The sequence below is a fragment of the Bos grunniens genome, chromosome 11 (assembly GCF_055505025.1).
Source record: "Bos grunniens cultivar Pamir isolate PY7600 chromosome 11, Bosgru_T2T1.0, whole genome shotgun sequence".
Taxonomy (NCBI): Eukaryota; Metazoa; Chordata; class Mammalia; order Artiodactyla; family Bovidae; genus Bos; species Bos grunniens.
In genome coordinates, this window is record NC_141175.1 from 323,577 (window position 1) to 598,288 (window position 274,712).

At 60.4% G+C, this 274,712-nt stretch overlaps 20 protein-coding genes across 20 annotated transcripts; all 20 read right to left on the reverse strand.

Moving 5' to 3' along the window:
• Positions 1-12,307: 12,307 nt before the first annotated feature.
• Positions 12,308-16,449, reverse strand: LOC147362159 (ubiquitin carboxyl-terminal hydrolase 17-like protein 6). The gene has a single exon (XM_086323917.1). The coding sequence runs from the start codon at positions 15,993-15,995 to the stop codon at positions 14,394-14,396; it is 1,602 nt and encodes a 533-aa protein (XP_086180043.1). The 5' UTR covers positions 15,996-16,449; the 3' UTR covers positions 12,308-14,393.
• Positions 16,450-19,465: 3,016 nt separating this feature from the next.
• LOC147362160 (ubiquitin carboxyl-terminal hydrolase 17-like protein 6) lies at positions 19,466-20,802 on the reverse strand (the record flags this gene model as incomplete). Its single annotated transcript, XM_086323895.1, has 2 exons — positions 20,788-20,802; positions 19,466-20,392 (listed from the first exon to the last, which is right to left on the reverse strand). Coding segments are annotated over exons 1-2 (942 nt in total), but the record flags the coding sequence as incomplete, so codon positions are not given.
• Positions 20,803-22,804: 2,002 nt separating this feature from the next.
• On the reverse strand, positions 22,805-25,426 carry LOC147362161 (ubiquitin carboxyl-terminal hydrolase 17-like protein 6). The gene has a single exon (XM_086323350.1). It carries the CDS (start codon positions 25,256-25,258, stop codon positions 23,657-23,659), a length of 1,602 nt encoding a protein of 533 aa, XP_086179476.1. The 5' UTR covers positions 25,259-25,426; the 3' UTR covers positions 22,805-23,656.
• A 728-nt stretch (positions 25,427-26,154) lies between these two features.
• On the reverse strand, positions 26,155-30,340 carry LOC147362162 (ubiquitin carboxyl-terminal hydrolase 17-like protein 6). The gene has a single exon (XM_086323351.1). The coding sequence runs from the start codon at positions 29,884-29,886 to the stop codon at positions 28,285-28,287; it is 1,602 nt and encodes a 533-aa protein (XP_086179477.1). The 5' UTR covers positions 29,887-30,340; the 3' UTR covers positions 26,155-28,284.
• A 3,013-nt stretch (positions 30,341-33,353) lies between these two features.
• Positions 33,354-34,514, reverse strand: LOC147362163 (ubiquitin carboxyl-terminal hydrolase 17-like protein 6; the record flags this gene model as incomplete). The annotated part of the gene is made up of 1 exon (XM_086323896.1): positions 33,354-34,514. A coding segment is annotated over exon 1 (1,161 nt), but the record flags the coding sequence as incomplete, so codon positions are not given.
• Positions 34,515-34,517: 3 nt separating this feature from the next.
• Positions 34,518-55,811, reverse strand: LOC147362164 (uncharacterized). Its single transcript, XM_086323897.1, has 4 exons — positions 51,866-55,811; positions 47,241-48,185; positions 37,977-38,925; positions 34,518-34,521 (listed from the first exon to the last, which is right to left on the reverse strand). The coding sequence occupies exons 1-4, from the start codon at positions 53,025-53,027 to the stop codon at positions 34,518-34,520; spliced, it is 3,060 nt and encodes a 1,019-aa protein (XP_086180023.1). The 5' UTR covers positions 53,028-55,811.
• A 5,276-nt stretch (positions 55,812-61,087) lies between these two features.
• LOC147362165 (ubiquitin carboxyl-terminal hydrolase 17-like protein 6) lies at positions 61,088-61,978 on the reverse strand (the record flags this gene model as incomplete). The annotated part of the gene is made up of 1 exon (XM_086323898.1): positions 61,088-61,978. A coding segment is annotated over one exon (891 nt), but the record flags the coding sequence as incomplete, so codon positions are not given.
• A 1,076-nt stretch (positions 61,979-63,054) lies between these two features.
• On the reverse strand, positions 63,055-69,635 carry LOC147362166 (ubiquitin carboxyl-terminal hydrolase 17-like protein 6). Its single transcript, XM_086323383.1, has one exon. The coding sequence runs from the start codon at positions 66,849-66,851 to the stop codon at positions 65,250-65,252; it is 1,602 nt and encodes a 533-aa protein (XP_086179509.1). The 5' UTR covers positions 66,852-69,635; the 3' UTR covers positions 63,055-65,249.
• Positions 69,636-70,299: 664 nt separating this feature from the next.
• LOC147362167 (ubiquitin carboxyl-terminal hydrolase 17-like protein 6) lies at positions 70,300-71,190 on the reverse strand (the record flags this gene model as incomplete). The annotated part of the gene is made up of 1 exon (XM_086323899.1): positions 70,300-71,190. A coding segment is annotated over one exon (891 nt), but the record flags the coding sequence as incomplete, so codon positions are not given.
• Positions 71,191-72,365: 1,175 nt separating this feature from the next.
• On the reverse strand, positions 72,366-77,419 carry LOC147362168 (ubiquitin carboxyl-terminal hydrolase 17-like protein 6). The gene has a single exon (XM_086323352.1). The coding sequence runs from the start codon at positions 76,069-76,071 to the stop codon at positions 74,470-74,472; it is 1,602 nt and encodes a 533-aa protein (XP_086179478.1). The 5' UTR covers positions 76,072-77,419; the 3' UTR covers positions 72,366-74,469.
• A 2,094-nt stretch (positions 77,420-79,513) lies between these two features.
• LOC147362169 (ubiquitin carboxyl-terminal hydrolase 17-like protein 6) lies at positions 79,514-81,187 on the reverse strand (the record flags this gene model as incomplete). The annotated part of the gene is made up of 1 exon (XM_086323900.1): positions 79,514-81,187. A coding segment is annotated over exon 1 (1,161 nt), but the record flags the coding sequence as incomplete, so codon positions are not given.
• On the reverse strand, positions 80,678-95,016 carry LOC147362170 (uncharacterized). Its single transcript, XM_086323901.1, has 4 exons — positions 93,372-95,016; positions 88,730-89,674; positions 84,112-85,060; positions 80,678-80,687 (listed from the first exon to the last, which is right to left on the reverse strand). The coding sequence occupies exons 1-4, from the start codon at positions 94,501-94,503 to the stop codon at positions 80,678-80,680; spliced, it is 3,036 nt and encodes a 1,011-aa protein (XP_086180027.1). The 5' UTR covers positions 94,504-95,016.
• A 2,939-nt stretch (positions 95,017-97,955) lies between these two features.
• Positions 97,956-98,846, reverse strand: LOC147362171 (ubiquitin carboxyl-terminal hydrolase 17-like protein 6; the record flags this gene model as incomplete). Its single annotated transcript, XM_086323902.1, has 1 exon — positions 97,956-98,846. A coding segment is annotated over one exon (891 nt), but the record flags the coding sequence as incomplete, so codon positions are not given.
• A 2,721-nt stretch (positions 98,847-101,567) lies between these two features.
• LOC147362172 (ubiquitin carboxyl-terminal hydrolase 17-like protein 6) lies at positions 101,568-104,203 on the reverse strand. Its single transcript, XM_086323353.1, has one exon. The coding sequence runs from the start codon at positions 103,719-103,721 to the stop codon at positions 102,120-102,122; it is 1,602 nt and encodes a 533-aa protein (XP_086179479.1). The 5' UTR covers positions 103,722-104,203; the 3' UTR covers positions 101,568-102,119.
• Positions 104,204-107,166: 2,963 nt separating this feature from the next.
• LOC147362173 (ubiquitin carboxyl-terminal hydrolase 17-like protein 6) lies at positions 107,167-108,840 on the reverse strand (the record flags this gene model as incomplete). Its single annotated transcript, XM_086323903.1, has 1 exon — positions 107,167-108,840. A coding segment is annotated over exon 1 (1,161 nt), but the record flags the coding sequence as incomplete, so codon positions are not given.
• A 2,927-nt stretch (positions 108,841-111,767) lies between these two features.
• LOC147362174 (uncharacterized) lies at positions 111,768-126,887 on the reverse strand (the record flags this gene model as incomplete). Its single annotated transcript, XM_086323904.1, has 4 exons — positions 126,839-126,887; positions 120,986-121,930; positions 116,379-117,323; positions 111,768-112,711 (listed from the first exon to the last, which is right to left on the reverse strand). Coding segments are annotated over exons 1-4 (2,883 nt in total), but the record flags the coding sequence as incomplete, so codon positions are not given.
• Positions 126,888-127,555: 668 nt separating this feature from the next.
• LOC147362175 (ubiquitin carboxyl-terminal hydrolase 17-like protein 6) lies at positions 127,556-131,448 on the reverse strand. The gene has a single exon (XM_086323384.1). It carries the CDS (start codon positions 131,367-131,369, stop codon positions 129,768-129,770), a length of 1,602 nt encoding a protein of 533 aa, XP_086179510.1. The 5' UTR covers positions 131,370-131,448; the 3' UTR covers positions 127,556-129,767.
• Positions 131,449-132,305: 857 nt separating this feature from the next.
• Positions 132,306-223,488, reverse strand: LOC147362176 (uncharacterized). The gene is made up of 5 exons (XM_086323905.1): positions 222,291-223,488; positions 167,037-167,981; positions 148,624-149,568; positions 144,017-144,961; positions 132,306-135,758 (listed from the first exon to the last, which is right to left on the reverse strand). The coding sequence occupies exons 1-5, from the start codon at positions 223,450-223,452 to the stop codon at positions 134,374-134,376; spliced, it is 5,382 nt and encodes a 1,793-aa protein (XP_086180031.1). The 5' UTR covers positions 223,453-223,488; the 3' UTR covers positions 132,306-134,373.
• Positions 223,489-256,502: 33,014 nt separating this feature from the next.
• Positions 256,503-261,072, reverse strand: LOC147362177 (ubiquitin carboxyl-terminal hydrolase 17-like protein 6). The gene has a single exon (XM_086323919.1). It carries the CDS (start codon positions 260,311-260,313, stop codon positions 258,712-258,714), a length of 1,602 nt encoding a protein of 533 aa, XP_086180045.1. The 5' UTR covers positions 260,314-261,072; the 3' UTR covers positions 256,503-258,711.
• Positions 261,066-265,084, reverse strand: LOC147362178 (ubiquitin carboxyl-terminal hydrolase 17-like protein 6). Its single transcript, XM_086323918.1, has one exon. It carries the CDS (start codon positions 264,920-264,922, stop codon positions 263,321-263,323), a length of 1,602 nt encoding a protein of 533 aa, XP_086180044.1. The 5' UTR covers positions 264,923-265,084; the 3' UTR covers positions 261,066-263,320.
• Between the last annotated feature and the right edge of the window lie 9,628 nt (positions 265,085-274,712).

The following is a 274,712-nucleotide window of genomic DNA, read 5'->3' on the forward strand; positions in this document are numbered from 1 at the left end:
ACTTTTTCACTCTCCTCTTTCACTTACATCAAGAGGCTTTTTAGTTCTTCTTCACTTTCTGCCATAAGGGTGGTGTCATCTGCATATCTGAGGTTATTGATATTTCTCCCAGCAATCTTGATTCCAGCTTGTGCTTCCTCCATCTCAGGGTTTCTCATGATATACTCTGCATATAAGTTAAATAAGCAGGGTGACAATATACAGCCTTGACATACTTCTTTTCCTATTTGGAACCAGTCTGTTGTTCCATGTCCAGTTCTAACTGTTGATTCCTGACCTGCATACAGGTTTCTCAAGGGCAGGTCAAGTGGTCTGGCATTCCCATCTGCTTCAGAATTTTCCACAGTTTATTGTGATCCACACAGTCAAAGTCTTCAGCATGCAGATAGTGGAGTGCAGTTTATTACACTGGCAGGCCCAAGGCACAGTCTCCTCTTAGCCAAGGACCCCGACCGACTTTTTTGAAAACCTTATATACCTTAAGTGTGAGTGAATGAAGTCGCTCAGTCGTGTCCGACTCTTTGCGACCACGTGGACTGTAGCCCCCCAGGCTCCTCCGTCCATGGAATTTTCCAGGCAAGAATACTGGAGTGGGTTGCAAGTGTACTCATCCCCGAATTCCTTAAACCTAGCCTGGAAAGTGTTAAAGGGAGATACAGTCAGGTTACAGCCATGATTCAAAATCAGAAGAGTCAGCTGGTTAGACATTGTAGCCTACACCAATGGGTGCCATAAAGCTTACAAAGGTGACCGACTATATAGGGGATTATTACAAGCCTTTTGGCAATGGGAAATCTTGGTATGGAATCTCATGTTTGTCAGTCTGGGAGGCCAGTTCAGCCAAAGGCATCTTATCCCCATGGCTACCAGGCACATAGTCCTGAGAGAGAAGACTCTTGACAGTCCCTTGGACTGCAAGGAGATCCAACCAGTCCATCCTAAAGGAAATCATTCCTGAATATCCATTGGAAGGACTGATGCTGAAGCTGAAACTCCAATACTTTGGCCACCTGATGAGAAGAGCTGAATCATTTGCAAAGACCCTGATGCTGGGAAAGATTGAAGGCAGGAGAGGATGACAGGATGAGATGGTTGGATGGCATCACCAACTCAATGGACATGGGTTTGGGCAGACTTCGTCTTGGGTCAGGAGATGCCTCAAGGCTGAGGGCGTGTCACCAGGCCCCCCTCCCACAATGAGTGTCTTCGAGATAGAATGGCACAAGGTGTGTCGTCCCCAGCCAGGAAACAATTGACATGAATACTGATCTGTTGAGCCATTAACAGCCCAAGGTTTGAGACAAAAGTTAGTCTCAAGCAGAACCGATTTGAAGAAAGTGAGATCCCAAAGCAAGTACATAGTTTCATTAGCATAGCTTAAGAAAAACGTTTCCATAAGAAAACCGCATTGGTTAGCTCAAGGTTTGAGAAAAGTCAAGTTCAGAGGGAACCAGGTGTCCTCAACAGAGAAGGGAAAGGAGTCTGCCACTTGCAGTTCGTTTCTTCCTGCTGCTTTGGGACCTCTGGCCTCCCTACCCAGGCTGCTAACACTCTCAGTTGTTACCATTAGCGCCACCTGGCAAGCTCTCTTCATTAACAGCCCAATACAAATAAAATAAAATGAGTTTCCAATAGCAAGAGATTCTTCTTGTTGATTTTCCTCCAGTCAGAGATTCTGGGACTCAGCAACCTTTAATTTATGGATTTTCCATCCTCAACATGTGCTTTCAAATGCAGGCATGTTCCTTGGGCTTATTTCACTTCGTTGTAAAGGGGAAATGTATGGCACATCACTGGGCATGTTTTCATAGCCTGAGTGTACACACGGCAAATATCCCTTCCACATTCCATTTACTTGCTGGGAACCACTTCCATGTGAACCATCTGTCCTTAGGGCTCCAGAAAATGCGGGCCTTTCAGAGGCTGCAGGTGGGGCACCAGAAACAACTCCCCTTCGGAGCGGAGCCCTTGGTCCAGTGTCGGTGACTGTGCAGGGAGGCGGGCACGGGTGCGCTCACTGTCCCTGGGCCTGCACATGCCCTCTGGCTGGTGCTGGGACAGGACAGGTGTCCTGGCCACTCCCGCTACAAGCTCGCCTGCCTCTGCCCACATCAGGAGCACAGGCCTCCTGAGACCACCCATGCCAACAACCCATCTATTGTCGCTGGAGTCAGAGAACACGTTTGCCTGTGCATGCGCTTATGCAGCTTTTTATCCAAGCCCTCTTGGTACAATTTGAAAACTAAAGCCTAGAAAGAGGCAGACTTGTCTGGAACACAGTATGTGAGCAGAAGCCAGTAGGAAAGTGAGGACCCCAGCTCCCTAAGCCAGTTCGCAGTCCTATCCATCATGCTTGGTTTGGAAGTGAGACCCTAAGTTCCTGGTGAACTCTACCAACCTGGCCCCACTTGGGCCATTATTCTCTCTGCATTTTCATGCTCACACAAACAGGCACAAACAGAAATAGGGTCCACAGTGGGGACGATGTGAGATGGTAAAGGGAGAGAACACACCGTGTCAGGGCTGGGAGAGCAGGAAGGGCTGGAGGCAGCTCCGCCATGGAGCAGGGGCCTCCACACCCCGCTCCTGGCAACGGGCACTGCGTTCAGAAGTCCAAAGCGTGAGGGGAATTCTCCACGTTCCCTGAGTCCTGCCTGGGTGTGGGCCCTCTCCTCAGTGTTCTCCAGTGAACGCGGTCTCAGTCTCACAGTCCACTTTTCTGGGCGTTAAAACCAGGCTGAGCCCACACCCCATTCCCCAGTATAGACGGTGCTACAGGGCAGAAGGACTTGCTTTCCTTTCCTAGACATTGTGTGCTTGCTGTTGGGCCCCCCAAGCGTTCACTCAGTATGCTTGGGAAATCTGTCGACCTTGGTTCTCCACCATTGACCCCTGTGTCTGAGAGCTTGGAAAAATGCTTTCCACTCACAGAGGTCCCTCAGAGGAGAGAGGAGCTGAAGGAACAAGGGCTTGTGGTGAGCAGGAGAGGGCTCAGTTGTGGACCCAGAGTCAGGGTTCCAGAAAGAAGACCAGCCCTAACCGGATTCCAGAGGTTCTAATTTGAAAGTAGGGGGAAATTATTGCCCTGTCTGAGCCGAGGATGCAACATGAACGAACTAAACCCCAAAGAGAGGAGAGGAAATGAAAAATGAGGAGATTCCTGGGTCTTTCCACAGCCTGCCTGAAGTACACTTTCACCTCGGGAACTCTGGAGAGCCTCCGCCTTTAAGACCTGAATGAAGGTTCGAGTTAGTCCTGCAATGCTAGCGCGGGCCACCAGGAGGCACCCAGTCGGGGTTGCTGGCTGAGCTTTGCAGGAGCAACTGGAGAGAGAAAAAGGATGGTGGAGGTCATTCTGGCCATGCTCCCGCCTCAGAAACAGCACGCGCTTCCTAGTAAGAGTGATCATCTCAAGAGACCGACCTGGACAGAAGAGGAAGGGGAGCCCCAGGATCTTCACGTTTATTTACTCTGCCCCCAGGCTGTGAGTACTCACTCTATGCCAGGTGAGTCAGCGGTACAGAGAACAGTGCTGAAAATGACCAGCGGCCCGTCCTTTCAAGGAGCTCTCGGTTTGGAGTGAAGAAAGAGAAAAGTATGGAAGCCAGACAAGGGAAGGAAAAGAACAAGTGCTCTACTGAAAATAAAAAAGGGCGTTGTGAGGGAGGGCTTGGAGTCACTGGTCAAGAGGGTCTAAAAGGCCTTGCTGCGGTGACCAGGATGAAGGAAGGAGCTGAGCCTGCACAATTCTAGGAGAAGCACGTCTGAGAGCAGGCAGCCCTTACACAGAAACATGAAGGCAGAAGTGAGATGCCCAGGTGAGGCAGGAATGTGAGCGTTGCCTCTGGAGGGAGGCTGGTAGGAGATGGTGGTGAGTGGTGAAGTCAGTTCCTGGTTCCTGGTAGACGGTGCTTTCTGTTCCTCTCTGGCAGCATTACTCCAAGACTGCACTAATAAACTTTGCCTATTAAACTCTTCACAGTCTGTGAGCTAGAAATGGCTTATGTGGGCGTTTCTGCCTCAAAGTCTCTTTGCTGCTGTGGTGGAGAACTCAGCTTATATTATTTTGGGGCTTCAAAATCATTGCAGATGGTGACTGTAGCCATGAAATTACAAGATGCTTGCTCCTTGGAAAAAGAGGTATGACTAATCAACTCAGCATATGAAAAAGCAAAGACAATACTTTGCCAACAAAGGTACTTTTAGTTAAGGCTATGGTTTCCCAATAGGCATGTATGAAAGAGAGAAATGGACTATAAAGAAAGCTGAGCGCAGAAGATCTGATGCTTGTGAACTGTGGTGTTGGAGAAGACTATTGAGAGCACCTTGGCTGCAAAGAGATCAAGTCAGTCCTTCAGAAAGCAGATGAGTCCTGGATGTTCACTGGAAGCACTGATACTGAAGGTAAAACTCCAATAAGTTGGACATCTGATGAATAGAACTGACTCATTTTAAAAGACCCTGATGTTGAGAAAAATTGAAGACAGGAAAAGAAGGAGACAACACAGGATGAGATGGCAGGATGGTACCAACAACACAAAGGATATTAGACACACTAAATTCTGAGACTACCTATTGGATATGGAAGCCTGGCAAGTTCAGTACATGGGGTTGCAAAGACAGCAATACGAGTTACCTACTGAACTGAAATGAACGAATTTCCCTCCTGGAGGAGGGTGACTGTTGCTTTGCTTCTCGGTGTGTAACATGTGTGTTTGTTTGCTCTCCTGTCCTGGACATTATGCTTCCCTTCCAGGACTATGGGGCTTTGACCGTCCACGGGTTTATCATAGTTGATGGGTTGATTCCGTTGATCTTTACTAGGAAAAAACGGCCCTGACGCCGCTCTCTTCCTTAGGCTATTTCACCCCTCAAATCTCCGAGACAACCACCCCATTACAGAACCCTACCGCTTTGTGCTTTATGATTCAAGTTCCCACAAACTTGCTGTCCACTTGCCTCCTTCCCATGGTACGGAGAAGCGAGATCAGCCAGGATTTTTCTCTCTTTTGCACGGACATCCTACAGCATAAGCCGAAATTTCCATTTCCTGTGTCACGCCGCCCCAGTCGACATTCTTCTCCTTTTTCTCCTCCTCCTCCTCCTCGTCATCCCCCTCCTCCTCCTCCTCCTCCTCCTCCTTCTTCAGAGGGTGTGGATGGGGCAAGCAGTAAGTCCATTTGAGACGATGGAGGCTCTGGCCCTCCCGCTGGCACAAGGGCCGTTGCCGACGTTCTTCGGCCCCGGAGGCGGGGTGTCCGTGCTGGGACGGTCGAGCCGCTCGTGCTCCTGTTGGGGCGGCGTGCGGTTTCTCCCTCCTCCGTGTTTGGACTGGTGAATCACGACTGCGCCGGCAGGCAGGGCAGACTGGACCTTCCGCAGCTCCAAGGCCGGCTTCGGTCGGCTGTGTTCTTGCAGGCGTCTCCACTGCTCGAAGCTCATCCCTTCGACCGCTGTGTCCCCCGGGGACTCCTCCGACCCAGGAGCTCTGCCGCTGGCGTCTCCTGCAGGCTGCCCGGGGTCTGTGGGGTCAGCCCCGACGGGGGCCGCTGCCCCTCCCCCAGCGCCCCCTTCCCACGCACCCTCCCGGGCGTAGAACAGGACGTAGGCGCTCTGGCTCAGGGCAGCGGTCTCGTCACAGGCGGTCACCTTGGCATCGTCCATCTTATACCATTGGCCGTTGCCCGCTCGGACGTAACAGAAGTAGTGTCCTCGCTCACAGCTCCACCCGGAGTGCACCAGCACGGCATAGAGCACGTAGCCCAGTGGCCCTGCCTTCCGCTCGGACGTGTAGGGCTGCAGGTCCAAGCACTGGGGATAGCGCACCTCCTGAGCCCTTTTGGCCCCGCTCACCGGTGTGAACCGCTTCAGCACCAGCACCAGGACCTGGGAGGTGCTGTGCAAAGCCAACCTCTTGGTGGCAGGCACCTTCCGGAGACAGACGCCACAGTCATAGGCATTGTCCGCGTCCAGCTTCTCGGGCTTCACCAGCTCTCTCAGAGCTTGCTCCACACTCTGAGCCGCCGTGATATCCAGGCTGATGTCCAGATAAGGGTCGAACGTGTCCGAGACACCGAGGCAGCGGAGACACTGGATCTGAGACCTCCAGGTCCCGCCGAAGATCTGACGGATGACGGTGGTGTCCTCGGAGGCGTGGCCCGACGGCTGGGATGCACTCAAGCACCCTTGCTGCATGGCATTCAGAGTGAACATCAGAAACTCGTGGGCATCTTCCTGCTGGTGTCTGTGGAAGCCCGCCAGCAGGTCCTTGCGGGGCCGGATCACCTCTCCCGCGTGAAGGAGGGCTCGGGTCACGTGAGCTCGCATGGCACAGAGCGTGCAGGCGCTGCGGGCCGGACAGAGGGTGGCGTGCTGCTGGGACACCATCCAGCTGGCCAGGGGCGGCGTGTGGCTCAGACACTGCAGCGCCGCATTCACGTAGCAGGTGTTCCCCAGGTTCTGAAGCCCAGCCCCCACCCCCCACGGCCCCTTCCAACTCAGGGCGCCTTTCTGGCCAGGCGTCAGCCCTGCTGACCCAGGAGCCAAGTCACCCCGCTGGGGACGCCCAAGCGCCGGCGACGGCCCCTCAGGGACAGAGGGTCCCCGAAGGGCATCCGCACCAGCGGCGCTGGGCCCACAACCTTGCCCTCCGGGGAAGACGTCGAAGGGAGACGGACACACACCTCCCCCGTGCTCAGAAGCAGCCCCCGGGGCTCTGCACACAAGGCCCACGAGGGTTTCCATCTCCTACCTGCAGCTGCACGCCGACGCCTCCTTCCCTCAGACGGTCCGGCTCCAGAAAAGGGCCTGGGCCCCGCCCCCTCGGGCCTTTGGGGGCTTCCCCACAGCCCCACCCCCGCACGTGCAGGCTCCTCATTGGCTGAGGCGGCCGAGGGCGTGCCCACTCCCACTCCCGCCATCCAACCACCCACACTTTCCTCGGGGAATTCCCCTTGACGAGGCCCCACACGCACTTCCGACCTGACCCCCTGGACCAAAGGGCTCAGGATGCAAATGATTCGGGGGCATTGGGCCTTCCAGCCTTGCCCGCTAGAGATTCACTGCGGGGCTTCCGAGTTCAGCACACAAATGCCGGCTGCACAGGACTTCCGTGGGCTCACCATTCACATCCTAACACACGTGTGGAAACATATGTCTGCCCACCGAACCTCTCCCCTTTAGGGGTCTCCCGACCCCAGACCCCTGCCTGAGGACAACCCCTCCCCGGACAACAATAAACCCTTGCCTCATCTTTGCGCTCCAGCGAGGTCCTCCCCAATTTCTATGCGTTCTCACTGGACACTCTTCTAGCGTTCAGGGTCCTAGCACCAAAAGATGCCAGCAGAGTGCCACATATGCTTTTCTCCCTTCAGGGCCGTTGCTCAAGACCCAAAGCGAGCTCATTTAGAAAGGCATAGGCTTCCTGCAACTTTGGATTCATTTCTGCAGCTCCTTTTCTCTCTCCGCTGCCCTTTGTTCTTCCTTTTCCTTCTTCCTTTATCATTTACTTTTTTTTTTTTTTTTTTTTTCCTGCTTGGTGTTTTAGGGTTTTTTGAGGTTTTTTTTTTTTTTTCCATTTATTTTTAAACTTTTTTTTTTAAATTTTGTGTTCATTTTGTTATTTTTTTGTTGCTTTTATTCTCTTTCTCTCTTTTATATACACTAGTTGACTCATACAGTCGTCTTTCGAATTCCGGGGCTCAAAATGCGGTATAACTCAAGGTATAAAAAAGGTTTCCCTCCTGGAGGAGGATGACTGTTGCTTTCCTTCTCGGTGTGTGACATGTGTTTGTTTGCTCTCCCGTCCTGGACATTATGCTTGCCTTCCAGGACTATGGGGGTTTGACCGTCCACAGGTTTACCATAGCTGGAGTGTTGATTCCGTTGGTCCTTACTAGGAAAGAAGGGCCCTGACCCCGTTTACTTCCTTAGCCTATTGCACCCCTCCCACCTCCCGCTCCCCCCATCCCATCCTAGGAGCCTACCGCTTTGTGCTTTATGATCCAAGTGCTCACACCCTTGCTGTCCTCTTACCTCCTTCCCATGGCACAGAGAAACGAGATCAGCCAGGATTTTTCTCTCTTTTGCACGGATTTCGCCCAGCATAAGGCCACCTTCCCATTCCCTGTGTCACGCCACCCCCATCGACATTCTCCTCCTCCTCCTCCTCCTCCTCCTCCTCCTCCTCCTCCTCCTTCTTCAGAGGGTGTGGATGGGGCAAGCAGTAAGTCCATTTGAGACGATGGGGCGGAGGAAGATGCGTGCTGATGATGAGGGCGGACTGTGGGTGGCTCCGCTTCCTCGTGCAGGGCACGCTTGCTCGTGTTCTCGGGGGAAGATACTGCTCATCATTCTTTGTCCTCTCTACGTGCGGAGGGCATGGTGCGGCGTAGGTAGCCATGCGGGGGAAACAAGCCATCGGAACGTTCTCTGTTCCTTGCCACGCCGACTAGCGCAGTCAGGAGCCAGAGTTGGCCCTCGAGGTCGGAGATGTTCCATCGCAAATTCCCGGTCTGCCGTTTGATGGAGGGTTTGGGGTTTGAAGCCATCAGCCAAGCCAAAGAAAGAAAAACGCGAGAGGTGGTCGCTAAGGGGCCTCAGGTGCCCCTCCAGCGGGTCACGGGCCCATGAGGCAGTCGAGAAAGCAGCTAGGGGAGGACAGCTTCCCCACCGCCCCAGGCACTTTGGAGGCCGGCCGCATCTCCTCGCGTCCAGAGGCGTTTGCCCGGGGCCCAGCTGGATGAGACTGCCAGACAGGACGGGCAGAGTCGGAAGTCCAGTTGTCTTGCTATCACAATCTAGGGTAGGCTCGGGTCTTTCCTCAGTGCGGGGAGGACCTTTGCTTTCAGAAATGAACGTGGCGCGACATATCTCCACTCAGGCACCGGTGCGATGCTGGTGGAGAAGTTTCTTTGGGACTGGTTGGGTTGCCTTTCTCCCCTTGGCCTTCGTGTTGGTGCTGGTGGTGCTGGTGGTGCTGGTGGTGCTGGTGGCGGTGCTCATGGCCTTGTGGATCGCTTCTCCTGTTTGGCACTTGGAGCTTCTCCAGCGTACTCCTTGCACCGGACATGGAGCCCCAGGGATCTTTTCGGACGAGCGTCGTGCCGGGGACGCGCGCATCCCCGCCTCATTCCTGCCGGACCCTCCGCCAAGTAGCACGAGGCCTCCCAAGGACAGACACCCATAAAGGCTGCTTGCCCGTCTTCTCCCCGGACGCCTCTCGACGTCTGGGGCATTTTCGAGAGCCTGACCGGCCGGAAGGAGACGGTTCATGGACCTGCACCCGCTCTTCCCTGCCCCCCGAAGGGCTCCCGAGATCTTCTCCTTGCTCGGCTGGCTGTGAGCGCTCTGTGAGGCGTCTCCAGGCCGCGTCACTCACCCGAGGCCAGCGGTGCGGCCAGGGAACAGAGACGGGGAACGAAAGGCAAACCCACACCCAAAGTCCCATCCCGAGAGGACTCTCCCACCCTCGCAGAAGTGGGAGGCCCTCGGACCGTGCCCAGGCCCGCTCATGCACCCCATCACCCCATCCTCTCCAGCGACTTCCCAGCAGAGCCAGCCCTCGAGAGCTCAGCCGCTCAGGCACGAGCCCGTCCCAAGTGAACACCGAGACCCCGGGCACACTCCAGGCCCCGCTTTTCCCCAGGAGGCTGCATCACGCACACGGCCGAGAGGAACCCGCTCCTCGTCGGAACTCTTGGTGCGTCACACAGGGCGTGCCGCACACAGCGTGTGCCTGGGCGTCTGCACGCATGTGCGTCAGAGCCGACCTACCGCCACAGCCCCAGAGACGGCCGCGGCTTCTTGTTCTTCCCCTTGGTGGCTCTGGCCCTCCCGCTGGCACAAGGGCCGTTGCCGACGTTCTTCGGCCCCGGAGGCGGGGCGTCCGTGCTGGGACGGTCGAGCCGCTCGTGCTCCTGTTGGGGCGGCGTGCGGTTTCTCCCTCCTCCGTGTTTGGACTGGTGAATCGTTGCCTGCGCAGGCAGGGCAGACTGGACCTTCCGCAGCTCCAAGGCCGGCTTCGGTCGGCTGTGTTCTTGCAGGCGTCTCCACTGCTCGAAGCTCATCCCTTCGACCGCTGTGTCCCCCGGGGACTCCTCCGACCCAGGAGCTCTGCCGCTGGCGTCTCCTGCAGGCTGCCCGGGGTCTGTGGGGTCAGCCCCGACGGGGGCCGCTGCCCCTCCCCCAGCGCCCCCTTCCCACGCACCCTCCCGGGCGTAGAACAGGACGTAGGCGCTCTGGCTCAGGGCAGCGGTCTCGTCACAGGCGGTCACCTTGGCATCGTCCATCTTATACCATTGGCCGTTGCCCGCTCGGACGTAACAGAAGTAGTGTCCTCGCTCACAGCTCCACCCGGAGTGCACCAGCACGGCATAGAGCACGTAGCCCAGTGGCCCTGCCTTCCGCTCGGACGTGTAGGGCTGCAGGTCCAAGCACTGGGGATAGCGCACCTCCTGAGCCCTTTTGGCCCCGCTCACCGGTGTGAACCGCTTCAGCACCAGCACCAGGACCTGGGAGGTGCTGTGCAAAGCCAACCTCTTGGTGGCAGGCACCTTCCGGAGACAGACGCCACAGTCATAGGCATTGTCCGCGTCCAGCTTCTCGGGCTTCACCAGCTCTCTCAGAGCTTGCTCCACACTCTGAGCCGCCGTGATATCCAGGCTGATGTCCAGATAAGGGTCGAACGTGTCCGAGACACCGAGGCAGCGGAGACACTGGATCTGAGACCTCCAGGTCCCGCCGAAGATCTGACGGATGACGGTGGTGTCCTCGGAGGCGTGGCCCGACGGCTGGGATGCACTCAAGCACCCTTGCTGCATGGCATTCAGAGTGAACATCAGAAACTCGTGGGCATCTTCCTGCTGGTGTCTGTGGAAGCCCGCCAGCAGGTCCTTGCGGGGCCGGATCACCTCTCCCGCGTGAAGGAGGGCTCGGGTCACGTGAGCTCGCATGGCACAGAGCGTGCAGGCGCTGCGGGCCGGACAGAGGGTGGCGTGCTGCTGGGACACCATCCAGCTGGCCAGGGGCGGCGTGTGGCTCAGACACTGCAGCGCCGCATTCACGTAGCAGGTGTTCCCCAGGTTCTGAAGCCCAGCCCCCACCCCCCACGGCCCCTTCCAACTCAGGGCGCCTTTCTGGCCAGGCGTCAGCCCTGCTGACCCAGGAGCCAAGTCACCCCGCTGGGGACGCCCAAGCGCCGGCGACGGCCCCTCAGGGACAGAGGGTCCCCGAAGGGCATCCGCACCAGCGGCGCTGGGCCCACAACCTTGCCCTCCGGGGAAGACGTCGAAGGGAGACGGACACACACCTCCCCCGTGCTCAGAAGCAGCCCCCGGGGCTCTGCACACAAGGCCCACGAGGGTTTCCATCTCCTACCTGCAGCTGCACGCCGACGCCTCCTTCCCTCAGACGGTCCGGCTCCAGAAAAGGGCCTGGGCCCCGCCCCCTCGGGCCTTTGGGGGCTTCCCCACAGCCCCACCCCCGCACGTGCAGGCTCCTCATTGGCTGAGGCGGCCGAGGGCGTGCCCACTCCCACTCCCGCCATCCAACCACCCACACTTTCCTCGGGGAATTCCCCTTGACGAGGCCCCACACGCACTTCCGACCTGACCCCCTGGACCAAAGGGCTCAGGATGCAAATGATTCGGGGGCATTGGGCCTTCCAGCCTTGCCCGCTAGAGATTCACTGCGGGGCTTCCGAGTTCAGCACACAAATGCCGGCTGCACAGGACTTCCGTGGGCTCACCATTCACATCCTAACACACGTGTGGAAACATATGTCTGCCCACCGAACCTCTCCCCTTTAGGGGTCTCCCGACCCCAGACCCCTGCCTGAGGACAACCCCTCCCCGGACAACAATAAACCCTTGCCTCATCTTTGCGCTCCAGCGAGGTCCTCCCCAATTTCTATGCGTTCTCACTGGACACTCTTCTAGCGTTCAGGGTCCTAGCACCAAAAGATGCCAGCAGAGTGCCACATATGCTTTTCTCCCTTCAGGGCCGTTGCTCAAGACCCAAAGCGAGCTCATTTAGAAAGGCATAGGCTTCCTGCAACTTTGGATTCATTTCTGCAGCTCCTTTTCTCTCTCCGCTGCCCTTTGTTCTTCCTTTTCCTTCTTCCTTTATCATTTACTTTTTTTTTTTTTTTTTTTCCTGCTTGGTGTTTTAGGGTTTTTTGAGGTTTTTTTTTTTTTTTCCATTTATTTTTAAACTTTTTTTTTTAAATTTTGTGTTCATTTTGTTATTTTTTTGTTGCTTTTATTCTCTTTCTCTCTTTTATATACACTAGTTGACTCATACAGTCGTCTTTCGAATTCCGGGGCTCAAAATGCGGTATAACTCAAGGTATAAAAAAGGTTTCCCTCCTGGAGGAGGATGACTGTTGCTTTCCTTCTCGGTGTGTGACATGTGTTTGTTTGCTCTCCCGTCCTGGACATTATGCTTGCCTTCCAGGACTATGGGGGTTTGACCGTCCACAGGTTTACCATAGCTGGAGTGTTGATTCCGTTGGTCCTTACTAGGAAAGAAGGGCCCTGACCCCGTTTACTTCCTTAGCCTATTGCACCCCTCCCACCTCCCGCTCCCCCCATCCCATCCTAGGAGCCTACCGCTTTGTGCTTTATGATCCAAGTGCTCACACCCTTGCTGTCCTCTTACCTCCTTCCCATGGCACAGAGAAACGAGATCAGCCAGGATTTTTCTCTCTTTTGCACGGATTTCGCCCAGCATAAGGCCACCTTCCCATTCCCTGTGTCACGCCACCCCCATCGACATTCTCCTCCTCCTCCTCCTCCTCCTCCTCCTCCTCCTCCTCCTCCTTCTTCAGAGGGTGTGGATGGGGCAAGCAGTAAGTCCATTTGAGACGATGGGGCGGAGGAAGATGCGTGCTGATGATGAGGGCGGACTGTGGGTGGCTCCGCTTCCTCGTGCAGGGCACGCTTGCTCGTGTTCTCGGGGGAAGATACTGCTCATCATTCTTTGTCCTCTCTACGTGCGGAGGGCATGGTGCGGCGTAGGTAGCCATGCGGGGGAAACAAGCCATCGGAACGTTCTCTGTTCCTTGCCACGCCGACTAGCGCAGTCAGGAGCCAGAGTTGGCCCTCGAGGTCGGAGATGTTCCATCGCAAATTCCCGGTCTGCCGTTTGATGGAGGGTTTGGGGTTTGAAGCCATCAGCCAAGCCAAAGAAAGAAAAACGCGAGAGGTGGTCGCTAAGGGGCCTCAGGTGCCCCTCCAGCGGGTCACGGGCCCATGAGGCAGTCGAGAAAGCAGCTAGGGGAGGACAGCTTCCCCACCGCCCCAGGCACTTTGGAGGCCGGCCGCATCTCCTCGCGTCCAGAGGCGTTTGCCCGGGGCCCAGCTGGATGAGACTGCCAGACAGGACGGGCAGAGTCGGAAGTCCAGTTGTCTTGCTATCACAATCTAGGGTAGGCTCGGGTCTTTCCTCAGTGCGGGGAGGACCTTTGCTTTCAGAAATGAACGTGGCGCGACATATCTCCACTCAGGCACCGGTGCGATGCTGGTGGAGAAGTTTCTTTGGGACTGGTTGGGTTGCCTTTCTCCCCTTGGCCTTCGTGTTGGTGCTGGTGGTGCTGGTGGTGCTGGTGGTGCTGGTGGCGGTGCTCATGGCCTTGTGGATCGCTTCTCCTGTTTGGCACTTGGAGCTTCTCCAGCGTACTCCTTGCACCGGACATGGAGCCCCAGGGATCTTTGCGGACGAGCGTCGTGCCGGGGACGCGCGCATCCCCGCCTCATTCCTGCCGGACCCTCCGCCAAGTAGCACGAGGCCTCCCAAGGACAGACACCCATAAAGGCTGCTTGCCCGTCTTCTCCCCGGACGCCTCTCGACGTCTGGGGCATTTTCGAGAGCCTGACCGGCCGGAAGGAGACGGTTCATGGACCTGCACCCGCTCTTCCCTGCCCCCCGAAGGGCTCCCGAGATCTTCTCCTTGCTCGGCTGGCTGTGAGCGCTCTGTGAGGCGTCTCCAGGCCGCGTCACTCACCCGAGGCCAGCGGTGCGGCCAGGGAACGGAGACGGGGAACGAAAGGCAAACCCACACCCAAAGTCCCATCCCGAGAGGACTCTCCCACCCTCGCAGAAGTGGGAGGCCCTCGGACCGTGCCCAGGCCCGCTCATGCACCCCATCACCCCATCCTCTCCAGCGACTTCCCAGCAGAGCCAGCCCTCGAGAGCTCAGCCGCTCAGGCACGAGCCCGTCCCAAGTGAACACCGAGACCCCGGGCACACTCCAGGCCCCGCTTTTCCCCAGGAGGCTGCATCACGCACACGGCCGAGAGGAACCCGCTCCTCGTCGGAACTCTTGGTGCGTCACACAGGGCGTGCCGCACACAGCGTGTGCCTGGGCGTCTGCACGCATGTGCGTCAGAGCCGACCTACCGCCACAGCCCCAGAGACGGCCGCGGCTTCTTGTTCTTCCCCTTGGTGGCTCTGGCCCTCCCGCTGGCACAAGGGCCGTTGCCGACGTTCTTCGGCCCCGGAGGCGGGGCGTCCGTGCTGGGACGGTCGAGCCGCTCGTGCTCCTGTTGGGGCGGCGTGCGGTTTCTCCCTCCTCCGTGTTTGGACTGGTGAATCACGACTGCGCCGGCAGGCAGGGCAGACTGGACCTTCCGCAGCTCCAAGGCCGGCTTCGGTCGGCTGTGTTCTTGCAGGCGTCTCCACTGCTCGAAGCTCATCCCTTCGACCGCTGTGTCCCCCGGGGACTCCTCCGACCCAGGAGCTCTGCCGCTGGCGTCTCCTGCAGGCTGCCCGGGGTCTGTGGGGTCAGCCCCGACGGGGGCCGCTGCCCCTCCCCCAGCGCCCCCTTCCCACGCACCCTCCCGGGCGTAGAACAGGACGTAGGCGCTCTGGCTCAGGGCAGCGGTCTCGTCACAGGCGGTCACCTTGGCATCGTCCATCTTATACCATTGGCCGTTGCCCGCTCGGACGTAACAGAAGTAGTGTCCTCGCTCACAGCTCCACCCGGAGTGCACCAGCACGGCATAGAGCACGTAGCCCAGTGGCCCTGCCTTCCGCTCGGACGTGTAGGGCTGCAGGTCCAAGCACTGGGGATAGCGCACCTCCTGAGCCCTTTTGGCCCCGCTCACCGGTGTGAACCGCTTCAGCACCAGCACCAGGACCTGGGAGGTGCTGTGCAAAGCCAACCTCTTGGTGGCAGGCACCTTCCGGAGACAGACGCCACAGTCATAGGCATTGTCCGCGTCCAGCTTCTCGGGCTTCACCAGCTCTCTCAGAGCTTGCTCCACACTCTGAGCCGCCGTGATATCCAGGCTGATGTCCAGATAAGGGTCGAACGTGTCCGAGACACCGAGGCAGCGGAGACACTGGATCTGAGACCTCCAGGTCCCGCCGAAGATCTGACGGATGACGGTGGTGTCCTCGGAGGCGTGGCCCGACGGCTGGGATGCACTCAAGCACCCTTGCTGCATGGCATTCAGAGTGAACATCAGAAACTCGTGGGCATCTTCCTGCTGGTGTCTGTGGAAGCCCGCCAGCAGGTCCTTGCGGGGCCGGATCACCTCTCCCGCGTGAAGGAGGGCTCGGGTCACGTGAGCTCGCATGGCACAGAGCGTGCAGGCGCTGCGGGCCGGACAGAGGGTGGCGTGCTGCTGGGACACCATCCAGCTGGCCAGGGGCGGCGTGTGGCTCAGACACTGCAGCGCCGCATTCACGTAGCAGGTGTTCCCCAGGTTCTGAAGCCCAGCCCCCACCCCCCACGGCCCCTTCCAACTCAGGGCGCCTTTCTGGCCAGGCGTCAGCCCTGCTGACCCAGGAGCCAAGTCACCCCGCTGGGGACGCCCAAGCGCCGGCGACGGCCCCTCAGGGACAGAGGGTCCCCGAAGGGCATCCGCACCAGCGGCGCTGGGCCCACAACCTTGCCCTCCGGGGAAGACGTCGAAGGGAGACGGACACACACCTCCCCCGTGCTCAGAAGCAGCCCCCGGGGCTCTGCACACAAGGCCCACGAGGGTTTCCATCTCCTACCTGCAGCTGCACGCCGACGCCTCCTTCCCTCAGACGGTCCGGCTCCAGAAAAGGGCCTGGGCCCCGCCCCCTCGGGCCTTTGGGGGCTTCCCCACAGCCCCACCCCCGCACGTGCAGGCTCCTCATTGGCTGAGGCGGCCGAGGGCGTGCCCACTCCCACTCCCGCCATCCAACCACCCACACTTTCCTCGGGGAATTCCCCTTGACGAGGCCCCACACGCACTTCCGACCTGACCCCCTGGACCAAAGGGCTCAGGATGCAAATGATTCGGGGGCATTGGGCCTTCCAGCCTTGCCCGCTAGAGATTCACTGCGGGGCTTCCGAGTTCAGCACACAAATGCCGGCTGCACAGGACTTCCGTGGGCTCACCATTCACATCCTAACACACGTGTGGAAACATATGTCTGCCCACCGAACCTCTCCCCTTTAGGGGTCTCCCGACCCCAGACCCCTGCCTGAGGACAACCCCTCCCCGGACAACAATAAACCCTTGCCTCATCTTTGCGCTCCAGCGAGGTCCTCCCCAATTTCTATGCGTTCTCACTGGACACTCTTCTAGCGTTCAGGGTCCTAGCACCAAAAGATGCCAGCAGAGTGCCACATATGCTTTTCTCCCTTCAGGGCCGTTGCTCAAGACCCAAAGCGAGCTCATTTAGAAAGGCATAGGCTTCCTGCAACTTTGGATTCATTTCTGCAGCTCCTTTTCTCTCTCCGCTGCCCTTTGTTCTTCCTTTTCCTTCTTCCTTTATCATTTACTTTTTTTTTTTTTTTTTTCCTGCTTGGTGTTTTAGGGTTTTTTGAGGTTTTTTTTTTTTTTTCCATTTATTTTTAAACTTTTTTTTTTAAATTTTGTGTTCATTTTGTTATTTTTTTGTTGCTTTTATTCTCTTTCTCTCTTTTATATACACTAGTTGACTCATACAGTCGTCTTTCGAATTCCGGGGCTCAAAATGCGGTATAACTCAAGGTATAAAAAAGGTTTCCCTCCTGGAGGAGGATGACTGTTGCTTTCCTTCTCGGTGTGTGACATGTGTTTGTTTGCTCTCCCGTCCTGGACATTATGCTTGCCTTCCAGGACTATGGGGGTTTGACCGTCCACAGGTTTACCATAGCTGGAGTGTTGATTCCGTTGGTCCTTACTAGGAAAGAAGGGCCCTGACCCCGTTTACTTCCTTAGCCTATTGCACCCCTCCCACCTCCCGCTCCCCCCATCCCATCCTAGGAGCCTACCGCTTTGTGCTTTATGATCCAAGTGCTCACACCCTTGCTGTCCTCTTACCTCCTTCCCATGGCACAGAGAAACGAGATCAGCCAGGATTTTTCTCTCTTTTGCACGGATTTCGCCCAGCATAAGGCCACCTTCCCATTCCCTGTGTCACGCCACCCCCATCGACATTCTCCTCCTCCTCCTCCTCCTCCTCCTCCTCCTCCTCCTCCTCCTCCTCCTTCTTCAGAGGGTGTGGATGGGGCAAGCAGTAAGTCCATTTGAGACGATGGGGCGGAGGAAGATGCGTGCTGATGATGAGGGCGGACTGTGGGTGGCTCCGCTTCCTCGTGCAGGGCACGCTTGCTCGTGTTCTCGGGGGAAGATACTGCTCATCATTCTTTGTCCTCTCTACGTGCGGAGGGCATGGTGCGGCGTAGGTAGCCATGCGGGGGAAACAAGCCATCGGAACGTTCTCTGTTCCTTGCCACGCCGACTAGCGCAGTCAGGAGCCAGAGTTGGCCCTCGAGGTCGGAGATGTTCCATCGCAAATTCCCGGTCTGCCGTTTGATGGAGGGTTTGGGGTTTGAAGCCATCAGCCAAGCCAAAGAAAGAAAAACGCGAGAGGTGGTCGCTAAGGGGCCTCAGGTGCCCCTCCAGCGGGTCACGGGCCCATGAGGCAGTCGAGAAAGCAGCTAGGGGAGGACAGCTTCCCCACCGCCCCAGGCACTTTGGAGGCCGGCCGCATCTCCTCGCGTCCAGAGGCGTTTGCCCGGGGCCCAGCTGGATGAGACTGCCAGACAGGACGGGCAGAGTCGGAAGTCCAGTTGTCTTGCTATCACAATCTAGGGTAGGCTCGGGTCTTTCCTCAGTGCGGGGAGGACCTTTGCTTTCAGAAATGAACGTGGCGCGACATATCTCCACTCAGGCACCGGTGCGATGCTGGTGGAGAAGTTTCTTTGGGACTGGTTGGGTTGCCTTTCTCCCCTTGGCCTTCGTGTTGGTGCTGGTGGTGCTGGTGGTGCTGGTGGTGCTGGTGGCGGTGCTCATGGCCTTGTGGATCGCTTCTCCTGTTTGGCACTTGGAGCTTCTCCAGCGTACTCCTTGCACCGGACATGGAGCCCCAGGGATCTTTGCGGACGAGCGTCGTGCCGGGGACTCGCGCATCCCCGCCTCATTCCTGCCGGACCCTCCGCCAAGTAGCACGAGGCCTCCCAAGGACAGACACCCATAAAGGCTGCTTGCCCGTCTTCTCCCCGGACGCCTCTCGACGTCTGGGGCATTTTCGAGAGCCTGACCGGCCGGAAGGAGACGGTTCATGGACCTGCACCCGCTCTTCCCTGCCCCCCGAAGGGCTCCCGAGATCTTCTCCTTGCTCGGCTGGCTGTGAGCGCTCTGTGAGGCGTCTCCAGGCCGCGTCACTCACCCGAGGCCAGCGGTGCGGCCAGGGAACGGAGACGGGGAACGAAAGGCAAACCCACACCCAAAGTCCCATCCCGAGAGGACTCTCCCACCCTCGCAGAAGTGGGAGGCCCTCGGACCGTGCCCAGGCCCGCTCATGCACCCCATCACCCCATCCTCTCCAGCGACTTCCCAGCAGAGCCAGCCCTCGAGAGCTCAGCCGCTCAGGCACGAGCCCGTCCCAAGTGAACACCGAGACCCCGGGCACACTCCAGGCCCCGCTTTTCCCCAGGAGGCTGCATCACGCACACGGCCGAGAGGAACCCGCTCCTCGTCGGAACTCTTGGTGCGTCACACAGGGCGTGCCGCACACAGCGTGTGCCTGGGCGTCTGCACGCATGTGCGTCAGAGCCGACCTACCGCCACAGCCCCAGAGACGGCCGCGGCTTCTTGTTCTTCCCCTTGGTGGCTCTGGCCCTCCCGCTGGCACAAGGGCCGTTGCCGACGTTCTTCGGCCCCGGAGGCGGGGCGTCCGTGCTGGGACGGTCGAGCCGCTCGTGCTCCTGTTGGGGCGGCGTGCGGTTTCTCCCTCCTCCGTGTTTGGACTGGTGAATCACGACTGCGCCGGCAGGCAGGGCAGACTGGACCTTCCGCAGCTCCAAGGCCGGCTTCGGTCGGCTGTGTTCTTGCAGGCGTCTCCACTGCTCGAAGCTCATCCCTTCGACCGCTGTGTCCCCCGGGGACTCCTCCGACCCAGGAGCTCTGCCGCTGGCGTCTCCTGCAGGCTGCCCGGGGTCTGTGGGGTCAGCCCCGACGGGGGCCGCTGCCCCTCCCCCAGCGCCCCCTTCCCACGCACCCTCCCGGGCGTAGAACAGGACGTAGGCGCTCTGGCTCAGGGCAGCGGTCTCGTCACAGGCGGTCACCTTGGCATCGTCCATCTTATACCATTGGCCGTTGCCCGCTCGGACGTAACAGAAGTAGTGTCCTCGCTCACAGCTCCACCCGGAGTGCACCAGCACGGCATAGAGCACGTAGCCCAGTGGCCCTGCCTTCCGCTCGGACGTGTAGGGCTGCAGGTCCAAGCACTGGGGATAGCGCACCTCCTGAGCCCTTTTGGCCCCGCTCACCGGTGTGAACCGCTTCAGCACCAGCACCAGGACCTGGGAGGTGCTGTGCAAAGCCAACCTCTTGGTGGCAGGCACCTTCCGGAGACAGACGCCACAGTCATAGGCATTGTCCGCGTCCAGCTTCTCGGGCTTCACCAGCTCTCTCAGAGCTTGCTCCACACTCTGAGCCGCCGTGATATCCAGGCTGATGTCCAGATAAGGGTCGAACGTGTCCGAGACACCGAGGCAGCGGAGACACTGGATCTGAGACCTCCAGGTCCCGCCGAAGATCTGACGGATGACGGTGGTGTCCTCGGAGGCGTGGCCCGACGGCTGGGATGCACTCAAGCACCCTTGCTGCATGGCATTCAGAGTGAACATCAGAAACTCGTGGGCATCTTCCTGCTGGTGTCTGTGGAAGCCCGCCAGCAGGTCCTTGCGGGGCCGGATCACCTCTCCCGCGTGAAGGAGGGCTCGGGTCACGTGAGCTCGCATGGCACAGAGCGTGCAGGCGCTGCGGGCCGGACAGAGGGTGGCGTGCTGCTGGGACACCATCCAGCTGGCCAGGGGCGGCGTGTGGCTCAGACACTGCAGCGCCGCATTCACGTAGCAGGTGTTCCCCAGGTTCTGAAGCCCAGCCCCCACCCCCCACGGCCCCTTCCAACTCAGGGCGCCTTTCTGGCCAGGCGTCAGCCCTGCTGACCCAGGAGCCAAGTCACCCCGCTGGGGACGCCCAAGCGCCGGCGACGGCCCCTCAGGGACAGAGGGTCCCCGAAGGGCATCCGCACCAGCGGCGCTGGGCCCACAACCTTGCCCTCCGGGGAAGACGTCGAAGGGAGACGGACACACACCTCCCCCGTGCTCAGAAGCAGCCCCCGGGGCTCTGCACACAAGGCCCACGAGGGTTTCCATCTCCTACCTGCAGCTGCACGCCGACGCCTCCTTCCCTCAGACGGTCCGGCTCCAGAAAAGGGCCTGGGCCCCGCCCCCTCGGGCCTTTGGGGGCTTCCCCACAGCCCCACCCCCGCACGTGCAGGCTCCTCATTGGCTGAGGCGGCCGAGGGCGTGCCCACTCCCACTCCCGCCATCCAAACACCCACACTTTCCTCGGGGAATTCCCCTTGACGAGGCCCCACACGCACTTCCGACCTGACCCCCTGGACCAAAGGGCTCAGGATGCAAATGATTCGGGGGCATTGGGCCTTCCAGCCTTGCCCGCTAGAGATTCACTGCGGGGCTTCCAAGTTCAGCACACAAATGCCGGCTGCACAGGACTTCCGTGGGCTCACCATTCACATCCTAACACACGTGTGGAAACATATGTCTGCCCACCGAACCTCTCCCCTTTAGGGGTCTCCCGACCCCAGACCCCTGCCTGAGGACAACCCCTCCCCGGACAACAATAAACCCTTGCCTCATCTTTGCGCTCCAGTGAGGTCCTCCCCAATTTCTATGCGTTCTCACTGGACACTCTTCTAGCGTTCAGGGTCCTAGCACCAAAAGATGCCAGCAGAGTGCCACATATGCTTTTCTCCCTTCAGGGCCGTTGCTCAAGACCCAAAGCGAGCTCATTTAGAAAGGCATAGGCTTCCTGCAACTTTGGATTCATTTCTGCAGCTCCTTTTCTCTCTCCGCTGCCCTTTGTTCTTCCTTTTCCTTCTTCCTTTATCATTTACTTTTTTTTTTTTTTTTTTTTCCTGCTTGGTGTTTTAGGGTTTTTTGAGGTTTTTTTTTTTTTTCCATTTATTTTTAAACTTTTTTTTTTAAATTTTGTGTTCATTTTGTTATTTTTTTGTTGCTTTTATTCTCTTTCTCTCTTTTATATACACTAGTTGACTCATACAGTCGTCTTTCGAATTCCGGGGCTCAAAATGCGGTATAACTCAAGGTATAAAAAAGGTTTCCCTCCTGGAGGAGGATGACTGTTGCTTTCCTTCTCGGTGTGTGACATGTGTTTGTTTGCTCTCCCGTCCTGGACATTATGCTTGCCTTCCAGGACTATGGGGGTTTGACCGTCCACAGGTTTACCATAGCTGGAGTGTTGATTCCGTTGGTCCTTACTAGGAAAGAAGGGCCCTGACCCCGTTTACTTCCTTAGCCTATTGCACCCCTCCCACCTCCCGCTCCCCCCATCCCATCCTAGGAGCCTACCGCTTTGTGCTTTATGATCCAAGTGCTCACACCCTTGCTGTCCTCTTACCTCCTTCCCATGGCACAGAGAAACGAGATCAGCCAGGATTTTTCTCTCTTTTGCACGGATTTCGCCCAGCATAAGGCCACCTTCCCATTCCCTGTGTCACGCCACCCCCATCGACATTCTCCTCCTCCTCCTCCTCCTCCTCCTCCTCCTCCTCCTCCTCCTCCTCCTTCTTCAGAGGGTGTGGATGGGGCAAGCAGTAAGTCCATTTGAGACGATGGGGCGGAGGAAGATGCGTGCTGATGATGAGGGCGGACTGTGGGTGGCTCCGCTTCCTCGTGCAGGGCACGCTTGCTCGTGTTCTCGGGGGAAGATACTGCTCATCATTCTTTGTCCTCTCTACGTGCGGAGGGCATGGTGCGGCGTAGGTAGCCATGCGGGGGAAACAAGCCATCGGAACGTTCTCTGTTCCTTGCCACGCCGACTAGCGCAGTCAGGAGCCAGAGTTGGCCCTCGAGGTCGGAGATGTTCCATCGCAAATTCCCGGTCTGCCGTTTGATGGAGGGTTTGGGGTTTGAAGCCATCAGCCAAGCCAAAGAAAGAAAAACGCGAGAGGTGGTCGCTAAGGGGCCTCAGGTGCCCCTCCAGCGGGTCACGGGCCCATGAGGCAGTCGAGAAAGCAGCTAGGGGAGGACAGCTTCCCCACCGCCCCAGGCACTTTGGAGGCCGGCCGCATCTCCTCGCGTCCAGAGGCGTTTGCCCGGGGCCCAGCTGGATGAGACTGCCAGACAGGACGGGCAGAGTCGGAAGTCCAGTTGTCTTGCTATCACAATCTAGGGTAGGCTCGGGTCTTTCCTCAGTGCGGGGAGGACCTTTGCTTTCAGAAATGAACGTGGCGCGACATATCTCCACTCAGGCACCGGTGCGATGCTGGTGGAGAAGTTTCTTTGGGACTGGTTGGGTTGCCTTTCTCCCCTTGGCCTTCGTGTTGGTGCTGGTGGTGCTGGTGGTGCTGGTGGTGCTGGTGGCGGTGCTCATGGCCTTGTGGATCGCTTCTCCTGTTTGGCACTTGGAGCTTCTCCAGCGTACTCCTTGCACCGGACATGGAGCCCCAGGGATCTTTGCGGACGAGCGTCGTGCCGGGGACGCGCGCATCCCCGCCTCATTCCTGCCGGACCCTCCGCCAAGTAGCACGAGGCCTCCCAAGGACAGACACCCATAAAGGCTGCTTGCCCGTCTTCTCCCCGGACGCCTCTCGACGTCTGGGGCATTTTCGAGAGCCTGACCGGCCGGAAGGAGACGGTTCATGGACCTGCACCCGCTCTTCCCTGCCCCCCGAAGGGCTCCCGAGATCTTCTCCTTGCTCGGCTGGCTGTGAGCGCTCTGTGAGGCGTCTCCAGGCCGCGTCACTCACCCGAGGCCAGCGGTGCGGCCAGGGAACGGAGACGGGGAACGAAAGGCAAACCCACACCCAAAGTCCCATCCCGAGAGGACTCTCCCACCCTCGCAGAAGTGGGAGGCCCTCGGACCGTGCCCAGGCCCGCTCATGCACCCCATCACCCCATCCTCTCCAGCGACTTCCCAGCAGAGCCAGCCCTCGAGAGCTCAGCCGCTCAGGCACGAGCCCGTCCCAAGTGAACACCGAGACCCCGGGCACACTCCAGGCCCCGCTTTTCCCCAGGAGGCTGCATCACGCACACGGCCGAGAGGAACCCGCTCCTCGTCGGAACTCTTGGTGCGTCACACAGGGCGTGCCGCACACAGCGTGTGCCTGGGCGTCTGCACGCATGTGCGTCAGAGCCGACCTACCGCCACAGCCCCAGAGACGGCCGCGGCTTCTTGTTCTTCCCCTTGGTGGCTCTGGCCCTCCCGCTGGCACAAGGGCCGTTGCCGACGTTCTTCGGCCCCGGAGGCGGGGCGTCCGTGCTGGGACGGTCGAGCCGCTCGTGCTCCTGTTGGGGCGGCGTGCGGTTTCTCCCTCCTCCGTGTTTGGACTGGTGAATCACGACTGCGCCGGCAGGCAGGGCAGACTGGACCTTCCGCAGCTCCAAGGCCGGCTTCGGTCGGCTGTGTTCTTGCAGGCGTCTCCACTGCTCGAAGCTCATCCCTTCGACCGCTGTGTCCCCCGGGGACTCCTCCGACCCAGGAGCTCTGCCGCTGGCGTCTCCTGCAGGCTGCCCGGGGTCTGTGGGGTCAGCCCCGACGGGGGCCGCTGCCCCTCCCCCAGCGCCCCCTTCCCACGCACCCTCCCGGGCGTAGAACAGGACGTAGGCGCTCTGGCTCAGGGCAGCGGTCTCGTCACAGGCGGTCACCTTGGCATCGTCCATCTTATACCATTGGCCGTTGCCCGCTCGGACGTAACAGAAGTAGTGTCCTCGCTCACAGCTCCACCCGGAGTGCACCAGCACGGCATAGAGCACGTAGCCCAGTGGCCCTGCCTTCCGCTCGGACGTGTAGGGCTGCAGGTCCAAGCACTGGGGATAGCGCACCTCCTGAGCCCTTTTGGCCCCGCTCACCGGTGTGAACCGCTTCAGCACCAGCACCAGGACCTGGGAGGTGCTGTGCAAAGCCAACCTCTTGGTGGCAGGCACCTTCCGGAGACAGACGCCACAGTCATAGGCATTGTCCGCGTCCAGCTTCTCGGGCTTCACCAGCTCTCTCAGAGCTTGCTCCACACTCTGAGCCGCCGTGATATCCAGGCTGATGTCCAGATAAGGGTCGAACGTGTCCGAGACACCGAGGCAGCGGAGACACTGGATCTGAGACCTCCAGGTCCCGCCGAAGATCTGACGGATGACGGTGGTGTCCTCGGAGGCGTGGCCCGACGGCTGGGATGCACTCAAGCACCCTTGCTGCATGGCATTCAGAGTGAACATCAGAAACTCGTGGGCATCTTCCTGCTGGTGTCTGTGGAAGCCCGCCAGCAGGTCCTTGCGGGGCCGGATCACCTCTCCCGCGTGAAGGAGGGCTCGGGTCACGTGAGCTCGCATGGCACAGAGCGTGCAGGCGCTGCGGGCCGGACAGAGGGTGGCGTGCTGCTGGGACACCATCCAGCTGGCCAGGGGCGGCGTGTGGCTCAGACACTGCAGCGCCGCATTCACGTAGCAGGTGTTCCCCAGGTTCTGAAGCCCAGCCCCCACCCCCCACGGCCCCTTCCAACTCAGGGCGCCTTTCTGGCCAGGCGTCAGCCCTGCTGACCCAGGAGCCAAGTCACCCCGCTGGGGACGCCCAAGCGCCGGCGACGGCCCCTCAGGGACAGAGGGTCCCCGAAGGGCATCCGCACCAGCGGCGCTGGGCCCACAACCTTGCCCTCCGGGGAAGACGTCGAAGGGAGACGGACACACACCTCCCCCGTGCTCAGAAGCAGCCCCCGGGGCTCTGCACACAAGGCCCACGAGGGTTTCCATCTCCTACCTGCAGCTGCACGCCGACGCCTCCTTCCCTCAGACGGTCCGGCTCCAGAAAAGGGCCTGGGCCCCGCCCCCTCGGGCCTTTGGGGGCTTCCCCACAGCCCCACCCCCGCACGTGCAGGCTCCTCATTGGCTGAGGCGGCCGAGGGCGTGCCCACTCCCACTCCCGCCATCCAACCACCCACACTTTCCTCGGGGAATTCCCCTTGACGAGGCCCCACACGCACTTCCGACCTGACCCCCTGGACCAAAGGGCTCAGGATGCAAATGATTCGGGGGCATTGGGCCTTCCAGCCTTGCCCGCTAGAGATTCACTGCGGGGCTTCCGAGTTCAGCACACAAATGCCGGCTGCACAGGACTTCCGTGGGCTCACCATTCACATCCTAACACACGTGTGGAAACATATGTCTGCCCACCGAACCTCTCCCCTTTAGGGGTCTCCCGACCCCAGACCCCTGCCTGAGGACAACCCCTCCCCGGACAACAATAAACCCTTGCCTCATCTTTGCGCTCCAGCGAGGTCCTCCCCAATTTCTATGCGTTCTCACTGGACACTCTTCTAGCGTTCAGGGTCCTAGCACCAAAAGATGCCAGCAGAGTGCCACATATGCTTTTCTCCCTTCAGGGCCGTTGCTCAAGACCCAAAGCGAGCTCATTTAGAAAGGCATAGGCTTCCTGCAACTTTGGATTCATTTCTGCAGCTCCTTTTCTCTCTCCGCTGCCCTTTGTTCTTCCTTTTCCTTCTTCCTTTATCATTTACTTTTTTTTTTTTTTTTTTCCTGCTTGGTGTTTTAGGGTTTTTTGAGGTTTTTTTTTTTTTTTCCATTTATTTTTAAACTTTTTTTTTTAAATTTTGTGTTCATTTTGTTATTTTTTTGTTGCTTTTATTCTCTTTCTCTCTTTTATATACACTAGTTGACTCATACAGTCGTCTTTCGAATTCCGGGGCTCAAAATGCGGTATAACTCAAGGTATAAAAAAGGTTTCCCTCCTGGAGGAGGATGACTGTTGCTTTCCTTCTCGGTGTGTGACATGTGTTTGTTTGCTCTCCCGTCCTGGACATTATGCTTGCCTTCCAGGACTATGGGGGTTTGACCGTCCACAGGTTTACCATAGCTGGAGTGTTGATTCCGTTGGTCCTTACTAGGAAAGAAGGGCCCTGACCCCGTTTACTTCCTTAGCCTATTGCACCCCTCCCACCTCCCGCTCCCCCCATCCCATCCTAGGAGCCTACCGCTTTGTGCTTTATGATCCAAGTGCTCACACCCTTGCTGTCCTCTTACCTCCTTCCCATGGCACAGAGAAACGAGATCAGCCAGGATTTTTCTCTCTTTTGCACGGATTTCGCCCAGCATAAGGCCACCTTCCCATTCCCTGTGTCACGCCACCCCCATCGACATTCTCCTCCTCCTCCTCCTCCTCCTCCTCCTCCTCCTCCTCCTCCTCCTTCTTCAGAGGGTGTGGATGGGGCAAGCAGTAAGTCCATTTGAGACGATGGGGCGGAGGAAGATGCGTGCTGATGATGAGGGCGGACTGTGGGTGGCTCCGCTTCCTCGTGCAGGGCACGCTTGCTCGTGTTCTCGGGGGAAGATACTGCTCATCATTCTTTGTCCTCTCTACGTGCGGAGGGCATGGTGCGGCGTAGGTAGCCATGCGGGGGAAACAAGCCATCGGAACGTTCTCTGTTCCTTGCCACGCCGACTAGCGCAGTCAGGAGCCAGAGTTGGCCCTCGAGGTCGGAGATGTTCCATCGCAAATTCCCGGTCTGCCGTTTGATGGAGGGTTTGGGGTTTGAAGCCATCAGCCAAGCCAAAGAAAGAAAAACGCGAGAGGTGGTCGCTAAGGGGCCTCAGGTGCCCCTCCAGCGGGTCACGGGCCCATGAGGCAGTCGAGAAAGCAGCTAGGGGAGGACAGCTTCCCCACCGCCCCAGGCACTTTGGAGGCCGGCCGCATCTCCTCGCGTCCAGAGGCGTTTGCCCGGGGCCCAGCTGGATGAGACTGCCAGACAGGACGGGCAGAGTCGGAAGTCCAGTTGTCTTGCTATCACAATCTAGGGTAGGCTCGGGTCTTTCCTCAGTGCGGGGAGGACCTTTGCTTTCAGAAATGAACGTGGCGCGACATATCTCCACTCAGGCACCGGTGCGATGCTGGTGGAGAAGTTTCTTTGGGACTGGTTGGGTTGCCTTTCTCCCCTTGGCCTTCGTGTTGGTGCTGGTGGTGCTGGTGGTGCTGGTGGTGCTGGTGGCGGTGCTCATGGCCTTGTGGATCGCTTCTCCTGTTTGGCACTTGGAGCTTCTCCAGCGTACTCCTTGCACCGGACATGGAGCCCCAGGGATCTTTGCGGACGAGCGTCGTGCCGGGGACGCGCGCATCCCCGCCTCATTCCTGCCGGACCCTCCGCCAAGTAGCACGAGGCCTCCCAAGGACAGACACCCATAAAGGCTGCTTGCCCGTCTTCTCCCCGGACGCCTCTCGACGTCTGGGGCATTTTCGAGAGCCTGACCGGCCGGAAGGAGACGGTTCATGGACCTGCACCCGCTCTTCCCTGCCCCCCGAAGGGCTCCCGAGATCTTCTCCTTGCTCGGCTGGCTGTGAGCGCTCTGTGAGGCGTCTCCAGGCCGCGTCACTCACCCGAGGCCAGCGGTGCGGCCAGGGAACGGAGACGGGGAACGAAAGGCAAACCCACACCCAAAGTCCCATCCCGAGAGGACTCTCCCACCCTCGCAGAAGTGGGAGGCCCTCGGACCGTGCCCAGGCCCGCTCATGCACCCCATCACCCCATCCTCTCCAGCGACTTCCCAGCAGAGCCAGCCCTCGAGAGCTCAGCCGCTCAGGCACGAGCCCGTCCCAAGTGAACACCGAGACCCCGGGCACACTCCAGGCCCCGCTTTTCCCCAGGAGGCTGCATCACGCACACGGCCGAGAGGAACCCGCTCCTCGTCGGAACTCTTGGTGCGTCACACAGGGCGTGCCGCACACAGCGTGTGCCTGGGCGTCTGCACGCATGTGCGTCAGAGCCGACCTACCGCCACAGCCCCAGAGACGGCCGCGGCTTCTTGTTCTTCCCCTTGGTGGCTCTGGCCCTCCCGCTGGCACAAGGGCCGTTGCCGACGTTCTTCGGCCCCGGAGGCGGGGCGTCCGTGCTGGGACGGTCGAGCCGCTCGTGCTCCTGTTGGGGCGGCGTGCGGTTTCTCCCTCCTCCGTGTTTGGACTGGTGAATCACGACTGCGCCGGCAGGCAGGGCAGACTGGACCTTCCGCAGCTCCAAGGCCGGCTTCGGTCGGCTGTGTTCTTGCAGGCGTCTCCACTGCTCGAAGCTCATCCCTTCGACCGCTGTGTCCCCCGGGGACTCCTCCGACCCAGGAGCTCTGCCGCTGGCGTCTCCTGCAGGCTGCCCGGGGTCTGTGGGGTCAGCCCCGACGGGGGCCGCTGCCCCTCCCCCAGCGCCCCCTTCCCACGCACCCTCCCGGGCGTAGAACAGGACGTAGGCGCTCTGGCTCAGGGCAGCGGTCTCGTCACAGGCGGTCACCTTGGCATCGTCCATCTTATACCATTGGCCGTTGCCCGCTCGGACGTAACAGAAGTAGTGTCCTCGCTCACAGCTCCACCCGGAGTGCACCAGCACGGCATAGAGCACGTAGCCCAGTGGCCCTGCCTTCCGCTCGGACGTGTAGGGCTGCAGGTCCAAGCACTGGGGATAGCGCACCTCCTGAGCCCTTTTGGCCCCGCTCACCGGTGTGAACCGCTTCAGCACCAGCACCAGGACCTGGGAGGTGCTGTGCAAAGCCAACCTCTTGGTGGCAGGCACCTTCCGGAGACAGACGCCACAGTCATAGGCATTGTCCGCGTCCAGCTTCTCGGGCTTCACCAGCTCTCTCAGAGCTTGCTCCACACTCTGAGCCGCCGTGATATCCAGGCTGATGTCCAGATAAGGGTCGAACGTGTCCGAGACACCGAGGCAGCGGAGACACTGGATCTGAGACCTCCAGGTCCCGCCGAAGATCTGACGGATGACGGTGGTGTCCTCGGAGGCGTGGCCCGACGGCTGGGATGCACTCAAGCACCCTTGCTGCATGGCATTCAGAGTGAACATCAGAAACTCGTGGGCATCTTCCTGCTGGTGTCTGTGGAAGCCCGCCAGCAGGTCCTTGCGGGGCCGGATCACCTCTCCCGCGTGAAGGAGGGCTCGGGTCACGTGAGCTCGCATGGCACAGAGCGTGCAGGCGCTGCGGGCCGGACAGAGGGTGGCGTGCTGCTGGGACACCATCCAGCTGGCCAGGGGCGGCGTGTGGCTCAGACACTGCAGCGCCGCATTCACGTAGCAGGTGTTCCCCAGGTTCTGAAGCCCAGCCCCCACCCCCCACGGCCCCTTCCAACTCAGGGCGCCTTTCTGGCCAGGCGTCAGCCCTGCTGACCCAGGAGCCAAGTCACCCCGCTGGGGACGCCCAAGCGCCGGCGACGGCCCCTCAGGGACAGAGGGTCCCCGAAGGGCATCCGCACCAGCGGCGCTGGGCCCACAACCTTGCCCTCCGGGGAAGACGTCGAAGGGAGACGGACACACACCTCCCCCGTGCTCAGAAGCAGCCCCCGGGGCTCTGCACACAAGGCCCACGAGGGTTTCCATCTCCTACCTGCAGCTGCACGCCGACGCCTCCTTCCCTCAGACGGTCCGGCTCCAGAAAAGGGCCTGGGCCCCGCCCCCTCGGGCCTTTGGGGGCTTCCCCACAGCCCCACCCCCGCACGTGCAGGCTCCTCATTGGCTGAGGCGGCCGAGGGCGTGCCCACTCCCACTCCCGCCATCCAACCACCCACACTTTCCTCGGGGAATTCCCCTTGACGAGGCCCCACACGCACTTCCGACCTGACCCCCTGGACCAAAGGGCTCAGGATGCAAATGATTCGGGGGCATTGGGCCTTCCAGCCTTGCCCGCTAGAGATTCACTGCGGGGCTTCCGAGTTCAGCACACAAATGCCGGCTGCACAGGACTTCCGTGGGCTCACCATTCACATCCTAACACACGTGTGGAAACATATGTCTGCCCACCGAACCTCTCCCCTTTAGGGGTCTCCCGACCCCAGACCCCTGCCTGAGGACAACCCCTCCCCGGACAACAATAAACCCTTGCCTCATCTTTGCGCTCCAGCGAGGTCCTCCCCAATTTCTATGCGTTCTCACTGGACACTCTTCTAGCGTTCAGGGTCCTAGCACCAAAAGATGCCAGCAGAGTGCCACATATGCTTTTCTCCCTTCAGGGCCGTTGCTCAAGACCCAAAGCGAGCTCATTTAGAAAGGCATAGGCTTCCTGCAACTTTGGATTCATTTCTGCAGCTCCTTTTCTCTCTCCGCTGCCCTTTGTTCTTCCTTTTCCTTCTTCCTTTATCATTTACTTTTTTTTTTTTTTTTTTCCTGCTTGGTGTTTTAGGGTTTTTTGAGGTTTTTTTTTTTTTTTCCATTTATTTTTAAACTTTTTTTTTTAAATTTTGTGTTCATTTTGTTATTTTTTTGTTGCTTTTATTCTCTTTCTCTCTTTTATATACACTAGTTGACTCATACAGTCGTCTTTCGAATTCCGGGGCTCAAAATGCGGTATAACTCAAGGTATAAAAAAGGTTTCCCTCCTGGAGGAGGATGACTGTTGCTTTCCTTCTCGGTGTGTGACATGTGTTTGTTTGCTCTCCCGTCCTGGACATTATGCTTGCCTTCCAGGACTATGGGGGTTTGACCGTCCACAGGTTTACCATAGCTGGAGTGTTGATTCCGTTGGTCCTTACTAGGAAAGAAGGGCCCTGACCCCGTTTACTTCCTTAGCCTATTGCACCCCTCCCACCTCCCGCTCCCCCCATCCCATCCTAGGAGCCTACCGCTTTGTGCTTTATGATCCAAGTGCTCACACCCTTGCTGTCCTCTTACCTCCTTCCCATGGCACAGAGAAACGAGATCAGCCAGGATTTTTCTCTCTTTTGCACGGATTTCGCCCAGCATAAGGCCACCTTCCCATTCCCTGTGTCACGCCACCCCCATCGACATTCTCCTCCTCCTCCTCCTCCTCCTCCTCCTCCTCCTCCTCCTCCTCCTTCTTCAGAGGGTGTGGATGGGGCAAGCAGTAAGTCCATTTGAGACGATGGGGCGGAGGAAGATGCGTGCTGATGATGAGGGCGGACTGTGGGTGGCTCCGCTTCCTCGTGCAGGGCACGCTTGCTCGTGTTCTCGGGGGAAGATACTGCTCATCATTCTTTGTCCTCTCTACGTGCGGAGGGCATGGTGCGGCGTAGGTAGCCATGCGGGGGAAACAAGCCATCGGAACGTTCTCTGTTCCTTGCCACGCCGACTAGCGCAGTCAGGAGCCAGAGTTGGCCCTCGAGGTCGGAGATGTTCCATCGCAAATTCCCGGTCTGCCGTTTGATGGAGGGTTTGGGGTTTGAAGCCATCAGCCAAGCCAAAGAAAGAAAAACGCGAGAGGTGGTCGCTAAGGGGCCTCAGGTGCCCCTCCAGCGGGTCACGGGCCCATGAGGCAGTCGAGAAAGCAGCTAGGGGAGGACAGCTTCCCCACCGCCCCAGGCACTTTGGAGGCCGGCCGCATCTCCTCGCGTCCAGAGGCGTTTGCCCGGGGCCCAGCTGGATGAGACTGCCAGACAGGACGGGCAGAGTCGGAAGTCCAGTTGTCTTGCTATCACAATCTAGGGTAGGCTCGGGTCTTTCCTCAGTGCGGGGAGGACCTTTGCTTTCAGAAATGAACGTGGCGCGACATATCTCCACTCAGGCACCGGTGCGATGCTGGTGGAGAAGTTTCTTTGGGACTGGTTGGGTTGCCTTTCTCCCCTTGGCCTTCGTGTTGGTGCTGGTGGTGCTGGTGGTGCTGGTGGTGCTGGTGGCGGTGCTCATGGCCTTGTGGATCGCTTCTCCTGTTTGGCACTTGGAGCTTCTCCAGCGTACTCCTTGCACCGGACATGGAGCCCCAGGGATCTTTGCGGACGAGCGTCGTGCCGGGGACGCGCGCATCCCCGCCTCATTCCTGCCGGACCCTCCGCCAAGTAGCACGAGGCCTCCCAAGGACAGACACCCATAAAGGCTGCTTGCCCGTCTTCTCCCCGGACGCCTCTCGACGTCTGGGGCATTTTCGAGAGCCTGACCGGCCGGAAGGAGACGGTTCATGGACCTGCACCCGCTCTTCCCTGCCCCCCGAAGGGCTCCCGAGATCTTCTCCTTGCTCGGCTGGCTGTGAGCGCTCTGTGAGGCGTCTCCAGGCCGCGTCACTCACCCGAGGCCAGCGGTGCGGCCAGGGAACGGAGACGGGGAACGAAAGGCAAACCCACACCCAAAGTCCCATCCCGAGAGGACTCTCCCACCCTCGCAGAAGTGGGAGGCCCTCGGACCGTGCCCAGGCCCGCTCATGCACCCCATCACCCCATCCTCTCCAGCGACTTCCCAGCAGAGCCAGCCCTCGAGAGCTCAGCCGCTCAGGCACGAGCCCGTCCCAAGTGAACACCGAGACCCCGGGCACACTCCAGGCCCCGCTTTTCCCCAGGAGGCTGCATCACGCACACGGCCGAGAGGAACCCGCTCCTCGTCGGAACTCTTGGTGCGTCACACAGGGCGTGCCGCACACAGCGTGTGCCTGGGCGTCTGCACGCATGTGCGTCAGAGCCGACCTACCGCCACAGCCCCAGAGACGGCCGCGGCTTCTTGTTCTTCCCCTTGGTGGCTCTGGCCCTCCCGCTGGCACAAGGGCCGTTGCCGACGTTCTTCGGCCCCGGAGGCGGGGCGTCCGTGCTGGGACGGTCGAGCCGCTCGTGCTCCTGTTGGGGCGGCGTGCGGTTTCTCCCTCCTCCGTGTTTGGACTGGTGAATCACGACTGCGCCGGCAGGCAGGGCAGACTGGACCTTCCGCAGCTCCAAGGCCGGCTTCGGTCGGCTGTGTTCTTGCAGGCGTCTCCACTGCTCGAAGCTCATCCCTTCGACCGCTGTGTCCCCCGGGGACTCCTCCGACCCAGGAGCTCTGCCGCTGGCGTCTCCTGCAGGCTGCCCGGGGTCTGTGGGGTCAGCCCCGACGGGGGCCGCTGCCCCTCCCCCAGCGCCCCCTTCCCACGCACCCTCCCGGGCGTAGAACAGGACGTAGGCGCTCTGGCTCAGGGCAGCGGTCTCGTCACAGGCGGTCACCTTGGCATCGTCCATCTTATACCATTGGCCGTTGCCCGCTCGGACGTAACAGAAGTAGTGTCCTCGCTCACAGCTCCACCCGGAGTGCACCAGCACGGCATAGAGCACGTAGCCCAGTGGCCCTGCCTTCCGCTCGGACGTGTAGGGCTGCAGGTCCAAGCACTGGGGATAGCGCACCTCCTGAGCCCTTTTGGCCCCGCTCACCGGTGTGAACCGCTTCAGCACCAGCACCAGGACCTGGGAGGTGCTGTGCAAAGCCAACCTCTTGGTGGCAGGCACCTTCCGGAGACAGACGCCACAGTCATAGGCATTGTCCGCGTCCAGCTTCTCGGGCTTCACCAGCTCTCTCAGAGCTTGCTCCACACTCTGAGCCGCCGTGATATCCAGGCTGATGTCCAGATAAGGGTCGAACGTGTCCGAGACACCGAGGCAGCGGAGACACTGGATCTGAGACCTCCAGGTCCCGCCGAAGATCTGACGGATGACGGTGGTGTCCTCGGAGGCGTGGCCCGACGGCTGGGATGCACTCAAGCACCCTTGCTGCATGGCATTCAGAGTGAACATCAGAAACTCGTGGGCATCTTCCTGCTGGTGTCTGTGGAAGCCCGCCAGCAGGTCCTTGCGGGGCCGGATCACCTCTCCCGCGTGAAGGAGGGCTCGGGTCACGTGAGCTCGCATGGCACAGAGCGTGCAGGCGCTGCGGGCCGGACAGAGGGTGGCGTGCTGCTGGGACACCATCCAGCTGGCCAGGGGCGGCGTGTGGCTCAGACACTGCAGCGCCGCATTCACGTAGCAGGTGTTCCCCAGGTTCTGAAGCCCAGCCCCCACCCCCCACGGCCCCTTCCAACTCAGGGCGCCTTTCTGGCCAGGCGTCAGCCCTGCTGACCCAGGAGCCAAGTCACCCCGCTGGGGACGCCCAAGCGCCGGCGACGGCCCCTCAGGGACAGAGGGTCCCCGAAGGGCATCCGCACCAGCGGCGCTGGGCCCACAACCTTGCCCTCCGGGGAAGACGTCGAAGGGAGACGGACACACACCTCCCCCGTGCTCAGAAGCAGCCCCCGGGGCTCTGCACACAAGGCCCACGAGGGTTTCCATCTCCTACCTGCAGCTGCACGCCGACGCCTCCTTCCCTCAGACGGTCCGGCTCCAGAAAAGGGCCTGGGCCCCGCCCCCTCGGGCCTTTGGGGGCTTCCCCACAGCCCCACCCCCGCACGTGCAGGCTCCTCATTGGCTGAGGCGGCCGAGGGCGTGCCCACTCCCACTCCCGCCATCCAACCACCCACACTTTCCTCGGGGAATTCCCCTTGACGAGGCCCCACACGCACTTCCGACCTGACCCCCTGGACCAAAGGGCTCAGGATGCAAATGATTCGGGGGCATTGGGCCTTCCAGCCTTGCCCGCTAGAGATTCACTGCGGGGCTTCCGAGTTCAGCACACAAATGCCGGCTGCACAGGACTTCCGTGGGCTCACCATTCACATCCTAACACACGTGTGGAAACATATGTCTGCCCACCGAACCTCTCCCCTTTAGGGGTCTCCCGACCCCAGACCCCTGCCTGAGGACAACCCCTCCCCGGACAACAATAAACCCTTGCCTCATCTTTGCGCTCCAGCGAGGTCCTCCCCAATTTCTATGCGTTCTCACTGGACACTCTTCTAGCGTTCAGGGTCCTAGCACCAAAAGATGCCAGCAGAGTGCCACATATGCTTTTCTCCCTTCAGGGCCGTTGCTCAAGACCCAAAGCGAGCTCATTTAGAAAGGCATAGGCTTCCTGCAACTTTGGATTCATTTCTGCAGCTCCTTTTCTCTCTCCGCTGCCCTTTGTTCTTCCTTTTCCTTCTTCCTTTATCATTTACTTTTTTTTTTTTTTTTTTCCTGCTTGGTGTTTTAGGGTTTTTTGAGGTTTTTTTTTTTTTTTCCATTTATTTTTAAACTTTTTTTTTTAAATTTTGTGTTCATTTTGTTATTTTTTTGTTGCTTTTATTCTCTTTCTCTCTTTTATATACACTAGTTGACTCATACAGTCGTCTTTCGAATTCCGGGGCTCAAAATGCGGTATAACTCAAGGTATAAAAAAGGTTTCCCTCCTGGAGGAGGATGACTGTTGCTTTCCTTCTCGGTGTGTGACATGTGTTTGTTTGCTCTCCCGTCCTGGACATTATGCTTGCCTTCCAGGACTATGGGGGTTTGACCGTCCACAGGTTTACCATAGCTGGAGTGTTGATTCCGTTGGTCCTTACTAGGAAAGAAGGGCCCTGACCCCGTTTACTTCCTTAGCCTATTGCACCCCTCCCACCTCCCGCTCCCCCCATCCCATCCTAGGAGCCTACCGCTTTGTGCTTTATGATCCAAGTGCTCACACCCTTGCTGTCCTCTTACCTCCTTCCCATGGCACAGAGAAACGAGATCAGCCAGGATTTTTCTCTCTTTTGCACGGATTTCGCCCAGCATAAGGCCACCTTCCCATTCCCTGTGTCACGCCACCCCCATCGACATTCTCCTCCTCCTCCTCCTCCTCCTCCTCCTCCTCCTCCTCCTCCTCCTTCTTCAGAGGGTGTGGATGGGGCAAGCAGTAAGTCCATTTGAGACGATGGGGCGGAGGAAGATGCGTGCTGATGATGAGGGCGGACTGTGGGTGGCTCCGCTTCCTCGTGCAGGGCACGCTTGCTCGTGTTCTCGGGGGAAGATACTGCTCATCATTCTTTGTCCTCTCTACGTGCGGAGGGCATGGTGCGGCGTAGGTAGCCATGCGGGGGAAACAAGCCATCGGAACGTTCTCTGTTCCTTGCCACGCCGACTAGCGCAGTCAGGAGCCAGAGTTGGCCCTCGAGGTCGGAGATGTTCCATCGCAAATTCCCGGTCTGCCGTTTGATGGAGGGTTTGGGGTTTGAAGCCATCAGCCAAGCCAAAGAAAGAAAAACGCGAGAGGTGGTCGCTAAGGGGCCTCAGGTGCCCCTCCAGCGGGTCACGGGCCCATGAGGCAGTCGAGAAAGCAGCTAGGGGAGGACAGCTTCCCCACCGCCCCAGGCACTTTGGAGGCCGGCCGCATCTCCTCGCGTCCAGAGGCGTTTGCCCGGGGCCCAGCTGGATGAGACTGCCAGACAGGACGGGCAGAGTCGGAAGTCCAGTTGTCTTGCTATCACAATCTAGGGTAGGCTCGGGTCTTTCCTCAGTGCGGGGAGGACCTTTGCTTTCAGAAATGAACGTGGCGCGACATATCTCCACTCAGGCACCGGTGCGATGCTGGTGGAGAAGTTTCTTTGGGACTGGTTGGGTTGCCTTTCTCCCCTTGGCCTTCGTGTTGGTGCTGGTGGTGCTGGTGGTGCTGGTGGTGCTGGTGGCGGTGCTCATGGCCTTGTGGATCGCTTCTCCTGTTTGGCACTTGGAGCTTCTCCAGCGTACTCCTTGCACCGGACATGGAGCCCCAGGGATCTTTGCGGACGAGCGTCGTGCCGGGGACGCGCGCATCCCCGCCTCATTCCTGCCGGACCCTCCGCCAAGTAGCACGAGGCCTCCCAAGGACAGACACCCATAAAGGCTGCTTGCCCGTCTTCTCCCCGGACGCCTCTCGACGTCTGGGGCATTTTCGAGAGCCTGACCGGCCGGAAGGAGACGGTTCATGGACCTGCACCCGCTCTTCCCTGCCCCCCGAAGGGCTCCCGAGATCTTCTCCTTGCTCGGCTGGCTGTGAGCGCTCTGTGAGGCGTCTCCAGGCCGCGTCACTCACCCGAGGCCAGCGGTGCGGCCAGGGAACGGAGACGGGGAACGAAAGGCAAACCCACACCCAAAGTCCCATCCCGAGAGGACTCTCCCACCCTCGCAGAAGTGGGAGGCCCTCGGACCGTGCCCAGGCCCGCTCATGCACCCCATCACCCCATCCTCTCCAGCGACTTCCCAGCAGAGCCAGCCCTCGAGAGCTCAGCCGCTCAGGCACGAGCCCGTCCCAAGTGAACACCGAGACCCCGGGCACACTCCAGGCCCCGCTTTTCCCCAGGAGGCTGCATCACGCACACGGCCGAGAGGAACCCGCTCCTCGTCGGAACTCTTGGTGCGTCACACAGGGCGTGCCGCACACAGCGTGTGCCTGGGCGTCTGCACGCATGTGCGTCAGAGCCGACCTACCGCCACAGCCCCAGAGACGGCCGCGGCTTCTTGTTCTTCCCCTTGGTGGCTCTGGCCCTCCCGCTGGCACAAGGGCCGTTGCCGACGTTCTTCGGCCCCGGAGGCGGGGCGTCCGTGCTGGGACGGTCGAGCCGCTCGTGCTCCTGTTGGGGCGGCGTGCGGTTTCTCCCTCCTCCGTGTTTGGACTGGTGAATCACGACTGCGCCGGCAGGCAGGGCAGACTGGACCTTCCGCAGCTCCAAGGCCGGCTTCGGTCGGCTGTGTTCTTGCAGGCGTCTCCACTGCTCGAAGCTCATCCCTTCGACCGCTGTGTCCCCCGGGGACTCCTCCGACCCAGGAGCTCTGCCGCTGGCGTCTCCTGCAGGCTGCCCGGGGTCTGTGGGGTCAGCCCCGACGGGGGCCGCTGCCCCTCCCCCAGCGCCCCCTTCCCACGCACCCTCCCGGGCGTAGAACAGGACGTAGGCGCTCTGGCTCAGGGCAGCGGTCTCGTCACAGGCGGTCACCTTGGCATCGTCCATCTTATACCATTGGCCGTTGCCCGCTCGGACGTAACAGAAGTAGTGTCCTCGCTCACAGCTCCACCCGGAGTGCACCAGCACGGCATAGAGCACGTAGCCCAGTGGCCCTGCCTTCCGCTCGGACGTGTAGGGCTGCAGGTCCAAGCACTGGGGATAGCGCACCTCCTGAGCCCTTTTGGCCCCGCTCACCGGTGTGAACCGCTTCAGCACCAGCACCAGGACCTGGGAGGTGCTGTGCAAAGCCAACCTCTTGGTGGCAGGCACCTTCCGGAGACAGACGCCACAGTCATAGGCATTGTCCGCGTCCAGCTTCTCGGGCTTCACCAGCTCTCTCAGAGCTTGCTCCACACTCTGAGCCGCCGTGATATCCAGGCTGATGTCCAGATAAGGGTCGAACGTGTCCGAGACACCGAGGCAGCGGAGACACTGGATCTGAGACCTCCAGGTCCCGCCGAAGATCTGACGGATGACGGTGGTGTCCTCGGAGGCGTGGCCCGACGGCTGGGATGCACTCAAGCACCCTTGCTGCATGGCATTCAGAGTGAACATCAGAAACTCGTGGGCATCTTCCTGCTGGTGTCTGTGGAAGCCCGCCAGCAGGTCCTTGCGGGGCCGGATCACCTCTCCCGCGTGAAGGAGGGCTCGGGTCACGTGAGCTCGCATGGCACAGAGCGTGCAGGCGCTGCGGGCCGGACAGAGGGTGGCGTGCTGCTGGGACACCATCCAGCTGGCCAGGGGCGGCGTGTGGCTCAGACACTGCAGCGCCGCATTCACGTAGCAGGTGTTCCCCAGGTTCTGAAGCCCAGCCCCCACCCCCCACGGCCCCTTCCAACTCAGGGCGCCTTTCTGGCCAGGCGTCAGCCCTGCTGACCCAGGAGCCAAGTCACCCCGCTGGGGACGCCCAAGCGCCGGCGACGGCCCCTCAGGGACAGAGGGTCCCCGAAGGGCATCCGCACCAGCGGCGCTGGGCCCACAACCTTGCCCTCCGGGGAAGACGTCGAAGGGAGACGGACACACACCTCCCCCGTGCTCAGAAGCAGCCCCCGGGGCTCTGCACACAAGGCCCACGAGGGTTTCCATCTCCTACCTGCAGCTGCACGCCGACGCCTCCTTCCCTCAGACGGTCCGGCTCCAGAAAAGGGCCTGGGCCCCGCCCCCTCGGGCCTTTGGGGGCTTCCCCACAGCCCCACCCCCGCACGTGCAGGCTCCTCATTGGCTGAGGCGGCCGAGGGCGTGCCCACTCCCACTCCCGCCATCCAACCACCCACACTTTCCTCGGGGAATTCCCCTTGACGAGGCCCCACACGCACTTCCGACCTGACCCCCTGGACCAAAGGGCTCAGGATGCAAATGATTCGGGGGCATTGGGCCTTCCAGCCTTGCCCGCTAGAGATTCACTGCGGGGCTTCCAAGTTCAGCACACAAATGCCGGCTGCACAGGACTTCCGTGGGCTCACCATTCACATCCTAACACACGTGTGGAAACATATGTCTGCCCACCGAACCTCTCCCCTTTAGGGGTCTCCCGACCCCAGACCCCTGCCTGAGGACAACCCCTCCCCGGACAACAATAAACCCTTGCCTCATCTTTGCGCTCCAGTGAGGTCCTCCCCAATTTCTATGCGTTCTCACTGGACACTCTTCTAGCGTTCAGGGTCCTAGCACCAAAAGATGCCAGCAGAGTGCCACATATGCTTTTCTCCCTTCAGGGCCGTTGCTCAAGACCCAAAGCGAGCTCATTTAGAAAGGCATAGGCTTCCTGCAACTTTGGATTCATTTCTGCAGCTCCTTTTCTCTCTCCGCTGCCCTTTGTTCTTCCTTTTCCTTCTTCCTTTATCATTTACTTTTTTTTTTTTTTTTTTTCCTGCTTGGTGTTTTAGGGTTTTTTGAGGTTTTTTTTTTTTTTTCCATTTATTTTTAAACTTTTTTTTTTAAATTTTGTGTTCATTTTGTTATTTTTTTGTTGCTTTTATTCTCTTTCTCTCTTTTATATACACTAGTTGACTCATACAGTCGTCTTTCGAATTCCGGGGCTCAAAATGCGGTATAACTCAAGGTATAAAAAAGGTTTCCCTCCTGGAGGAGGATGACTGTTGCTTTCCTTCTCGGTGTGTGACATGTGTTTGTTTGCTCTCCCGTCCTGGACATTATGCTTGCCTTCCAGGACTATGGGGGTTTGACCGTCCACAGGTTTACCATAGCTGGAGTGTTGATTCCGTTGGTCCTTACTAGGAAAGAAGGGCCCTGACCCCGTTTACTTCCTTAGCCTATTGCACCCCTCCCACCTCCCGCTCCCCCCATCCCATCCTAGGAGCCTACCGCTTTGTGCTTTATGATCCAAGTGCTCACACCCTTGCTGTCCTCTTACCTCCTTCCCATGGCACAGAGAAACGAGATCAGCCAGGATTTTTCTCTCTTTTGCACGGATTTCGCCCAGCATAAGGCCACCTTCCCATTCCCTGTGTCACGCCACCCCCATCGACATTCTCCTCCTCCTCCTCCTCCTCCTCCTCCTCCTCCTCCTCCTCCTTCTTCAGAGGGTGTGGATGGGGCAAGCAGTAAGTCCATTTGAGACGATGGGGCGGAGGAAGATGCGTGCTGATGATGAGGGCGGACTGTGGGTGGCTCCGCTTCCTCGTGCAGGGCACGCTTGCTCGTGTTCTCGGGGGAAGATACTGCTCATCATTCTTTGTCCTCTCTACGTGCGGAGGGCATGGTGCGGCGTAGGTAGCCATGCGGGGGAAACAAGCCATCGGAACGTTCTCTGTTCCTTGCCACGCCGACTAGCGCAGTCAGGAGCCAGAGTTGGCCCTCGAGGTCGGAGATGTTCCATCGCAAATTCCCGGTCTGCCGTTTGATGGAGGGTTTGGGGTTTGAAGCCATCAGCCAAGCCAAAGAAAGAAAAACGCGAGAGGTGGTCGCTAAGGGGCCTCAGGTGCCCCTCCAGCGGGTCACGGGCCCATGAGGCAGTCGAGAAAGCAGCTAGGGGAGGACAGCTTCCCCACCGCCCCAGGCACTTTGGAGGCCGGCCGCATCTCCTCGCGTCCAGAGGCGTTTGCCCGGGGCCCAGCTGGATGAGACTGCCAGACAGGACGGGCAGAGTCGGAAGTCCAGTTGTCTTGCTATCACAATCTAGGGTAGGCTCGGGTCTTTCCTCAGTGCGGGGAGGACCTTTGCTTTCAGAAATGAACGTGGCGCGACATATCTCCACTCAGGCACCGGTGCGATGCTGGTGGAGAAGTTTCTTTGGGACTGGTTGGGTTGCCTTTCTCCCCTTGGCCTTCGTGTTGGTGCTGGTGGTGCTGGTGGTGCTGGTGGTGCTGGTGGCGGTGCTCATGGCCTTGTGGATCGCTTCTCCTGTTTGGCACTTGGAGCTTCTCCAGCGTACTCCTTGCACCGGACATGGAGCCCCAGGGATCTTTGCGGACGAGCGTCGTGCCGGGGACGCGCGCATCCCCGCCTCATTCCTGCCGGACCCTCCGCCAAGTAGCACGAGGCCTCCCAAGGACAGACACCCATAAAGGCTGCTTGCCCGTCTTCTCCCCGGACGCCTCTCGACGTCTGGGGCATTTTCGAGAGCCTGACCGGCCGGAAGGAGACGGTTCATGGACCTGCACCCGCTCTTCCCTGCCCCCCGAAGGGCTCCCGAGATCTTCTCCTTGCTCGGCTGGCTGTGAGCGCTCTGTGAGGCGTCTCCAGGCCGCGTCACTCACCCGAGGCCAGCGGTGCGGCCAGGGAACGGAGACGGGGAACGAAAGGCAAACCCACACCCAAAGTCCCATCCCGAGAGGACTCTCCCACCCTCGCAGAAGTGGGAGGCCCTCGGACCGTGCCCAGGCCCGCTCATGCACCCCATCACCCCATCACCCCATCCTCTCCAGCGACTTCCCAGCAGAGCCAGCCCTCGAGAGCTCAGCCGCTCAGGCACGAGCCCGTCCCAAGTGAACACCGAGACCCCGGGCACACTCCAGGCCCCGCTTTTCCCCAGGAGGCTGCATCACGCACACGGCCGAGAGGAACCCGCTCCTCGTCGGAACTCTTGGTGCGTCACACAGGGCGTGCCGCACACAGCGTGTGCCTGGGCGTCTGCACGCATGTGCGTCAGAGCCGACCTACCGCCACAGCCCCAGAGACGGCCGCGGCTTCTTGTTCTTCCCCTTGGTGGCTCTGGCCCTCCCGCTGGCACAAGGGCCGTTGCCGACGTTCTTCGGCCCCGGAGGCGGGGCGTCCGTGCTGGGACGGTCGAGCCGCTCGTGCTCCTGTTGGGGCGGCGTGCGGTTTCTCCCTCCTCCGTGTTTGGACTGGTGAATCACGACTGCGCCGGCAGGCAGGGCAGACTGGACCTTCCGCAGCTCCAAGGCCGGCTTCGGTCGGCTGTGTTCTTGCAGGCGTCTCCACTGCTCGAAGCTCATCCCTTCGACCGCTGTGTCCCCCGGGGACTCCTCCGACCCAGGAGCTCTGCCGCTGGCGTCTCCTGCAGGCTGCCCGGGGTCTGTGGGGTCAGCCCCGACGGGGGCCGCTGCCCCTCCCCCAGCGCCCCCTTCCCACGCACCCTCCCGGGCGTAGAACAGGACGTAGGCGCTCTGGCTCAGGGCAGCGGTCTCGTCACAGGCGGTCACCTTGGCATCGTCCATCTTATACCATTGGCCGTTGCCCGCTCGGACGTAACAGAAGTAGTGTCCTCGCTCACAGCTCCACCCGGAGTGCACCAGCACGGCATAGAGCACGTAGCCCAGTGGCCCTGCCTTCCGCTCGGACGTGTAGGGCTGCAGGTCCAAGCACTGGGGATAGCGCACCTCCTGAGCCCTTTTGGCCCCGCTCACCGGTGTGAACCGCTTCAGCACCAGCACCAGGACCTGGGAGGTGCTGTGCAAAGCCAACCTCTTGGTGGCAGGCACCTTCCGGAGACAGACGCCACAGTCATAGGCATTGTCCGCGTCCAGCTTCTCGGGCTTCACCAGCTCTCTCAGAGCTTGCTCCACACTCTGAGCCGCCGTGATATCCAGGCTGATGTCCAGATAAGGGTCGAACGTGTCCGAGACACCGAGGCAGCGGAGACACTGGATCTGAGACCTCCAGGTCCCGCCGAAGATCTGACGGATGACGGTGGTGTCCTCGGAGGCGTGGCCCGACGGCTGGGATGCACTCAAGCACCCTTGCTGCATGGCATTCAGAGTGAACATCAGAAACTCGTGGGCATCTTCCTGCTGGTGTCTGTGGAAGCCCGCCAGCAGGTCCTTGCGGGGCGGGATCACCTCTCCCGCGTGAAGGAGGGCTCGGGTCACGTGAGCTCGCATGGCACAGAGCGTGCAGGCGCTGCGGGCCGGACAGAGGGTGGCGTGCTGCTGGGACACCATCCAGCTGGCCAGGGGCGGCGTGTGGCTCAGACACTGCAGCGCCGCATTCACGTAGCAGGTGTTCCCCAGGTTCTGAAGCCCAGCCCCCACCCCCCACGGCCCCTTCCAACTCAGGGCGCCTTTCTGGCCAGGCGTCAGCCCTGCTGACCCAGGAGCCAAGTCACCCCGCTGGGGACGCCCAAGCGCCGGCGACGGCCCCTCAGGGACAGAGGGTCCCCGAAGGGCATCCGCACCAGCGGCGCTGGGCCCACAACCTTGCCCTCCGGGGAAGACGTCGAAGGGAGACGGACACACACCTCCCCCGTGCTCAGAAGCAGCCCCCGGGGCTCTGCACACAAGGCCCACGAGGGTTTCCATCTCCTACCTGCAGCTGCACGCCGACGCCTCCTTCCCTCAGACGGTCCGGCTCCAGAAAAGGGCCTGGGCCCCGCCCCCTCGGGCCTTTGGGGGCTTCCCCACAGCCCCACCCCCGCACGTGCAGGCTCCTCATTGGCTGAGGCGGCCGAGGGCGTGCCCACTCCCACTCCCGCCATCCAACCACCCACACTTTCCTCGGGGAATTCCCCTTGACGAGGCCCCACACGCACTTCCGACCTGACCCCCTGGACCAAAGGGCTCAGGATGCAAATGATTCGGGGGCATTGGGCCTTCCAGCCTTGCCCGCTAGAGATTCACTGCGGGGCTTCCGAGTTCAGCACACAAATGCCGGCTGCACAGGACTTCCGTGGGCTCACCATTCACATCCTAACACACGTGTGGAAACATATGTCTGCCCACCGAACCTCTCCCCTTTAGGGGTCTCCCGACCCCAGACCCCTGCCTGAGGACAACCCCTCCCCGGACAACAATAAACCCTTGCCTCATCTTTGCGCTCCAGTGAGGTCCTCCCCAATTTCTATGCGTTCTCACTGGACACTCTTCTAGCGTTCAGGGTCCTAGCACCAAAAGATGCCAGCAGAGTGCCACATATGCTTTTCTCCCTTCAGGGCCGTTGCTCAAGACCCAAAGCGAGCTCATTTAGAAAGGCATAGGCTTCCTGCAACTTTGGATTCATTTCTGCAGCTCCTTTTCTCTCTCCGCTGCCCTTTGTTCTTCCTTTTCCTTCTTCCTTTATCATTTACTTTTTTTTTTTTTTTTTTTCCTGCTTGGTGTTTTAGGGTTTTTTGAGGTTTTTTTTTTTTTTTCCATTTATTTTTAAACTTTTTTTTTTAAATTTTGTGTTCATTTTGTTATTTTTTTGTTGCTTTTATTCTCTTTCTCTCTTTTATATACACTAGTTGACTCATACAGTCGTCTTTCGAATTCCGGGGCTCAAAATGCGGTATAACTCAAGGTATAAAAAAGGTTTCCCTCCTGGAGGAGGATGACTGTTGCTTTCCTTCTCGGTGTGTGACATGTGTTTGTTTGCTCTCCCGTCCTGGACATTATGCTTGCCTTCCAGGACTATGGGGGTTTGACCGTCCACAGGTTTACCATAGCTGGAGTGTTGATTCCGTTGGTCCTTACTAGGAAAGAAGGGCCCTGACCCCGTTTACTTCCTTAGCCTATTGCACCCCTCCCACCTCCCGCTCCCCCCATCCCATCCTAGGAGCCTACCGCTTTGTGCTTTATGATCCAAGTGCTCACACCCTTGCTGTCCTCTTACCTCCTTCCCATGGCACAGAGAAACGAGATCAGCCAGGATTTTTCTCTCTTTTGCACGGATTTCGCCCAGCATAAGGCCACCTTCCCATTCCCTGTGTCACGCCACCCCCATCGACATTCTCCTCCTCCTCCTCCTCCTCCTCCTCCTCCTCCTCCTCCTCCTTCTTCAGAGGGTGTGGATGGGGCAAGCAGTAAGTCCATTTGAGACGATGGGGCGGAGGAAGATGCGTGCTGATGATGAGGGCGGACTGTGGGTGGCTCCGCTTCCTCGTGCAGGGCACGCTTGCTCGTGTTCTCGGGGGAAGATACTGCTCATCATTCTTTGTCCTCTCTACGTGCGGAGGGCATGGTGCGGCGTAGGTAGCCATGCGGGGGAAACAAGCCATCGGAACGTTCTCTGTTCCTTGCCACGCCGACTAGCGCAGTCAGGAGCCAGAGTTGGCCCTCGAGGTCGGAGATGTTCCATCGCAAATTCCCGGTCTGCCGTTTGATGGAGGGTTTGGGGTTTGAAGCCATCAGCCAAGCCAAAGAAAGAAAAACGCGAGAGGTGGTCGCTAAGGGGCCTCAGGTGCCCCTCCAGCGGGTCACGGGCCCATGAGGCAGTCGAGAAAGCAGCTAGGGGAGGACAGCTTCCCCACCGCCCCAGGCACTTTGGAGGCCGGCCGCATCTCCTCGCGTCCAGAGGCGTTTGCCCGGGGCCCAGCTGGATGAGACTGCCAGACAGGACGGGCAGAGTCGGAAGTCCAGTTGTCTTGCTATCACAATCTAGGGTAGGCTCGGGTCTTTCCTCAGTGCGGGGAGGACCTTTGCTTTCAGAAATGAACGTGGCGCGACATATCTCCACTCAGGCACCGGTGCGATGCTGGTGGAGAAGTTTCTTTGGGACTGGTTGGGTTGCCTTTCTCCCCTTGGCCTTCGTGTTGGTGCTGGTGGTGCTGGTGGTGCTGGTGGTGCTGGTGGCGGTGCTCATGGCCTTGTGGATCGCTTCTCCTGTTTGGCACTTGGAGCTTCTCCAGCGTACTCCTTGCACCGGACATGGAGCCCCAGGGATCTTTGCGGACGAGCGTCGTGCCGGGGACGCGCGCATCCCCGCCTCATTCCTGCCGGACCCTCCGCCAAGTAGCACGAGGCCTCCCAAGGACAGACACCCATAAAGGCTGCTTGCCCGTCTTCTCCCCGGACGCCTCTCGACGTCTGGGGCATTTTCGAGAGCCTGACCGGCCGGAAGGAGACGGTTCATGGACCTGCACCCGCTCTTCCCTGCCCCCCGAAGGGCTCCCGAGATCTTCTCCTTGCTCGGCTGGCTGTGAGCGCTCTGTGAGGCGTCTCCAGGCCGCGTCACTCACCCGAGGCCAGCGGTGCGGCCAGGGAACGGAGACGGGGAACGAAAGGCAAACCCACACCCAAAGTCCCATCCCGAGAGGACTCTCCCACCCTCGCAGAAGTGGGAGGCCCTCGGACCGTGCCCAGGCCCGCTCATGCACCCCATCACCCCATCCTCTCCAGCGACTTCCCAGCAGAGCCAGCCCTCGAGAGCTCAGCCGCTCAGGCACGAGCCCGTCCCAAGTGAACACCGAGACCCCGGGCACACTCCAGGCCCCGCTTTTCCCCAGGAGGCTGCATCACGCACACGGCCGAGAGGAACCCGCTCCTCGTCGGAACTCTTGGTGCGTCACACAGGGCGTGCCGCACACAGCGTGTGCCTGGGCGTCTGCACGCATGTGCGTCAGAGCCGACCTACCGCCACAGCCCCAGAGACGGCCGCGGCTTCTTGTTCTTCCCCTTGGTGGCTCTGGCCCTCCCGCTGGCACAAGGGCCGTTGCCGACGTTCTTCGGCCCCGGAGGCGGGGCGTCCGTGCTGGGACGGTCGAGCCGCTCGTGCTCCTGTTGGGGCGGCGTGCGGTTTCTCCCTCCTCCGTGTTTGGACTGGTGAATCACGACTGCGCCGGCAGGCAGGGCAGACTGGACCTTCCGCAGCTCCAAGGCCGGCTTCGGTCGGCTGTGTTCTTGCAGGCGTCTCCACTGCTCGAAGCTCATCCCTTCGACCGCTGTGTCCCCCGGGGACTCCTCCGACCCAGGAGCTCTGCCGCTGGCGTCTCCTGCAGGCTGCCCGGGGTCTGTGGGGTCAGCCCCGACGGGGGCCGCTGCCCCTCCCCCAGCGCCCCCTTCCCACGCACCCTCCCGGGCGTAGAACAGGACGTAGGCGCTCTGGCTCAGGGCAGCGGTCTCGTCACAGGCGGTCACCTTGGCATCGTCCATCTTATACCATTGGCCGTTGCCCGCTCGGACGTAACAGAAGTAGTGTCCTCGCTCACAGCTCCACCCGGAGTGCACCAGCACGGCATAGAGCACGTAGCCCAGTGGCCCTGCCTTCCGCTCGGACGTGTAGGGCTGCAGGTCCAAGCACTGGGGATAGCGCACCTCCTGAGCCCTTTTGGCCCCGCTCACCGGTGTGAACCGCTTCAGCACCAGCACCAGGACCTGGGAGGTGCTGTGCAAAGCCAACCTCTTGGTGGCAGGCACCTTCCGGAGACAGACGCCACAGTCATAGGCATTGTCCGCGTCCAGCTTCTCGGGCTTCACCAGCTCTCTCAGAGCTTGCTCCACACTCTGAGCCGCCGTGATATCCAGGCTGATGTCCAGATAAGGGTCGAACGTGTCCGAGACACCGAGGCAGCGGAGACACTGGATCTGAGACCTCCAGGTCCCGCCGAAGATCTGACGGATGACGGTGGTGTCCTCGGAGGCGTGGCCCGACGGCTGGGATGCACTCAAGCACCCTTGCTGCATGGCATTCAGAGTGAACATCAGAAACTCGTGGGCATCTTCCTGCTGGTGTCTGTGGAAGCCCGCCAGCAGGTCCTTGCGGGGCCGGATCACCTCTCCCGCGTGAAGGAGGGCTCGGGTCACGTGAGCTCGCATGGCACAGAGCGTGCAGGCGCTGCGGGCCGGACAGAGGGTGGCGTGCTGCTGGGACACCATCCAGCTGGCCAGGGGCGGCGTGTGGCTCAGACACTGCAGCGCCGCATTCACGTAGCAGGTGTTCCCCAGGTTCTGAAGCCCAGCCCCCACCCCCCACGGCCCCTTCCAACTCAGGGCGCCTTTCTGGCCAGGCGTCAGCCCTGCTGACCCAGGAGCCAAGTCACCCCGCTGGGGACGCCCAAGCGCCGGCGACGGCCCCTCAGGGACAGAGGGTCCCCGAAGGGCATCCGCACCAGCGGCGCTGGGCCCACAACCTTGCCCTCCGGGGAAGACGTCGAAGGGAGACGGACACACACCTCCCCCGTGCTCAGAAGCAGCCCCCGGGGCTCTGCACACAAGGCCCACGAGGGTTTCCATCTCCTACCTGCAGCTGCACGCCGACGCCTCCTTCCCTCAGACGGTCCGGCTCCAGAAAAGGGCCTGGGCCCCGCCCCCTCGGGCCTTTGGGGGCTTCTCCACAGCCCCACCCCCGCACGTGCAGGCTCCTCATTGGCTGAGGCGGCCGAGGGCGTGCCCACTCCCACTCCCGCCATCCAACCACCCACACTTTTCTCGGGGAATTCCCCTTGACGAGGCCCCACACGCACTTCCGACCTGACCCCCTGGACCAAAGGGCTCAGGATGCAAATGATTCGGGGGCATTGGGCCTTCCAGCCTTGCCCGCTAGAGATTCACTGCGGGGCTTCCGAGTTCAGCACACAAATGCCGGCTGCACAGGACTTCCGTGGGCTCACCATTCACATCCTAACACACGTGTGGAAACATATGTCTGCCCACCGAACCTCTCCCCTTTAGGGGTCTCCCGACCCCAGACCCCTGCCTGAGGACAACCCCTCCCCGGACAACAATAAACCCTTGCCTCATCTTTGCGCTCCAGCGAGGTCCTCCCCAATTTCTATGCGTTCTCACTGGACACTCTTCTAGCGTTCAGGGTCCTAGCACCAAAAGATGCCAGCAGAGTGCCACATATGCTTTTCTCCCTTCAGGGCCGTTGCTCAAGACCCAAAGCGAGCTCCTTTAGAAAGGCATAGGCTTCCTGCAACTTTGGATTCATTTCTGCAGCTCCTTTTCTCTCTCCGCTGCCCTTTGTTCTTCCTTTTCCTTTTTCCTTTATCATTTACTTTTTTTTTTTTTTTTTCCTGCTTGGTGTTTTAGGGTTTTTTGAGTTTTTTTTTTTTTTTCCATTTATTTTTAAACTTTTTTTTTAAATTTTGTGTTCATTTTGTTATTTTTTTGTTGCTTTTATTCTCTTTCTCTCTTTTATATACACTAGTTGACTCATACAGTCGTCTTTCGAATTCCGGGGCTCAAAATGCGGTATAACTCAAGGTATAAAAAAGGTTTCCCTCCTGGAGGAGGATGACTGTTGCTTTCCTTCTCGGTGTGTGACATGTGTTTGTTTGCTCTCCCGTCCTGGACATTATGCTTGCCTTCCAGGACTATGGGGGTTTGACCGTCCACAGGTTTACCATAGCTGGAGTGTTGATTCCGTTGGTCCTTACTAGGAAAGAAGGGCCCTGACCCCGTTTACTTCCTTAGCCTATTGCACCCCTCCCACCTCCCGCTCCCCCCATCCCATCCTAGGAGCCTACCGCTTTGTGCTTTATGATCCAAGTGCTCACACCCTTGCTGTCCTCTTACCTCCTTCCCATGGCACAGAGAAACGAGATCAGCCAGGATTTTTCTCTCTTTTGCACGGATTTCGCCCAGCATAAGGCCACCTTCCCATTCCCTGTGTCACGCCACCCCCATCGACATTCTCCTCCTCCTCCTCCTCCTCCTCCTCCTCCTCCTCCTCCTCCTCCTTCTTCAGAGGGTGTGGATGGGGCAAGCAGTAAGTCCATTTGAGACGATGGGGCGGAGGAAGATGCGTGCTGATGATGAGGGCGGACTGTGGGTGGCTCCGCTTCCTCGTGCAGGGCACGCTTGCTCGTGTTCTCGGGGGAAGATACTGCTCATCATTCTTTGTCCTCTCTACGTGCGGAGGGCATGGTGCGGCGTAGGTAGCCATGCGGGGGAAACAAGCCATCGGAACGTTCTCTGTTCCTTGCCACGCCGACTAGCGCAGTCAGGAGCCAGAGTTGGCCCTCGAGGTCGGAGATGTTCCATCGCAAATTCCCGGTCTGCCGTTTGATGGAGGGTTTGGGGTTTGAAGCCATCAGCCAAGCCAAAGAAAGAAAAACGCGAGAGGTGGTCGCTAAGGGGCCTCAGGTGCCCCTCCAGCGGGTCACGGGCCCATGAGGCAGTCGAGAAAGCAGCTAGGGGAGGACAGCTTCCCCACCGCCCCAGGCACTTTGGAGGCCGGCCGCATCTCCTCGCGTCCAGAGGCGTTTGCCCGGGGCCCAGCTGGATGAGACTGCCAGACAGGACGGGCAGAGTCGGAAGTCCAGTTGTCTTGCTATCACAATCTAGGGTAGGCTCGGGTCTTTCCTCAGTGCGGGGAGGACCTTTGCTTTCAGAAATGAACGTGGCGCGACATATCTCCACTCAGGCACCGGTGCGATGCTGGTGGAGAAGTTTCTTTGGGACTGGTTGGGTTGCCTTTCTCCCCTTGGCCTTCGTGTTGGTGCTGGTGGTGCTGGTGGTGCTGGTGGTGCTGGTGGCGGTGCTCATGGCCTTGTGGATCGCTTCTCCTGTTTGGCACTTGGAGCTTCTCCAGCGTACTCCTTGCACCGGACATGGAGCCCCAGGGATCTTTGCGGACGAGCGTCGTGCCGGGGACGCGCGCATCCCCGCCTCATTCCTGCCGGACCCTCCGCCAAGTAGCACGAGGCCTCCCAAGGACAGACACCCATAAAGGCTGCTTGCCCGTCTTCTCCCCGGACGCCTCTCGACGTCTGGGGCATTTTCGAGAGCCTGACCGGCCGGAAGGAGACGGTTCATGGACCTGCACCCGCTCTTCCCTGCCCCCCGAAGGGCTCCCGAGATCTTCTCCTTGCTCGGCTGGCTGTGAGCGCTCTGTGAGGCGTCTCCAGGCCGCGTCACTCACCCGAGGCCAGCGGTGCGGCCAGGGAACGGAGACGGGGAACGAAAGGCAAACCCACACCCAAAGTCCCATCCCGAGAGGACTCTCCCACCCTCGCAGAAGTGGGAGGCCCTCGGACCGTGCCCAGGCCCGCTCATGCACCCCATCACCCCATCCTCTCCAGCGACTTCCCAGCAGAGCCAGCCCTCGAGAGCTCAGCCGCTCAGGCACGAGCCCGTCCCAAGTGAACACCGAGACCCCGGGCACACTCCAGGCCCCGCTTTTCCCCAGGAGGCTGCATCACGCACACGGCCGAGAGGAACCCGCTCCTCGTCGGAACTCTTGGTGCGTCACACAGGGCGTGCCGCACACAGCGTGTGCCTGGGCGTCTGCACGCATGTGCGTCAGAGCCGACCTACCGCCACAGCCCCAGAGACGGCCGCGGCTTCTTGTTCTTCCCCTTGGTGGCTCTGGCCCTCCCGCTGGCACAAGGGCCGTTGCCGACGTTCTTCGGCCCCGGAGGCGGGGCGTCCGTGCTGGGACGGTCGAGCCGCTCGTGCTCCTGTTGGGGCGGCGTGCGGTTTCTCCCTCCTCCGTGTTTGGACTGGTGAATCACGACTGCGCCGGCAGGCAGGGCAGACTGGACCTTCTGCAGCTCCAAGGCCGGCTTCGGTCGGCTGTGTTCTTGCAGGCGTCTCCACTGCTCGAAGCTCATCCCTTCGACCGCTGTGTCCCCCGGGGACTCCTCCGACCCAGGAGCTCTGCCGCTGGCGTCTCCTGCAGGCTGCCCGGGGTCTGTGGGGTCAGCCCCGACGGGGGCCGCTGCCCCTCCCCCAGCGCCCCCTTCCCACGCACCCTCCCGGGCGTAGAACAGGACGTAGGCGCTCTGGCTCAGGGCAGCGGTCTCGTCACAGGCGGTCACCTTGGCATCGTCCATCTTATACCATTGGCCGTTGCCCGCTCGGACGTAACAGAAGTAGTGTCCTCGCTCACAGCTCCACCCGGAGTGCACCAGCACGGCATAGAGCACGTAGCCCAGTGGCCCTGCCTTCCGCTCGGACGTGTAGGGCTGCAGGTCCAAGCACTGGGGATAGCGCACCTCCTGAGCCCTTTTGGCCCCGCTCACCGGTGTGAACCGCTTCAGCACCAGCACCAGGACCTGGGAGGTGCTGTGCAAAGCCAACCTCTTGGTGGCAGGCACCTTCCGGAGACAGACGCCACAGTCATAGGCATTGTCCGCGTCCAGCTTCTCGGGCTTCACCAGCTCTCTCAGAGCTTGCTCCACACTCTGAGCCGCCGTGATATCCAGGCTGATGTCCAGATAAGGGTCGAACGTGTCCGAGACACCGAGGCAGCGGAGACACTGGATCTGAGACCTCCAGGTCCCGCCGAAGATCTGACGGATGACGGTGGTGTCCTCGGAGGCGTGGCCCGACGGCTGGGATGCACTCAAGCACCCTTGCTGCATGGCATTCAGAGTGAACATCAGAAACTCGTGGGCATCTTCCTGCTGGTGTCTGTGGAAGCCCGCCAGCAGGTCCTTGCGGGGCCGGATCACCTCTCCCGCGTGAAGGAGGGCTCGGGTCACGTGAGCTCGCATGGCACAGAGCGTGCAGGCGCTGCGGGCCGGACAGAGGGTGGCGTGCTGCTGGGACACCATCCAGCTGGCCAGGGGCGGCGTGTGGCTCAGACACTGCAGCGCCGCATTCACGTAGCAGGTGTTCCCCAGGTTCTGAAGCCCAGCCCCCACCCCCCACGGCCCCTTCCAACTCAGGGCGCCTTTCTGGCCAGGCGTCAGCCCTGCTGACCCAGGAGCCAAGTCACCCCGCTGGGGACGCCCAAGCGCCGGCGACGGCCCCTCAGGGACAGAGGGTCCCCGAAGGGCATCCGCACCAGCGGCGCTGGGCCCACAACCTTGCCCTCCGGGGAAGACGTCGAAGGGAGACGGACACACACCTCCCCCGTGCTCAGAAGCAGCCCCCGGGGCTCTGCACACAAGGCCCACGAGGGTTTCCATCTCCTACCTGCAGCTGCACGCCGACGCCTCCTTCCCTCAGACGGTCCGGCTCCAGAAAAGGGCCTGGGCCCCGCCCCCTCGGGCCTTTGGGGGCTTCCCCACAGCCCCACCCCCGCACGTGCAGGCTCCTCATTGGCTGAGGCGGCCGAGGGCGTGCCCACTCCCACTCCCGCCATCCAACCACCCACACTTTCCTCGGGGAATTCCCCTTGACGAGGCCCCACACGCACTTCCGACCTGACCCCCTGGACCAAAGGGCTCAGGATGCAAATGATTCGGGGGCATTGGGCCTTCCAGCCTTGCCCGCTAGAGATTCACTGCGGGGCTTCCGAGTTCAGCACACAAATGCCGGCTGCACAGGACTTCCGTGGGCTCACCATTCACATCCTAACACACGTGTGGAAACATATGTCTGCCCACCGAACCTCTCCCCTTTAGGGGTCTCCCGACCCCAGACCCCTGCCTGAGGACAACCCCTCCCCGGACAACAATAAACCCTTGCCTCATCTTTGCGCTCCAGCGAGGTCCTCCCCAATTTCTATGCGTTCTCACTGGACACTCTTCTAGCGTTCAGGGTCCTAGCACCAAAAGATGCCAGCAGAGTGCCACATATGCTTTTCTCCCTTCAGGGCCGTTGCTCAAGACCCAAAGCGAGCTCATTTAGAAAGGCATAGGCTTCCTGCAACTTTGGATTCATTTCTGCAGCTCCTTTTCTCTCTCCGCTGCCCTTTGTTCTTCCTTTTCCTTCTTCCTTTATCATTTACTTTTTTTTTTTTTTTTTTTCCTGCTTGGTGTTTTAGGGTTTTTTGAGTTTTTTTTTTTTTTTCCATTTATTTTTAAACTTTTTTTTTTAAATTTTGTGTTCATTTTGTTATTTTTTTGTTGCTTTTATTCTCTTTCTCTCTTTTATATACACTAGTTGACTCATACAGTCGTCTTTCGAATTCCGGGGCTCAAAATGCGGTATAACTCAAGGTATAAAAAAGGTTTCCCTCCTGGAGGAGGATGACTGTTGCTTTCCTTCTCGGTGTGTGACGTGTGTTTGTTTGCTCTCCCGTCCTGGACATTATGCTTGCCTTCCAGGACTATGGGGGTTTGACCGTCCACAGGTTTACCATAGCTGGAGTGTTGATTCCGTTGGTCCTTACTAGGAAAGAAGGGCCCTGACCCCGTTTACTTCCTTAGCCTATTGCACCCCTCCCACCTCCCGCTCCCCCCATCCCATCCTAGGAGCCTACCGCTTTGTGCTTTATGATCCAAGTGCTCACACCCTTGCTGTCCTCTTACCTCCTTCCCATGGCACAGAGAAACGAGATCAGCCAGGATTTTTCTCTCTTTTGCACGGATTTCGCCCAGCATAAGGCCACCTTCCCATTCCCTGTGTCACGCCACCCCCATCGACATTCTCCTCCTCCTCCTCCTCCTCCTCCTCCTCCTCCTCCTTCTTCAGAGGGTGTGGATGGGGCAAGCAGTAAGTCCATTTGAGACGATGGGGCGGAGGAAGATGCGTGCTGATGATGAGGGCGGACTGTGGGTGGCTCCGCTTCCTCGTGCAGGGCACGCTTGCTCGTGTTCTCGGGGGAAGATACTGCTCATCATTCTTTGTCCTCTCTACGTGCGGAGGGCATGGTGCGGCGTAGGTAGCCATGCGGGGGAAACAAGCCATCGGAACGTTCTCTGTTCCTTGCCACGCCGACTAGCGCAGTCAGGAGCCAGAGTTGGCCCTCGAGGTCGGAGATGTTCCATCGCAAATTCCCGGTCTGCCGTTTGATGGAGGGTTTGGGGTTTGAAGCCATCAGCCAAGCCAAAGAAAGAAAAACGCGAGAGGTGGTCGCTAAGGGGCCTCAGGTGCCCCTCCAGCGGGTCACGGGCCCATGAGGCAGTCGAGAAAGCAGCTAGGGGAGGACAGCTTCCCCACCGCCCCAGGCACTTTGGAGGCCGGCCGCATCTCCTCGCGTCCAGAGGCGTTTGCCCGGGGCCCAGCTGGATGAGACTGCCAGACAGGACGGGCAGAGTCGGAAGTCCAGTTGTCTTGCTATCACAATCTAGGGTAGGCTCGGGTCTTTCCTCAGTGCGGGGAGGACCTTTGCTTTCAGAAATGAACGTGGCGCGACATATCTCCACTCAGGCACCGGTGCGATGCTGGTGGAGAAGTTTCTTTGGGACTGGTTGGGTTGCCTTTCTCCCCTTGGCCTTCGTGTTGGTGCTGGTGGTGCTGGTGGTGCTGGTGGCGGTGCTCATGGCCTTGTGGATCGCTTCTCCTGTTTGGCACTTGGAGCTTCTCCAGCGTACTCCTTGCACCGGACATGGAGCCCCAGGGATCTTTGCGGACGAGCGTCGTGCCGGGGACGCGTGCATCCCCGCCTCATTCCTGCCGGACCCTCCGCCAAGTAGCACGAGGCCTCCCAAGGACAGACACCCATAAAGGCTGCTTGCCCGTCTTCTCCCCGGACGCCTCTCGACGTCTGGGGCATTTTCGAGAGCCTGACCGGCCGGAAGGAGACGGTTCATGGACCTGCACCCGCTCTTCCCTGCCCCCCGAAGGGCTCCCGAGATCTTCTCCTTGCTCGGCTGGCTGTGAGCGCTCTGTGAGGCGTCTCCAGGCCGCGTCACTCACCCGAGGCCAGCGGTGCGGCCAGGGAACGGAGACGGGGAACGAAAGGCAAACCCACACCCAAAGTCCCATCCCGAGAGGACTCTCCCACCCTCGCAGAAGTGGGAGGCCCTCGGACCGTGCCCAGGCCCGCTCATGCACCCCATCACCCCATCCTCTCCAGCGACTTCCCAGCAGAGCCAGCCCTCGAGAGCTCAGCCGCTCAGGCACGAGCCCGTCCCAAGTGAACACCGAGACCCCGGGCACACTCCAGGCCCCGCTTTTCCCCAGGAGGCTGCATCACGCACACGGCCGAGAGGAACCCGCTCCTCGTCGGAACTCTTGGTGCGTCACACAGGGCGTGCCGCACACAGCGTGTGCCTGGGCGTCTGCACGCATGTGCGTCAGAGCCGACCTACCGCCACAGCCCCAGAGACGGCCGCGGCTTCTTGTTCTTCCCCTTGGTGGCTCTGGCCCTCCCGCTGGCACAAGGGCCGTTGCCGACGTTCTTCGGCCCCGGAGGCGGGGCGTCCGTGCTGGGACGGTCGAGCCGCTCGTGCTCCTGTTGGGGCGGCGTGCGGTTTCTCCCTCCTCCGTGTTTGGACTGGTGAATCACGACTGCGCCGGCAGGCAGGGCAGACTGGACCTTCCGCAGCTCCAAGGCCGGCTTCGGTCGGCTGTGTTCTTGCAGGCGTCTCCACTGCTCGAAGCTCATCCCTTCGACCGCTGTGTCCCCCGGGGACTCCTCCGACCCAGGAGCTCTGCCGCTGGCGTCTCCTGCAGGCTGCCCGGGGTCTGTGGGGTCAGCCCCGACGGGGGCCGCTGCCCCTCCCCCAGCGCCCCCTTCCCACGCACCCTCCCGGGCGTAGAACAGGACGTAGGCGCTCTGGCTCAGGGCAGCGGTCTCGTCACAGGCGGTCACCTTGGCATCGTCCATCTTATACCATTGGCCGTTGCCCGCTCGGACGTAACAGAAGTAGTGTCCTCGCTCACAGCTCCACCCGGAGTGCACCAGCACGGCATAGAGCACGTAGCCCAGTGGCCCTGCCTTCCGCTCGGACGTGTAGGGCTGCAGGTCCAAGCACTGGGGATAGCGCACCTCCTGAGCCCTTTTGGCCCCGCTCACCGGTGTGAACCGCTTCAGCACCAGCACCAGGACCTGGGAGGTGCTGTGCAAAGCCAACCTCTTGGTGGCAGGCACCTTCCGGAGACAGACGCCACAGTCATAGGCATTGTCCGCGTCCAGCTTCTCGGGCTTCACCAGCTCTCTCAGAGCTTGCTCCACACTCTGAGCCGCCGTGATATCCAGGCTGATGTCCAGATAAGGGTCGAACGTGTCCGAGACACCGAGGCAGCGGAGACACTGGATCTGAGACCTCCAGGTCCCGCCGAAGATCTGACGGATGACGGTGGTGTCCTCGGAGGCGTGGCCCGACGGCTGGGATGCACTCAAGCACCCTTGCTGCATGGCATTCAGAGTGAACATCAGAAACTCGTGGGCATCTTCCTGCTGGTGTCTGTGGAAGCCCGCCAGCAGGTCCTTGCGGGGCCGGATCACCTCTCCCGCGTGAAGGAGGGCTCGGGTCACGTGAGCTCGCATGGCACAGAGCGTGCAGGCGCTGCGGGCCGGACAGAGGGTGGCTTGCTGCTGGGACACCATCCAGCTGGCCAGGGGCGGCGTGTGGCTCAGACACTGCAGCGCCGCATTCACGTAGCAGGTGTTCCCCAGGTTCTGAAGCCCAGCCCCCACCCCCCACGGCCCCTTCCAACTCAGGGCGCCTTTCTGGCCAGGCGTCAGCCCTGCTGACCCAGGAGCCAAGTCACCCCGCTGGGGACGCCCAAGCGCCGGCGACGGCCCCTCAGGGACAGAGGGTCCCCGAAGGGCATCCGCACCAGCGGCGCTGGGCCCACAACCTTGCCCTCCGGGGAAGACGTCGAAGGGAGACGGACACACACCTCCCCCGTGCTCAGAAGCAGCCCCCGGGGCTCTGCACACAAGGCCCACGAGGGTTTCCATCTCCTACCTGCAGCTGCACGCCGACGCCTCCTTCCCTCAGACGGTCCGGCTCCAGAAAAGGGCCTGGGCCCCGCCCCCTCGGGCCTTTGGGGGCTTCTCCACAGCCCCACCCCCGCACGTGCAGGCTCCTCATTGGCTGAGGCGGCCGAGGGCGTGCCCACTCCCACTCCCGCCATCCAACCACCCACACTTTCCTCGGGGAATTCCCCTTGACGAGGCCCCACACGCACTTCCGACCTGACCCCCTGGACCAAAGGGCTCAGGATGCAAATGATTCGGGGGCATTGGGCCTTCCAGCCTTGCCCGCTAGAGATTCACTGCGGGGCTTCCGAGTTCAGCACACAAATGCCGGCTGCACAGGACTTCCGTGGGCTCACCATTCACATCCTAACACACGTGTGGAAACATATGTCTGCCCACCGAACCTCTCCCCTTTAGGGGTCTCCCGACCCCAGACCCCTGCCTGAGGACAACCCCTCCCCGGACAACAATAAACCCTTGCCTCATCTTTGCGCTCCAGCGAGGTCCTCCCCAATTTCTATGCGTTCTCACTGGACACTCTTCTAGCGTTCAGGGTCCTAGCACCAAAAGATGCCAGCAGAGTGCCACATATGCTTTTCTCCCTTCAGGGCCGTTGCTCAAGACCCAAAGCGAGCTCATTTAGAAAGGCATAGGCTTCCTGCAACTTTGGATTCATTTCTGCAGCTCCTTTTCTCTCTCCGCTGCCCTTTGTTCTTCCTTTTCCTTCTTCCTTTATCATTTACTTTTTTTTTTTTTTTTTTTTCCTGCTTGGTGTTTTAGGGTTTTTTGAGTTTTTTTTTTTTTTTCCATTTATTTTTAAACTTTTTTTTTTAAATTTTGTGTTCATTTTGTTATTTTTTTGTTGCTTTTATTCTCTTTCTCTCTTTTATATACACTAGTTGACTCATACAGTCGTCTTTCGAATTCCGGGGCTCAAAATGCGGTATAACTCAAGGTATAAAAAAGGTTTCCCTCCTGGAGGAGGATGACTGTTGCTTTCCTTCTCGGTGTGTGACGTGTGTTTGTTTGCTCTCCCGTCCTGGACATTATGCTTGCCTTCCAGGACTATGGGGGTTTGACCGTCCACAGGTTTACCATAGCTGGAGTGTTGATTCCGTTGGTCCTTACTAGGAAAGAAGGGCCCTGACCCCGTTTACTTCCTTAGCCTATTGCACCCCTCCCACCTCCCGCTCCCCCCATCCCATCCTAGGAGCCTACCGCTTTGTGCTTTATGATCCAAGTGCTCACACCCTTGCTGTCCTCTTACCTCCTTCCCATGGCACAGAGAAACGAGATCAGCCAGGATTTTTCTCTCTTTTGCACGGATTTCGCCCAGCATAAGGCCACCTTCCCATTCCCTGTGTCACGCCACCCCCATCGACATTCTCCTCCTCCTCCTCCTCCTCCTCCTCCTCCTCCTCCTTCTTCAGAGGGTGTGGATGGGGCAAGCAGTAAGTCCATTTGAGACGATGGGGCGGAGGAAGATGCGTGCTGATGATGAGGGCGGACTGTGGGTGGCTCCGCTTCCTCGTGCAGGGCACGCTTGCTCGTGTTCTCGGGGGAAGATACTGCTCATCATTCTTTGTCCTCTCTACGTGCGGAGGGCATGGTGCGGCGTAGGTAGCCATGCGGGGGAAACAAGCCATCGGAACGTTCTCTGTTCCTTGCCACGCCGACTAGCGCAGTCAGGAGCCAGAGTTGGCCCTCGAGGTCGGAGATGTTCCATCGCAAATTCCCGGTCTGCCGTTTGATGGAGGGTTTGGGGTTTGAAGCCATCAGCCAAGCCAAAGAAAGAAAAACGCGAGAGGTGGTCGCTAAGGGGCCTCAGGTGCCCCTCCAGCGGGTCACGGGCCCATGAGGCAGTCGAGAAAGCAGCTAGGGGAGGACAGCTTCCCCACCGCCCCAGGCACTTTGGAGGCCGGCCGCATCTCCTCGCGTCCAGAGGCGTTTGCCCGGGGCCCAGCTGGATGAGACTGCCAGACAGGACGGGCAGAGTCGGAAGTCCAGTTGTCTTGCTATCACAATCTAGGGTAGGCTCGGGTCTTTCCTCAGTGCGGGGAGGACCTTTGCTTTCAGAAATGAACGTGGCGCGACATATCTCCACTCAGGCACCGGTGCGATGCTGGTGGAGAAGTTTCTTTGGGACTGGTTGGGTTGCCTTTCTCCCCTTGGCCTTCGTGTTGGTGCTGGTGGTGCTGGTGGTGCTGGTGGCGGTGCTCATGGCCTTGTGGATCGCTTCTCCTGTTTGGCACTTGGAGCTTCTCCAGCGTACTCCTTGCACCGGACATGGAGCCCCAGGGATCTTTGCGGACGAGCGTCGTGCCGGGGACGCGTGCATCCCCGCCTCATTCCTGCCGGACCCTCCGCCAAGTAGCACGAGGCCTCCCAAGGACAGACACCCATAAAGGCTGCTTGCCCGTCTTCTCCCCGGACGCCTCTCGACGTCTGGGGCATTTTCGAGAGCCTGACCGGCCGGAAGGAGACGGTTCATGGACCTGCACCCGCTCTTCCCTGCCCCCCGAAGGGCTCCCGAGATCTTCTCCTTGCTCGGCTGGCTGTGAGCGCTCTGTGAGGCGTCTCCAGGCCGCGTCACTCACCCGAGGCCAGCGGTGCGGCCAGGGAACGGAGACGGGGAACGAAAGGCAAACCCACACCCAAAGTCCCATCCCGAGAGGACTCTCCCACCCTCGCAGAAGTGGGAGGCCCTCGGACCGTGCCCAGGCCCGCTCATGCACCCCATCACCCCATCCTCTCCAGCGACTTCCCAGCAGAGCCAGCCCTCGAGAGCTCAGCCGCTCAGGCACGAGCCCGTCCCAAGTGAACACCGAGACCCCGGGCACACTCCAGGCCCCGCTTTTCCCCAGGAGGCTGCATCACGCACACGGCCGAGAGGAACCCGCTCCTCGTCGGAACTCTTGGTGCGTCACACAGGGCGTGCCGCACACAGCGTGTGCCTGGGCGTCTGCACGCATGTGCGTCAGAGCCGACCTACCGCCACAGCCCCAGAGACGGCCGCGGCTTCTTGTTCTTCCCCTTGGTGGCTCTGGCCCTCCCGCTGGCACAAGGGCCGTTGCCGACGTTCTTCGGCCCCGGAGGCGGGGCGTCCGTGCTGGGACGGTCGAGCCGCTCGTGCTCCTGTTGGGGCGGCGTGCGGTTTCTCCCTCCTCCGTGTTTGGACTGGTGAATCACGACTGCGCCGGCAGGCAGGGCAGACTGGACCTTCCGCAGCTCCAAGGCCGGCTTCGGTCGGCTGTGTTCTTGCAGGCGTCTCCACTGCTCGAAGCTCATCCCTTCGACCGCTGTGTCCCCCGGGGACTCCTCCGACCCAGGAGCTCTGCCGCTGGCGTCTCCTGCAGGCTGCCCGGGGTCTGTGGGGTCAGCCCCGACGGGGGCCGCTGCCCCTCCCCCAGCGCCCCCTTCCCACGCACCCTCCCGGGCGTAGAACAGGACGTAGGCGCTCTGGCTCAGGGCAGCGGTCTCGTCACAGGCGGTCACCTTGGCATCGTCCATCTTATACCATTGGCCGTTGCCCGCTCGGACGTAACAGAAGTAGTGTCCTCGCTCACAGCTCCACCCGGAGTGCACCAGCACGGCATAGAGCACGTAGCCCAGTGGCCCTGCCTTCCGCTCGGACGTGTAGGGCTGCAGGTCCAAGCACTGGGGATAGCGCACCTCCTGAGCCCTTTTGGCCCCGCTCACCGGTGTGAACCGCTTCAGCACCAGCACCAGGACCTGGGAGGTGCTGTGCAAAGCCAACCTCTTGGTGGCAGGCACCTTCCGGAGACAGACGCCACAGTCATAGGCATTGTCCGCGTCCAGCTTCTCGGGCTTCACCAGCTCTCTCAGAGCTTGCTCCACACTCTGAGCCGCCGTGATATCCAGGCTGATGTCCAGATAAGGGTCGAACGTGTCCGAGACACCGAGGCAGCGGAGACACTGGATCTGAGACCTCCAGGTCCCGCCGAAGATCTGACGGATGACGGTGGTGTCCTCGGAGGCGTGGCCCGACGGCTGGGATGCACTCAAGCACCCTTGCTGCATGGCATTCAGAGTGAACATCAGAAACTCGTGGGCATCTTCCTGCTGGTGTCTGTGGAAGCCCGCCAGCAGGTCCTTGCGGGGCCGGATCACCTCTCCCGCGTGAAGGAGGGCTCGGGTCACGTGAGCTCGCATGGCACAGAGCGTGCAGGCGCTGCGGGCCGGACAGAGGGTGGCGTGCTGCTGGGACACCATCCAGCTGGCCAGGGGCGGCGTGTGGCTCAGACACTGCAGCGCCGCATTCACGTAGCAGGTGTTCCCCAGGTTCTGAAGCCCAGCCCCCACCCCCCACGGCCCCTTCCAACTCAGGGCGCCTTTCTGGCCAGGCGTCAGCCCTGCTGACCCAGGAGCCAAGTCACCCCGCTGGGGACGCCCAAGCGCCGGCGACGGCCCCTCAGGGACAGAGGGTCCCCGAAGGGCATCCGCACCAGCGGCGCTGGGCCCACAACCTTGCCCTCCGGGGAAGACGTCGAAGGGAGACGGACACACACCTCCCCCGTGCTCAGAAGCAGCCCCCGGGGCTCTGCACACAAGGCCCACGAGGGTTTCCATCTCCTACCTGCAGCTGCACGCCGACGCCTCCTTCCCTCAGACGGTCCGGCTCCAGAAAAGGGCCTGGGCCCCGCCCCCTCGGGCCTTTGGGGGCTTCCCCACAGCCCCACCCCCGCACGTGCAGGCTCCTCATTGGCTGAGGCGGCCGAGGGCGTGCCCACTCCCACTCCCGCCATCCAACCACCCACACTTTCCTCGGGGAATTCCCCTTGACGAGGCCCCACACGCACTTCCGACCTGACCCCCTGGACCAAAGGGCTCAGGATGCAAATGATTCGGGGGCATTGGGCCTTCCAGCCTTGCCCACTAGAGATTCACTGCGGGGCTTCCGAGTTCAGCACACAAATGCCGGCTGCACAGGACTTCCGTGGGCTCACCATTCACATCCTAACACACGTGTGGAAACATATGTCTGCCCACCGAACCTCTCCCCTTTAGGGGTCTCCCGACCCCAGACCCCTGCCTGAGGACAACCCCTCCCCGGACAACAATAAACCCTTGCCTCAACTTTGCGCTCCAGCGAGGTCCTCCCCAATTTCTATGCGTTCTCACTGGACACTCTTCTAGCGTTCAGGGTCCTAGCACCAAAAGATGCCAGCAGAGTGCCACATATGCTTTTCTCCCTTCAGGGCCGTTGCTCAAGACCCAAAGCGAGCTCATTTAGAAAGGCATAGGCTTCCTGCAACTTTGGATTCATTTCTGCAGCTCCTTTTCTCTCTCCGCTGCCCTTTGTTCTTCCTTTTCCTTCTTCCTTTATCATTTACTTTTTTTTTTTTTTCCTGCTTGGTGTTTTAGGGTTTTTTGAGTTGTTTTTTTTTTTTTCCATTTATTTTTAAAGTTTTTTTTTTAAATTTTGTGTTCATTTTGTTATTTTTTTGTTGCTTTTATTCTCTTTCTCTCTTTTATATACACTAGTTGACTCATACAGTCGTCTTTCGAATTCCGGGGCTCAAAATGCGGTATAACTCAAGGTATAAAAAAGGTTTCCCTCCTGGAGGAGGATGACTGTTGCTTTCCTTCTCGGTGTGTGACATGTGTTTGTTTGCTCTCCCGTCCTGGACATTATGCTTGCCTTCCAGGACTATGGGGGTTTGACCGTCCACAGGTTTACCATAGCTGGAGTGTTGATTCCGTTGGTCCTTACTAGGAAAGAAGGGCCCTGACCCCGTTTACTTCCTTAGCCTATTGCACCCCTCCCACCTCCCGCTCCCCCCATCCCATCCTAGGAGCCTACCGCTTTGTGCTTTATGATCCAAGTGCTCACACCCTTGCTGTCCTCTTACCTCCTTCCCATGGCACAGAGAAACGAGATCAGCCAGGATTTTTCTCTCTTTTGCACGGATTTCGCCCAGCATAAGGCCACCTTCCCATTCCCTGTGTCACGCCACCCCCATCGACATTCTCCTCCTCCTCCTCCTCCTCCTCCTCCTCCTCCTTCTTCAGAGGGTGTGGATGGGGCAAGCAGTAAGTCCATTTGAGACGATGGGGCGGAGGAAGATGCGTGCTGATGATGAGGGCGGACTGTGGGTGGCTCCGCTTCCTCGTGCAGGGCACGCTTGCTCGTGTTCTCGGGGGAAGATACTGCTCATCATTCTTTGTCCTCTCTACGTGCGGAGGGCATGGTGCGGCGTAGGTAGCCATGCGGGGGAAACAAGCCATCGGAACGTTCTCTGTTCCTTGCCACGCCGACTAGCGCAGTCAGGAGCCAGAGTTGGCCCTCGAGGTCGGAGATGTTCCATCGCAAATTCCCGGTCTGCCGTTTGATGGAGGGTTTGGGGTTTGAAGCCATCAGCCAAGCCAAAGAAAGAAAAACGCGAGAGGTGGTCGCTAAGGGGCCTCAGGTGCCCCTCCAGCGGGTCACGGGCCCATGAGGCAGTCGAGAAAGCAGCTAGGGGAGGACAGCTTCCCCACCGCCCCAGGCACTTTGGAGGCCGGCCGCATCTCCTCGCGTCCAGAGGCGTTTGCCCGGGGCCCAGCTGGATGAGACTGCCAGACAGGACGGGCAGAGTCGGAAGTCCAGTTGTCTTGCTATCACAATCTAGGGTAGGCTCGGGTCTTTCCTCAGTGCGGGGAGGACCTTTGCTTTCAGAAATGAACGTGGCGCGACATATCTCCACTCAGGCACCGGTGCGATGCTGGTGGAGAAGTTTCTTTGGGACTGGTTGGGTTGCCTTTCTCCCCTTGGCCTTCGTGTTGGTGCTGGTGGTGCTGGTGGTGCTGGTGGCGGTGCTCATGGCCTTGTGGATCGCTTCTCCTGTTTGGCACTTGGAGCTTCTCCAGCGTACTCCTTGCACCGGACATGGAGCCCCAGGGATCTTTGCGGACGAGCGTCGTGCCGGGGACGCGCGCATCCCCACCTCATTCCTGCCGGACCCTCCGCCAAGTAGCACGAGGCCTCCCAAGGACAGACACCCATAAAGGCTGCTTGCCCGTCTTCTCCCCGGACGCCTCTCGACGTCTGGGGCATTTTCGAGAGCCTGACCGGCCGGAAGGAGACGGTTCATGGACCTGCACCCGCTCTTCCCTGCCCCCCGAAGGGCTTCCGAGATCTTCTCCTTGCTCGGCTGGCTGTGAGCGCTCTGTGAGGCGTCTCCAGGCCGCGTCACTCACCCGAGGCCAGCGGTGCGGCCAGGGAACGGAGACGGGGAACGAAAGGCAAACCCACACCCAAAGTCCCATCCCGAGAGGACTCTCCCACCCTCGCAGAAGTGGGAGGCCCTCGGACCGTGCCCAGGCCCGCTCATGCACCCCATCACCCCATCCTCTCCAGCGACTTCCCAGCAGAGCCAGCCCTCGAGAGCTCAGCCGCTCAGGCACGAGCCCGTCCCAAGTGAACACCGAGACCCCGGGCACACTCCAGGCCCCGCTTTTCCCCAGGAGGCTGCATCACGCACACGGCCGAGAGGAACCCGCTCCTCGTCGGAACTCTTGGTGCGTCACACAGGGCGTGCCGCACACAGCGTGTGCCTGGGCGTCTGCACGCATGTGCGTCAGAGCCGACCTACCGCCACAGCCCCAGAGACGGCCGCGGCTTCTTGTTCTTCCCCTTGGTGGCTCTGGCCCTCCCGCTGGCACAAGGGCCGTTGCCGACGTTCTTCGGCCCCGGAGGCGGGGCGTCCGTGCTGGGACGGTCGAGCCGCTCGTGCTCCTGTTGGGGCGGCGTGCGGTTTCTCCCTCCTCCGTGTTTGGACTGGTGAATCACGACTGCGCCGGCAGGCAGGGCAGACTGGACCTTCCGCAGCTCCAAGGCCGGCTTCGGTCGGCTGTGTTCTTGCAGGCGTCTCCACTGCTCGAAGCTCATCCCTTCGACCGCTGTGTCCCCCGGGGACTCCTCCGACCCAGGAGCTCTGCCGCTGGCGTCTCCTGCAGGCTGCCCGGGGTCTGTGGGGTCAGCCCCGACGGGGGCCGCTGCCCCTCCCCCAGCGCCCCCTTCCCACGCACCCTCCCGGGCGTAGAACAGGACGTAGGCGCTCTGGCTCAGGGCAGCGGTCTCGTCACAGGCGGTCACCTTGGCATCGTCCATCTTATACCATTGGCCGTTGCCCGCTCGGACGTAACAGAAGTAGTGTCCTCGCTCACAGCTCCACCCGGAGTGCACCAGCACGGCATAGAGCACGTAGCCCAGTGGCCCTGCCTTCCGCTCGGACGTGTAGGGCTGCAGGTCCAAGCACTGGGGATAGCGCACCTCCTGAGCCCTTTTGGCCCCGCTCACCGGTGTGAACCGCTTCAGCACCAGCACCAGGACCTGGGAGGTGCTGTGCAAAGCCAACCTCTTGGTGGCAGGCACCTTCCGGAGACAGACGCCACAGTCATAGGCATTGTCCGCGTCCAGCTTCTCGGGCTTCACCAGCTCTCTCAGAGCTTGCTCCACACTCTGAGCCGCCGTGATATCCAGGCTGATGTCCAGATAAGGGTCGAACGTGTCCGAGACACCGAGGCAGCGGAGACACTGGATCTGAGACCTCCAGGTCCCGCCGAAGATCTGACGGATGACGGTGGTGTCCTCGGAGGCGTGGCCCGACGGCTGGGATGCACTCAAGCACCCTTGCTGCATGGCATTCAGAGTGAACATCAGAAACTCGTGGGCATCTTCCTGCTGGTGTCTGTGGAAGCCCGCCAGCAGGTCCTTGCGGGGCCGGATCACCTCTCCCGCGTGAAGGAGGGCTCGGGTCACGTGAGCTCGCATGGCACAGAGCGTGCAGGCGCTGCGGGCCGGACAGAGGGTGGCGTGCTGCTGGGACACCATCCAGCTGGCCAGGGGCGGCGTGTGGCTCAGACACTGCAGCGCCGCATTCACGTAGCAGGTGTTCCCCAGGTTCTGAAGCCCAGCCCCCACCCCCCACGGCCCCTTCCAACTCAGGGCGCCTTTCTGGCCAGGCGTCAGCCCTGCTGACCCAGGAGCCAAGTCACCCCGCTGGGGACGCCCAAGCGCCGGCGACGGCCCCTCAGGGACAGAGGGTCCCCGAAGGGCATCCGCACCAGCGGCGCTGGGCCCACAACCTTGCCCTCCGGGGAAGACGTCGAAGGGAGACGGACACACACCTCCCCCGTGCTCAGAAGCAGCCCCCGGGGCTCTGCACACAAGGCCCACGAGGGTTTCCATCTCCTACCTGCAGCTGCACGCCGACGCCTCCTTCCCTCAGACGGTCCGGCTCCAGAAAAGGGCCTGGGCCCCGCCCCCTCGGGCCTTTGGGGGCTTCCCCACAGCCCCACCCCCGCACGTGCAGGCTCCTCATTGGCTGAGGCGGCCGAGGGCGTGCCCACTCCCACTCCCGCCATCCAACCACCCACACTTTCCTCGGGGAATTCCCCTTGACGAGGCCCCACACGCACTTCCGACCTGACCCCCTGGACCAAAGGGCTCAGGATGCAAATGATTCGGGGGCATTGGGCCTTCCAGCCTTGCCCGCTAGAGATTCACTGCGGGGCTTCCGAGTTCAGCACACAAATGCCGGCTGCACAGGACTTCCGTGGGCTCACCATTCACATCCTAACACACGTGTGGAAACATATGTCTGCCCACCGAACCTCTCCCCTTTAGGGGTCTCCCGACCCCAGACCCCTGCCTGAGGACAACCCCTCCCCGGACAACAATAAACCCTTGCCTCATCTTTGCGCTCCAGCGAGGTCCTCCCCAATTTCTATGCGTTCTCACTGGACACTCTTCTAGCGTTCAGGGTCCTAGCACCAAAAGATGCCAGCAGAGTGCCACATATGCTTTTCTCCCTTCAGGGCCGTTGCTCAAGACCCAAAGCGAGCTCATTTAGAAAGGCATAGGCTTCCTGCAACTTTGGATTCATTTCTGCAGCTCCTTTTCTCTCTCCGCTGCCCTTTGTTCTTCCTTTTCCTTCTTCCTTTATCATTTACTTTTTTTTTTTTTTTTTTTTCCTGCTTGGTGTTTTAGGGTTTTTTGAGTTTTTTTTTTTTTTTTCCATTTATTTTTAAACTTTTTTTTTTAAATTTTGTGTTCATTTTGTTATTTTTTTGTTGCTTTTATTCTCTTTCTCTCTTTTATATACACTAGTTGACTCATACAGTCGTCTTTCGAATTCCGGGGCTCAAAATGCGGTATAACTCAAGGTATAAAAAAGGTTTCCCTCCTGGAGGAGGATGACTGTTGCTTTCCTTCTCGGTGTGTGACGTGTGTTTGTTTGCTCTCCCGTCCTGGACATTATGCTTGCCTTCCAGGACTATGGGGGTTTGACCGTCCACAGGTTTACCATAGCTGGAGTGTTGATTCCGTTGGTCCTTACTAGGAAAGAAGGGCCCTGACCCCGTTTACTTCCTTAGCCTATTGCACCCCTCCCACCTCCCGCTCCCCCCATCCCATCCTAGGAGCCTACCGCTTTGTGCTTTATGATCCAAGTGCTCACACCCTTGCTGTCCTCTTACCTCCTTCCCATGGCACAGAGAAACGAGATCAGCCAGGATTTTTCTCTCTTTTGCACGGATTTCGCCCAGCATAAGGCCACCTTCCCATTCCCTGTGTCACGCCACCCCCATCGACATTCTCCTCCTCCTCCTCCTCCTCCTCCTCCTCCTCCTTCTTCAGAGGGTGTGGATGGGGCAAGCAGTAAGTCCATTTGAGACGATGGGGCGGAGGAAGATGCGTGCTGATGATGAGGGCGGACTGTGGGTGGCTCCGCTTCCTCGTGCAGGGCACGCTTGCTCGTGTTCTCGGGGGAAGATACTGCTCATCATTCTTTGTCCTCTCTACGTGCGGAGGGCATGGTGCGGCGTAGGTAGCCATGCGGGGGAAACAAGCCATCGGAACGTTCTCTGTTCCTTGCCACGCCGACTAGCGCAGTCAGGAGCCAGAGTTGGCCCTCGAGGTCGGAGATGTTCCATCGCAAATTCCCGGTCTGCCGTTTGATGGAGGGTTTGGGGTTTGAAGCCATCAGCCAAGCCAAAGAAAGAAAAACGCGAGAGGTGGTCGCTAAGGGGCCTCAGGTGCCCCTCCAGCGGGTCACGGGCCCATGAGGCAGTCGAGAAAGCAGCTAGGGGAGGACAGCTTCCCCACCGCCCCAGGCACTTTGGAGGCCGGCCGCATCTCCTCGCGTCCAGAGGCGTTTGCCCGGGGCCCAGCTGGATGAGACTGCCAGACAGGACGGGCAGAGTCGGAAGTCCAGTTGTCTTGCTATCACAATCTAGGGTAGGCTCGGGTCTTTCCTCAGTGCGGGGAGGACCTTTGCTTTCAGAAATGAACGTGGCGCGACATATCTCCACTCAGGCACCGGTGCGATGCTGGTGGAGAAGTTTCTTTGGGACTGGTTGGGTTGCCTTTCTCCCCTTGGCCTTCGTGTTGGTGCTGGTGGTGCTGGTGGTGCTGGTGGCGGTGCTCATGGCCTTGTGGATCGCTTCTCCTGTTTGGCACTTGGAGCTTCTCCAGCGTACTCCTTGCACCGGACATGGAGCCCCAGGGATCTTTGCGGACGAGCGTCGTGCCGGGGACGCGTGCATCCCCGCCTCATTCCTGCCGGACCCTCCGCCAAGTAGCACGAGGCCTCCCAAGGACAGACACCCATAAAGGCTGCTTGCCCGTCTTCTCCCCGGACGCCTCTCGACGTCTGGGGCATTTTCGAGAGCCTGACCGGCCGGAAGGAGACGGTTCATGGACCTGCACCCGCTCTTCCCTGCCCCCCGAAGGGCTCCCGAGATCTTCTCCTTGCTCGGCTGGCTGTGAGCGCTCTGTGAGGCGTCTCCAGGCCGCGTCACTCACCCGAGGCCAGCGGTGCGGCCAGGGAACGGAGACGGGGAACGAAAGGCAAACCCACACCCAAAGTCCCATCCCGAGAGGACTCTCCCACCCTCGCAGAAGTGGGAGGCCCTCGGACCGTGCCCAGGCCCGCTCATGCACCCCATCACCCCATCCTCTCCAGCGACTTCCCAGCAGAGCCAGCCCTCGAGAGCTCAGCCGCTCAGGCACGAGCCCGTCCCAAGTGAACACCGAGACCCCGGGCACACTCCAGGCCCCGCTTTTCCCCAGGAGGCTGCATCACGCACACGGCCGAGAGGAACCCGCTCCTCGTCGGAACTCTTGGTGCGTCACACAGGGCGTGCCGCACACAGCGTGTGCCTGGGCGTCTGCACGCATGTGCGTCAGAGCCGACCTACCGCCACAGCCCCAGAGACGGCCGCGGCTTCTTGTTCTTCCCCTTGGTGGCTCTGGCCCTCCCGCTGGCACAAGGGCCGTTGCCGACGTTCTTCGGCCCCGGAGGCGGGGCGTCCGTGCTGGGACGGTCGAGCCGCTCGTGCTCCTGTTGGGGCGGCGTGCGGTTTCTCCCTCCTCCGTGTTTGGACTGGTGAATCACGACTGCGCCGGCAGGCAGGGCAGACTGGACCTTCCGCAGCTCCAAGGCCGGCTTCGGTCGGCTGTGTTCTTGCAGGCGTCTCCACTGCTCGAAGCTCATCCCTTCGACCGCTGTGTCCCCCGGGGACTCCTCCGACCCAGGAGCTCTGCCGCTGGCGTCTCCTGCAGGCTGCCCGGGGTCTGTGGGGTCAGCCCCGACGGGGGCCGCTGCCCCTCCCCCAGCGCCCCCTTCCCACGCACCCTCCCGGGCGTAGAACAGGACGTAGGCGCTCTGGCTCAGGGCAGCGGTCTCGTCACAGGCGGTCACCTTGGCATCGTCCATCTTATACCATTGGCCGTTGCCCGCTCGGACGTAACAGAAGTAGTGTCCTCGCTCACAGCTCCACCCGGAGTGCACCAGCACGGCATAGAGCACGTAGCCCAGTGGCCCTGCCTTCCGCTCGGACGTGTAGGGCTGCAGGTCCAAGCACTGGGGATAGCGCACCTCCTGAGCCCTTTTGGCCCCGCTCACCGGTGTGAACCGCTTCAGCACCAGCACCAGGACCTGGGAGGTGCTGTGCAAAGCCAACCTCTTGGTGGCAGGCACCTTCCGGAGACAGACGCCACAGTCATAGGCATTGTCCGCGTCCAGCTTCTCGGGCTTCACCAGCTCTCTCAGAGCTTGCTCCACACTCTGAGCCGCCGTGATATCCAGGCTGATGTCCAGATAAGGGTCGAACGTGTCCGAGACACCGAGGCAGCGGAGACACTGGATCTGAGACCTCCAGGTCCCGCCGAAGATCTGACGGATGACGGTGGTGTCCTCGGAGGCGTGGCCCGACGGCTGGGATGCACTCAAGCACCCTTGCTGCATGGCATTCAGAGTGAACATCAGAAACTCGTGGGCATCTTCCTGCTGGTGTCTGTGGAAGCCCGCCAGCAGGTCCTTGCGGGGCCGGATCACCTCTCCCGCGTGAAGGAGGGCTCGGGTCACGTGAGCTCGCATGGCACAGAGCGTGCAGGCGCTGCGGGCCGGACAGAGGGTGGCGTGCTGCTGGGACACCATCCAGCTGGCCAGGGGCGGCGTGTGGCTCAGACACTGCAGCGCCGCATTCACGTAGCAGGTGTTCCCCAGGTTCTGAAGCCCAGCCCCCACCCCCCACGGCCCCTTCCAACTCAGGGCGCCTTTCTGGCCAGGCGTCAGCCCTGCTGACCCAGGAGCCAAGTCACCCCGCTGGGGACGCCCAAGCGCCGGCGACGGCCCCTCAGGGACAGAGGGTCCCCGAAGGGCATCCGCACCAGCGGCGCTGGGCCCACAACCTTGCCCTCCGGGGAAGACGTCGAAGGGAGACGGACACACACCTCCCCCGTGCTCAGAAGCAGCCCCCGGGGCTCTGCACACAAGGCCCACGAGGGTTTCCATCTCCTACCTGCAGCTGCACGCCGACGCCTCCTTCCCTCAGACGGTCCGGCTCCAGAAAAGGGCCTGGGCCCCGCCCCCTCGGGCCTTTGGGGGCTTCTCCACAGCCCCACCCCCGCACGTGCAGGCTCCTCATTGGCTGAGGCGGCCGAGGGCGTGCCCACTCCCACTCCCGCCATCCAACCACCCACACTTTCCTCGGGGAATTCCCCTTGACGAGGCCCCACACGCACTTCCGACCTGACCCCCTGGACCAAAGGGCTCAGGATGCAAATGATTCGGGGGCATTGGGCCTTCCAGCCTTGCCCGCTAGAGATTCACTGCGGGGCTTCCGAGTTCAGCACACAAATGCCGGCTGCACAGGACTTCCGTGGGCTCACCATTCACATCCTAACACACGTGTGGAAACATATGTCTGCCCACCGAACCTCTCCCCTTTAGGGGTCTCCCGACCCCAGACCCCTGCCTGAGGACAACCCCTCCCCGGACAACAATAAACCCTTGCCTCATCTTTGCGCTCCAGCGAGGTCCTCCCCAATTTCTATGCGTTCTCACTGGACACTCTTCTAGCGTTCAGGGTCCTAGCACCAAAAGATGCCAGCAGAGTGCCACATATGCTTTTCTCCCTTCAGGGCCGTTGCTCAAGACCCAAAGCGAGCTCATTTAGAAAGGCATAGGCTTCCTGCAACTTTGGATTCATTTCTGCAGCTCCTTTTCTCTCTCCGCTGCCCTTTGTTCTTCCTTTTCCTTCTTCCTTTATCATTTACTTTTTTTTTTTTTTTTTTTTCCTGCTTGGTGTTTTAGGGTTTTTTGAGTTTTTTTTTTTTTTTCCATTTATTTTTAAACTTTTTTTTTTAAATTTTGTGTTCATTTTGTTATTTTTTTGTTGCTTTTATTCTCTTTCTCTCTTTTATATACACTAGTTGACTCATACAGTCGTCTTTCGAATTCCGGGGCTCAAAATGCGGTATAACTCAAGGTATAAAAAAGGTTTCCCTCCTGGAGGAGGATGACTGTTGCTTTCCTTCTCGGTGTGTGACGTGTGTTTGTTTGCTCTCCCGTCCTGGACATTATGCTTGCCTTCCAGGACTATGGGGGTTTGACCGTCCACAGGTTTACCATAGCTGGAGTGTTGATTCCGTTGGTCCTTACTAGGAAAGAAGGGCCCTGACCCCGTTTACTTCCTTAGCCTATTGCACCCCTCCCACCTCCCGCTCCCCCCATCCCATCCTAGGAGCCTACCGCTTTGTGCTTTATGATCCAAGTGCTCACACCCTTGCTGTCCTCTTACCTCCTTCCCATGGCACAGAGAAACGAGATCAGCCAGGATTTTTCTCTCTTTTGCACGGATTTCGCCCAGCATAAGGCCACCTTCCCATTCCCTGTGTCACGCCACCCCCATCGACATTCTCCTCCTCCTCCTCCTCCTCCTCCTCCTCCTCCTCCTTCTTCAGAGGGTGTGGATGGGGCAAGCAGTAAGTCCATTTGAGACGATGGGGCGGAGGAAGATGCGTGCTGATGATGAGGGCGGACTGTGGGTGGCTCCGCTTCCTCGTGCAGGGCACGCTTGCTCGTGTTCTCGGGGGAAGATACTGCTCATCATTCTTTGTCCTCTCTACGTGCGGAGGGCATGGTGCGGCGTAGGTAGCCATGCGGGGGAAACAAGCCATCGGAACGTTCTCTGTTCCTTGCCACGCCGACTAGCGCAGTCAGGAGCCAGAGTTGGCCCTCGAGGTCGGAGATGTTCCATCGCAAATTCCCGGTCTGCCGTTTGATGGAGGGTTTGGGGTTTGAAGCCATCAGCCAAGCCAAAGAAAGAAAAACGCGAGAGGTGGTCGCTAAGGGGCCTCAGGTGCCCCTCCAGCGGGTCACGGGCCCATGAGGCAGTCGAGAAAGCAGCTAGGGGAGGACAGCTTCCCCACCGCCCCAGGCACTTTGGAGGCCGGCCGCATCTCCTCGCGTCCAGAGGCGTTTGCCCGGGGCCCAGCTGGATGAGACTGCCAGACAGGACGGGCAGAGTCGGAAGTCCAGTTGTCTTGCTATCACAATCTAGGGTAGGCTCGGGTCTTTCCTCAGTGCGGGGAGGACCTTTGCTTTCAGAAATGAACGTGGCGCGACATATCTCCACTCAGGCACCGGTGCGATGCTGGTGGAGAAGTTTCTTTGGGACTGGTTGGGTTGCCTTTCTCCCCTTGGCCTTCGTGTTGGTGCTGGTGGTGCTGGTGGTGCTGGTGGCGGTGCTCATGGCCTTGTGGATCGCTTCTCCTGTTTGGCACTTGGAGCTTCTCCAGCGTACTCCTTGCACCGGACATGGAGCCCCAGGGATCTTTGCGGACGAGCGTCGTGCCGGGGACGCGTGCATCCCCGCCTCATTCCTGCCGGACCCTCCGCCAAGTAGCACGAGGCCTCCCAAGGACAGACACCCATAAAGGCTGCTTGCCCGTCTTCTCCCCGGACGCCTCTCGACGTCTGGGGCATTTTCGAGAGCCTGACCGGCCGGAAGGAGACGGTTCATGGACCTGCACCCGCTCTTCCCTGCCCCCCGAAGGGCTCCCGAGATCTTCTCCTTGCTCGGCTGGCTGTGAGCGCTCTGTGAGGCGTCTCCAGGCCGCGTCACTCACCCGAGGCCAGCGGTGCGGCCAGGGAACGGAGACGGGGAACGAAAGGCAAACCCACACCCAAAGTCCCATCCCGAGAGGACTCTCCCACCCTCGCAGAAGTGGGAGGCCCTCGGACCGTGCCCAGGCCCGCTCATGCACCCCATCACCCCATCCTCTCCAGCGACTTCCCAGCAGAGCCAGCCCTCGAGAGCTCAGCCGCTCAGGCACGAGCCCGTCCCAAGTGAACACCGAGACCCCGGGCACACTCCAGGCCCCGCTTTTCCCCAGGAGGCTGCATCACGCACACGGCCGAGAGGAACCCGCTCCTCGTCGGAACTCTTGGTGCGTCACACAGGGCGTGCCGCACACAGCGTGTGCCTGGGCGTCTGCACGCATGTGCGTCAGAGCCGACCTACCGCCACAGCCCCAGAGACGGCCGCGGCTTCTTGTTCTTCCCCTTGGTGGCTCTGGCCCTCCCGCTGGCACAAGGGCCGTTGCCGACGTTCTTCGGCCCCGGAGGCGGGGCGTCCGTGCTGGGACGGTCGAGCCGCTCGTGCTCCTGTTGGGGCGGCGTGCGGTTTCTCCCTCCTCCGTGTTTGGACTGGTGAATCACGACTGCGCCGGCAGGCAGGGCAGACTGGACCTTCCGCAGCTCCAAGGCCGGCTTCGGTCGGCTGTGTTCTTGCAGGCGTCTCCACTGCTCGAAGCTCATCCCTTCGACCGCTGTGTCCCCCGGGGACTCCTCCGACCCAGGAGCTCTGCCGCTGGCGTCTCCTGCAGGCTGCCCGGGGTCTGTGGGGTCAGCCCCGACGGGGGCCGCTGCCCCTCCCCCAGCGCCCCCTTCCCACGCACCCTCCCGGGCGTAGAACAGGACGTAGGCGCTCTGGCTCAGGGCAGCGGTCTCGTCACAGGCGGTCACCTTGGCATCGTCCATCTTATACCATTGGCCGTTGCCCGCTCGGACGTAACAGAAGTAGTGTCCTCGCTCACAGCTCCACCCGGAGTGCACCAGCACGGCATAGAGCACGTAGCCCAGTGGCCCTGCCTTCCGCTCGGACGTGTAGGGCTGCAGGTCCAAGCACTGGGGATAGCGCACCTCCTGAGCCCTTTTGGCCCCGCTCACCGGTGTGAACCGCTTCAGCACCAGCACCAGGACCTGGGAGGTGCTGTGCAAAGCCAACCTCTTGGTGGCAGGCACCTTCCGGAGACAGACGCCACAGTCATAGGCATTGTCCGCGTCCAGCTTCTCGGGCTTCACCAGCTCTCTCAGAGCTTGCTCCACACTCTGAGCCGCCGTGATATCCAGGCTGATGTCCAGATAAGGGTCGAACGTGTCCGAGACACCGAGGCAGCGGAGACACTGGATCTGAGACCTCCAGGTCCCGCCGAAGATCTGACGGATGACGGTGGTGTCCTCGGAGGCGTGGCCCGACGGCTGGGATGCACTCAAGCACCCTTGCTGCATGGCATTCAGAGTGAACATCAGAAACTCGTGGGCATCTTCCTGCTGGTGTCTGTGGAAGCCCGCCAGCAGGTCCTTGCGGGGCCGGATCACCTCTCCCGCGTGAAGGAGGGCTCGGGTCACGTGAGCTCGCATGGCACAGAGCGTGCAGGCGCTGCGGGCCGGACAGAGGGTGGCGTGCTGCTGGGACACCATCCAGCTGGCCAGGGGCGGCGTGTGGCTCAGACACTGCAGCGCCGCATTCACGTAGCAGGTGTTCCCCAGGTTCTGAAGCCCAGCCCCCACCCCCCACGGCCCCTTCCAACTCAGGGCGCCTTTCTGGCCAGGCGTCAGCCCTGCTGACCCAGGAGCCAAGTCACCCCGCTGGGGACGCCCAAGCGCCGGCGACGGCCCCTCAGGGACAGAGGGTCCCCGAAGGGCATCCGCACCAGCGGCGCTGGGCCCACAACCTTGCCCTCCGGGGAAGACGTCGAAGGGAGACGGACACACACCTCCCCCGTGCTCAGAAGCAGCCCCCGGGGCTCTGCACACAAGGCCCACGAGGGTTTCCATCTCCTACCTGCAGCTGCACGCCGACGCCTCCTTCCCTCAGACGGTCCGGCTCCAGAAAAGGGCCTGGGCCCCGCCCCCTCGGGCCTTTGGGGGCTTCCCCACAGCCCCACCCCCGCACGTGCAGGCTCCTCATTGGCTGAGGCGGCCGAGGGCGTGCCCACTCCCACTCCCGCCATCCAACCACCCACACTTTCCTCGGGGAATTCCCCTTGACGAGGCCCCACACGCACTTCCGACCTGACCCCCTGGACCAAAGGGCTCAGGATGCAAATGATTCGGGGGCATTGGGCCTTCCAGCCTTGCCCGCTAGAGATTCACTGCGGGGCTTCCGAGTTCAGCACACAAATGCCGGCTGCACAGGACTTCCGTGGGCTCACCATTCACATCCTAACACACGTGTGGAAACATATGTCTGCCCACCGAACCTCTCCCCTTTAGGGGTCTCCCGACCCCAGACCCCTGCCTGAGGACAACCCCTCCCCGGACAACAATAAACCCTTGCCTCAACTTTGCGCTCCAGCGAGGTCCTCCCCAATTTCTATGCGTTCTCACTGGACACTCTTCTAGCGTTCAGGGTCCTAGCACCAAAAGATGCCAGCAGAGTGCCACATATGCTTTTCTCCCTTCAGGGCCGTTGCTCAAGACCCAAAGCGAGCTCATTTAGAAAGGCATAGGCTTCCTGCAACTTTGGATTCATTTCTGCAGCTCCTTTTCTCTCTCCGCTGCCCTTTGTTCTTCCTTTTCCTTCTTCCTTTATCATTTACTTTTTTTTTTTTTTCCTGCTTGGTGTTTTAGGGTTTTTTGAGTTGTTTTTTTTTTTTTCCATTTATTTTTAAACTTTTTTTTTTAAATTTTGTGTTCATTTTGTTATTTTTTTGTTGCTTTTATTCTCTTTCTCTCTTTTATATACACTAGTTGACTCATACAGTCGTCTTTCGAATTCCGGGGCTCAAAATGCGGTATAACTCAAGGTATAAAAAAGGTTTCCCTCCTGGAGGAGGATGACTGTTGCTTTCCTTCTCGGTGTGTGACATGTGTTTGTTTGCTCTCCCGTCCTGGACATTATGCTTGCCTTCCAGGACTATGGGGGTTTGACCGTCCACAGGTTTACCATAGCTGGAGTGTTGATTCCGTTGGTCCTTACTAGGAAAGAAGGGCCCTGACCCCGTTTACTTCCTTAGCCTATTGCACCCCTCCCACCTCCCGCTCCCCCCATCCCATCCTAGGAGCCTACCGCTTTGTGCTTTATGATCCAAGTGCTCACACCCTTGCTGTCCTCTTACCTCCTTCCCATGGCACAGAGAAACGAGATCAGCCAGGATTTTTCTCTCTTTTGCACGGATTTCGCCCAGCATAAGGCCACCTTCCCATTCCCTGTGTCACGCCACCCCCATCGACATTCTCCTCCTCCTCCTCCTCCTCCTCCTCCTCCTCCTTCTTCAGAGGGTGTGGATGGGGCAAGCAGTAAGTCCATTTGAGACGATGGGGCGGAGGAAGATGCGTGCTGATGATGAGGGCGGACTGTGGGTGGCTCCGCTTCCTCGTGCAGGGCACGCTTGCTCGTGTTCTCGGGGGAAGATACTGCTCATCATTCTTTGTCCTCTCTACGTGCGGAGGGCATGGTGCGGCGTAGGTAGCCATGCGGGGGAAACAAGCCATCGGAACGTTCTCTGTTCCTTGCCACGCCGACTAGCGCAGTCAGGAGCCAGAGTTGGCCCTCGAGGTCGGAGATGTTCCATCGCAAATTCCCGGTCTGCCGTTTGATGGAGGGTTTGGGGTTTGAAGCCATCAGCCAAGCCAAAGAAAGAAAAAGGCGAGAGGTGGTCGCTAAGGGGCCTCAGGTGCCCCTCCAGCGGGTCACGGGCCCATGAGGCAGTCGAGAAAGCAGCTAGGGGAGGACAGCTTCCCCACCGCCCCAGGCACTTTGGAGGCCGGCCGCATCTCCTCGCGTCCAGAGGCGTTTGCCCGGGGCCCAGCTGGATGAGACTGCCAGACAGGACGGGCAGAGTCGGAAGTCCAGTTGTCTTGCTATCACAATCTAGGGTAGGCTCGGGTCTTTCCTCAGTGCGGGGAGGACCTTTGCTTTCAGAAATGAACGTGGCGCGACATATCTCCACTCAGGCACCGGTGCGATGCTGGTGGAGAAGTTTCTTTGGGACTGGTTGGGTTGCCTTTCTCCCCTTGGCCTTCGTGTTGGTGCTGGTGGTGCTGGTGGTGCTGGTGGCGGTGCTCATGGCCTTGTGGATCGCTTCTCCTGTTTGGCACTTGGAGCTTCTCCAGCGTACTCCTTGCACCGGACATGGAGCCCCAGGGATCTTTGCGGACGAGCGTCGTGCCGGGGACGCGTGCATCCCCGCCTCATTCCTGCCGGACCCTCCGCCAAGTAGCACGAGGCCTCCCAAGGACAGACACCCATAAAGGCTGCTTGCCCGTCTTCTCCCCGGACGCCTCTCGACGTCTGGGGCATTTTCGAGAGCCTGACCGGCCGGAAGGAGACGGTTCATGGACCTGCACCCGCTCTTCCCTGCCCCCCGAAGGGCTCCCGAGATCTTCTCCTTGCTCGGCTGGCTGTGAGCGCTCTGTGAGGCGTCTCCAGGCCGCGTCACTCACCCGAGGCCAGCGGTGCGGCCAGGGAACGGAGACGGGGAACGAAAGGCAAACCCACACCCAAAGTCCCATCCCGAGAGGACTCTCCCACCCTCGCAGAAGTGGGAGGCCCTCGGACCGTGCCCAGGCCCGCTCATGCACCCCATCACCCCATCCTCTCCAGCGACTTCCCAGCAGAGCCAGCCCTCGAGAGCTCAGCCGCTCAGGCACGAGCCCGTCCCAAGTGAACACCGAGACCCCGGGCACACTCCAGGCCCCGCTTTTCCCCAGGAGGCTGCATCACGCACACGGCCGAGAGGAACCCGCTCCTCGTCGGAACTCTTGGTGCGTCACACAGGGCGTGCCGCACACAGCGTGTGCCTGGGCGTCTGCACGCATGTGCGTCAGAGCCGACCTACCGCCACAGCCCCAGAGACGGCCGCGGCTTCTTGTTCTTCCCCTTGGTGGCTCTGGCCCTCCCGCTGGCACAAGGGCCGTTGCCGACGTTCTTCGGCCCCGGAGGCGGGGCGTCCGTGCTGGGACGGTCGAGCCGCTCGTGCTCCTGTTGGGGCGGCGTGCGGTTTCTCCCTCCTCCGTGTTTGGACTGGTGAATCACGACTGCGCCGGCAGGCAGGGCAGACTGGACCTTCCGCAGCTCCAAGGCCGGCTTCGGTCGGCTGTGTTCTTGCAGGCGTCTCCACTGCTCGAAGCTCATCCCTTCGACCGCTGTGTCCCCCGGGGACTCCTCCGACCCAGGAGCTCTGCCGCTGGCGTCTCCTGCAGGCTGCCCGGGGTCTGTGGGGTCAGCCCCGACGGGGGCCGCTGCCCCTCCCCCAGCGCCCCCTTCCCACGCACCCTCCCGGGCGTAGAACAGGACGTAGGCGCTCTGGCTCAGGGCAGCGGTCTCGTCACAGGCGGTCACCTTGGCATCGTCCATCTTATACCATTGGCCGTTGCCCGCTCGGACGTAACAGAAGTAGTGTCCTCGCTCACAGCTCCACCCGGAGTGCACCAGCACGGCATAGAGCACGTAGCCCAGTGGCCCTGCCTTCCGCTCGGACGTGTAGGGCTGCAGGTCCAAGCACTGGGGATAGCGCACCTCCTGAGCCCTTTTGGCCCCGCTCACCGGTGTGAACCGCTTCAGCACCAGCACCAGGACCTGGGAGGTGCTGTGCAAAGCCAACCTCTTGGTGGCAGGCACCTTCCGGAGACAGACGCCACAGTCATAGGCATTGTCCGCGTCCAGCTTCTCGGGCTTCACCAGCTCTCTCAGAGCTTGCTCCACACTCTGAGCCGCCGTGATATCCAGGCTGATGTCCAGATAAGGGTCGAACGTGTCCGAGACACCGAGGCAGCGGAGACACTGGATCTGAGACCTCCAGGTCCCGCCGAAGATCTGACGGATGACGGTGGTGTCCTCGGAGGCGTGGCCCGACGGCTGGGATGCACTCAAGCACCCTTGCTGCATGGCATTCAGAGTGAACATCAGAAACTCGTGGGCATCTTCCTGCTGGTGTCTGTGGAAGCCCGCCAGCAGGTCCTTGCGGGGCCGGATCACCTCTCCCGCGTGAAGGAGGGCTCGGGTCACGTGAGCTCGCATGGCACAGAGCGTGCAGGCGCTGCGGGCCGGACAGAGGGTGGCGTGCTGCTGGGACACCATCCAGCTGGCCAGGGGCGGCGTGTGGCTCAGACACTGCAGCGCCGCATTCACGTAGCAGGTGTTCCCCAGGTTCTGAAGCCCAGCCCCCACCCCCCACGGCCCCTTCCAACTCAGGGCGCCTTTCTGGCCAGGCGTCAGCCCTGCTGACCCAGGAGCCAAGTCACCCCGCTGGGGACGCCCAAGCGCCGGCGACGGCCCCTCAGGGACAGAGGGTCCCCGAAGGGCATCCGCACCAGCGGCGCTGGGCCCACAACCTTGCCCTCCGGGGAAGACGTCGAAGGGAGACGGACACACACCTCCCCCGTGCTCAGAAGCAGCCCCCGGGGCTCTGCACACAAGGCCCACGAGGGTTTCCATCTCCTACCTGCAGCTGCACGCCGACGCCTCCTTCCCTCAGACGGTCCGGCTCCAGAAAAGGGCCTGGGCCCCGCCCCCTCGGGCCTTTGGGGGCTTCCCCACAGCCCCACCCCCGCACGTGCAGGCTCCTCATTGGCTGAGGCGGCCGAGGGCGTGCCCACTCCCACTCCCGCCATCCAACCACCCACACTTTCCTCGGGGAATTCCCCTTGACGAGGCCCCACACGCACTTCCGACCTGACCCCCTGGACCAAAGGGCTCAGGATGCAAATGATTCGGGGGCATTGGGCCTTCCAGCCTTGCCCGCTAGAGATTCACTGCGGGGCTTCCGAGTTCAGCACACAAATGCCGGCTGCACAGGACTTCCGTGGGCTCACCATTCACATCCTAACACACGTGTGGAAACATATGTCTGCCCACCGAACCTCTCCCCTTTAGGGGTCTCCCGACCCCAGACCCCTGCCTGAGGACAACCCCTCCCCGGACAACAATAAACCCTTGCCTCAACTTTGCGCTCCAGCGAGGTCCTCCCCAATTTCTATGCGTTCTCACTGGACACTCTTCTAGCGTTCAGGGTCCTAGCACCAAAAGATGCCAGCAGAGTGCCACATATGCTTTTCTCCCTTCAGGGCCGTTGCTCAAGACCCAAAGCGAGCTCATTTAGAAAGGCATAGGCTTCCTGCAACTTTGGATTCATTTCTGCAGCTCCTTTTCTCTCTCCGCTGCCCTTTGTTCTTCCTTTTCCTTCTTCCTTTATCATTTACTTTTTTTTTTTTTTCCTGCTTGGTGTTTTAGGGTTTTTTGAGTTGTTTTTTTTTTTTTCCATTTATTTTTAAACTTTTTTTTTTAAATTTTGTGTTCATTTTGTTATTTTTTTGTTGCTTTTATTCTCTTTCTCTCTTTTATATACACTAGTTGACTCATACAGTCGTCTTTCGAATTCCGGGGCTCAAAATGCGGTATAACTCAAGGTATAAAAAAGGTTTCCCTCCTGGAGGAGGATGACTGTTGCTTTCCTTCTCGGTGTGTGACATGTGTTTGTTTGCTCTCCCGTCCTGGACATTATGCTTGCCTTCCAGGACTATGGGGGTTTGACCGTCCACAGGTTTACCATAGCTGGAGTGTTGATTCCGTTGGTCCTTACTAGGAAAGAAGGGCCCTGACCCCGTTTACTTCCTTAGCCTATTGCACCCCTCCCACCTCCCGCTCCCCCCATCCCATCCTAGGAGCCTACCGCTTTGTGCTTTATGATCCAAGTGCTCACACCCTTGCTGTCCTCTTACCTCCTTCCCATGGCACAGAGAAACGAGATCAGCCAGGATTTTTCTCTCTTTTGCACGGATTTCGCCCAGCATAAGGCCACCTTCCCATTCCCTGTGTCACGCCACCCCCATCGACATTCTCCTCCTCCTCCTCCTCCTCCTCCTCCTCCTCCTTCTTCAGAGGGTGTGGATGGGGCAAGCAGTAAGTCCATTTGAGACGATGGGGCGGAGGAAGATGCGTGCTGATGATGAGGGCGGACTGTGGGTGGCTCCGCTTCCTCGTGCAGGGCACGCTTGCTCGTGTTCTCGGGGGAAGATACTGCTCATCATTCTTTGTCCTCTCTACGTGCGGAGGGCATGGTGCGGCGTAGGTAGCCATGCGGGGGAAACAAGCCATCGGAACGTTCTCTGTTCCTTGCCACGCCGACTAGCGCAGTCAGGAGCCAGAGTTGGCCCTCGAGGTCGGAGATGTTCCATCGCAAATTCCCGGTCTGCCGTTTGATGGAGGGTTTGGGGTTTGAAGCCATCAGCCAAGCCAAAGAAAGAAAAAGGCGAGAGGTGGTCGCTAAGGGGCCTCAGGTGCCCCTCCAGCGGGTCACGGGCCCATGAGGCAGTCGAGAAAGCAGCTAGGGGAGGACAGCTTCCCCACCGCCCCAGGCACTTTGGAGGCCGGCCGCATCTCCTCGCGTCCAGAGGCGTTTGCCCGGGGCCCAGCTGGATGAGACTGCCAGACAGGACGGGCAGAGTCGGAAGTCCAGTTGTCTTGCTATCACAATCTAGGGTAGGCTCGGGTCTTTCCTCAGTGCGGGGAGGACCTTTGCTTTCAGAAATGAACGTGGCGCGACATATCTCCACTCAGGCACCGGTGCGATGCTGGTGGAGAAGTTTCTTTGGGACTGGTTGGGTTGCCTTTCTCCCCTTGGCCTTCGTGTTGGTGCTGGTGGTGCTGGTGGTGCTGGTGGCGGTGCTCATGGCCTTGTGGATCGCTTCTCCTGTTTGGCACTTGGAGCTTCTCCAGCGTACTCCTTGCACCGGACATGGAGCCCCAGGGATCTTTGCGGACGAGCGTCGTGCCGGGGACGCGCGCATCCCCGCCTCATTCCTGCCGGACCCTCCGCCAAGTAGCACGAGGCCTCCCAAGGACAGACACCCATAAAGGCTGCTTGCCCGTCTTCTCCCCGGACGCCTCTCGACGTCTGGGGCATTTTCGAGAGCCTGACCGGCCGGAAGGAGACGGTTCATGGACCTGCACCCGCTCTTCCCTGCCCCCCGAAGGGCTCCCGAGATCTTCTCCTTGCTCGGCTGGCTGTGAGCGCTCTGTGAGGCGTCTCCAGGCCGCGTCACTCACCCGAGGCCAGCGGTGCGGCCAGGGAACGGAGACGGGGAACGAAAGGCAAACCCACACCCAAAGTCCCATCCCGAGAGGACTCTCCCACCCTCGCAGAAGTGGGAGGCCCTCGGACCGTGCCCAGGCCCGCTCATGCACCCCATCACCCCATCCTCTCCAGCGACTTCCCAGCAGAGCCAGCCCTCGAGAGCTCAGCCGCTCAGGCACGAGCCCGTCCCAAGTGAACACCGAGACCCCGGGCACACTCCAGGCCCCGCTTTTCCCCAGGAGGCTGCATCACGCACACGGCCGAGAGGAACCCGCTCCTCGTCGGAACTCTTGGTGCGTCACACAGGGCGTGCCGCACACAGCGTGTGCCTGGGCGTCTGCACGCATGTGCGTCAGAGCCGACCTACCGCCACAGCCCCAGAGACGGCCGCGGCTTCTTGTTCTTCCCCTTGGTGGCTCTGGCCCTCCCGCTGGCACAAGGGCCGTTGCCGACGTTCTTCGGCCCCGGAGGCGGGGCGTCCGTGCTGGGACGGTCGAGCCGCTCGTGCTCCTGTTGGGGCGGCGTGCGGTTTCTCCCTCCTCCGTGTTTGGACTGGTGAATCACGACTGCGCCGGCAGGCAGGGCAGACTGGACCTTCCGCAGCTCCAAGGCCGGCTTCGGTCGGCTGTGTTCTTGCAGGCGTCTCCACTGCTCGAAGCTCATCCCTTCGACCGCTGTGTCCCCCGGGGACTCCTCCGACCCAGGAGCTCTGCCGCTGGCGTCTCCTGCAGGCTGCCCGGGGTCTGTGGGGTCAGCCCCGACGGGGGCCGCTGCCCCTCCCCCAGCGCCCCCTTCCCACGCACCCTCCCGGGCGTAGAACAGGACGTAGGCGCTCTGGCTCAGGGCAGCGGTCTCGTCACAGGCGGTCACCTTGGCATCGTCCATCTTATACCATTGGCCGTTGCCCGCTCGGACGTAACAGAAGTAGTGTCCTCGCTCACAGCTCCACCCGGAGTGCACCAGCACGGCATAGAGCACGTAGCCCAGTGGCCCTGCCTTCCGCTCGGACGTGTAGGGCTGCAGGTCCAAGCACTGGGGATAGCGCACCTCCTGAGCCCTTTTGGCCCCGCTCACCGGTGTGAACCGCTTCAGCACCAGCACCAGGACCTGGGAGGTGCTGTGCAAAGCCAACCTCTTGGTGGCAGGCACCTTCCGGAGACAGACGCCACAGTCATAGGCATTGTCCGCGTCCAGCTTCTCGGGCTTCACCAGCTCTCTCAGAGCTTGCTCCACACTCTGAGCCGCCGTGATATCCAGGCTGATGTCCAGATAAGGGTCGAACGTGTCCGAGACACCGAGGCAGCGGAGACACTGGATCTGAGACCTCCAGGTCCCGCCGAAGATCTGACGGATGACGGTGGTGTCCTCGGAGGCGTGGCCCGACGGCTGGGATGCACTCAAGCACCCTTGCTGCATGGCATTCAGAGTGAACATCAGAAACTCGTGGGCATCTTCCTGCTGGTGTCTGTGGAAGCCCGCCAGCAGGTCCTTGCGGGGCCGGATCACCTCTCCCGCGTGAAGGAGGGCTCGGGTCACGTGAGCTCGCATGGCACAGAGCGTGCAGGCGCTGCGGGCCGGACAGAGGGTGGCGTGCTGCTGGGACACCATCCAGCTGGCCAGGGGCGGCGTGTGGCTCAGACACTGCAGCGCCGCATTCACGTAGCAGGTGTTCCCCAGGTTCTGAAGCCCAGCCCCCACCCCCCACGGCCCCTTCCAACTCAGGGCGCCTTTCTGGCCAGGCGTCAGCCCTGCTGACCCAGGAGCCAAGTCACCCCGCTGGGGACGCCCAAGCGCCGGCGACGGCCCCTCAGGGACAGAGGGTCCCCGAAGGGCATCCGCACCAGCGGCGCTGGGCCCACAACCTTGCCCTCCGGGGAAGACGTCGAAGGGAGAGGGACACACACCTCCCCCGTGCTCAGAAGCAGCCCCCGGGGCTCTGCACACAAGGCCCACGAGGGTTTCCATCTCCTACCTGCAGCTGCACGCCGACGCCTCCTTCCCTCAGACGGTCCGGCTCCAGAAAAGGGCCTGGGCCCCGCCCCCTCGGGCCTTTGGGGGCTTCCCCACAGCCCCACCCCCGCACGTGCAGGCTCCTCATTGGCTGAGGCGGCCGAGGGCGTGCCCACTCCCACTCCCGCCATCCAACCACCCACACTTTTCTCGGGGAATTCCCCTTGACGAGGCCCCACACGCACTTCCGACCTGACCCCCTGGACCAAAGGGCTCAGGATGCAAATGATTCGGGGGCATTGGGCCTTCCAGCCTTGCCCGCTAGAGATTCACTGCGGGGCTTCCGAGTTCAGCACACAAATGCCGGCTGCACAGGACTTCCGTGGGCTCACCATTCACATCCTAACACACGTGTGGAAACATATGTCTGCCCACCGAACGTCTCCCCTTTAGGGGTCTCCCGACCCCAGACCCCTGCCTGAGGACAACCCCTCCCCGGACAACAATAAACCCTTGCCTCAACTTTGCGCTCCAGCGAGGTCCTCCCCAATTTCTATGCGTTCTCACTGGACACTCTTCTAGCGTTCAGGGTCCTAGCACCAAAAGATGCCAGCAGAGTGCCACATATGCTTTTCTCCCTTCAGGGCCGTTGCTCAAGACCCAAAGCGAGCTCATTTAGAAAGGCATAGGCTTCCTGCAACTTTGGATTCATTTCTGCAGCTCCTTTTCTCTCTCCGCTGCCCTTTGTTCTTCCTTTTCCTTCTTCCTTTATCATTTACTTTTTTTTTTTTTTTCCTGCTTGGTGTTTTAGGGTTTTTTGAGTTTTTTTTTTTTTTTTTTCCATTTATTTTTAAAGTTTTTTTTTTAAATTTTGTGTTCATTTTGTTATTTTTTTGTTGCTTTTATTCTCTTTCTCTCTTTTATATACACTAGTTGACTCATACAGTCGTCTTTCGAATTCCGGGGCTCAAAATGCGGTATAACTCAAGGTATAAAAAAGGTTTCCCTCCTGGAGGAGGATGACTGTTGCTTTCCTTCTCGGTGTGTGACGTGTGTTTGTTTGCTCTCCCGTCCTGGACATTATGCTTGCCTTCCAGGACTATGGGGGTTTGACCGTCCACAGGTTTACCATAGCTGGAGTGTTGATTCCGTTGGTCCTTCCTAGGAAAGAAGGGCCCTGACCCCGTTTACTTCCTTAGCCTATTGCACCCCTCCCACCTCCCGCTCCCCCCATCCCATCCTAGGAGCCTACCGCTTTGTGCTTTATGATCCAAGTGCTCACACCCTTGCTGTCCTCTTACCTCCTTCCCATGGCACAGAGAAACGAGATCAGCCAGGATTTTTCTCTCTTTTGCACGGATTTCGCCCAGCATAAGGCCACCTTCCCATTCCCTGTGTCACGCCACCCCCATCGACATTCTCCTCCTCCTCCTCCTCCTCCTCCTCCTCCTCCTTCTTCAGAGGGTGTGGATGGGGCAAGCAGTAAGTCCATTTGAGACGATGGGGCGGAGGAAGATGCGTGCTGATGATGAGGGCGGACTGTGGGTGGCTCCGCTTCCTCGTGCAGGGCACGCTTGCTCGTGTTCTCGGGGGAAGATACTGCTCATCATTCTTTGTCCTCTCTACGTGCGGAGGGCATGGTGCGGCGTAGGTAGCCATGCGGGGGAAACAAGCCATCGGAACGTTCTCTGTTCCTTGCCACGCCGACTAGCGCAGTCAGGAGCCAGAGTTGGCCCTCGAGGTCGGAGATGTTCCATCGCAAATTCCCGGTCTGCCGTTTGATGGAGGGTTTGGGGTTTGAAGCCATCAGCCAAGCCAAAGAAAGAAAAACGCGAGAGGTGGTCGCTAAGGGGCCTCAGGTGCCCCTCCAGCGGGTCACGGGCCCATGAGGCAGTCGAGAAAGCAGCTAGGGGAGGACAGCTTCCCCACCGCCCCAGGCACTTTGGAGGCCGGCCGCATCTCCTCGCGTCCAGAGGCGTTTGCCCGGGGCCCAGCTGGATGAGACTGCCAGACAGGACGGGCAGAGTCGGAAGTCCAGTTGTCTTGCTATCACAATCTAGGGTAGGCTCGGGTCTTTCCTCAGTGCGGGGAGGACCTTTGCTTTCAGAAATGAACGTGGCGCGACATATCTCCACTCAGGCACCGGTGCGATGCTGGTGGAGAAGTTTCTTTGGGACTGGTTGGGTTGCCTTTCTCCCCTTGGCCTTCGTGTTGGTGCTGGTGGTGCTGGTGGTGCTGGTGGCGGTGCTCATGGCCTTGTGGATCGCTTCTCCTGTTTGGCACTTGGAGCTTCTCCAGCGTACTCCTTGCACCGGACATGGAGCCCCAGGGATCTTTGCGGACGAGCGTCGTGCCGGGGACGCGCGCATCCCCGCCTCATTCCTGCCGGACCCTCCGCCAAGTAGCACGAGGCCTCCCAAGGACAGACACCCATAAAGGCTGCTTGCCCGTCTTCTCCCCGGACGCCTCTCGACGTCTGGGGCATTTTCGAGAGCCTGACCGGCCGGAAGGAGACGGTTCATGGACCTGCACCCGCTCTTCCCTGCCCCCCGAAGGGCTCCCGAGATCTTCTCCTTGCTCGGCTGGCTGTGAGCGCTCTGTGAGGCGTCTCCAGGCCGCGTCACTCACCCGAGGCCAGCGGTGCGGCCAGGGAACGGAGACGGGGAACGAAAGGCAAACCCACACCCAAAGTCCCATCCCGAGAGGACTCTCCCACCCTCGCAGAAGTGGGAGGCCCTCGGACCGTGCCCAGGCCCGCTCATGCACCCCATCACCCCATCACCCCATCCTCTCCAGCGACTTCCCAGCAGAGCCAGCCCTCGAGAGCTCAGCCGCTCAGGCACGAGCCCGTCCCAAGTGAACACCGAGACCCCGGGCACACTCCAGGCCCCGCTTTTCCCCAGGAGGCTGCATCACGCACACGGCCGAGAGGAACCCGCTCCTCGTCGGAACTCTTGGTGCGTCACACAGGGCGTGCCGCACACAGCGTGTGCCTGGGCGTCTGCACGCATGTGCGTCAGAGCCGACCTACCGCCACAGCCCCAGAGACGGCCGCGGCTTCTTGTTCTTCCCCTTGGTGGCTCTGGCCCTCCCGCTGGCACAAGGGCCGTTGCCGACGTTCTTCGGCCCCGGAGGCGGGGCGTCCGTGCTGGGACGGTCGAGCCGCTCGTGCTCCTGTTGGGGTGGCGTGCGGTTTCTCCCTCCTCCGTGTTTGGACTGGTGAATCACGACTGCGCCGGCAGGCAGGGCAGACTGGACCTTCCGCAGCTCCAAGGCCGGCTTCGGTCGGCTGTGTTCTTGCAGGCGTCTCCACTGCTCGAAGCTCATCCCTTCGACCGCTGTGTCCCCCGGGGACTCCTCCGACCCAGGAGCTCTGCCGCTGGCGTCTCCTGCAGGCTGCCCGGGGTCTGTGGGGTCAGCCCCGACGGGGGCCGCTGCCCCTCCCCCAGCGCCCCCTTCCCACGCACCCTCCCGGGCGTAGAACAGGACGTAGGCGCTCTGGCTCAGGGCAGCGGTCTCGTCACAGGCGGTCACCTTGGCATCGTCCATCTTATACCATTGGCCGTTGCCCGCTCGGACGTAACAGAAGTAGTGTCCTCGCTCACAGCTCCACCCGGAGTGCACCAGCACGGCATAGAGCACGTAGCCCAGTGGCCCTGCCTTCCGCTCGGACGTGTAGGGCTGCAGGTCCAAGCACTGGGGATAGCGCACCTCCTGAGCCCTTTTGGCCCCGCTCACCGGTGTGAACCGCTTCAGCACCAGCACCAGGACCTGGGAGGTGCTGTGCAAAGCCAACCTCTTGGTGGCAGGCACCTTCCGGAGACAGACGCCACAGTCATAGGCATTGTCCGCGTCCAGCTTCTCGGGCTTCACCAGCTCTCTCAGAGCTTGCTCCACACTCTGAGCCGCCGTGATATCCAGGCTGATGTCCAGATAAGGGTCGAACGTGTCCGAGACACCGAGGCAGCGGAGACACTGGATCTGAGACCTCCAGGTCCCGCCGAAGATCTGACGGATGACGGTGGTGTCCTCGGAGGCGTGGCCCGACGGCTGGGATGCACTCAAGCACCCTTGCTGCATGGCATTCAGAGTGAACATCAGAAACTCGTGGGCATCTTCCTGCTGGTGTCTGTGGAAGCCCGCCAGCAGGTCCTTGCGGGGCCGGATCACCTCTCCCGCGTGAAGGAGGGCTCGGGTCACGTGAGCTCGCATGGCACAGAGCGTGCAGGCGCTGCGGGCCGGACAGAGGGTGGCGTGCTGCTGGGACACCATCCAGCTGGCCAGGGGCGGCGTGTGGCTCAGACACTGCAGCGCCGCATTCACGTAGCAGGTGTTCCCCAGGTTCTGAAGCCCAGCCCCCACCCCCCACGGCCCCTTCCAACTCAGGGCGCCTTTCTGGCCAGGCGTCAGCCCTGCTGACCCAGGAGCCAAGTCACCCCGCTGGGGACGCCCAAGCGCCGGCGACGGCCCCTCAGGGACAGAGGGTCCCCGAAGGGCATCCGCACCAGCGGCGCTGGGCCCACAACCTTGCCCTCCGGGGAAGACGTCGAAGGGAGACGGACACACACCTCCCCCGTGCTCAGAAGCAGCCCCCGGGGCTCTGCACACAAGGCCCACGAGGGTTTCCATCTCCTACCTGCAGCTGCACGCCGACGCCTCCTTCCCTCAGACGGTCCGGCTCCAGAAAAGGGCCTGGGCCCCGCCCCCTCGGGCCTTTGGGGGCTTCCCCACAGCCCCACCCCCGCACGTGCAGGCTCCTCATTGGCTGAGGCGGCCGAGGGCGTGCCCACTCCCACTCCCGCCATCCAACCACCCACACTTTCCTCGGGGAATTCCCCTTGACGAGGCCCCACACGCACTTCCGACCTGACCCCCTGGACCAAAGGGCTCAGGATGCAAATGATTCGGGGGCATTGGGCCTTCCAGCCTTGCCCGCTAGAGATTCACTGCGGGGCTTCCGAGTTCAGCACACAAATGCCGGCTGCACAGGACTTCCGTGGGCTCACCATTCACATCCTAACACACGTGTGGAAACATATGTCTGCCCACCGAACGTCTCCCCTTTAGGGGTCTCCCGACCCCAGACCCCTGCCTGAGGACAACCCCTCCCCGGACAACAATAAACCCTTGCCTCAACTTTGCGCTCCAGCGAGGTCCTCCCCAATTTCTATGCGTTCTCACTGGACACTCTTCTAGCGTTCAGGGTCCTAGCACCAAAAGATGCCAGCAGAGTGCCACATATGCTTTTCTCCCTTCAGGGCCGTTGCTCAAGACCCAAAGCGAGCTCATTTAGAAAGGCATAGGCTTCCTGCAACTTTGGATTCATTTCTGCAGCTCCTTTTCTCTCTCCGCTGCCCTTTGTTCTTCCTTTTCCTTCTTCCTTTATCATTTACTTTTTTTTTTTTTTTCCTGCTTGGTGTTTTAGGGTTTTTTGAGTTTTTTTTTTTTTTTTTTTCCATTTATTTTTAAAGTTTTTTTTTTAAATTTTGTGTTCATTTTGTTATTTTTTTGTTGCTTTTATTCTCTTTCTCTCTTTTATATACACTAGTTGACTCATACAGTCGTCTTTCGAATTCCGGGGCTCAAAATGCGGTATAACTCAAGGTATAAAAAAGGTTTCCCTCCTGGAGGAGGATGACTGTTGCTTTCCTTCTCGGTGTGTGACGTGTGTTTGTTTGCTCTCCCGTCCTGGACATTATGCTTGCCTTCCAGGACTATGGGGGTTTGACCGTCCACAGGTTTACCATAGCTGGAGTGTTGATTCCGTTGGTCCTTCCTAGGAAAGAAGGGCCCTGACCCCGTTTACTTCCTTAGCCTATTGCACCCCTCCCACCTCCCGCTCCCCCCATCCCATCCTAGGAGCCTACCGCTTTGTGCTTTATGATCCAAGTGCTCACACCCTTGCTGTCCTCTTACCTCCTTCCCATGGCACAGAGAAACGAGATCAGCCAGGATTTTTCTCTCTTTTGCACGGATTTCGCCCAGCATAAGGCCACCTTCCCATTCCCTGTGTCACGCCACCCCCATCGACATTCTCCTCCTCCTCCTCCTCCTCCTCCTCCTCCTTCTTCAGAGGGTGTGGATGGGGCAAGCAGTAAGTCCATTTGAGACGATGGGGCGGAGGAAGATGCGTGCTGATGATGAGGGCGGACTGTGGGTGGCTCCGCTTCCTCGTGCAGGGCACGCTTGCTCGTGTTCTCGGGGGAAGATACTGCTCATCATTCTTTGTCCTCTCTACGTGCGGAGGGCATGGTGCGGCGTAGGTAGCCATGCGGGGGAAACAAGCCATCGGAACGTTCTCTGTTCCTTGCCACGCCGACTAGCGCAGTCAGGAGCCAGAGTTGGCCCTCGAGGTCGGAGATGTTCCATCGCAAATTCCCGGTCTGCCGTTTGATGGAGGGTTTGGGGTTTGAAGCCATCAGCCAAGCCAAAGAAAGAAAAACGCGAGAGGTGGTCGCTAAGGGGCCTCAGGTGCCCCTCCAGCGGGTCACGGGCCCATGAGGCAGTCGAGAAAGCAGCTAGGGGAGGACAGCTTCCCCACCGCCCCAGGCACTTTGGAGGCCGGCCGCATCTCCTCGCGTCCAGAGGCGTTTGCCCGGGGCCCAGCTGGATGAGACTGCCAGACAGGACGGGCAGAGTCGGAAGTCCAGTTGTCTTGCTATCACAATCTAGGGTAGGCTCGGGTCTTTCCTCAGTGCGGGGAGGACCTTTGCTTTCAGAAATGAACGTGGCGCGACATATCTCCACTCAGGCACCGGTGCGATGCTGGTGGAGAAGTTTCTTTGGGACTGGTTGGGTTGCCTTTCTCCCCTTGGCCTTCGTGTTGGTGCTGGTGGTGCTGGTGGTGCTGGTGGCGGTGCTCATGGCCTTGTGGATCGCTTCTCCTGTTTGGCACTTGGAGCTTCTCCAGCGTACTCCTTGCACCGGACATGGAGCCCCAGGGATCTTTGCGGACGAGCGTCGTGCCGGGGACGCGCGCATCCCCGCCTCATTCCTGCCGGACCCTCCGCCAAGTAGCACGAGGCCTCCCAAGGACAGACACCCATAAAGGCTGCTTGCCCGTCTTCTCCCCGGACGCCTCTCGACGTCTGGGGCATTTTCGAGAGCCTGACCGGCCGGAAGGAGACGGTTCATGGACCTGCACCCGCTCTTCCCTGCCCCCCGAAGGGCTCCCGAGATCTTCTCCTTGCTCGGCTGGCTGTGAGCGCTCTGTGAGGCGTCTCCAGGCCGCGTCACTCACCCGAGGCCAGCGGTGCGGCCAGGGAACGGAGACGGGGAACGAAAGGCAAACCCACACCCAAAGTCCCATCCCGAGAGGACTCTCCCACCCTCGCAGAAGTGGGAGGCCCTCGGACCGTGCCCAGGCCCGCTCATGCACCCCATCACCCCATCACCCCATCCTCTCCAGCGACTTCCCAGCAGAGCCAGCCCTCGAGAGCTCAGCCGCTCAGGCACGAGCCCGTCCCAAGTGAACACCGAGACCCCGGGCACACTCCAGGCCCCGCTTTTCCCCAGGAGGCTGCATCACGCACACGGCCGAGAGGAACCCGCTCCTCGTCGGAACTCTTGGTGCGTCACACAGGGCGTGCCGCACACAGCGTGTGCCTGGGCGTCTGCACGCATGTGCGTCAGAGCCGACCTACCGCCACAGCCCCAGAGACGGCCGCGGCTTCTTGTTCTTCCCCTTGGTGGCTCTGGCCCTCCCGCTGGCACAAGGGCCGTTGCCGACGTTCTTCGGCCCCGGAGGCGGGGCGTCCGTGCTGGGACGGTCGAGCCGCTCGTGCTCCTGTTGGGGCGGCGTGCGGTTTCTCCCTCCTCCGTGTTTGGACTGGTGAATCACGACTGCGCCGGCAGGCAGGGCAGACTGGACCTTCCGCAGCTCCAAGGCCGGCTTCGGTCGGCTGTGTTCTTGCAGGCGTCTCCACTGCTCGAAGCTCATCCCTTCGACCGCTGTGTCCCCCGGGGACTCCTCCGACCCAGGAGCTCTGCCGCTGGCGTCTCCTGCAGGCTGCCCGGGGTCTGTGGGGTCAGCCCCGACGGGGGCCGCTGCCCCTCCCCCAGCGCCCCCTTCCCACGCACCCTCCCGGGCGTAGAACAGGACGTAGGCGCTCTGGCTCAGGGCAGCGGTCTCGTCACAGGCGGTCACCTTGGCATCGTCCATCTTATACCATTGGCCGTTGCCCGCTCGGACGTAACAGAAGTAGTGTCCTCGCTCACAGCTCCACCCGGAGTGCACCAGCACGGCATAGAGCACGTAGCCCAGTGGCCCTGCCTTCCGCTCGGACGTGTAGGGCTGCAGGTCCAAGCACTGGGGATAGCGCACCTCCTGAGCCCTTTTGGCCCCGCTCACCGGTGTGAACCGCTTCAGCACCAGCACCAGGACCTGGGAGGTGCTGTGCAAAGCCAACCTCTTGGTGGCAGGCACCTTCCGGAGACAGACGCCACAGTCATAGGCATTGTCCGCGTCCAGCTTCTCGGGCTTCACCAGCTCTCTCAGAGCTTGCTCCACACTCTGAGCCGCCGTGATATCCAGGCTGATGTCCAGATAAGGGTCGAACGTGTCCGAGACACCGAGGCAGCGGAGACACTGGATCTGAGACCTCCAGGTCCCGCCGAAGATCTGACGGATGACGGTGGTGTCCTCGGAGGCGTGGCCCGACGGCTGGGATGCACTCAAGCACCCTTGCTGCATGGCATTCAGAGTGAACATCAGAAACTCGTGGGCATCTTCCTGCTGGTGTCTGTGGAAGCCCGCCAGCAGGTCCTTGCGGGGCCGGATCACCTCTCCCGCGTGAAGGAGGGCTCGGGTCACGTGAGCTCGCATGGCACAGAGCGTGCAGGCGCTGCGGGCCGGACAGAGGGTGGCGTGCTGCTGGGACACCATCCAGCTGGCCAGGGGCGGCGTGTGGCTCAGACACTGCAGCGCCGCATTCACGTAGCAGGTGTTCCCCAGGTTCTGAAGCCCAGCCCCCACCCCCCACGGCCCCTTCCAACTCAGGGCGCCTTTCTGGCCAGGCGTCAGCCCTGCTGACCCAGGAGCCAAGTCACCCCGCTGGGGACGCCCAAGCGCCGGCGACGGCCCCTCAGGGACAGAGGGTCCCCGAAGGGCATCCGCACCAGCGGCGCTGGGCCCACAACCTTGCCCTCCGGGGAAGACGTCGAAGGGAGACGGACACACACCTCCCCCGTGCTCAGAAGCAGCCCCCGGGGCTCTGCACACAAGGCCCACGAGGGTTTCCATCTCCTACCTGCAGCTGCACGCCGACGCCTCCTTCCCTCAGACGGTCCGGCTCCAGAAAAGGGCCTGGGCCCCGCCCCCTCGGGCCTTTGGGGGCTTCCCCACAGCCCCACCCCCGCACGTGCAGGCTCCTCATTGGCTGAGGCGGCCGAGGGCGTGCCCACTCCCACTCCCGCCATCCAACCACCCACACTTTCCTCGGGGAATTCCCCTTGACGAGGCCCCACACGCACTTCCGACCTGACCCCCTGGACCAAAGGGCTCAGGATGCAAATGATTCGGGGGCATTGGGCCTTCCAGCCTTGCCCGCTAGAGATTCACTGCGGGGCTTCCGAGTTCAGCACACAAATGCCGGCTGCACAGGACTTCCGTGGGCTCACCATTCACATCCTAACACACGTGTGGAAACATATGTCTGCCCACCGAACCTCTCCCCTTTAGGGGTCTCCCGACCCCAGACCCCTGCCTGAGGACAACCCCTCCCCGGACAACAATAAACCCTTGCCTCAACTTTGCGCTCCAGCGAGGTCCTCCCCAATTTCTATGCGTTCTCACTGGACACTCTTCTAGCGTTCAGGGTCCTAGCACCAAAAGATGCCAGCAGAGTGCCACATATGCTTTTCTCCCTTCAGGGCCGTTGCTCAAGACCCAAAGCGAGCTCATTTAGAAAGGCATAGGCTTCCTGCAACTTTGGATTCATTTCTGCAGCTCCTTTTCTCTCTCCGCTGCCCTTTGTTCTTCCTTTTCCTTCTTCCTTTATCATTTACTTTTTTTTTTTTTTCCTGCTTGGTGTTTTAGGGTTTTTTGAGTTTTTTTTTTTTTTTTTTCCATTTATTTTTAAACTTTTTTTTTTAAATTTTGTGTTCATTTTGTTATTTTTTTGTTGCTTTTATTCTCTTTCTCTCTTTTATATACACTAGTTGACTCATACAGTCGTCTTTCGAATTCCGGGGCTCAAAATGCGGTATAACTCAAGGTATAAAAAAGGTTTCCCTCCTGGAGGAGGATGACTGTTGCTTTCCTTCTCGGTGTGTGACGTGTGTTTGTTTGCTCTCCCGTCCTGGACATTATGCTTGCCTTCCAGGACTATGGGGGTTTGACCGTCCACAGGTTTACCATAGCTGGAGTGTTGATTCCGTTGGTCCTTCCTAGGAAAGAAGGGCCCTGACCCCGTTTACTTCCTTAGCCTATTGCACCCCTCCCACCTCCCGCTCCCCCCATCCCATCCTAGGAGCCTACCGCTTTGTGCTTTATGATCCAAGTGCTCACACCCTTGCTGTCCTCTTACCTCCTTCCCATGGCACAGAGAAACGAGATCAGCCAGGATTTTTCTCTCTTTTGCACGGATTTCGCCCAGCATAAGGCCACCTTCCCATTCCCTGTGTCACGCCACCCCCATCGACATTCTCCTCCTCCTCCTCCTCCTCCTCCTCCTCCTCCTTCTTCAGAGGGTGTGGATGGGGCAAGCAGTAAGTCCATTTGAGACGATGGGGCGGAGGAAGATGCGTGCTGATGATGAGGGCGGACTGTGGGTGGCTCCGCTTCCTCGTGCAGGGCACGCTTGCTCGTGTTCTCGGGGGAAGATACTGCTCATCATTCTTTGTCCTCTCTACGTGCGGAGGGCATGGTGCGGCGTAGGTAGCCATGCGGGGGAAACAAGCCATCGGAACGTTCTCTGTTCCTTGCCACGCCGACTAGCGCAGTCAGGAGCCAGAGTTGGCCCTCGAGGTCGGAGATGTTCCATCGCAAATTCCCGGTCTGCCGTTTGATGGAGGGTTTGGGGTTTGAAGCCATCAGCCAAGCCAAAGAAAGAAAAACGCGAGAGGTGGTCGCTAAGGGGCCTCAGGTGCCCCTCCAGCGGGTCACGGGCCCATGAGGCAGTCGAGAAAGCAGCTAGGGGAGGACAGCTTCCCCACCGCCCCAGGCACTTTGGAGGCCGGCCGCATCTCCTCGCGTCCAGAGGCGTTTGCCCGGGGCCCAGCTGGATGAGACTGCCAGACAGGACGGGCAGAGTCGGAAGTCCAGTTGTCTTGCTATCACAATCTAGGGTAGGCTCGGGTCTTTCCTCAGTGCGGGGAGGACCTTTGCTTTCAGAAATGAACGTGGCGCGACATATCTCCACTCAGGCACCGGTGCGATGCTGGTGGAGAAGTTTCTTTGGGACTGGTTGGGTTGCCTTTCTCCCCTTGGCCTTCGTGTTGGTGCTGGTGGTGCTGGTGGTGCTGGTGGCGGTGCTCATGGCCTTGTGGATCGCTTCTCCTGTTTGGCACTTGGAGCTTCTCCAGCGTACTCCTTGCACCGGACATGGAGCCCCAGGGATCTTTGCGGACGAGCGTCGTGCCGGGGACGCGCGCATCCCCGCCTCATTCCTGCCGGACCCTCCGCCAAGTAGCACGAGGCCTCCCAAGGACAGACACCCATAAAGGCTGCTTGCCCGTCTTCTCCCCGGACGCCTCTCGACGTCTGGGGCATTTTCGAGAGCCTGACCGGCCGGAAGGAGACGGTTCATGGACCTGCACCCGCTCTTCCCTGCCCCCCGAAGGGCTCCCGAGATCTTCTCCTTGCTCGGCTGGCTGTGAGCGCTCTGTGAGGCGTCTCCAGGCCGCGTCACTCACCCGAGGCCAGCGGTGCGGCCAGGGAACGGAGACGGGGAACGAAAGGCAAACCCACACCCAAAGTCCCATCCCGAGAGGACTCTCCCACCCTCGCAGAAGTGGGAGGCCCTCGGACCGTGCCCAGGCCCGCTCATGCACCCCATCACCCCATCACCCCATCCTCTCCAGCGACTTCCCAGCAGAGCCAGCCCTCGAGAGCTCAGCCGCTCAGGCACGAGCCCGTCCCAAGTGAACACCGAGACCCCGGGCACACTCCAGGCCCCGCTTTTCCCCAGGAGGCTGCATCACGCACACGGCCGAGAGGAACCCGCTCCTCGTCGGAACTCTTGGTGCGTCACACAGGGCGTGCCGCACACAGCGTGTGCCTGGGCGTCTGCACGCATGTGCGTCAGAGCCGACCTACCGCCACAGCCCCAGAGACGGCCGCGGCTTCTTGTTCTTCCCCTTGGTGGCTCTGGCCCTCCCGCTGGCACAAGGGCCGTTGCCGACGTTCTTCGGCCCCGGAGGCGGGGCGTCCGTGCTGGGACGGTCGAGCCGCTCGTGCTCCTGTTGGGGCGGCGTGCGGTTTCTCCCTCCTCCGTGTTTGGACTGGTGAATCACGACTGCGCCGGCAGGCAGGGCAGACTGGACCTTCCGCAGCTCCAAGGCCGGCTTCGGTCGGCTGTGTTCTTGCAGGCGTCTCCACTGCTCGAAGCTCATCCCTTCGACCGCTGTGTCCCCCGGGGACTCCTCCGACCCAGGAGCTCTGCCGCTGGCGTCTCCTGCAGGCTGCCCGGGGTCTGTGGGGTCAGCCCCGACGGGGGCCGCTGCCCCTCCCCCAGCGCCCCCTTCCCACGCACCCTCCCGGGCGTAGAACAGGACGTAGGCGCTCTGGCTCAGGGCAGCGGTCTCGTCACAGGCGGTCACCTTGGCATCGTCCATCTTATACCATTGGCCGTTGCCCGCTCGGACGTAACAGAAGTAGTGTCCTCGCTCACAGCTCCACCCGGAGTGCACCAGCACGGCATAGAGCACGTAGCCCAGTGGCCCTGCCTTCCGCTCGGACGTGTAGGGCTGCAGGTCCAAGCACTGGGGATAGCGCACCTCCTGAGCCCTTTTGGCCCCGCTCACCGGTGTGAACCGCTTCAGCACCAGCACCAGGACCTGGGAGGTGCTGTGCAAAGCCAACCTCTTGGTGGCAGGCACCTTCCGGAGACAGACGCCACAGTCATAGGCATTGTCCGCGTCCAGCTTCTCGGGCTTCACCAGCTCTCTCAGAGCTTGCTCCACACTCTGAGCCGCCGTGATATCCAGGCTGATGTCCAGATAAGGGTCGAACGTGTCCGAGACACCGAGGCAGCGGAGACACTGGATCTGAGACCTCCAGGTCCCGCCGAAGATCTGACGGATGACGGTGGTGTCCTCGGAGGCGTGGCCCGACGGCTGGGATGCACTCAAGCACCCTTGCTGCATGGCATTCAGAGTGAACATCAGAAACTCGTGGGCATCTTCCTGCTGGTGTCTGTGGAAGCCCGCCAGCAGGTCCTTGCGGGGCCGGATCACCTCTCCCGCGTGAAGGAGGGCTCGGGTCACGTGAGCTCGCATGGCACAGAGCGTGCAGGCGCTGCGGGCCGGACAGAGGGTGGCGTGCTGCTGGGACACCATCCAGCTGGCCAGGGGCGGCGTGTGGCTCAGACACTGCAGCGCCGCATTCACGTAGCAGGTGTTCCCCAGGTTCTGAAGCCCAGCCCCCACCCCCCACGGCCCCTTCCAACTCAGGGCGCCTTTCTGGCCAGGCGTCAGCCCTGCTGACCCAGGAGCCAAGTCACCCCGCTGGGGACGCCCAAGCGCCGGCGACGGCCCCTCAGGGACAGAGGGTCCCCGAAGGGCATCCGCACCAGCGGCGCTGGGCCCACAACCTTGCCCTCCGGGGAAGACGTCGAAGGGAGACGGACACACACCTCCCCCGTGCTCAGAAGCAGCCCCCGGGGCTCTGCACACAAGGCCCACGAGGGTTTCCATCTCCTACCTGCAGCTGCACGCCGACGCCTCCTTCCCTCAGACGGTCCGGCTCCAGAAAAGGGCCTGGGCCCCGCCCCCTCGGGCCTTTGGGGGCTTCCCCACAGCCCCACCCCCGCACGTGCAGGCTCCTCATTGGCTGAGGCAGCCGAGGGCGTGCCCACTCCCACTCCCGCCATCCAACCACCCACACTTTCCTCGGGGAATTCCCCTTGACGAGGCCCCACACGCACTTCCGACCTGACCCCCTGGACCAAAGGGCTCAGGATGCAAATGATTCGGGGGCATTGGGCCTTCCAGCCTTGCCCGCTAGAGATTCACTGCGGGGCTTCCGAGTTCAGCACACAAATGCCGGCTGCACAGGACTTCCGTGGGCTCACCATTCACATCCTAACACACGTGTGGAAACATATGTCTGCCCACCGAACCTCTCCCCTTTAGGGGTCTCCCGACCCCAGACCCCTGCCTGAGGACAACCCCTCCCCGGACAACAATAAACCCTTGCCTCAACTTTGCGCTCCAGCGAGGTCCTCCCCAATTTCTATGCGTTCTCACTGGACACTCTTCTAGCGTTCAGGGTCCTAGCACCAAAAGATGCCAGCAGAGTGCCACATATGCTTTTCTCCCTTCAGGGCCGTTGCTCAAGACCCAAAGCGAGCTCATTTAGAAAGGCATAGGCTTCCTGCAACTTTGGATTCATTTCTGCAGCTCCTTTTCTCTCTCCGCTGCCCTTTGTTCTTCCTTTTCCTTCTTCCTTTATCATTTACTTTTTTTTTTTTTTTTTTTCCTGCTTGGTGTTTTAGGGTTTTTTGAGTTTTTTTTTTTTTCCATTTATTTTTAAACTTTTTTTTTTTAATTTTGTGTTCATTTTGTTATTTTTTTGTTGCTTTTATTCTCTTTCTCTCTTTTATATACACTAGTTGACTCATACAGTCGTCTTTCGAATTCCGGGGCTCAAAATGCGGTATAACTCAAGGTATAAAAAAGGTTTCCCTCCTGGAGGAGGATGACTGTTGCTTTCCTTCTCGGTGTGTGACGTGTGTTTGTTTGCTCTCCCGTCCTGGACATTATGCTTGCCTTCCAGGACTATGGGGGTTTGACCGTCCACAGGTTTACCATAGCTGGAGTGTTGATTCCGTTGGTCCTTCCTAGGAAAGAAGGGCCCTGACCCCGTTTACTTCCTTAGCCTATTGCACCCCTCCCACCTCCCGCTCCCCCCATCCCATCCTAGGAGCCTACCGCTTTGTGCTTTATGATCCAAGTGCTCACACCCTTGCTGTCCTCTTACCTCCTTCCCATGGCACAGAGAAACGAGATCAGCCAGGATTTTTCTCTCTTTTGCACGGATTTCGCCCAGCATAAGGCCACCTTCCCATTCCCTGTGTCACGCCACCCCCATCGACATTCTCCTCCTCCTCCTCCTCCTCCTCCTCCTCCTCCTTCTTCAGAGGGTGTGGATGGGGCAAGCAGTAAGTCCATTTGAGACGATGGGGCGGAGGAAGATGCGTGCTGATGATGAGGGCGGACTGTGGGTGGCTCCGCTTCCTCGTGCAGGGCACGCTTGCTCGTGTTCTCGGGGGAAGATACTGCTCATCATTCTTTGTCCTCTCTACGTGCGGAGGGCATGGTGCGGCGTAGGTAGCCATGCGGGGGAAACAAGCCATCGGAACGTTCTCTGTTCCTTGCCACGCCGACTAGCGCAGTCAGGAGCCAGAGTTGGCCCTCGAGGTCGGAGATGTTCCATCGCAAATTCCCGGTCTGCCGTTTGATGGAGGGTTTGGGGTTTGAAGCCATCAGCCAAGCCAAAGAAAGAAAAACGCGAGAGGTGGTCGCTAAGGGGCCTCAGGTGCCCCTCCAGCGGGTCACGGGCCCATGAGGCAGTCGAGAAAGCAGCTAGGGGAGGACAGCTTCCCCACCGCCCCAGGCACTTTGGAGGCCGGCCGCATCTCCTCGCGTCCAGAGGCGTTTGCCCGGGGCCCAGCTGGATGAGACTGCCAGACAGGACGGGCAGAGTCGGAAGTCCAGTTGTCTTGCTATCACAATCTAGGGTAGGCTCGGGTCTTTCCTCAGTGCGGGGAGGACCTTTGCTTTCAGAAATGAACGTGGCGCGACATATCTCCACTCAGGCACCGGTGCGATGCTGGTGGAGAAGTTTCTTTGGGACTGGTTGGGTTGCCTTTCTCCCCTTGGCCTTCGTGTTGGTGCTGGTGGTGCTGGTGGTGCTGGTGGCGGTGCTCATGGCCTTGTGGATCGCTTCTCCTGTTTGGCACTTGGAGCTTCTCCAGCGTACTCCTTGCACCGGACATGGAGCCCCAGGGATCTTTGCGGACGAGCGTCGTGCCGGGGACGCGCGCATCCCCGCCTCATTCCTGCCGGACCCTCCGCCAAGTAGCACGAGGCCTCCCAAGGACAGACACCCATAAAGGCTGCTTGCCCGTCTTCTCCCCGGACGCCTCTCGACGTCTGGGGCATTTTCGAGAGCCTGACCGGCCGGAAGGAGACGGTTCATGGACCTGCACCCGCTCTTCCCTGCCCCCCGAAGGGCTCCCGAGATCTTCTCCTTGCTCGGCTGGCTGTGAGCGCTCTGTGAGGCGTCTCCAGGCCGCGTCACTCACCCGAGGCCAGCGGTGCGGCCAGGGAACGGAGACGGGGAACGAAAGGCAAACCCACACCCAAAGTCCCATCCCGAGAGGACTCTCCCACCCTCGCAGAAGTGGGAGGCCCTCGGACCGTGCCCAGGCCCGCTCATGCACCCCATCACCCCATCCTCTCCAGCGACTTCCCAGCAGAGCCAGCCCTCGAGAGCTCAGCCGCTCAGGCACGAGCCCGTCCCAAGTGAACACCGAGACCCCGGGCACACTCCAGGCCCCGCTTTTCCCCAGGAGGCTGCATCACGCACACGGCCGAGAGGAACCCGCTCCTCGTCGGAACTCTTGGTGCGTCACACAGGGCGTGCCGCACACAGCGTGTGCCTGGGCGTCTGCACGCATGTGCGTCAGAGCCGACCTACCGCCACAGCCCCAGAGACGGCCGCGGCTTCTTGTTCTTCCCCTTGGTGGCTCTGGCCCTCCCGCTGGCACAAGGGCCGTTGCCGACGTTCTTCGGCCCCGGAGGCGGGGCGTCCGTGCTGGGACGGTCGAGCCGCTCGTGCTCCTGTTGGGGCGGCGTGCGGTTTCTCCCTCCTCCGTGTTTGGACTGGTGAATCACGACTGCGCCGGCAGGCAGGGCAGACTGGACCTTCCGCAGCTCCAAGGCCGGCTTCGGTCGGCTGTGTTCTTGCAGGCGTCTCCACTGCTCGAAGCTCATCCCTTCGACCGCTGTGTCCCCCGGGGACTCCTCCGACCCAGGAGCTCTGCCGCTGGCGTCTCCTGCAGGCTGCCCGGGGTCTGTGGGGTCAGCCCCGACGGGGGCCGCTGCCCCTCCCCCAGCGCCCCCTTCCCACGCACCCTCCCGGGCGTAGAACAGGACGTAGGCGCTCTGGCTCAGGGCAGCGGTCTCGTCACAGGCGGTCACCTTGGCATCGTCCATCTTATACCATTGGCCGTTGCCCGCTCGGACGTAACAGAAGTAGTGTCCTCGCTCACAGCTCCACCCGGAGTGCACCAGCACGGCATAGAGCACGTAGCCCAGTGGCCCTGCCTTCCGCTCGGACGTGTAGGGCTGCAGGTCCAAGCACTGGGGATAGCGCACCTCCTGAGCCCTTTTGGCCCCGCTCACCGGTGTGAACCGCTTCAGCACCAGCACCAGGACCTGGGAGGTGCTGTGCAAAGCCAACCTCTTGGTGGCAGGCACCTTCCGGAGACAGACGCCACAGTCATAGGCATTGTCCGCGTCCAGCTTCTCGGGCTTCACCAGCTCTCTCAGAGCTTGCTCCACACTCTGAGCCGCCGTGATATCCAGGCTGATGTCCAGATAAGGGTCGAACGTGTCCGAGACACCGAGGCAGCGGAGACACTGGATCTGAGACCTCCAGGTCCCGCCGAAGATCTGACGGATGACGGTGGTGTCCTCGGAGGCGTGGCCCGACGGCTGGGATGCACTCAAGCACCCTTGCTGCATGGCATTCAGAGTGAACATCAGAAACTCGTGGGCATCTTCCTGCTGGTGTCTGTGGAAGCCCGCCAGCAGGTCCTTGCGGGGCCGGATCACCTCTCCCGCGTGAAGGAGGGCTCGGGTCACGTGAGCTCGCATGGCACAGAGCGTGCAGGCGCTGCGGGCCGGACAGAGGGTGGCGTGCTGCTGGGACACCATCCAGCTGGCCAGGGGCGGCGTGTGGCTCAGACACTGCAGCGCCGCATTCACGTAGCAGGTGTTCCCCAGGTTCTGAAGCCCAGCCCCCACCCCCCACGGCCCCTTCCAACTCAGGGCGCCTTTCTGGCCAGGCGTCAGCCCTGCTGACCCAGGAGCCAAGTCACCCCGCTGGGGACGCCCAAGCGCCGGCGACGGCCCCTCAGGGACAGAGGGTCCCCGAAGGGCATCCGCACCAGCGGCGCTGGGCCCACAACCTTGCCCTCCGGGGAAGACGTCGAAGGGAGACGGACACACACCTCCCCCGTGCTCAGAAGCAGCCCCCGGGGCTCTGCACACAAGGCCCACGAGGGTTTCCATCTCCTACCTGCAGCTGCACGCCGACGCCTCCTTCCCTCAGACGGTCCGGCTCCAGAAAAGGGCCTGGGCCCCGCCCCCTCGGGCCTTTGGGGGCTTCCCCACAGCCCCACCCCCGCACGTGCAGGCTCCTCATTGGCTGAGGCAGCCGAGGGCGTGCCCACTCCCACTCCCGCCATCCAACCACCCACACTTTCCTCGGGGAATTCCCCTTGACGAGGCCCCACACGCACTTCCGACCTGACCCCCTGGACCAAAGGGCTCAGGATGCAAATGATTCGGGGGCATTGGGCCTTCCAGCCTTGCCCGCTAGAGATTCACTGCGGGGCTTCCGAGTTCAGCACACAAATGCCGGCTGCACAGGACTTCCGTGGGCTCACCATTCACATCCTAACACACGTGTGGAAACATATGTCTGCCCACCGAACCTCTCCCCTTTAGGGGTCTCCCGACCCCAGACCCCTGCCTGAGGACAACCCCTCCCCGGACAACAATAAACCCTTGCCTCAACTTTGCGCTCCAGCGAGGTCCTCCCCAATTTCTATGCGTTCTCACTGGACACTCTTCTAGCGTTCAGGGTCCTAGCACCAAAAGATGCCAGCAGAGTGCCACATATGCTTTTCTCCCTTCAGGGCCGTTGCTCAAGACCCAAAGCGAGCTCATTTAGAAAGGCATAGGCTTCCTGCAACTTTGGATTCATTTCTGCAGCTCCTTTTCTCTCTCCGCTGCCCTTTGTTCTTCCTTTTCCTTCTTCCTTTATCATTTACTTTTTTTTTTTTTTTTTTCCCTGCTTGGTGTTTTAGGGTTTTTTGAGTTTTTTTTTTTTTTCCATTTATTTTTAAACTTTTTTTTTTTAATTTTGTGTTCATTTTGTTATTTTTTTGTTGCTTTTATTCTCTTTCTCTCTTTTATATACACTAGTTGACTCATACAGTCGTCTTTCGAATTCCGGGGCTCAAAATGCGGTATAACTCAAGGTATAAAAAAGGTTTCCCTCCTGGAGGAGGATGACTGTTGCTTTCCTTCTCGGTGTGTGACGTGTGTTTGTTTGCTCTCCCGTCCTGGACATTATGCTTGCCTTCCAGGACTATGGGGGTTTGACCGTCCACAGGTTTACCATAGCTGGAGTGTTGATTCCGTTGGTCCTTCCTAGGAAAGAAGGGCCCTGACCCCGTTTACTTCCTTAGCCTATTGCACCCCTCCCACCTCCCGCTCCCCCCATCCCATCCTAGGAGCCTACCGCTTTGTGCTTTATGATCCAAGTGCTCACACCCTTGCTGTCCTCTTACCTCCTTCCCATGGCACAGAGAAACGAGATCAGCCAGGATTTTTCTCTCTTTTGCACGGATTTCGCCCAGCATAAGGCCACCTTCCCATTCCCTGTGTCACGCCACCCCCATCGACATTCTCCTCCTCCTCCTCCTCCTCCTCCTCCTCCTCCTTCTTCAGAGGGTGTGGATGGGGCAAGCAGTAAGTCCATTTGAGACGATGGGGCGGAGGAAGATGCGTGCTGATGATGAGGGCGGACTGTGGGTGGCTCCGCTTCCTCGTGCAGGGCACGCTTGCTCGTGTTCTCGGGGGAAGATACTGCTCATCATTCTTTGTCCTCTCTACGTGCGGAGGGCATGGTGCGGCGTAGGTAGCCATGCGGGGGAAACAAGCCATCGGAACGTTCTCTGTTCCTTGCCACGCCGACTAGCGCAGTCAGGAGCCAGAGTTGGCCCTCGAGGTCGGAGATGTTCCATCGCAAATTCCCGGTCTGCCGTTTGATGGAGGGTTTGGGGTTTGAAGCCATCAGCCAAGCCAAAGAAAGAAAAACGCGAGAGGTGGTCGCTAAGGGGCCTCAGGTGCCCCTCCAGCGGGTCACGGGCCCATGAGGCAGTCGAGAAAGCAGCTAGGGGAGGACAGCTTCCCCACCGCCCCAGGCACTTTGGAGGCCGGCCGCATCTCCTCGCGTCCAGAGGCGTTTGCCCGGGGCCCAGCTGGATGAGACTGCCAGACAGGACGGGCAGAGTCGGAAGTCCAGTTGTCTTGCTATCACAATCTAGGGTAGGCTCGGGTCTTTCCTCAGTGCGGGGAGGACCTTTGCTTTCAGAAATGAACGTGGCGCGACATATCTCCACTCAGGCACCGGTGCGATGCTGGTGGAGAAGTTTCTTTGGGACTGGTTGGGTTGCCTTTCTCCCCTTGGCCTTCGTGTTGGTGCTGGTGGTGCTGGTGGTGCTGGTGGCGGTGCTCATGGCCTTGTGGATCGCTTCTCCTGTTTGGCACTTGGAGCTTCTCCAGCGTACTCCTTGCACCGGACATGGAGCCCCAGGGATCTTTGCGGACGAGCGTCGTGCCGGGGACGCGCGCATCCCCGCCTCATTCCTGCCGGACCCTCCGCCAAGTAGCACGAGGCCTCCCAAGGACAGACACCCATAAAGGCTGCTTGCCCGTCTTCTCCCCGGACGCCTCTCGACGTCTGGGGCATTTTCGAGAGCCTGACCGGCCGGAAGGAGACGGTTCATGGACCTGCACCCGCTCTTCCCTGCCCCCCGAAGGGCTCCCGAGATCTTCTCCTTGCTCGGCTGGCTGTGAGCGCTCTGTGAGGCGTCTCCAGGCCGCGTCACTCACCCGAGGCCAGCGGTGCGGCCAGGGAACGGAGACGGGGAACGAAAGGCAAACCCACACCCAAAGTCCCATCCCGAGAGGACTCTCCCACCCTCGCAGAAGTGGGAGGCCCTCGGACCGTGCCCAGGCCCGCTCATGCACCCCATCACCCCATCCTCTCCAGCGACTTCCCAGCAGAGCCAGCCCTCGAGAGCTCAGCCGCTCAGGCACGAGCCCGTCCCAAGTGAACACCGAGACCCCGGGCACACTCCAGGCCCCGCTTTTCCCCAGGAGGCTGCATCACGCACACGGCCGAGAGGAACCCGCTCCTCGTCGGAACTCTTGGTGCGTCACACAGGGCGTGCCGCACACAGCGTGTGCCTGGGCGCCTGCACGCATGTGCGTCAGAGCCGACCTACCGCCACAGCCCCAGAGACGGCCGCGGCTTCTTGTTCTTCCCCTTGGTGGCTCTGGCCCTCCCGCTGGCACAAGGGCCGTTGCCGACGTTCTTCGGCCCCGGAGGCGGGGTGTCCGTGCTGGGACGGTCGAGCCGCTCGTGCTCCTGTTGGGGCGGCGTGCGGTTTCTCCCTCCTCCGTGTTTGGACTGGTGAATCACGACTGCGCCGGCAGGCAGGGCAGACTGGACCTTCCGCAGCTCCAAGGCCGGCTTCGGTCGGCTGTGTTCTTGCAGGCGTCTCCACTGCTCGAAGCTCATCCCTTCGACCGCTGTGTCCCCCGGGGACTCCTCCGACCCAGGAGCTCTGCCGCTGGCGTCTCCTGCAGGCTGCCCGGGGTCTGTGGGGTCAGCCCCGACGGGGGCCGCTGCCCCTCCCCCAGCGCCCCCTTCCCACGCACCCTCCCGGGCGTAGAACAGGACGTAGGCGCTCTGGCTCAGGGCAGCGGTCTCGTCACAGGCGGTCACCTTGGCATCGTCCATCTTATACCATTGGCCGTTGCCCGCTCGGACGTAACAGAAGTAGTGTCCTCGCTCACAGCTCCACCCGGAGTGCACCAGCACGGCATAGAGCACGTAGCCCAGTGGCCCTGCCTTCCGCTCGGACGTGTAGGGCTGCAGGTCCAAGCACTGGGGATAGCGCACCTCCTGAGCCCTTTTGGCCCCGCTCACCGGTGTGAACCGCTTCAGCACCAGCACCAGGACCTGGGAGGTGCTGTGCAAAGCCAACCTCTTGGTGGCAGGCACCTTCCGGAGACAGACGCCACAGTCATAGGCATTGTCCGCGTCCAGCTTCTCGGGCTTCACCAGCTCTCTCAGAGCTTGCTCCACACTCTGAGCCGCCGTGATATCCAGGCTGATGTCCAGATAAGGGTCGAACGTGTCCGAGACACCGAGGCAGCGGAGACACTGGATCTGAGACCTCCAGGTCCCGCCGAAGATCTGACGGATGACGGTGGTGTCCTCGGAGGCGTGGCCCGACGGCTGGGATGCACTCAAGCACCCTTGCTGCATGGCATTCAGAGTGAACATCAGAAACTCGTGGGCATCTTCCTGCTGGTGTCTGTGGAAGCCCGCCAGCAGGTCCTTGCGGGGCCGGATCACCTCTCCCGCGTGAAGGAGGGCTCGGGTCACGTGAGCTCGCATGGCACAGAGCGTGCAGGCGCTGCGGGCCGGACAGAGGGTGGCGTGCTGCTGGGACACCATCCAGCTGGCCAGGGGCGGCGTGTGGCTCAGACACTGCAGCGCCGCATTCACGTAGCAGGTGTTCCCCAGGTTCTGAAGCCCAGCCCCCACCCCCCACGGCCCCTTCCAACTCAGGGCGCCTTTCTGGCCAGGCGTCAGCCCTGCTGACCCAGGAGCCAAGTCACCCCGCTGGGGACGCCCAAGCGCCGGCGACGGCCCCTCAGGGACAGAGGGTCCCCGAAGGGCATCCGCACCAGCGGCGCTGGGCCCACAACCTTGCCCTCCGGGGAAGACGTCGAAGGGAGACGGACACACACCTCCCCCGTGCTCAGAAGCAGCCCCCGGGGCTCTGCACACAAGGCCCACGAGGGTTTCCATCTCCTACCTGCAGCTGCACGCCGACGCCTCCTTCCCTCAGACGGTCCGGCTCCAGAAAAGGGCCTGGGCCCCGCCCCCTCGGGCCTTTGGGGGCTTCCCCACAGCCCCACCCCCGCACGTGCAGGCTCCTCATTGGCTGAGGCGGCCGAGGGCGTGCCCACTCCCACTCCCGCCATCCAACCACCCACACTTTCCTCGGGGAATTCCCCTTGACGAGGCCCCACACGCACTTCCGACCTGACCCCCTGGACCAAAGGGCTCAGGATGCAAATGATTCGGGGGCATTGGGCCTTCCAGCCTTGCCCGCTAGAGATTCACTGCGGGGCTTCCGAGTTCAGCACACAAATGCCGGCTGCACAGGACTTCCGTGGGCTCACCATTCACATCCTAACACACGTGTGGAAACATATGTCTGCCCACCGAACCTCTCCCCTTTAGGGGTCTCCCGACCCCAGACCCCTGCCTGAGGACAACCCCTCCCCGGACAACAATAAACCCTTGCCTCAACTTTGCGCTCCAGCGAGGTCCTCCCCAATTTCTATGCGTTCTCACTGGACACTCTTCTAGCGTTCAGGGTCCTAGCACCAAAAGATGCCAGCAGAGTGCCACATATGCTTTTCTCCCTTCAGGGCCGTTGCTCAAGACCCAAAGCGAGCTCATTTAGAAAGGCATAGGCTTCCTGCAACTTTGGATTCATTTCTGCAGCTCCTTTTCTCTCTCCGCTGCCCTTTGTTCTTCCTTTTCCTTCTTCCTTTATCATTTACTTTTTTTTTTTTTTTCCTGCTTGGTGTTTTAGGGTTTTTTGAGTTTTTTTTTTTTTCCATTTATTTTTAAACTTTTTTTTTTTAATTTTGTGTTCATTTTGTTATTTTTTTGTTGCTTTTATTCTCTTTCTCTCTTTTATATACACTAGTTGACTCATACAGTCGTCTTTCGAATTCCGGGGCTTGAAATGCGGTATAACTCAAGGTATAAAAAAGGTTTCCCTCCTGGAGGAGGATGACTGTTGCTTTCCTTCTCGGTGTGTGACGTGTGTTTGTTTGCTCTCCCGTCCTGGACATTATGCTTGCCTTCCAGGACTATGGGGGTTTGACCGTCCACAGGTTTACCATAGCTGGAGTGTTGATTCCGTTGGTCCTTACTAGGAAAGAAGGGCCCTGACCCCGTTTACTTCCTTAGCCTATTGCACCCCTCCCACCTCCCGCTCCCCCCATCCCATCCTAGGAGCCTACCGCTTTGTGCTTTATGATCCAAGTGCTCACACCCTTGCTGTCCTCTTACCTCCTTCCCATGGCACAGAGAAACGAGATCAGCCAGGATTTTTCTCTCTTTTGCACGGATTTCGCCCAGCATAAGGCCACCTTCCCATTCCCTGTGTCACGCCACCCCCATCGACATTCTCCTCCTCCTCCTCCTCCTCCTCCTCCTCCTCCTTCTTCAGAGGGTGTGGATGGGGCAAGCAGTAAGTCCATTTGAGACGATGGGGCGGAGGAAGATGCGTGCTGATGATGAGGGCGGACTGTGGGTGGCTCCGCTTCCTCGTGCAGGGCACGCTTGCTCGTGTTCTCGGGGGAAGATACTGCTCATCATTCTTTGTCCTCTCTACGTGCGGAGGGCATGGTGCGGCGTAGGTAGCCATGCGGGGGAAACAAGCCATCGGAACGTTCTCTGTTCCTTGCCACGCCGACTAGCGCAGTCAGGAGCCAGAGTTGGCCCTCGAGGTCGGAGATGTTCCATCGCAAATTCCCGGTCTGCCGTTTGATGGAGGGTTTGGGGTTTGAAGCCATCAGCCAAGCCAAAGAAAGAAAAACGCGAGAGGTGGTCGCTAAGGGGCCTCAGGTGCCCCTCCAGCGGGTCACGGGCCCATGAGGCAGTCGAGAAAGCAGCTAGGGGAGGACAGCTTCCCCACCGCCCCAGGCACTTTGGAGGCCGGCCGCATCTCCTCGCGTCCAGAGGCGTTTGCCCGGGGCCCAGCTGGATGAGACTGCCAGACAGGACGGGCAGAGTCGGAAGTCCAGTTGTCTTGCTATCACAATCTAGGGTAGGCTCGGGTCTTTCCTCAGTGCGGGGAGGACCTTTGCTTTCAGAAATGAACGTGGCGCGACATATCTCCACTCAGGCACCGGTGCGATGCTGGTGGAGAAGTTTCTTTGGGACTGGTTGGGTTGCCTTTCTCCCCTTGGCCTTCGTGTTGGTGCTGGTGGTGCTGGTGGTGCTGGTGGCGGTGCTCATGGCCTTGTGGATCGCTTCTCCTGTTTGGCACTTGGAGCTTCTCCAGCGTACTCCTTGCACCGGACATGGAGCCCCAGGGATCTTTGCGGACGAGCGTCGTGCCGGGGACGCGCGCATCCCCGCCTCATTCCTGCCGGACCCTCCGCCAAGTAGCACGAGGCCTCCCAAGGACAGACACCCATAAAGGCTGCTTGCCCGTCTTCTCCCCGGACGCCTCTCGACGTCTGGGGCATTTTCGAGAGCCTGACCGGCCGGAAGGAGACGGTTCATGGACCTGCACCCGCTCTTCCCTGCCCCCCGAAGGGCTCCCGAGATCTTCTCCTTGCTCGGCTGGCTGTGAGCGCTCTGTGAGGCGTCTCCAGGCCGCGTCACTCACCCGAGGCCAGCGGTGCGGCCAGGGAACGGAGACGGGGAACGAAAGGCAAACCCACACCCAAAGTCCCATCCCGAGAGGACTCTCCCACCCTCGCAGAAGTGGGAGGCCCTCGGACCGTGCCCAGGCCCGCTCATGCACCCCATCACCCCATCCTCTCCAGCGACTTCCCAGCAGAGCCAGCCCTCGAGAGCTCAGCCGCTCAGGCACGAGCCCGTCCCAAGTGAACACCGAGACCCCGGGCACACTCCAGGCCCCGCTTTTCCCCAGGAGGCTGCATCACGCACACGGCCGAGAGGAACCCGCTCCTCATCGGAACTCTTGGTGCGTCACACAGGGCGTGCCGCACACAGCGTGTGCCTGGGCGCCTGCACGCATGTGCGTCAGAGCCGACCTACCGCCACAGCCCCAGAGACGGCCGCGGCTTCTTGTTCTTCCCCTTGGTGGCTCTGGCCCTCCCGCTGGCACAAGGGCCGTTGCCGACGTTCTTCGGCCCCGGAGGCGGGGCGTCCGTGCTGGGACGGTCGAGCCGCTCGTGCTCCTGTTGGGGCGGCGTGCGGTTTCTCCCTCCTCCGTGTTTGGACTGGTGAATCACGACTGCGCCGGCAGGCAGGGCAGACTGGACCTTCCGCAGCTCCAAGGCCGGCTTCGGTCGGCTGTGTTCTTGCAGGCGTCTCCACTGCTCGAAGCTCATCCCTTCGACCGCTGTGTCCCCCGGGGACTCCTCCGACCCAGGAGCTCTGCCGCTGGCGTCTCCTGCAGGCTGCCCGGGGTCTGTGGGGTCAGCCCCGACGGGGGCCGCTGCCCCTCCCCCAGCGCCCCCTTCCCACGCACCCTCCCGGGCGTAGAACAGGACGTAGGCGCTCTGGCTCAGGGCAGCGGTCTCGTCACAGGCGGTCACCTTGGCATCGTCCATCTTATACCATTGGCCGTTGCCCGCTCGGACGTAACAGAAGTAGTGTCCTCGCTCACAGCTCCACCCGGAGTGCACCAGCACGGCATAGAGCACGTAGCCCAGTGGCCCTGCCTTCCGCTCGGACGTGTAGGGCTGCAGGTCCAAGCACTGGGGATAGCGCACCTCCTGAGCCCTTTTGGCCCCGCTCACCGGTGTGAACCGCTTCAGCACCAGCACCAGGACCTGGGAGGTGCTGTGCAAAGCCAACCTCTTGGTGGCAGGCACCTTCCGGAGACAGACGCCACAGTCATAGGCATTGTCCGCGTCCAGCTTCTCGGGCTTCACCAGCTCTCTCAGAGCTTGCTCCACACTCTGAGCCGCCGTGATATCCAGGCTGATGTCCAGATAAGGGTCGAACGTGTCCGAGACACCGAGGCAGCGGAGACACTGGATCTGAGACCTCCAGGTCCCGCCGAAGATCTGACGGATGACGGTGGTGTCCTCGGAGGCGTGGCCCGACGGCTGGGATGCACTCAAGCACCCTTGCTGCATGGCATTCAGAGTGAACATCAGAAACTCGTGGGCATCTTCCTGCTGGTGTCTGTGGAAGCCCGCCAGCAGGTCCTTGCGGGGCCGGATCACCTCTCCCGCGTGAAGGAGGGCTCGGGTCACGTGAGCTCGCATGGCACAGAGCGTGCAGGCGCTGCGGGCCGGACAGAGGGTGGCGTGCTGCTGGGACACCATCCAGCTGGCCAGGGGCGGCGTGTGGCTCAGACACTGCAGCGCCGCATTCACGTAGCAGGTGTTCCCCAGGTTCTGAAGCCCAGCCCCCACCCCCCACGGCCCCTTCCAACTCAGGGCGCCTTTCTGGCCAGGCGTCAGCCCTGCTGACCCAGGAGCCAAGTCACCCCGCTGGGGACGCCCAAGCGCCGGCGACGGCCCCTCAGGGACAGAGGGTCCCCGAAGGGCATCCGCACCAGCGGCGCTGGGCCCACAACCTTGCCCTCCGGGGAAGACGTCGAAGGGAGACGGACACACACCTCCCCCGTGCTCAGAAGCAGCCCCCGGGGCTCTGCACACAAGGCCCACGAGGGTTTCCATCTCCTACCTGCAGCTGCACGCCGACGCCTCCTTCCCTCAGACGGTCCGGCTCCAGAAAAGGGCCTGGGCCCCGCCCCCTCGGGCCTTTGGGGGCTTCCCCACAGCCCCACCCCCGCACGTGCAGGCTCCTCATTGGCTGAGGCGGCCGAGGGCGTGCCCACTCCCACTCCCGCCATCCAACCACCCACACTTTTCTCGGGGAATTCCCCTTGACGAGGCCCCACACGCACTTCCGACCTGACCCCCTGGACCAAAGGGCTCAGGATGCAAATGATTCGGGGGCATTGGGCCTTCCAGCCTTGCCCGTTAGAGATTCACTGCGGGGCTTCCAAGTTCAGCACACAAATGCCGGCTGCACAGGACTTCCGTGGGCTCACCATTCACATCCTAACACACGTGTGGAAACATATGTCTGCCCACCGAACCTCTCCCCTTTAGGGGTCTCCCGACCCCAGACCCCTGCCTGAGGACAACCCCTCCCCGGACAACAATAAACCCTTGCCTCATCTTTGCGCTCCAGCGAGGTCCTCCCCAATTTCTATGCGTTCTCACTGGACACTCTTCTAGCGTTCAGGGTCCTAGCACCAAAAGATGCCAGCAGAGTGCCACATATGCTTTTCTCCCTTCAGGGCCGTTGCTCAAGACCCAAAGCGAGCTCATTTAGAAAGGCATAGGCTTCCTGCAACTTTGGATTCATTTCTGCAGCTCCTTTTCTCTCTCCGCTGCCCTTTGTTCTTCCTTTTCCTTCTTCCTTTATCATTTACTTTTTTTTTTTTTTTCCTGCTTGGTGTTTTAGGGTTTTTTGAGTTTTTTTTTTTTTTTCCATTTATTTTTAAACTTTTTTTTTTAAATTTTGTGTTCATTTTGTTATTTTTTTGTTGCTTTTATTCTCTTTCTCTCTTTTATATACACTAGTTGACTCATACAGTCGTCTTTCGAATTCCGGGGCTCAAAATGCGGTATAACTCAAGGTATAAAAAAGGTTTCCCTCCTGGAGGAGGATGACTGTTGCTTTCCTTCTCGGTGTGTGACATGTGTTTGTTTGCTCTCCCGTCCTGGACATTATGCTTGCCTTCCAGGACTATGGGGGTTTGACCGTCCACAGGTTTACCATAGCTGGAGTGTTGATTCCGTTGGTCCTTACTAGGAAAGAAGGGCCCTGACCCCGTTTACTTCCTTAGCCTATTGCACCCCTCCCACCTCCCGCTCCCCCCATCCCATCCTAGGAGCCTACCGCTTTGTGCTTTATGATCCAAGTGCTCACACCCTTGCTGTCCTCTTACCTCCTTCCCATGGCACAGAGAAACGAGATCAGCCAGGATTTTTCTCTCTTTTGCACGGATTTCGCCCAGCATAAGGCCACCTTCCCATTCCCTGTGTCACGCCACCCCCATCGACATTCTCCTCCTCCTCCTCCTCCTCCTCCTCCTCCTCCTTCTTCAGAGGGTGTGGATGGGGCAAGCAGTAAGTCCATTTGAGACGATGGGGCGGAGGAAGATGCGTGCTGATGATGAGGGCGGACTGTGGGTGGCTCCGCTTCCTCGTGCAGGGCACGCTTGCTCGTGTTCTCGGGGGAAGATACTGCTCATCATTCTTTGTCCTCTCTACGTGCGGAGGGCATGGTGCGGCGTAGGTAGCCATGCGGGGGAAACAAGCCATCGGAACGTTCTCTGTTCCTTGCCACGCCGACTAGCGCAGTCAGGAGCCAGAGTTGGCCCTCGAGGTCGGAGATGTTCCATCGCAAATTCCCGGTCTGCCGTTTGATGGAGGGTTTGGGGTTTGAAGCCATCAGCCAAGCCAAAGAAAGAAAAACGCGAGAGGTGGTCGCTAAGGGGCCTCAGGTGCCCCTCCAGCGGGTCACGGGCCCATGAGGCAGTCGAGAAAGCAGCTAGGGGAGGACAGCTTCCCCACCGCCCCAGGCACTTTGGAGGCCGGCCGCATCTCCTCGCGTCCAGAGGCGTTTGCCCGGGGCCCAGCTGGATGAGACTGCCAGACAGGACGGGCAGAGTCGGAAGTCCAGTTGTCTTGCTATCACAATCTAGGGTAGGCTCGGGTCTTTCCTCAGTGCGGGGAGGACCTTTGCTTTCAGAAATGAACGTGGCGCGACATATCTCCACTCAGGCACCGGTGCGATGCTGGTGGAGAAGTTTCTTTGGGACTGGTTGGGTTGCCTTTCTCCCCTTGGCCTTCGTGTTGGTGCTGGTGGTGCTGGTGGTGCTGGTGGTGCTGGTGGCGGTGCTCATGGCCTTGTGGATCGCTTCTCCTGTTTGGCACTTGGAGCTTCTCCAGCGTACTCCTTGCACCGGACATGGAGCCCCAGGGATCTTTGCGGACGAGCGTCGTGCCGGGGACGCGCGCATCCCCGCCTCATTCCTGCCGGACCCTCCGCCAAGTAGCACGAGGCCTCCCAAGGACAGACACCCATAAAGGCTGCTTGCCCGTCTTCTCCCCGGACGCCTCTCGACGTCTGGGGCATTTTCGAGAGCCTGACCGGCCGGAAGGAGACGGTTCATGGACCTGCACCCGCTCTTCCCTGCCCCCCGAAGGGCTCCCGAGATCTTCTCCTTGCTCGGCTGGCTGTGAGCGCTCTGTGAGGCGTCTCCAGGCCGCGTCACTCACCCGAGGCCAGCGGTGCGGCCAGGGAACGGAGACGGGGAACGAAAGGCAAACCCACACCCAAAGTCCCATCCCGAGAGGACTCTCCCACCCTCGCAGAAGTGGGAGGCCCTCGGACCGTGCCCAGGCCCGCTCATGCACCCCATCACCCCATCCTCTCCAGCGACTTCCCAGCAGAGCCAGCCCTCGAGAGCTCAGCCGCTCAGGCACGAGCCCGTCCCAAGTGAACACCGAGACCCCGGGCACACTCCAGGCCCCGCTTTTCCCCAGGAGGCTGCATCACGCACACGGCCGAGAGGAACCCGCTCCTCATCGGAACTCTTGGTGCGTCACACAGGGCGTGCCGCACACAGCGTGTGCCTGGGCGCCTGCACGCATGTGCGTCAGAGCCGACCTACCGCCACAGCCCCAGAGACGGCCGCGGCTTCTTGTTCTTCCCCTTGGTGGCTCTGGCCCTCCCGCTGGCACAAGGGCCGTTGCCGACGTTCTTCGGCCCCGGAGGCGGGGCGTCCGTGCTGGGACGGTCGAGCCGCTCGTGCTCCTGTTGGGGCGGCGTGCGGTTTCTCCCTCCTCCGTGTTTGGACTGGTGAATCACGACTGCGCCGGCAGGCAGGGCAGACTGGACCTTCCGCAGCTCCAAGGCCGGCTTCGGTCGGCTGTGTTCTTGCAGGCGTCTCCACTGCTCGAAGCTCATCCCTTCGACCGCTGTGTCCCCCGGGGACTCCTCCGACCCAGGAGCTCTGCCGCTGGCGTCTCCTGCAGGCTGCCCGGGGTCTGTGGGGTCAGCCCCGACGGGGGCCGCTGCCCCTCCCCCAGCGCCCCCTTCCCACGCACCCTCCCGGGCGTAGAACAGGACGTAGGCGCTCTGGCTCAGGGCAGCGGTCTCGTCACAGGCGGTCACCTTGGCATCGTCCATCTTATACCATTGGCCGTTGCCCGCTCGGACGTAACAGAAGTAGTGTCCTCGCTCACAGCTCCACCCGGAGTGCACCAGCACGGCATAGAGCACGTAGCCCAGTGGCCCTGCCTTCCGCTCGGACGTGTAGGGCTGCAGGTCCAAGCACTGGGGATAGCGCACCTCCTGAGCCCTTTTGGCCCCGCTCACCGGTGTGAACCGCTTCAGCACCAGCACCAGGACCTGGGAGGTGCTGTGCAAAGCCAACCTCTTGGTGGCAGGCACCTTCCGGAGACAGACGCCACAGTCATAGGCATTGTCCGCGTCCAGCTTCTCGGGCTTCACCAGCTCTCTCAGAGCTTGCTCCACACTCTGAGCCGCCGTGATATCCAGGCTGATGTCCAGATAAGGGTCGAACGTGTCCGAGACACCGAGGCAGCGGAGACACTGGATCTGAGACCTCCAGGTCCCGCCGAAGATCTGACGGATGACGGTGGTGTCCTCGGAGGCGTGGCCCGACGGCTGGGATGCACTCAAGCACCCTTGCTGCATGGCATTCAGAGTGAACATCAGAAACTCGTGGGCATCTTCCTGCTGGTGTCTGTGGAAGCCCGCCAGCAGGTCCTTGCGGGGCCGGATCACCTCTCCCGCGTGAAGGAGGGCTCGGGTCACGTGAGCTCGCATGGCACAGAGCGTGCAGGCGCTGCGGGCCGGACAGAGGGTGGCGTGCTGCTGGGACACCATCCAGCTGGCCAGGGGCGGCGTGTGGCTCAGACACTGCAGCGCCGCATTCACGTAGCAGGTGTTCCCCAGGTTCTGAAGCCCAGCCCCCACCCCCCACGGCCCCTTCCAACTCAGGGCGCCTTTCTGGCCAGGCGTCAGCCCTGCTGACCCAGGAGCCAAGTCACCCCGCTGGGGACGCCCAAGCGCCGGCGACGGCCCCTCAGGGACAGAGGGTCCCCGAAGGGCATCCGCACCAGCGGCGCTGGGCCCACAACCTTGCCCTCCGGGGAAGACGTCGAAGGGAGACGGACACACACCTCCCCCGTGCTCAGAAGCAGCCCCCGGGGCTCTGCACACAAGGCCCACGAGGGTTTCCATCTCCTACCTGCAGCTGCACGCCGACGCCTCCTTCCCTCAGACGGTCCGGCTCCAGAAAAGGGCCTGGGCCCCGCCCCCTCGGGCCTTTGGGGGCTTCCCCACAGCCCCACCCCCGCACGTGCAGGCTCCTCATTGGCTGAGGCGGCCGAGGGCGTGCCCACTCCCACTCCCGCCATCCAACCACCCACACTTTCCTCGGGGAATTCCCCTTGACGAGGCCCCACACGCACTTCCGACCTGACCCCCTGGACCAAAGGGCTCAGGATGCAAATGATTCGGGGGCATTGGGCCTTCCAGCCTTGCCCGCTAGAGATTCACTGCGGGGCTTCCGAGTTCAGCACACAAATGCCGGCTGCACAGGACTTCCGTGGGCTCACCATTCACATCCTAACACACGTGTGGAAACATATGTCTGCCCACCGAACCTCTCCCCTTTAGGGGTCTCCCGACCCCAGACCCCTGCCTGAGGACAACCCCTCCCCGGACAACAATAAACCCTTGCCTCATCTTTGTGCTCCAGCGAGGTCCTCCCCAATTTCTATGCGTTCTCACTGGACACTCTTCTAGCGTTCAGGGTCCTAGCACCAAAAGATGCCAGCAGAGTGCCACATATGCTTTTCTCCCTTCAGGGCCGTTGCTCAAGACCCAAAGCGAGCTCATTTAGAAAGGCATAGGCTTCCTGCAACTTTGGATTCATTTCTGCAGCTCCTTTTCTCTCTCCGCTGCCCTTTGTTCTTCCTTTTCCTTCTTCCTTTATCATTTACTTTTTTTTTTTTTTTCCTGCTTGGTGTTTTAGGGTTTTTTGAGTTTTTTTTTTTTTTCCATTTATTTTTAAACTTTTTTTTTTAAATTTTGTGTTCATTTTGTTATTTTTTTGTTGCTTTTATTCTCTTTCTCTCTTTTATATACACTAGTTGACTCATACAGTCGTCTTTCGAATTCCGGGGCTCAAAATGCGGTATAACTCAAGGTATAAAAAAGGTTTCCCTCCTGGAGGAGGATGACTGTTGCTTTCCTTCTCGGTGTGTGACATGTGTTTGTTTGCTCTCCCGTCCTGGACATTATGCTTGCCTTCCAGGACTATGGGGGTTTGACCGTCCACAGGTTTACCATAGCTGGAGTGTTGATTCCGTTGGTCCTTACTAGGAAAGAAGGGCCCTGACCCCGTTTACTTCCTTAGCCTATTGCACCCCTCCCACCTCCCGCTCCCCCCATCCCATCCTAGGAGCCTACCGCTTTGTGCTTTATGATCCAAGTGCTCACACCCTTGCTGTCCTCTTACCTCCTTCCCATGGCACAGAGAAACGAGATCAGCCAGGATTTTTCTCTCTTTTGCACGGATTTCGCCCAGCATAAGGCCACCTTCCCATTCCCTGTGTCACGCCACCCCCATCGACATTCTCCTCCTCCTCCTCCTCCTCCTCCTCCTCCTTCTTCAGAGGGTGTGGATGGGGCAAGCAGTAAGTCCATTTGAGACGATGGGGCGGAGGAAGATGCGTGCTGATGATGAGGGCGGACTGTGGGTGGCTCCGCTTCCTCGTGCAGGGCACGCTTGCTCGTGTTCTCGGGGGAAGATACTGCTCATCATTCTTTGTCCTCTCTACGTGCGGAGGGCATGGTGCGGCGTAGGTAGCCATGCGGGGGAAACAAGCCATCGGAACGTTCTCTGTTCCTTGCCACGCCGACTAGCGCAGTCAGGAGCCAGAGTTGGCCCTCGAGGTCGGAGATGTTCCATCGCAAATTCCCGGTCTGCCGTTTGATGGAGGGTTTGGGGTTTGAAGCCATCAGCCAAGCCAAAGAAAGAAAAACGCGAGAGGTGGTCGCTAAGGGGCCTCAGGTGCCCCTCCAGCGGGTCACGGGCCCATGAGGCAGTCGAGAAAGCAGCTAGGGGAGGACAGCTTCCCCACCGCCCCAGGCACTTTGGAGGCCGGCCGCATCTCCTCGCGTCCAGAGGCGTTTGCCCGGGGCCCAGCTGGATGAGACTGCCAGACAGGACGGGCAGAGTCGGAAGTCCAGTTGTCTTGCTATCACAATCTAGGGTAGGCTCGGGTCTTTCCTCAGTGCGGGGAGGACCTTTGCTTTCAGAAATGAACGTGGCGCGACATATCTCCACTCAGGCACCGGTGCGATGCTGGTGGAGAAGTTTCTTTGGGACTGGTTGGGTTGCCTTTCTCCCCTTGGCCTTCGTGTTGGTGCTGGTGGTGCTGGTGGTGCTGGTGGCGGTGCTCATGGCCTTGTGGATCGCTTCTCCTGTTTGGCACTTGGAGCTTCTCCAGCGTACTCCTTGCACCGGACATGGAGCCCCAGGGATCTTTGCGGACGAGCGTCGTGCCGGGGACGCGCGCATCCCCGCCTCATTCCTGCCGGACCCTCCGCCAAGTAGCACGAGGCCTCCCAAGGACAGACACCCATAAAGGCTGCTTGCCCGTCTTCTCCCCGGACGCCTCTCGACGTCTGGGGCATTTTCGAGAGCCTGACCGGCCGGAAGGAGACGGTTCATGGACCTGCACCCGCTCTTCCCTGCCCCCCGAAGGGCTCCCGAGATCTTCTCCTTGCTCGGCTGGCTGTGAGCGCTCTGTGAGGCGTCTCCAGGCCGCGTCACTCACCCGAGGCCAGCGGTGCGGCCAGGGAACGGAGACGGGGAACGAAAGGCAAACCCACACCCAAAGTCCCATCCCGAGAGGACTCTCCCACCCTCGCAGAAGTGGGAGGCCCTCGGACCGTGCCCAGGCCCGCTCATGCACCCCATCACCCCATCACCCCATCCTCTCCAGCGACTTCCCAGCAGAGCCAGCCCTCGAGAGCTCAGCCGCTCAGGCACGAGCCCGTCCCAAGTGAACACCGAGACCCCGGGCACACTCCAGGCCCCGCTTTTCCCCAGGAGGCTGCATCACGCACACGGCCGAGAGGAACCCGCTCCTCGTCGGAACTCTTGGTGCGTCACACAGGGCGTGCCGCACACAGCGTGTGCCTGGGCGTCTGCACGCATGTGCGTCAGAGCCGACCTACCGCCACAGCCCCAGAGACGGCCGCGGCTTCTTGTTCTTCCCCTTGGTGGCTCTGGCCCTCCCGCTGGCACAAGGGCCGTTGCCGACGTTCTTCGGCCCCGGAGGCGGGGCGTCCGTGCTGGGACGGTCGAGCCGCTCGTGCTCCTGTTGGGGCGGCGTGCGGTTTCTCCCTCCTCCGTGTTTGGACTGGTGAATCACGACTGCGCCGGCAGGCAGGGCAGACTGGACCTTCCGCAGCTCCAAGGCCGGCTTCGGTCGGCTGTGTTCTTGCAGGCGTCTCCACTGCTCGAAGCTCATCCCTTCGACCGCTGTGTCCCCCGGGGACTCCTCCGACCCAGGAGCTCTGCCGCTGGCGTCTCCTGCAGGCTGCCCGGGGTCTGTGGGGTCAGCCCCGACGGGGGCCGCTGCCCCTCCCCCAGCGCCCCCTTCCCACGCACCCTCCCGGGCGTAGAACAGGACGTAGGCGCTCTGGCTCAGGGCAGCGGTCTCGTCACAGGCGGTCACCTTGGCATCGTCCATCTTATACCATTGGCCGTTGCCCGCTCGGACGTAACAGAAGTAGTGTCCTCGCTCACAGCTCCACCCGGAGTGCACCAGCACGGCATAGAGCACGTAGCCCAGTGGCCCTGCCTTCCGCTCGGACGTGTAGGGCTGCAGGTCCAAGCACTGGGGATAGCGCACCTCCTGAGCCCTTTTGGCCCCGCTCACCGGTGTGAACCGCTTCAGCACCAGCACCAGGACCTGGGAGGTGCTGTGCAAAGCCAACCTCTTGGTGGCAGGCACCTTCCGGAGACAGACGCCACAGTCATAGGCATTGTCCGCGTCCAGCTTCTCGGGCTTCACCAGCTCTCTCAGAGCTTGCTCCACACTCTGAGCCGCCGTGATATCCAGGCTGATGTCCAGATAAGGGTCGAACGTGTCCGAGACACCGAGGCAGCGGAGACACTGGATCTGAGACCTCCAGGTCCCGCCGAAGATCTGACGGATGACGGTGGTGTCCTCGGAGGCGTGGCCCGACGGCTGGGATGCACTCAAGCACCCTTGCTGCATGGCATTCAGAGTGAACATCAGAAACTCGTGGGCATCTTCCTGCTGGTGTCTGTGGAAGCCCGCCAGCAGGTCCTTGCGGGGCCGGATCACCTCTCCCGCGTGAAGGAGGGCTCGGGTCACGTGAGCTCGCATGGCACAGAGCGTGCAGGCGCTGCGGGCCGGACAGAGGGTGGCGTGCTGCTGGGACACCATCCAGCTGGCCAGGGGCGGCGTGTGGCTCAGACACTGCAGCGCCGCATTCACGTAGCAGGTGTTCCCCAGGTTCTGAAGCCCAGCCCCCACCCCCCACGGCCCCTTCCAACTCAGGGCGCCTTTCTGGCCAGGCGTCAGCCCTGCTGACCCAGGAGCCAAGTCACCCCGCTGGGGACGCCCAAGCGCCGGCGACGGCCCCTCAGGGACAGAGGGTCCCCGAAGGGCATCCGCACCAGCGGCGCTGGGCCCACAACCTTGCCCTCCGGGGAAGACGTCGAAGGGAGACGGACACACACCTCCCCCGTGCTCAGAAGCAGCCCCCGGGGCTCTGCACACAAGGCCCACGAGGGTTTCCATCTCCTACCTGCAGCTGCACGCCGACGCCTCCTTCCCTCAGACGGTCCGGCTCCAGAAAAGGGCCTGGGCCCCGCCCCCTCGGGCCTTTGGGGGCTTCCCCACAGCCCCACCCCCGCACGTGCAGGCTCCTCATTGGCTGAGGCGGCCGAGGGCGTGCCCACTCCCACTCCCGCCATCCAACCACCCACACTTTCCTCGGGGAATTCCCCTTGACGAGGCCCCACACGCACTTCCGACCTGACCCCCTGGACCAAAGGGCTCAGGATGCAAATGATTCGGGGGCATTGGGCCTTCCAGCCTTGCCCGCTAGAGATTCACTGCGGGGCTTCCAAGTTCAGCACACAAATGCCGGCTGCACAGGACTTCCGTGGGCTCACCATTCACATCCTAACACACGTGTGGAAACATATGTCTGCCCACCGAACCTCTCCCCTTTAGGGGTCTCCCGACCCCAGACCCCTGCCTGAGGACAACCCCTCCCCGGACAACAATAAACCCTTGCCTCATCTTTGTGCTCCAGCGAGGTCCTCCCCAATTTCTATGCGTTCTCACTGGACACTCTTCTAGCGTTCAGGGTCCTAGCACCAAAAGATGCCAGCAGAGTGCCACATATGCTTTTCTCCCTTCAGGGCCGTTGCTCAAGACCCAAAGCGAGCTCATTTAGAAAGGCATAGGCTTCCTGCAACTTTGGATTCATTTCTGCAGCTCCTTTTCTCTCTCCGCTGCCCTTTGTTCTTCCTTTTCCTTCTTCCTTTATCATTTACTTTTTTTTTTTTTTTCCTGCTTGGTGTTTTAGGGTTTTTTGAGTTTTTTTTTTTTTTCCATTTATTTTTAAACTTTTTTTTTTAAATTTTGTGTTCATTTTGTTATTTTTTTGTTGCTTTTATTCTCTTTCTCTCTTTTATATACACTAGTTGACTCATACAGTCGTCTTTCGAATTCCGGGGCTCAAAATGCGGTATAACTCAAGGTATAAAAAAGGTTTCCCTCCTGGAGGAGGATGACTGTTGCTTTCCTTCTCGGTGTGTGACATGTGTTTGTTTGCTCTCCCGTCCTGGACATTATGCTTGCCTTCCAGGACTATGGGGGTTTGACCGTCCACAGGTTTACCATAGCTGGAGTGTTGATTCCGTTGGTCCTTACTAGGAAAGAAGGGCCCTGACCCCGTTTACTTCCTTAGCCTATTGCACCCCTCCCACCTCCCGCTCCCCCCATCCCATCCTAGGAGCCTACCGCTTTGTGCTTTATGATCCAAGTGCTCACACCCTTGCTGTCCTCTTACCTCCTTCCCATGGCACAGAGAAACGAGATCAGCCAGGATTTTTCTCTCTTTTGCACGGATTTCGCCCAGCATAAGGCCACCTTCCCATTCCCTGTGTCACGCCACCCCCATCGACATTCTCCTCCTCCTCCTCCTCCTCCTCCTCCTCCTTCTTCAGAGGGTGTGGATGGGGCAAGCAGTAAGTCCATTTGAGACGATGGGGCGGAGGAAGATGCGTGCTGATGATGAGGGCGGACTGTGGGTGGCTCCGCTTCCTCGTGCAGGGCACGCTTGCTCGTGTTCTCGGGGGAAGATACTGCTCATCATTCTTTGTCCTCTCTACGTGCGGAGGGCATGGTGCGGCGTAGGTAGCCATGCGGGGGAAACAAGCCATCGGAACGTTCTCTGTTCCTTGCCACGCCGACTAGCGCAGTCAGGAGCCAGAGTTGGCCCTCGAGGTCGGAGATGTTCCATCGCAAATTCCCGGTCTGCCGTTTGATGGAGGGTTTGGGGTTTGAAGCCATCAGCCAAGCCAAAGAAAGAAAAACGCGAGAGGTGGTCGCTAAGGGGCCTCAGGTGCCCCTCCAGCGGGTCACGGGCCCATGAGGCAGTCGAGAAAGCAGCTAGGGGAGGACAGCTTCCCCACCGCCCCAGGCACTTTGGAGGCCGGCCGCATCTCCTCGCGTCCAGAGGCGTTTGCCCGGGGCCCAGCTGGATGAGACTGCCAGACAGGACGGGCAGAGTCGGAAGTCCAGTTGTCTTGCTATCACAATCTAGGGTAGGCTCGGGTCTTTCCTCAGTGCGGGGAGGACCTTTGCTTTCAGAAATGAACGTGGCGCGACATATCTCCACTCAGGCACCGGTGCGATGCTGGTGGAGAAGTTTCTTTGGGACTGGTTGGGTTGCCTTTCTCCCCTTGGCCTTCGTGTTGGTGCTGGTGGTGCTGGTGGTGCTGGTGGCGGTGCTCATGGCCTTGTGGATCGCTTCTCCTGTTTGGCACTTGGAGCTTCTCCAGCGTACTCCTTGCACCGGACATGGAGCCCCAGGGATCTTTGCGGACGAGCGTCGTGCCGGGGACGCGCGCATCCCCGCCTCATTCCTGCCGGACCCTCCGCCAAGTAGCACGAGGCCTCCCAAGGACAGACACCCATAAAGGCTGCTTGCCCGTCTTCTCCCCGGACGCCTCTCGACGTCTGGGGCATTTTCGAGAGCCTGACCGGCCGGAAGGAGACGGTTCATGGACCTGCACCCGCTCTTCCCTGCCCCCCGAAGGGCTCCCGAGATCTTCTCCTTGCTCGGCTGGCTGTGAGCGCTCTGTGAGGCGTCTCCAGGCCGCGTCACTCACCCGAGGCCAGCGGTGCGGCCAGGGAACGGAGACGGGGAACGAAAGGCAAACCCACACCCAAAGTCCCATCCCGAGAGGACTCTCCCACCCTCGCAGAAGTGGGAGGCCCTCGGACCGTGCCCAGGCCCGCTCATGCACCCCATCACCCCATCACCCCATCCTCTCCAGCGACTTCCCAGCAGAGCCAGCCCTCGAGAGCTCAGCCGCTCAGGCACGAGCCCGTCCCAAGTGAACACCGAGACCCCGGGCACACTCCAGGCCCCGCTTTTCCCCAGGAGGCTGCATCACGCACACGGCCGAGAGGAACCCGCTCCTCGTCGGAACTCTTGGTGCGTCACACAGGGCGTGCCGCACACAGCGTGTGCCTGGGCGTCTGCACGCATGTGCGTCAGAGCCGACCTACCGCCACAGCCCCAGAGACGGCCGCGGCTTCTTGTTCTTCCCCTTGGTGGCTCTGGCCCTCCCGCTGGCACAAGGGCCGTTGCCGACGTTCTTCGGCCCCGGAGGCGGGGCGTCCGTGCTGGGACGGTCGAGCCGCTCGTGCTCCTGTTGGGGCGGCGTGCGGTTTCTCCCTCCTCCGTGTTTGGACTGGTGAATCACGACTGCGCCGGCAGGCAGGGCAGACTGGACCTTCCGCAGCTCCAAGGCCGGCTTCGGTCGGCTGTGTTCTTGCAGGCGTCTCCACTGCTCGAAGCTCATCCCTTCGACCGCTGTGTCCCCCGGGGACTCCTCCGACCCAGGAGCTCTGCCGCTGGCGTCTCCTGCAGGCTGCCCGGGGTCTGTGGGGTCAGCCCCGACGGGGGCCGCTGCCCCTCCCCCAGCGCCCCCTTCCCACGCACCCTCCCGGGCGTAGAACAGGACGTAGGCGCTCTGGCTCAGGGCAGCGGTCTCGTCACAGGCGGTCACCTTGGCATCGTCCATCTTATACCATTGGCCGTTGCCCGCTCGGACGTAACAGAAGTAGTGTCCTCGCTCACAGCTCCACCCGGAGTGCACCAGCACGGCATAGAGCACGTAGCCCAGTGGCCCTGCCTTCCGCTCGGACGTGTAGGGCTGCAGGTCCAAGCACTGGGGATAGCGCACCTCCTGAGCCCTTTTGGCCCCGCTCACCGGTGTGAACCGCTTCAGCACCAGCACCAGGACCTGGGAGGTGCTGTGCAAAGCCAACCTCTTGGTGGCAGGCACCTTCCGGAGACAGACGCCACAGTCATAGGCATTGTCCGCGTCCAGCTTCTCGGGCTTCACCAGCTCTCTCAGAGCTTGCTCCACACTCTGAGCCGCCGTGATATCCAGGCTGATGTCCAGATAAGGGTCGAACGTGTCCGAGACACCGAGGCAGCGGAGACACTGGATCTGAGACCTCCAGGTCCCGCCGAAGATCTGACGGATGACGGTGGTGTCCTCGGAGGCGTGGCCCGACGGCTGGGATGCACTCAAGCACCCTTGCTGCATGGCATTCAGAGTGAACATCAGAAACTCGTGGGCATCTTCCTGCTGGTGTCTGTGGAAGCCCGCCAGCAGGTCCTTGCGGGGCCGGATCACCTCTCCCGCGTGAAGGAGGGCTCGGGTCACGTGAGCTCGCATGGCACAGAGCGTGCAGGCGCTGCGGGCCGGACAGAGGGTGGCGTGCTGCTGGGACACCATCCAGCTGGCCAGGGGCGGCGTGTGGCTCAGACACTGCAGCGCCGCATTCACGTAGCAGGTGTTCCCCAGGTTCTGAAGCCCAGCCCCCACCCCCCACGGCCCCTTCCAACTCAGGGCGCCTTTCTGGCCAGGCGTCAGCCCTGCTGACCCAGGAGCCAAGTCACCCCGCTGGGGACGCCCAAGCGCCGGCGACGGCCCCTCAGGGACAGAGGGTCCCCGAAGGGCATCCGCACCAGCGGCGCTGGGCCCACAACCTTGCCCTCCGGGGAAGACGTCGAAGGGAGACGGACACACACCTCCCCCGTGCTCAGAAGCAGCCCCCGGGGCTCTGCACACAAGGCCCACGAGGGTTTCCATCTCCTACCTGCAGCTGCACGCCGACGCCTCCTTCCCTCAGACGGTCCGGCTCCAGAAAAGGGCCTGGGCCCCGCCCCCTCGGGCCTTTGGGGGCTTCTCCACAGCCCCATCCCCGCACGTGCAGGCTCCTCATTGGCTGAGGCGGCCGAGGGCGTGCCCACTCCCACTCCCGCCATCCAACCACCCACACTTTTCTCGGGGAATTCCCCTTGACGAGGCCCCACACGCACTTCCGACCTGACCCCCTGGACCAAAGGGCTCAGGATGCAAATGATTCGGGGGCATTGGGCCTTCCAGCCTTGCCCGCTAGAGATTCACTGCGGGGCTTCCGAGTTCAGCACACAAATGCCGGCTGCACAGGACTTCCGTGGGCTCACCATTCACATCCTAACACACGTGTGGAAACATATGTCTGCCCACCGAACCTCTCCCCTTTAGGGGTCTCCCGACCCCAGACCCCTGCCTGAGGACAACCCCTCCCCGGACAACAATAAACCCTTGCCTCATCTTTGCGCTCCAGCGAGGTCCTCCCCAATTTCTATGCGTTCTCACTGGACACTCTTCTAGCGTTCAGGGTCCTAGCACCAAAAGATGCCAGCAGAGTGCCACATATGCTTTTCTCCCTTCAGGGCCGTTGCTCAAGACCCAAAGCGAGCTCATTTAGAAAGGCATAGGCTTCCTGCAACTTTGGATTCATTTCTGCAGCTCCTTTTCTCTCTCCGCTGCCCTTTGTTCTTCCTTTTCCTTTTTCCTTTATCATTTACTTTTTTTTTTTCTTTTTTCCTGCTTGGTGTTTTAGGGTTTTTTGAGTTTTTTTTTTTTTTTTTCATTTATTTTTAAACTTTTTTTTTAAATTTTGTGTTCATTTTGTTATTTTTTTGTTGCTTTTATTCTCTTTCTCTCTTTTATATACACTAGTTGACTCATACAGTCGTCTTTCGAATTCCGGGGCTCAAAATGCGGTATAACTCAAGGTATAAAAAAGGTTTCCCTCCTGGAGGAGGATGACTGTTGCTTTCCTTCTCGGTGTGTGACGTGTGTTTGTTTGCTCTCCCGTCCTGGACATTATGCTTGCCTTCCAGGACTATGGGGGTTTGACCGTCCACAGGTTTACCATAGCTGGAGTGTTGATTCCGTTGGTCCTTACTAGGAAAGAAGGGCCCTGACCCCGTTTACTTCCTTAGCCTATTGCACCCCTCCCACCTCCCGCTCCCCCCATCCCATCCTAGGAGCCTACCGCTTTGTGCTTTATGATCCAAGTGCTCACACCCTTGCTGTCCTCTTACCTCCTTCCCATGGCACAGAGAAACGAGATCAGCCAGGATTTTTCTCTCTTTTGCACGGATTTCGCCCAGCATAAGGCCACCTTCCCATTCCCTGTGTCACGCCACCCCCATCGACATTCTCCTCCTCCTCCTCCTCCTCCTCCTCCTCCTCCTTCTTCAGAGGGTGTGGATGGGGCAAGCAGTAAGTCCATTTGAGACGATGGGGCGGAGGAAGATGCGTGCTGATGATGAGGGCGGACTGTGGGTGGCTCCGCTTCCTCGTGCAGGGCACGCTTGCTCGTGTTCTCGGGGGAAGATACTGCTCATCATTCTTTGTCCTCTCTACGTGCGGAGGGCATGGTGCGGCGTAGGTAGCCATGCGGGGGAAACAAGCCATCGGAACGTTCTCTGTTCCTTGCCACGCCGACTAGCGCAGTCAGGAGCCAGAGTTGGCCCTCGAGGTCGGAGATGTTCCATCGCAAATTCCCGGTCTGCCGTTTGATGGAGGGTTTGGGGTTTGAAGCCATCAGCCAAGCCAAAGAAAGAAAAACGCGAGAGGTGGTCGCTAAGGGGCCTCAGGTGCCCCTCCAGCGGGTCACGGGCCCATGAGGCAGTCGAGAAAGCAGCTAGGGGAGGACAGCTTCCCCACCGCCCCAGGCACTTTGGAGGCCGGCCGCATCTCCTCGCGTCCAGAGGCGTTTGCCCGGGGCCCAGCTGGATGAGACTGCCAGACAGGACGGGCAGAGTCGGAAGTCCAGTTGTCTTGCTATCACAATCTAGGGTAGGCTCGGGTCTTTCCTCAGTGCGGGGAGGACCTTTGCTTTCAGAAATGAACGTGGCGCGACATATCTCCACTCAGGCACCGGTGCGATGCTGGTGGAGAAGTTTCTTTGGGACTGGTTGGGTTGCCTTTCTCCCCTTGGCCTTCGTGTTGGTGCTGGTGGTGCTGGTGGTGCTGGTGGTGCTGGTGGCGGTGCTCATGGCCTTGTGGATCGCTTCTCCTGTTTGGCACTTGGAGCTTCTCCAGCGTACTCCTTGCACCGGACATGGAGCCCCAGGGATCTTTGCGGACGAGCGTCGTGCCGGGGACGCGCGCATCCCCGCCTCATTCCTGCCGGACCCTCCGCCAAGTAGCACGAGGCCTCCCAAGGACAGACACCCATAAAGGCTGCTTGCCCGTCTTCTCCCCGGACGCCTCTCGACGTCTGGGGCATTTTCGAGAGCCTGACCGACCGGAAGGAGACGGTTCATGGACCTGCACCCGCTCTTCCCTGCCCCCCGAAGGGCTCCCGAGATCTTCTCCTTGCTCGGCTGGCTGTGAGCGCTCTGTGAGGCGTCTCCAGGCCGCGTCACTCACCCGAGGCCAGCGGTGCGGCCAGGGAACGGAGACGGGGAACGAAAGGCAAACCCACACCCAAAGTCCCATCCCGAGAGGACTCTCCCACCCTCGCAGAAGTGGGAGGCCCTCGGACCGTGCCCAGGCCCGCTCATGCACCCCATCACCCCATCCTCTCCAGCGACTTCCCAGCAGAGCCAGCCCTCGAGAGCTCAGCCGCTCAGGCACGAGCCCGTCCCAAGTGAACACCGAGACCCCGGGCACACTCCAGGCCCCGCTTTTCCCCAGGAGGCTGCATCACGCACACGGCCGAGAGGAACCCGCTCCTCGTCGGAACTCTTGGTGCGTCACACAGGGCGTGCCGCACACAGCGTGTGCCTGGGCGTCTGCACGCATGTGCGTCAGAGCCGACCTACCGCCACAGCCCCAGAGACGGCCGCGGCTTCTTGTTCTTCCCCTTGGTGGCTCTGGCCCTCCCGCTGGCACAAGGGCCGTTGCCGACGTTCTTCGGCCCCGGAGGCGGGGTGTCCGTGCTGGGACGGTCGAGCCGCTCGTGCTCCTGTTGGGGCGGCGTGCGGTTTCTCCCTCCTCCGTGTTTGGACTGGTGAATCACGACTGCGCCGGCAGGCAGGGCAGACTGGACCTTCCGCAGCTCCAAGGCCGGCTTCGGTCGGCTGTGTTCTTGCAGGCGTCTCCACTGCTCGAAGCTCATCCCTTCGACCGCTGTGTCCCCCGGGGACTCCTCCGACCCAGGAGCTCTGCCGCTGGCGTCTCCTGCAGGCTGCCCGGGGTCTGTGGGGTCAGCCCCGACGGGGGCCGCTGCCCCTCCCCCAGCGCCCCCTTCCCACGCACCCTCCCGGGCGTAGAACAGGACGTAGGCACTCTGGCTCAGGGCAGCGGTCTCGTCACAGGCGGTCACCTTGGCATCGTCCATCTTATACCATTGGCCGTTGCCCGCTCGGACGTAACAGAAGTAGTGTCCTCGCTCACAGCTCCACCCGGAGTGCACCAGCACGGCATAGAGCACGTAGCCCAGTGGCCCTGCCTTCCGCTCGGACGTGTAGGGCTGCAGGTCCAAGCACTGGGGATAGCGCACCTCCTGAGCCCTTTTGGCCCCGCTCACCGGTGTGAACCGCTTCAGCACCAGCACCAGGACCTGGGAGGTGCTGTGCAAAGCCAACCTCTTGGTGGCAGGCACCTTCCGGAGACAGACGCCACAGTCATAGGCATTGTCCGCGTCCAGCTTCTCGGGCTTCACCAGCTCTCTCAGAGCTTGCTCCACACTCTGAGCCGCCGTGATATCCAGGCTGATGTCCAGATAAGGGTCGAACGTGTCCGAGACACCGAGGCAGCGGAGACACTGGATCTGAGACCTCCAGGTCCCGCCGAAGATCTGACGGATGACGGTGGTGTCCTCGGAGGCGTGGCCCGACGGCTGGGATGCACTCAAGCACCCTTGCTGCATGGCATTCAGAGTGAACATCAGAAACTCGTGGGCATCTTCCTGCTGGTGTCTGTGGAAGCCCGCCAGCAGGTCCTTGCGGGGCCGGATCACCTCTCCCGCGTGAAGGAGGGCTCGGGTCACGTGAGCTCGCATGGCACAGAGCGTGCAGGCGCTGCGGGCCGGACAGAGGGTGGCGTGCTGCTGGGACACCATCCAGCTGGCCAGGGGCGGCGTGTGGCTCAGACACTGCAGCGCCGCATTCACGTAGCAGGTGTTCCCCAGGTTCTGAAGCCCAGCCCCCACCCCCCACGGCCCCTTCCAACTCAGGGCGCCTTTCTGGCCAGGCGTCAGCCCTGCTGACCCAGGAGCCAAGTCACCCCGCTGGGGACGCCCAAGCGCCGGCGACGGCCCCTCAGGGACAGAGGGTCCCCGAAGGGCATCCGCACCAGCGGCGCTGGGCCCACAACCTTGCCCTCCGGGGAAGACGTCGAAGGGAGACGGACACACACCTCCCCCGTGCTCAGAAGCAGCCCCCGGGGCTCTGCACACAAGGCCCACGAGGGTTTCCATCTCCTACCTGCAGCTGCACGCCGACGCCTCCTTCCCTCAGACGGTCCGGCTCCAGAAAAGGGCCTGGGCCCCGCCCCCTCGGGCCTTTGGGGGCTTCCCCACAGCCCCACCCCCGCACGTGCAGGCTCCTCATTGGCTGAGGCGGCCGAGGGCGTGCCCACTCCCACTCCCGCCATCCAACCACCCACACTTTTCTCGGGGAATTCCCCTTGACGAGGCCCCACACGCACTTCCGACCTGACCCCCTGGACCAAAGGGCTCAGGATGCAAATGATTCGGGGGCATTGGGCCTTCCAGCCTTGCCCGCTAGAGATTCACTGCGGGGCTTCCAAGTTCAGCACACAAATGCCGGCTGCACAGGACTTCCGTGGGCTCACCATTCACATCCTAACACACGTGTGGAAACATATGTCTGCCCACCGAACCTCTCCCCTTTAGGGGTCTCCCGACCCCAGACCCCTGCCTGAGGACAACCCCTCCCCGGACAACAATAAACCCTTGCCTCAACTTTGCGCTCCAGCGAGGTCCTCCCCAATTTCTATGCGTTCTCACTGGACACTCTTCTAGCGTTCAGGGTCCTAGCACCAAAAGATGCCAGCAGAGTGCCACATATGCTTTTCTCCCTTCAGGGCCGTTGCTCAAGACCCAAAGCGAGCTCATTTAGAAAGGCATAGGCTTCCTGCAACTTTGGATTCATTTCTGCAGCTCCTTTTCTCTCTCCGCTGCCCTTTGTTCTTCCTTTTCCTTCTTCCTTTATCATTTACTTTTTTTTTTTTTTTTTTCCTGCTTGGTGTTTTAGGGTTTTTTGAGTTTTTTTTTTTTTTTCCATTTATTTTTAAACTTTTTTTTTTAAATTTTGTGTTCATTTTGTTATTTTTTTGTTGCTTTTATTCTCTTTCTCTCTTTTATATACACTAGTTGACTCATACAGTCGTCTTTCGAATTCCGGGGCTCAAAATGCGGTATAACTCAAGGTATAAAAAAGGTTTCCCTCCTGGAGGAGGATGACTGTTGCTTTCCTTCTCGGTGTGTGACATGTGTTTGTTTGCTCTCCCGTCCTGGACATTATGCTTGCCTTCCAGGACTATGGGGGTTTGACCGTCCACAGGTTTACCATAGCTGGAGTGTTGATTCCGTTGGTCCTTACTAGGAAAGAAGGGCCCTGACCCCGTTTACTTCCTTAGCCTATTGCACCCCTCCCACCTCCCGCTCCCCCCATCCCATCCTAGGAGCCTACCGCTTTGTGCTTTATGATCCAAGTGCTCACACCCTTGCTGTCCTCTTACCTCCTTCCCATGGCACAGAGAAACGAGATCAGCCAGGATTTTTCTCTCTTTTGCACGGATTTCGCCCAGCATAAGGCCACCTTCCCATTCCCTGTGTCACGCCACCCCCATCGACATTCTCCTCCTCCTCCTCCTCCTCCTCCTCCTCCTCCTTCTTCAGAGGGTGTGGATGGGGCAAGCAGTAAGTCCATTTGAGACGATGGGGCGGAGGAAGATGCGTGCTGATGATGAGGGCGGACTGTGGGTGGCTCCGCTTCCTCGTGCAGGGCACGCTTGCTCGTGTTCTCGGGGGAAGATACTGCTCATCATTCTTTGTCCTCTCTACGTGCGGAGGGCATGGTGCGGCGTAGGTAGCCATGCGGGGGAAACAAGCCATCGGAACGTTCTCTGTTCCTTGCCACGCCGACTAGCGCAGTCAGGAGCCAGAGTTGGCCCTCGAGGTCGGAGATGTTCCATCGCAAATTCCCGGTCTGCCGTTTGATGGAGGGTTTGGGGTTTGAAGCCATCAGCCAAGCCAAAGAAAGAAAAACGCGAGAGGTGGTCGCTAAGGGGCCTCAGGTGCCCCTCCAGCGGGTCACGGGCCCATGAGGCAGTCGAGAAAGCAGCTAGGGGAGGACAGCTTCCCCACCGCCCCAGGCACTTTGGAGGCCGGCCGCATCTCCTCGCGTCCAGAGGCGTTTGCCCGGGGCCCAGCTGGATGAGACTGCCAGACAGGACGGGCAGAGTCGGAAGTCCAGTTGTCTTGCTATCACAATCTAGGGTAGGCTCGGGTCTTTCCTCAGTGCGGGGAGGACCTTTGCTTTCAGAAATGAACGTGGCGCGACATATCTCCACTCAGGCACCGGTGCGATGCTGGTGGAGAAGTTTCTTTGGGACTGGTTGGGTTGCCTTTCTCCCCTTGGCCTTCGTGTTGGTGCTGGTGGTGCTGGTGGTGCTGGTGGCGGTGCTCATGGCCTTGTGGATCGCTTCTCCTGTTTGGCACTTGGAGCTTCTCCAGCGTACTCCTTGCACCGGACATGGAGCCCCAGGGATCTTTGCGGACGAGCGTCGTGCCGGGGACGCGCGCATCCCCGCCTCATTCCTGCCGGACCCTCCGCCAAGTAGCACGAGGCCTCCCAAGGACAGACACCCATAAAGGCTGCTTGCCCGTCTTCTCCCCGGACGCCTCTCGACGTCTGGGGCATTTTCGAGAGCCTGACCGGCCGGAAGGAGACGGTTCATGGACCTGCACCCGCTCTTCCCTGCCCCCCGAAGGGCTCCCGAGATCTTCTCCTTGCTCGGCTGGCTGTGAGCGCTCTGTGAGGCGTCTCCAGGCCGCGTCACTCACCCGAGGCCAGCGGTGCGGCCAGGGAACGGAGACGGGGAACGAAAGGCAAACCCACACCCAAAGTCCCATCCCGAGAGGACTCTCCCACCCTCGCAGAAGTGGGAGGCCCTCGGACCGTGCCCAGGCCCGCTCATGCACCCCATCACCCCATCCTCTCCAGCGACTTCCCAGCAGAGCCAGCCCTCGAGAGCTCAGCCGCTCAGGCACGAGCCCGTCCCAAGTGAACACCGAGACCCCGGGCACACTCCAGGCCCCGCTTTTCCCCAGGAGGCTGCATCACGCACACGGCCGAGAGGAACCCGCTCCTCGTCGGAACTCTTGGTGCGTCACACAGGGCGTGCCGCACACAGCGTGTGCCTGGGCGTCTGCACGCATGTGCGTCAGAGCCGACCTACCGCCACAGCCCCAGAGACGGCCGCGGCTTCTTGTTCTTCCCCTTGGTGGCTCTGGCCCTCCCGCTGGCACAAGGGCCGTTGCCGACGTTCTTCGGCCCCGGAGGCGGGGTGTCCGTGCTGGGACGGTCGAGCCGCTCGTGCTCCTGTTGGGGCGGCGTGCGGTTTCTCCCTCCTCCGTGTTTGGACTGGTGAATCACGACTGCGCCGGCAGGCAGGGCAGACTGGACCTTCCGCAGCTCCAAGGCCGGCTTCGGTCGGCTGTGTTCTTGCAGGCGTCTCCACTGCTCGAAGCTCATCCCTTCGACCGCTGTGTCCCCCGGGGACTCCTCCGACCCAGGAGCTCTGCCGCTGGCGTCTCCTGCAGGCTGCCCGGGGTCTGTGGGGTCAGCCCCGACGGGGGCCGCTGCCCCTCCCCCAGCGCCCCCTTCCCACGCACCCTCCCGGGCGTAGAACAGGACGTAGGCGCTCTGGCTCAGGGCAGCGGTCTCGTCACAGGCGGTCACCTTGGCATCGTCCATCTTATACCATTGGCCGTTGCCCGCTCGGACGTAACAGAAGTAGTGTCCTCGCTCACAGCTCCACCCGGAGTGCACCAGCACGGCATAGAGCACGTAGCCCAGTGGCCCTGCCTTCCGCTCGGACGTGTAGGGCTGCAGGTCCAAGCACTGGGGATAGCGCACCTCCTGAGCCCTTTTGGCCCCGCTCACCGGTGTGAACCGCTTCAGCACCAGCACCAGGACCTGGGAGGTGCTGTGCAAAGCCAACCTCTTGGTGGCAGGCACCTTCCGGAGACAGACGCCACAGTCATAGGCATTGTCCGCGTCCAGCTTCTCGGGCTTCACCAGCTCTCTCAGAGCTTGCTCCACACTCTGAGCCGCCGTGATATCCAGGCTGATGTCCAGATAAGGGTCGAACGTGTCCGAGACACCGAGGCAGCGGAGACACTGGATCTGAGACCTCCAGGTCCCGCCGAAGATCTGACGGATGACGGTGGTGTCCTCGGAGGCGTGGCCCGACGGCTGGGATGCACTCAAGCACCCTTGCTGCATGGCATTCAGAGTGAACATCAGAAACTCGTGGGCATCTTCCTGCTGGTGTCTGTGGAAGCCCGCCAGCAGGTCCTTGCGGGGCCGGATCACCTCTCCCGCGTGAAGGAGGGCTCGGGTCACGTGAGCTCGCATGGCACAGAGCGTGCAGGCGCTGCGGGCCGGACAGAGGGTGGCGTGCTGCTGGGACACCATCCAGCTGGCCAGGGGCGGCGTGTGGCTCAGACACTGCAGCGCCGCATTCACGTAGCAGGTGTTCCCCAGGTTCTGAAGCCCAGCCCCCACCCCCCACGGCCCCTTCCAACTCAGGGCGCCTTTCTGGCCAGGCGTCAGCCCTGCTGACCCAGGAGCCAAGTCACCCCGCTGGGGACGCCCAAGCGCCGGCGACGGCCCCTCAGGGACAGAGGGTCCCCGAAGGGCATCCGCACCAGCGGCGCTGGGCCCACAACCTTGCCCTCCGGGGAAGACGTCGAAGGGAGACGGACACACACCTCCCCCGTGCTCAGAAGCAGCCCCCGGGGCTCTGCACACAAGGCCCACGAGGGTTTCCATCTCCTACCTGCAGCTGCACGCCGACGCCTCCTTCCCTCAGACGGTCCGGCTCCAGAAAAGGGCCTGGGCCCCGCCCCCTCGGGCCTTTGGGGGCTTCCCCACAGCCCCACCCCCGCACGTGCAGGCTCCTCATTGGCTGAGGCGGCCGAGGGCGTGCCCACTCCCACTCCCGCCATCCAACCACCCACACTTTTCTCGGGGAATTCCCCTTGACGAGGCCCCACACGCACTTCCGACCTGACCCCCTGGACCAAAGGGCTCAGGATGCAAATGATTCGGGGGCATTGGGCCTTCCAGCCTTGCCCGCTAGAGATTCACTGCGGGGCTTCCAAGTTCAGCACACAAATGCCGGCTGCACAGGATTTCCGTGGGCTCACCATTCACATCCTAACACACGTGTGGAAACATATGTCTGCCCACCGAACCTCTCCCCTTTAGGGGTCTCCCGACCCCAGACCCCTGCCTGAGGACAACCCCTCCCCGGACAACAATAAACCCTTGCCTCAACTTTGCGCTCCAGCGAGGTCCTCCCCAATTTCTATGCGTTCTCACTGGACACTCTTCTAGCGTTCAGGGTCCTAGCACCAAAAGATGCCAGCAGAGTGCCACATATGCTTTTCTCCCTTCAGGGCCGTTGCTCAAGACCCAAAGCGAGCTCATTTAGAAAGGCATAGGCTTCCTGCAACTTTGGATTCATTTCTGCAGCTCCTTTTCTCTCTCCGCTGCCCTTTGTTCTTCCTTTTCCTTCTTCCTTTATCATTTACTTTTTTTTTTTTTTTTTTCCTGCTTGGTGTTTTAGGGTTTTTTGAGTTTTTTTTTTTTTTTTCCATTTATTTTTAAACTTTTTTTTTTAAATTTTGTGTTCATTTTGTTATTTTTTTGTTGCTTTTATTCTCTTTCTCTCTTTTATATACACTAGTTGACTCATACAGTCGTCTTTCGAATTCCGGGGCTCAAAATGCGGTATAACTCAAGGTATAAAAAAGGTTTCCCTCCTGGAGGAGGATGACTGTTGCTTTCCTTCTCGGTGTGTGACGTGTGTTTGTTTGCTCTCCCGTCCTGGACATTATGCTTGCCTTCCAGGACTATGGGGGTTTGACCGTCCACAGGTTTACCATAGCTGGAGTGTTGATTCCGTTGGTCCTTACTAGGAAAGAAGGGCCCTGACCCCGTTTACTTCCTTAGCCTATTGCACCCCTCCCACCTCCCGCTCCCCCCATCCCATCCTAGGAGCCTACCGCTTTGTGCTTTATGATCCAAGTGCTCACACCCTTGCTGTCCTCTTACCTCCTTCCCATGGCACAGAGAAACGAGATCAGCCAGGATTTTTCTCTCTTTTGCACGGATTTCGCCCAGCATAAGGCCACCTTCCCATTCCCTGTGTCACGCCACCCCCATCGACATTCTCCTCCTCCTCCTCCTCCTCCTCCTCCTTCTTCAGAGGGTGTGGATGGGGCAAGCAGTAAGTCCATTTGAGACGATGGGGCGGAGGAAGATGCGTGCTGATGATGAGGGCGGACTGTGGGTGGCTCCGCTTCCTCGTGCAGGGCACGCTTGCTCGTGTTCTCGGGGGAAGATACTGCTCATCATTCTTTGTCCTCTCTACGTGCGGAGGGCATGGTGCGGCGTAGGTAGCCATGCGGGGGAAACAAGCCATCGGAACGTTCTCTGTTCCTTGCCACGCCGACTAGCGCAGTCAGGAGCCAGAGTTGGCCCTCGAGGTCGGAGATGTTCCATCGCAAATTCCCGGTCTGCCGTTTGATGGAGGGTTTGGGGTTTGAAGCCATCAGCCAAGCCAAAGAAAGAAAAACGCGAGAGGTGGTCGCTAAGGGGCCTCAGGTGCCCCTCCAGCGGGTCACGGGCCCATGAGGCAGTCGAGAAAGCAGCTAGGGGAGGACAGCTTCCCCACCGCCCCAGGCACTTTGGAGGCCGGCCGCATCTCCTCGCGTCCAGAGGCGTTTGCCCGGGGCCCAGCTGGATGAGACTGCCAGACAGGACGGGCAGAGTCGGAAGTCCAGTTGTCTTGCTATCACAATCTAGGGTAGGCTCGGGTCTTTCCTCAGTGCGGGGAGGACCTTTGCTTTCAGAAATGAACGTGGCGCGACATATCTCCACTCAGGCACCGGTGCGATGCTGGTGGAGAAGTTTCTTTGGGACTGGTTGGGTTGCCTTTCTCCCCTTGGCCTTCGTGTTGGTGCTGGTGGTGCTGGTGGTGCTGGTGGCGGTGCTCATGGCCTTGTGGATCGCTTCTCCTGTTTGGCACTTGGAGCTTCTCCAGCGTACTCCTTGCACCGGACATGGAGCCCCAGGGATCTTTGCGGACGAGCGTCGTGCCGGGGACGCGCGCATCCCCGCCTCATTCCTGCCGGACCCTCCGCCAAGTAGCACGAGGCCTCCCAAGGACAGACACCCATAAAGGCTGCTTGCCCGTCTTCTCCCCGGACGCCTCTCGACGTCTGGGGCATTTTCGAGAGCCTGACCGGCCGGAAGGAGACGGTTCATGGACCTGCACCCGCTCTTCCCTGCCCCCCGAAGGGCTCCCGAGATCTTCTCCTTGCTCGGCTGGCTGTGAGCGCTCTGTGAGGCGTCTCCAGGCCGCGTCACTCACCCGAGGCCAGCGGTGCGGCCAGGGAACGGAGACGGGGAACGAAAGGCAAACCCACACCCAAAGTCCCATCCCGAGAGGACTCTCCCACCCTCGCAGAAGTGGGAGGCCCTCGGACCGTGCCCAGGCCCGCTCATGCACCCCATCACCCCATCCTCTCCAGCGACTTCCCAGCAGAGCCAGCCCTCGAGAGCTCAGCCGCTCAGGCACGAGCCCGTCCCAAGTGAACACCGAGACCCCGGGCACACTCCAGGCCCCGCTTTTCCCCAGGAGGCTGCATCACGCACACGGCCGAGAGGAACCCGCTCCTCGTCGGAACTCTTGGTGCGTCACACAGGGCGTGCCGCACACAGCGTGTGCCTGGGCGTCTGCACGCATGTGCGTCAGAGCCGACCTACCGCCACAGCCCCAGAGACGGCCGCGGCTTCTTGTTCTTCCCCTTGGTGGCTCTGGCCCTCCCGCTGGCACAAGGGCCGTTGCCGACGTTCTTCGGCCCCGGAGGCGGGGCGTCCGTGCTGGGACGGTCGAGCCGCTCGTGCTCCTGTTGGGGCGGCGTGCGGTTTCTCCCTCCTCCGTGTTTGGACTGGTGAATCACGACTGCGCCGGCAGGCAGGGCAGACTGGACCTTCCGCAGCTCCAAGGCCGGCTTCGGTCGGCTGTGTTCTTGCAGGCGTCTCCACTGCTCGAAGCTCATCCCTTCGACCGCTGTGTCCCCCGGGGACTCCTCCGACCCAGGAGCTCTGCCGCTGGCGTCTCCTGCAGGCTGCCCGGGGTCTGTGGGGTCAGCCCCGACGGGGGCCGCTGCCCCTCCCCCAGCGCCCCCTTCCCACGCACCCTCCCGGGCGTAGAACAGGACGTAGGCGCTCTGGCTCAGGGCAGCGGTCTCGTCACAGGCGGTCACCTTGGCATCGTCCATCTTATACCATTGGCCGTTGCCCGCTCGGACGTAACAGAAGTAGTGTCCTCGCTCACAGCTCCACCCGGAGTGCACCAGCACGGCATAGAGCACGTAGCCCAGTGGCCCTGCCTTCCGCTCGGACGTGTAGGGCTGCAGGTCCAAGCACTGGGGATAGCGCACCTCCTGAGCCCTTTTGGCCCCGCTCACCGGTGTGAACCGCTTCAGCACCAGCACCAGGACCTGGGAGGTGCTGTGCAAAGCCAACCTCTTGGTGGCAGGCACCTTCCGGAGACAGACGCCACAGTCATAGGCATTGTCCGCGTCCAGCTTCTCGGGCTTCACCAGCTCTCTCAGAGCTTGCTCCACACTCTGAGCCGCCGTGATATCCAGGCTGATGTCCAGATAAGGGTCGAACGTGTCCGAGACACCGAGGCAGCGGAGACACTGGATCTGAGACCTCCAGGTCCCGCCGAAGATCTGACGGATGACGGTGGTGTCCTCGGAGGCGTGGCCCGACGGCTGGGATGCACTCAAGCACCCTTGCTGCATGGCATTCAGAGTGAACATCAGAAACTCGTGGGCATCTTCCTGCTGGTGTCTGTGGAAGCCCGCCAGCAGGTCCTTGCGGGGCCGGATCACCTCTCCCGCGTGAAGGAGGGCTCGGGTCACGTGAGCTCGCATGGCACAGAGCGTGCAGGCGCTGCGGGCCGGACAGAGGGTGGCGTGCTGCTGGGACACCATCCAGCTGGCCAGGGGCGGCGTGTGGCTCAGACACTGCAGCGCCGCATTCACGTAGCAGGTGTTCCCCAGGTTCTGAAGCCCAGCCCCCACCCCCCACGGCCCCTTCCAACTCAGGGCGCCTTTCTGGCCAGGCGTCAGCCCTGCTGACCCAGGAGCCAAGTCACCCCGCTGGGGACGCCCAAGCGCCGGCGACGGCCCCTCAGGGACAGAGGGTCCCCGAAGGGCATCCGCACCAGCGGCGCTGGGCCCACAACCTTGCCCTCCGGGGAAGACGTCGAAGGGAGACGGACACACACCTCCCCCGTGCTCAGAAGCAGCCCCCGGGGCTCTGCACACAAGGCCCACGAGGGTTTCCATCTCCTACCTGCAGCTGCACGCCGACGCCTCCTTCCCTCAGACGGTCCGGCTCCAGAAAAGGGCCTGGGCCCCGCCCCCTCGGGCCTTTGGGGGCTTCCCCACAGCCCCACCCCCGCACGTGCAGGCTCCTCATTGGCTGAGGCGGCCGAGGGCGTGCCCACTCCCACTCCCGCCATCCAACCACCCACACTTTCCTCGGGGAATTCCCCTTGACGAGGCCCCACACGCACTTCCGACCTGACCCCCTGGACCAAAGGGCTCAGGATGCAAATGATTCGGGGGCATTGGGCCTTCCAGCCTTGCCCGCTAGAGATTCACTGCGGGGCTTCCGAGTTCAGCACACAAATGCCGGCTGCACAGGACTTCCGTGGGCTCACCATTCACATCCTAACACACGTGTGGAAACATATGTCTGCCCACCGAACCTCTCCCCTTTAGGGGTCTCCCGACCCCAGACCCCTGCCTGAGGACAACCCCTCCCCGGACAACAATAAACCCTTGCCTCAACTTTGCGCTCCAGCGAGGTCCTCCCCAATTTCTATGCGTTCTCACTGGACACTCTTCTAGCGTTCAGGGTCCTAGCACCAAAAGATGCCAGCAGAGTGCCACATATGCTTTTCTCCCTTCAGGGCCGTTGCTCAAGACCCAAAGCGAGCTCATTTAGAAAGGCATAGGCTTCCTGCAACTTTGGATTCATTTCTGCAGCTCCTTTTCTCTCTCCGCTGCCCTTTGTTCTTCCTTTTCCTTCTTCCTTTATCATTTACTTTTTTTTTTTTTTTCCTGCTTGGTGTTTTAGGGTTTTTTGAGTTTTTTTTTTTTTTCCATTTATTTTTAAACTTTTTTTTTTTAATTTTGTGTTCATTTTGTTATTTTTTTGTTGCTTTTATTCTCTTTCTCTCTTTTATATACACTAGTTGACTCATACAGTCGTCTTTCGAATTCCGGGGCTCGAAATGCGGTATAACTCAAGGTATAAAAAAGGTTTCCCTCCTGGAGGAGGATGACTGTTGCTTTCCTTCTCGGTGTGTGACGTGTGTTTGTTTGCTCTCCCGTCCTGGACATTATGCTTGCCTTCCAGGACTATGGGGGTTTGACCGTCCACAGGTTTACCATAGCTGGAGTGTTGATTCCGTTGGTCCTTACTAGGAAAGAAGGGCCCTGACCCCGTTTACTTCCTTAGCCTATTGCACCCCTCCCACCTCCCGCTCCCCCCATCCCATCCTAGGAGCCTACCGCTTTGTGCTTTATGATCCAAGTGCTCACACCCTTGCTGTCCTCTTACCTCCTTCCCATGGCACAGAGAAACGAGATCAGCCAGGATTTTTCTCTCTTTTGCACGGATTTCGCCCAGCATAAGGCCACCTTCCCATTCCCTGTGTCACGCCACCCCCATCGACATTCTCCTCCTCCTCCTCCTCCTCCTCCTCCTCCTCCTTCTTCAGAGGGTGTGGATGGGGCAAGCAGTAAGTCCATTTGAGACGATGGGGCGGAGGAAGATGCGTGCTGATGATGAGGGCGGACTGTGGGTGGCTCCGCTTCCTCGTGCAGGGCACGCTTGCTCGTGTTCTCGGGGGAAGATACTGCTCATCATTCTTTGTCCTCTCTACGTGCGGAGGGCATGGTGCGGCGTAGGTAGCCATGCGGGGGAAACAAGCCATCGGAACGTTCTCTGTTCCTTGCCACGCCGACTAGCGCAGTCAGGAGCCAGAGTTGGCCCTCGAGGTCGGAGATGTTCCATCGCAAATTCCCGGTCTGCCGTTTGATGGAGGGTTTGGGGTTTGAAGCCATCAGCCAAGCCAAAGAAAGAAAAACGCGAGAGGTGGTCGCTAAGGGGCCTCAGGTGCCCCTCCAGCGGGTCACGGGCCCATGAGGCAGTCGAGAAAGCAGCTAGGGGAGGACAGCTTCCCCACCGCCCCAGGCACTTTGGAGGCCGGCCGCATCTCCTCGCGTCCAGAGGCGTTTGCCCGGGGCCCAGCTGGATGAGACTGCCAGACAGGACGGGCAGAGTCGGAAGTCCAGTTGTCTTGCTATCACAATCTAGGGTAGGCTCGGGTCTTTCCTCAGTGCGGGGAGGACCTTTGCTTTCAGAAATGAACGTGGCGCGACATATCTCCACTCAGGCACCGGTGCGATGCTGGTGGAGAAGTTTCTTTGGGACTGGTTGGGTTGCCTTTCTCCCCTTGGCCTTCGTGTTGGTGCTGGTGGTGCTGGTGGTGCTGGTGGCGGTGCTCATGGCCTTGTGGATCGCTTCTCCTGTTTGGCACTTGGAGCTTCTCCAGCGTACTCCTTGCACCGGACATGGAGCCCCAGGGATCTTTGCGGACGAGCGTCGTGCCGGGGACGCGCGCATCCCCGCCTCATTCCTGCCGGACCCTCCGCCAAGTAGCACGAGGCCTCCCAAGGACAGACACCCATAAAGGCTGCTTGCCCGTCTTCTCCCCGGACGCCTCTCGACGTCTGGGGCATTTTCGAGAGCCTGACCGGCCGGAAGGAGACGGTTCATGGACCTGCACCCGCTCTTCCCTGCCCCCCGAAGGGCTCCCGAGATCTTCTCCTTGCTCGGCTGGCTGTGAGCGCTCTGTGAGGCGTCTCCAGGCCGCGTCACTCACCCGAGGCCAGCGGTGCGGCCAGGGAACGGAGACGGGGAACGAAAGGCAAACCCACACCCAAAGTCCCATCCCGAGAGGACTCTCCCACCCTCGCAGAAGTGGGAGGCCCTCGGACCGTGCCCAGGCCCGCTCATGCACCCCATCACCCCATCCTCTCCAGCGACTTCCCAGCAGAGCCAGCCCTCGAGAGCTCAGCCGCTCAGGCACGAGCCCGTCCCAAGTGAACACCGAGACCCCGGGCACACTCCAGGCCCCGCTTTTCCCCAGGAGGCTGCATCACGCACACGGCCGAGAGGAACCCGCTCCTCGTCGGAACTCTTGGTGCGTCACACAGGGCGTGCCGCACACAGCGTGTGCCTGGGCGCCTGCACGCATGTGCGTCAGAGCCGACCTACCGCCACAGCCCCAGAGACGGCCGCGGCTTCTTGTTCTTCCCCTTGGTGGCTCTGGCCCTCCCGCTGGCACAAGGGCCGTTGCCGACGTTCTTCGGCCCCGGAGGCGGGGTGTCCGTGCTGGGACGGTCGAGCCGCTCGTGCTCCTGTTGGGGCGGCGTGCGGTTTCTCCCTCCTCCGTGTTTGGACTGGTGAATCACGACTGCGCCGGCAGGCAGGGCAGACTGGACCTTCCGCAGCTCCAAGGCCGGCTTCGGTCGGCTGTGTTCTTGCAGGCGTCTCCACTGCTCGAAGCTCATCCCTTCGACCGCTGTGTCCCCCGGGGACTCCTCCGACCCAGGAGCTCTGCCGCTGGCGTCTCCTGCAGGCTGCCCGGGGTCTGTGGGGTCAGCCCCGACGGGGGCCGCTGCCCCTCCCCCAGCGCCCCCTTCCCACGCACCCTCCCGGGCGTAGAACAGGACGTAGGCGCTCTGGCTCAGGGCAGCGGTCTCGTCACAGGCGGTCACCTTGGCATCGTCCATCTTATACCATTGGCCGTTGCCCGCTCGGACGTAACAGAAGTAGTGTCCTCGCTCACAGCTCCACCCGGAGTGCACCAGCACGGCATAGAGCACGTAGCCCAGTGGCCCTGCCTTCCGCTCGGACGTGTAGGGCTGCAGGTCCAAGCACTGGGGATAGCGCACCTCCTGAGCCCTTTTGGCCCCGCTCACCGGTGTGAACCGCTTCAGCACCAGCACCAGGACCTGGGAGGTGCTGTGCAAAGCCAACCTCTTGGTGGCAGGCACCTTCCGGAGACAGACGCCACAGTCATAGGCATTGTCCGCGTCCAGCTTCTCGGGCTTCACCAGCTCTCTCAGAGCTTGCTCCACACTCTGAGCCGCCGTGATATCCAGGCTGATGTCCAGATAAGGGTCGAACGTGTCCGAGACACCGAGGCAGCGGAGACACTGGATCTGAGACCTCCAGGTCCCGCCGAAGATCTGACGGATGACGGTGGTGTCCTCGGAGGCGTGGCCCGACGGCTGGGATGCACTCAAGCACCCTTGCTGCATGGCATTCAGAGTGAACATCAGAAACTCGTGGGCATCTTCCTGCTGGTGTCTGTGGAAGCCCGCCAGCAGGTCCTTGCGGGGCCGGATCACCTCTCCCGCGTGAAGGAGGGCTCGGGTCACGTGAGCTCGCATGGCACAGAGCGTGCAGGCGCTGCGGGCCGGACAGAGGGTGGCGTGCTGCTGGGACACCATCCAGCTGGCCAGGGGCGGCGTGTGGCTCAGACACTGCAGCGCCGCATTCACGTAGCAGGTGTTCCCCAGGTTCTGAAGCCCAGCCCCCACCCCCCACGGCCCCTTCCAACTCAGGGCGCCTTTCTGGCCAGGCGTCAGCCCTGCTGACCCAGGAGCCAAGTCACCCCGCTGGGGACGCCCAAGCGCCGGCGACGGCCCCTCAGGGACAGAGGGTCCCCGAAGGGCATCCGCACCAGCGGCGCTGGGCCCACAACCTTGCCCTCCGGGGAAGACGTCGAAGGGAGAGGGACACACACCTCCCCCGTGCTCAGAAGCAGCCCCCGGGGCTCTGCACACAAGGCCCACGAGGGTTTCCATCTCCTACCTGCAGCTGCACGCCGACGTCTCCTTCCCTCAGACGGTCCGGCTCCAGAAAAGGGCCTGGGCCCCGCCCCCTCGGGCCTTTGGGGGCTTCCCCACAGCCCCACCCCCGCACGTGCAGGCTCCTCATTGGCTGAGGCGGCCGAGGGCGTGCCCACTCCCACTCCCGCCATCCAACCACCCACACTTTCCTCGGGGAATTCCCCTTGACGAGGCCCCACACGCACTTCCGACCTGACCCCCTGGACCAAAGGGCTCAGGATGCAAATGATTCGGGGGCATTGGGCCTTCCAGCCTTGCCCGCTAGAGATTCACTGCGGGGCTTCCGAGTTCAGCACACAAATGCCGGCTGCACAGGACTTCCGTGGGCTCACCATTCACATCCTAACACACGTGTGGAAACATATGTCTGCCCACCGAACCTCTCCCCTTTAGGGGTCTCCCGACCCCAGACCCCTGCCTGAGGACAACCCCTCCCCGGACAATAATAAACCCTTGCCTCATCTTTGCGCTCCAGCGAGGTCCTCCCCAATTTCTATGCGTTCTCACTGGACACTCTTCTAGCGTTCAGGGTCCTAGCACCAAAAGATGCCAGCAGAGTGCCACATATGCTTTTCTCCCTTCAGGGCCGTTGCTCAAGACCCAAAGCGAGCTCATTTAGAAAGGCATAGGCTTCCTGCAACTTTGGATTCATTTCTGCAGCTCCTTTTCTCTCTCCGCTGCCCTTTGTTCTTCCTTTTCCTTCTTCCTTTATCATTTACTTTTTTTTTTTTTTCCTGCTTGGTGTTTTAGGGTTTTTTGAGTTTTTTTTTTTTTTTTTCCATTTATTTTTAAAGTTTTTTTTTTTAATTTTGTGTTCATTTTGTTATTTTTTTGTTGCTTTTATTCTCTTTCTCTCTTTTATATACACTAGTTGACTCATACAGTCGTCTTTCGAATTCCGGGGCTCAAAATGCGGTATAACTCAAGGTATAAAAAAGGTTTCCCTCCTGGAGGAGGATGACTGTTGCTTTCCTTCTCGGTGTGTGACGTGTGTTTGTTTGCTCTCCCGTCCTGGACATTATGCTTGCCTTCCAGGACTATGGGGGTTTGACCGTCCACAGGTTTACCATAGCTGGAGTGTTGATTCCGTTGGTCCTTACTAGGAAAGAAGGGCCCTGACCCCGTTTACTTCCTTAGCCTATTGCACCCCTCCCACCTCCCGCTCCCCCCATCCCATCCTAGGAGCCTACCGCTTTGTGCTTTATGATCCAAGTGCTCACACCCTTGCTGTCCTCTTACCTCCTTCCCATGGCACAGAGAAACGAGATCAGCCAGGATTTTTCTCTCTTTTGCACGGATTTCGCCCAGCATAAGGCCACCTTCCCATTCCCTGTGTCACGTCACCCCCATCGACATTCTCCTCCTCCTCCTCCTCCTCCTCCTCCTCCTCCTCCTTCTTCAGAGGGTGTGGATGGGGCAAGCAGTAAGTCCATTTGAGACGATGGGGCGGAGGAAGATGCGTGCTGATGATGAGGGCGGACTGTGGGTGGCTCCGCTTCCTCGTGCAGGGCACGCTTGCTCGTGTTCTCGGGGGAAGATACTGCTCATCATTCTTTGTCCTCTCTACGTGCGGAGGGCATGGTGCGGCGTAGGTAGCCATGCGGGGGAAACAAGCCATCGGAACGTTCTCTGTTCCTTGCCACGCCGACTAGCGCAGTCAGGAGCCAGAGTTGGCCCTCGAGGTCGGAGATGTTCCATCGCAAATTCCCGGTCTGCCGTTTGATGGAGGGTTTGGGGTTTGAAGCCATCAGCCAAGCCAAAGAAAGAAAAACGCGAGAGGTGGTCGCTAAGGGGCCTCAGGTGCCCCTCCAGCGGGTCACGGGCCCATGAGGCAGTCGAGAAAGCAGCTAGGGGAGGACAGCTTCCCCACCGCCCCAGGCACTTTGGAGGCCGGCCGCATCTCCTCGCGTCCAGAGGCGTTTGCCCGGGGCCCAGCTGGATGAGACTGCCAGACAGGACGGGCAGAGTCGGAAGTCCAGTTGTCTTGCTATCACAATCTAGGGTAGGCTCGGGTCTTTCCTCAGTGCGGGGAGGACCTTTGCTTTCAGAAATGAACGTGGCGCGACATATCTCCACTCAGGCACCGGTGCGATGCTGGTGGAGAAGTTTCTTTGGGACTGGTTGGGTTGCCTTTCTCCCCTTGGCCTTCGTGTTGGTGCTGGTGGTGCTGGTGGTGCTGGTGGCGGTGCTCATGGCCTTGTGGATCGCTTCTCCTGTTTGGCACTTGGAGCTTCTCCAGCGTACTCCTTGCACCGGACATGGAGCCCCAGGGATCTTTGCGGACGAGCGTCGTGCCGGGGACGCGCGCATCCCCGCCTCATTCCTGCCGGACCCTCCGCCAAGTAGCACGAGGCCTCCCAAGGACAGACACCCATAAAGGCTGCTTGCCCGTCTTCTCCCCGGACGCCTCTCGACGTCTGGGGCATTTTCGAGAGCCTGACCGGCCGGAAGGAGACGGTTCATGGACCTGCACCCGCTCTTCCCTGCCCCCCGAAGGGCTCCCGAGATCTTCTCCTTGCTCGGCTGGCTGTGAGCGCTCTGTGAGGCGTCTCCAGGCCGCGTCACTCACCCGAGGCCAGCGGTGCGGCCAGGGAACGGAGACGGGGAACGAAAGGCAAACCCACACCCAAAGTCCCATCCCGAGAGGACTCTCCCACCCTCGCAGAAGTGGGAGGCCCTCGGACCGTGCCCAGGCCCGCTCATGCACCCCATCACCCCATCCTCTCCAGCGACTTCCCAGCAGAGCCAGCCCTCGAGAGCTCAGCCGCTCAGGCACGAGCCCGTCCCAAGTGAACACCGAGACCCCGGGCACACTCCAGGCCCCGCTTTTCCCCAGGAGGCTGCATCACGCACACGGCCGAGAGGAACCCGCTCCTCGTCGGAACTCTTGGTGCGTCACACAGGGCGTGCCGCACACAGCGTGTGCCTGGGCGCCTGCACGCATGTGCGTCAGAGCCGACCTACCGCCACAGCCCCAGAGACGGCCGCGGCTTCTTGTTCTTCCCCTTGGTGGCTCTGGCCCTCCCGCTGGCACAAGGGCCGTTGCCGACGTTCTTCGGCCCCGGAGGCGGGGTGTCCGTGCTGGGACGGTCGAGCGGCTCGTGCTCCTGTTGGGGCGGCGTGCGGTTTCTCCCTCCTCCGTGTTTGGACTGGTGAATCACGACTGCGCCGGCAGGCAGGGCAGACTGGACCTTCCGCAGCTCCAAGGCCGGCTTCGGTCGGCTGTGTTCTTGCAGGCGTCTCCACTGCTCGAAGCTCATCCCTTCGACCGCTGTGTCCCCCGGGGACTCCTCCGACCCAGGAGCTCTGCCGCTGGCGTCTCCTGCAGGCTGCCCGGGGTCTGTGGGGTCAGCCCCGACGGGGGCCGCTGCCCCTCCCCCAGCGCCCCCTTCCCACGCACCCTCCCGGGCGTAGAACAGGACGTAGGCGCTCTGGCTCAGGGCAGCGGTCTCGTCACAGGCGGTCACCTTGGCATCGTCCATCTTATACCATTGGCCGTTGCCCGCTCGGACGTAACAGAAGTAGTGTCCTCGCTCACAGCTCCACCCGGAGTGCACCAGCACGGCATAGAGCACGTAGCCCAGTGGCCCTGCCTTCCGCTCGGACGTGTAGGGCTGCAGGTCCAAGCACTGGGGATAGCGCACCTCCTGAGCCCTTTTGGCCCCGCTCACCGGTGTGAACCGCTTCAGCACCAGCACCAGGACCTGGGAGGTGCTGTGCAAAGCCAACCTCTTGGTGGCAGGCACCTTCCGGAGACAGACGCCACAGTCATAGGCATTGTCCGCGTCCAGCTTCTCGGGCTTCACCAGCTCTCTCAGAGCTTGCTCCACACTCTGAGCCGCCGTGATATCCAGGCTGATGTCCAGATAAGGGTCGAACGTGTCCGAGACACCGAGGCAGCGGAGACACTGGATCTGAGACCTCCAGGTCCCGCCGAAGATCTGACGGATGACGGTGGTGTCCTCGGAGGCGTGGCCCGACGGCTGGGATGCACTCAAGCACCCTTGCTGCATGGCATTCAGAGTGAACATCAGAAACTCGTGGGCATCTTCCTGCTGGTGTCTGTGGAAGCCCGCCAGCAGGTCCTTGCGGGGCCGGATCACCTCTCCCGCGTGAAGGAGGGCTCGGGTCACGTGAGCTCGCATGGCACAGAGCGTGCAGGCGCTGCGGGCCGGACAGAGGGTGGCGTGCTGCTGGGACACCATCCAGCTGGCCAGGGGCGGCGTGTGGCTCAGACACTGCAGCGCCGCATTCACGTAGCAGGTGTTCCCCAGGTTCTGAAGCCCAGCCCCCACCCCCCACGGCCCCTTCCAACTCAGGGCGCCTTTCTGGCCAGGCGTCAGCCCTGCTGACCCAGGAGCCAAGTCACCCCGCTGGGGACGCCCAAGCGCCGGCGACGGCCCCTCAGGGACAGAGGGTCCCCGAAGGGCATCCGCACCAGCGGCGCTGGGCCCACAACCTTGCCCTCCGGGGAAGACGTCGAAGGGAGACGGACACACACCTCCCCCGTGCTCAGAAGCAGCCCCCGGGGCTCTGCACACAAGGCCCACGAGGGTTTCCATCTCCTACCTGCAGCTGCACGCCGACGTCTCCTTCCCTCAGACGGTCCGGCTCCAGAAAAGGGCCTGGGCCCCGCCCCCTCGGGCCTTTGGGGGCTTCCCCACAGCCCCACCCCCGCACGTGCAGGCTCCTCATTGGCTGAGGCGGCCGAGGGCGTGCCCACTCCCACTCCCGCCATCCAACCACCCACACTTTCCTCGGGGAATTCCCCTTGACGAGGCCCCACACGCACTTCCGACCTGACCCCCTGGACCAAAGGGCTCAGGATGCAAATGATTCGGGGGCATTGGGCCTTCCAGCCTTGCCCGCTAGAGATTCACTGCGGGGCTTCCGAGTTCAGCACACAAATGCCGGCTGCACAGGACTTCCGTGGGCTCACCATTCACATCCTAACACACGTGTGGAAACATATGTCTGCCCACCGAACCTCTCCCCTTTAGGGGTCTCCCGACCCCAGACCCCTGCCTGAGGACAACCCCTCCCCGGACAACAATAAACCCTTGCCTCATCTTTGCGCTCCAGCGAGGTCCTCCCCAATTTCTATGCGTTCTCACTGGACACTCTTCTAGCGTTCAGGGTCCTAGCACCAAAAGATGCCAGCAGAGTGCCACATATGCTTTTCTCCCTTCAGGGCCGTTGCTCAAGACCCAAAGCGAGCTCATTTAGAAAGGCATAGGCTTCCTGCAACTTTGGATTCATTTCTGCAGCTCCTTTTCTCTCTCCGCTGCCCTTTGTTCTTCCTTTTCCTTCTTCCTTTATCATTTACTTTTTTTTTTTTTTCCTGCTTGGTGTTTTAGGGTTTTTTGAGTTTTTTTTTTTTTTTTTCCATTTATTTTTAAAGTTTTTTTTTTTAATTTTGTGTTCATTTTGTTATTTTTTTGTTGCTTTTATTCTCTTTCTCTCTTTTATATACACTAGTTGACTCATACAGTCGTCTTTCGAATTCCGGGGCTCAAAATGCGGTATAACTCAAGGTATAAAAAAGGTTTCCCTCCTGGAGGAGGATGACTGTTGCTTTCCTTCTCGGTGTGTGACGTGTGTTTGTTTGCTCTCCCGTCCTGGACATTATGCTTGCCTTCCAGGACTATGGGGGTTTGACCGTCCACAGGTTTACCATAGCTGGAGTGTTGATTCCGTTGGTCCTTACTAGGAAAGAAGGGCCCTGACCCCGTTTACTTCCTTAGCCTATTGCACCCCTCCCACCTCCCGCTCCCCCCATCCCATCCTAGGAGCCTACCGCTTTGTGCTTTATGATCCAAGTGCTCACACCCTTGCTGTCCTCTTACCTCCTTCCCATGGCACAGAGAAACGAGATCAGCCAGGATTTTTCTCTCTTTTGCACGGATTTTGCCCAGCATAAGGCCACCTTCCCATTCCCTGTGTCACGTCACCCCCATCGACATTCTCCTCCTCCTCCTCCTCCTCCTCCTCCTCCTCCTTCTTCAGAGGGTGTGGATGGGGCAAGCAGTAAGTCCATTTGAGACGATGGGGCGGAGGAAGATGCGTGCTGATGATGAGGGCGGACTGTGGGTGGCTCCGCTTCCTCGTGCAGGGCACGCTTGCTCGTGTTCTCGGGGGAAGATACTGCTCATCATTCTTTGTCCTCTCTACGTGCGGAGGGCATGGTGCGGCGTAGGTAGCCATGCGGGGGAAACAAGCCATCGGAACGTTCTCTGTTCCTTGCCACGCCGACTAGCGCAGTCAGGAGCCAGAGTTGGCCCTCGAGGTCGGAGATGTTCCATCGCAAATTCCCGGTCTGCCGTTTGATGGAGGGTTTGGGGTTTGAAGCCATCAGCCAAGCCAAAGAAAGAAAAACGCGAGAGGTGGTCGCTAAGGGGCCTCAGGTGCCCCTCCAGCGGGTCACGGGCCCATGAGGCAGTCGAGAAAGCAGCTAGGGGAGGACAGCTTCCCCACCGCCCCAGGCACTTTGGAGGCCGGCCGCATCTCCTCGCGTCCAGAGGCGTTTGCCCGGGGCCCAGCTGGATGAGACTGCCAGACAGGACGGGCAGAGTCGGAAGTCCAGTTGTCTTGCTATCACAATCTAGGGTAGGCTCGGGTCTTTCCTCAGTGCGGGGAGGACCTTTGCTTTCAGAAATGAACGTGGCGCGACATATCTCCACTCAGGCACCGGTGCGATGCTGGTGGAGAAGTTTCTTTGGGACTGGTTGGGTTGCCTTTCTCCCCTTGGCCTTCGTGTTGGTGCTGGTGGTGCTGGTGGTGCTGGTGGCGGTGCTCATGGCCTTGTGGATCGCTTCTCCTGTTTGGCACTTGGAGCTTCTCCAGCGTACTCCTTGCACCGGACATGGAGCCCCAGGGATCTTTGCGGACGAGCGTCGTGCCGGGGACGCGCGCATCCCCGCCTCATTCCTGCCGGACCCTCCGCCAAGTAGCACGAGGCCTCCCAAGGACAGACACCCATAAAGGCTGCTTGCCCGTCTTCTCCCCGGACGCCTCTCGACGTCTGGGGCATTTTCGAGAGCCTGACCGGCCGGAAGGAGACGGTTCATGGACCTGCACCCGCTCTTCCCTGCCCCCCGAAGGGCTCCCGAGATCTTCTCCTTGCTCGGCTGGCTGTGAGCGCTCTGTGAGGCGTCTCCAGGCCGCGTCACTCACCCGAGGCCAGCGGTGCGGCCAGGGAACGGAGACGGGGAACGAAAGGCAAACCCACACCCAAAGTCCCATCCCGAGAGGACTCTCCCACCCTCGCAGAAGTGGGAGGCCCTCGGACCGTGCCCAGGCCCGCTCATGCACCCCATCACCCCATCCTCTCCAGCGACTTCCCAGCAGAGCCAGCCCTCGAGAGCTCAGCCGCTCAGGCACGAGCCCGTCCCAAGTGAACACCGAGACCCCGGGCACACTCCAGGCCCCGCTTTTCCCCAGGAGGCTGCATCACGCACACGGCCGAGAGGAACCCGCTCCTCGTCGGAACTCTTGGTGCGTCACACAGGGCGTGCCGCACACAGCGTGTGCCTGGGCGCCTGCACGCATGTGCGTCAGAGCCGACCTACCGCCACAGCCCCAGAGACGGCCGCGGCTTCTTGTTCTTCCCCTTGGTGGCTCTGGCCCTCCCGCTGGCACAAGGGCCGTTGCCGACGTTCTTCGGCCCCGGAGGCGGGGCGTCCGTGCTGGGACGGTCGAGCCGCTCGTGCTCCTGTTGGGGCGGCGTGCGGTTTCTCCCTCCTCCGTGTTTGGACTGGTGAATCACGACTGCGCCGGCAGGCAGGGCAGACTGGACCTTCCGCAGCTCCAAGGCCGGCTTCGGTCGGCTGTGTTCTTGCAGGCGTCTCCACTGCTCGAAGCTCATCCCTTCGACCGCTGTGTCCCCCGGGGACTCCTCCGACCCAGGAGCTCTGCCGCTGGCGTCTCCTGCAGGCTGCCCGGGGTCTGTGGGGTCAGCCCCGACGGGGGCCGCTGCCCCTCCCCCAGCGCCCCCTTCCCACGCACCCTCCCGGGCGTAGAACAGGACGTAGGCGCTCTGGCTCAGGGCAGCGGTCTCGTCACAGGCGGTCACCTTGGCATCGTCCATCTTATACCATTGGCCGTTGCCCGCTCGGACGTAACAGAAGTAGTGTCCTCGCTCACAGCTCCACCCGGAGTGCACCAGCACGGCATAGAGCACGTAGCCCAGTGGCCCTGCCTTCCGCTCGGACGTGTAGGGCTGCAGGTCCAAGCACTGGGGATAGCGCACCTCCTGAGCCCTTTTGGCCCCGCTCACCGGTGTGAACCGCTTCAGCACCAGCACCAGGACCTGGGAGGTGCTGTGCAAAGCCAACCTCTTGGTGGCAGGCACCTTCCGGAGACAGACGCCACAGTCATAGGCATTGTCCGCGTCCAGCTTCTCGGGCTTCACCAGCTCTCTCAGAGCTTGCTCCACACTCTGAGCCGCCGTGATATCCAGGCTGATGTCCAGATAAGGGTCGAACGTGTCCGAGACACCGAGGCAGCGGAGACACTGGATCTGAGACCTCCAGGTCCCGCCGAAGATCTGACGGATGACGGTGGTGTCCTCGGAGGCGTGGCCCGACGGCTGGGATGCACTCAAGCACCCTTGCTGCATGGCATTCAGAGTGAACATCAGAAACTCGTGGGCATCTTCCTGCTGGTGTCTGTGGAAGCCCGCCAGCAGGTCCTTGCGGGGCCGGATCACCTCTCCCGCGTGAAGGAGGGCTCGGGTCACGTGAGCTCGCATGGCACAGAGCGTGCAGGCGCTGCGGGCCGGACAGAGGGTGGCGTGCTGCTGGGACACCATCCAGCTGGCCAGGGGCGGCGTGTGGCTCAGACACTGCAGCGCCGCATTCACGTAGCAGGTGTTCCCCAGGTTCTGAAGCCCAGCCCCCACCCCCCACGGCCCCTTCCAACTCAGGGCGCCTTTCTGGCCAGGCGTCAGCCCTGCTGACCCAGGAGCCAAGTCACCCCGCTGGGGACGCCCAAGCGCCGGCGACGGCCCCTCAGGGACAGAGGGTCCCCGAAGGGCATCCGCACCAGCGGCGCTGGGCCCACAACCTTGCCCTCCGGGGAAGACGTCGAAGGGAGACGGACACACACCTCCCCCGTGCTCAGAAGCAGCCCCCGGGGCTCTGCACACAAGGCCCACGAGGGTTTCCATCTCCTACCTGCAGCTGCACGCCGACGCCTCCTTCCCTCAGACGGTCCGGCTCCAGAAAAGGGCCTGGGCCCCGCCCCCTCGGGCCTTTGGGGGCTTCCCCACAGCCCCACCCCCGCACGTGCAGGCTCCTCATTGGCTGAGGCGGCCGAGGGCGTGCCCACTCCCACTCCCGCCATCCAACCACCCACACTTTCCTCGGGGAATTCCCCTTGACGAGGCCCCACACGCACTTCCGACCTGACCCCCTGGACCAAAGGGCTCAGGATGCAAATGATTCGGGGGCATTGGGCCTTCCAGCCTTGCCCGCTAGAGATTCACTGCGGGGCTTCCGAGTTCAGCACACAAATGCCGGCTGCACAGGACTTCCGTGGGCTCACCATTCACATCCTAACACACGTGTGGAAACATATGTCTGCCCACCGAACCTCTCCCCTTTAGGGGTCTCCCGACCCCAGACCCCTGCCTGAGGACAACCCCTCCCCGGACAACAATAAACCCTTGCCTCATCTTTGCGCTCCAGCGAGGTCCTCCCCAATTTCTATGCGTTCTCACTGGACACTCTTCTAGCGTTCAGGGTCCTAGCACCAAAAGATGCCAGCAGAGTGCCACATATGCTTTTCTCCCTTCAGGGCCGTTGCTCAAGACCCAAAGCGAGCTCATTTAGAAAGGCATAGGCTTCCTGCAACTTTGGATTCATTTCTGCAGCTCCTTTTCTCTCTCCGCTGCCCTTTGTTCTTCCTTTTCCTTCTTCCTTTATCATTTACTTTTTTTTTTTTTTTTTCCTGCTTGGTGTTTTAGGGTTTTTTGAGTTTTTTTTTTTTTTTTCCATTTATTTTTAAACTTTTTTTTTTAAATTTTGTGTTCATTTTGTTATTTTTTTGTTGCTTTTATTCTCTTTCTCTCTTTTATATACACTAGTTGACTCATACAGTCGTCTTTCGAATTCCGGGGCTCAAAATGCGGTATAACTCAAGGTATAAAAAAGGTTTCCCTCCTGGAGGAGGATGACTGTTGCTTTCCTTCTCGGTGTGTGACATGTGTTTGTTTGCTCTCCCGTCCTGGACATTATGCTTGCCTTCCAGGACTATGGGGGTTTGACCGTCCACAGGTTTACCATAGCTGGAGTGTTGATTCCGTTGGTCCTTACTAGGAAAGAAGGGCCCTGACCCCGTTTACTTCCTTAGCCTATTGCACCCCTCCCACCTCCCGCTCCCCCCATCCCATCCTAGGAGCCTACCGCTTTGTGCTTTATGATCCAAGTGCTCACACCCTTGCTGTCCTCTTACCTCCTTCCCATGGCACAGAGAAACGAGATCAGCCAGGATTTTTCTCTCTTTTGCACGGATTTCGCCCAGCATAAGGCCACCTTCCCATTCCCTGTGTCACGCCACCCCCATCGACATTCTCCTCCTCCTCCTCCTCCTCCTCCTCCTCCTCCTTCTTCAGAGGGTGTGGATGGGGCAAGCAGTAAGTCCATTTGAGACGATGGGGCGGAGGAAGATGCGTGCTGATGATGAGGGCGGACTGTGGGTGGCTCCGCTTCCTCGTGCAGGGCACGCTTGCTCGTGTTCTCGGGGGAAGATACTGCTCATCATTCTTTGTCCTCTCTACGTGCGGAGGGCATGGTGCGGCGTAGGTAGCCATGCGGGGGAAACAAGCCATCGGAACGTTCTCTGTTCCTTGCCACGCCGACTAGCGCAGTCAGGAGCCAGAGTTGGCCCTCGAGGTCGGAGATGTTCCATCGCAAATTCCCGGTCTGCCGTTTGATGGAGGGTTTGGGGTTTGAAGCCATCAGCCAAGCCAAAGAAAGAAAAACGCGAGAGGTGGTCGCTAAGGGGCCTCAGGTGCCCCTCCAGCGGGTCACGGGCCCATGAGGCAGTCGAGAAAGCAGCTAGGGGAGGACAGCTTCCCCACCGCCCCAGGCACTTTGGAGGCCGGCCGCATCTCCTCGCGTCCAGAGGCGTTTGCCCGGGGCCCAGCTGGATGAGACTGCCAGACAGGACGGGCAGAGTCGGAAGTCCAGTTGTCTTGCTATCACAATCTAGGGTAGGCTCGGGTCTTTCCTCAGTGCGGGGAGGACCTTTGCTTTCAGAAATGAACGTGGCGCGACATATCTCCACTCAGGCACCGGTGCGATGCTGGTGGAGAAGTTTCTTTGGGACTGGTTGGGTTGCCTTTCTCCCCTTGGCCTTCGTGTTGGTGCTGGTGGTGCTGGTGGTGCTGGTGGCGGTGCTCATGGCCTTGTGGATCGCTTCTCCTGTTTGGCACTTGGAGCTTCTCCAGCGTACTCCTTGCACCGGACATGGAGCCCCAGGGATCTTTGCGGACGAGCGTCGTGCCGGGGACGCGCGCATCCCCGCCTCATTCCTGCCGGACCCTCCGCCAAGTAGCACGAGGCCTCCCAAGGACAGACACCCATAAAGGCTGCTTGCCCGTCTTCTCCCCGGACGCCTCTCGACGTCTGGGGCATTTTCGAGAGCCTGACCGGCCGGAAGGAGACGGTTCATGGACCTGCACCCGCTCTTCCCTGCCCCCCGAAGGGCTCCCGAGATCTTCTCCTTGCTCGGCTGGCTGTGAGCGCTCTGTGAGGCGTCTCCAGGCCGCGTCACTCACCCGAGGCCAGCGGTGCGGCCAGGGAACGGAGACGGGGAACGAAAGGCAAACCCACACCCAAAGTCCCATCCCGAGAGGACTCTCCCACCCTCGCAGAAGTGGGAGGCCCTCGGACCGTGCCCAGGCCCGCTCATGCACCCCATCACCCCATCCTCTCCAGCGACTTCCCAGCAGAGCCAGCCCTCGAGAGCTCAGCCGCTCAGGCACGAGCCCGTCCCAAGTGAACACCGAGACCCCGGGCACACTCCAGGCCCCGCTTTTCCCCAGGAGGCTGCATCACGCACACGGCCGAGAGGAACCCGCTCCTCGTCGGAACTCTTGGTGCGTCACACAGGGCGTGCCGCACACAGCGTGTGCCTGGGCGCCTGCACGCATGTGCGTCAGAGCCGACCTACCGCCACAGCCCCAGAGACGGCCGCGGCTTCTTGTTCTTCCCCTTGGTGGCTCTGGCCCTCCCGCTGGCACAAGGGCCGTTGCCGACGTTCTTCGGCCCCGGAGGCGGGGTGTCCGTGCTGGGACGGTCGAGCGGCTCGTGCTCCTGTTGGGGCGGCGTGCGGTTTCTCCCTCCTCCGTGTTTGGACTGGTGAATCACGACTGCGCCGGCAGGCAGGGCAGACTGGACCTTCCGCAGCTCCAAGGCCGGCTTCGGTCGGCTGTGTTCTTGCAGGCGTCTCCACTGCTCGAAGCTCATCCCTTCGACCGCTGTGTCCCCCGGGGACTCCTCCGACCCAGGAGCTCTGCCGCTGGCGTCTCCTGCAGGCTGCCCGGGGTCTGTGGGGTCAGCCCCGACGGGGGCCGCTGCCCCTCCCCCAGCGCCCCCTTCCCACGCACCCTCCCGGGCGTAGAACAGGACGTAGGCGCTCTGGCTCAGGGCAGCGGTCTCGTCACAGGCGGTCACCTTGGCATCGTCCATCTTATACCATTGGCCGTTGCCCGCTCGGACGTAACAGAAGTAGTGTCCTCGCTCACAGCTCCACCCGGAGTGCACCAGCACGGCATAGAGCACGTAGCCCAGTGGCCCTGCCTTCCGCTCGGACGTGTAGGGCTGCAGGTCCAAGCACTGGGGATAGCGCACCTCCTGAGCCCTTTTGGCCCCGCTCACCGGTGTGAACCGCTTCAGCACCAGCACCAGGACCTGGGAGGTGCTGTGCAAAGCCAACCTCTTGGTGGCAGGCACCTTCCGGAGACAGACGCCACAGTCATAGGCATTGTCCGCGTCCAGCTTCTCGGGCTTCACCAGCTCTCTCAGAGCTTGCTCCACACTCTGAGCCGCCGTGATATCCAGGCTGATGTCCAGATAAGGGTCGAACGTGTCCGAGACACCGAGGCAGCGGAGACACTGGATCTGAGACCTCCAGGTCCCGCCGAAGATCTGACGGATGACGGTGGTGTCCTCGGAGGCGTGGCCCGACGGCTGGGATGCACTCAAGCACCCTTGCTGCATGGCATTCAGAGTGAACATCAGAAACTCGTGGGCATCTTCCTGCTGGTGTCTGTGGAAGCCCGCCAGCAGGTCCTTGCGGGGCCGGATCACCTCTCCCGCGTGAAGGAGGGCTCGGGTCACGTGAGCTCGCATGGCACAGAGCGTGCAGGCGCTGCGGGCCGGACAGAGGGTGGCGTGCTGCTGGGACACCATCCAGCTGGCCAGGGGCGGCGTGTGGCTCAGACACTGCAGCGCCACATTCACGTAGCAGGTGTTCCCCAGGTTCTGAAGCCCAGCCCCCACCCCCCACGGCCCCTTCCAACTCAGGGCGCCTTTCTGGCCAGGCGTCAGCCCTGCTGACCCAGGAGCCAAGTCACCCCGCTGGGGACGCCCAAGCGCCGGCGACGGCCCCTCAGGGACAGAGGGTCCCCGAAGGGCATCCGCACCAGCGGCGCTGGGCCCACAACCTTGCCCTCCGGGGAAGACGTCGAAGGGAGACGGACACACACCTCCCCCGTGCTCAGAAGCAGCCCCCGGGGCTCTGCACACAAGGCCCACGAGGGTTTCCATCTCCTACCTGCAGCTGCACGCCGACGCCTCCTTCCCTCAGACGGTCCGGCTCCAGAAAAGGGCCTGGGCCCCGCCCCCTCGGGCCTTTGGGGGCTTCTCCACAGCCCCACCCCCGCACGTGCAGGCTCCTCATTGGCTGAGGCGGCCGAGGGCGTGCCCACTCCCACTCCCGCCATCCAACCACCCACACTTTTCTCGGGGAATTCCCCTTGACGAGGCCCCACACGCACTTCCGACCTGACCCCCTGGACCAAAGGGCTCAGGATGCAAATGATTCGGGGGCATTGGGCCTTCCAGCCTTGCCCGCTAGAGATTCACTGTGGGGCTTCCGAGTTCAGCACACAAATGCCGGCTGCACAGGACTTCCGTGGGCTCACCATTCACATCCTAACACACGTGTGGAAACATATGTCTGCCCACCGAACCTCTCCCCTTTAGGGGTCTCCCGACCCCAGACCCCTGCCTGAGGACAACCCCTCCCCGGACAACAATAAACCCTTGCCTCATCTTTGCGCTCCAGCGAGGTCCTCCCCAATTTCTATGCGTTCTCACTGGACACTCTTCTAGCGTTCAGGGTCCTAGCACCAAAAGATGCCAGCAGAGTGCCACATATGCTTTTCTCCCTTCAGGGCCGTTGCTCAAGACCCAAAGCGAGCTCATTTAGAAAGGCATAGGCTTCCTGCAACTTTGGATTCATTTCTGCAGCTCCTTTTCTCTCTCCGCTGCCCTTTGTTCTTCCTTTTCCTTCTTCCTTTATCATTTACTTTTTTTTTTTTTTCCCTGCTTGGTGTTTTAGGGTTTTTTGAGTTTTTTTTTTTTTTTTCCATTTATTTTTAAACTTTTTTTTTTAAATTTTGTGTTCATTTTGTTATTTTTTTGTTGCTTTTATTCTCTTTCTCTCTTTTATATACACTAGTTGACTCATACAGTCGTCTTTCGAATTCCGGGGCTCAAAATGCGGTATAACTCAAGGTATAAAAAAGGTTTCCCTCCTGGAGGAGGATGACTGTTGCTTTCCTTCTCGGTGTGTGACGTGTGTTTGTTTGCTCTCCCGTCCTGGACATTATGCTTGCCTTCCAGGACTATGGGGGTTTGACCGTCCACAGGTTTACCATAGCTGGAGTGTTGATTCCGTTGGTCCTTCCTAGGAAAGAAGGGCCCTGACCCCGTTTACTTCCTTAGCCTATTGCACCCCTCCCACCTCCCGCTCCCCCCATCCCATCCTAGGAGCCTACCGCTTTGTGCTTTATGATCCAAGTGCTCACACCCTTGCTGTCCTCTTACCTCCTTCCCATGGCACAGAGAAACGAGATCAGCCAGGATTTTTCTCTCTTTTGCACGGATTTCGCCCAGCATAAGGCCACCTTCCCATTCCCTGTGTCACGCCACCCCCATCGACATTCTCCTCCTCCTCCTCCTCCTCCTCCTCCTCCTCCTTCTTCAGAGGGTGTGGATGGGGCAAGCAGTAAGTCCATTTGAGACGATGGGGCGGAGGAAGATGCGTGCTGATGATGAGGGCGGACTGTGGGTGGCTCCGCTTCCTCGTGCAGGGCACGCTTGCTCGTGTTCTCGGGGGAAGATACTGCTCATCATTCTTTGTCCTCTCTACGTGCGGAGGGCATGGTGCGGCGTAGGTAGCCATGCGGGGGAAACAAGCCATCGGAACGTTCTCTGTTCCTTGCCACGCCGACTAGCGCAGTCAGGAGCCAGAGTTGGCCCTCGAGGTCGGAGATGTTCCATCGCAAATTCCCGGTCTGCCGTTTGATGGAGGGTTTGGGGTTTGAAGCCATCAGCCAAGCCAAAGAAAGAAAAACGCGAGAGGTGGTCGCTAAGGGGCCTCAGGTGCCCCTCCAGCGGGTCACGGGCCCATGAGGCAGTCGAGAAAGCAGCTAGGGGAGGACAGCTTCCCCACCGCCCCAGGCACTTTGGAGGCCGGCCGCATCTCCTCGCGTCCAGAGGCGTTTGCCCGGGGCCCAGCTGGATGAGACTGCCAGACAGGACGGGCAGAGTCGGAAGTCCAGTTGTCTTGCTATCACAATCTAGGGTAGGCTCGGGTCTTTCCTCAGTGCGGGGAGGACCTTTGCTTTCAGAAATGAACGTGGCGCGACATATCTCCACTCAGGCACCGGTGCGATGCTGGTGGAGAAGTTTCTTTGGGACTGGTTGGGTTGCCTTTCTCCCCTTGGCCTTCGTGTTGGTGCTGGTGGTGCTGGTGGTGCTGGTGGCGGTGCTCATGGCCTTGTGGATCGCTTCTCCTGTTTGGCACTTGGAGCTTCTCCAGCGTACTCCTTGCACCGGACATGGAGCCCCAGGGATCTTTGCGGACGAGCGTCGTGCCGGGGACGCGCGCATCCCCGCCTCATTCCTGCCGGACCCTCCGCCAAGTAGCACGAGGCCTCCCAAGGACAGACACCCATAAAGGCTGCTTGCCCGTCTTCTCCCCGGACGCCTCTCGACGTCTGGGGCATTTTCGAGAGCCTGACCGGCCGGAAGGAGACGGTTCATGGACCTGCACCCGCTCTTCCCTGCCCCCCGAAGGGCTCCCGAGATCTTCTCCTTGCTCGGCTGGCTGTGAGCGCTCTGTGAGGCGTCTCCAGGCCGCGTCACTCACCCGAGGCCAGCGGTGCGGCCAGGGAACGGAGACGGGGAACGAAAGGCAAACCCACACCCAAAGTCCCATCCCGAGAGGACTCTCCCACCCTCGCAGAAGTGGGAGGCCCTCGGACCGTGCCCAGGCCCGCTCATGCACCCCATCACCCCATCCTCTCCAGCGACTTCCCAGCAGAGCCAGCCCTCGAGAGCTCAGCCGCTCAGGCACGAGCCCGTCCCAAGTGAACACCGAGACCCCGGGCACACTCCAGGCCCCGCTTTTCCCCAGGAGGCTGCATCACGCACACGGCCGAGAGGAACCCGCTCCTCGTCGGAACTCTTGGTGCGTCACACAGGGCGTGCCGCACACAGCGTGTGCCTGGGCGCCTGCACGCATGTGCGTCAGAGCCGACCTACCGCCACAGCCCCAGAGACGGCCGCGGCTTCTTGTTCTTCCCCTTGGTGGCTCTGGCCCTCCCGCTGGCACAAGGGCCGTTGCCGACGTTCTTCGGCCCCGGAGGCGGGGCGTCCGTGCTGGGACGGTCGAGCCGCTCGTGCTCCTGTTGGGGCGGCGTGCGGTTTCTCCCTCCTCCGTGTTTGGACTGGTGAATCACGACTGCGCCGGCAGGCAGGGCAGACTGGACCTTCCGCAGCTCCAAGGCCGGCTTCGGTCGGCTGTGTTCTTGCAGGCGTCTCCACTGCTCGAAGCTCATCCCTTCGACCGCTGTGTCCCCCGGGGACTCCTCCGACCCAGGAGCTCTGCCGCTGGCGTCTCCTGCAGGCTGCCCGGGGTCTGTGGGGTCAGCCCCGACGGGGGCCGCTGCCCCTCCCCCAGCGCCCCCTTCCCACGCACCCTCCCGGGCGTAGAACAGGACGTAGGCGCTCTGGCTCAGGGCAGCGGTCTCGTCACAGGCGGTCACCTTGGCATCGTCCATCTTATACCATTGGCCGTTGCCCGCTCGGACGTAACAGAAGTAGTGTCCTCGCTCACAGCTCCACCCGGAGTGCACCAGCACGGCATAGAGCACGTAGCCCAGTGGCCCTGCCTTCCGCTCGGACGTGTAGGGCTGCAGGTCCAAGCACTGGGGATAGCGCACCTCCTGAGCCCTTTTGGCCCCGCTCACCGGTGTGAACCGCTTCAGCACCAGCACCAGGACCTGGGAGGTGCTGTGCAAAGCCAACCTCTTGGTGGCAGGCACCTTCCGGAGACAGACGCCACAGTCATAGGCATTGTCCGCGTCCAGCTTCTCGGGCTTCACCAGCTCTCTCAGAGCTTGCTCCACACTCTGAGCCGCCGTGATATCCAGGCTGATGTCCAGATAAGGGTCGAACGTGTCCGAGACACCGAGGCAGCGGAGACACTGGATCTGAGACCTCCAGGTCCCGCCGAAGATCTGACGGATGACGGTGGTGTCCTCGGAGGCGTGGCCCGACGGCTGGGATGCACTCAAGCACCCTTGCTGCATGGCATTCAGAGTGAACATCAGAAACTCGTGGGCATCTTCCTGCTGGTGTCTGTGGAAGCCCGCCAGCAGGTCCTTGCGGGGCCGGATCACCTCTCCCGCGTGAAGGAGGGCTCGGGTCACGTGAGCTCGCATGGCACAGAGCGTGCAGGCGCTGCGGGCCGGACAGAGGGTGGCGTGCTGCTGGGACACCATCCAGCTGGCCAGGGGCGGCGTGTGGCTCAGACACTGCAGCGCCGCATTCACGTAGCAGGTGTTCCCCAGGTTCTGAAGCCCAGCCCCCACCCCCCACGGCCCCTTCCAACTCAGGGCGCCTTTCTGGCCAGGCGTCAGCCCTGCTGACCCAGGAGCCAAGTCACCCCGCTGGGGACGCCCAAGCGCCGGCGACGGCCCCTCAGGGACAGAGGGTCCCCGAAGGGCATCCGCACCAGCGGCGCTGGGCCCACAACCTTGCCCTCCGGGGAAGACGTCGAAGGGAGACGGACACACACCTCCCCCGTGCTCAGAAGCAGCCCCCGGGGCTCTGCACACAAGGCCCACGAGGGTTTCCATCTCCTACCTGCAGCTGCACGCCGACGCCTCCTTCCCTCAGACGGTCCGGCTCCAGAAAAGGGCCTGGGCCCCGCCCCCTCGGGCCTTTGGGGGCTTCCCCACAGCCCCACCCCCGCACGTGCAGGCTCCTCATTGGCTGAGGCGGCCGAGGGCGTGCCCACTCCCACTCCCGCCATCCAACCACCCACACTTTCCTCGGGGAATTCCCCTTGACGAGGCCCCACACGCACTTCCGACCTGACCCCCTGGACCAAAGGGCTCAGGATGCAAATGATTCGGGGGCATTGGGCCTTCCAGCCTTGCCCGCTAGAGATTCACTGCGGGGCTTCCGAGTTCAGCACACAAATGCCGGCTGCACAGGACTTCCGTGGGCTCACCATTCACATCCTAACACACGTGTGGAAACATATGTCTGCCCACCGAACCTCTCCCCTTTAGGGGTCTCCCGACCCCAGACCCCTGCCTGAGGACAACCCCTCCCCGGACAACAATAAACCCTTGCCTCATCTTTGCGCTCCAGCGAGGTCCTCCCCAATTTCTATGCGTTCTCACTGGACACTCTTCTAGCGTTCAGGGTCCTAGCACCAAAAGATGCCAGCAGAGTGCCACATATGCTTTTCTCCCTTCAGGGCCGTTGCTCAAGACCCAAAGCGAGCTCATTTAGAAAGGCATAGGCTTCCTGCAACTTTGGATTCATTTCTGCAGCTCCTTTTCTCTCTCCGCTGCCCTTTGTTCTTCCTTTTCCTTCTTCCTTTATCATTTACTTTTTTTTTTTCCTGCTTGGTGTTTTAGGGTTTTTTGAGTTTTTTTTTTTTTTTCCATTTATTTTTAAACTTTTTTTTTTAAATTTTGTGTTCATTTTGTTATTTTTTTGTTGCTTTTATTCTCTTTCTCTCTTTTATATACACTAGTTGACTCATACAGTCGTCTTTCGAATTCCGGGGCTCAAAATGCGGTATAACTCAAGGTATAAAAAAGGTTTCCCTCCTGGAGGAGGATGACTGTTGCTTTCCTTCTCGGTGTGTGACATGTGTTTGTTTGCTCTCCCGTCCTGGACATTATGCTTGCCTTCCAGGACTATGGGGGTTTGACCGTCCACAGGTTTACCATAGCTGGAGTGTTGATTCCGTTGGTCCTTCCTAGGAAAGAAGGGCCCTGACCCCGTTTACTTCCTTAGCCTATTGCACCCCTCCCACCTCCCGCTCCCCCCATCCCATCCTAGGAGCCTACCGCTTTGTGCTTTATGATCCAAGTGCTCACACCCTTGCTGTCCTCTTACCTCCTTCCCATGGCACAGAGAAACGAGATCAGCCAGGATTTTTCTCTCTTTTGCACGGATTTCGCCCAGCATAAGGCCACCTTCCCATTCCCTGTGTCACGCCACCCCCATCGACATTCTCCTCCTCCTCCTCCTCCTCCTCCTCCTCCTCCTTCTTCAGAGGGTGTGGATGGGGCAAGCAGTAAGTCCATTTGAGACGATGGGGCGGAGGAAGATGCGTGCTGATGATGAGGGCGGACTGTGGGTGGCTCCGCTTCCTCGTGCAGGGCACGCTTGCTCGTGTTCTCGGGGGAAGATACTGCTCATCATTCTTTGTCCTCTCTACGTGCGGAGGGCATGGTGCGGCGTAGGTAGCCATGCGGGGGAAACAAGCCATCGGAACGTTCTCTGTTCCTTGCCACGCCGACTAGCGCAGTCAGGAGCCAGAGTTGGCCCTCGAGGTCGGAGATGTTCCATCGCAAATTCCCGGTCTGCCGTTTGATGGAGGGTTTGGGGTTTGAAGCCATCAGCCAAGCCAAAGAAAGAAAAACGCGAGAGGTGGTCGCTAAGGGGCCTCAGGTGCCCCTCCAGCGGGTCACGGGCCCATGAGGCAGTCGAGAAAGCAGCTAGGGGAGGACAGCTTCCCCACCGCCCCAGGCACTTTGGAGGCCGGCCGCATCTCCTCGCGTCCAGAGGCGTTTGCCCGGGGCCCAGCTGGATGAGACTGCCAGACAGGACGGGCAGAGTCGGAAGTCCAGTTGTCTTGCTATCACAATCTAGGGTAGGCTCGGGTCTTTCCTCAGTGCGGGGAGGACCTTTGCTTTCAGAAATGAACGTGGCGCGACATATCTCCACTCAGGCACCGGTGCGATGCTGGTGGAGAAGTTTCTTTGGGACTGGTTGGGTTGCCTTTCTCCCCTTGGCCTTCGTGTTGGTGCTGGTGGTGCTGGTGGTGCTGGTGGCGGTGCTCATGGCCTTGTGGATCGCTTCTCCTGTTTGGCACTTGGAGCTTCTCCAGCGTACTCCTTGCACCGGACATGGAGCCCCAGGGATCTTTGCGGACGAGCGTCGTGCCGGGGACGCGCGCATCCCCGCCTCATTCCTGCCGGACCCTCCGCCAAGTAGCACGAGGCCTCCCAAGGACAGACACCCATAAAGGCTGCTTGCCCGTCTTCTCCCCGGACGCCTCTCGACGTCTGGGGCATTTTCGAGAGCCTGACCGGCCGGAAGGAGACGGTTCATGGACCTGCACCCGCTCTTCCCTGCCCCCCGAAGGGCTCCCGAGATCTTCTCCTTGCTCGGCTGGCTGTGAGCGCTCTGTGAGGCGTCTCCAGGCCGCGTCACTCACCCGAGGCCAGCGGTGCGGCCAGGGAACGGAGACGGGGAACGAAAGGCAAACCCACACCCAAAGTCCCATCCCGAGAGGACTCTCCCACCCTCGCAGAAGTGGGAGGCCCTCGGACCGTGCCCAGGCCCACTCATGCACCCCATCACCCCATCCTCTCCAGCGACTTCCCAGCAGAGCCAGCCCTCGAGAGCTCAGCCGCTCAGGCACGAGCCCGTCCCAAGTGAACACCGAGACCCCGGGCACACTCCAGGCCCCGCTTTTCCCCAGGAGGCTGCATCACGCACACGGCCGAGAGGAACCCGCTCCTCGTCGGAACTCTTGGTGCGTCACACAGGGCGTGCCGCACACAGCGTGTGCCTGGGCGTCTGCACGCATGTGCGTCAGAGCCGACCTACCGCCACAGCCCCAGAGACGGCCGCGGCTTCTTGTTCTTCCCCTTGGTGGCTCTGGCCCTCCCGCTGGCACAAGGGCCGTTGCCGACGTTCTTCGGCCCCGGAGGCGGGGTGTCCGTGCTGGGACGGTCGAGCCGCTCGTGCTCCTGTTGGGGCGGCGTGCGGTTTCTCCCTCCTCCGTGTTTGGACTGGTGAATCACGACTGCGCCGGCAGGCAGGGCAGACTGGACCTTCCGCAGCTCCAAGGCCGGCTTCGGTCGGCTGTGTTCTTGCAGGCGTCTCCACTGCTCGAAGCTCATCCCTTCGACCGCTGTGTCCCCCGGGGACTCCTCCGACCCAGGAGCTCTGCCGCTGGCGTCTCCTGCAGGCTGCCCGGGGTCTGTGGGGTCAGCCCCGACGGGGGCCGCTGCCCCTCCCCCAGCGCCCCCTTCCCACGCACCCTCCCGGGCGTAGAACAGGACGTAGGCGCTCTGGCTCAGGGCAGCGGTCTCGTCACAGGCGGTCACCTTGGCATCGTCCATCTTATACCATTGGCCGTTGCCCGCTCGGACGTAACAGAAGTAGTGTCCTCGCTCACAGCTCCACCCGGAGTGCACCAGCACGGCATAGAGCACGTAGCCCAGTGGCCCTGCCTTCCGCTCGGACGTGTAGGGCTGCAGGTCCAAGCACTGGGGATAGCGCACCTCCTGAGCCCTTTTGGCCCCGCTCACCGGTGTGAACCGCTTCAGCACCAGCACCAGGACCTGGGAGGTGCTGTGCAAAGCCAACCTCTTGGTGGCAGGCACCTTCCGGAGACAGACGCCACAGTCATAGGCATTGTCCGCGTCCAGCTTCTCGGGCTTCACCAGCTCTCTCAGAGCTTGCTCCACACTCTGAGCCGCCGTGATATCCAGGCTGATGTCCAGATAAGGGTCGAACGTGTCCGAGACACCGAGGCAGCGGAGACACTGGATCTGAGACCTCCAGGTCCCGCCGAAGATCTGACGGATGACGGTGGTGTCCTCGGAGGCGTGGCCTGACGGCTGGGATGCACTCAAGCACCCTTGCTGCATGGCATTCAGAGTGAACATCAGAAACTCGTGGGCATCTTCCTGCTGGTGTCTGTGGAAGCCCGCCAGCAGGTCCTTGCGGGGCCGGATCACCTCTCCCGCGTGAAGGAGGGCTCGGGTCACGTGAGCTCGCATGGCACAGAGCGTGCAGGCGCTGCGGGCCGGACAGAGGGTGGCGTGCTGCTGGGACACCATCCAGCTGGCCAGGGGCGGCGTGTGGCTCAGACACTGCAGCGCCGCATTCACGTAGCAGGTGTTCCCCAGGTTCTGAAGCCCAGCCCCCACCCCCCACGGCCCCTTCCAACTCAGGGCGCCTTTCTGGCCAGGCGTCAGCCCTGCTGACCCAGGAGCCAAGTCACCCCGCTGGGGACGCCCAAGCGCCGGCGACGGCCCCTCAGGGACAGAGGGTCCCCGAAGGGCATCCGCACCAGCGGCGCTGGGCCCACAACCTTGCCCTCCGGGGAAGACGTCGAAGGGAGACGGACACACACCTCCCCCGTGCTCAGAAGCAGCCCCCGGGGCTCTGCACACAAGGCCCACGAGGGTTTCCATCTCCTACCTGCAGCTGCACGCCGACGCCTCCTTCCCTCAGACGGTCCGGCTCCAGAAAAGGGCCTGGGCCCCGCCCCCTCGGGCCTTTGGGGGCTTCCCCACAGCCCCACCCCCGCACGTGCAGGCTCCTCATTGGCTGAGGCGGCCGAGGGCGTGCCCACTCCCACTCCCGCCATCCAACCACCCACACTTTTCTCGGGGAATTCCCCTTGACGAGGCCCCACACGCACTTCCGACCTGACCCCCTGGACCAAAGGGCTCAGGATGCAAATGATTCGGGGGCATTGGGCCTTCCAGCCTTGCCCGCTAGAGATTCACTGCGGGGCTTCCGAGTTCAGCACACAAATGCCGGCTGCACAGGACTTCCGTGGGCTCACCATTCACATCCTAACACACGTGTGGAAACATATGTCTGCCCACCGAACCTCTCCCCTTTAGGGGTCTCCCGACCCCAGACCCCTGCCTGAGGACAACCCCTCCCCGGACAACAATAAACCCTTGCCTCAACTTTGCGCTCCAGCGAGGTCCTCCCCAATTTCTATGCGTTCTCACTGGACACTCTTCTAGCGTTCAGGGTCCTAGCACCAAAAGATGCCAGCAGAGTGCCACATATGCTTTTCTCCCTTCAGGGCCGTTGCTCAAGACCCAAAGCGAGCTCATTTAGAAAGGCATAGGCTTCCTGCAACTTTGGATTCATTTCTGCAGCTCCTTTTCTCTCTCCGCTGCCCTTTGTTCTTCCTTTTCCTTCTTCCTTTATCATTTACTTTTTTTTTTTTTTTTTCCTGCTTGGTGTTTTAGGGTTTTTTGAGTTTTTTTTTTTTTTCCATTTATTTTTAAACTTTTTTTTTTAAATTTTGTGTTCATTTTGTTATTTTTTTGTTGCTTTTATTCTCTTTCTCTCTTTTATATACACTAGTTGACTCATACAGGCGTCTTTCGAATTCCGGGGCTCAAAATGCGGTATAACTCAAGGTATAAAAAAGGTTTCCCTCCTGGAGGAGGATGACTGTTGCTTTCCTTCTCGGTGTGTGACGTGTGTTTGTTTGCTCTCCCGTCCTGGACATTATGCTTGCCTTCCAGGACTATGGGGGTTTGACCGTCCACAGGTTTACCATAGCTGGAGTGTTGATTCCGTTGGTCCTTCCTAGGAAAGAAGGGCCCTGACCCCGTTTACTTCCTTAGCCTATTGCACCCCTCCCACCTCCCGCTCCCCCCATCCCATCCTAGGAGCCTACCGCTTTGTGCTTTATGATCCAAGTGCTCACACCCTTGCTGTCCTCTTACCTCCTTCCCATGGCACAGAGAAACGAGATCAGCCAGGATTTTTCTCTCTTTTGCACGGATTTCGCCCAGCATAAGGCCACCTTCCCATTCCCTGTGTCACGCCACCCCCATCGACATTCTCCTCCTCCTCCTCCTCCTCCTCCTCCTCCTCCTTCTTCAGAGGGTGTGGATGGGGCAAGCAGTAAGTCCATTTGAGACGATGGGGCGGAGGAAGATGCGTGCTGATGATGAGGGCGGACTGTGGGTGGCTCCGCTTCCTCGTGCAGGGCACGCTTGCTCGTGTTCTCGGGGGAAGATACTGCTCATCATTCTTTGTCCTCTCTACGTGCGGAGGGCATGGTGCGGCGTAGGTAGCCATGCGGGGGAAACAAGCCATCGGAACGTTCTCTGTTCCTTGCCACGCCGACTAGCGCAGTCAGGAGCCAGAGTTGGCCCTCGAGGTCGGAGATGTTCCATCGCAAATTCCCGGTCTGCCGTTTGATGGAGGGTTTGGGGTTTGAAGCCATCAGCCAAGCCAAAGAAAGAAAAAGGCGAGAGGTGGTCGCTAAGGGGCCTCAGGTGCCCCTCCAGCGGGTCACGGGCCCATGAGGCAGTCGAGAAAGCAGCTAGGGGAGGACAGCTTCCCCACCGCCCCAGGCACTTTGGAGGCCGGCCGCATCTCCTCGCGTCCAGAGGCGTTTGCCCGGGGCCCAGCTGGATGAGACTGCCAGACAGGACGGGCAGAGTCGGAAGTCCAGTTGTCTTGCTATCACAGTCTAGGGTAGGCTCGGGTCTTTCCTCAGTGCGGGGAGGACCTTTGCTTTCAGAAATGAACGTGGCGCGACATATCTCCACTCAGGCACCGGTGCGATGCTGGTGGAGAAGTTTCTTTGGGACTGGTTGGGTTGCCTTTCTCCCCTTGGCCTTCGTGTTGGTGCTGGTGGTGCTGGTGGTGCTGGTGGCGGTGCTCATGGCCTTGTGGATCGCTTCTCCTGTTTGGCACTTGGAGCTTCTCCAGCGTACTCCTTGCACCGGACATGGAGCCCCAGGGATCTTTGCGGACGAGCGTCGTGCCGGGGACGCGCGCATCCCCGCCTCATTCCTGCCGGACCCTCCGCCAAGTAGCACGAGGCCTCCCAAGGACAGACACCCATAAAGGCTGCTTGCCCGTCTTCTCCCCGGACGCCTCTCGACGTCTGGGGCATTTTCGAGAGCCTGACCGGCCGGAAGGAGACGGTTCATGGACCTGCACCCGCTCTTCCCTGCCCCCCGAAGGGCTCCCGAGATCTTCTCCTTGCTCGGCTGGCTGTGAGCGCTCTGTGAGGCGTCTCCAGGCCGCGTCACTCACCCGAGGCCAGCGGTGCGGCCAGGGAACGGAGACGGGGAACGAAAGGCAAACCCACACCCAAAGTCCCAACCCGAGAGGACTCTCCCACCCTCGCAGAAGTGGGAGGCCCTCGGACCGTGCCCAGGCCCGCTCATGCACCCCATCACCCCATCCTCTCCAGCGACTTCCCAGCAGAGCCAGCCCTCGAGAGCTCAGCCGCTCAGGCACGAGCCCGTCCCAAGTGAACACCGAGACCCCGGGCACACTCCAGGCCCCGCTTTTCCCCAGGAGGCTGCATCACGCACACGGCCGAGAGGAACCCGCTCCTCGTCGGAACTCTTGGTGCGTCACACAGGGCGTGCCGCACACAGCGTGTGCCTGGGCGTCTGCACGCATGTGCGTCAGAGCCGACCTACCGCCACAGCCCCAGAGACGGCCGCGGCTTCTTGTTCTTCTCCTTGGTGGCTCTGGCCCTCCCGCTGGCACAAGGGCCGTTGCCGACGTTCTTCGGCCCCGGAGGCGGGGCGTCCGTGCTGGGACGGTCGAGCCGCTCGTGCTCCTGTTGGGGCGGCGTGCGGTTTCTCCCTCCTCCGTGTTTGGACTGGTGAATCACGACTGCGCCGGCAGGCAGGGCAGACTGGACCTTCCGCAGCTCCAAGGCCGGCTTCGGTCGGCTGTGTTCTTGCAGGCGTCTCCACTGCTCGAAGCTCATCCCTTCGACCGCTGTGTCCCCCGGGGACTCCTCCGACCCAGGAGCTCTGCCGCTGGCGTCTCCTGCAGGCTGCCCGGGGTCTGTGGGGTCAGCCCCGACGGGGGCCGCTGCCCCTCCCCCAGCGCCCCCTTCCCACGCACCCTCCCGGGCGTAGAACAGGACGTAGGCGCTCTGGCTCAGGGCAGCGGTCTCGTCACAGGCGGTCACCTTGGCATCGTCCATCTTATACCATTGGCCGTTGCCCGCTCGGACGTAACAGAAGTAGTGTCCTCGCTCACAGCTCCACCCGGAGTGCACCAGCACGGCATAGAGCACGTAGCCCAGTGGCCCTGCCTTCCGCTCGGACGTGTAGGGCTGCAGGTCCAAGCACTGGGGATAGCGCACCTCCTGAGCCCTTTTGGCCCCGCTCACCGGTGTGAACCGCTTCAGCACCAGCACCAGGACCTGGGAGGTGCTGTGCAAAGCCAACCTCTTGGTGGCAGGCACCTTCCGGAGACAGACGCCACAGTCATAGGCATTGTCCGCGTCCAGCTTCTCGGGCTTCACCAGCTCTCTCAGAGCTTGCTCCACACTCTGAGCCGCCGTGATATCCAGGCTGATGTCCAGATAAGGGTCGAACGTGTCCGAGACACCGAGGCAGCGGAGACACTGGATCTGAGACCTCCAGGTCCCGCCGAAGATCTGACGGATGACGGTGGTGTCCTCGGAGGCGTGGCCCGACGGCTGGGATGCACTCAAGCACCCTTGCTGCATGGCATTCAGAGTGAACATCAGAAACTCGTGGGCATCTTCCTGCTGGTGTCTGTGGAAGCCCGCCAGCAGGTCCTTGCGGGGCCGGATCACCTCTCCCGCGTGAAGGAGGGCTCGGGTCACGTGAGCTCGCATGGCACAGAGCGTGCAGGCGCTGCGGGCCGGACAGAGGGTGGCGTGCTGCTGGGACACCATCCAGCTGGCCAGGGGCGGCGTGTGGCTCAGACACTGCAGCGCCGCATTCACGTAGCAGGTGTTCCCCAGGTTCTGAAGCCCAGCCCCCACCCCCCACGGCCCCTTCCAACTCAGGGCGCCTTTCTGGCCAGGCGTCAGCCCTGCTGACCCAGGAGCCAAGTCACCCCGCTGGGGACGCCCAAGCGCCGGCGACGGCCCCTCAGGGACAGAGGGTCCCCGAAGGGCATCCGCACCAGCGGCGCTGGGCCCACAACCTTGCCCTCCGGGGAAGACGTCGAAGGGAGACGGACACACACCTCCCCCGTGCTCAGAAGCAGCCCCCGGGGCTCTGCACACAAGGCCCACGAGGGTTTCCATCTCCTACCTGCAGCTGCACGCCGACGCCTCCTTCCCTCAGACGGTCCGGCTCCAGAAAAGGGCCTGGGCCCCGCCCCCTCGGGCCTTTGGGGGCTTCTCCACAGCCCCACCCCCGCACGTGCAGGCTCCTCATTGGCTGAGGCGGCCGAGGGCGTGCCCACTCCCACTCCCGCCATCCAACCACCCACACTTTTCTCGGGGAATTCCCCTTGACGAGGCCCCACACGCACTTCCGACCTGACCCCCTGGACCAAAGGGCTCAGGATGCAAATGATTCGGGGGCATTGGGCCTTCCAGCCTTGCCCGCTAGAGATTCACTGCGGGGCTTCCGAGTTCAGCACACAAATGCCGGCTGCACAGGACTTCCGTGGGCTCACCATTCACATCCTAACACACGTGTGGAAACATATGTCTGCCCACCGAACCTCTCCCCTTTAGGGGTCTCCCGACCCCAGACCCCTGCCTGAGGACAACCCCTCCCCGGACAACAATAAACCCTTGCCTCATCTTTGCGCTCCAGCGAGGTCCTCCCCAATTTCTATGCGTTCTCACTGGACACTCTTCTAGCGTTCAGGGTCCTAGCACCAAAAGATGCCAGCAGAGTGCCACATATGCTTTTCTCCCTTCAGGGCCGTTGCTCAAGACCCAAAGCGAGCTCATTTAGAAAGGCATAGGCTTCCTGCAACTTTGGATTCATTTCTGCAGCTCCTTTTCTCTCTCCGCTGCCCTTTGTTCTTCCTTTTCCTTCTTCCTTTATCATTTACTTTTTTTTTTTTTTTTTCCTGCTTGGTGTTTTAGGGTTTTTTGAGTTTTTTTTTTTTTCCATTTATTTTTAAACTTTTTTTTTTAAATTTTGTGTTCATTTTGTTATTTTTTTGTTGCTTTTATTCTCTTTCTCTCTTTTATATACACTAGTTGACTCATACAGTCGTCTTTCGAATTCCGGGGCTCAAAATGCGGTATAACTCAAGGTATAAAAAAGGTTTCCCTCCTGGAGGAGGATGACTGTTGCTTTCCTTCTCGGTGTGTGACATGTGTTTGTTTGCTCTCCCGTCCTGGACATTATGCTTGCCTTCCAGGACTATGGGGGTTTGACCGTCCACAGGTTTACCATAGCTGGAGTGTTGATTCCGTTGGTCCTTCCTAGGAAAGAAGGGCCCTGACCCCGTTTACTTCCTTAGCCTATTGCACCCCTCCCACCTCCCGCTCCCCCCATCCCATCCTAGGAGCCTACCGCTTTGTGCTTTATGATCCAAGTGCTCACACCCTTGCTGTCCTCTTACCTCCTTCCCATGGCACAGAGAAACGAGATCAGCCAGGATTTTTCTCTCTTTTGCACGGATTTCGCCCAGCATAAGGCCACCTTCCCATTCCCTGTGTCACGCCACCCCCATCGACATTCTCCTCCTCCTCCTCCTCCTCCTCCTCCTCCTCCTTCTTCAGAGGGTGTGGATGGGGCAAGCAGTAAGTCCATTTGAGACGATGGGGCGGAGGAAGATGCGTGCTGATGATGAGGGCGGACTGTGGGTGGCTCCGCTTCCTCGTGCAGGGCACGCTTGCTCGTGTTCTCGGGGGAAGATACTGCTCATCATTCTTTGTCCTCTCTACGTGCGGAGGGCATGGTGCGGCGTAGGTAGCCATGCGGGGGAAACAAGCCATCGGAACGTTCTCTGTTCCTTGCCACGCCGACTAGCGCAGTCAGGAGCCAGAGTTGGCCCTCGAGGTCGGAGATGTTCCATCGCAAATTCCCGGTCTGCCGTTTGATGGAGGGTTTGGGGTTTGAAGCCATCAGCCAAGCCAAAGAAAGAAAAAGGCGAGAGGTGGTCGCTAAGGGGCCTCAGGTGCCCCTCCAGCGGGTCACGGGCCCATGAGGCAGTCGAGAAAGCAGCTAGGGGAGGACAGCTTCCCCACCGCCCCAGGCACTTTGGAGGCCGGCCGCATCTCCTCGCGTCCAGAGGCGTTTGCCCGGGGCCCAGCTGGATGAGACTGCCAGACAGGACGGGCAGAGTCGGAAGTCCAGTTGTCTTGCTATCACAGTCTAGGGTAGGCTCGGGTCTTTCCTCAGTGCGGGGAGGACCTTTGCTTTCAGAAATGAACGTGGCGCGACATATCTCCACTCAGGCACCGGTGCGATGCTGGTGGAGAAGTTTCTTTGGGACTGGTTGGGTTGCCTTTCTCCCCTTGGCCTTCGTGTTGGTGCTGGTGGTGCTGGTGGTGCTGGTGGCGGTGCTCATGGCCTTGTGGATCGCTTCTCCTGTTTGGCACTTGGAGCTTCTCCAGCGTACTCCTTGCACCGGACATGGAGCCCCAGGGATCTTTGCGGACGAGCGTCGTGCCGGGGACGCGCGCATCCCCGCCTCATTCCTGCCGGACCCTCCGCCAAGTAGCACGAGGCCTCCCAAGGACAGACACCCATAAAGGCTGCTTGCCCGTCTTCTCCCCGGACGCCTCTCGACGTCTGGGGCATTTTCGAGAGCCTGACCGGCCGGAAGGAGACGGTTCATGGACCTGCACCCGCTCTTCCCTGCCCCCCGAAGGGCTCCCGAGATCTTCTCCTTGCTCGGCTGGCTGTGAGCGCTCTGTGAGGCGTCTCCAGGCCGCGTCACTCACCCGAGGCCAGCGGTGCGGCCAGGGAACGGAGACGGGGAACGAAAGGCAAACCCACACCCAAAGTCCCAACCCGAGAGGACTCTCCCACCCTCGCAGAAGTGGGAGGCCCTCGGACCGTGCCCAGGCCCGCTCATGCACCCCATCACCCCATCCTCTCCAGCGACTTCCCAGCAGAGCCAGCCCTCGAGAGCTCAGCCGCTCAGGCACGAGCCCGTCCCAAGTGAACACCGAGACCCCGGGCACACTCCAGGCCCCGCTTTTCCCCAGGAGGCTGCATCACGCACACGGCCGAGAGGAACCCGCTCCTCGTCGGAACTCTTGGTGCGTCACACAGGGCGTGCCGCACACAGCGTGTGCCTGGGCGTCTGCACGCATGTGCGTCAGAGCCGACCTACCGCCACAGCCCCAGAGACGGCCGCGGCTTCTTGTTCTTCTCCTTGGTGGCTCTGGCCCTCCCGCTGGCACAAGGGCCGTTGCCGACGTTCTTCGGCCCCGGAGGCGGGGCGTCCGTGCTGGGACGGTCGAGCCGCTCGTGCTCCTGTTGGGGCGGCGTGCGGTTTCTCCCTCCTCCGTGTTTGGACTGGTGAATCACGACTGCGCCGGCAGGCAGGGCAGACTGGACCTTCCGCAGCTCCAAGGCCGGCTTCGGTCGGCTGTGTTCTTGCAGGCGTCTCCACTGCTCGAAGCTCATCCCTTCGACCGCTGTGTCCCCCGGGGACTCCTCCGACCCAGGAGCTCTGCCGCTGGCGTCTCCTGCAGGCTGCCCGGGGTCTGTGGGGTCAGCCCCGACGGGGGCCGCTGCCCCTCCCCCAGCGCCCCCTTCCCACGCACCCTCCCGGGCGTAGAACAGGACGTAGGCGCTCTGGCTCAGGGCAGCGGTCTCGTCACAGGCGGTCACCTTGGCATCGTCCATCTTATACCATTGGCCGTTGCCCGCTCGGACGTAACAGAAGTAGTGTCCTCGCTCACAGCTCCACCCGGAGTGCACCAGCACGGCATAGAGCACGTAGCCCAGTGGCCCTGCCTTCCGCTCGGACGTGTAGGGCTGCAGGTCCAAGCACTGGGGATAGCGCACCTCCTGAGCCCTTTTGGCCCCGCTCACCGGTGTGAACCGCTTCAGCACCAGCACCAGGACCTGGGAGGTGCTGTGCAAAGCCAACCTCTTGGTGGCAGGCACCTTCCGGAGACAGACGCCACAGTCATAGGCATTGTCCGCGTCCAGCTTCTCGGGCTTCACCAGCTCTCTCAGAGCTTGCTCCACACTCTGAGCCGCCGTGATATCCAGGCTGATGTCCAGATAAGGGTCGAACGTGTCCGAGACACCGAGGCAGCGGAGACACTGGATCTGAGACCTCCAGGTCCCGCCGAAGATCTGACGGATGACGGTGGTGTCCTCGGAGGCGTGGCCCGACGGCTGGGATGCACTCAAGCACCCTTGCTGCATGGCATTCAGAGTGAACATCAGAAACTCGTGGGCATCTTCCTGCTGGTGTCTGTGGAAGCCCGCCAGCAGGTCCTTGCGGGGCCGGATCACCTCTCCCGCGTGAAGGAGGGCTCGGGTCACGTGAGCTCGCATGGCACAGAGCGTGCAGGCGCTGCGGGCCGGACAGAGGGTGGCGTGCTGCTGGGACACCATCCAGCTGGCCAGGGGCGGCGTGTGGCTCAGACACTGCAGCGCCGCATTCACGTAGCAGGTGTTCCCCAGGTTCTGAAGCCCAGCCCCCACCCCCCACGGCCCCTTCCAACTCAGGGCGCCTTTCTGGCCAGGCGTCAGCCCTGCTGACCCAGGAGCCAAGTCACCCCGCTGGGGACGCCCAAGCGCCGGCGACGGCCCCTCAGGGACAGAGGGTCCCCGAAGGGCATCCGCACCAGCGGCGCTGGGCCCACAACCTTGCCCTCCGGGGAAGACGTCGAAGGGAGACGGACACACACCTCCCCCGTGCTCAGAAGCAGCCCCCGGGGCTCTGCACACAAGGCCCACGAGGGTTTCCATCTCCTACCTGCAGCTGCACGCCGACGCCTCCTTCCCTCAGACGGTCCGGCTCCAGAAAAGGGCCTGGGCCCCGCCCCCTCGGGCCTTTGGGGGCTTCCCCACAGCCCCACCCCCGCACGTGCAGGCTCCTCATTGGCTGAGGCGGCCGAGGGCGTGCCCACTCCCACTCCCGCCATCCAACCACCCACACTTTTCTCGGGGAATTCCCCTTGACGAGGCCCCACACGCACTTCCGACCTGACCCCCTGGACCAAAGGGCTCAGGATGCAAATGATTCGGGGGCATTGGGCCTTCCAGCCTTGCCCGCTAGAGATTCACTGCGGGGCTTCCGAGTTCAGCACACAAATGCCGGCTGCACAGGACTTCCGTGGGCTCACCATTCACATCCTAACACACGTGTGGAAACATATGTCTGCCCACCGAACCTCTCCCCTTTAGGGGTCTCCCGACCCCAGACCCCTGCCTGAGGACAACCCCTCCCCGGACAACAATAAACCCTTGCCTCAACTTTGCGCTCCAGCGAGGTCCTCCCCAATTTCTATGCGTTCTCACTGGACACTCTTCTAGCGTTCAGGGTCCTAGCACCAAAAGATGCCAGCAGAGTGCCACATATGCTTTTCTCCCTTCAGGGCCGTTGCTCAAGACCCAAAGCGAGCTCATTTAGAAAGGCATAGGCTTCCTGCAACTTTGGATTCATTTCTGCAGCTCCTTTTCTCTCTCCGCTGCCCTTTGTTCTTCCTTTTCCTTCTTCCTTTATCATTTACTTTTTTTTTTTTTTTTTTCCTGCTTGGTGTTTTAGGGTTTTTTGAGTTTTTTTTTTTTTTCCATTTATTTTTAAACTTTTTTTTTTAAATTTTGTGTTCATTTTGTTATTTTTTTGTTGCTTTTATTCTCTTTCTCTCTTTTATATACACTAGTTGACTCATACAGTCGTCTTTCGAATTCCGGGGCTCAAAATGCGGTATAACTCAAGGTATAAAAAAGGTTTCCCTCCTGGAGGAGGATGACTGTTGCTTTCCTTCTCGGTGTGTGACGTGTGTTTGTTTGCTCTCCCGTCCTGGACATTATGCTTGCCTTCCAGGACTATGGGGGTTTGACCGTCCACAGGTTTACCATAGCTGGAGTGTTGATTCCGTTGGTCCTTCCTAGGAAAGAAGGGCCCTGACCCCGTTTACTTCCTTAGCCTATTGCACCCCTCCCACCTCCCGCTCCCCCCATCCCATCCTAGGAGCCTACCGCTTTGTGCTTTATGATCCAAGTGCTCACACCCTTGCTGTCCTCTTACCTCCTTCCCATGGCACAGAGAAACGAGATCAGCCAGGATTTTTCTCTCTTTTGCACGGATTTCGCCCAGCATAAGGCCACCTTCCCATTCCCTGTGTCACGCCACCCCCATCGACATTCTCCTCCTCCTCCTCCTCCTCCTCCTCCTCCTCCTTCTTCAGAGGGTGTGGATGGGGCAAGCAGTAAGTCCATTTGAGACGATGGGGCGGAGGAAGATGCGTGCTGATGATGAGGGCGGACTGTGGGTGGCTCCGCTTCCTCGTGCAGGGCACGCTTGCTCGTGTTCTCGGGGGAAGATACTGCTCATCATTCTTTGTCCTCTCTACGTGCGGAGGGCATGGTGCGGCGTAGGTAGCCATGCGGGGGAAACAAGCCATCGGAACGTTCTCTGTTCCTTGCCACGCCGACTAGCGCAGTCAGGAGCCAGAGTTGGCCCTCGAGGTCGGAGATGTTCCATCGCAAATTCCCGGTCTGCCGTTTGATGGAGGGTTTGGGGTTTGAAGCCATCAGCCAAGCCAAAGAAAGAAAAAGGCGAGAGGTGGTCGCTAAGGGGCCTCAGGTGCCCCTCCAGCGGGTCACGGGCCCATGAGGCAGTCGAGAAAGCAGCTAGGGGAGGACAGCTTCCCCACCGCCCCAGGCACTTTGGAGGCCGGCCGCATCTCCTCGCGTCCAGAGGCGTTTGCCCGGGGCCCAGCTGGATGAGACTGCCAGACAGGACGGGCAGAGTCGGAAGTCCAGTTGTCTTGCTATCACAGTCTAGGGTAGGCTCGGGTCTTTCCTCAGTGCGGGGAGGACCTTTGCTTTCAGAAATGAACGTGGCGCGACATATCTCCACTCAGGCACCGGTGCGATGCTGGTGGAGAAGTTTCTTTGGGACTGGTTGGGTTGCCTTTCTCCCCTTGGCCTTCGTGTTGGTGCTGGTGGTGCTGGTGGTGCTGGTGGCGGTGCTCATGGCCTTGTGGATCGCTTCTCCTGTTTGGCACTTGGAGCTTCTCCAGCGTACTCCTTGCACCGGACATGGAGCCCCAGGGATCTTTGCGGACGAGCGTCGTGCCGGGGACGCGCGCATCCCCGCCTCATTCCTGCCGGACCCTCCGCCAAGTAGCACGAGGCCTCCCAAGGACAGACACCCATAAAGGCTGCTTGCCCGTCTTCTCCCCGGACGCCTCTCGACGTCTGGGGCATTTTCGAGAGCCTGACCGGCCGGAAGGAGACGGTTCATGGACCTGCACCCGCTCTTCCCTGCCCCCCGAAGGGCTCCCGAGATCTTCTCCTTGCTCGGCTGGCTGTGAGCGCTCTGTGAGGCGTCTCCAGGCCGCGTCACTCACCCGAGGCCAGCGGTGCGGCCAGGGAACGGAGACGGGGAACGAAAGGCAAACCCACACCCAAAGTCCCAACCCGAGAGGACTCTCCCACCCTCGCAGAAGTGGGAGGCCCTCGGACCGTGCCCAGGCCCGCTCATGCACCCCATCACCCCATCCTCTCCAGCGACTTCCCAGCAGAGCCAGCCCTCGAGAGCTCAGCCGCTCAGGCACGAGCCCGTCCCAAGTGAACACCGAGACCCCGGGCACACTCCAGGCCCCGCTTTTCCCCAGGAGGCTGCATCACGCACACGGCCGAGAGGAACCCGCTCCTCGTCGGAACTCTTGGTGCGTCACACAGGGCGTGCCGCACACAGCGTGTGCCTGGGCGTCTGCACGCATGTGCGTCAGAGCCGACCTACCGCCACAGCCCCAGAGACGGCCGCGGCTTCTTGTTCTTCTCCTTGGTGGCTCTGGCCCTCCCGCTGGCACAAGGGCCGTTGCCGACGTTCTTCGGCCCCGGAGGCGGGGCGTCCGTGCTGGGACGGTCGAGCCGCTCGTGCTCCTGTTGGGGCGGCGTGCGGTTTCTCCCTCCTCCGTGTTTGGACTGGTGAATCACGACTGCGCCGGCAGGCAGGGCAGACTGGACCTTCCGCAGCTCCAAGGCCGGCTTCGGTCGGCTGTGTTCTTGCAGGCGTCTCCACTGCTCGAAGCTCATCCCTTCGACCGCTGTGTCCCCCGGGGACTCCTCCGACCCAGGAGCTCTGCCGCTGGCGTCTCCTGCAGGCTGCCCGGGGTCTGTGGGGTCAGCCCCGACGGGGGCCGCTGCCCCTCCCCCAGCGCCCCCTTCCCACGCACCCTCCCGGGCGTAGAACAGGACGTAGGCGCTCTGGCTCAGGGCAGCGGTCTCGTCACAGGCGGTCACCTTGGCATCGTCCATCTTATACCATTGGCCGTTGCCCGCTCGGACGTAACAGAAGTAGTGTCCTCGCTCACAGCTCCACCCGGAGTGCACCAGCACGGCATAGAGCACGTAGCCCAGTGGCCCTGCCTTCCGCTCGGACGTGTAGGGCTGCAGGTCCAAGCACTGGGGATAGCGCACCTCCTGAGCCCTTTTGGCCCCGCTCACCGGTGTGAACCGCTTCAGCACCAGCACCAGGACCTGGGAGGTGCTGTGCAAAGCCAACCTCTTGGTGGCAGGCACCTTCCGGAGACAGACGCCACAGTCATAGGCATTGTCCGCGTCCAGCTTCTCGGGCTTCACCAGCTCTCTCAGAGCTTGCTCCACACTCTGAGCCGCCGTGATATCCAGGCTGATGTCCAGATAAGGGTCGAACGTGTCCGAGACACCGAGGCAGCGGAGACACTGGATCTGAGACCTCCAGGTCCCGCCGAAGATCTGACGGATGACGGTGGTGTCCTCGGAGGCGTGGCCCGACGGCTGGGATGCACTCAAGCACCCTTGCTGCATGGCATTCAGAGTGAACATCAGAAACTCGTGGGCATCTTCCTGCTGGTGTCTGTGGAAGCCCGCCAGCAGGTCCTTGCGGGGCCGGATCACCTCTCCCGCGTGAAGGAGGGCTCGGGTCACGTGAGCTCGCATGGCACAGAGCGTGCAGGCGCTGCGGGCCGGACAGAGGGTGGCGTGCTGCTGGGACACCATCCAGCTGGCCAGGGGCGGCGTGTGGCTCAGACACTGCAGCGCCGCATTCACGTAGCAGGTGTTCCCCAGGTTCTGAAGCCCAGCCCCCACCCCCCACGGCCCCTTCCAACTCAGGGCGCCTTTCTGGCCAGGCGTCAGCCCTGCTGACCCAGGAGCCAAGTCACCCCGCTGGGGACGCCCAAGCGCCGGCGACGGCCCCTCAGGGACAGAGGGTCCCCGAAGGGCATCCGCACCAGCGGCGCTGGGCCCACAACCTTGCCCTCCGGGGAAGACGTCGAAGGGAGACGGACACACACCTCCCCCGTGCTCAGAAGCAGCCCCCGGGGCTCTGCACACAAGGCCCACGAGGGTTTCCATCTCCTACCTGCAGCTGCACGCCGACGCCTCCTTCCCTCAGACGGTCCGGCTCCAGAAAAGGGCCTGGGCCCCGCCCCCTCGGGCCTTTGGGGGCTTCCCCACAGCCCCACCCCCGCACGTGCAGGCTCCTCATTGGCTGAGGCGGCCGAGGGCGTGCCCACTCCCACTCCCGCCATCCAACCACCCACACTTTTCTCGGGGAATTCCCCTTGACGAGGCCCCACACGCACTTCCGACCTGACCCCCTGGACCAAAGGGCTCAGGATGCAAATGATTCGGGGGCATTGGGCCTTCCAGCCTTGCCCGCTAGAGATTCACTGCGGGGCTTCCGAGTTCAGCACACAAATGCCGGCTGCACAGGACTTCCGTGGGCTCACCATTCACATCCTAACACACGTGTGGAAACATATGTCTGCCCACCGAACCTCTCCCCTTTAGGGGTCTCCCGACCCCAGACCCCTGCCTGAGGACAACCCCTCCCCGGACAACAATAAACCCTTGCCTCAACTTTGCGCTCCAGCGAGGTCCTCCCCAATTTCTATGCGTTCTCACTGGACACTCTTCTAGCGTTCAGGGTCCTAGCACCAAAAGATGCCAGCAGAGTGCCACATATGCTTTTCTCCCTTCAGGGCCGTTGCTCAAGACCCAAAGCGAGCTCATTTAGAAAGGCATAGGCTTCCTGCAACTTTGGATTCATTTCTGCAGCTCCTTTTCTCTCTCCGCTGCCCTTTGTTCTTCCTTTTCCTTCTTCCTTTATCATTTACTTTTTTTTTTTTTTTTTTCCTGCTTGGTGTTTTAGGGTTTTTTGAGTTTTTTTTTTTTTTCCATTTATTTTTAAACTTTTTTTTTTAAATTTTGTGTTCATTTTGTTATTTTTTTGTTGCTTTTATTCTCTTTCTCTCTTTTATATACACTAGTTGACTCATACAGTCGTCTTTCGAATTCCGGGGCTCAAAATGCGGTATAACTCAAGGTATAAAAAAGGTTTCCCTCCTGGAGGAGGATGACTGTTGCTTTCCTTCTCGGTGTGTGACGTGTGTTTGTTTGCTCTCCCGTCCTGGACATTATGCTTGCCTTCCAGGACTATGGGGGTTTGACCGTCCACAGGTTTACCATAGCTGGAGTGTTGATTCCGTTGGTCCTTCCTAGGAAAGAAGGGCCCTGACCCCGTTTACTTCCTTAGCCTATTGCACCCCTCCCACCTCCCGCTCCCCCCATCCCATCCTAGGAGCCTACCGCTTTGTGCTTTATGATCCAAGTGCTCACACCCTTGCTGTCCTCTTACCTCCTTCCCATGGCACAGAGAAACGAGATCAGCCAGGATTTTTCTCTCTTTTGCACGGATTTCGCCCAGCATAAGGCCACCTTCCCATTCCCTGTGTCACGCCACCCCCATCGACATTCTCCTCCTCCTCCTCCTCCTCCTCCTCCTCCTCCTTCTTCAGAGGGTGTGGATGGGGCAAGCAGTAAGTCCATTTGAGACGATGGGGCGGAGGAAGATGCGTGCTGATGATGAGGGCGGACTGTGGGTGGCTCCGCTTCCTCGTGCAGGGCACGCTTGCTCGTGTTCTCGGGGGAAGATACTGCTCATCATTCTTTGTCCTCTCTACGTGCGGAGGGCATGGTGCGGCGTAGGTAGCCATGCGGGGGAAACAAGCCATCGGAACGTTCTCTGTTCCTTGCCACGCCGACTAGCGCAGTCAGGAGCCAGAGTTGGCCCTCGAGGTCGGAGATGTTCCATCGCAAATTCCCGGTCTGCCGTTTGATGGAGGGTTTGGGGTTTGAAGCCATCAGCCAAGCCAAAGAAAGAAAAAGGCGAGAGGTGGTCGCTAAGGGGCCTCAGGTGCCCCTCCAGCGGGTCACGGGCCCATGAGGCAGTCGAGAAAGCAGCTAGGGGAGGACAGCTTCCCCACCGCCCCAGGCACTTTGGAGGCCGGCCGCATCTCCTCGCGTCCAGAGGCGTTTGCCCGGGGCCCAGCTGGATGAGACTGCCAGACAGGACGGGCAGAGTCGGAAGTCCAGTTGTCTTGCTATCACAATCTAGGGTAGGCTCGGGTCTTTCCTCAGTGCGGGGAGGACCTTTGCTTTCAGAAATGAACGTGGCGCGACATATCTCCACTCAGGCACCGGTGCGATGCTGGTGGAGAAGTTTCTTTGGGACTGGTTGGGTTGCCTTTCTCCCCTTGGCCTTCGTGTTGGTGCTGGTGGTGCTGGTGGTGCTGGTGGCGGTGCTCATGGCCTTGTGGATCGCTTCTCCTGTTTGGCACTTGGAGCCTCTCCAGCGTACTCCTTGCACCGGACATGGAGCCCCAGGGATCTTTGCGGACGAGCGTCGTGCCGGGGACGCGCGCATCCCCGCCTCATTCCTGCCGGACCCTCCGCCAAGTAGCACGAGGCCTCCCAAGGACAGACACCCATAAAGGCTGCTTGCCCGTCTTCTCCCCGGACGCCTCTCGACGTCTGGGGCATTTTCGAGAGCCTGACCGGCCGGAAGGAGACGGTTCATGGACCTGCACCCGCTCTTCCCTGCCCCCCGAAGGGCTCCCGAGATCTTCTCCTTGCTCGGCTGGCTGTGAGCGCTCTGTGAGGCGTCTCCAGGCCGCGTCACTCACCCGAGGCCAGCGGTGCGGCCAGGGAACGGAGACGGGGAACGAAAGGCAAACCCACACCCAAAGTCCCAACCCGAGAGGACTCTCCCACCCTCGCAGAAGTGGGAGGCCCTCGGACCGTGCCCAGGCCCGCTCATGCACCCCATCACCCCATCCTCTCCAGCGACTTCCCAGCAGAGCCAGCCCTCGAGAGCTCAGCCGCTCAGGCACGAGCCCGTCCCAAGTGAACACCGAGACCCCGGGCACACTCCAGGCCCCGCTTTTCCCCAGGAGGCTGCATCACGCACACGGCCGAGAGGAACCCGCTCCTCGTCGGAACTCTTGGTGCGTCACACAGGGCGTGCCGCACACAGCGTGTGCCTGGGCGCCTGCACGCATGTGCGTCAGAGCCGACCTACCGCCACAGCCCCAGAGACGGCCGCGGCTTCTTGTTCTTCCCCTTGGTGGCTCTGGCCCTCCCGCTGGCACAAGGGCCGTTGCCGACGTTCTTCGGCCCCGGAGGCGGGGCGTCCGTGCTGGGACGGTCGAGCCGCTCGTGCTCCTGTTGGGGCGGCGTGCGGTTTCTCCCTCCTCCGTGTTTGGACTGGTGAATCACGACTGCGCCGGCAGGCAGGGCAGACTGGACCTTCCGCAGCTCCAAGGCCGGCTTCGGTCGGCTGTGTTCTTGCAGGCGTCTCCACTGCTCGAAGCTCATCCCTTCGACCGCTGTGTCCCCCGGGGACTCCTCCGACCCAGGAGCTCTGCCGCTGGCGTCTCCTGCAGGCTGCCCGGGGTCTGTGGGGTCAGCCCCGACGGGGGCCGCTGCCCCTCCCCCAGCGCCCCCTTCCCACGCACCCTCCCGGGCGTAGAACAGGACGTAGGCGCTCTGGCTCAGGGCAGCGGTCTCGTCACAGGCGGTCACCTTGGCATCGTCCATCTTATACCATTGGCCGTTGCCCGCTCGGACGTAACAGAAGTAGTGTCCTCGCTCACAGCTCCACCCGGAGTGCACCAGCACGGCATAGAGCACGTAGCCCAGTGGCCCTGCCTTCCGCTCGGACGTGTAGGGCTGCAGGTCCAAGCACTGGGGATAGCGCACCTCCTGAGCCCTTTTGGCCCCGCTCACCGGTGTGAACCGCTTCAGCACCAGCACCAGGACCTGGGAGGTGCTGTGCAAAGCCAACCTCTTGGTGGCAGGCACCTTCCGGAGACAGACGCCACAGTCATAGGCATTGTCCGCGTCCAGCTTCTCGGGCTTCACCAGCTCTCTCAGAGCTTGCTCCACACTCTGAGCCGCCGTGATATCCAGGCTGATGTCCAGATAAGGGTCGAACGTGTCCGAGACACCGAGGCAGCGGAGACACTGGATCTGAGACCTCCAGGTCCCGCCGAAGATCTGACGGATGACGGTGGTGTCCTCGGAGGCGTGGCCCGACGGCTGGGATGCACTCAAGCACCCTTGCTGCATGGCATTCAGAGTGAACATCAGAAACTCGTGGGCATCTTCCTGCTGGTGTCTGTGGAAGCCCGCCAGCAGGTCCTTGCGGGGCCGGATCACCTCTCCCACGTGAAGGAGGGCTCGGGTCACGTGAGCTCGCATGGCACAGAGCGTGCAGGCGCTGCGGGCCGGACAGAGGGTGGCGTGCTGCTGGGACACCATCCAGCTGGCCAGGGGCGGCGTGTGGCTCAGACACTGCAGCGCCGCATTCACGTAGCAGGTGTTCCCCAGGTTCTGAAGCCCAGCCCCCACCCCCCACGGCCCCTTCCAACTCAGGGAGCCTTTCTGGCCAGGCGTCAGCCCTGCTGACCCAGGAGCCAAGTCACCCCGCTGGGGATGCCCAAGCGCCGGCGACGGCCCCTCAGGGACAGAGGGTCCCCGAAGGGCATCCGCACCAGCGGCGCTGGGCCCACAACCTTGCCCTCCGGGGAAGACGTCGAAGGGAGACGGACACACACCTCCCCCGTGCTCAGAAGCAGCCCCCGGGGCTCTGCACACAAGGCCCACGAGGGTTTCCATCTCCTACCTGCAGCTGCACGCCGACGCCTCCTTCCCTCAGACGGTCCGGCTCCAGAAAAGGGCCTGGGCCCCGCCCCCTCGGGCCTTTGGGGGCTTCCCCACAGCCCCACCCCCGCACGTGCAGGCTCCTCATTGGCTGAGGCGGCCGAGGGCGTGCCCACTCCCACTCCCGCCATCCAACCACCCACACTTTCCTCGGGGAATTCCCCTTGACGAGGCCCCACACGCACTTCCGACCTGACCCCCTGGACCAAAGGGCTCAGGATGCAAATGATTCGGGGGCATTGGGCCTTCCAGCCTTGCCCGCTAGAGATTCACTGCGGGGCTTCCGAGTTCAGCACACAAATGCCGGCTGCACAGGACTTCCGTGGGCTCACCATTCACATCCTAACACACGTGTGGAAACATATGTCTGCCCACCGAACCTCTCCCCTTTAGGGGTCTCCCGACCCCAGACCCCTGCCTGAGGACAACCCCTCCCCGGACAACAATAAACCCTTGCCTCAACTTTGCGCTCCAGCGAGGTCCTCCCCAATTTCTATGCGTTCTCACTGGACACTCTTCTAGCGTTCAGGGTCCTAGCACCAAAAGATGCCAGCAGAGTGCCACATATGCTTTTCTCCCTTCAGGGCCGTTGCTCAAGACCCAAAGCGAGCTCATTTAGAAAGGCATAGGCTTCCTGCAACTTTGGATTCATTTCTGCAGCTCCTTTTCTCTCTCCGCTGCCCTTTGTTCTTCCTTTTCCTTCTTCCTTTATCATTTACTTTTTTTTTTTTTTTTTTCCTGCTTGGTGTTTTAGGGTTTTTTGAGTTTTTTTTTTTTTTCCATTTATTTTTAAACTTTTTTTTTTTAAATTTTGTGTTCATTTTGTTATTTTTTTGTTGCTTTTATTCTCTTTCTCTCTTTTATATACACTAGTTGACTCATACAGTCGTCTTTCGAATTCCGGGGCTCAAAATGCGGTATAACTCAAGGTATAAAAAAGGTTTCCCTCCTGGAGGAGGATGACTGTTGCTTTCCTTCTCGGTGTGTGACGTGTGTTTGTTTGCTCTCCCGTCCTGGACATTATGCTTGCCTTCCAGGACTATGGGGGTTTGACCGTCCACAGGTTTACCATAGCTGGAGTGTTGATTCCGTTGGTCCTTCCTAGGAAAGAAGGGCCCTGACCCCGTTTACTTCCTTAGCCTATTGCACCCCTCCCACCTCCCGCTCCCCCCATCCCATCCTAGGAGCCTACCGCTTTGTGCTTTATGATCCAAGTGCTCACACCCTTGCTGTCCTCTTACCTCCTTCCCATGGCACAGAGAAACGAGATCAGCCAGGATTTTTCTCTCTTTTGCACGGATTTCGCCCAGCATAAGGCCACCTTCCCATTCCCTGTGTCACGCCACCCCCATCGACATTCTCCTCCTCCTCCTCCTCCTCCTCCTCCTCCTTCTTCAGAGGGTGTGGATGGGGCAAGCAGTAAGTCCATTTGAGACGATGGGGCGGAGGAAGATGCGTGCTGATGATGAGGGCGGACTGTGGGTGGCTCCGCTTCCTCGTGCAGGGCACGCTTGCTCGTGTTCTCGGGGGAAGATACTGCTCATCATTCTTTGTCCTCTCTACGTGCGGAGGGCATGGTGCGGCGTAGGTAGCCATGCGGGGGAAACAAGCCATCGGAACGTTCTCTGTTCCTTGCCACGCCGACTAGCGCAGTCAGGAGCCAGAGTTGGCCCTCGAGGTCGGAGATGTTCCATCGCAAATTCCCGGTCTGCCGTTTGATGGAGGGTTTGGGGTTTGAAGCCATCAGCCAAGCCAAAGAAAGAAAAACGCGAGAGGTGGTCGCTAAGGGGCCTCAGGTGCCCCTCCAGCGGGTCACGGGCCCATGAGGCAGTCGAGAAAGCAGCTAGGGGAGGACAGCTTCCCCACCGCCCCAGGCACTTTGGAGGCCGGCCGCATCTCCTCGCGTCCAGAGGCGTTTGCCCGGGGCCCAGCTGGATGAGACTGCCAGACAGGACGGGCAGAGTCGGAAGTCCAGTTGTCTTGCTATCACAATCTAGGGTAGGCTCGGGTCTTTCCTCAGTGCGGGGAGGACCTTTGCTTTCAGAAATGAACTTGGCGTGACATATCTCCACTCAGGCACCGGTGCGATGCTGGTGGAGAAGTTTCTTTGGGACTGGTTGGGTTGCCTTTCTCCCCTTGGCCTTCGTGTTGGTGCTGGTGGTGCTGGTGGTGCTGGTGGCGGTGCTCATGGCCTTGTGGATCGCTTCTCCTGTTTGGCACTTGGAGCCTCTCCAGCGTACTCCTTGCACCGGACATGGAGCCCCAGGGATCTTTGCGGACGAGCGTCGTGCCGGGGACGCGCGCATCCCCGCCTCATTCCTGCCGGACCCTCCGCCAAGTAGCACGAGGCCTCCCAAGGACAGACACCCATAAAGGCTGCTTGCCCGTCTTCTCCCCGGACGCCTCTCGACGTCTGGGGCATTTTCGAGAGCCTGACCGGCCGGAAGGAGACGGTTCATGGACCTGCACCCGCTCTTCCCTGCCCCCCGAAGGGCTCCCGAGATCTTCTCCTTGCTCGGCTGGCTGTGAGCGCTCTGTGAGGCGTCTCCAGGCCGCGTCACTCACCCGAGGCCAGCGGTGCGGCCAGGGAACGGAGACGGGGAACGAAAGGCAAACCCACACCCAAAGTCCCAACCCGAGAGGACTCTCCCACCCTCGCAGAAGTGGGAGGCCCTCGGACCGTGCCCAGGCCCGCTCATGCACCCCATCACCCCATCCTCTCCAGCGACTTCCCAGCAGAGCCAGCCCTCGAGAGCTCAGCCGCTCAGGCACGAGCCCGTCCCAAGTGAACACCGAGACCCCGGGCACACTCCAGGCCCCGCTTTTCCCCAGGAGGCTGCATCACGCACACGGCCGAGAGGAACCCGCTCCTCGTCGGAACTCTTGGTGCGTCACACAGGGCGTGCCGCACACAGCGTGTGCCTGGGCGTCTGCACGCATGTGCGTCAGAGCCGACCTACCGCCACAGCCCCAGAGACGGCCGCGGCTTCTTGTTCTTCCCCTTGGTGGCTCTGGCCCTCCCGCTGGCACAAGGGCCGTTGCCGACGTTCTTCGGCCCCGGAGGCGGGGCGTCCGTGCTGGGACGGTCGAGCCGCTCGTGCTCCTGTTGGGGCGGCGTGCGGTTTCTCCCTCCTCCGTGTTTGGACTGGTGAATCACGACTGCGCCGGCAGGCAGGGCAGACTGGACCTTCCGCAGCTCCAAGGCCGGCTTCGGTCGGCTGTGTTCTTGCAGGCGTCTCCACTGCTCGAAGCTCATCCCTTCGACCGCTGTGTCCCCCGGGGACTCCTCCGACCCAGGAGCTCTGCCGCTGGCGTCTCCTGCAGGCTGCCCGGGGTCTGTGGGGTCAGCCCCGACGGGGGCCGCTGCCCCTCCCCCAGCGCCCCCTTCCCACGCACCCTCCCGGGCGTAGAACAGGACGTAGGCGCTCTGGCTCAGGGCAGCGGTCTCGTCACAGGCGGTCACCTTGGCATCGTCCATCTTATACCATTGGCCGTTGCCCGCTCGGACGTAACAGAAGTAGTGTCCTCGCTCACAGCTCCACCCGGAGTGCACCAGCACGGCATAGAGCACGTAGCCCAGTGGCCCTGCCTTCCGCTCGGACGTGTAGGGCTGCAGGTCCAAGCACTGGGGATAGCGCACCTCCTGAGCCCTTTTGGCCCCGCTCACCGGTGTGAACCGCTTCAGCACCAGCACCAGGACCTGGGAGGTGCTGTGCAAAGCCAACCTCTTGGTGGCAGGCACCTTCCGGAGACAGACGCCACAGTCATAGGCATTGTCCGCGTCCAGCTTCTCGGGCTTCACCAGCTCTCTCAGAGCTTGCTCCACACTCTGAGCCGCCGTGATATCCAGGCTGATGTCCAGATAAGGGTCGAACGTGTCCGAGACACCGAGGCAGCGGAGACACTGGATCTGAGACCTCCAGGTCCCGCCGAAGATCTGACGGATGACGGTGGTGTCCTCGGAGGCGTGGCCCGACGGCTGGGATGCACTCAAGCACCCTTGCTGCATGGCATTCAGAGTGAACATCAGAAACTCGTGGGCATCTTCCTGCTGGTGTCTGTGGAAGCCCGCCAGCAGGTCCTTGCGGGGCCGGATCACCTCTCCCGCGTGAAGGAGGGCTCGGGTCACGTGAGCTCGCATGGCACAGAGCGTGCAGGCGCTGCGGGCCGGACAGAGGGTGGCGTGCTGCTGGGACACCATCCAGCTGGCCAGGGGCGGCGTGTGGCTCAGACACTGCAGCGCCGCATTCACGTAGCAGGTGTTCCCCAGGTTCTGAAGCCCAGCCCCCACCCCCCACGGCCCCTTCCAACTCAGGGCGCCTTTCTGGCCAGGCGTCAGCCCTGCTGACCCAGGAGCCAAGTCACCCCGCTGGGGACGCCCAAGCGCCGGCGACGGCCCCTCAGGGACAGAGGGTCCCCGAAGGGCATCCGCACCAGCGGCGCTGGGCCCACAACCTTGCCCTCCGGGGAAGACGTCGAAGGGAGACGGACACACACCTCCCCCGTGCTCAGAAGCAGCCCCCGGGGCTCTGCACACAAGGCCCACGAGGGTTTCCATCTCCTACCTGCAGCTGCACGCCGACGCCTCCTTCCCTCAGACGGTCCGGCTCCAGAAAAGGGCCTGGGCCCCGCCCCCTCGGGCCTTTGGGGGCTTCCCCACAGCCCCACCCCCGCACGTGCAGGCTCCTCATTGGCTGAGGCGGCCGAGGGCGTGCCCACTCCCACTCCCGCCATCCAACCACCCACACTTTTCTCGGGGAATTCCCCTTGACGAGGCCCCACACGCACTTCCGACCTGACCCCCTGGACCAAAGGGCTCAGGATGCAAATGATTCGGGGGCATTGGGCCTTCCAGCCTTGCCCGCTAGAGATTCACTGCGGGGCTTCCGAGTTCAGCACACAAATGCCGGCTGCACAGGACTTCCGTGGGCTCACCATTCACATCCTAACACACGTGTGGAAACATATGTCTGCCCACCGAACCTCTCCCCTTTAGGGGTCTCCCGACCCCAGACCCCTGCCTGAGGACAACCCCTCCCCGGACAACAATAAACCCTTGCCTCAACTTTGCGCTCCAGCGAGGTCCTCCCCAATTTCTATGCGTTCTCACTGGACACTCTTCTAGCGTTCAGGGTCCTAGCACCAAAAGATGCCAGCAGAGTGCCACATATGCTTTTCTCCCTTCAGGGCCGTTGCTCAAGACCCAAAGCGAGCTCATTTAGAAAGGCATAGGCTTCCTGCAACTTTGGATTCATTTCTGCAGCTCCTTTTCTCTCTCCGCTGCCCTTTGTTCTTCCTTTTCCTTCTTCCTTTATCATTTACTTTTTTTTTTTTTTTTTCCTGCTTGGTGTTTTAGGGTTTTTTGAGTTTTTTTTTTTTTTCCATTTATTTTTAAACTTTTTTTTTTTAATTTTGTGTTCATTTTGTTATTTTTTTGTTGCTTTTATTCTCTTTCTCTCTTTTATATACACTAGTTGACTCATACAGTCGTCTTTCGAATTCCGGGGCTCAAAATGCGGTATAACTCAAGGTATAAAAAAGGTTTCCCTCCTGGAGGAGGATGACTGTTGCTTTCCTTCTCGGTGTGTGACGTGTGTTTGTTTGCTCTCCCGTCCTGGACATTATGCTTGCCTTCCAGGACTATGGGGGTTTGACCGTCCACAGGTTTACCATAGCTGGAGTGTTGATTCCGTTGGTCCTTCCTAGGAAAGAAGGGCCCTGACCCCGTTTACTTCCTTAGCCTATTGCACCCCTCCCACCTCCCGCTCCCCCCATCCCATCCTAGGAGCCTACCGCTTTGTGCTTTATGATCCAAGTGCTCACACCCTTGCTGTCCTCTTACCTCCTTCCCATGGCACAGAGAAACGAGATCAGCCAGGATTTTTCTCTCTTTTGCACGGATTTCGCCCAGCATAAGGCCACCTTCCCATTCCCTGTGTCACGCCACCCCCATCGACATTCTCCTCCTCCTCCTCCTCCTCCTCCTCCTCCTTCTTCAGAGGGTGTGGATGGGGCAAGCAGTAAGTCCATTTGAGACGATGGGGCGGAGGAAGATGCGTGCTGATGATGAGGGCGGACTGTGGGTGGCTCCGCTTCCTCGTGCAGGGCACGCTTGCTCGTGTTCTCGGGGGAAGATACTGCTCATCATTCTTTGTCCTCTCTACGTGCGGAGGGCATGGTGCGGCGTAGGTAGCCATGCGGGGGAAACAAGCCATCGGAACGTTCTCTGTTCCTTGCCACGCCGACTAGCGCAGTCAGGAGCCAGAGTTGGCCCTCGAGGTCGGAGATGTTCCATCGCAAATTCCCGGTCTGCCGTTTGATGGAGGGTTTGGGGTTTGAAGCCATCAGCCAAGCCAAAGAAAGAAAAACGCGAGAGGTGGTCGCTAAGGGGCCTCAGGTGCCCCTCCAGCGGGTCACGGGCCCATGAGGCAGTCGAGAAAGCAGCTAGGGGAGGACAGCTTCCCCACCGCCCCAGGCACTTTGGAGGCCGGCCGCATCTCCTCGCGTCCAGAGGCGTTTGCCCGGGGCCCAGCTGGATGAGACTGCCAGACAGGACGGGCAGAGTCGGAAGTCCAGTTGTCTTGCTATCACAATCTAGGGTAGGCTCGGGTCTTTCCTCAGTGCGGGGAGGACCTTTGCTTTCAGAAATGAACGTGGCGCGACATATCTCCACTCAGGCACCGGTGAGATGCTGGTGGAGAAGTTTCTTTGGGACTGGTTGGGTTGCCTTTCTCCCCTTGGCCTTCGTGTTGGTGCTGGTGGTGCTGGTGGTGCTGGTGGCGGTGCTCATGGCCTTGTGGATCGCTTCTCCTGTTTGGCACTTGGAGCCTCTCCAGCGTACTCCTTGCACCGGACATGGAGCCCCAGGGATCTTTGCGGACGAGCGTCGTGCCGGGGACGCGCGCATCCCCGCCTCATTCCTGCCGGACCCTCCGCCAAGTAGCACGAGGCCTCCCAAGGACAGACACCCATAAAGGCTGCTTGCCCGTCTTCTCCCCGGACGCCTCTCGACGTCTGGGGCATTTTCGAGAGCCTGACCGGCCGGAAGGAGACGGTTCATGGACCTGCACCCGCTCTTCCCTGCCCCCCGAAGGGCTCCCGAGATCTTCTCCTTGCTCGGCTGGCTGTGAGCGCTCTGTGAGGCGTCTCCAGGCCGCGTCACTCACCCGAGGCCAGCGGTGCGGCCAGGGAACGGAGACGGGGAACGAAAGGCAAACCCACACCCAAAGTCCCATCCCGAGAGGACTCTCCCACCCTCGCAGAAGTGGGAGGCCCTCGGACCGTGCCCAGGCCCGCTCATGCACCCCATCACCCCATCCTCTCCAGCGACTTCCCAGCAGAGCCAGCCCTCGAGAGCTCAGCCGCTCAGGCACGAGCCCGTCCCAAGTGAACACCGAGACCCCGGGCACACTTCAGGCCCCGCTTTTCCCCAGGAGGCTGCATCACGCACACGGCCGAGAGGAACCCGCTCCTCGTCGGAACTCTTGGTGCGTCACACAGGGCGTGCCGCACACAGCGTGTGCCTGGGCGTCTGCACGCATGTGCGTCAGAGCCGACCTACCGCCACAGCCCCAGAGACGGCCGCGGCTTCTTGTTCTTCCCCTTGGTGGCTCTGGCCCTCCCGCTGGCACAAGGGCCGTTGCCGACGTTCTTCGGCCCCGGAGGCGGGGCGTCCGTGCTGGGACGGTCGAGCCGCTCGTGCTCCTGTTGGGGCGGCGTGCGGTTTCTCCCTCCTCCGTGTTTGGACTGGTGAATCACGACTGCGCCGGCAGGCAGGGCAGACTGGACCTTCCGCAGCTCCAAGGCCGGCTTCGGTCGGCTGTGTTCTTGCAGGCGTCTCCACTGCTCGAAGCTCATCCCTTCGACCGCTGTGTCCCCCGGGGACTCCTCCGACCCAGGAGCTCTGCCGCTGGCGTCTCCTGCAGGCTGCCCGGGGTCTGTGGGGTCAGCCCCGACGGGGGCCGCTGCCCCTCCCCCAGCGCCCCCTTCCCACGCACCCTCCCGGGCGTAGAACAGGACGTAGGCGCTCTGGCTCAGGGCAGCGGTCTCGTCACAGGCGGTCACCTTGGCATCGTCCATCTTATACCATTGGCCGTTGCCCGCTCGGACGTAACAGAAGTAGTGTCCTCGCTCACAGCTCCACCCGGAGTGCACCAGCACGGCATAGAGCACGTAGCCCAGTGGCCCTGCCTTCCGCTCGGACGTGTAGGGCTGCAGGTCCAAGCACTGGGGATAGCGCACCTCCTGAGCCCTTTTGGCCCCGCTCACCGGTGTGAACCGCTTCAGCACCAGCACCAGGACCTGGGAGGTGCTGTGCAAAGCCAACCTCTTGGTGGCAGGCACCTTCCGGAGACAGACGCCACAGTCATAGGCATTGTCCGCGTCCAGCTTCTCGGGCTTCACCAGCTCTCTCAGAGCTTGCTCCACACTCTGAGCCGCCGTGATATCCAGGCTGATGTCCAGATAAGGGTCGAACGTGTCCGAGACACCGAGGCAGCGGAGACACTGGATCTGAGACCTCCAGGTCCCGCCGAAGATCTGACGGATGACGGTGGTGTCCTCGGAGGCGTGGCCCGACGGCTGGGATGCACTCAAGCACCCTTGCTGCATGGCATTCAGAGTGAACATCAGAAACTCGTGGGCATCTTCCTGCTGGTGTCTGTGGAAGCCCGCCAGCAGGTCCTTGCGGGGCCGGATCACCTCTCCCGCGTGAAGGAGGGCTCGGGTCACGTGAGCTCGCATGGCACAGAGCGTGCAGGCGCTGCGGGCCGGACAGAGGGTGGCGTGCTGCTGGGACACCATCCAGCTGGCCAGGGGCGGCGTGTGGCTCAGACACTGCAGCGCCGCATTCACGTAGCAGGTGTTCCCCAGGTTCTGAAGCCCAGCCCCCACCCCCCACGGCCCCTTCCAACTCAGGGCGCCTTTCTGGCCAGGCGTCAGCCCTGCTGACCCAGGAGCCAAGTCACCCCGCTGGGGACGCCCAAGCGCCGGCGACGGCCCCTCAGGGACAGAGGGTCCCCGAAGGGCATCCGCACCAGCGGCGCTGGGCCCACAACCTTGCCCTCCGGGGAAGACGTCGAAGGGAGACGGACACACACCTCCCCCGTGCTCAGAAGCAGCCCCCGGGGCTCTGCACACAAGGCCCACGAGGGTTTCCATCTCCTACCTGCAGCTGCACGCCGACGCCTCCTTCCCTCAGACGGTCCGGCTCCAGAAAAGGGCCTGGGCCCCGCCCCCTCGGGCCTTTGGGGGCTTCTCCACAGCCCCACCCCCGCACGTGCAGGCTCCTCATTGGCTGAGGCGGCCGAGGGCGTGCCCACTCCCACTCCCGCCATCCAACCACCCACACTTTTCTCGGGGAATTCCCCTTGACGAGGCCCCACACGCACTTCCGACCTGACCCCCTGGACCAAAGGGCTCAGGATGCAAATGATTCGGGGGCATTGGGCCTTCCAGCCTTGCCCGCTAGAGATTCACTGCGGGGCTTCCGAGTTCAGCACACAAATGCCGGCTGCACAGGACTTCCGTGGGCTCACCATTCACATCCTAACACACGTGTGGAAACATATGTCTGCCCACCGAACCTCTCCCCTTTAGGGGTCTCCCGACCCCAGACCCCTGCCTGAGGACAACCCCTCCCCGGACAACAATAAACCCTTGCCTCAACTTTGCGCTCCAGCGAGGTCCTCCCCAATTTCTATGCGTTCTCACTGGACACTCTTCTAGCGTTCAGGGTCCTAGCACCAAAAGATGCCAGCAGAGTGCCACATATGCTTTTCTCCCTTCAGGGCCGTTGCTCAAGACCCAAAGCGAGCTCATTTAGAAAGGCATAGGCTTCCTGCAACTTTGGATTCATTTCTGCAGCTCCTTTTCTCTCTCCGCTGCCCTTTGTTCTTCCTTTTCCTTCTTCCTTTATCATTTACTTTTTTTTTTTTTTTTTCCTGCTTGGTGTTTTAGGGTTTTTTGAGTTTTTTTTTTTTTTCCATTTATTTTTAAACTTTTTTTTTTTAATTTTGTGTTCATTTTGTTATTTTTTTGTTGCTTTTATTCTCTTTCTCTCTTTTATATACACTAGTTGACTCATACAGTCGTCTTTCGAATTCCGGGGCTCAAAATGCGGTATAACTCAAGGTATAAAAAAGGTTTCCCTCCTGGAGGAGGATGACTGTTGCTTTCCTTCTCGGTGTGTGACGTGTGTTTGTTTGCTCTCCCGTCCTGGACATTATGCTTGCCTTCCAGGACTATGGGGGTTTGACCGTCCACAGGTTTACCATAGCTGGAGTGTTGATTCCGTTGGTCCTTCCTAGGAAAGAAGGGCCCTGACCCCGTTTACTTCCTTAGCCTATTGCACCCCTCCCACCTCCCGCTCCCCCCATCCCATCCTAGGAGCCTACCGCTTTGTGCTTTATGATCCAAGTGCTCACACCCTTGCTGTCCTCTTACCTCCTTCCCATGGCACAGAGAAACGAGATCAGCCAGGATTTTTCTCTCTTTTGCACGGATTTCGCCCAGCATAAGGCCACCTTCCCATTCCCTGTGTCACGCCACCCCCATCGACATTCTCCTCCTCCTCCTCCTCCTCCTCCTCCTCCTCCTTCTTCAGAGGGTGTGGATGGGGCAAGCAGTAAGTCCATTTGAGACGATGGGGCGGAGGAAGATGCGTGCTGATGATGAGGGCGGACTGTGGGTGGCTCCGCTTCCTCGTGCAGGGCACGCTTGCTCGTGTTCTCGGGGGAAGATACTGCTCATCATTCTTTGTCCTCTCTACGTGCGGAGGGCATGGTGCGGCGTAGGTAGCCATGCGGGGGAAACAAGCCATCGGAACGTTCTCTGTTCCTTGCCACGCCGACTAGCGCAGTCAGGAGCCAGAGTTGGCCCTCGAGGTCGGAGATGTTCCATCGCAAATTCCCGGTCTGCCGTTTGATGGAGGGTTTGGGGTTTGAAGCCATCAGCCAAGCCAAAGAAAGAAAAAGGCGAGAGGTGGTCGCTAAGGGGCCTCAGGTGCCCCTCCAGCGGGTCACGGGCCCATGAGGCAGTCGAGAAAGCAGCTAGGGGAGGACAGCTTCCCCACCGCCCCAGGCACTTTGGAGGCCGGCCGCATCTCCTCGCGTCCAGAGGCGTTTGCCCGGGGCCCAGCTGGATGAGACTGCCAGACAGGACGGGCAGAGTCGGAAGTCCAGTTGTCTTGCTATCACAATCTAGGGTAGGCTCGGGTCTTTCCTCAGTGCGGGGAGGACCTTTGCTTTCAGAAATGAACGTGGCGCGACATATCTCCACTCAGGCACCGGTGCGATGCTGGTGGAGAAGTTTCTTTGGGACTGGTTGGGTTGCCTTTCTCCCCTTGGCCTTCGTGTTGGTGCTGGTGGTGCTGGTGGTGCTGGTGGCGGTGCTCATGGCCTTGTGGATCGCTTCTCCTGTTTGGCACTTGGAGCCTCTCCAGCGTACTCCTTGCACCGGACGTGGAGCCCCAGGGATCTTTGCGGACGAGCGTCGTGCCGGGGACGCGCGCATCCCCGCCTCATTCCTGCCGGACCCTCCGCCAAGTAGCACGAGGCCTCCCAAGGACAGACACCCATAAAGGCTGCTTGCCCGTCTTCTCCCCGGACGCCTCTCGACGTCTGGGGCATTTTCGAGAGCCTGACCGGCCGGAAGGAGACGGTTCATGGACCTGCACCCGCTCTTCCCTGCCCCCCGAAGGGCTCCCGAGATCTTCTCCTTGCTCGGCTGGCTGTGAGCGCTCTGTGAGGCGTCTCCAGGCCGCGTCACTCACCCGAGGCCAGCGGTGCGGCCAGGGAACGGAGACGGGGAACGAAAGGCAAACCCACACCCAAAGTCCCATCCCGAGAGGACTCTCCCACCCTCGCAGAAGTGGGAGGCCCTCGGACCGTGCCCAGGCCCGCTCATGCACCCCATCACCCCATCCTCTCCAGCGACTTCCCAGCAGAGCCAGCCCTCGAGAGCTCAGCCGCTCAGGCACGAGCCCGTCCCAAGTGAACACCGAGACCCCAGGCACACTCCAGGCCCCGCTTTTCCCCAGGAGGCTGCATCACGCACACGGCCGAGAGGAACCCGCTCCTCGTCGGAACTCTTGGTGCGTCACACAGGGCGTGCCGCACACAGCGTGTGCCTGGGCGCCTGCACGCATGTGCGTCAGAGCCGACCTACCGCCACAGCCCCAGAGACGGCCGCGGCTTCTTGTTCTTCTCCTTGGTGGCTCTGGCCCTCCCGCTGGCACAAGGGCCGTTGCCGACGTTCTTCGGCCCCGGAGGCGGGGCGTCCGTGCTGGGACGGTCGAGCCGCTCGTGCTCCTGTTGGGGCGGCGTGCGGTTTCTCCCTCCTCCGTGTTTGGACTGGTGAATCACGACTGCGCCGGCAGGCAGGGCAGACTGGACCTTCCGCAGCTCCAAGGCCGGCTTCGGTCGGCTGTGTTCTTGCAGGCGTCTCCACTGCTCGAAGCTCATCCCTTCGACCGCTGTGTCCCCCGGGGACTCCTCCGACCCAGGAGCTCTGCCGCTGGCGTCTCCTGCAGGCTGCCCGGGGTCTGTGGGGTCAGCCCCGACGGGGGCCGCTGCCCCTCCCCCAGCGCCCCCTTCCCACGCACCCTCCCGGGCGTAGAACAGGACGTAGGCGCTCTGGCTCAGGGCAGCGGTCTCGTCACAGGCGGTCACCTTGGCATCGTCCATCTTATACCATTGGCCGTTGCCCGCTCGGACGTAACAGAAGTAGTGTCCTCGCTCACAGCTCCACCCGGAGTGCACCAGCACGGCATAGAGCACGTAGCCCAGTGGCCCTGCCTTCCGCTCGGACGTGTAGGGCTGCAGGTCCAAGCACTGGGGATAGCGCACCTCCTGAGCCCTTTTGGCCCCGCTCACCGGTGTGAACCGCTTCAGCACCAGCACCAGGACCTGGGAGGTGCTGTGCAAAGCCAACCTCTTGGTGGCAGGCACCTTCCGGAGACAGACGCCACAGTCATAGGCATTGTCCGCGTCCAGCTTCTCGGGCTTCACCAGCTCTCTCAGAGCTTGCTCCACACTCTGAGCCGCCGTGATATCCAGGCTGATGTCCAGATAAGGGTCGAACGTGTCCGAGACACCGAGGCAGCGGAGACACTGGATCTGAGACCTCCAGGTCCCGCCGAAGATCTGACGGATGACGGTGGTGTCCTCGGAGGCGTGGCCCGACGGCTGGGATGCACTCAAGCACCCTTGCTGCATGGCATTCAGAGTGAACATCAGAAACTCGTGGGCATCTTCCTGCTGGTGTCTGTGGAAGCCCGCCAGCAGGTCCTTGCGGGGCCGGATCACCTCTCCCGCGTGAAGGAGGGCTCGGGTCACGTGAGCTCGCATGGCACAGAGCGTGCAGGCGCTGCGGGCCGGACAGAGGGTGGCGTGCTGCTGGGACACCATCCAGCTGGCCAGGGGCGGCGTGTGGCTCAGACACTGCAGCGCCGCATTCACGTAGCAGGTGTTCCCCAGGTTCTGAAGCCCAGCCCCCACCCCCCACGGCCCCTTCCAACTCAGGGCGCCTTTCTGGCCAGGCGTCAGCCCTGCTGACCCAGGAGCCAAGTCACCCCGCTGGGGACGCCCAAGCGCCGGCGACGGCCCCTCAGGGACAGAGGGTCCCCGAAGGGCATCCGCACCAGCGGCGCTGGGCCCACAACCTTGCCCTCCGGGGAAGACGTCGAAGGGAGACGGACACACACCTCCCCCGTGCTCAGAAGCAGCCCCCGGGGCTCTGCACACAAGGCCCACGAGGGTTTCCATCTCCTACCTGCAGCTGCACGCCGACGCCTCCTTCCCTCAGACGGTCCGGCTCCAGAAAAGGGCCTGGGCCCCGCCCCCTCGGGCCTTTGGGGGCTTCCCCACAGCCCCACCCCCGCACGTGCAGGCTCCTCATTGGCTGAGGCGGCCGAGGGCGTGCCCACTCCCACTCCCGCCATCCAACCACCCACACTTTTCTCGGGGAATTCCCCTTGACGAGGCCCCACACGCACTTCCGACCTGACCCCCTGGACCAAAGGGCTCAGGATGCAAATGATTCGGGGGCATTGGGCCTTCCAGCCTTGCCCGCTAGAGATTCACTGCGGGGCTTCCGAGTTCAGCACACAAATGCCGGCTGCACAGGACTTCCGTGGGCTCACCATTCACATCCTAACACACGTGTGGAAACATATGTCTGCCCACCGAACCTCTCCCCTTTAGGGGTCTCCCGACCCCAGACCCCTGCCTGAGGACAACCCCTCCCCGGACAACAATAAACCCTTGCCTCAACTTTGCGCTCCAGCGAGGTCCTCCCCAATTTCTATGCGTTCTCACTGGACACTCTTCTAGCGTTCAGGGTCCTAGCACCAAAAGATGCCAGCAGAGTGCCACATATGCTTTTCTCCCTTCAGGGCCGTTGCTCAAGACCCAAAGCGAGCTCATTTAGAAAGGCATAGGCTTCCTGCAACTTTGGATTCATTTCTGCAGCTCCTTTTCTCTCTCCGCTGCCCTTTGTTCTTCCTTTTCCTTCTTCCTTTATCATTTACTTTTTTTTTTTTTTTCCTGCTTGGTGTTTTAGGGTTTTTTGAGTTTTTTTTTCTTTTTCCATTTATTTTTAAACTTTTTTTTTTTAAATTTTGTGTTCATTTTGTTATTTTTTTGTTGCTTTTATTCTCTTTCTCTCTTTTATATACACTAGTTGACTCATACAGTCGTCTTTCGAATTCCGGGGCTCAAAATGCGGTATAACTCAAGGTATAAAAAAGGTTTCCCTCCTGGAGGAGGATGACTGTTGCTTTCCTTCTCGGTGTGTGACGTGTGTTTGTTTGCTCTCCCGTCCTGGACATTATGCTTGCCTTCCAGGACTATGGGGGTTTGACCGTCCACAGGTTTACCATAGCTGGAGTGTTGATTCCGTTGGTCCTTCCTAGGAAAGAAGGGCCCTGACCCCGTTTACTTCCTTAGCCTATTGCACCCCTCCCACCTCCCGCTCCCCCCATCCCATCCTAGGAGCCTACCGCTTTGTGCTTTATGATCCAAGTGCTCACACCCTTGCTGTCCTCTTACCTCCTTCCCATGGCACAGAGAAACGAGATCAGCCAGGATTTTTCTCTCTTTTGCACGGATTTCGCCCAGCATAAGGCCACCTTCCCATTCCCTGTGTCACGCCACCCCCATCGACATTCTCCTCCTCCTCCTCCTCCTCCTCCTCCTCCTCCTCCTCCTTCTTCAGAGGGTGTGGATGGGGCAAGCAGTAAGTCCATTTGAGACGATGGGGCGGAGGAAGATGCGTGCTGATGATGAGGGCGGACTGTGGGTGGCTCCGCTTCCTCGTGCAGGGCACGCTTGCTCGTGTTCTCGGGGGAAGATACTGCTCATCATTCTTTGTCCTCTCTACGTGCGGAGGGCATGGTGCGGCGTAGGTAGCCATGCGGGGGAAACAAGCCATCGGAACGTTCTCTGTTCCTTGCCACGCCGACTAGCGCAGTCAGGAGCCAGAGTTGGCCCTCGAGGTCGGAGATGTTCCATCGCAAATTCCCGGTCTGCCGTTTGATGGAGGGTTTGGGGTTTGAAGCCATCAGCCAAGCCAAAGAAAGAAAAACGCGAGAGGTGGTCGCTAAGGGGCCTCAGGTGCCCCTCCAGCGGGTCACGGGCCCATGAGGCAGTCGAGAAAGCAGCTAGGGGAGGACAGCTTCCCCACCGCCCCAGGCACTTTGGAGGCCGGCCGCATCTCCTCGCGTCCAGAGGCGTTTGCCCGGGGCCCAGCTGGATGAGACTGCCAGACAGGACGGGCAGAGTCGGAAGTCCAGTTGTCTTGCTATCACAATCTAGGGTAGGCTCGGGTCTTTCCTCAGTGCGGGGAGGACCTTTGCTTTCAGAAATGAACGTGGCGCGACATATCTCCACTCAGGCACCGGTGCGATGCTGGTGGAGAAGTTTCTTTGGGACTGGTTGGGTTGCCTTTCTCCCCTTGGCCTTCGTGTTGGTACTGGTGGTGCTGGTGGTGCTGGTGGCGGTGCTCATGGCCTTGTGGATCGCTTCTCCTGTTTGGCACTTGGAGCTTCTCCAGCGTACTCCTTGCACCGGACATGGAGCCCCAGGGATCTTTGCGGACGAGCGTCGTGCCGGGGACGCGCGCATCCCCGCCTCATTCCTGCCGGACCCTCCGCCAAGTAGCACGAGGCCTCCCAAGGACAGACACCCATAAAGGCTGCTTGCCCGTCTTCTCCCCGGACGCCTCTCGACGTCTGGGGCATTTTCGAGAGCCTGACCGGCCGGAAGGAGACGGTTCATGGACCTGCACCCGCTCTTCCCTGCCCCCCGAAGGGCTCCCGAGATCTTCTCCTTGCTCGGCTGGCTGTGAGCGCTCTGTGAGGCGTCTCCAGGCCGCGTCACTCACCCGAGGCCAGCGGTGCGGCCAGGGAACAGAGACGGGGAACGAAAGGCAAACCCACACCCAAAGTCCCATCCCGAGAGGACTCTCCCACCCTCGCAGAAGTGGGAGGCCCTCGGACCGTGCCCAGGCCCGCTCATGCACCCCATCACCCCATCCTCTCCAGCGACTTCCCAGCAGAGCCAGCCCTCGAGAGCTCAGCCGCTCAGGCACGAGCCCGTCCCAAGTGAACACCGAGACCCCGGGCACACTCCAGGCCCCGCTTTTCCCCAGGAGGCTGCATCACGCACACGGCCGAGAGGAACCCGCTCCTCGTCGGAACTCTTGGTGCGTCACACAGGGCGTGCCGCACACAGCGTGTGCCTGGGCGCCTGCACGCATGTGCGTCAGAGCCGACCTACCGCCACAGCCCCAGAGACGGCCGCGGCTTCTTGTTCTTCCCCTTGGTGGCTCTGGCCCTCCCGCTGGCACAAGGGCCGTTGCCGACGTTCTTCGGCCCCGGAGGCGGGGCGTCCGTGCTGGGACGGTCGAGCCGCTCGTGCTCCTGTTGGGGCGGCGTGCGGTTTCTCCCTCCTCCGTGTTTGGACTGGTGAATCACGACTGCGCCGGCAGGCAGGGCAGACTGGACCTTCCGCAGCTCCAAGGCCGGCTTCGGTCGGCTGTGTTCTTGCAGGCGTCTCCACTGCTCGAAGCTCATCCCTTCGACCGCTGTGTCCCCCGGGGACTCCTCCGACCCAGGAGCTCTGCCGCTGGCGTCTCCTGCAGGCTGCCCGGGGTCTGTGGGGTCAGCCCCGACGGGGGCCGCTGCCCCTCCCCCAGCGCCCCCTTCCCACGCACCCTCCCGGGCGTAGAACAGGACGTAGGCGCTCTGGCTCAGGGCAGCGGTCTCGTCACAGGCGGTCACCTTGGCATCGTCCATCTTATACCATTGGCCGTTGCCCGCTCGGACGTAACAGAAGTAGTGTCCTCGCTCACAGCTCCACCCAGAGTGCACCAGCACGGCATAGAGCACGTAGCCCAGTGGCCCTGCCTTCCGCTCGGACGTGTAGGGCTGCAGGTCCAAGCACTGGGGATAGCGCACCTCCTGAGCCCTTTTGGCCCCGCTCACCGGTGTGAACCGCTTCAGCACCAGCACCAGGACCTGGGAGGTGCTGTGCAAAGCCAACCTCTTGGTGGCAGGCACCTTCCGGAGACAGACGCCACAGTCATAGGCATTGTCCGCGTCCAGCTTCTCGGGCTTCACCAGCTCTCTCAGAGCTTGCTCCACACTCTGAGCCGCCGTGATATCCAGGCTGATGTCCAGATAAGGGTCGAACGTGTCCGAGACACCGAGGCAGCGGAGACACTGGATCTGAGACCTCCAGGTCCCGCCGAAGATCTGACGGATGACGGTGGTGTCCTCGGAGGCGTGGCCCGACGGCTGGGATGCACTCAAGCACCCTTGCTGCATGGCATTCAGAGTGAACATCAGAAACTCGTGGGCATCTTCCTGCTGGTGTCTGTGGAAGCCCGCCAGCAGGTCCTTGCGGGGCCGGATCACCTCTCCCGCGTGAAGGAGGGCTCGGGTCACGTGAGCTCGCATGGCACAGAGCGTGCAGGCGCTGCGGGCCGGACAGAGGGTGGCGTGCTGCTGGGACACCATCCAGCTGGCCAGGGGCGGCGTGTGGCTCAGACACTGCAGCGCCGCATTCACGTAGCAGGTGTTCCCCAGGTTCTGAAGCCCAGCCCCCACCCCCCACGGCCCCTTCCAACTCAGGGCGCCTTTCTGGCCAGGCGTCAGCCCTGCTGACCCAGGAGCCAAGTCACCCCGCTGGGGACGCCCAAGCGCCGGCGACGGCCCCTCAGGGACAGAGGGTCCCCGAAGGGCATCCGCACCAGCGGCGCTGGGCCCACAACCTTGCCCTCCGGGGAAGACGTCGAAGGGAGACGGACACACACCTCCCCCGTGCTCAGAAGCAGCCCCCGGGGCTCTGCACACAAGGCCCACGAGGGTTTCCATCTCCTACCTGCAGCTGCACGCCGACGCCTCCTTCCCTCAGACGGTCCGGCTCCAGAAAAGGGCCTGGGCCCCGCCCCCTCGGGCCTTTGGGGGCTTCCCCACAGCCCCACCCCCGCACGTGCAGGCTCCTCATTGGCTGAGGCGGCCGAGGGCGTGCCCACTCCCACTCCCGCCATCCAACCACCCACACTTTCCTCGGGGAATTCCCCTTGACGAGGCCCCACACGCACTTCCGACCTGACCCCCTGGACCAAAGGGCTCAGGATGCAAATGATTCGGGGGCATTGGGCCTTCCAGCCTTGCCCGCTAGAGATTCACTGCGGGGCTTCCGAGTTCAGCACACAAATGCCGGCTGCACAGGACTTCCGTGGGCTCACCATTCACATCCTAACACACGTGTGGAAACATATGTCTGCCCACCGAACCTCTCCCCTTTAGGGGTCTCCCGACCCCAGACCCCTGCCTGAGGACAACCCCTCCCCGGACAACAATAAACCCTTGCCTCAACTTTGCGCTCCAGCGAGGTCCTCCCCAATTTCAATGCGTTCTCACTGGACACTCTTCTAGCGTTCAGGGTCCTAGCACCAAAAGATGCCAGCAGAGTGCCACATATGCTTTTCTCCCTTCAGGGCCGTTGCTCAAGACCCAAAGCGAGCTCATTTAGAAAGGCATAGGCTTCCTGCAACTTTGGATTCATTTCTGCAGCTCCTTTTCTCTCTCCGCTGCCCTTTGTTCTTCCTTTTCCTTCTTCCTTTATCATTTACTTTTTTTTTTTTTTTCCAGCTTGGTGTTTTAGGGTTTTTTGAGTTTTTTTTTTTTTTCCATTTATTTTTAAACTTTTTTTTTTAAATTTTGTGTTCATTTTGTTATTTTTTTGTTGCTTTTATTCTCTTTCTCTCTTTTATATACACTAGTTGACTCATACAGTCGTCTTTCGAATTCCGGGGCTCAAAATGCGGTATAACTCAAGGTATAAAAAAGGTTTCCCTCCTGGAGGAGGATGACTGTTGCTTTCCTTCTCGGTGTGTGACGTGTGTTTGTTTGCTCTCCCGTCCTGGACATTATGCTTGCCTTCCAGGACTATGGGGGTTTGACCGTCCACAGGTTTACCATAGCTGGAGTGTTGATTCCGTTGGTCCTTCCTAGGAAAGAAGGGCCCTGACCCCGTTTACTTCCTTAGCCTATTGCACCCCTCCCACCTCCCGCTCCCCCCATCCCATCCTAGGAGCCTACCGCTTCGTGCTTTATGATCCAAGTGCTCACACCCTTGCTGTCCTCTTACCTCCTTCCCATGGCACAGAGAAACGAGATCAGCCAGGATTTTTCTCTCTTTTGCACGGATTTCGCCCAGCATAAGGCCACCTTCCCATTCCCTGTGTCACGCCACCCCCATCGACATTCTCCTCCTCCTCCTCCTCCTCCTCCTCCTCCTCCTTCTTCAGAGGGTGTGGATGGGGCAAGCAGTAAGTCCATTTGAGACGATGGGGCGGAGGAAGATGCGTGCTGATGATGAGGGCGGACTGTGGGTGGCTCCGCTTCCTCGTGCAGGGCACGCTTGCTCGTGTTCTCGGGGGAAGATACTGCTCATCATTCTTTGTCCTCTCTACGTGCGGAGGGCATGGTGCGGCGTAGGTAGCCATGCGGGGGAAACAAGCCATCGGAACGTTCTCTGTTCCTTGCCACGCCGACTAGCGCAGTCAGGAGCCAGAGTTGGCCCTCGAGGTCGGAGATGTTCCATCGCAAATTCCCGGTCTGCCGTTTGATGGAGGGTTTGGGGTTTGAAGCCATCAGCCAAGCCAAAGAAAGAAAAACGCGAGAGGTGGTCGCTAAGGGGCCTCAGGTGCCCCTCCAGCGGGTCACGGGCCCATGAGGCAGTCGAGAAAGCAGCTAGGGGAGGACAGCTTCCCCACCGCCCCAGGCACTTTGGAGGCCGGCCGCATCTCCTCGCGTCCAGAGGCGTTTGCCCGGGGCCCAGCTGGATGAGACTGCCAGACAGGACGGGCAGAGTCGGAAGTCCAGTTGTCTTGCTATCACAATCTAGGGTAGGCTCGGGTCTTTCCTCAGTGCGGGGAGGACCTTTGCTTTCAGAAATGAACGTGGCGCGACATATCTCCACTCAGGCACCGGTGCGATGCTGGTGGAGAAGTTTCTTTGGGACTGGTTGGGTTGCCTTTCTCCCCTTGGCCTTCGTGTTGGTGCTGGTGGTGCTGGTGGTGCTGGTGGTGGTGCTCATGGCCTTGTGGATCGCTTCTCCTGTTTGGCACTTGGAGCTTCTCCAGCGTACTCCTTGCACCGGACATGGAGCCCCAGGGATCTTTGCGGACGAGCGTCGTGCCGGGGACGCGCGCATCCCCGCCTCATTCCTGCCGGACCCTCCGCCAAGTAGCACGAGGCCTCCCAAGGACAGACACCCATAAAGGCTGCTTGCCCGTCTTCTCCCCGGACGCCTCTCGACGTCTGGGGCATTTTCGAGAGCCTGACCGGCCGGAAGGAGACGGTTCATGGACCTGCACCCGCTCTTCCCTGCCCCCCGAAGGGCTCCCGAGATCTTCTCCTTGCTCGGCTGGCTGTGAGCGCTCTGTGAGGCGTCTCCAGGCCGCGTCACTCACCCGAGGCCAGCGGTGCGGCCAGGGAACGGAGACGGGGAACGAAAGGCAAACCCACACCCAAAGTCCCATCCCGAGAGGACTCTCCCACCCTCGCAGAAGTGGGAGGCCCTCGGACCGTGCCCAGGCCCGCTCATGCACCCCATCACCCCATCCTCTCCAGCGACTTCCCAGCAGAGCCAGCCCTCGAGAGCTCAGCCGCTCAGGCACGAGCCCGTCCCAAGTGAACACCGAGACCCCGGGCACACTCCAGGCCCCGCTTTTCCCCAGGAGGCTGCATCACGCACACGGCCGAGAGGAACCCGCTCCTCGTCGGAACTCTTGGTGCGTCACACAGGGCGTGCCGCACACAGCGTGTGCCTGGGCGTCTGCACGCATGTGCGTCAGAGCCGACCTACCGCCACAGCCCCAGAGACGGCCGCGGCTTCTTGTTCTTCTCCTTGGTGGCTCTGGCCCTCCCGCTGGCACAAGGGCCGTTGCCGACGTTCTTCGGCCCCGGAGGCGGGGCGTCCGTGCTGGGACGGTCGAGCCGCTCGTGCTCCTGTTGGGGCGGCGTGCGGTTTCTCCCTCCTCCGTGTTTGGACTGGTGAATCACGACTGCGCCGGCAGGCAGGGCAGACTGGACCTTCCGCAGCTCCAAGGCCGGCTTCGGTCGGCTGTGTTCTTGCAGGCGTCTCCACTGCTCGAAGCTCATCCCTTCGACCGCTGTGTCCCCCGGGGACTCCTCCGACCCAGGAGCTCTGCCGCTGGCGTCTCCTGCAGGCTGCCCGGGGTCTGTGGGGTCAGCCCCGACGGGGGCCGCTGCCCCTCCCCCAGCGCCCCCTTCCCACGCACCCTCCCGGGCGTAGAACAGGACGTAGGCGCTCTGGCTCAGGGCAGCGGTCTCGTCACAGGCGGTCACCTTGGCATCGTCCATCTTATACCATTGGCCGTTGCCCGCTCGGACGTAACAGAAGTAGTGTCCTCGCTCACAGCTCCACCCGGAGTGCACCAGCACGGCATAGAGCACGTAGCCCAGTGGCCCTGCCTTCCGCTCGGACGTGTAGGGCTGCAGGTCCAAGCACTGGGGATAGCGCACCTCCTGAGCCCTTTTGGCCCCGCTCACCGGTGTGAACCGCTTCAGCACCAGCACCAGGACCTGGGAGGTGCTGTGCAAAGCCAACCTCTTGGTGGCAGGCACCTTCCGGAGACAGACGCCACAGTCATAGGCATTGTCCGCGTCCAGCTTCTCGGGCTTCACCAGCTCTCTCAGAGCTTGCTCCACACTCTGAGCCGCCGTGATATCCAGGCTGATGTCCAGATAAGGGTCGAACGTGTCCGAGACACCGAGGCAGCGGAGACACTGGATCTGAGACCTCCAGGTCCCGCCGAAGATCTGACGGATGACGGTGGTGTCCTCGGAGGCGTGGCCCGACGGCTGGGATGCACTCAAGCACCCTTGCTGCATGGCATTCAGAGTGAACATCAGAAACTCGTGGGCATCTTCCTGCTGGTGTCTGTGGAAGCCCGCCAGCAGGTCCTTGCGGGGCCGGATCACCTCTCCCGCGTGAAGGAGGGCTCGGGTCACGTGAGCTCGCATGGCACAGAGCGTGCAGGCGCTGCGGGCCGGACAGAGGGTGGCGTGCTGCTGGGACACCATCCAGCTGGCCAGGGGCGGCGTGTGGCTCAGACACTGCAGCGCCGCATTCACGTAGCAGGTGTTCCCCAGGTTCTGAAGCCCAGCCCCCACCCCCCACGGCCCCTTCCAACTCAGGGCGCCTTTCTGGCCAGGCGTCAGCCCTGCTGACCCAGGAGCCAAGTCACCCCGCTGGGGACGCCCAAGCGCCGGCGACGGCCCCTCAGGGACAGAGGGTCCCCGAAGGGCATCCGCACCAGCGGCGCTGGGCCCACAACCTTGCCCTCCGGGGAAGACGTCGAAGGGAGACGGACACACACCTCCCCCGTGCTCAGAAGCAGCCCCCGGGGCTCTGCACACAAGGCCCACGAGGGTTTCCATCTCCTACCTGCAGCTGCACGCCGACGCCTCCTTCCCTCAGACGGTCCGGCTCCAGAAAAGGGCCTGGGCCCCGCCCCCTCGGGCCTTTGGGGGCTTCCCCACAGCCCCACCCCCGCACGTGCAGGCTCCTCATTGGCTGAGGCGGCCGAGGGCGTGCCCACTCCCACTCCCGCCATCCAACCACCCACACTTTTCTCGGGGAATTCCCCTTGACGAGGCCCCACACGCACTTCCGACCTGACCCCCTGGACCAAAGGGCTCAGGATGCAAATGATTCGGGGGCATTGGGCCTTCCAGCCTTGCCCGCTAGAGATTCACTGCGGGGCTTCCGAGTTCAGCACACAAATGCCGGCTGCACAGGACTTCCGTGGGCTCACCATTCACATCCTAACACACGTGTGGAAACATATGTCTGCCCACCGAACCTCTCCCCTTTAGGGGTCTCCCGACCCCAGACCCCTGCCTGAGGACAACCCCTCCCCGGACAACAATAAACCCTTGCCTCAACTTTGCGCTCCAGCGAGGTCCTCCCCAATTTCTATGCGTTCTCACTGGACACTCTTCTAGCGTTCAGGGTCCTAGCACCAAAAGATGCCAGCAGAGTGCCACATATGCTTTTCTCCCTTCAGGGCCGTTGCTCAAGACCCAAAGCGAGCTCATTTAGAAAGGCATAGGCTTCCTGCAACTTTGGATTCATTTCTGCAGCTCCTTTTCTCTCTCCGCTGCCCTTTGTTCTTCCTTTTCCTTCTTCCTTTATCATTTACTTTTTTTTTTTTTTTCCTGCTTGGTGTTTTAGGGTTTTTTGAGTTTTTTTTTCTTTTTCCATTTATTTTTAAACTTTTTTTTTTTAAATTTTGTGTTCATTTTGTTATTTTTTTGTTGCTTTTATTCTCTTTCTCTCTTTTATATACACTAGTTGACTCATACAGTCGTCTTTCGAATTCCGGGGCTCAAAATGCGGTATAACTCAAGGTATAAAAAAGGTTTCCCTCCTGGAGGAGGATGACTGTTGCTTTCCTTCTCGGTGTGTGACGTGTGTTTGTTTGCTCTCCCGTCCTGGACATTATGCTTGCCTTCCAGGACTATGGGGGTTTGACCGTCCACAGGTTTACCATAGCTGGAGTGTTGATTCCGTTGGTCCTTCCTAGGAAAGAAGGGCCCTGACCCCGTTTACTTCCTTAGCCTATTGCACCCCTCCCACCTCCCGCTCCCCCCATCCCATCCTAGGAGCCTACCGCTTTGTGCTTTATGATCCAAGTGCTCACACCCTTGCTGTCCTCTTACCTCCTTCCCATGGCACAGAGAAACGAGATCAGCCAGGATTTTTCTCTCTTTTGCACGGATTTCGCCCAGCATAAGGCCACCTTCCCATTCCCTGTGTCACGCCACCCCCATCGACATTCTCCTCCTCCTCCTCCTCCTCCTCCTCCTCCTCCTCCTCCTTCTTCAGAGGGTGTGGATGGGGCAAGCAGTAAGTCCATTTGAGACGATGGGGCGGAGGAAGATGCGTGCTGATGATGAGGGCGGACTGTGGGTGGCTCCGCTTCCTCGTGCAGGGCACGCTTGCTCGTGTTCTCGGGGGAAGATACTGCTCATCATTCTTTGTCCTCTCTACGTGCGGAGGGCATGGTGCGGCGTAGGTAGCCATGCGGGGGAAACAAGCCATCGGAACGTTCTCTGTTCCTTGCCACGCCGACTAGCGCAGTCAGGAGCCAGAGTTGGCCCTCGAGGTCGGAGATGTTCCATCGCAAATTCCCGGTCTGCCGTTTGATGGAGGGTTTGGGGTTTGAAGCCATCAGCCAAGCCAAAGAAAGAAAAACGCGAGAGGTGGTCGCTAAGGGGCCTCAGGTGCCCCTCCAGCGGGTCACGGGCCCATGAGGCAGTCGAGAAAGCAGCTAGGGGAGGACAGCTTCCCCACCGCCCCAGGCACTTTGGAGGCCGGCCGCATCTCCTCGCGTCCAGAGGCGTTTGCCCGGGGCCCAGCTGGATGAGACTGCCAGACAGGACGGGCAGAGTCGGAAGTCCAGTTGTCTTGCTATCACAATCTAGGGTAGGCTCGGGTCTTTCCTCAGTGCGGGGAGGACCTTTGCTTTCAGAAATGAACGTGGCGCGACATATCTCCACTCAGGCACCGGTGCGATGCTGGTGGAGAAGTTTCTTTGGGACTGGTTGGGTTGCCTTTCTCCCCTTGGCCTTCGTGTTGGTACTGGTGGTGCTGGTGGTGCTGGTGGCGGTGCTCATGGCCTTGTGGATCGCTTCTCCTGTTTGGCACTTGGAGCTTCTCCAGCGTACTCCTTGCACCGGACATGGAGCCCCAGGGATCTTTGCGGACGAGCGTCGTGCCGGGGACGCGCGCATCCCCGCCTCATTCCTGCCGGACCCTCCGCCAAGTAGCACGAGGCCTCCCAAGGACAGACACCCATAAAGGCTGCTTGCCCGTCTTCTCCCCGGACGCCTCTCGACGTCTGGGGCATTTTCGAGAGCCTGACCGGCCGGAAGGAGACGGTTCATGGACCTGCACCCGCTCTTCCCTGCCCCCCGAAGGGCTCCCGAGATCTTCTCCTTGCTCGGCTGGCTGTGAGCGCTCTGTGAGGCGTCTCCAGGCCGCGTCACTCACCCGAGGCCAGCGGTGCGGCCAGGGAACAGAGACGGGGAACGAAAGGCAAACCCACACCCAAAGTCCCATCCCGAGAGGACTCTCCCACCCTCGCAGAAGTGGGAGGCCCTCGGACCGTGCCCAGGCCCGCTCATGCACCCCATCACCCCATCCTCTCCAGCGACTTCCCAGCAGAGCCAGCCCTCGAGAGCTCAGCCGCTCAGGCACGAGCCCGTCCCAAGTGAACACCGAGACCCCGGGCACACTCCAGGCCCCGCTTTTCCCCAGGAGGCTGCATCACGCACACGGCCGAGAGGAACCCGCTCCTCGTCGGAACTCTTGGTGCGTCACACAGGGCGTGCCGCACACAGCGTGTGCCTGGGCGCCTGCACGCATGTGCGTCAGAGCCGACCTACCGCCACAGCCCCAGAGACGGCCGCGGCTTCTTGTTCTTCCCCTTGGTGGCTCTGGCCCTCCCGCTGGCACAAGGGCCGTTGCCGACGTTCTTCGGCCCCGGAGGCGGGGCGTCCGTGCTGGGACGGTCGAGCCGCTCGTGCTCCTGTTGGGGCGGCGTGCGGTTTCTCCCTCCTCCGTGTTTGGACTGGTGAATCACGACTGCGCCGGCAGGCAGGGCAGACTGGACCTTCCGCAGCTCCAAGGCCGGCTTCGGTCGGCTGTGTTCTTGCAGGCGTCTCCACTGCTCGAAGCTCATCCCTTCGACCGCTGTGTCCCCCGGGGACTCCTCCGACCCAGGAGCTCTGCCGCTGGCGTCTCCTGCAGGCTGCCCGGGGTCTGTGGGGTCAGCCCCGACGGGGGCCGCTGCCCCTCCCCCAGCGCCCCCTTCCCACGCACCCTCCCGGGCGTAGAACAGGACGTAGGCGCTCTGGCTCAGGGCAGCGGTCTCGTCACAGGCGGTCACCTTGGCATCGTCCATCTTATACCATTGGCCGTTGCCCGCTCGGACGTAACAGAAGTAGTGTCCTCGCTCACAGCTCCACCCAGAGTGCACCAGCACGGCATAGAGCACGTAGCCCAGTGGCCCTGCCTTCCGCTCGGACGTGTAGGGCTGCAGGTCCAAGCACTGGGGATAGCGCACCTCCTGAGCCCTTTTGGCCCCGCTCACCGGTGTGAACCGCTTCAGCACCAGCACCAGGACCTGGGAGGTGCTGTGCAAAGCCAACCTCTTGGTGGCAGGCACCTTCCGGAGACAGACGCCACAGTCATAGGCATTGTCCGCGTCCAGCTTCTCGGGCTTCACCAGCTCTCTCAGAGCTTGCTCCACACTCTGAGCCGCCGTGATATCCAGGCTGATGTCCAGATAAGGGTCGAACGTGTCCGAGACACCGAGGCAGCGGAGACACTGGATCTGAGACCTCCAGGTCCCGCCGAAGATCTGACGGATGACGGTGGTGTCCTCGGAGGCGTGGCCCGACGGCTGGGATGCACTCAAGCACCCTTGCTGCATGGCATTCAGAGTGAACATCAGAAACTCGTGGGCATCTTCCTGCTGGTGTCTGTGGAAGCCCGCCAGCAGGTCCTTGCGGGGCCGGATCACCTCTCCCGCGTGAAGGAGGGCTCGGGTCACGTGAGCTCGCATGGCACAGAGCGTGCAGGCGCTGCGGGCCGGACAGAGGGTGGCGTGCTGCTGGGACACCATCCAGCTGGCCAGGGGCGGCGTGTGGCTCAGACACTGCAGCGCCGCATTCACGTAGCAGGTGTTCCCCAGGTTCTGAAGCCCAGCCCCCACCCCCCACGGCCCCTTCCAACTCAGGGCGCCTTTCTGGCCAGGCGTCAGCCCTGCTGACCCAGGAGCCAAGTCACCCCGCTGGGGACGCCCAAGCGCCGGCGACGGCCCCTCAGGGACAGAGGGTCCCCGAAGGGCATCCGCACCAGCGGCGCTGGGCCCACAACCTTGCCCTCCGGGGAAGACGTCGAAGGGAGACGGACACACACCTCCCCCGTGCTCAGAAGCAGCCCCCGGGGCTCTGCACACAAGGCCCACGAGGGTTTCCATCTCCTACCTGCAGCTGCACGCCGACGCCTCCTTCCCTCAGACGGTCCGGCTCCAGAAAAGGGCCTGGGCCCCGCCCCCTCGGGCCTTTGGGGGCTTCCCCACAGCCCCACCCCCGCACGTGCAGGCTCCTCATTGGCTGAGGCGGCCGAGGGCGTGCCCACTCCCACTCCCGCCATCCAACCACCCACACTTTCCTCGGGGAATTCCCCTTGACGAGGCCCCACACGCACTTCCGACCTGACCCCCTGGACCAAAGGGCTCAGGATGCAAATGATTCGGGGGCATTGGGCCTTCCAGCCTTGCCCGCTAGAGATTCACTGCGGGGCTTCCGAGTTCAGCACACAAATGCCGGCTGCACAGGACTTCCGTGGGCTCACCATTCACATCCTAACACACGTGTGGAAACATATGTCTGCCCACCGAACCTCTCCCCTTTAGGGGTCTCCCGACCCCAGACCCCTGCCTGAGGACAACCCCTCCCCGGACAACAATAAACCCTTGCCTCAACTTTGCGCTCCAGCGAGGTCCTCCCCAATTTCAATGCGTTCTCACTGGACACTCTTCTAGCGTTCAGGGTCCTAGCACCAAAAGATGCCAGCAGAGTGCCACATATGCTTTTCTCCCTTCAGGGCCGTTGCTCAAGACCCAAAGCGAGCTCATTTAGAAAGGCATAGGCTTCCTGCAACTTTGGATTCATTTCTGCAGCTCCTTTTCTCTCTCCGCTGCCCTTTGTTCTTCCTTTTCCTTCTTCCTTTATCATTTACTTTTTTTTTTTTTTTCCAGCTTGGTGTTTTAGGGTTTTTTGAGTTTTTTTTTTTTTTCCATTTATTTTTAAACTTTTTTTTTTAAATTTTGTGTTCATTTTGTTATTTTTTTGTTGCTTTTATTCTCTTTCTCTCTTTTATATACACTAGTTGACTCATACAGTCGTCTTTCGAATTCCGGGGCTCAAAATGCGGTATAACTCAAGGTATAAAAAAGGTTTCCCTCCTGGAGGAGGATGACTGTTGCTTTCCTTCTCGGTGTGTGACGTGTGTTTGTTTGCTCTCCCGTCCTGGACATTATGCTTGCCTTCCAGGACTATGGGGGTTTGACCGTCCACAGGTTTACCATAGCTGGAGTGTTGATTCCGTTGGTCCTTCCTAGGAAAGAAGGGCCCTGACCCCGTTTACTTCCTTAGCCTATTGCACCCCTCCCACCTCCCGCTCCCCCCATCCCATCCTAGGAGCCTACCGCTTCGTGCTTTATGATCCAAGTGCTCACACCCTTGCTGTCCTCTTACCTCCTTCCCATGGCACAGAGAAACGAGATCAGCCAGGATTTTTCTCTCTTTTGCACGGATTTCGCCCAGCATAAGGCCACCTTCCCATTCCCTGTGTCACGCCACCCCCATCGACATTCTCCTCCTCCTCCTCCTCCTCCTCCTCCTCCTCCTTCTTCAGAGGGTGTGGATGGGGCAAGCAGTAAGTCCATTTGAGACGATGGGGCGGAGGAAGATGCGTGCTGATGATGAGGGCGGACTGTGGGTGGCTCCGCTTCCTCGTGCAGGGCACGCTTGCTCGTGTTCTCGGGGGAAGATACTGCTCATCATTCTTTGTCCTCTCTACGTGCGGAGGGCATGGTGCGGCGTAGGTAGCCATGCGGGGGAAACAAGCCATCGGAACGTTCTCTGTTCCTTGCCACGCCGACTAGCGCAGTCAGGAGCCAGAGTTGGCCCTCGAGGTCGGAGATGTTCCATCGCAAATTCCCGGTCTGCCGTTTGATGGAGGGTTTGGGGTTTGAAGCCATCAGCCAAGCCAAAGAAAGAAAAACGCGAGAGGTGGTCGCTAAGGGGCCTCAGGTGCCCCTCCAGCGGGTCACGGGCCCATGAGGCAGTCGAGAAAGCAGCTAGGGGAGGACAGCTTCCCCACCGCCCCAGGCACTTTGGAGGCCGGCCGCATCTCCTCGCGTCCAGAGGCGTTTGCCCGGGGCCCAGCTGGATGAGACTGCCAGACAGGACGGGCAGAGTCGGAAGTCCAGTTGTCTTGCTATCACAATCTAGGGTAGGCTCGGGTCTTTCCTCAGTGCGGGGAGGACCTTTGCTTTCAGAAATGAACGTGGCGCGACATATCTCCACTCAGGCACCGGTGCGATGCTGGTGGAGAAGTTTCTTTGGGACTGGTTGGGTTGCCTTTCTCCCCTTGGCCTTCGTGTTGGTGCTGGTGGTGCTGGTGGTGCTGGTGGTGGTGCTCATGGCCTTGTGGATCGCTTCTCCTGTTTGGCACTTGGAGCTTCTCCAGCGTACTCCTTGCACCGGACATGGAGCCCCAGGGATCTTTGCGGACGAGCGTCGTGCCGGGGACGCGCGCATCCCCGCCTCATTCCTGCCGGACCCTCCGCCAAGTAGCACGAGGCCTCCCAAGGACAGACACCCATAAAGGCTGCTTGCCCGTCTTCTCCCCGGACGCCTCTCGACGTCTGGGGCATTTTCGAGAGCCTGACCGGCCGGAAGGAGACGGTTCATGGACCTGCACCCGCTCTTCCCTGCCCCCCGAAGGGCTCCCGAGATCTTCTCCTTGCTCGGCTGGCTGTGAGCGCTCTGTGAGGCGTCTCCAGGCCGCGTCACTCACCCGAGGCCAGCGGTGCGGCCAGGGAACGGAGACGGGGAACGAAAGGCAAACCCACACCCAAAGTCCCATCCCGAGAGGACTCTCCCACCCTCGCAGAAGTGGGAGGCCCTCGGACCGTGCCCAGGCCCGCTCATGCACCCCATCACCCCATCCTCTCCAGCGACTTCCCAGCAGAGCCAGCCCTCGAGAGCTCAGCCGCTCAGGCACGAGCCCGTCCCAAGTGAACACCGAGACCCCGGGCACACTCCAGGCCCCGCTTTTCCCCAGGAGGCTGCATCACGCACACGGCCGAGAGGAACCCGCTCCTCGTCGGAACTCTTGGTGCGTCACACAGGGCGTGCCGCACACAGCGTGTGCCTGGGCGTCTGCACGCATGTGCGTCAGAGCCGACCTACCGCCACAGCCCCAGAGACGGCCGCGGCTTCTTGTTCTTCTCCTTGGTGGCTCTGGCCCTCCCGCTGGCACAAGGGCCGTTGCCGACGTTCTTCGGCCCCGGAGGCGGGGCGTCCGTGCTGGGACGGTCGAGCCGCTCGTGCTCCTGTTGGGGCGGCATGCGGTTTCTCCCTCCTCCGTGTTTGGACTGGTGAATCACGACTGCGCCGGCAGGCAGGGCAGACTGGACCTTCCGCAGCTCCAAGGCCGGCTTCGGTCGGCTGTGTTCTTGCAGGCGTCTCCACTGCTCGAAGCTCATCCCTTCGACCGCTGTGTCCCCCGGGGACTCCTCCGACCCAGGAGCTCTGCCGCTGGCGTCTCCTGCAGGCTGCCCGGGGTCTGTGGGGTCAGCCCCGACGGGGGCCGCTGCCCCTCCCCCAGCGCCCCCTTCCCACGCACCCTCCCGGGCGTAGAACAGGACGTAGGCGCTCTGGCTCAGGGCAGCGGTCTCGTCACAGGCGGTCACCTTGGCATCGTCCATCTTATACCATTGGCCGTTGCCCGCTCGGACGTAACAGAAGTAGTGTCCTCGCTCACAGCTCCACCCGGAGTGCACCAGCACGGCATAGAGCACGTAGCCCAGTGGCCCTGCCTTCCGCTCGGACGTGTAGGGCTGCAGGTCCAAGCACTGGGGATAGCGCACCTCCTGAGCCCTTTTGGCCCCGCTCACCGGTGTGAACCGCTTCAGCACCAGCACCAGGACCTGGGAGGTGCTGTGCAAAGCCAACCTCTTGGTGGCAGGCACCTTCCGGAGACAGACGCCACAGTCATAGGCATTGTCCGCGTCCAGCTTCTCGGGCTTCACCAGCTCTCTCAGAGCTTGCTCCACACTCTGAGCCGCCGTGATATCCAGGCTGATGTCCAGATAAGGGTCGAACGTGTCCGAGACACCGAGGCAGCGGAGACACTGGATCTGAGACCTCCAGGTCCCGCCGAAGATCTGACGGATGACGGTGGTGTCCTCGGAGGCGTGGCCCGACGGCTGGGATGCACTCAAGCACCCTTGCTGCATGGCATTCAGAGTGAACATCAGAAACTCGTGGGCATCTTCCTGCTGGTGTCTGTGGAAGCCCGCCAGCAGGTCCTTGCGGGGCCGGATCACCTCTCCCGCGTGAAGGAGGGCTCGGGTCACGTGAGCTCGCATGGCACAGAGCGTGCAGGCGCTGCGGGCCGGACAGGGGGTGGCGTGCTGCTGGGACACCATCCAGCTGGCCAGGGGCGGCGTGTGGCTCAGACACTGCAGCGCCGCATTCACGTAGCAGGTGTTCCCCAGGTTCTGAAGCCCAGCCCCCACCCCCCACGGCCCCTTCCAACTCAGGGCGCCTTTCTGGCCAGGCGTCAGCCCTGCTGACCCAGGAGCCAAGTCACCCCGCTGGGGACGCCCAAGCGCCGGCGACGGCCCCTCAGGGACAGAGGGTCCCCGAAGGGCATCCGCACCAGCGGCGCTGGGCCCACAACCTTGCCCTCCGGGGAAGACGTCGAAGGGAGACGGACACACACCTCCCCCGTGCTCAGAAGCAGCCCCCGGGGCTCTGCACACAAGGCCCACGAGGGTTTCCATCTCCTACCTGCAGCTGCACGCCGACGCCTCCTTCCCTCAGACGGTCCGGCTCCAGAAAAGGGCCTGGGCCCCGCTCCCTCGGGCCTTTGGGGGCTTCTCCACAGCCCCACCCCCGCACGTGCAGGCTCCTCATTGGCTGAGGCGGCCGAGGGCGTGCCCACTCCCACTCCCGCCATCCAACCACCCACACTTTTCTCGGGGAATTCCCCTTGACGAGGCCCCACACGCACTTCCGACCTGACCCCCTGGACCAAAGGGCTCAGGATGCAAATGATTCGGGGGCATTGGGCCTTCCAGCCTTGCCCGCTAGAGATTCACTGCAGGGCTTCCGAGTTCAGCACACAAATGCCGGCTGCACAGGACTTCCGTGGGCTCACAATTCACATCCTAACACACGTGTGGAAACATATGTCTGCCCACCGAACCTCTCCCCTTTAGGGGTCTCCCGACCCCAGACCCCTGCCTGAGGACAACCCCTCCCCGGACAACAATAAACCCTTGCCTCATCTTTGCGCTCCAGCGAGGTCCTCCCCAATTTCTATGCGTTCTCACTGGACACTCTTCTAGCGTTCAGGGTCCTAGCACCAAAAGATGCCAGCAGAGTGCCACATATGCTTTTCTCCCTTCAGGGCCGTTGCTCAAGACCCAAAGCGAGCTCATTTAGAAAGGCATAGGCTTCCTGCAACTTTGGATTCATTTCTGCAGCTCCTTTTCTCTCTCCGCTGCCCTTTGTTCTTCCTTTTCCTTCTTCCTTTATCATTTACTTTTTTTTTTTTTTTCCTGCTTGGTGTTTTAGGGTTTTTTGAGTTTTTTTTTTTTTTTCCATTTATTTTTAAAATTTTTTTTTTTAATTTTGTGTTCATCTTGTTATTTTTTTGTTGCTTTTATTCTCTTTCTCTCTTTTATATACACTAGTTGACTCATACAGTCGTCTTTCGAATTCCGGGGCTCAAAATGCGGTATAACTCAAGGTATAAAAAAGGTTTCCCTCCTGGAGGAGGATGACTGTTGCTTTCCTTCTCGGTGTGTGACATGTGTTTGTTTGCTCTCCCGTCCTGGACATTATGCTTGCCTTCCAGGACTATGGGGGTTTGACCGTCCACAGGTTTACCATAGCTGGAGTGTTGATTCCGTTGGTCCTTCCTAGGAAAGAAGGGCCCTGACCCCGTTTACTTCCTTAGCCTATTGCACCCCTCCCACCTCCCGCTCCCCCCATCCCATCCTAGGAGCCTACCGCTTTGTGCTTTATGATCCAAGTGCTCACACCCTTGCTGTCCTCTTACCTCCTTCCCATGGCACAGAGAAACGAGATCAGCCAGGATTTTTCTCTCTTTTGCACGGATTTCGCCCAGCATAAGGCCACCTTCCCATTCCCTGTGTCACGCCACCCCCATCGACATTCTCCTCCTCCTCCTCCTCCTCCTCCTCCTTCTTCAGAGGGTGTGGATGGGGCAAGCAGTAAGTCCATTTGAGACGATGGGGCGGAGGAAGATGCGTGCTGATGATGAGGGCGGACTGTGGGTGGCTCCGCTTCCTCGTGCAGGGCACGCTTGCTCGTGTTCTCGGGGGAAGATACTGCTCATCATTCTTTGTCCTCTCTACGTGCGGAGGGCATGGTGCGGCGTAGGTAGCCATGCGGGGGAAACAAGCCATCGGAACGTTCTCTGTTCCTTGCCACGCCGACTAGCGCAGTCAGGAGCCAGAGTTGGCCCTCGAGGTCGGAGATGTTCCATCGCAAATTCCCGGTCTGCCGTTTGATGGAGGGTTTGGGGTTTGAAGCCATCAGCCAAGCCAAAGAAAGAAAAACGCGAGAGGTGGTCGCTAAGGGGCCTCAGGTGCCCCTCCAGCGGGTCACGGGCCCATGAGGCAGTCGAGAAAGCAGCTAGGGGAGGACAGCTTCCCCACCGCCCCAGGCACTTTGGAGGCCGGCCGCATCTCCTCGCGTCCAGAGGCGTTTGCCCGGGGCCCAGCTGGATGAGACTGCCAGACAGGACGGGCAGAGTCGGAAGTCCAGTTGTCTTGCTATCACAATCTAGGGTAGGCTCGGGTCTTTCCTCAGTGCGGGGAGGACCTTTGCTTTCAGAAATGAACGTGGCGCGACATATCTCCACTCAGGCACCGGTGCGATGCTGGTGGAGAAGTTTCTTTGGGACTGGTTGGGTTGCCTTTCTCCCCTTGGCCTTCGTGTTGGTGCTGGTGGTGCTGGTGGTGCTGGTGGCGGTGCTCATGGCCTTGTGGATCGCTTCTCCTGTTTGGCACTTGGAGCTTCTCCAGCGTACTCCTTGCACCGGACATGGAGCCCCAGGGATCTTTGTGGACGAGCGTCGTGCCGGGGACGCGCGCATCCCCGCCTCATTCCTGCCGGACCCTCCGCCAAGTAGCACGAGGCCTCCCAAGGACAGACACCCATAAAGGCTGCTTGCCCGTCTTCTCCCCGGACGCCTCTCGACGTCTGGGGCATTTTCGAGAGCCTGACCGGCCGGAAGGAGACGGTTCATGGACCTGCACCCGCTCTTCCCTGCCCCCCGAAGGGCTCCCGAGATCTTCTCCTTGCTCGGCTGGCTGTGAGCGCTCTGTGAGGCGTCTCCAGGCCGCGTCACTCACCCGAGGCCAGCGGTGCGGCCAGGGAACGGAGACGGGGAACGAAAGGCAAACCCACACCCAAAGTCCCATCCCGAGAGGACTCTCCCACCCTCGCAGAAGTGGGAGGCCCTCGGACCGTGCCCAGGCCCGCTCATGCACCCCATCACCCCATCACCCCATCCTCTCCAGCGACTTCCCAGCAGAGCCAGCCCTCGAGAGCTCAGCCGCTCAGGCACGAGCCCGTCCCAAGTGAACACCGAGACCCCGGGCACACTCCAGGCCCCGCTTTTCCCCAGGAGGCTGCATCACGCACACGGCCGAGAGGAACCCGCTCCTCGTCGGAACTCTTGGTGCGTCACACAGGGCGTGCCGCACACAGCGTGTGCCTGGGCGTCTGCACGCATGTGCGTCAGAGCCGACCTACCGCCACAGCCCCAGAGACGGCCGCGGCTTCTTGTTCTTCCCCTTGGTGGCTCTGGCCCTCCCGCTGGCACAAGGGCCGTTGCCGACGTTCTTCGGCCCCGGAGGCGGGGCGTCCGTGCTGGGACGGTCGAGCCGCTCGTGCTCCTGTTGGGGCGGCGTGCGGTTTCTCCCTCCTCCGTGTTTGGACTGGTGAATCACGACTGCGCCGGCAGGCAGGGCAGACTGGACCTTCCGCAGCTCCAAGGCCGGCTTCGGTCGGCTGTGTTCTTGCAGGCGTCTCCACTGCTCGAAGCTCATCCCTTCGACCGCTGTGTCCCCCGGGGACTCCTCCGACCCAGGAGCTCTGCCGCTGGCGTCTCCTGCAGGCTGCCCGGTGTCTGTGGGGTCAGCCCCGACGGGGGCCGCTGCCCCTCCCCCAGCGCCCCCTTCCCACGCACCCTCCCGGGCGTAGAACAGGACGTAGGCGCTCTGGCTCAGGGCAGCGGTCTCGTCACAGGCGGTCACCTTGGCATCGTCCATCTTATACCATTGGCCGTTGCCCGCTCGGACGTAACAGAAGTAGTGTCCTCGCTCACAGCTCCACCCGGAGTGCACCAGCACGGCATAGAGCACGTAGCCCAGTGGCCCTGCCTTCCGCTCGGACGTGTAGGGCTGCAGGTCCAAGCACTGGGGATAGCGCACCTCCTGAGCCCTTTTGGCCCCGCTCACCGGTGTGAACCGCTTCAGCACCAGCACCAGGACCTGGGAGGTGCTGTGCAAAGCCAACCTCTTGGTGGCAGGCACCTTCCGGAGACAGACGCCACAGTCATAGGCATTGTCCGCGTCCAGCTTCTCGGGCTTCACCAGCTCTCTCAGAGCTTGCTCCACACTCTGAGCCGCCGTGATATCCAGGCTGATGTCCAGATAAGGGTCGAACGTGTCCGAGACACCGAGGCAGCGGAGACACTGGATCTGAGACCTCCAGGTCCCGCCGAAGATCTGACGGATGACGGTGGTGTCCTCGGAGGCGTGGCCCGACGGCTGGGATGCACTCAAGCACCCTTGCTGCATGGCATTCAGAGTGAACATCAGAAACTCGTGGGCATCTTCCTGCTGGTGTCTGTGGAAGCCCGCCAGCAGGTCCTTGCGGGGCCGGATCACCTCTCCCGCGTGAAGGAGGGCTCGGGTCACGTGAGCTCGCATGGCACAGAGCGTGCAGGCGCTGCGGGCCGGACAGAGGGTGGCGTGCTGCTGGGACACCATCCAGCTGGCCAGGGGCGGCGTGTGGCTCAGACACTGCAGCGCCGCATTCACGTAGCAGGTGTTCCCCAGGTTCTGAAGCCCAGCCCCCACCCCCCACGGCCCCTTCCAACTCAGGGCGCCTTTCTGGCCAGGCGTCAGCCCTGCTGACCCAGGAGCCAAGTCACCCCGCTGGGGACGCCCAAGCGCCGGCGACGGCCCCTCAGGGACAGAGGGTCCCCGAAGGGCATCCGCACCAGCGGCGCTGGGCCCACAACCTTGCCCTCCGGGGAAGACGTCGAAGGGAGACGGACACACACCTCCCCCGTGCTCAGAAGCAGCTCCCGGGGCTCTGCACACAAGGCCCACGAGGGTTTCCATCTCCTACCTGCAGCTGCACGCCGACGCCTCCTTCCCTCAGACGGTCCGGCTCCAGAAAAGGGCCTGGGCCCCGCCCCCTCGGGCCTTTGGGGGCTTCCCCACAGCCCCACCCCCGCACGTGCAGGCTCCTCATTGGCTGAGGCGGCCGAGGGCGTGCCCACTCCCACTCCCGCCATCCAACCACCCACACTTTCCTCGGGGAATTCCCCTTGACGAGGCCCCACACGCACTTCCGACCTGACCCCCTGGACCAAAGGGCTCAGGATGCAAATGATTCGGGGGCATTGGGCCTTCCAGCCTTGCCCGCTAGAGATTCACTGCGGGGCTTCCGAGTTCAGCACACAAATGCCGGCTGCACAGGACTTCCGTGGGCTCACCATTCACATCCTAACACACGTGTGGAAACATATGTCTGCCCACCGAACCTCTCCCCTTTAGGGGTCTCCCGACCCCAGACCCCTGCCTGAGGACAACCCCTCCCCGGACAACAATAAACCCTTGCCTCATCTTTGCGCTCCAGCGAGGTCCTCCCCAATTTCTATGCGTTCTCACTGGACACTCTTCTAGCGTTCAGGGTCCTAGCACCAAAAGATGCCAGCAGAGTGCCACATATGCTTTTCTCCCTTCAGGGCCGTTGCTCAAGACCCAAAGCGAGCTCATTTAGAAAGGCATAGGCTTCCTGCAACTTTGGATTCATTTCTGCAGCTCCTTTTCTCTCTCCGCTGCCCTTTGTTCTTCCTTTTCCTTTTTCCTTTATCATTTACTTTTTTTTTTTTTTTTTCCTGCTTGGTGTTTTAGGGTTTTTTGAGTTTTTTTTTTTTTTCCATTTATTTTTAAACTTTTTTTTTAAATTTTGTGTTCATTTTGTTATTTTTTTGTTGCTTTTATTCTCTTTCTCTCTTTTATATACACTAGTTGACTCATACAGTCGTCTTTCGAATTCCGGGGCTCAAAATGCGGTATAACTCAAGGTATAAAAAAGGTTTCCCTCCTGGAGGAGGATGACTGTTGCTTTCCTTCTCGGTGTGTGACGTGTGTTTGTTTGCTCTCCCGTCCTGGACATTATGCTTGCCTTCCAGGACTATGGGGGTTTGACCGTCCACAGGTTTACCATAGCTGGAGTGTTGATTCCGTTGGTCCTTCCTAGGAAAGAAGGGCCCTGACCCCGTTTACTTCCTTAGCCTATTGCACCCCTCCCACCTCCCGCTCCCCCCATCCCATCCTAGGAGCCTACCGCTTTGTGCTTTATGATCCAAGTGCTCACACCCTTGCTGTCCTCTTACCTCCTTCCCATGGCACAGAGAAACGAGATCAGCCAGGATTTTTCTCTCTTTTGCACGGATTTCGCCCAGCATAAGGCCACCTTCCCATTCCCTGTGTCACGCCACCCCCATCGACATTCTCCTCCTCCTCCTCCTCCTCCTCCTCCTCCTCCTTCTTCAGAGGGTGTGGATGGGGCAAGCAGTAAGTCCATTTGAGACGATGGGGCGGAGGAAGATGCGTGCTGATGATGAGGGCGGACTGTGGGTGGCTCCGCTTCCTCGTGCAGGGCACGCTTGCTCGTGTTCTCGGGGGAAGATACTGCTCATCATTCTTTGTCCTCTCTACGTGCGGAGGGCATGGTGCGGCGTAGGTAGCCATGCGGGGGAAACAAGCCATCGGAACGTTCTCTGTTCCTTGCCACGCCGACTAGCGCAGTCAGGAGCCAGAGTTGGCCCTCGAGGTCGGAGATGTTCCATCGCAAATTCCCGGTCTGCCGTTTGATGGAGGGTTTGGGGTTTGAAGCCATCAGCCAAGCCAAAGAAAGAAAAACGCGAGAGGTGGTCGCTAAGGGGCCTCAGGTGCCCCTCCAGCGGGTCACGGGCCCATGAGGCAGTCGAGAAAGCAGCTAGGGGAGGACAGCTTCCCCACCGCCCCAGGCACTTTGGAGGCCGGCCGCATCTCCTCGCGTCCAGAGGCGTTTGCCCGGGGCCCAGCTGGATGAGACTGCCAGACAGGACGGGCAGAGTCGGAAGTCCAGTTGTCTTGCTATCACAATCTAGGGTAGGCTCGGGTCTTTCCTCAGTGCGGGGAGGACCTTTGCTTTCAGAAATGAACGTGGCGCGACATATCTCCACTCAGGCACCGGTGCGATGCTGGTGGAGAAGTTTCTTTGGGACTGGTTGGGTTGCCTTTCTCCCCTTGGCCTTCGTGTTGGTGCTGGTGGTGCTGGTGGTGCTGGTGGCGGTGCTCATGGCCTTGTGGATCGCTTCTCCTGTTTGGCACTTGGAGCTTCTCCAGCGTACTCCTTGCACCGGACATGGAGCCCCAGGGATCTTTGCGGACGAGCGTCGTGCCGGGGACGCGCGCATCCCCGCCTCATTCCTGCCGGACCCTCCGCCAAGTAGCACGAGGCCTCCCAAGGACAGACACCCATAAAGGCTGCTTGCCCGTCTTCTCCCCGGACGCCTCTCGACGTCTGGGGCATTTTCGAGAGCCTGACCGGCCGGAAGGAGACGGTTCATGGACCTGCACCCGCTCTTCCCTGCCCCCCGAAGGGCTCCCGAGATCTTCTCCTTGCTCGGCTGGCTGTGAGCGCTCTGTGAGGCGTCTCCAGGCCGCGTCACTCACCCGAGGCCAGCGGTGCGGCCAGGGAACGGAGACGGGGAACGAAAGGCAAACCCACACCCAAAGTCCCATCCCGAGAGGACTCTCCCACCCTCGCAGAAGTGGGAGGCCCTCGGACCGTGCCCAGGCCCGCTCATGCACCCCATCACCCCATCACCCCATCCTCTCCAGCGACTTCCCAGCAGAGCCAGCCCTCGAGAGCTCAGCCGCTCAGGCACGAGCCCGTCCCAAGTGAACACCGAGACCCCGGGCACACTCCAGGCCCCGCTTTTCCCCAGGAGGCTGCATCACGCACACGGCCGAGAGGAACCCGCTCCTCGTCGGAACTCTTGGTGCGTCACACAGGGCGTGCCGCACACAGCGTGTGCCTGGGCGTCTGCACGCATGTGCGTCAGAGCCGACCTACCGCCACAGCCCCAGAGACGGCCGCGGCTTCTTGTTCTTCCCCTTGGTGGCTCTGGCCCTCCCGCTGGCACAAGGGCCGTTGCCGACGTTCTTCGGCCCCGGAGGCGGGGCGTCCGTGCTGGGACGGTCGAGCCGCTCGTGCTCCTGTTGGGGCGGCGTGCGGTTTCTCCCTCCTCCGTGTTTGGACTGGTGAATCACGACTGCGCCGGCAGGCAGGGCAGACTGGACCTTCCGCAGCTCCAAGGCCGGCTTCGGTCGGCTGTGTTCTTGCAGGCGTCTCCACTGCTCGAAGCTCATCCCTTCGACCGCTGTGTCCCCCGGGGACTCCTCCGACCCAGGAGCTCTGCCGCTGGCGTCTCCTGCAGGCTGCCCGGGGTCTGTGGGGTCAGCCCCGACGGGGGCCGCTGCCCCTCCCCCAGCGCCCCCTTCCCACGCACCCTCCCGGGCGTAGAACAGGACGTAGGCGCTCTGGCTCAGGGCAGCGGTCTCGTCACAGGCGGTCACCTTGGCATCGTCCATCTTATACCATTGGCCGTTGCCCGCTCGGACGTAACAGAAGTAGTGTCCTCGCTCACAGCTCCACCCGGAGTGCACCAGCACGGCATAGAGCACGTAGCCCAGTGGCCCTGCCTTCCGCTCGGACGTGTAGGGCTGCAGGTCCAAGCACTGGGGATAGCGCACCTCCTGAGCCCTTTTGGCCCCGCTCACCGGTGTGAACCGCTTCAGCACCAGCACCAGGACCTGGGAGGTGCTGTGCAAAGCCAACCTCTTGGTGGCAGGCACCTTCCGGAGACAGACGCCACAGTCATAGGCATTGTCCGCGTCCAGCTTCTCGGGCTTCACCAGCTCTCTCAGAGCTTGCTCCACACTCTGAGCCGCCGTGATATCCAGGCTGATGTCCAGATAAGGGTCGAACGTGTCCGAGACACCGAGGCAGCGGAGACACTGGATCTGAGACCTCCAGGTCCCGCCGAAGATCTGACGGATGACGGTGGTGTCCTCGGAGGCGTGGCCCGACGGCTGGGATGCACTCAAGCACCCTTGCTGCATGGCATTCAGAGTGAACATCAGAAACTCGTGGGCATCTTCCTGCTGGTGTCTGTGGAAGCCCGCCAGCAGGTCCTTGCGGGGCCGGATCACCTCTCCCGCGTGAAGGAGGGCTCGGGTCACGTGAGCTCGCATGGCACAGAGCGTGCAGGCGCTGCGGGCCGGACAGAGGGTGGCGTGCTGCTGGGACACCATCCAGCTGGCCAGGGGCGGCGTGTGGCTCAGACACTGCAGCGCCGCATTCACGTAGCAGGTGTTCCCCAGGTTCTGAAGCCCAGCCCCCACCCCCCACGGCCCCTTCCAACTCAGGGCGCCTTTCTGGCCAGGCGTCAGCCCTGCTGACCCAGGAGCCAAGTCACCCCGCTGGGGACGCCCAAGCGCCGGCGACGGCCCCTCAGGGACAGAGGGTCCCCGAAGGGCATCCGCACCAGCGGCGCTGGGCCCACAACCTTGCCCTCCGGGGAAGACGTCGAAGGGAGACGGACACACACCTCCCCCGTGCTCAGAAGCAGCTCCCGGGGCTCTGCACACAAGGCCCACGAGGGTTTCCATCTCCTACCTGCAGCTGCACGCCGACGCCTCCTTCCCTCAGACGGTCCGGCTCCAGAAAAGGGCCTGGGCCCCGCCCCCTCGGGCCTTTGGGGGCTTCCCCACAGCCCCACCCCCGCACGTGCAGGCTCCTCATTGGCTGAGGCGGCCGAGGGCGTGCCCACTCCCACTCCCGCCATCCAACCACCCACACTTTCCTCGGGGAATTCCCCTTGACGAGGCCCCACACGCACTTCCGACCTGACCCCCTGGACCAAAGGGCTCAGGATGCAAATGATTCGGGGGCATTGGGCCTTCCAGCCTTGCCCGCTAGAGATTCACTGCGGGGCTTCCGAGTTCAGCACACAAATGCCGGCTGCACAGGACTTCCGTGGGCTCACCATTCACATCCTAACACACGTGTGGAAACATATGTCTGCCCACCGAACCTCTCCCCTTTAGGGGTCTCCCGACCCCAGACCCCTGCCTGAGGACAACCCCTCCCCGGACAACAATAAACCCTTGCCTCATCTTTGCGCTCCAGCGAGGTCCTCCCCAATTTCTATGCGTTCTCACTGGACACTCTTCTAGCGTTCAGGGTCCTAGCACCAAAAGATGCCAGCAGAGTGCCACATATGCTTTTCTCCCTTCAGGGCCGTTGCTCAAGACCCAAAGCGAGCTCATTTAGAAAGGCATAGGCTTCCTGCAACTTTGGATTCATTTCTGCAGCTCCTTTTCTCTCTCCGCTGCCCTTTGTTCTTCCTTTTCCTTTTTCCTTTATCATTTACTTTTTTTTTTTTTTTTTCCTGCTTGGTGTTTTAGGGTTTTTTGAGTTTTTTTTTTTTTTCCATTTATTTTTAAACTTTTTTTTTAAATTTTGTGTTCATTTTGTTATTTTTTTGTTGCTTTTATTCTCTTTCTCTCTTTTATATACACTAGTTGACTCATACAGTCGTCTTTCGAATTCCGGGGCTCAAAATGCGGTATAACTCAAGGTATAAAAAAGGTTTCCCTCCTGGAGGAGGATGACTGTTGCTTTCCTTCTCGGTGTGTGACGTGTGTTTGTTTGCTCTCCCGTCCTGGACATTATGCTTGCCTTCCAGGACTATGGGGGTTTGACCGTCCACAGGTTTACCATAGCTGGAGTGTTGATTCCGTTGGTCCTTCCTAGGAAAGAAGGGCCCTGACCCCGTTTACTTCCTTAGCCTATTGCACCCCTCCCACCTCCCGCTCCCCCCATCCCATCCTAGGAGCCTACCGCTTTGTGCTTTATGATCCAAGTGCTCACACCCTTGCTGTCCTCTTACCTCCTTCCCATGGCACAGAGAAACGAGATCAGCCAGGATTTTTCTCTCTTTTGCACGGATTTCGCCCAGCATAAGGCCACCTTCCCATTCCCTGTGTCACGCCACCCCCATCGACATTCTCCTCCTCCTCCTCCTCCTCCTCCTCCTCCTCCTTCTTCAGAGGGTGTGGATGGGGCAAGCAGTAAGTCCATTTGAGACGATGGGGCGGAGGAAGATGCGTGCTGATGATGAGGGCGGACTGTGGGTGGCTCCGCTTCCTCGTGCAGGGCACGCTTGCTCGTGTTCTCGGGGGAAGATACTGCTCATCATTCTTTGTCCTCTCTACGTGCGGAGGGCATGGTGCGGCGTAGGTAGCCATGCGGGGGAAACAAGCCATCGGAACGTTCTCTGTTCCTTGCCACGCCGACTAGCGCAGTCAGGAGCCAGAGTTGGCCCTCGAGGTCGGAGATGTTCCATCGCAAATTCCCGGTCTGCCGTTTGATGGAGGGTTTGGGGTTTGAAGCCATCAGCCAAGCCAAAGAAAGAAAAACGCGAGAGGTGGTCGCTAAGGGGCCTCAGGTGCCCCTCCAGCGGGTCACGGGCCCATGAGGCAGTCGAGAAAGCAGCTAGGGGAGGACAGCTTCCCCACCGCCCCAGGCACTTTGGAGGCCGGCCGCATCTCCTCGCGTCCAGAGGCGTTTGCCCGGGGCCCAGCTGGATGAGACTGCCAGACAGGACGGGCAGAGTCGGAAGTCCAGTTGTCTTGCTATCACAATCTAGGGTAGGCTCGGGTCTTTCCTCAGTGCGGGGAGGACCTTTGCTTTCAGAAATGAACGTGGCGCGACATATCTCCACTCAGGCACCGGTGCGATGCTGGTGGAGAAGTTTCTTTGGGACTGGTTGGGTTGCCTTTCTCCCCTTGGCCTTCGTGTTGGTGCTGGTGGTGCTGGTGGTGCTGGTGGCGGTGCTCATGGCCTTGTGGATCGCTTCTCCTGTTTGGCACTTGGAGCTTCTCCAGCGTACTCCTTGCACCGGACATGGAGCCCCAGGGATCTTTGCGGACGAGCGTCGTGCCGGGGACGCGCGCATCCCCGCCTCATTCCTGCCGGACCCTCCGCCAAGTAGCACGAGGCCTCCCAAGGACAGACACCCATAAAGGCTGCTTGCCCGTCTTCTCCCCGGACGCCTCTCGACGTCTGGGGCATTTTCGAGAGCCTGACCGGCCGGAAGGAGACGGTTCATGGACCTGCACCCGCTCTTCCCTGCCCCCCGAAGGGCTCCCGAGATCTTCTCCTTGCTCGGCTGGCTGTGAGCGCTCTGTGAGGCGTCTCCAGGCCGCGTCACTCACCCGAGGCCAGCGGTGCGGCCAGGGAACGGAGACGGGGAACGAAAGGCAAACCCACACCCAAAGTCCCATCCCGAGAGGACTCTCCCACCCTCGCAGAAGTGGGAGGCCCTCGGACCGTGCCCAGGCCCGCTCATGCACCCCATCACCCCATCCTCTCCAGCGACTTCCCAGCAGAGCCAGCCCTCGAGAGCTCAGCCGCTCAGGCACGAGCCCGTCCCAAGTGAACACCGAGACCCCGGGCACACTCCAGGCCCCGCTTTTCCCCAGGAGGCTGCATCACGCACACGGCCGAGAGGAACCCGCTCCTCGTCGGAACTCTTGGTGCGTCACACAGGGCGTGCCGCACACAGCGTGTGCCTGGGCGTCTGCACGCATGTGCGTCAGAGCCGACCTACCGCCACAGCCCCAGAGACGGCCGCGGCTTCTTGTTCTTCCCCTTGGTGGCTCTGGCCCTCCCGCTGGCACAAGGGCCGTTGCCGACGTTCTTCGGCCCCGGAGGCGGGGCGTCCGTGCTGGGACGGTCGAGCCGCTCGTGCTCCTGTTGGGGCGGCGTGCGGTTTCTCCCTCCTCCGTGTTTGGACTGGTGAATCACGACTGCGCCGGCAGGCAGGGCAGACTGGACCTTCCGCAGCTCCAAGGCCGGCTTCGGTCGGCTGTGTTCTTGCAGGCGTCTCCACTGCTCGAAGCTCATCCCTTCGACCGCTGTGTCCCCCGGGGACTCCTCCGACCCAGGAGCTCTGCCGCTGGCGTCTCCTGCAGGCTGCCCGGGGTCTGTGGGGTCAGCCCCGACGGGGGCCGCTGCCCCTCCCCCAGCGCCCCCTTCCCACGCACCCTCCCGGGCGTAGAACAGGACGTAGGCGCTCTGGCTCAGGGCAGCGGTCTCGTCACAGGCGGTCACCTTGGCATCGTCCATCTTATACCATTGGCCGTTGCCCGCTCGGACGTAACAGAAGTAGTGTCCTCGCTCACAGCTCCACCCGGAGTGCACCAGCACGGCATAGAGCACGTAGCCCAGTGGCCCTGCCTTCCGCTCGGACGTGTAGGGCTGCAGGTCCAAGCACTGGGGATAGCGCACCTCCTGAGCCCTTTTGGCCCCGCTCACCGGTGTGAACCGCTTCAGCACCAGCACCAGGACCTGGGAGGTGCTGTGCAAAGCCAACCTCTTGGTGGCAGGCACCTTCCGGAGACAGACGCCACAGTCATAGGCATTGTCCGCGTCCAGCTTCTCGGGCTTCACCAGCTCTCTCAGAGCTTGCTCCACACTCTGAGCCGCCGTGATATCCAGGCTGATGTCCAGATAAGGGTCGAACGTGTCCGAGACACCGAGGCAGCGGAGACACTGGATCTGAGACCTCCAGGTCCCGCCGAAGATCTGACGGATGACGGTGGTGTCCTCGGAGGCGTGGCCCGACGGCTGGGATGCACTCAAGCACCCTTGCTGCATGGCATTCAGAGTGAACATCAGAAACTCGTGGGCATCTTCCTGCTGGTGTCTGTGGAAGCCCGCCAGCAGGTCCTTGCGGGGCCGGATCACCTCTCCCGCGTGAAGGAGGGCTCGGGTCACGTGAGCTCGCATGGCACAGAGCGTGCAGGCGCTGCGGGCCGGACAGAGGGTGGCGTGCTGCTGGGACACCATCCAGCTGGCCAGGGGCGGCGTGTGGCTCAGACACTGCAGCGCCGCATTCACGTAGCAGGTGTTCCCCAGGTTCTGAAGCCCAGCCCCCACCCCCCACGGCCCCTTCCAACTCAGGGCGCCTTTCTGGCCAGGCGTCAGCCCTGCTGACCCAGGAGCCAAGTCACCCCGCTGGGGACGCCCAAGCGCCGGCGACGGCCCCTCAGGGACAGAGGGTCCCCGAAGGGCATCCGCACCAGCGGCGCTGGGCCCACAACCTTGCCCTCCGGGGAAGACGTCGAAGGGAGACGGACACACACCTCCCCCGTGCTCAGAAGCAGCCCCCGGGGCTCTGCACACAAGGCCCACGAGGGTTTCCATCTCCTACCTGCAGCTGCACGCCGACGCCTCCTTCCCTCAGACGGTCCGGCTCCAGAAAAGGGCCTGGGCCCCGCCCCCTCGGGCCTTTGGGGGCTTCCCCACAGCCCCACCCCCGCACGTGCAGGCTCCTCATTGGCTGAGGCGGCCGAGGGCGTGCCCACTCCCACTCCCGCCATCCAACCACCCACACTTTCCTCGGGGAATTCCCCTTGACGAGGCCCCACACGCACTTCCGACCTGACCCCCTGGACCAAAGGGCTCAGGATGCAAATGATTCGGGGGCATTGGGCCTTCCAGCCTTGCCCGCTAGAGATTCACTGCGGGGCTTCCGAGTTCAGCACACAAATGCCGGCTGCACAGGACTTCCGTGGGCTCACCATTCACATCCTAACACACGTGTGGAAACATATGTCTGCCCACCGAACCTCTCCCCTTTAGGGGTCTCCCGACCCCAGACCCCTGCCTGAGGACAACCCCTCCCCGGACAACAATAAACCCTTGCCTCATCTTTGCGCTCCAGCGAGGTCCTCCCCAATTTCTATGCGTTCTCACTGGACACTCTTCTAGCGTTCAGGGTCCTAGCACCAAAAGATGCCAGCAGAGTGCCACATATGCTTTTCTCCCTTCAGGGCCGTTGCTCAAGACCCAAAGCGAGCTCATTTAGAAAGGCATAGGCTTCCTGCAACTTTGGATTCATTTCTGCAGCTCCTTTTCTCTCTCCGCTGCCCTTTGTTCTTCCTTTTCCTTCTTCCTTTATCATTTACTTTTTTTTTTTTTTTTTCCTGCTTGGTGTTTTAGGGTTTTTTGAGTTTTTTTTTTTTTTTCCATTTATTTTTAAAATTTTTTTTTTAAATTTTGTGTTCATCTTGTTATTTTTTTGTTGCTTTTATTCTCTTTCTCTCTTTTATATACACTAGTTGACTCATACAGTCGTCTTTCGAATTCCGGGGCTCAAAATGCGGTATAACTCAAGGTATAAAAAAGGTTTCCCTCCTGGAGGAGGATGACTGTTGCTTTCCTTCTCGGTGTGTGACATGTGTTTGTTTGCTCTCCCGTCCTGGACATTATGCTTGCCTTCCAGGACTATGGGGGTTTGACCGTCCACAGGTTTACCATAGCTGGAGTGTTGATTCCGTTGGTCCTTACTAGGAAAGAAGGGCCCTGACCCCGTTTACTTCCTTAGCCTATTGCACCCCTCCCACCTCCCGCTCCCCCCATCCCATCCTAGGAGCCTACCGCTTTGTGCTTTATGATCCAAGTGCTCACACCCTTGCTGTCCTCTTACCTCCTTCCCATGGCACAGAGAAACGAGATCAGCCAGGATTTTTCTCTCTTTTGCACGGATTTCGCCCAGCATAAGGCCACCTTCCCATTCCCTGTGTCACGCCACCCCCATCGACATTCTCCTCCTCCTCCTCCTCCTCCTCCTCCTCCTCCTCCTTCTTCAGAGGGTGTGGATGGGGCAAGCAGTAAGTCCATTTGAGACGATGGGGCGGAGGAAGATGCGTGCTGATGATGAGGGCGGACTGTGGGTGGCTCCGCTTCCTCGTGCAGGGCACGCTTGCTCGTGTTCTCGGGGGAAGATACTGCTCATCATTCTTTGTCCTCTCTACGTGCGGAGGGCATGGTGCGGCGTAGGTAGCCATGCGGGGGAAACAAGCCATCGGAACGTTCTCTGTTCCTTGCCACGCCGACTAGCGCAGTCAGGAGCCAGAGTTGGCCCTCGAGGTCGGAGATGTTCCATCGCAAATTCCCGGTCTGCCGTTTGATGGAGGGTTTGGGGTTTGAAGCCATCAGCCAAGCCAAAGAAAGAAAAACGCGAGAGGTGGTCGCTAAGGGGCCTCAGGTGCCCCTCCAGCGGGTCACGGGCCCATGAGGCAGTCGAGAAAGCAGCTAGGGGAGGACAGCTTCCCCACCGCCCCAGGCACTTTGGAGGCCGGCCGCATCTCCTCGCGTCCAGAGGCGTTTGCCCGGGGCCCAGCTGGATGAGACTGCCAGACAGGACGGGCAGAGTCGGAAGTCCAGTTGTCTTGCTATCACAATCTAGGGTAGGCTCGGGTCTTTCCTCAGTGCGGGGAGGACCTTTGCTTTCAGAAATGAACGTGGCGCGACATATCTCCACTCAGGCACCGGTGCGATGCTGGTGGAGAAGTTTCTTTGGGACTGGTTGGGTTGCCTTTCTCCCCTTGGCCTTCGTGTTGGTGCTGGTGGTGCTGGTGGTGCTGGTGGCGGTGCTCATGGCCTTGTGGATCGCTTCTCCTGTTTGGCACTTGGAGCTTCTCCAGCGTACTCCTTGCACCGGACATGGAGCCCCAGGGATCTTTGCGGACGAGCGTCGTGCCGGGGACGCGCGCATCCCCGCCTCATTCCTGCCGGACCCTCCGCCAAGTAGCACGAGGCCTCCCAAGGACAGACACCCATAAAGGCTGCTTGCCCGTCTTCTCCCCGGACGCCTCTCGACGTCTGGGGCATTTTCGAGAGCCTGACCGGCCGGAAGGAGACGGTTCATGGACCTGCACCCGCTCTTCCCTGCCCCCCGAAGGGCTCCCGAGATCTTCTCCTTGCTCGGCTGGCTGTGAGCGCTCTGTGAGGCGTCTCCAGGCCGCGTCACTCACCCGAGGCCAGCGGTGCGGCCAGGGAACGGAGACGGGGAACGAAAGGCAAACCCACACCCAAAGTCCCATCCCGAGAGGACTCTCCCACCCTCGCAGAAGTGGGAGGCCCTCGGACCGTGCCCAGGCCCGCTCATGCACCCCATCACCCCATCCTCTCCAGCGACTTCCCAGCAGAGCCAGCCCTCGAGAGCTCAGCCGCTCAGGCACGAGCCCGTCCCAAGTGAACACCGAGACCCCGGGCACACTCCAGGCCCCGCTTTTCCCCAGGAGGCTGCATCACGCACACGGCCGAGAGGAACCCGCTCCTCGTCGGAACTCTTGGTGCGTCACACAGGGCGTGCCGCACACAGCGTGTGCCTGGGCGTCTGCACGCATGTGCGTCAGAGCCGACCTACCGCCACAGCCCCAGAGACGGCCGCGGCTTCTTGTTCTTCCCCTTGGTGGCTCTGGCCCTCCCGCTGGCACAAGGGCCGTTGCCGACGTTCTTCGGCCCCGGAGGCGGGGCGTCCGTGCTGGGACGGTCGAGCCGCTCGTGCTCCTGTTGGGGCGGCGTGCGGTTTCTCCCTCCTCCGTGTTTGGACTGGTGAATCACGACTGCGCCGGCAGGCAGGGCAGACTGGACCTTCCGCAGCTCCAAGGCCGGCTTCGGTCGGCTGTGTTCTTGCAGGCGTCTCCACTGCTCGAAGCTCATCCCTTCGACCGCTGTGTCCCCCGGGGACTCCTCCGACCCAGGAGCTCTGCCGCTGGCGTCTCCTGCAGGCTGCCCGGGGTCTGTGGGGTCAGCCCCGACGGGGGCCGCTGCCCCTCCCCCAGCGCCCCCTTCCCACGCACCCTCCCGGGCGTAGAACAGGACGTAGGCGCTCTGGCTCAGGGCAGCGGTCTCGTCACAGGCGGTCACCTTGGCATCGTCCATCTTATACCATTGGCCGTTGCCCGCTCGGACGTAACAGAAGTAGTGTCCTCGCTCACAGCTCCACCCGGAGTGCACCAGCACGGCATAGAGCACGTAGCCCAGTGGCCCTGCCTTCCGCTCGGACGTGTAGGGCTGCAGGTCCAAGCACTGGGGATAGCGCACCTCCTGAGCCCTTTTGGCCCCGCTCACCGGTGTGAACCGCTTCAGCACCAGCACCAGGACCTGGGAGGTGCTGTGCAAAGCCAACCTCTTGGTGGCAGGCACCTTCCGGAGACAGACGCCACAGTCATAGGCATTGTCCGCGTCCAGCTTCTCGGGCTTCACCAGCTCTCTCAGAGCTTGCTCCACACTCTGAGCCGCCGTGATATCCAGGCTGATGTCCAGATAAGGGTCGAACGTGTCCGAGACACCGAGGCAGCGGAGACACTGGATCTGAGACCTCCAGGTCCCGCCGAAGATCTGACGGATGACGGTGGTGTCCTCGGAGGCGTGGCCCGACGGCTGGGATGCACTCAAGCACCCTTGCTGCATGGCATTCAGAGTGAACATCAGAAACTCGTGGGCATCTTCCTGCTGGTGTCTGTGGAAGCCCGCCAGCAGGTCCTTGCGGGGCCGGATCACCTCTCCCGCGTGAAGGAGGGCTCGGGTCACGTGAGCTCGCATGGCACAGAGCGTGCAGGCGCTGCGGGCCGGACAGAGGGTGGCGTGCTGCTGGGACACCATCCAGCTGGCCAGGGGCGGCGTGTGGCTCAGACACTGCAGCGCCGCATTCACGTAGCAGGTGTTCCCCAGGTTCTGAAGCCCAGCCCCCACCCCCCACGGCCCCTTCCAACTCAGGGCGCCTTTCTGGCCAGGCGTCAGCCCTGCTGACCCAGGAGCCAAGTCACCCCGCTGGGGACGCCCAAGCGCCGGCGACGGCCCCTCAGGGACAGAGGGTCCCCGAAGGGCATCCGCACCAGCGGCGCTGGGCCCACAACCTTGCCCTCCGGGGAAGACGTCGAAGGGAGACGGACACACACCTCCCCCGTGCTCAGAAGCAGCCCCCGGGGCTCTGCACACAAGGCCCACGAGGGTTTCCATCTCCTACCTGCAGCTGCACGCCGACGCCTCCTTCCCTCAGACGGTCCGGCTCCAGAAAAGGGCCTGGGCCCCGCCCCCTCGGGCCTTTGGGGGCTTCCCCACAGCCCCACCCCCGCACGTGCAGGCTCCTCATTGGCTGAGGCGGCCAAGGGCGTGCCCACTCCCACTCCCGCCATCCAACCACCCACACTTTCCTCGGGGAATTCCCCTTGACGAGGCCCCACACGCACTTCCGACCTGACCCCCTGGACCAAAGGGCTCAGGATGCAAATGATTCGGGGGCATTGGGCCTTCCAGCCTTGCCCGCTAGAGATTCACTGCGGGGCTTCCGAGTTCAGCACACAAATGCCGGCTGCACAGGACTTCCGTGGGCTCACCATTCACATCCTAACACACGTGTGGAAACATATGTCTGCCCACCGAACCTCTCCCCTTTAGGGGTCTCCCGACCCCAGACCCCTGCCTGAGGACAACCCCTCCCCGGACAACAATAAACCCTTGCCTCATCTTTGCGCTCCAGCGAGGTCCTCCCCAATTTCTATGCGTTCTCACTGGACACTCTTCTAGCGTTCAGGGTCCTAGCACCAAAAGATGCCAGCAGAGTGCCACATATGCTTTTCTCCCTTCAGGGCCGTTGCTCAAGACCCAAAGCGAGCTCATTTAGAAAGGCATAGGCTTCCTGCAACTTTGGATTCATTTCTGCAGCTCCTTTTCTCTCTCCGCTGCCCTTTGTTCTTCCTTTTCCTTCTTCCTTTATCATTTACTTTTTTTTTTTTTTTTTCCTGCTTGGTGTTTTAGGGTTTTTTGAGTTTTTTTTTTTTTTTCCATTTATTTTTAAAATTTTTTTTTTAAATTTTGTGTTCATCTTGTTATTTTTTTGTTGCTTTTATTCTCTTTCTCTCTTTTATATACACTAGTTGACTCATACAGTCGTCTTTCGAATTCCGGGGCTCAAAATGCGGTATAACTCAAGGTATAAAAAAGGTTTCCCTCCTGGAGGAGGATGACTGTTGCTTTCCTTCTCGGTGTGTGACATGTGTTTGTTTGCTCTCCCGTCCTGGACATTATGCTTGCCTTCCAGGACTATGGGGGTTTGACCGTCCACAGGTTTACCATAGCTGGAGTGTTGATTCCGTTGGTCCTTACTAGGAAAGAAGGGCCCTGACCCCGTTTACTTCCTTAGCCTATTGCACCCCTCCCACCTCCCGCTCCCCCCATCCCATCCTAGGAGCCTACCGCTTTGTGCTTTATGATCCAAGTGCTCACACCCTTGCTGTCCTCTTACCTCCTTCCCATGGCACAGAGAAACGAGATCAGCCAGGATTTTTCTCTCTTTTGCACGGATTTCGCCCAGCATAAGGCCACCTTCCCATTCCCTGTGTCACGCCACCCCCATCGACATTCTCCTCCTCCTCCTCCTCCTCCTCCTCCTCCTCCTTCTTCAGAGGGTGTGGATGGGGCAAGCAGTAAGTCCATTTGAGACGATGGGGCGGAGGAAGATGCGTGCTGATGATGAGGGCGGACTGTGGGTGGCTCCGCTTCCTCGTGCAGGGCACGCTTGCTCGTGTTCTCGGGGGAAGATACTGCTCATCATTCTTTGTCCTCTCTACGTGCGGAGGGCATGGTGCGGCGTAGGTAGCCATGCGGGGGAAACAAGCCATCGGAACGTTCTCTGTTCCTTGCCACGCCGACTAGCGCAGTCAGGAGCCAGAGTTGGCCCTCGAGGTCGGAGATGTTCCATCGCAAATTCCCGGTCTGCCGTTTGATGGAGGGTTTGGGGTTTGAAGCCATCAGCCAAGCCAAAGAAAGAAAAACGCGAGAGGTGGTCGCTAAGGGGCCTCAGGTGCCCCTCCAGCGGGTCACGGGCCCATGAGGCAGTCGAGAAAGCAGCTAGGGGAGGACAGCTTCCCCACCGCCCCAGGCACTTTGGAGGCCGGCCGCATCTCCTCGCGTCCAGAGGCGTTTGCCCGGGGCCCAGCTGGATGAGACTGCCAGACAGGACGGGCAGAGTCGGAAGTCCAGTTGTCTTGCTATCACAATCTAGGGTAGGCTCGGGTCTTTCCTCAGTGCGGGGAGGACCTTTGCTTTCAGAAATGAACGTGGCGCGACATATCTCCACTCAGGCACCGGTGCGATGCTGGTGGAGAAGTTTCTTTGGGACTGGTTGGGTTGCCTTTCTCCCCTTGGCCTTCGTGTTGGTGCTGGTGGTGCTGGTGGTGCTGGTGGCGGTGCTCATGGCCTTGTGGATCGCTTCTCCTGTTTGGCACTTGGAGCTTCTCCAGCGTACTCCTTGCACCGGACATGGAGCCCCAGGGATCTTTGCGGACGAGCGTCGTGCCGGGGACGCGCGCATCCCCGCCTCATTCCTGCCGGACCCTCCGCCAAGTAGCACGAGGCCTCCCAAGGACAGACACCCATAAAGGCTGCTTGCCCGTCTTCTCCCCGGACGCCTCTCGACGTCTGGGGCATTTTCGAGAGCCTGACCGGCCGGAAGGAGACGGTTCATGGACCTGCACCCGCTCTTCCCTGCCCCCCGAAGGGCTCCCGAGATCTTCTCCTTGCTCGGCTGGCTGTGAGCGCTCTGTGAGGCGTCTCCAGGCCGCGTCACTCACCCGAGGCCAGCGGTGCGGCCAGGGAACGGAGACGGGGAACGAAAGGCAAACCCACACCCAAAGTCCCATCCCGAGAGGACTCTCCCACCCTCGCAGAAGTGGGAGGCCCTCGGACCGTGCCCAGGCCCGCTCATGCACCCCATCACCCCATCCTCTCCAGCGACTTCCCAGCAGAGCCAGCCCTCGAGAGCTCAGCCGCTCAGGCACGAGCCCGTCCCAAGTGAACACCGAGACCCCGGGCACACTCCAGGCCCCGCTTTTCCCCAGGAGGCTGCATCACGCACACGGCCGAGAGGAACCCGCTCCTCGTCGGAACTCTTGGTGCGTCACACAGGGCGTGCCGCACACAGCGTGTGCCTGGGCGTCTGCACGCATGTGCGTCAGAGCCGACCTACCGCCACAGCCCCAGAGACGGCCGCGGCTTCTTGTTCTTCCCCTTGGTGGCTCTGGCCCTCCCGCTGGCACAAGGGCCGTTGCCGACGTTCTTCGGCCCCGGAGGCGGGGCGTCCGTGCTGGGACGGTCGAGCCGCTCGTGCTCCTGTTGGGGCGGCGTGCGGTTTCTCCCTCCTCCGTGTTTGGACTGGTGAATCACGACTGCGCCGGCAGGCAGGGCAGACTGGACCTTCCGCAGCTCCAAGGCCGGCTTCGGTCGGCTGTGTTCTTGCAGGCGTCTCCACTGCTCGAAGCTCATCCCTTCGACCGCTGTGTCCCCCGGGGACTCCTCCGACCCAGGAGCTCTGCCGCTGGCGTCTCCTGCAGGCTGCCCGGGGTCTGTGGGGTCAGCCCCGACGGGGGCCGCTGCCCCTCCCCCAGCGCCCCCTTCCCACGCACCCTCCCGGGCGTAGAACAGGACGTAGGCGCTCTGGCTCAGGGCAGCGGTCTCGTCACAGGCAGTCACCTTGGCATCGTCCATCTTATACCATTGGCCGTTGCCCGCTCGGACGTAACAGAAGTAGTGTCCTCGCTCACAGCTCCACCCGGAGTGCACCAGCACGGCATAGAGCACGTAGCCCAGTGGCCCTGCCTTCCGCTCGGACGTGTAGGGCTGCAGGTCCAAGCACTGGGGATAGCGCACCTCCTGAGCCCTTTTGGCCCCGCTCACCGGTGTGAACCGCTTCAGCACCAGCACCAGGACCTGGGAGGTGCTGTGCAAAGCCAACCTCTTGGTGGCAGGCACCTTCCGGAGACAGACGCCACAGTCATAGGCATTGTCCGCGTCCAGCTTCTCGGGCTTCACCAGCTCTCTCAGAGCTTGCTCCACACTCTGAGCCGCCGTGATATCCAGGCTGATGTCCAGATAAGGGTCGAACGTGTCCGAGACACCGAGGCAGCGGAGACACTGGATCTGAGACCTCCAGGTCCCGCCGAAGATCTGACGGATGACGGTGGTGTCCTCGGAGGCGTGGCCCGACGGCTGGGATGCACTCAAGCACCCTTGCTGCATGGCATTCAGAGTGAACATCAGAAACTCGTGGGCATCTTCCTGCTGGTGTCTGTGGAAGCCCGCCAGCAGGTCCTTGCGGGGCCGGATCACCTCTCCCGCGTGAAGGAGGGCTCGGGTCACGTGAGCCCGCATGGCACAGAGCGTGCAGGCGCTGCGGGCCGGACAGAGGGTGGCGTGCTGCTGGGACACCATCCAGCTGGCCAGGGGCGGCGTGTGGCTCAGACACTGCAGCGCCGCATTCACGTAGCAGGTGTTCCCCAGGTTCTGAAGCCCAGCCCCCACCCCCCACGGCCCCTTCCAACTCAGGGCGCCTTTCTGGCCAGGCGTCAGCCCTGCTGACCCAGGAGCCAAGTCACCCCGCTGGGGACGCCCAAGCGCCGGCGACGGCCCCTCAGGGACAGAGGGTCCCCGAAGGGCATCCGCACCAGCGGCGCTGGGCCCACAACCTTGCCCTCCGGGGAAGACGTCGAAGGGAGACGGACACACACCTCCCCCGTGCTCAGAAGCAGCCCCCGGGGCTCTGCACACAAGGCCCACGAGGGTTTCCATCTCCTACCTGCAGCTGCACGCCGACGCCTCCTTCCCTCAGACGGTCCGGCTCCAGAAAAGGGCCTGGGCCCCGCCCCCTCGGGCCTTTGGGGGCTTCCCCACAGCCCCACCCCCGCACGTGCAGGCTCCTCATTGGCTGAGGCGGCCGAGGGCGTGCCCACTCCCACTCCCGCCATCCAACCACCCACACTTTCCTCGGGGAATTCCCCTTGACGAGGCCCCACACGCACTTCCGACCTGACCCCCTGGACCAAAGGGCTCAGGATGCAAATGATTCGGGGGCATTGGGCCTTCCAGCCTTGCCCGCTAGAGATTCACTGCGGGGCTTCCGAGTTCAGCACACAAATGCCGGCTGCACAGGACTTCCGTGGGCTCACCATTCACATCCTAACACACGTGTGGAAACATATGTCTGCCCACCGAACCTCTCCCCTTTAGGGGTCTCCCGACCCCAGACCCCTGCCTGAGGACAACCCCTCCCCGGACAACAATAAACCCTTGCCTCATCTTTGCGCTCCAGCGAGGTCCTCCCCAATTTCTATGCGTTCTCACTGGACACTCTTCTAGCGTTCAGGGTCCTAGCACCAAAAGATGCCAGCAGAGTGCCACATATGCTTTTCTCCCTTCAGGGCCGTTGCTCAAGACCCAAAGCGAGCTCATTTAGAAAGGCATAGGCTTCCTGCAACTTTGGATTCATTTCTGCAGCTCCTTTTCTCTCTCCGCTGCCCTTTGTTCTTCCTTTTCCTTCTTCCTTTATCATTTACTTTTTTTTTTTTTTTTCCTGCTTGGTGTTTTAGGGTTTTTTGAGTTTTTTTTTTTTTTTCCATTTATTTTTAAAATTTTTTTTTTAAATTTTGTGTTCATCTTGTTATTTTTTTGTTGCTTTTATTCTCTTTCTCTCTTTTATATACACTAGTTGACTCATACAGTCGTCTTTCGAATTCCGGGGCTCAAAATGCGGTATAACTCAAGGTATAAAAAAGGTTTCCCTCCTGGAGGAGGATGACTGTTGCTTTCCTTCTCGGTGTGTGACATGTGTTTGTTTGCTCTCCCGTCCTGGACATTATGCTTGCCTTCCAGGACTATGGGGGTTTGACCGTCCACAGGTTTACCATAGCTGGAGTGTTGATTCCGTTGGTCCTTACTAGGAAAGAAGGGCCCTGACCCCGTTTACTTCCTTAGCCTATTGCACCCCTCCCACCTCCCGCTCCCCCCATCCCATCCTAGGAGCCTACCGCTTTGTGCTTTATGATCCAAGTGCTCACACCCTTGCTGTCCTCTTACCTCCTTCCCATGGCACAGAGAAACGAGATCAGCCAGGATTTTTCTCTCTTTTGCACGGATTTCGCCCAGCATAAGGCCACCTTCCCATTCCCTGTGTCACGCCACCCCCATCGACATTCTCCTCCTCCTCCTCCTCCTCCTCCTCCTCCTCCTCCTCCTTCTTCAGAGGGTGTGGATGGGGCAAGCAGTAAGTCCATTTGAGACGATGGGGCGGAGGAAGATGCGTGCTGATGATGAGGGCGGACTGTGGGTGGCTCCGCTTCCTCGTGCAGGGCACGCTTGCTCGTGTTCTCGGGGGAAGATACTGCTCATCATTCTTTGTCCTCTCTACGTGCGGAGGGCATGGTGCGGCGTAGGTAGCCATGCGGGGGAAACAAGCCATCGGAACGTTCTCTGTTCCTTGCCACGCCGACTAGCGCAGTCAGGAGCCAGAGTTGGCCCTCGAGGTCGGAGATGTTCCATCGCAAATTCCCGGTCTGCCGTTTGATGGAGGGTTTGGGGTTTGAAGCCATCAGCCAAGCCAAAGAAAGAAAAACGCGAGAGGTGGTCGCTAAGGGGCCTCAGGTGCCCCTCCAGCGGGTCACGGGCCCATGAGGCAGTCGAGAAAGCAGCTAGGGGAGGACAGCTTCCCCACCGCCCCAGGCACTTTGGAGGCCGGCCGCATCTCCTCGCGTCCAGAGGCGTTTGCCCGGGGCCCAGCTGGATGAGACTGCCAGACAGGACGGGCAGAGTCGGAAGTCCAGTTGTCTTGCTATCACAATCTAGGGTAGGCTCGGGTCTTTCCTCAGTGCGGGGAGGACCTTTGCTTTCAGAAATGAACGTGGCGCGACATATCTCCACTCAGGCACCGGTGCGATGCTGGTGGAGAAGTTTCTTTGGGACTGGTTGGGTTGCCTTTCTCCCCTTGGCCTTCGTGTTGGTGCTGGTGGTGCTGGTGGTGCTGGTGGCGGTGCTCATGGCCTTGTGGATCGCTTCTCCTGTTTGGCACTTGGAGCTTCTCCAGCGTACTCCTTGCACCGGACATGGAGCCCCAGGGATCTTTGCGGACGAGCGTCGTGCCGGGGACGCGCGCATCCCCGCCTCATTCCTGCCGGACCCTCCGCCAAGTAGCACGAGGCCTCCCAAGGACAGACACCCATAAAGGCTGCTTGCCCGTCTTCTCCCCGGACGCCTCTCGACGTCTGGGGCATTTTCGAGAGCCTGACCGGCCGGAAGGAGACGGTTCATGGACCTGCACCCGCTCTTCCCTGCCCCCCGAAGGGCTCCCGAGATCTTCTCCTTGCTCGGCTGGCTGTGAGCGCTCTGTGAGGCGTCTCCAGGCCGCGTCACTCACCCGAGGCCAGCGGTGCGGCCAGGGAACGGAGACGGGGAACGAAAGGCAAACCCACACCCAAAGTCCCATCCCGAGAGGACTCTCCCACCCTCGCAGAAGTGGGAGGCCCTCGGACCGTGCCCAGGCCCGCTCATGCACCCCATCACCCCATCCTCTCCAGCGACTTCCCAGCAGAGCCAGCCCTCGAGAGCTCAGCCGCTCAGGCACGAGCCCGTCCCAAGTGAACACCGAGACCCCGGGCACACTCCAGGCCCCGCTTTTCCCCAGGAGGCTGCATCACGCACACGGCCGAGAGGAACCCGCTCCTCGTCGGAACTCTTGGTGCGTCACACAGGGCGTGCCGCACACAGCGTGTGCCTGGGCGTCTGCACGCATGTGCGTCAGAGCCGACCTACCGCCACAGCCCCAGAGACGGCCGCGGCTTCTTGTTCTTCCCCTTGGTGGCTCTGGCCCTCCCGCTGGCACAAGGGCCGTTGCCGACGTTCTTCGGCCCCGGAGGCGGGGCGTCCGTGCTGGGACGGTCGAGCCGCTCGTGCTCCTGTTGGGGCGGCGTGCGGTTTCTCCCTCCTCCGTGTTTGGACTGGTGAATCACGACTGCGCCGGCAGGCAGGGCAGACTGGACCTTCCGCAGCTCCAAGGCCGGCTTCGGTCGGCTGTGTTCTTGCAGGCGTCTCCACTGCTCGAAGCTCATCCCTTCGACCGCTGTGTCCCCCGGGGACTCCTCCGACCCAGGAGCTCTGCCGCTGGCGTCTCCTGCAGGCTGCCCGGGGTCTGTGGGGTCAGCCCCGACGGGGGCCGCTGCCCCTCCCCCAGCGCCCCCTTCCCACGCACCCTCCCGGGCGTAGAACAGGACGTAGGCGCTCTGGCTCAGGGCAGCGGTCTCGTCACAGGCGGTCACCTTGGCATCGTCCATCTTATACCATTGGCCGTTGCCCGCTCGGACGTAACAGAAGTAGTGTCCTCGCTCACAGCTCCACCCGGAGTGCACCAGCACGGCATAGAGCACGTAGCCCAGTGGCCCTGCCTTCCGCTCGGACGTGTAGGGCTGCAGGTCCAAGCACTGGGGATAGCGCACCTCCTGAGCCCTTTTGGCCCCGCTCACCGGTGTGAACCGCTTCAGCACCAGCACCAGGACCTGGGAGGTGCTGTGCAAAGCCAACCTCTTGGTGGCAGGCACCTTCCGGAGACAGACGCCACAGTCATAGGCATTGTCCGCGTCCAGCTTCTCGGGCTTCACCAGCTCTCTCAGAGCTTGCTCCACACTCTGAGCCGCCGTGATATCCAGGCTGATGTCCAGATAAGGGTCGAACGTGTCCGAGACACCGAGGCAGCGGAGACACTGGATCTGAGACCTCCAGGTCCCGCCGAAGATCTGACGGATGACGGTGGTGTCCTCGGAGGCGTGGCCCGACGGCTGGGATGCACTCAAGCACCCTTGCTGCATGGCATTCAGAGTGAACATCAGAAACTCGTGGGCATCTTCCTGCTGGTGTCTGTGGAAGCCCGCCAGCAGGTCCTTGCGGGGCCGGATCACCTCTCCCGCGTGAAGGAGGGCTCGGGTCACGTGAGCTCGCATGGCACAGAGCGTGCAGGCGCTGCGGGCCGGACAGAGGGTGGCGTGCTGCTGGGACACCATCCAGCTGGCCAGGGGCGGCGTGTGGCTCAGACACTGCAGCGCCGCATTCACGTAGCAGGTGTTCCCCAGGTTCTGAAGCCCAGCCCCCACCCCCCACGGCCCCTTCCAACTCAGGGCGCCTTTCTGGCCAGGCGTCAGCCCTGCTGACCCAGGAGCCAAGTCACCCCGCTGGGGACGCCCAAGCGCCGGCGACGGCCCCTCAGGGACAGAGGGTCCCCGAAGGGCATCCGCACCAGCGGCGCTGGGCCCACAACCTTGCCCTCCGGGGAAGACGTCGAAGGGAGACGGACACACACCTCCCCCGTGCTCAGAAGCAGCCCCCGGGGCTCTGCACACAAGGCCCACGAGGGTTTCCATCTCCTACCTGCAGCTGCACGCCGACGCCTCCTTCCCTCAGACGGTCCGGCTCCAGAAAAGGGCCTGGGCCCCGCCCCCTCGGGCCTTTGGGGGCTTCCCCACAGCCCCACCCCCGCACGTGCAGGCTCCTCATTGGCTGAGGCGGCCGAGGGCGTGCCCACTCCCACTCCCGCCATCCAACCACCCACACTTTCCTCGGGGAATTCCCCTTGACGAGGCCCCACACGCACTTCCGACCTGACCCCCTGGACCAAAGGGCTCAGGATGCAAATGATTCGGGGGCATTGGGCCTTCCAGCCTTGCCCGCTAGAGATTCACTGCGGGGCTTCCGAGTTCAGCACACAAATGCCGGCTGCACAGGACTTCCGTGGGCTCACCATTCACATCCTAACACACGTGTGGAAACATATGTCTGCCCACCGAACCTCTCCCCTTTAGGGGTCTCCCGACCCCAGACCCCTGCCTGAGGACAACCCCTCCCCGGACAACAATAAACCCTTGCCTCATCTTTGCGCTCCAGCGAGGTCCTCCCCAATTTCTATGCGTTCTCACTGGACACTCTTCTAGCGTTCAGGGTCCTAGCACCAAAAGATGCCAGCAGAGTGCCACATATGCTTTTCTCCCTTCAGGGCCGTTGCTCAAGACCCAAAGCGAGCTCATTTAGAAAGGCATAGGCTTCCTGCAACTTTGGATTCATTTCTGCAGCTCCTTTTCTCTCTCCGCTGCCCTTTGTTCTTCCTTTTCCTTCTTCCTTTATCATTTACTTTTTTTTTTTTTTTTCCTGCTTGGTGTTTTAGGGTTTTTTGAGTTTTTTTTTTTTTTTCCATTTATTTTTAAAATTTTTTTTTTAAATTTTGTGTTCATCTTGTTATTTTTTTGTTGCTTTTATTCTCTTTCTCTCTTTTATATACACTAGTTGACTCATACAGTCGTCTTTCGAATTCCGGGGCTCAAAATGCGGTATAACTCAAGGTATAAAAAAGGTTTCCCTCCTGGAGGAGGATGACTGTTGCTTTCCTTCTCGGTGTGTGACATGTGTTTGTTTGCTCTCCCGTCCTGGACATTATGCTTGCCTTCCAGGACTATGGGGGTTTGACCGTCCACAGGTTTACCATAGCTGGAGTGTTGATTCCGTTGGTCCTTACTAGGAAAGAAGGGCCCTGACCCCGTTTACTTCCTTAGCCTATTGCACCCCTCCCACCTCCCGCTCCCCCCATCCCATCCTAGGAGCCTACCGCTTTGTGCTTTATGATCCAAGTGCTCACACCCTTGCTGTCCTCTTACCTCCTTCCCATGGCACAGAGAAACGAGATCAGCCAGGATTTTTCTCTCTTTTGCACGGATTTCGCCCAGCATAAGGCCACCTTCCCATTCCCTGTGTCACGCCACCCCCATCGACATTCTCCTCCTCCTCCTCCTCCTCCTCCTCCTCCTCCTCCTTCTTCAGAGGGTGTGGATGGGGCAAGCAGTAAGTCCATTTGAGACGATGGGGCGGAGGAAGATGCGTGCTGATGATGAGGGCGGACTGTGGGTGGCTCCGCTTCCTCGTGCAGGGCACGCTTGCTCGTGTTCTCGGGGGAAGATACTGCTCATCATTCTTTGTCCTCTCTACGTGCGGAGGGCATGGTGCGGCGTAGGTAGCCATGCGGGGGAAACAAGCCATCGGAACGTTCTCTGTTCCTTGCCACGCCGACTAGCGCAGTCAGGAGCCAGAGTTGGCCCTCGAGGTCGGAGATGTTCCATCGCAAATTCCCGGTCTGCCGTTTGATGGAGGGTTTGGGGTTTGAAGCCATCAGCCAAGCCAAAGAAAGAAAAACGCGAGAGGTGGTCGCTAAGGGGCCTCAGGTGCCCCTCCAGCGGGTCACGGGCCCATGAGGCAGTCGAGAAAGCAGCTAGGGGAGGACAGCTTCCCCACCGCCCCAGGCACTTTGGAGGCCGGCCGCATCTCCTCGCGTCCAGAGGCGTTTGCCCGGGGCCCAGCTGGATGAGACTGCCAGACAGGACGGGCAGAGTCGGAAGTCCAGTTGTCTTGCTATCACAATCTAGGGTAGGCTCGGGTCTTTCCTCAGTGCGGGGAGGACCTTTGCTTTCAGAAATGAACGTGGCGCGACATATCTCCACTCAGGCACCGGTGCGATGCTGGTGGAGAAGTTTCTTTGGGACTGGTTGGGTTGCCTTTCTCCCCTTGGCCTTCGTGTTGGTGCTGGTGGTGCTGGTGGTGCTGGTGGCGGTGCTCATGGCCTTGTGGATCGCTTCTCCTGTTTGGCACTTGGAGCTTCTCCAGCGTACTCCTTGCACCGGACATGGAGCCCCAGGGATCTTTGCGGACGAGCGTCGTGCCGGGGACGCGCGCATCCCCGCCTCATTCCTGCCGGACCCTCCGCCAAGTAGCACGAGGCCTCCCAAGGACAGACACCCATAAAGGCTGCTTGCCCGTCTTCTCCCCGGACGCCTCTCGACGTCTGGGGCATTTTCGAGAGCCTGACCGGCCGGAAGGAGACGGTTCATGGACCTGCACCCGCTCTTCCCTGCCCCCCGAAGGGCTCCCGAGATCTTCTCCTTGCTCGGCTGGCTGTGAGCGCTCTGTGAGGCGTCTCCAGGCCGCGTCACTCACCCGAGGCCAGCGGTGCGGCCAGGGAACGGAGACGGGGAACGAAAGGCAAACCCACACCCAAAGTCCCATCCCGAGAGGACTCTCCCACCCTCGCAGAAGTGGGAGGCCCTCGGACCGTGCCCAGGCCCGCTCATGCACCCCATCACCCCATCCTCTCCAGCGACTTCCCAGCAGAGCCAGCCCTCGAGAGCTCAGCCGCTCAGGCACGAGCCCGTCCCAAGTGAACACCGAGACCCCGGGCACACTCCAGGCCCCGCTTTTCCCCAGGAGGCTGCATCACGCACACGGCCGAGAGGAACCCGCTCCTCGTCGGAACTCTTGGTGCGTCACACAGGGCGTGCCGCACACAGCGTGTGCCTGGGCGTCTGCACGCATGTGCGTCAGAGCCGACCTACCGCCACAGCCCCAGAGACGGCCGCGGCTTCTTGTTCTTCCCCTTGGTGGCTCTGGCCCTCCCGCTGGCACAAGGGCCGTTGCCGACGTTCTTCGGCCCCGGAGGCGGGGCGTCCGTGCTGGGACGGTCGAGCCGCTCGTGCTCCTGTTGGGGCGGCGTGCGGTTTCTCCCTCCTCCGTGTTTGGACTGGTGAATCACGACTGCGCCGGCAGGCAGGGCAGACTGGACCTTCCGCAGCTCCAAGGCCGGCTTCGGTCGGCTGTGTTCTTGCAGGCGTCTCCACTGCTCGAAGCTCATCCCTTCGACCGCTGTGTCCCCCGGGGACTCCTCCGACCCAGGAGCTCTGCCGCTGGCGTCTCCTGCAGGCTGCCCGGGGTCTGTGGGGTCAGCCCCGACGGGGGCCGCTGCCCCTCCCCCAGCGCCCCCTTCCCACGCACCCTCCCGGGCGTAGAACAGGACGTAGGCGCTCTGGCTCAGGGCAGCGGTCTCGTCACAGGCGGTCACCTTGGCATCGTCCATCTTATACCATTGGCCGTTGCCCGCTCGGACGTAACAGAAGTAGTGTCCTCGCTCACAGCTCCACCCGGAGTGCACCAGCACGGCATAGAGCACGTAGCCCAGTGGCCCTGCCTTCCGCTCGGACGTGTAGGGCTGCAGGTCCAAGCACTGGGGATAGCGCACCTCCTGAGCCCTTTTGGCCCCGCTCACCGGTGTGAACCGCTTCAGCACCAGCACCAGGACCTGGGAGGTGCTGTGCAAAGCCAACCTCTTGGTGGCAGGCACCTTCCGGAGACAGACGCCACAGTCATAGGCATTGTCCGCGTCCAGCTTCTCGGGCTTCACCAGCTCTCTCAGAGCTTGCTCCACACTCTGAGCCGCCGTGATATCCAGGCTGATGTCCAGATAAGGGTCGAACGTGTCCGAGACACCGAGGCAGCGGAGACACTGGATCTGAGACCTCCAGGTCCCGCCGAAGATCTGACGGATGACGGTGGTGTCCTCGGAGGCGTGGCCCGACGGCTGGGATGCACTCAAGCACCCTTGCTGCATGGCATTCAGAGTGAACATCAGAAACTCGTGGGCATCTTCCTGCTGGTGTCTGTGGAAGCCCGCCAGCAGGTCCTTGCGGGGCCGGATCACCTCTCCCGCGTGAAGGAGGGCTCGGGTCACGTGAGCTCGCATGGCACAGAGCGTGCAGGCGCTGCGGGCCGGACAGAGGGTGGCGTGCTGCTGGGACACCATCCAGCTGGCCAGGGGCGGCGTGTGGCTCAGACACTGCAGCGCCGCATTCACGTAGCAGGTGTTCCCCAGGTTCTGAAGCCCAGCCCCCACCCCCCACGGCCCCTTCCAACTCAGGGCGCCTTTCTGGCCAGGCGTCAGCCCTGCTGACCCAGGAGCCAAGTCACCCCGCTGGGGACGCCCAAGCGCCGGCGACGGCCCCTCAGGGACAGAGGGTCCCCGAAGGGCATCCGCACCAGCGGCGCTGGGCCCACAACCTTGCCCTCCGGGGAAGACGTCGAAGGGAGACGGACACACACCTCCCCCGTGCTCAGAAGCAGCCCCCGGGGCTCTGCACACAAGGCCCACGAGGGTTTCCATCTCCTACCTGCAGCTGCACGCCGACGCCTCCTTCCCTCAGACGGTCCGGCTCCAGAAAAGGGCCTGGGCCCCGCCCCCTCGGGCCTTTGGGGGCTTCCCCACAGCCCCACCCCCGCACGTGCAGGCTCCTCATTGGCTGAGGCGGCCGAGGGCGTGCCCACTCCCACTCCCGCCATCCAACCACCCACACTTTCCTCGGGGAATTCCCCTTGACGAGGCCCCACACGCACTTCCGACCTGACCCCCTGGACCAAAGGGCTCAGGATGCAAATGATTCGGGGGCATTGGGCCTTCCAGCCTTGCCCGCTAGAGATTCACTGCGGGGCTTCCGAGTTCAGCACACAAATGCCGGCTGCACAGGACTTCCGTGGGCTCACCATTCACATCCTAACACACGTGTGGAAACATATGTCTGCCCACCGAACCTCTCCCCTTTAGGGGTCTCCCGACCCCAGACCCCTGCCTGAGGACAACCCCTCCCCGGACAACAATAAACCCTTGCCTCAACTTTGCGCTCCAGCGAGGTCCTCCCCAATTTCTATGCGTTCTCACTGGACACTCTTCTAGCGTTCAGGGTCCTAGCACCAAAAGATGCCAGCAGAGTGCCACATATGCTTTTCTCCCTTCAGGGCCGTTGCTCAAGACCCAAAGCGAGCTCATTTAGAAAGGCATAGGCTTCCTGCAACTTTGGATTCATTTCTGCAGCTCCTTTTCTCTCTCCGCTGCCCTTTGTTCTTCCTTTTCCTTCTTCCTTTATCATTTACTTTTTTTTTTTTTTTCCTGCTTGGTGTTTTAGGGTTTTTTGAGTTTTTTTTTTTTTCCATTTATTTTTAAACTTTTTTTTTTAAATTTTGTGTTCATTTTGTTATTTTTTTGTTGCTTTTATTCTCTTTCTCTCTTTTATATACACTAGTTGACTCATACAGTCGTCTTTCGAATTCCGGGGCTCAAAATGCGGTATAACTCAAGGTATAAAAAAGGTTTCCCTCCTGGAGGAGGATGACTGTTGCTTTCCTTCTCGGTGTGTGACGTGTGTTTGTTTGCTCTCCCGTCCTGGACATTATGCTTGCCTTCCAGGACTATGGGGGTTTGACCGTCCACAGGTTTACCATAGCTGGAGTGTTGATTCCGTTGGTCCTTACTAGGAAAGAAGGGCCCTGACCCCGTTTACTTCCTTAGCCTATTGCACCCCTCCCACCTCCCGCTCCCCCCATCCCATCCTAGGAGCCTACCGCTTTGTGCTTTATGATCCAAGTGCTCACACCCTTGCTGTCCTCTTACCTCCTTCCCATGGCACAGAGAAACGAGATCAGCCAGGATTTTTCTCTCTTTTGCACGGATTTCGCCCAGCATAAGGCCACCTTCCCATTCCCTGTGTCACGCCACCCCCATCGACATTCTCCTCCTCCTCCTCCTCCTCCTCCTCCTCCTCCTCCTCCTCCTTCAGAGGGTGTGGATGGGGCAAGCAGTAAGTCCATTTGAGTCGATGGGGCGGAGGAAGATGCGTGCTGATGATGAGGGCGGACTGTGGGTGGCTCCGCTTCCTCGTGCAGGGCACGCTTGCTCGTGTTCTCGGGGGAAGATACTGCTCATCATTCTTTGTCCTCTCTACGTGCGGAGGGCATGGTGCGGCGTAGGTAGCCATGCGGGGGAAACAAGCCATCGGAACGTTCTCTGTTCCTTGCCACGCCGACTAGCGCAGTCAGGAGCCAGAGTTGGCCCTCGAGGTCGGAGATGTTCCATCGCAAATTCCCGGTCTGCCGTTTGATGGAGGGTTTGGGGTTTGAAGCCATCAGCCAAGCCAAAGAAAGAAAAACGCGAGAGGTGGTCGCTAAGGGGCCTCAGGTGCCCCTCCAGCGGGTCACGGGCCCATGAGGCAGTCGAGAAAGCAGCTAGGGGAGGACAGCTTCCCCACCGCCCCAGGCACTTTGGAGGCCGGCCGCATCTCCTCGCGTCCAGAGGCGTTTGCCCGGGGCCCAGCTGGATGAGACTGCCAGACAGGACGGGCAGAGTCGGAAGTCCAGTTGTCTTGCTATCACAATCTAGGGTAGGCTCGGGTCTTTCCTCAGTGCGGGGAGGACCTTTGCTTTCAGAAATGAACGTGGCGCGACATATCTCCACTCAGGCACCGGTGCGATGCTGGTGGAGAAGTTTCTTTGGGACTGGTTGGGTTGCCTTTCTCCCCTTGGCCTTCGTGTTGGTGCTGGTGGTGCTGGTGGTGCTGGTGGCGGTGCTCATGGCCTTGTGGATCGCTTCTCCTGTTTGGCACTTGGAGCTTCTCCAGCGTACTCCTTGCACCGGACATGGAGCCCCAGGGATCTTTGCGGACGAGCGTCGTGCCGGGGACGCGCGCATCCCCGCCTCATTCCTGCCGGACCCTCCGCCAAGTAGCACGAGGCCTCCCAAGGACAGACACCCATAAAGGCTGCTTGCCCGTCTTCTCCCCGGACGCCTCTCGACGTCTGGGGCATTTTCGAGAGCCTGACCGGCCGGAAGGAGACGGTTCATGGACCTGCACCCGCTCTTCCCTGCCCCCCGAAGGGCTCCCGAGATCTTCTCCTTGCTCGGCTGGCTGTGAGCGCTCTGTGAGGCGTCTCCAGGCCGCGTCACTCACCCGAGGCCAGCGGTGCGGCCAGGGAACGGAGACGGGGAACGAAAGGCAAACCCACACCCAAAGTCCCATCCCGAGAGGACTCTCCCACCCTCGCAGAAGTGGGAGGCCCTCGGACCGTGCCCAGGCCCGCTCATGCACCCCATCACCCCATCCTCTCCAGCGACTTCCCAGCAGAGCCAGCCCTCGAGAGCTCAGCCGCTCAGGCACGAGCCCGTCCCAAGTGAACACCGAGACCCCGGGCACACTCCAGGCCCCGCTTTTCCCCAGGAGGCTGCATCACGCACACGGCCGAGAGGAACCCGCTCCTCGTCGGAACTCTTGGTGCGTCACACAGGGCGTGCCGCACACAGCGTGTGCCTGGGCGTCTGCACGCATGTGCGTCAGAGCCGACCTACCGCCACAGCCCCAGAGACGGCCGCGGCTTCTTGTTCTTCCCCTTGGTGGCTCTGGCCCTCCCGCTGGCACAAGGGCCGTTGCCGACGTTCTTCGGCCCCGGAGGCGGGGCGTCCGTGCTGGGACGGTCGAGCCGCTCGTGCTCCTGTTGGGGCGGCGTGCGGTTTCTCCCTCCTCCGTGTTTGGACTGGTGAATCACGACTGCGCCGGCAGGCAGGGCAGACTGGACCTTCCGCAGCTCCAAGGCCGGCTTCGGTCGGCTGTGTTCTTGCAGGCGTCTCCACTGCTCGAAGCTCATCCCTTCGACCGCTGTGTCCCCCGGGGACTCCTCCGACCCAGGAGCTCTGCCGCTGGCGTCTCCTGCAGGCTGCCCGGGGTCTGTGGGGTCAGCCCCGACGGGGGCCGCTGCCCCTCCCCCAGCGCCCCCTTCCCACGCACCCTCCCGGGCGTAGAACAGGACGTAGGCGCTCTGGCTCAGGGCAGCGGTCTCGTCACAGGCGGTCACCTTGGCATCGTCCATCTTATACCATTGGCCGTTGCCCGCTCGGACGTAACAGAAGTAGTGTCCTCGCTCACAGCTCCACCCGGAGTGCACCAGCACGGCATAGAGCACGTAGCCCAGTGGCCCTGCCTTCCGCTCGGACGTGTAGGGCTGCAGGTCCAAGCACTGGGGATAGCGCACCTCCTGAGCCCTTTTGGCCCCGCTCACCGGTGTGAACCGCTTCAGCACCAGCACCAGGACCTGGGAGGTGCTGTGCAAAGCCAACCTCTTGGTGGCAGGCACCTTCCGGAGACAGACGCCACAGTCATAGGCATTGTCCGCGTCCAGCTTCTCGGGCTTCACCAGCTCTCTCAGAGCTTGCTCCACACTCTGAGCCGCCGTGATATCCAGGCTGATGTCCAGATAAGGGTCGAACGTGTCCGAGACACCGAGGCAGCGGAGACACTGGATCTGAGACCTCCAGGTCCCGCCGAAGATCTGACGGATGACGGTGGTGTCCTCGGAGGCGTGGCCCGACGGCTGGGATGCACTCAAGCACCCTTGCTGCATGGCATTCAGAGTGAACATCAGAAACTCGTGGGCATCTTCCTGCTGGTGTCTGTGGAAGCCCGCCAGCAGGTCCTTGCGGGGCCGGATCACCTCTCCCGCGTGAAGGAGGGCTCGGGTCACGTGAGCTCGCATGGCACAGAGCGTGCAGGCGCTGCGGGCCGGACAGAGGGTGGCGTGCTGCTGGGACACCATCCAGCTGGCCAGGGGCGGCGTGTGGCTCAGACACTGCAGCGCCGCATTCACGTAGCAGGTGTTCCCCAGGTTCTGAAGCCCAGCCCCCACCCCCCACGGCCCCTTCCAACTCAGGGCGCCTTTCTGGCCAGGCGTCAGCCCTGCTGACCCAGGAGCCAAGTCACCCCGCTGGGGACGCCCAAGCGCCGGCGACGGCCCCTCAGGGACAGAGGGTCCCCGAAGGGCATCCGCACCAGCGGCGCTGGGCCCACAACCTTGCCCTCCGGGGAAGACGTCGAAGGGAGACGGACACACACCTCCCCCGTGCTCAGAAGCAGCCCCCGGGGCTCTGCACACAAGGCCCACGAGGGTTTCCATCTCCTACCTGCAGCTGCACGCCGACGCCTCCTTCCCTCAGACGGTCCGGCTCCAGAAAAGGGCCTGGGCCCCGCCCCCTCGGGCCTTTGGGGGCTTCCCCACAGCCCCACCCCCGCACGTGCAGGCTCCTCATTGGCTGAGGCGGCCGAGGGCGTGCCCACTCCCACTCCCGCCATCCAACCACCCACACTTTCCTCGGGGAATTCCCCTTGACGAGGCCCCACACGCACTTCCGACCTGACCCCCTGGACCAAAGGGCTCAGGATGCAAATGATTCGGGGGCATTGGGCCTTCCAGCCTTGCCCGCTAGAGATTCACTGCGGGGCTTCCGAGTTCAGCACACAAATGCCGGCTGCACAGGACTTCCGTGGGCTCACCATTCACATCCTAACACACGTGTGGAAACATATGTCTGCCCACCGAACCTCTCCCCTTTAGGGGTCTCCCGACCCCAGACCCCTGCCTGAGGACAACCCCTCCCCGGACAACAATAAACCCTTGCCTCATCTTTGCGCTCCAGCGAGGTCCTCCCCAATTTCTATGCGTTCTCACTGGACACTCTTCTAGCGTTCAGGGTCCTAGCACCAAAAGATGCCAGCAGAGTGCCACATATGCTTTTCTCCCTTCAGGGCCGTTGCTCAAGACCCAAAGCGAGCTCATTTAGAAAGGCATAGGCTTCCTGCAACTTTGGATTCATTTCTGCAGCTCCTTTTCTCTCTCCGCTGCCCTTTGTTCTTCCTTTTCCTTCTTCCTTTATCATTTACTTTTTTTTTTTTTTTTCCTGCTTGGTGTTTTAGGGTTTTTTGAGTTTTTTTTTTTTTTTCCATTTATTTTTAAAATTTTTTTTTTAAATTTTGTGTTCATCTTGTTATTTTTTTGTTGCTTTTATTCTCTTTCTCTCTTTTATATACACTAGTTGACTCATACAGTCGTCTTTCGAATTCCGGGGCTCAAAATGCGGTATAACTCAAGGTATAAAAAAGGTTTCCCTCCTGGAGGAGGATGACTGTTGCTTTCCTTCTCGGTGTGTGACATGTGTTTGTTTGCTCTCCCGTCCTGGACATTATGCTTGCCTTCCAGGACTATGGGGGTTTGACCGTCCACAGGTTTACCATAGCTGGAGTGTTGATTCCGTTGGTCCTTACTAGGAAAGAAGGGCCCTGACCCCGTTTACTTCCTTAGCCTATTGCACCCCTCCCACCTCCCGCTCCCCCCATCCCATCCTAGGAGCCTACCGCTTTGTGCTTTATGATCCAAGTGCTCACACCCTTGCTGTCCTCTTACCTCCTTCCCATGGCACAGAGAAACGAGATCAGCCAGGATTTTTCTCTCTTTTGCACGGATTTCGCCCAGCATAAGGCCACCTTCCCATTCCCTGTGTCACGCCACCCCCATCGACATTCTCCTCCTCCTCCTCCTCCTCCTCCTCCTCCTCCTCCTCCTTCTTCAGAGGGTGTGGATGGGGCAAGCAGTAAGTCCATTTGAGACGATGGGGCGGAGGAAGATGCGTGCTGATGATGAGGGCGGACTGTGGGTGGCTCCGCTTCCTCGTGCAGGGCACGCTTGCTCGTGTTCTCGGGGGAAGATACTGCTCATCATTCTTTGTCCTCTCTACGTGCGGAGGGCATGGTGCGGCGTAGGTAGCCATGCGGGGGAAACAAGCCATCGGAACGTTCTCTGTTCCTTGCCACGCCGACTAGCGCAGTCAGGAGCCAGAGTTGGCCCTCGAGGTCGGAGATGTTCCATCGCAAATTCCCGGTCTGCCGTTTGATGGAGGGTTTGGGGTTTGAAGCCATCAGCCAAGCCAAAGAAAGAAAAACGCGAGAGGTGGTCGCTAAGGGGCCTCAGGTGCCCCTCCAGCGGGTCACGGGCCCATGAGGCAGTCGAGAAAGCAGCTAGGGGAGGACAGCTTCCCCACCGCCCCAGGCACTTTGGAGGCCGGCCGCATCTCCTCGCGTCCAGAGGCGTTTGCCCGGGGCCCAGCTGGATGAGACTGCCAGACAGGACGGGCAGAGTCGGAAGTCCAGTTGTCTTGCTATCACAATCTAGGGTAGGCTCGGGTCTTTCCTCAGTGCGGGGAGGACCTTTGCTTTCAGAAATGAACGTGGCGCGACATATCTCCACTCAGGCACCGGTGCGATGCTGGTGGAGAAGTTTCTTTGGGACTGGTTGGGTTGCCTTTCTCCCCTTGGCCTTCGTGTTGGTGCTGGTGGTGCTGGTGGTGCTGGTGGCGGTGCTCATGGCCTTGTGGATCGCTTCTCCTGTTTGGCACTTGGAGCTTCTCCAGCGTACTCCTTGCACCGGACATGGAGCCCCAGGGATCTTTGCGGACGAGCGTCGTGCCGGGGACGCGCGCATCCCCGCCTCATTCCTGCCGGACCCTCCGCCAAGTAGCACGAGGCCTCCCAAGGACAGACACCCATAAAGGCTGCTTGCCCGTCTTCTCCCCGGACGCCTCTCGACGTCTGGGGCATTTTCGAGAGCCTGACCGGCCGGAAGGAGACGGTTCATGGACCTGCACCCGCTCTTCCCTGCCCCCCGAAGGGCTCCCGAGATCTTCTCCTTGCTCGGCTGGCTGTGAGCGCTCTGTGAGGCGTCTCCAGGCCGCGTCACTCACCCGAGGCCAGCGGTGCGGCCAGGGAACGGAGACGGGGAACGAAAGGCAAACCCACACCCAAAGTCCCATCCCGAGAGGACTCTCCCACCCTCGCAGAAGTGGGAGGCCCTCGGACCGTGCCCAGGCCCGCTCATGCACCCCATCACCCCATCCTCTCCAGCGACTTCCCAGCAGAGCCAGCCCTCGAGAGCTCAGCCGCTCAGGCACGAGCCCGTCCCAAGTGAACACCGAGACCCCGGGCACACTCCAGGCCCCGCTTTTCCCCAGGAGGCTGCATCACGCACACGGCCGAGAGGAACCCGCTCCTCGTCGGAACTCTTGGTGCGTCACACAGGGCGTGCCGCACACAGCGTGTGCCTGGGCGTCTGCACGCATGTGCGTCAGAGCCGACCTACCGCCACAGCCCCAGAGACGGCCGCGGCTTCTTGTTCTTCCCCTTGGTGGCTCTGGCCCTCCCGCTGGCACAAGGGCCGTTGCCGACGTTCTTCGGCCCCGGAGGCGGGGCGTCCGTGCTGGGACGGTCGAGCCGCTCGTGCTCCTGTTGGGGCGGCGTGCGGTTTCTCCCTCCTCCGTGTTTGGACTGGTGAATCACGACTGCGCCGGCAGGCAGGGCAGACTGGACCTTCCGCAGCTCCAAGGCCGGCTTCGGTCGGCTGTGTTCTTGCAGGCGTCTCCACTGCTCGAAGCTCATCCCTTCGACCGCTGTGTCCCCCGGGGACTCCTCCGACCCAGGAGCTCTGCCGCTGGCGTCTCCTGCAGGCTGCCCGGGGTCTGTGGGGTCAGCCCCGACGGGGGCCGCTGCCCCTCCCCCAGCGCCCCCTTCCCACGCACCCTCCCGGGCGTAGAACAGGACGTAGGCGCTCTGGCTCAGGGCAGCGGTCTCGTCACAGGCGGTCACCTTGGCATCGTCCATCTTATACCATTGGCCGTTGCCCGCTCGGACGTAACAGAAGTAGTGTCCTCGCTCACAGCTCCACCCGGAGTGCACCAGCACGGCATAGAGCACGTAGCCCAGTGGCCCTGCCTTCCGCTCGGACGTGTAGGGCTGCAGGTCCAAGCACTGGGGATAGCGCACCTCCTGAGCCCTTTTGGCCCCGCTCACCGGTGTGAACCGCTTCAGCACCAGCACCAGGACCTGGGAGGTGCTGTGCAAAGCCAACCTCTTGGTGGCAGGCACCTTCCGGAGACAGACGCCACAGTCATAGGCATTGTCCGCGTCCAGCTTCTCGGGCTTCACCAGCTCTCTCAGAGCTTGCTCCACACTCTGAGCCGCCGTGATATCCAGGCTGATGTCCAGATAAGGGTCGAACGTGTCCGAGACACCGAGGCAGCGGAGACACTGGATCTGAGACCTCCAGGTCCCGCCGAAGATCTGACGGATGACGGTGGTGTCCTCGGAGGCGTGGCCCGACGGCTGGGATGCACTCAAGCACCCTTGCTGCATGGCATTCAGAGTGAACATCAGAAACTCGTGGGCATCTTCCTGCTGGTGTCTGTGGAAGCCCGCCAGCAGGTCCTTGCGGGGCCGGATCACCTCTCCCGCGTGAAGGAGGGCTCGGGTCACGTGAGCTCGCATGGCACAGAGCGTGCAGGCGCTGCGGGCCGGACAGAGGGTGGCGTGCTGCTGGGACACCATCCAGCTGGCCAGGGGCGGCGTGTGGCTCAGACACTGCAGCGCCGCATTCACGTAGCAGGTGTTCCCCAGGTTCTGAAGCCCAGCCCCCACCCCCCACGGCCCCTTCCAACTCAGGGCGCCTTTCTGGCCAGGCGTCAGCCCTGCTGACCCAGGAGCCAAGTCACCCCGCTGGGGACGCCCAAGCGCCGGCGACGGCCCCTCAGGGACAGAGGGTCCCCGAAGGGCATCCGCACCAGCGGCGCTGGGCCCACAACCTTGCCCTCCGGGGAAGACGTCGAAGGGAGACGGACACACACCTCCCCCGTGCTCAGAAGCAGCCCCCGGGGCTCTGCACACAAGGCCCACGAGGGTTTCCATCTCCTACCTGCAGCTGCACGCCGACGCCTCCTTCCCTCAGACGGTCCGGCTCCAGAAAAGGGCCTGGGCCCCGCCCCCTCGGGCCTTTGGGGGCTTCCCCACAGCCCCACCCCCGCACGTGCAGGCTCCTCATTGGCTGAGGCGGCCGAGGGCGTGCCCACTCCCACTCCCGCCATCCAACCACCCACACTTTCCTCGGGGAATTCCCCTTGACGAGGCCCCACACGCACTTCCGACCTGACCCCCTGGACCAAAGGGCTCAGGATGCAAATGATTCGGGGGCATTGGGCCTTCCAGCCTTGCCCGCTAGAGATTCACTGCGGGGCTTCCGAGTTCAGCACACAAATGCCGGCTGCACAGGACTTCCGTGGGCTCACCATTCACATCCTAACACACGTGTGGAAACATATGTCTGCCCACCGAACCTCTCCCCTTTAGGGGTCTCCCGACCCCAGACCCCTGCCTGAGGACAACCCCTCCCCGGACAACAATAAACCCTTGCCTCAACTTTGCGCTCCAGCGAGGTCCTCCCCAATTTCTATGCGTTCTCACTGGACACTCTTCTAGCGTTCAGGGTCCTAGCACCAAAAGATGCCAGCAGAGTGCCACATATGCTTTTCTCCCTTCAGGGCCGTTGCTCAAGACCCAAAGCGAGCTCATTTAGAAAGGCATAGGCTTCCTGCAACTTTGGATTCATTTCTGCAGCTCCTTTTCTCTCTCCGCTGCCCTTTGTTCTTCCTTTTCCTTCTTCCTTTATCATTTACTTTTTTTTTTTTTTTCCTGCTTGGTGTTTTAGGGTTTTTTGAGTTTTTTTTTTTTCCATTTATTTTTAAACTTTTTTTTTTAAATTTTGTGTTCATTTTGTTATTTTTTTGTTGCTTTTATTCTCTTTCTCTCTTTTATATACACTAGTTGACTCATACAGTCGTCTTTCGAATTCCGGGGCTCAAAATGCGGTATAACTCAAGGTATAAAAAAGGTTTCCCTCCTGGAGGAGGATGACTGTTGCTTTCCTTCTCGGTGTGTGACGTGTGTTTGTTTGCTCTCCCGTCCTGGACATTATGCTTGCCTTCCAGGACTATGGGGGTTTGACCGTCCACAGGTTTACCATAGCTGGAGTGTTGATTCCGTTGGTCCTTACTAGGAAAGAAGGGCCCTGACCCCGTTTACTTCCTTAGCCTATTGCACCCCTCCCACCTCCCGCTCCCCCCATCCCATCCTAGGAGCCTACCGCTTTGTGCTTTATGATCCAAGTGCTCACACCCTTGCTGTCCTCTTACCTCCTTCCCATGGCACAGAGAAACGAGATCAGCCAGGATTTTTCTCTCTTTTGCACGGATTTCGCCCAGCATAAGGCCACCTTCCCATTCCCTGTGTCACGCCACCCCCATCGACATTCTCCTCCTCCTCCTCCTCCTCCTCCTCCTCCTCCTCCTCCTCCTCCTTCAGAGGGTGTGGATGGGGCAAGCAGTAAGTCCATTTGAGACGATGGGGCGGAGGAAGATGCGTGCTGATGATGAGGGCGGACTGTGGGTGGCTCCGCTTCCTCGTGCAGGGCACGCTTGCTCGTGTTCTCGGGGGAAGATACTGCTCATCATTCTTTGTCCTCTCTACGTGCGGAGGGCATGGTGCGGCGTAGGTAGCCATGCGGGGGAAACAAGCCATCGGAACGTTCTCTGTTCCTTGCCACGCCGACTAGCGCAGTCAGGAGCCAGAGTTGGCCCTCGAGGTCGGAGATGTTCCATCGCAAATTCCCGGTCTGCCGTTTGATGGAGGGTTTGGGGTTTGAAGCCATCAGCCAAGCCAAAGAAAGAAAAACGCGAGAGGTGGTCGCTAAGGGGCCTCAGGTGCCCCTCCAGCGGGTCACGGGCCCATGAGGCAGTCGAGAAAGCAGCTAGGGGAGGACAGCTTCCCCACCGCCCCAGGCACTTTGGAGGCCGGCCGCATCTCCTCGCGTCCAGAGGCGTTTGCCCGGGGCCCAGCTGGATGAGACTGCCAGACAGGACGGGCAGAGTCGGAAGTCCAGTTGTCTTGCTATCACAATCTAGGGTAGGCTCGGGTCTTTCCTCAGTGCGGGGAGGACCTTTGCTTTCAGAAATGAACGTGGCGCGACATATCTCCACTCAGGCACCGGTGCGATGCTGGTGGAGAAGTTTCTTTGGGACTGGTTGGGTTGCCTTTCTCCCCTTGGCCTTCGTGTTGGTGCTGGTGGTGCTGGTGGTGCTGGTGGCGGTGCTCATGGCCTTGTGGATCGCTTCTCCTGTTTGGCACTTGGAGCTTCTCCAGCGTACTCCTTGCACCGGACATGGAGCCCCAGGGATCTTTGCGGACGAGCGTCGTGCCGGGGACGCGCGCATCCCCGCCTCATTCCTGCCGGACCCTCCGCCAAGTAGCACGAGGCCTCCCAAGGACAGACACCCATAAAGGCTGCTTGCCCGTCTTCTCCCCGGACGCCTCTCGACGTCTGGGGCATTTTCGAGAGCCTGACCGGCCGGAAGGAGACGGTTCATGGACCTGCACCCGCTCTTCCCTGCCCCCCGAAGGGCTCCCGAGATCTTCTCCTTGCTCGGCTGGCTGTGAGCGCTCTGTGAGGCGTCTCCAGGCCGCGTCACTCACCCGAGGCCAGCGGTGCGGCCAGGGAACGGAGACGGGGAACGAAAGGCAAACCCACACCCAAAGTCCCATCCCGAGAGGACTCTCCCACCCTCGCAGAAGTGGGAGGCCCTCGGACCGTGCCCAGGCCCGCTCATGCACCCCATCACCCCATCCTCTCCAGCGACTTCCCAGCAGAGCCAGCCCTCGAGAGCTCAGCCGCTCAGGCACGAGCCCGTCCCAAGTGAACACCGAGACCCCGGGCACACTCCAGGCCCCGCTTTTCCCCAGGAGGCTGCATCACGCACACGGCCGAGAGGAACCCGCTCCTCGTCGGAACTCTTGGTGCGTCACACAGGGCGTGCCGCACACAGCGTGTGCCTGGGCGTCTGCACGCATGTGCGTCAGAGCCGACCTACCGCCACAGCCCCAGAGACGGCCGCGGCTTCTTGTTCTTCCCCTTGGTGGCTCTGGCCCTCCCGCTGGCACAAGGGCCGTTGCCGACGTTCTTCGGCCCCGGAGGCGGGGCGTCCGTGCTGGGACGGTCGAGCCGCTCGTGCTCCTGTTGGGGCGGCGTGCGGTTTCTCCCTCCTCCGTGTTTGGACTGGTGAATCACGACTGCGCCGGCAGGCAGGGCAGACTGGACCTTCCGCAGCTCCAAGGCCGGCTTCGGTCGGCTGTGTTCTTGCAGGCGTCTCCACTGCTCGAAGCTCATCCCTTCGACCGCTGTGTCCCCCGGGGACTCCTCCGACCCAGGAGCTCTGCCGCTGGCGTCTCCTGCAGGCTGCCCGGGGTCTGTGGGGTCAGCCCCGACGGGGGCCGCTGCCCCTCCCCCAGCGCCCCCTTCCCACGCACCCTCCCGGGCGTAGAACAGGACGTAGGCGCTCTGGCTCAGGGCAGCGGTCTCGTCACAGGCGGTCACCTTGGCATCGTCCATCTTATACCATTGGCCGTTGCCCGCTCGGACGTAACAGAAGTAGTGTCCTCGCTCACAGCTCCACCCGGAGTGCACCAGCACGGCATAGAGCACGTAGCCCAGTGGCCCTGCCTTCCGCTCGGACGTGTAGGGCTGCAGGTCCAAGCACTGGGGATAGCGCACCTCCTGAGCCCTTTTGGCCCCGCTCACCGGTGTGAACCGCTTCAGCACCAGCACCAGGACCTGGGAGGTGCTGTGCAAAGCCAACCTCTTGGTGGCAGGCACCTTCCGGAGACAGACGCCACAGTCATAGGCATTGTCCGCGTCCAGCTTCTCGGGCTTCACCAGCTCTCTCAGAGCTTGCTCCACACTCTGAGCCGCCGTGATATCCAGGCTGATGTCCAGATAAGGGTCGAACGTGTCCGAGACACCGAGGCAGCGGAGACACTGGATCTGAGACCTCCAGGTCCCGCCGAAGATCTGACGGATGACGGTGGTGTCCTCGGAGGCGTGGCCCGACGGCTGGGATGCACTCAAGCACCCTTGCTGCATGGCATTCAGAGTGAACATCAGAAACTCGTGGGCATCTTCCTGCTGGTGTCTGTGGAAGCCCGCCAGCAGGTCCTTGCGGGGCCGGATCACCTCTCCCGCGTGAAGGAGGGCTCGGGTCACGTGAGCTCGCATGGCACAGAGCGTGCAGGCGCTGCGGGCCGGACAGAGGGTGGCGTGCTGCTGGGACACCATCCAGCTGGCCAGGGGCGGCGTGTGGCTCAGACACTGCAGCGCCGCATTCACGTAGCAGGTGTTCCCCAGGTTCTGAAGCCCAGCCCCCACCCCCCACGGCCCCTTCCAACTCAGGGCGCCTTTCTGGCCAGGCGTCAGCCCTGCTGACCCAGGAGCCAAGTCACCCCGCTGGGGACGCCCAAGCGCCGGCGACGGCCCCTCAGGGACAGAGGGTCCCCGAAGGGCATCCGCACCAGCGGCGCTGGGCCCACAACCTTGCCCTCCGGGGAAGACGTCGAAGGGAGACGGACACACACCTCCCCCGTGCTCAGAAGCAGCCCCCGGGGCTCTGCACACAAGGCCCACGAGGGTTTCCATCTCCTACCTGCAGCTGCACGCCGACGCCTCCTTCCCTCAGACGGTCCGGCTCCAGAAAAGGGCCTGGGCCCCGCCCCCTCGGGCCTTTGGGGGCTTCCCCACAGCCCCACCCCCGCACGTGCAGGCTCCTCATTGGCTGAGGCGGCCGAGGGCGTGCCCACTCCCACTCCCGCCATCCAACCACCCACACTTTCCTCGGGGAATTCCCCTTGACGAGGCCCCACACGCACTTCCGACCTGACCCCCTGGACCAAAGGGCTCAGGATGCAAATGATTCGGGGGCATTGGGCCTTCCAGCCTTGCCCGCTAGAGATTCACTGCGGGGCTTCCGAGTTCAGCACACAAATGCCGGCTGCACAGGACTTCCGTGGGCTCACCATTCACATCCTAACACACGTGTGGAAACATATGTCTGCCCACCGAACCTCTCCCCTTTAGGGGTCTCCCGACCCCAGACCCCTGCCTGAGGACAACCCCTCCCCGGACAACAATAAACCCTTGCCTCAACTTTGCACTCCAGCGAGGTCCTCCCCAATTTCTATGCGTTCTCACTGGACACTCTTCTAGCGTTCAGGGTCCTAGCACCAAAAGATGCCAGCAGAGTGCCACATATGCTTTTCTCCCTTCAGGGCCGTTGCTCAAGACCCAAAGCGAGCTCATTTAGAAAGGCATAGGCTTCCTGCAACTTTGGATTCATTTCTGCAGCTCCTTTTCTCTCTCCGCTGCCCTTTGTTCTTCCTTTTCCTTCTTCCTTTATCATTTACTTTTTTTTTTTTTTTTTCCTGCTTGGTGTTTTAGGGTTTTTTGAGTTTTTTTTTTTTTTTCCATTTATTTTTAAACTTTTTTTTTAAATTTTGTGTTCATTTTGTTATTTTTTTGTTGCTTTTATTCTCTTTCTCTCTTTTATATACACTAGTTGACTCATACAGTCGTCTTTCGAATTCCGGGGCTCAAAATGCGGTATAACTCAAGGTATAAAAAAGGTTTCCCTCCTGGAGGAGGATGACTGTTGCTTTCCTTCTCGGTGTGTGACGTGTGTTTGTTTGCTCTCCCGTCCTGGACATTATGCTTGCCTTCCAGGACTATGGGGGTTTGACCGTCCACAGGTTTACCATAGCTGGAGTGTTGATTCCGTTGGTCCTTACTAGGAAAGAAGGGCCCTGACCCCGTTTACTTCCTTAGCCTATTGCACCCCTCCCACCTCCCGCTCCCCCCATCCCATCCTAGGAGCCTACCACTTTGTGCTTTATGATCCAAGTGCTCACACCCTTGCTGTCCTCTTACCTCCTTCCCATGGCACAGAGAAACGAGATCAGCCAGGATTTTTCTCTCTTTTGCACGGATTTCGCCCAGCATAAGGCCACCTTCCCATTCCCTGTGTCACGCCACCCCCATCGACATTCTCCTCCTCCTCCTCCTCCTCCTCCTCCTCCTCCTCCTCCTCCTTCAGAGGGTGTGGATGGGGCAAGCAGTAAGTCCATTTGAGACGATGGGGCGGAGGAAGATGCGTGCTGATGATGAGGGCGGACTGTGGGTGGCTCCGCTTCCTCGTGCAGGGCACGCTTGCTCGTGTTCTCGGGGGAAGATACTGCTCATCATTCTTTGTCCTCTCTACGTGCGGAGGGCATGGTGCGGCGTAGGTAGCCATGCGGGGGAAACAAGCCATCGGAACGTTCTCTGTTCCTTGCCACGCCGACTAGCGCAGTCAGGAGCCAGAGTTGGCCCTCGAGGTCGGAGATGTTCCATCGCAAATTCCCGGTCTGCCGTTTGATGGAGGGTTTGGGGTTTGAAGCCATCAGCCAAGCCAAAGAAAGAAAAACGCGAGAGGTGGTCGCTAAGGGGCCTCAGGTGCCCCTCCAGCGGGTCACGGGCCCATGAGGCAGTCGAGAAAGCAGCTAGGGGAGGACAGCTTCCCCACCACCCCAGGCACTTTGGAGGCCGGCCGCATCTCCTCGCGTCCAGAGGCGTTTGCCCGGGGCCCAGCTGGATGAGACTGCCAGACAGGACGGGCAGAGTCGGAAGTCCAGTTGTCTTGCTATCACAATCTAGGGTAGGCTCGGGTCTTTCCTCAGTGCGGGGAGGACCTTTGCTTTCAGAAATGAACGTGGCGCGACATATCTCCACTCAGGCACCGGTGCGATGCTGGTGGAGAAGTTTCTTTGGGACTGGTTGGGTTGCCTTTCTCCCCTTGGCCTTCGTGTTGGTGCTGGTGGTGCTGGTGGTGCTGGTGGCGGTGCTCATGGCCTTGTGGATCGCTTCTCCTGTTTGGCACTTGGAGCTTCTCCAGCGTACTCCTTGCACCGGACATGGAGCCCCAGGGATCTTTGCGGACGAGCGTCGTGCCGGGGACGCGCGCATCCCCGCCTCATTCCTGCCGGACCCTCCGCCAAGTAGCACGAGGCCTCCCAAGGACAGACACCCATAAAGGCTGCTTGCCCGTCTTCTCCCCGGACGCCTCTCGACGTCTGGGGCATTTTCGAGAGCCTGACCGGCCGGAAGGAGACGGTTCATGGACCTGCACCCGCTCTTCCCTGCCCCCCGAAGGGCTCCCGAGATCTTCTCCTTGCTCGGCTGGCTGTGAGCGCTCTGTGAGGCGTCTCCAGGCCGCGTCACTCACCCGAGGCCAGCGGTGCGGCCAGGGAACGGAGACGGGGAACGAAAGGCAAACCCACACCCAAAGTCCCATCCCGAGAGGACTCTCCCACCCTCGCAGAAGTGGGAGGCCCTCGGACCGTGCCCAGGCCCGCTCATGCACCCCATCACCCCATCCTCTCCAGCGACTTCCCAGCAGAGCCAGCCCTCGAGAGCTCAGCCGCTCAGGCACGAGCCCGTCCCAAGTGAACACCGAGACCCCGGGCACACTCCAGGCCCCGCTTTTCCCCAGGAGGCTGCATCACGCACACGGCCGAGAGGAACCCGCTCCTCGTCGGAACTCTTGGTGCGTCACACAGGGCGTGCCGCACACAGCGTGTGCCTGGGCGTCTGCACGCATGTGCGTCAGAGCCGACCTACCGCCACAGCCCCAGAGACGGCCGCGGCTTCTTGTTCTTCCCCTTGGTGGCTCTGGCCCTCCCGCTGGCACAAGGGCCGTTGCCGACGTTCTTCGGCCCCGGAGGCGGGGTGTCCGTGCTGGGACGGTCGAGCCGCTCGTGCTCCTGTTGGGGCGGCGTGCGGTTTCTCCCTCCTCCGTGTTTGGACTGGTGAATCACGACTGCGCCGGCAGGCAGGGCAGACTGGACCTTCCGCAGCTCCAAGGCCGGCTTCGGTCGGCTGTGTTCTTGCAGGCGTCTCCACTGCTCGAAGCTCATCCCTTCGACCGCTGTGTCCCCCGGGGACTCCTCCGACCCAGGAGCTCTGCCGCTGGCGTCTCCTGCAGGCTGCCCGGGGTCTGTGGGGTCAGCCCCGACGGGGGCCGCTGCCCCTCCCCCAGCGCCCCCTTCCCACGCACCCTCCCGGGCGTAGAACAGGACGTAGGCGCTCTGGCTCAGGGCAGCGGTCTCGTCACAGGCGGTCACCTTGCCATCGTCCATCTTATAACATTGGTCGTTGCCCTCTCAGACCTAAGAAAAGTAGTGGCCATGCTCACAGTTCCTCACAGGAACATGGTATTTTCAATACTCTCTGCCTGAATTTTTCTTGACGAAATGTAAAATTTTAGTAAAATTTTCCCAATGAAATAAATCTTTTTTACGTAATGTAAATCTGGCTATTTTAGTCTCAATAATCTCAGAATAAACACAGGGACATCAAATATTTATTCATAATTAAAATTTTTTAAAAAATCAGGTCATTTACATGATATTACATCTGCATGACACATTGACATGTTTGATTCCAGAGTTGCATTTTCCCTTAGGATCAGGTGGTTGCTTTAGCCCCTCCTTTGTGTGTGTGTGTGTGTGTGTGTGTGTGGCTTGAATGATTTCATGCTTCCCTATTCTTGCCACCCTGGTGTTGCTTAGAGACCCTGGATATTTTATGAGAGCAATGGCCACACCACACTAAGAGGCCTAACCCTGTCTCTGTCTTGTGTCTTCAGGAGCTCAATGCATACAAAACGTGTATGAAAGCTCCAGATGTGAAAGCTCAGGCTTCCAGTTGATTCACACCTCCTATGTAAACGGAATGGCCTTCTTCTACCCTCATGGGCATAATTGGGGCCAGATGTGAGGACAAAGTGTGCGATGGGTTCAGGTGCAAAAAGTCAGTTATCCCCTTGCTTCATACCTGCAGTGCAAAGGGAAAATCCTTCCTTTGGGAAAACAGCTCAGAGCTCATAGAGACAAGGGCTGCCCCCTGCAGAGTGGGGCCAGTAGCCTCTGGTGGGGAAGACTGGGGTGATGACTGACTGGCTGGGGGCTCCCAGGATGAGGCAAGAGGCTGAGGAGCCCAAGTCTGCAGAGCCAAGGTCATACCAACCCCTCCTTGGATCTGCTTCTGTCTGAGTGGAGCAGTGACTTTAAGGGGCTAGGATGCCAGTTGCCTGCCTGGAGGCCACAGGAGGAGGAGGCAGAAAAGCAGGCGGCATGGCTCCTTTTGATTTCTGAAGACACTTCTTTCTGGCACCAGGCGCCAACCTATGGGAAAGATTGTATTCTTTTTATAAAGCTGCTTTAGCTGTTCTAATTCATTTGCCTTTCCATCTCAGTTCATTTAAAGATAAATGTACAAATGTATATATTTTTTCTTTAACACCAGTGGAAATCCTATAACTTGGCTATTTTTATCCAACAATTCATCATACAGATCTTTCCAAGTCAGTACCGACACAAATTTCCTTCCTAGATCCCTCTTAATGGCTGTTTCCTGAATGTTCTATTTTTATACTGAGTGATACTAATATCAACAATCTTAGTACACAAGTATTTGCACAAATGTTCCTCCCATGCTGAGTTGTTATCATTGGACCTTCCGTGTGGAATATGAAAAGGTGGATTTATGGCTGTTTATCATTCATTTCTTTGATAGCTTCTGGACTTTTTTTTTTTTTTTTTAATGTTGTATCATGATTCCATTCTTTTTATTCCACAGAATAAAAATCATTCATACATGTTTTTACCCAATCATTTCATGGTTTCAGTTTTACAGTCCCCACAGTCTAAGTTTCACTAAATTCCTAAGTCCGCCCGGGAGCAGGGTCTGCCCTCTGGGGCCGCCTGTGTCCCAGCCTCGGGAATAGCTGAGGAGCGTGCCTTCTCCCGCAGCTGCCCCGGGAGGTCTTCCCAGCTCCCGCCCTCCCGTCTGGTGTCTGGGTCTCCGCGCCCTGCCGGGCCGGCAGCCGGCTCCCAGCCCGGCTTGTCCCGGGCGTAAGAACGGCCCCCGCTGCGCTCTGGCCTCCCAAGGGTAGGGGTCCGCCCGGGGCAGTGTCGGGAGCCACCCAGCGGCCGCCGTGAGCCGGTCCCTTCCTGGGGAACGTTGGCGACTCCCGCGAAGGCTACGGTTCGGCCACCAAGCCCGGGGCAGAGCTCCAGAGGCTGGGGTGACAGCGGCAACGTTCCCGGTGTCATGAGACCCGGGAAGAGCCTGCTGTTGCCGGAGATTCGGGCTGCAGGTCGGCGGACAGGGCAGGCGGCGTCGGTCGGTGTCGGTCGGTGTCGCTGCCCGGCCCGGTGGACCAGCGCGCCGCGGGGCCCCTTCTGCCCGCGGGCACCGCCGGGGCAGCTGAGCGCGAGCAGGAAAGGGCATGGCTCCGGCGTCCGCGGAGTTACAGCCTCTCGATGTTTCCCACTCGCCCGGAGGTGCGGACCACACGGATGCACGCAGACATGTCCAGTCTTCCCAGCCTCCCCCATGGACACCGATAGTCCCGATTCACAAACGTGTGTCCTCTCCCCGGAGACGGCCGGCCCTGGTGTCCAGAACAGGAGGCACCGCAAGGGACCACGGGCCGCCCGTCCTCCTCCCCAGAGGGCGCCCGGAAGCGCTTCCTTGCCACCTTGGGGGAACGGTCGTCCCGCTGCCTTCGCGGCGCTGAGGCTGCTCCCAGGCGGCCTCGGTTCCCGGTGACGTGCTCAGGACTCCGCAGATGGGTTTCCTGCGCGTCGGGCTGCATCTATTCGAGGGGCGCCCGGCGTCCCTTCTATTCTCCTCGGGCTCAGGAGTGGAAAGGATGGTGTCTGTGTGGAGGCGCTGTGTTTCCCGGGTATGAGACGCGGATACATCTGTGTGAGGATCACAAAGCCAACAGATTGGTGGCTACTGTGGCGAGGTCGACCAGATGGCCTGATTCTTGTTAATATATGTACTGTAATGTAGGTATTCAGTGAGAAATCTCGAAATTAATTATAGTGAAAATCACCATTATCATTGTAACTCAACAATAATGTAATTATTACCTCTGTTTGCAGTTAATTTAAGAAACAGTTTCAAGTTTATCCACAGAGTATCCAATTGAAGACGACCAGAGAAGGATATTGAAATGAAGAACTTTCTTCATACACTGTGAAGTTGGGGAACCTCTCCTTCCAGCCATGAGGCCCTGCCCTGCAACAGCCGACCTGGAAAGCCAGACCCCAGCCCCTGCAGCAATGTGCTCCAGGATTCAGTGCGTGGTCAGTGACTGCCACCTTTCTTATTTTCCTTCCTTTCAATTTAGTACCAAATGGGGGAAACCAAATCTGTCATCTAAGCAGTCACCTGGGACGGCCCTCTTCCTCCCAGCCTGTCTCCGGCTTCCCCACATTACAAGCTCTGAGTAGGACATGCTTTCCCTCTTTCCCACCAGAGCGCGTCCCACTCCTCTGTGTGCCCTGAGTCTCAGCCTAGGCGAGTGGTGGTGGCTGACTCCTTGCTCTGGAGACAAATTCTGAAGAAACAGTGAAGGATTGGGAAAATATCCTGGAGTAGGAAACAGCCACCGCTCCAGTATTCTTGCCTGGAAAATTCCATGAAAAGAGGAGCCTGGCCATCTGCAGGCCGTGGGGTCACAACGAGTCAAACACGACTGAGCATGCACACACAGACACAGGCACCTTTGTTTATGTCTACAGAGCTTAGAGTGAGAACCAAATAAAGCACTGAGGATAATACATGGGTTTTGTTATTTTTGAAAAAAATCAAATTAATCATTTTAAGTTGAGATATATATCATATACCAAAAAGTCTCCTTTGAGCACTATATTTAATGATTGCCTATCTCTATAGTTGTGTAGCCATCATCACTATCTAATCCAGAAGATTTTATATTTTATCTCCCTACAAAGACACCTAGTGTTCCTTAATCAGTCACTTTTAATTCCACATTCCTCACTCTTTCATCCTCATGGAATTGCCTATTCAGTGTATTTCAAGCACATGGGTTTGTACAACTGTGGCCATTTAGGTCCGGTTTCTTACACAGTGTCATGTTTTTGAAGCTTATTCATATTTTATCATGTGATCCAATTTTTTGTTTGGCTTCAGAATTTTCCTAAGTCTTTAACACATGCACACACACACACACACACAGACATGCTACAGTTCTTTTAATGTGGAAAATACACAGAGGTCCAATGTCGCCATGAGAACCATTTTATGCAGACAGTTCCATGGCATAAAGTACTGCCTTCCTGTAGGCACTCAACGTGCCCACCAACCCACAGCGGCCAGCAAGCACAGAGGATGCCAGCCCAACTGTGTTGCCCATTGTCAGAACTACCAACAGCACCCACCCAGGCCAAGACTCAACAATAGGTGCAGCTCCCTGTGGCCAAAGGAGAGCCCAACTGTGCTGGGGGGTGGGGGGGGAGGGCGGTGGTGGCAAAGGGAGAGAGAGATGAAAGGAGAGACAAGCGGGAAAGTCCACAGCACCTGGTCTTTCCAGGTGGTCTTGCAACCAAGTACTAATCAGGTTCAACCTTGCTTTAGCTTCTGAGCTCAGAAATTACCAGGGGCCTTCATGGTGGCATGGCGCTAGCTGATGGCAGCCCCGGCCAGGCACCCCAATACTCTGTGCTGTGGGGCCCTGCCATGCCAGCCTCACCAGCCCCTGTCAGAGCCCTGGGGTGCCCAGCATCTGTGGACAAACCGCTCCTGACACATCCTTCAGCCCTCTGGAGGCCCAGCCATCAGGCTGTGACTTGGAGTTCCCAGGAGATGGTTATCACTCAGGGTATGTGGCCAGTGGCAATAGGGCCTGACCCTCTGGAAGTGAGTGGAGAAAAGCCCAGTGCTCTAATTCAATGCTGTCCTGGCACCAACTGCGTGTCTCTCGCTGGCATCTTCACTGCTTCATCCAGATATTGCACGTACCACTCGTGTTCCGGCTGGGCTTCTAGGGGCAGCCTTCACGGGGCTGCAGCCTTTCCGTGACCAATCCCAAGTGCCGACACCTCTGCCTCTGGCCCTCACATAGGGAGTGCCGCTGTCAATGCTCAGCGATAAAACAGCAGATCTAAGACACTGAAGACTTGTCCTAGGTCTGGCAAACAGCTCAGAACTGATGGCTGGTGGCCTGTAATGCTGTGACCTAAGACCACACCATCTGCCAGCAGACATGTCAATCTCCAGATAATCAGGATCAGATTGATTAAGTACAAAGAGGGACAAGTGTGTCATGTTGGGAGGAGAGAGGAGGAAACAGCACCCCTCTGCCTTTGTCTCCCTCCTTCCAGCTGCCCAGGGGCCCAGCCACCTCCTCAATATCCTGTGTTCACATATTGTTCTGTTTTGACTCAGACAACATGGAGGGTCCCTGTCCCTCAAGTAGTAATTTTCTCAATTTTGTGGGGTACAGTCATGAAATGTCTTCCAGTGTACAAATAGAGAAAAGATAAAACTCACCCAGACCACTGGAGTTCCTTATGAGGTGAGGGTGATATAAATCCCTTGAACTTCTGTTATGGAAAGAGGGAGGGAGGAGGAAGAAAAAGCTAATCTTCAGTGAATGTAACCTTCTCATGGACTCTGTGTAGTCATTTTATCTGTACAGCTATTCAGTCATCATAACATTTACTCAAGGTCTTTTATCTTTCTGGACTGATGTTCTCATCGAGCTCACAGGCTGAACAAGTGCTCAAAGTGAGAGAGTCAGTTCCTAAGCAGGTTGATAAGAAGTCTGGGGGAAGCCAAGGAGAGAGGGTCTGGAGTTCTCAAGGAGGAGGAAAGGACAAACATCTTTTTTTCTCTACATTCCTTAGTCTTCTTAGTCACTTAAAACATTTTTTTTGTTTTGTTTTCTTTCTTTCTTTAGGCCCAGAACTGATGATTACACAACTCAGTTTAAACTCTGTGAAAGAAAGTGAAGTTGCTCGGTCATGCCTGACTCTTTGCAACCCCATGGACTGTAGCCTACCAGGCTCCTCTATCCATGGGATTTTCCAGGCAAGAGTACTGGAGAGCGTTGCCATTTCCTTCTCCAGGGGATCTTCCCAACCCAGGGATCCAGCCCAGGTCTCCCACATTGTAGGCAGATGCTTTACCATCTGAGCCACTTAAACTCTGTACTAAGGATCATATAAGAACAATGTATCCTGCTTGAGGACAGTTTCTCCTTTCTGAAAACCTTCTGATTAATCCTGATATCTTAGAATGTATATTATGGGAATGGGTCTCGTAGGATCTTTCTGTTAAAATCTAATCCTGTTATCCTAAAATGCTAATTGTGGGAGTGGGTCTGGTAAAACTTTCACAAACTTGAGACATTCTTTTGGTTTATTGTAGTAACTAATTTAAAAAGTATATACCTCCCTTGCTAACACTAGCAAGGGGGGCACTCTCCACCCACTTCTGCTGTCCATGTCAGAAGCTTTCTTTGCCTTTTTTCCACTGTCATAAAACTCTGCTACACAAACGCTCTTGAGTGATCAATCCT

Coding starts and splice junctions, on each gene's coding strand:
- LOC147362164 (XM_086323897.1), bottom strand. CDS start 53,027: ATGGAAACCCTCGTGGGCCTTGTGTGCAGAGCCCCGGGGGCTGCTTCT. Junction 48,186..51,865: donor CCTGTTCTACGCCCGGGAGG/GTGCGTGGGAAG, acceptor CTGGGTCAGCAG/GGCTGACGCCTGGCCAGAAA. Junction 38,926..47,240: donor CCTGTTCTACGCCCGGGAGG/GTGCGTGGGAAG, acceptor CTGGGTCAGCAG/GGCTGACGCCTGGCCAGAAA.
- LOC147362166 (XM_086323383.1), bottom strand. CDS start 66,851: ATGGAAACCCTCGTGGGCCTTGTGTGCAGAGCCCCGGGGGCTGCTTCT.
- LOC147362170 (XM_086323901.1), bottom strand. CDS start 94,503: ATGGAAACCCTCGTGGGCCTTGTGTGCAGAGCCCCGGGGGCTGCTTCT. Junction 89,675..93,371: donor GACCGCTGCCCTGAGCCAGA/GCGCCTACGTCC, acceptor CTGGGTCAGCAG/GGCTGACGCCTGGCCAGAAA. Junction 85,061..88,729: donor CCTGTTCTACGCCCGGGAGG/GTGCGTGGGAAG, acceptor CTGGGTCAGCAG/GGCTGACGCCTGGCCAGAAA.
- LOC147362168 (XM_086323352.1), bottom strand. CDS start 76,071: ATGGAAACCCTCGTGGGCCTTGTGTGCAGAGCCCCGGGGGCTGCTTCT.
- LOC147362162 (XM_086323351.1), bottom strand. CDS start 29,886: ATGGAAACCCTCGTGGGCCTTGTGTGCAGAGCCCCGGGGGCTGCTTCT.
- LOC147362178 (XM_086323918.1), bottom strand. CDS start 264,922: ATGGAAACCCTCGTGGGCCTTGTGTGCAGAGCCCCGGGGGCTGCTTCT.
- LOC147362161 (XM_086323350.1), bottom strand. CDS start 25,258: ATGGAAACCCTCGTGGGCCTTGTGTGCAGAGCCCCGGGGGCTGCTTCT.
- LOC147362175 (XM_086323384.1), bottom strand. CDS start 131,369: ATGGAAACCCTCGTGGGCCTTGTGTGCAGAGCCCCGGGGGCTGCTTCT.
- LOC147362172 (XM_086323353.1), bottom strand. CDS start 103,721: ATGGAAACCCTCGTGGGCCTTGTGTGCAGAGCCCCGGGGGCTGCTTCT.
- LOC147362177 (XM_086323919.1), bottom strand. CDS start 260,313: ATGGAAACCCTCGTGGGCCTTGTGTGCAGAGCCCCGGGGGCTGCTTCT.
- LOC147362176 (XM_086323905.1), bottom strand. CDS start 223,452: ATGGAAACCCTCGTGGGCCTTGTGTGCAGAGCCCCGGGAGCTGCTTCT. Junction 144,962..148,623: donor CCTGTTCTACGCCCGGGAGG/GTGCGTGGGAAG, acceptor CTGGGTCAGCAG/GGCTGACGCCTGGCCAGAAA. Junction 135,759..144,016: donor CCTGTTCTACGCCCGGGAGG/GTGCGTGGGAAG, acceptor CTGGGTCAGCAG/GGCTGACGCCTGGCCAGAAA.
- LOC147362159 (XM_086323917.1), bottom strand. CDS start 15,995: ATGGAAACCCTCGTGGGCCTTGTGTGCAGAGCCCCGGGGGCTGCTTCT.